The following is a 243793-nucleotide window of genomic DNA, read 5'->3' on the forward strand; positions in this document are numbered from 1 at the left end:
ATGCCAACTCTACAGAGAAAGAATCTGGCCAAGCAGCCAAGATTTATTTTGTACTTAGTGTTACATTTTGGTTTTGTTTTATGATATTATAATCTTATTTTCATTTATTTTTTCATTTGTGTCACAAACAAGACACTTCCAAGCAGGCTGCAGTGTTGTGTCAACAACTTTCATCCAAAATGTGAGGCAGGAGAAATTCTTTACGAGGTTTACACAAATATGATATTTTTCTGTTTTAACAGAACATCTTTTCATCCAAACTCAATTCCTCCCAATAATGACCGAGTTCATGTTATCATGACAGCAGAATCATATTCATCAAATGAGCATCACTCAGCCAGTTCATCGCTGCAGCGAGATGAACAGAGGAGGGGGAGAGAAAAACAATAATGTTCCTCGGCTCTAAATTGTGTTTGCTGATAGCGCTGCTGCTTGGCTGGCTGTTGATGGATATTACTTCCCATGCCGTTCCCCAGGCCGTTGTGGGGAGCAGTGCCTTTTGAAATGAGCGATTGTGCGGCGCTCCCCTTAAACTAGTTCAGCGCGACATCATTCATCATCTCCAGCGGCGCCAGCGGGGAGCAGCAGCATCCCCACGTCTGCCAGTCACAATGGGGTTACAGGGAGGATCGCTGTCTGCAGCCCCACGACGCTGCACTTCACACTGGGCCACAGAGATGACACAAACCTTCACCTTTCACACACCCCAGAAACAACGGCACCACGGCGGTAGGATTTATTATAGGAGCCATTCTACAAGTGATGCCACCCTGTATTAACACCAGAACACTCGCCAGATAGAGTTGTCCTGAGGGTGGAGAACAGTGCAACCGCAATGCATCATCCGCACACAAAAAAAATGGTACAAGAAGATCTTTTAACAGCAGCTCCCTGTTTTTAAACTAATATTTCTCACTTACATGAATAAACTCCATATTGACGGATGTCCAGGTCTGTACAATCAATTTTCAGCTTAGCAAACTGGCACAATGACGGTTCGCCTCATTAAAACCTGCTGTTTACTGCCTCACTCCCTTTGTCACTGCTCCGGTTCCAGGCTGTGCTTACGTTGCATCTGAAAATCCATCTAAAAACCCACACTTCACATTTCTTTAGCCTGTGTATATCTGTGTACAAAACTGCTTGCATGGGTACAAATATATTGTAAGCAGTTAATTTAAGGCTGACTTTGGATCAGCTCCTATTGGAATACATTAGCAACAGTGTAAAAGGGCAAAGCTGAGCTCAGCATCTCTCCGGCACATTTGAATTGTGATTTCCCAAAACATTTTGAAGTGACTTTTTTTTCTTTACCACAACATTATTGTCTGGAAATTTAATGGACTTAACTTGAAGTGCTTCCAAAGTGCAGCAGCCGCAGCAGCAGAGTCTCCACCTGCTGCAGAGCTGCAGCTGTGCTGGTACGCAGGGAGCTGCTGTTGGCCACGAGAGACTGGCAAAAGACTCAATAAAACTGTGCTGTGTCCTCTCTGTGTGTGCTGCAGTCTCTAAGTGGTGAAGAGGAACATCAACCAAGTGTGTAATCGTACAAAAGAGATAAATCGAGTTACATTTTCATTTCAGCAGTTACCATGACCAGTAAACTGTCTTCATGCTGACCTTTGTGGGAACAGCCTGAGAGTCCAAGACAGAGGAAGCTATTGAAGCTCATTAGCTTCACAAACCATGGATGGATTACACACTAGTATGAGACAGGAGTCAATGCTACACTACTGCTCTTGAATTCTGAAAAGCTTTAATGTGTTATATACCTGTTAGCGACTGATGAACAGCTTGCTATAGTTGAGAGTTAGCACTTATCTTGATTTCTGGTTTGCAGGGGTGGGATGTAGTCATGTGGATTTATTTTCAGGTGGTTTCCTTTTAACTCCAATACAATTTAACTATGCTATACTATGTTCAGATTGTAGAATCGATCTGAGCATTAAAGTGTGACAATACTGTAAGATAATTGTGTCTCGTTTCCTCGTTGGTAAGGTGGGATTGTCGAAATTGACAGGCGTTTCAGAAAATTCTTGACCATATAATATTTGAGTCAATGGAAAAGAATACTGGAAAATGGGGGGAAAAAGGTAAAATACTGTGTACATAATTGTTTGAAATCGAAGGAACTACACATTCCATAAACCACTGCAAATGATCCCTTTCCAACAACATCCAGCGCTTCTTCTTGAACTGAACCTTGTTGTAATGATTTTAACTCCTTTGAACTTTTTTCCTCGTCTCTGAGAAACCACAGCATGTTAGAAAAATAAATCATGGCTGTTCTGTGGGAAACATAATGTAAAGCTGAACGTTACTGGGGTGTGTGGGTAGTGTAGTACTTCTCCTTGACATTGTGGGGAAGAACCACAAGTTTATCTTAAAATGAAGTTGATATCTTATGGACATGTGGTTTCTACGAGAGCATTTAGGATTATTTTTACAATCCACTAGCTTTTGGTAAGTCTACTTGGTTGGTTGCAATATTATTGCCGGTTATAAAAAATGATATTTAGAAAGCAAATGGGATTTTTAATTCCAGGACCACACTGATTGGTTCATTGGTTTGATCAGAGCTTGCAGGTAACATAATAATATTACACATTAGCCCTCACTTATGAAGAAACACCCAAAATGAATTTGGTAGAGGCAACTGCCAAGACTCAGCCATAATGATGTAGACTGTTGCATTAGGGGACTGGGGATACACTCTGCAAGTACTTCTATTATTAATACTTTTAAACTTATTTTTACTTAAGTGGAAAGGTTACTGTGATACTTTTACTTGACTCCTTATCTATTTGTACTTTTACTTAAATGTTTGAGTGCTTCTTCCACCACTGCTGGTTCGCCCTGTGGTCGTTAATTCCCTATCAGCCCTGTAAGCATTCACTTCCTCACTTGACTTCTAGCACTGAATATATCACAATCCAACCCTCAATTATTAACTGAGATGAAAGAATGTATTTGATTTATTCCTGTACACACACACACACACACACACACACACACACACACACACACACACACACGCACACACACACAGATTTGAACATTATCATTTATATTGTCCTCTCCAAACAATACTGAGATGCTGTTATTCCCAAAGGTGACAAACAAACCCTTTCAAAAAAATGTCATTCATGATGACGTTTTGATTGCAGTTATAGTTTTATTGCAGCATAATACTTTTGCTTGACACAAGTTATTGGCACAGTCTTATTGATTATGGCGCTTCAGCTCAGTCATTTCTCACTCACCCCTGTGACTTGTGTGGGATGAACCTGAGTCACAGGCTCGTAAAATGGATCGATAGGCAGATAAGTTTATATCTATATATTCAAGGATTAGCATCATGTTACTGTAACACCACATGCTTTACAGAACTACATTTAGTCGAGATATGTCGGCAGTGAATTGTATAAATATGTCAAGCAACACTTTGCCAGTTGTTTTTCTCGCTGTACTTAGGTGCAAGAACAAAAAGTGTTTTTAATCATGTATGAATTTAGCAGCAGGTTTAGAGCTATAAAATAAAAGAGGATTTCTAAAGTGTTGCCTGTGGCGCACAGCTCTGCCATACGAATAACGTCAGCAGGCACCTCTACTCTGCCTCGGCTGGCACTGGTGAGCGGGAGGCATTTGATCAGAGGGCATAAGTGGAGTTCACCATCACTTTCCATTAAACTCTATAGCGAAATGTCGCCTTTTATCAGAAGTGCAGCAAAAACTCTATGTGTCCAGAAACCAGCCACAATGGAGCCATGCCATCACAGCCCTTCCTTTAACAAACATTTTACAGCTCTGCCTAATTTTGTCAAATTTGTCATAATGTGATTGATTCTGGCATGGATATACAATCGTGTAATTTTTTTACCAAAATGCATGTGCTCTTAATTTTTACTCGAACATGTAGTGTGAATCCTGACAGAGACACTGCTAAACAAGTGTTGCTGGACAATGATGACAGACAGACACTGTTGTGAAGCTCCAGCCTTCAAAGGTCATTTACAGCTGTTCAGCATCATTTGCCAGATATATTCGCAAAATGTAATATGAATCCATTTAAATTAACTTTATTTTCTCCTTTACTGTGAGAAAAATGCCCTTAAAATACAAGCACCAATCAGAGGGATCCAGGGTTGTTGGTTCTAAAACTCTTTGTGATTGACAAACGATATTGCAGGGCCGCAAATAATATACTAAAAACTGCAGCTGCAAAACTGACTACATCAAGATTCAAGTTCAATTACTTATAAGTGCCACCATTAGACAGCTGTGTGTTTCCACTGTGTCCGGTGTAGTGGTGCGATTATAAGAAAACAAGAGAGGTGACCAAAAACCGATTACTTCAATCACTGTCAACACGTCAGGGCAGCATCAAAGGAAATGAGCAGATGAGTTATATCGTATATAAAGTGACTATTTAAAATCTACATATTGTGTGTGTGGGTGTATCTATCTATAGTTATGAGGGCCAAATGTGGTTCAATACCATCATTGTGAGGACATTTTGTCGTTGTTAGGACAATTTGGCTGGTCCTCACAATAAGAAGGGTTGTTTGAGGGTTAACAATTTTAGGGTTAGAATTAAGTTTAGCTTAGGGTTAGGGTAAGGGTAAGGTATTTAGGTGTGATAGTTAAGGTAAGGGTAAGGGGTTAGGGTTACACTATGACAATGAGTGTCCTCACAACTATAAAGAGACGTGTGTGTGTGTGTGTGTGTGTGTGTGTGTGTGTGTGTGTGTGTGTGTGTGTGTGTGTTTTTGTGTGTGTACGTGTGTTTTTGTGTGGGTGTGAGTGGGTGTGTGTATTTCACAGGAGTAGCCTTAACATTAGGGCTATGTCTGACCACCTACCAATAAAAAACATTAGACATTTCTAATTGATTATTGATTTTATAAGACAAAGACTATGACTGTCTCAGGGGCTCAGGCTCAAAACATATAATCAATTGAAAAAAAAAAGTTAATTGAAAGAGTAAAATTTGATAATTTGATTAATATCACTCTTTGTCACATTCCCCACCTGAAGACATATTTTCCCTCATTGAATGTGCCTGTTACAGACACCAGCTGGCGAGGGAGCCTGCCACTGTCTCATTTGCAAACAATACAACATTAAGCTCAGCATGAACTCTTTTACTATGTTTATATCCACAACTTACTTTTCCTTGTGAAACATCAAATGTCAACGTTGTTGTTGTCTTTTTATCTCAATGGGAAAGTAAGCATTATATTACTGGGAATAAACAGGCCTGACATTATCTGTAGTTAATTGAGAAAATTAATTGAATTGTGGCAGACTTTAGAAACAACAAACTTGCTAAGTTGTATGTTTTTAAGTATTTAGGTTTGAAGGTAAATAGGTGTTAGATTTTGCTGCAGAGCAGGAGCGGAAGCGAGTGTTAATTTTTAATTTATCATTCTCTTTGCAGATTGCATAACAGGGAGCTCATCCAAATAAATAATCTGGATCTTTTTTATTATTAATTTTGTTTAAGCCACTGTATGCTAACAAATAAACATGTAACTACCAACAATGTGAAAGCTGAGAAACACAATTTGACCATGGGGCCCTAAGGGGACTGTTGAACTTGGATGAGGAATGTGCTCCACTGAGGGCAATTCAAGTCAAAAGTCATGAAATTTGAGTGTCATCTGTGTCATGTGACTCGAGTCAATACCTCAAGTGTCCAGTGGGAGTGTGTTCCAATGTCCAGCAGTTACTAAATCAAAAGAGGGATTGTCTTGCTTGTTTGGAGTCTGTACTGTGATCTGCAACAAGAGCCCTGATCAGATGACCTCAGTGACCTACCGGCAAGATACAGCACTGCTGAACTCACGTCTGAACATCATGTGGAGCCAGCGTAAGAACATCCATATGTGGGATTGCAAATTAATCCACAACATTGTGTGAAACCTGAAGCTGTCAACGTTTGTGATGTGCATGTAAGTTGTGTTGGTACAAAGCCCTGCAGTGGCCCTACCACAAACAAAGAAGAGGTGACCTGCTGAGTCAAGTAAACAGAGCCGCAGTCGGCTGAGCAGGATGAAATATAAGCATGAATGATCCTCTTTGTCTGCGTTGGAGGAATAATGAGCTCAGTGATATATCTCAGGTGGTCAAAACAGAGAACAGTCTCCTGCAGCCTTGCTCCTTCTGCTGCTGCTGCTGGTAATAAACATGATGTTTAAGAGTAGACCGGGAGCCAATATGTGGAACAGGTGGCTGACATTACGCACAACAGTGACATAGGTATCCTGCTGGACTCCAACAGAGAGAGGCCTCTGGCTCTCAACACTTTGTTTAATGACCTCTCCAAGGGATACACAGCTTCATGAGCCAGGTTTGCTACAAGCACATCAGCACACAAACAAACTCACACAGATAGAGGCATACACACAAGGCAGCTTCAGTATCAGGGCCTTGAAAAAGCTATCACCTGTTTTCAGGCTGTAGCAAATATGCACATTTTGGGTTTGGCTCTAAACAATTGGATCCATTTCATTAGACGCTTGTATCGCTGTCTCTTGTTGAAACTACATGAAATACAATACGCTCTATATTCTTCTCTTGTTATGATTTGAACCACAGGGGTGATGCTTATTTGAGCACTTGACAGGGGCTGATCCAGGTGTGGGGGGGGGGGGGGGGGGGCACTAGCCCTAGCTGGAATCTAATTGGCCACTGAAGTAAACTAGTCACTTACTAACAATACTAACAATAAATGTGACAATTTGTTAAGAATTTTTATTTTCTGAGGTTTTTTGAAACAATGTGCTTGAACAAGTAACGATTTTCAAAATATATTCAATGATTTGTGGCTCTGCTCAAAGCTGTAGAGATAACGTTAAATAAGAATTGCCTTCAACGTGCACCTTAATGATTTGTTCATGGATGTTGGACATATAATTGGCCCCTCTGTGCAAATTGTGGCCTCTTTATGGTCCATGAGTTAGAATAAGCCTTGTTGTCGCCTCCCCCCCGATTGTAAAGCAAAAGAACTGTGGTACATTAGTGGCTGCTGATGACTGTTGATGCTCTAATGTTCAGTAACCCCTAATGTTCTAACTGCTGCACTGACGACTACTAAAACATGTGAAACCATGGTGAAGTAAATGAAGCGTGGATTTTAAAGTCACTCAAGCAGCCTACCCTCATATAATATTTTCAATACAATGTATATCCAGCGTTCCATTTTCATTAAGACTGTGTACTCAAGCCGTCAGCTCTACTCGTCTGTCGTCATCCCTCCTGATGCTCTGCTCACCTGACAGCTGCATTATATTGTCCTTTGCACCTGTCGCTGCTGCCGCTGCTACTTCTGCGTTTTAGAAGTTCCGCCTCTGTGAAGTTTCTTATCTTTATTCAAGAGCGCCGTCTTTCATTTTTTAATTGGTACGACTTTATCAATTCAATTGGAAGAAAGTAACACCCCATTCAAATTAAATACTTATTTGAGGTCCGTGACTTTGGTGAGGCGTTCTGACAGTTGACGGTTTTTGAAAGGGTTGTTTCTCAAAAAGGACAAAAAGTTAAGCGCAGGACATTTGTGCAAAACAGTAAATCTGAATGCAAACAAACCATCTGGGTAATTTTTCACAATGTCAGGGACTGTTTTAGAGAGTGAGCGGGGTTCTAAACGTGAAATGAAAGAATAATCCTTTCAAAATAAAGGACATCCTCTTGAATAAAGCCAGGAAATAAAACAAACAGCCCAAATCATGCATCAACTCAATATGTGAATATAGTCAAATTAATCTGATCATCTGTGTGAAATGGTAACAGATTAACACAGAGGATTGGATGTACTGTGTCAGTATTTATTGGGACAATTATACAATTAATTATACATCCAGCTTTTTAAGCTGTAAAACCCATATGCAACGCTTGTACTCCATCCTGTGATCATTAAACATGGAAGGTAGAAAATAAAATTCTGTTAATTACTGAGTATTTATTGTTGCGGTTTATCAAGTCAAATATGTCCCATAATAAATTGTTCAGTCCAATATCTCTACACATAGGTGTCACATCAGTATTCAATAATCTTCATTAATCTTTCCATATTTGTATTTTATAATTCTACAAATAAAATGGTTGCAGGTTAGATTTTGATGATGTTAATCGTTCCTTTATTCAGCGCAGTGAATTGAATGAAAAGAGAGAGAGCTCCTAAACAAAGACATCAAACCTAAAGCAGGGTCGGCTTGAATATTTATTAGTGTAGATTGTTTTTTTTCCAATTGCGTGTGGTGGAGAACGATGCTTGGGTTTTGAATTAGAGCAATGCAAAGTGTCAAAGGAGCTATTTTACAAGAGGGATTTTCCCATTCTAATCAAGATCCACTCTGTTGTTTTCCTCCCGACACATTCATTAACACTTGTTATAATAACCCGGCACTGACCTCAGTGTCTAAGCATTAAATTCAAGTCCAGATATGCAAATCACACAATAATTCTATCACTTCCTCACACATTAAAAAACACAGAGGCCGGATCCGCAGTCTAAACTACCCCGCTGCTTTGTGTCTCTTGTGTTTCCGTCACAGTTCTTGTTAGAGAAAGGGAGAGAGCGCGTTGGAGAACCTCTGCAGGTGGCGAAGCTGTTTGGGGATGATGAGCGATGGTGTGTCTCATGCCCATCTTTAATTCAGACGTCTCATGCTTCTGTGGTGCCGGAAAAACAAGAGACTTAAGATAGGAGATTGATGCTTGAGTGGGAGGCGTACGCAGCCTGTGTGAGTCACACAGCTGGGGCATCCTGCAACAAACTAAGCGGTGGATTCACAGTTCATATGTCACGCCACGTCTATTGACTGGTCTGTCTGGTTATGTTGGTTTATTCATAAATCACATCAGGTCTCGTCTTTTCATGTGTTTTGTTGCATTGAATTATCGCTGAGATGTTAACAGCTAATTCAGCTGGAGGGAAGATTTGGAAATTTGAGAGAATGATGCTTTCACTATGGAGTAAAACAAAGCCAGATAAACCCAGCGCCCGGGGACAATAATGAGGTGTGGGCTCACACACAAAAACACACACACACATGCAAACACATGCACTCACATTTTATTTCTCACTTTAATAACTTTCTCTCTTTCTCTCTCTCTCTCTCTCTCTCTCTCTCTCTCTCTCTCTCTCTCTCTCTCTCTCTCTCTCTCTCTCTCTCTCTCTCACACACACACAGACACACACACAAATACATTCTCTCACTCACTTCTACTCACTTTCTCTCTCTATCACACGGACATATGCAATCACAGCCACACACTCTCACGCACACGCAGATACTGACACAGACACTCTCTCTCTCTCTCTCACGCACACACACACACAAACACACTCAGTCACACGCACTTTAAATTGCCAGTGCTCCTATGCTGCAGTAATATGGTTCTGCTGTGTCTTGACGTTTGCGGCATTTTGACTGAAGAGAAAATTATTTAAGAATATGAACCATAACAAAATAACAAATGTTTTTTTTTGTTATTACACAGTGCCTATTAACAAATCAGAGCCCGGAGTTGGATTAATAATACAACGTCCATGTGAAGGCTTTTATCATTTAATTTCTAAAGTGTCTGAGTGTTGCACATTCAAATAAACAGTCGAGAGTGGATGTGGTTTTTTCTTCAGGCTCAAAGTCTGAGTGAATTCAATAAATAATGGAAAGTTTGGACACTACATTAAAGTGCAGATTCTCTGCTTTAATTTAAGGAGGTTTAAACTTTGAAGCTGTGAATGTAATTATAAAAGACTAAAGACCTAAAGCTCCACTTTCGCCCACTAGAAACCAAGTCAATTAATTACTCAACAGAAACATGACAGTGGTGGAAGAATTGAACAATACATTGACAGGTATACAAACATTATTAGTGTCATGGGAGAGAAAACTAATGACTGATGTCCTAATGTTCATGTTTGCTCTTTTATTTCTAAATTCATGGTTGTTTAATTAATAATAGTTGCAGATAAATTATGATGTTCTTGGTATTTTTTTCTTCTTCTTCAGACATATTGAAGTAAAGGTAACATGTTTCAGATGTCCACTCAGGTGAACATGTATTAATTAAATCATCACCTTTTGTCTAGAACAGAGTTTAATTTCCTTTTTGGAATGCACTGAGGTTTGTATTGGGCACATTTTGATTCATCATGGTCTATAAAAAAAATTATATGCAAAATATAAAGTGTTATATAAATGTTGGGGCTTTTTAAACTAAAAACTCCTAGTTGGATTCTAATAACATTATTAAAACTGATATATTTACTGACAAAACAGTTGGTAAAGTATTTTCGACATTAATAAAGTCAATGTCTTGTAATATAGCCCGGGATGCATGATCGTGGATGGATGATTAATTGCAATTTCCTCCCATAATAATATCAATACTTATACTACCCCTTAGTTGTAACTTGATTTCAGCCAATTTTATTTGCCTGGGTCTAGAGAAACTTTCCAAGGTTAAGTTAAGCTCGGGAATTTGGGAATTAAATTAAAAAATCATTCAAGACTCTATTTTAAGGATGTATGGAATGCAGCACACGCTGCACGTTGAATTTCAAACCTCCACTGTGCATTTCTCCATCACATGCACAGATAATTGCCAGCATCCTGCACACTACAGCAGGGCTATTGAGGCCTGCTGTAGTGTGCAGGACTAGTCAGGTAAGTTTCGATGATATTACTGGGGAAATATATTGGCATGCTGATGGGGATTGTTCATCTGTTCATCTAGCTTATTTCTATTCATTTATCCATCGATTGTAAAATATTTTTACAGACAATTCCGATTGTTTGGCTAAATATTTATATCTCTGGCATTGCATTAGTGTTTTTTTCTCATCTTATTCTACAGAACAATGCCACGTGCACTATCTCATGTGTGGAGACATTTCACCCCAGCCAATGTAGAAGGAAAGGCTGTGTACATTTGCAAATACTGTGCAAAGACCTATGTTAAGAATGACACTAAGATGCAGAAGTATATAGTCAAGTGCCCAAAGTTTCCTCAGGGCTCAAATCAGCCTATGACAAAACTAAATGTTTATATTTATGTCTGTATATGACAAGGTAAATACAGTTAGTATAAATTACCCACTACATTTCCATATCTACTGTATGTATATGTGTCCAACACAAAGCTTTGTTTAATCCAAACAGCTCATCGGTAATAGATTCAGGACTTTCCCTGTCCTGAAAACTTTCACTACTTATTTTGCATTTCCTTGAAATATGGGACCATATATATGACTGACTGACAGCAGCTTAAGCTGTCTAAAGCTTTAGCTTTAAACCATAATTAGAGCTAGAACTTGAATATTATGGTTTTAATTCAACATTTGCAGCAAACCGATACCAACAGTTATAGCATACCATTAAAAATCTCTGTGCTCCCAGTATAGCTCAAAGAAGCCACAACAATCTGTAACACACGTCCTGGCTTTTGTAATCATTTTAAAAGCACAAATCCTAGTTCAAGCATACAAATTAAAAAGCTGCTCCTGATACCTGCCTGGCTCTGTGTGATTAGCACAAAACTCAAATCCATCCTCAGGACTGTGCTGGAAGAAGGTTTAACAAATCATTTAATTCAAACATTTTAATAGCTTTGAAAGAGAAATGTGCCCAGTAGAGTGAAAGGCAATCTGCTGATTTCACTGTGAGATGATCTGCACTGAAAGTCAACATTTTGACCATGTGGTGGTGAAGGAAAGAATCGGCTGTCACCAAAAACAAGTGGGAATCCTCCGGTGGGGACTTTGACAACTCATATGAATTCAACATTCTTAGATAAATAAACAAATGAAAGGATCAATAAAACTCTTACATCTGAATCATCTAATGTTCAGTGTCTTGTTAAAGTTCAGTAAGAGGAAACTCACAGAGAAGGTGTTACAGTTTCTTGTGTTCAGGTCTTGCAGGAGCACTCCAGGGGAGACGGGTGGTCATCATCCAGCAGTCCAACAACCTCCGACATCTCCCTGCAGAGGACAGAGGGAATTGTGAGACAGATAAATGGACTGAGACTACAGGTGCTTTGAATAAATTTCCCCATGTTCCTCCAGAGAGAGTACACATCAAAGTATTAAAGGCAAAGGAGCCACACAAGAAACACACATGAGAACAGAAGGACGCATCTAATCTTTTGTCTAAACTCATTATTGTCACTGTCACATCTGAAAATCACATATATTCAAATTTATCTCATGAATACATTCAGCTTTTTAACATTGCACCTTTAAGAATATTGTGAAAATGAAATATAGCTAAACTAAAAAGAACACTCAGCCTATTTTTCAACCTGAAAAACTGTGTGTAGTTGTGTCCATGATGTCTCTTACTCTGGTTATTCAGTTAAAGATAAAGGCCTTCATAAAATGGATAGCTTAAATATCCAGCTATGAATTGTCTAATCAGACTTATAAATATAACTATAGCGGACACAGTTATATCATTATATACAAGACATTTCGATGTGTAAAAAAAACACAGCAGGTAGGGTTCAGTTATAGGGAATAACCAGTCAGTGTGTGTGTGTGTGTGTGTGTGTCTGTGTGTGTGTGTGTGTGTGTGTGTGTGTGTGTGTGTGTGTGTGTGTTGTGTGTGTGTGTGCGCGCGCATGCTCGGGTGCATGTCTATTTATACTTATAAGGGCCTATTTTGGTTCAATACCATCATCATTGTGAGGGCATTTGGCTATTCCAAACAGCTTCAATTTTTTTTAGGGTTAGGAATTGGTTTTAGGGTTAGGTTTAGAATTAGGTTTAGGTTAGGGTTAGGCATCTAGTTGTGATGGTTGAAGTTACGGTTAGGAGCTAGGGAATGCATTATGGCAAAGAGTGTCCTCACAACTATAGAGAGACGTGCATGTGTGGGTGAGGGTGTTTGTGTGTGAGCGCAACATTCCCTGCATCACATTCCATATGTTCAGATTGGACCACAATTGTTTGCTCTTACTTGGCTCTTACCATCGCATCCAACATTCACTGCCAAACTAATTCACTCCTGCCGCCAGCACTCTTCATAGTTGCCTTGGAAACAAAACTTGTGGTAGCTTTTTTGTTTAGTGAAAGTGAAGTAATTGATGCATTATATGCTAATCAGAAATAACAGTGAGGGTAGGACGGTGTGGATGCTCACCCAGTTGGCATACCAAGCAGATGCAGATGAGTGTAAAGCTGTCTGTTTCCTGGGCAGACATTTAATGATGAATGCCAGGCGCAGCTCTGCTGATGGAACCGTCTGCTTCCTGCTCAGCAGACCAGCAAAGACACAGTCAATGGAATATTAAAATCATTATATCTGCGAATGGAAAAAAAAACATATGAGAGCGCTCTGGAGGCGGGAAATGGTGCCGCGATGGTGCTGCCGTGATTGTTCAAAAGAAACCATTTCTCCTGGCTGGAGCTTCTCCGACGCCGCTGTGGCCATCACTGATATTCCCAGAGCAGATAAAACATCTCTCTTTATGGTGGACTATGAAACATCCCACAGAGAAAGATGATTGCTTTAATTGACTAAGAGATTCAATAAGGTTATAGTGGAGGGACAAATGCACATACTGGAAGATCATAGTAAAATGTATCACTTTTATGTCACCAGGTGGATCATGGCTTAAATGGCTCAATAAATGTTCCTATTTGTTTTGTCGCCCCTCTTTGTTCTTACGACTTATTCTCAAAAGGCGGCCCCTAATGAGCATGGCTCTATATGAAAAACCATCCAGCAGTGGCTGTTGGTACAGTAGCATTGATTTGGTCTCCTGAGAGTTGACAGGCGGGAGACAAAAGATAATAATGGGAGGAAACCGAAGTGCAGTGTCCTGAATTATTTAGTGCAGGGGAACATCTCTCTCATTTAGGAAGATTAAGAGATGTGGCAAATCACTCCATTGTCAATCTTGTACAGTTCCGAGCTGAATGACTGCGGAGAAATCAGGTTTCATATCTGGGGACTATTCTTTACGAGGGTCCTCTTTTCCTCTCTTCCCTGCATAGTACATCTAAAAATAAAAAAGGATGCATTCGTTATCCACTGGCCATTGTGTTGCATTTTTTCTCTGTGGCCTTATCTCTCTCATTCAGATTCTGCCGCGACAGCAACTTCTGTATCGAGTCTTACTTACACATTTGGAAGCACATTTGTCCAAGTTGTATGCAGAGTTGCACATAATGAGAAAAATGTGGCGCTGCTGCGAAGGGAGATAAGAGGGACCTGCATGACACTGAGAGGCATCCGGCCATAGATTTAGTAGAATAGACAAATATCCACATCTCACAGTGGTGCTTCTTTTAAAACTTTAAAACAGCTTCTGTTTCGTTTTACAGCCCGGAGACTTTGTGTGCCGTTACTTTCATGATGAGCGTTTGACTTCACTTCTTACATTTCACTTTTTACAACCTGTCCTGCGACCGAGGAGCACTCAGACCCAATGAAGACACTTTTACACAGACATTCATCTTCCACTGGCCACAGCCCTGTTCAGCCCATATTGTCCACGGAAAAAACTAGAGAACTATCCTTCTCTCACTTTCTCCAATCTCTGCCATCTCCCAGTTTCTGTTAAGACAGGAAGCTGTGTGCACGGAGAAGCTGTTGTCTGGTTAACTTGTACCACTGAGGAGGAAAAAATGATAACAGCCAACCTTGATTGTACATCCTCGCCTCAGACAACTGACTGATTCACTGTAAATGATGAGACACAAAGGATTCTCTGTTTTTAATGCTTCTTTAATAGCTGCGCTGCCATGGTGAGTTATATATTTCAACACTGTCAACTCTATATGTGAGAATCCAGGTCAAGAGCTTCCAGCCATGCTAGCATCAGCTAGAGGCCGTATAATAGACTGTATATAAAGATGGACGATGCATCTCCACTTCCTCCCACTAGCCAGAAACTAAGCCATATTACCCAAGATGCGAACGCTGCCATCTTGAGCCAGAGTCAGCACAGTAGTGATTGGGGGATGGAGCCCCGTTAGCGAGGTCCCATCGATACATGCTCCCAACCAATCAAAAGTGAGTCTCAGCTGGCAATCGTGAAATGTCTTCCTGTTGTTCAAACATCAAATAACCAATACAACTTACAGGAAAGATGAACAGATGAACAAACATCAGTGTGATAAAAACGACCTAAATAACAGAAACCATCTAAGAATAAAATGATTAGATGTTATCTTTGATTTGTTTAGTTAGCTCCACGAGTCATGCAGGGGCTGCATCCTGCAGAGGCTACATTAGAAGACTGGTTGTGTCACAGGTGTGTTGCTTGGCTGTCCCATTCAATGGCTCCTTCAAATGCGACCAACACATGTTTCCTTTTAATCACAAGAAACAAAGTGTCCAACAGGTGCATCCCTCCCGGCCAGACCTATCCCAGGATTCATTGCAAGTGGGTGATGTTTTTCAAAGAGGCAATGGTGCTGGCAAGCGGCCAGATACTTGAGTATCATGCCTCAAATCAACTGAACAGCTGACAGTAGACATGTTAAAAAACCAAGGGCCATTAAAACTTTCTTGTTGTGTCCAATTTCAGCTATGTTGCTAGGCAACAGCAATATGGGCGGGCAGCAAGTGGCGTTAGAATTATAATTATTGTTAAAATATATTACTCTATGAACCATGAATATCTGTAGCAAAGTTCACACCAATTCATCCAATAGTGGTCCAGATAAATTATTTCACTCTGAGGGGTGGAAATTTCCATTATAGCTCCAGGAAGCTAACATGGCTTAAACAACACATATTTAACTCTATACACTATAATAGTTTCACATATATATAATATATATATATAGAAAATACCTTAGCTGCTCTTTCGGCAGTAGATGAACTCAATGGGACATTTCATTTCAATTTAATATGAAAAGAAGAGGTAATAGTCAAATAATCTTGTTTGACCAATAAATGTCAAACACCCAGAGCACACTGAACACACTATGGACACTTGAGGGCTGAGACATCTTATCTCTGAAGTGACACAGGCTTTAAGAGCAAACACAGACAATGGTATTATTCACTTTAGCTGAATGGCACTTTGCAGTCATCAGATTGGAGTGTCGTTAATGTAACTTTTCCTTTAAGACTTAATTACCTCTGCCTAGGACATTATGCTTTGGTTTTGTTTGTCTGCTCGTTAGCAGGATTACATGAAAACTACTTTGCGGATTACCATGAAACTGGGTGTAAGGATGCGATATGTGTCAGGAAAGAATCCATTAAATCACTTTCACTGCAGCATTTCCCACAGAATTCCTTCAGTGGCGGTACCTTGCTTTGCCGCACAACAGATGCACAGGGTTCGGCCACACATACCAATGCAAAGCATATATCACAGGTCAAAGTTCCTCAAAGCTTAACCTTAAACCGAGCTGCATGCCTTCCTCCACTATAGGAAGAAAGTGAATGTTTTATCCGCCCCCTCGTTTCCACAGATTCCTCAGAGTGCCTATGTAGTTTCATCTGCAGTTGTAAAATGTTTGTGTGGATCTGGATCAGGGGGCGAATCATGGAACTATTTTTTAACTTTCTTTAACATTGCAGGATGGGGATCTCAGAGAATAATTCATGGATCTTGGTGAAAACAAATCTGACATTTCAGTTGAATGATATTTATGAGTGAGCACAATTTGGCGTAGATCCAAATAAAAATCTCGATCTGGTGAAGAAATTGCGATCAATCATGCAGGGTGGCCTCTGTGAAACAAAATGTAACAGAAACACAGTGTCTGATTGGAGGAGATAACCACTGAGTAAAAACACTGCTTTCACACTGTTTGGTACCAGCAGAAAATTGGTTAGAAATTAAAACTAATGAGCAATTACCCCACCATTGAACTTCTATTAATGTCTGTTTTCTCAGTGCTCTCCAACTGAATCCTAATTTCTACTCATTTCATCAATGTGAATAAAGATGACACTTGTTTTTACTTCCTTAATCTTTCATTGTGTTCACTGTGAGACAGGGAGGAGGCACTTTTGCATTCTGATGTGCATCCAAGACTCATAACTCCTAATCTCCCAGCTCCTCCTCGCAGACTGTAAATAGTGTTCGCAGACAAACACTTGCCTATTTCTCCATAATCAAAACATTGCAACCGCTGTTGGTTCAGTTTATTTGTACATTCATAAATACTTTATTTGCATGCGGCTTCTATTATGAAGCTCGCAAACATATTCCTGCCATATTAAAACTATTTACCCCTTAGAAAAAGTCGCTTTGCACTCTGCTTGAACCGGCTGCTTCCGATTTAATCTTGTGTCCCGAACCAGGCGACTGCACATGAAAGACCCTTCAATGTGGCACAGTAATGACTTAAGAGGGTGTGTTCACAAACAGAAATATACAACAATATAATCAATTATTCACCCACTCCCTTAGCCCTACAACAGCACGACAGAGGACAAGCCTGTTTGCATTTGCACTGATAATGAAATTCAAAGTTCGACGGTAAAAGGTTACTGATGTTATGTGATGAATTGTGTTGTGTGGATATTAACATCGTGAATTATACGTTTGTCAATCTGCAGTCAGTTTGGCTCTCCTAGCCGAACACGGTGTTACCTCAGCAGAGGTTACAGAGGAACCTTGGTGGAGATTCATCAGGAAATAAAACAAACATTAATCCCAAAAAGAGTGGACTTCCCACAGGATTGCATTTCCATAAATGTGAATATGAGTGAGCATGAGCCTGACGTTGTGCACTCACCTGAAGTGCTGTGCATTCAGCAAAAAGATCACCACCGCCACCTGCAGCTCTTTACCTGTAATAACATACGTTATATGCACATACAGGAAATACTACATTACCTTTCTTAGGAACTTCATAGAAAACAGCTCAATGGATTCACTCACTGAGCCACACACCTTGAATGCTGGCACAGCTCAAAGCCACAGTCATGCATGAGGTGTGCTTCACTCTGCATGTCTAATTCATGTTAGGCCATCACCTGCCTGTTCTGCATTGTGGTACTTTATCTGCGTAGATGGTTTACAATCCTTTTAGGCTCAGAGTGCTGGAGCAGTGACAGTCACAGATACGAGGAGCCATTTGAAGGCATCACAAGAGAATAAAGTGAGGCACCATCTGCAATATTAATGGGGTAATTATGCAAATGATACAGCAGCTTTCATCACTCAAAACAGTGATCTTATTGCCACACAGACATGGAGCTCATTGTTGAGATGCTTCCTTTCTGCTGCTGCACAGATATCAGAGCGGACAAAGCTGGAGGCTGATCCATGTCTGCATGCTCGGCTGAAAATCTGCTGCTCACTTATCAAATCCCCACAAACATTTATTCCCACAGAGGTAATCTGTGTCATAGTTCATGCTGACGGAGGAAAACTAATTTCTACTGTCATGTTTTAAAGCCACAAAACAAAACTGATACACAGGAGTGAGCCTCTCTGAGGACACAGTGGGGTTTCATGTGCTGGGAATGGTTTAACACACACAAACACACAACCATCCTTACATTAGTGTTATCCTTGAAGTTTCAGAAATCAAAATACAAATCTTAACCCTACAAATATTTAAGCCGATATACCTGCAGGTGTTGCAGACCTCTCGAGAAGTCACCGTGCTTTCTTACATAGACCAATGCTGCCCCCCAGTGCGAGAAATGGGAACAAGGAGAAATTAAAAGGATGTCTGGGAGTTACAAGAGGAATTCTGTTTATAATGTAATTTCATGCTAAACTTAAATGATACTCAAACTGGCCATCCGCAGGGAGGTCAGAGTACAGGTCAACTATTATTATATTACTCAAATATTCACCAATATCAAATTTATTTTCAAATGAAGGGATCTCTGGAAGCCGGCAGTGGTCAGCTTAGTTCTTATTCAAAGAGCAACCATGAAGCGGCACTCCAGGAGAGTCTATGTCTTCAGGGGGGCTCAGCAGGGTGGACATTAACACTAACGTCCTGGTCTCTCAGTATTTTAAGTGCACCATCTTGTGTAAGATACAGATTGTCCCTGATTCAAACACTAGAATAAAATGAGCTATTTTTTTTTTCTTATTTAGTTGAAGAATTTAAAAACCCTCAACAATAGGAGACAAGTAAGAAGAAAAGATAAATGTGAGGCTGTGTATAAAAATGACTGTAAAACCCATTAAAACATGTATTTTACAGATCCTGGAACCCAAACTATTAATCATATACTATTATTAGAATAATTTTTGGTATTTCTATAAGGTTAGTGTACTCACGAGATGCATCAAAAGAACAAAGATCACAACCGCGGTCACATTTTTCCTCAGTTTTAGTCTCTGGCTTATCAAGATCCAGGATTACCGGATCCTACATTTCCCATGATTCAATCGACAGCATCATTTTGTTCGGCCCTGGCTGTCTGGTAACTTTTGGCACGCCCTCAGTTGTAAAGCAGGTTGCTGGTTATAACAATTTTGATCTCAAGCCTAGACTGAGATAACCCAGATGATATCATGAACAGGACCTGATGATGTCATCTTTGTTATTATTTTCTATGATTAAGGTTGGTTTGTTTGTCACATTTAATCTATCCTGTATGTATACATTTGGAGGACTTCCCCTTTAATTTGGTGAATAAATGGCGTATTTCCAATACTAAACACACTGTAACTTAATTCAAAATATTTAAAAAGTGAGAGCACTTTTCCTTTTGTCAGTGGTTTTTATAAAAAATCCAATTTGAATAACAGCAGCGCGTGCGTCGACCACTCATCTAAGAAGGTAATTAAACACTCATTTGGAGACATTTCTAATTTGCCACCGTTTCAGACTCACTTCTCATCTTCCACTCTGTGTGTTGACAAATTCATTCATCACAAAGGAACACGCTCTGGAAATCACATTTTTAACTAGACGCTGCCTTTACTGTGCCGTACGTGTGCGTCCCCAGTTTTCCACTGCGCTAAGCAATGGGGATGGAAACGTTACCAAGGAAACCAGCCAGAGCGCCCAAGTGTAGGTTCTTATTAGAAGACGGCTGTGATTACTGACTGGAAATAACAGAAGGTCACAGGTGACAACACTGAGGGAAGACAGACACCTGACAACTAAAATATTCATTATTTTCCAGTAGCTGTTCACAGTTTCTAGAGAAAAAAAAAACTTTTCACATGACTTTTCAGGAGGACAGTTATAATGAAAATATCACATTCAATTATATATTACATTCTTAAAATGATTTTACACATTTTATTTTACGAGCAATCTTTAATGTAAAAAAATATTCATTAGACTGTATATGTTTTTTCCGATATGTTACATATTATCTGATAGTAAATAATGCTACATTCATGATGACTGTGACAGGGCAAATGGTTCCACCGAGTGGGAAACCAGCGTGTTCAATCTGAGCACAAAACATTCAAAAAGGTCATTCATGTAAGAGCTCACAGAGTCAGAATGACTTCCTCCTGGTGAGAAGATTGTTCCTGCCCAGGCAGAGCCTTACGCTACACGGGGAGGCCTGTGCAGACAGGGTGCAGGAGCTGCACGAGGCCCGGTCCACCCTGTAGGAGATGGAGTCGTAGAAGACAGGGTTGCTGTGGCCCCGCTCCTGGTCACAGTGAGACGGAGGGGGGCGGTCGTGAATGTCACAGCACACGCAGGAGAACAAGTATCTGAGTCTGCTGGGTTCAGGGGGCTCTGAGTCCTGTCTCTGTTCAGGTGTAACAAGTCCATGATCCTCTGCAGGAGAAGGGAGGAGGTTTGTACAGCTGGTGCCCCCCTCCATGGGCAGGCTCAGGTTGCAGCGGCTGCTTTGTCCGTCTCTCCTGTCCTTGTATCTCCCTTCAGCAGTTTCTCCTTCAGAGTCCGACACCTCCCTGTCCTCCTGTACGTCTTTGGGCTGTGGTCCCTGCTCCTCTCCCCCTGTGTCAGGCCTCACATCAGGCTCATCTGGGCTCACGGTGAGGAACCTCAGGACAACCAGGTTGAGGAAAGCTCCAATCACCGTCAGCCCAACCAAAATGTACATGAAGCTAAAAGCCACATACGGGGGTCGCTTCTGCAGCGCATCTCTCCTCTGCAGGGCCACAAAATCCCCAAAGCCGATGGTGGTGAGCGTGATGAAGCAGTAGTAATAGGCATTGAAGAAGGTCCAGTCCTCGAAATGGGAGAAGGCCACAGCTCCGACACACAGAGTGCTCATGCAAGACAGCAGACCCACCAGCACCATGTTCCCCATGGACACCTCCACCTTCCGCAGGCCCAGACCCTGCTTGGCTCTTCGCAGGAGGTAGCGGACGAAAGTGTTGCTCCTCTCGCCCAGGCTCTGGAACATGACCAGCGTCAGGGGAATGCCCAAGACTGCATAAAACATACAGAAGGCCTTGCCAGCATCAGTTTGAGGAGCAACGTGGCCGTAACCTACAAAGTCACAGTATATTGCAGGTCACAGTCAAGTACACTGGATATATTAATGGTTTATTCAAGGCTAAGATGCTCTCTATCCAGTGCAGGCCCACGCCGAAGCTCAAGCCTTTAAAGTGTCAATTAAATTATGAGTCTTATCGTTAGCTGACTATATGATGGGTATTTTAGCTTTTTATATGGTTACATGTGGAAAAATTGATCATGTGATTCGTGCGGGTTAAATGTGAAACAGCTCATTGAGACACAATCTCTAAGTTTAATCACAAAACTCTGCAGCTCTACAGAGCTATATAATTCATCTTTAGAGAAAAAGGTTCCAGTAAAACCACAATATTCTCTCTGGCTAAAGAAAACAACCAGCTAGTGAGGAAACGTCATACATGTACATTTCTGTATCATTTTCCTCTGCTGTTAAATTACTTAAAGGAAACCAATCGAACCTACAGACATGAAAAGGTATCTGCATTATCATGCACATTACACTACTCAGCTGTAACATAATCACAGTACAGCCTCTTCATGTTACGGACTGTTTGAGCAAACCTCTGACGTGAGACAGTAGTGATTGAGGTCACCAAATTGTAGGAACACAGTGTGACCTCGATCAGCCTGAAGTTACGGTCTCATTTCACGTCCTACGAATACCTGCTCGTATGCTTGTTTCACCCACGATCCACTTCTAATGCGTGCTTACCAAATTCATCCTTGAGAGATACAACAAACCGAAGAAGAGTGCAGCAGATATCAGTCATGCAGAGTCTGTACACACAGTCCTCAGACAAGATCTATTCAGATAAATAAGTGAGAACACCATGTGGATGAACCAAGGGTGTTGAGACTGTTTAATAACTGACCGTGAACTTCTGGAGGAAAAAGGGTGAAACCTAAAATTTTTCCTCAGCCTTCAATTTTACTTTCCCTTGTGAAGTGGCCTCTCCTGATTCTATCATATCACTTATGCTCTTTGTACATATTGTCAACAATAACTGACAGAAGGAGACTTATCACGAAAAAGGTGACTGCACACGCGTTTCGTTGATTTGTTTTAAACTGTGTTGACAGTTCCAATTTAGTTGATTTCGGGGGGGGGGGGGGGGGGGGGGGGGGGGGTGGGGGGGGGGGGGGGGGGGGGGGGTGGGGGGGGGGGGGGGAGAGAGAAATTTCAGTTGCTGATGTTTTGCATGTCCACAACATCTAACGTGATAAGGGAATAGAACTCCTTATTGTCAGACATTTGCCACTATGAAGTTTAAATAAAAGACTAGTTTCCTCTTCTGTGGAGGACATGTAGGGACTGTGGTCAATTTGAATCTAGTGTTTTCACTGAAATTCAAACATCTGAAAAGTCACAGAAATGTTGAAGACTTCCTGCAGTTCTGAACTGTAACACAACTCTCATGCTATACACAACAGTAGATTACAAAATAGTGCTTCATCTATATTTAACATCATTCTGTCAAACTCAGAGAAAGCTTCAATGTGACATGAGGCAGTTCACAAGTTTAATCAACTTGTTAATGAGGAAGTATATTTTGCCATATTTCAGCTAACTTAGCGAAGTGTGTTCTTCCTGTTTATTCTGTGCAACATCTCACTGGAGTCAATGTTTGTGTGAATCCAGACAAACTTTTTACAGCCACTCTTCAAAGCTTCGGTGAAAACAAATCAGTTTGGTGGACTGTCCCTTTAATGCAGCTGAGTTGTTTAACGTGCATAAGCTGCTGTTCAGTGGTAAATCATGTTCAACACAAACTTCAACACACACACACCTCTTCGGTGTGGCCCCTCTAACCAGGGGTCCAATGACTGGGCTTCGCGTTAAAAGTGAACGAGCGCCTCGGCACACGCGGGAAGAAAATGCCGCCTGTTGTGTGTTTGACAAACACGCACGGTATAGATACATATTGCTGTCTGTTGCTGTACTTGCCTATCGTGGTGATGACAGTGACGGCAAAGTAGAAGGAGCCGGTGAACCTCCACTGCCTGCCGGCTCGGTGCGGCTCTGCCAGCAGCACCACCCGCTCCATCTGCCTGTAGTCGCGCTCGCTGAAGCCGTACTTTCTCTGCAGCTCGCCCAGCCTCTGCTCCAGGACCTTCCGCCTGTCCCCCTCACGCTCGGACTCCAGCGCGTTGAAGACCGCGGCTCCCACCAGCAGGTAGCAAACGATGGAGAGGATGAGAGAGAGGGTCCTGATGTTGTGCGTCTTCATCCTCGACTCCACGGTGCGCACGGAACGGTGGCGCGGGGGGGGGGGGGGGGGGGCTGCTCAGACGCGCGCACAGGACACATGCAGGAGCATCCTTCAGTCATCTTAAGAGGCCTGAGGTGTTAGAGGATAGGATTGCGGGGAGGTAGTAGGAAACAAGACGTTTCGATAACATATTTGTTAGAACGGACTGTTTTCATACTCTGAGGGCCCCTACTGACTCCTTCAAGTAATTACGGAGAGTAAAAGCCCAGAAAATGTATTTGACACAATATGGGCGTTTAAAGATATTAAAGTAAAGTAAAAGTAGTTTGGTGACGCTGAACCATACATTATTGTGTATGACATTTTTTAGATGATTAATACAGAGGCACCCATGTGTATATTATACATTTAGACTGTATATAAAAATGGATGTTGACTGCAGTCCAGAAAGTGAAGCCAATGTGGATGTTCCTACAACCTGTATTCTCTCGAATGACCAGCAGAGGGTTCTCAACTGGTTACAAAAATAAGTCAGAGGTCAACGGCCCCTTTTCCACCAGTCTAAGAAACCCACTACCAGCTAGCCTTTGTCTGCAATGGGAATGGATAAATCAGCCTTCACTCCCAGGTTGGTTGACTCTGCCAGGTCCTCCGATCAGCATTGAAAGAAACAAGGCACCCGGGTGAACGTGCTAAATTGACGAACCGAGAAAAAAACACTGAGGCTAAGTCCGTTAAGGGGAAATTAGATAATCACCTTTTATATCAGCTTCACCCACACTTAAAAAAACAGCATTAACCTGCTAATTGAGTTCCATGAAAAATCATTTCTACTTCTCATTTGATTGACGGCAGTAAATATTTTGTCACTGTTATGGTCTCAAGGCTTCTTCAATTTACACAACATCATTTTCATTTTGTTAAGTTTAGTTTGATTGATTGTTAAGTTTGGTCCCATTCAGAGTCAAATATCATGCGACTGACAGCTGCTATTGTCCAATGGGTGAAGGTCGCAGGTGCATCTCCCCAGCTCCTCTAAATATGGTAACTTACGGTTTCAATAAACCAAGATGGTGCCGGGGAAAAGGCCAAACCGGAAGCTTCAAAGCAGCAGCTCATCATGGGTTGCCACTTAGAGTATTTATCTAAATACAAGTATAATAATTTAGGGTCTTTATTTATACTTAAGTATTTATACTGAAGTATTAACTTTCAGTGATCCTGTGTGTGCAGAGGCTTGTGTGTGTGTGTGTGTTTGTGTGTGTGTGTGTGTGTGTGTGTGTGTGTGTGTGTGTGTGTGTGTGTGTGTGTGTGTGTGTGTGTGTGTGTGTGTGTGTGTGTGTGTGTGTGTGTGTGTGTGTGTGTGCTGTGTCTGTGCAGAAACAGCTGGCCTTTCCAGACGCTACTCTCTTGATTATTTTGCCCTGTGAAGCGTTCATGTGTGGAGTATGCTCGGCTAAAGTATTACTCTGAGCAATGAAGCGTTAGCTGGTGGCAGCACTGACCTTTATCAAGCACACACTTAGTCGCTGAGTGATCCGCCGAGTTGTCGTCATTAACTAAGTCAGACACATGGACTGAGAGAGTGAGGGTACAGATGATTTGTGGGGATGTGTCGGGTCGGCTGCTCAGGAGCCTGACTTCACCGAGGCTTTTTGCTCAGTGTCATGCTAATTGGGTTCACAGCGGAGCAACCAGAAAATGGCCCGACGACTGCAGCTCTACCCTGCAAGTTATTTCAGTTTCATACCCTGCATGAAGCTCCCATCTCTTTCCAATTTGCGGGACCTATTCATGCACTAAACCAGGCCATAAAAGCCAGAGATCTGTCATTAAAATCCACGTTTATTGCCCCCACCCCCCTGCAGAACATATGGCTATCTCCATGCTGTGTTTTTATCTCCCAGAGACATTGCAGGACCTTATCCCGCTGTAGTAAGCACAAATGGATCTATTGCTGAGCATGTGTTAACAGTGTGGCATGCAGACAAGTCTTGATTTTCTCCACTGGCAGTCAGAGCAATTATCTCCTTTTGAAAAGAGCCCCTGAGAGATAATAGCCTGACCAGGGCCGGCTCAATAACAGCACACAGCGCTTACCTCAGTATTATTTACAATCAATTCTTTATGCAAATTTCAAATGTGTGTGTCGGAAAGATATAATGAACAAAATAATGTTATAGTCGTTCGTAGACGCATCAATTCTGCAGTAAACTGAGCAATCGCTGCGAAGGACAAGTTACTTTTTTAATAAGGGCCCTGTGGCTTAACAGCTCTCTACCCATTAAGTTATGATGCTGGGTTATCAGATGTACTCATCTCATCTCTCCCCGCTCGGTGGGAACATTCATACATTCCCTTTATCTTCCACAGGAAGACATTAAGGTCAGGATGTCCACCAGCATGAGTCCAGACTCTCATCTGTCCAATGGGCGGCCCGCTTTAAAAAATGAGGAGAGGAAATACACCACAAACATGATGGTATCTTTAAACTGATAACAGCACGCAACGGCAGTGGAGGTAAAGAGTCTTTATGATGATTGTATGATAAAGAGACATAATGTGTTTTAGTCATAAAAATAAAAAAAACTCTTTTTTTGAAAACAACACATTTTCACACAATTATCTTTTTGGTGTCACTGAGGGAAACAAGCTTGAGGGTGTTTTATTTCTACGTCCCCTTCAGGGAGTTGTTCTGGTGTGAGGACGACTGTGACAAAAGTCTTGTGGATCAGTGGTTTCTCAAACTGCAGCAAAGTGTAACTGACTCTCTCTTAAAATGATTTTTATTGTGTCAATTTCTGCATTCGTCCTCGTGTTTTTGCCTCACCAGTGTTTTCACCTGTTAGTGTTTTTGTCTAGTTAAAGACTCTTTTTATATTAAATGCTCTTTTGTTAAAACCTCTGCATCTGGGTCGATCTACTTCCACATTACCGTGACAAGAGGAAGACATTTATTTAACATAAAAAAAATAAAAAATAAACATGAATCAGATCATGTCGATTGAATTTCTTTCACTAAATGATGAATATAACTGTTAAAGTATCATTATAGAGAACGCTCTTCTCATTGTTTTACGGTAGCAAAATTGCCCGTTTATTAGAGTTGTTACGGTTTCTGTGTGTATGACGTATGTTGACAGTTCCCTTGCTACCTGTTCATGAGACGGATGAATGGAGCCGGTGCACATGAGAATAAAATACTTAAACAAACGCTACGCTCATACTTTTTACGCCAAGTTACACTGCGCGAGTCAAGATCACTTATCACAACAATAACTCAACTTTAGTTCTAGCTATTGTGTGCTTTTATTATGATGTTTTGATAATTAATAACCCTGGAATGATGGATGGATGGATCCTCTAGTGTTTTGGTTCTTTTCTAAATAAAAGACAAGGACTGAAATAGTAAAGTCAGAAAATGTCTGTTGTCAAAGTGAGTGAGAGACAATTAGAGACAGTGGTTCGGATTAGATTGTGGACCCAGGAACATTTTTTTGGTACTTCACAGCATGTTCACTGATTTCCCCGGTAAATAATTAAGGGCAATTGATGAAAGAAATCCGTCACATTTAGAGAGCTGATATCTTTGAGTGTGTGAAATTCGGCGCAGCTTGATTGAATTTAACGGCACCGAGGTATGCGCTCGACTCAAAAGCAATTCTAGATAGAATCCTTGAAAATAAACCAAACACCTTTATCTAAATCATGGCAGCCAGAAATCGAGTCATTTATACATCGATTGAAAAAAATCACTATAGATTTTAAGTGACACTTCCCCACTTTCCCATCCTAAATGACATATCCAAAATGAATAGTGTGTATATAGGAATTATCTTGGTGTTTATATAAAGGCTACACTTAACATGATAAAGTTGATACTGAGACTAAAACCTAATAAAACGAATAAAATAATAAATAATCCAATATATCCTTTCACATGTTAAAGCATGAGGGAGGTGGTTCTGTTTCTGTTTGTGTCACTTAAACCTTACTAGCTGTGAACAGCTTCATGGGTTCTTCTCAAATCATGAACCTGAACCTGCTTCTCTCACTGGGCGTCAACATCAGCTGGTATCAAACTTTCTGTCGCCTGAGTTCAAAATGAAAGTGAAACGATCATCAACTTCAGCCACGAGGCGCGGTTCTGGTCGCTCCAGGAGGAGAAGTCGTGTCACCATGTCCTGGTTGCTTCGGGACAGACTGTGTCCGGCGGTGGCCTGGCTGTGGCGCCGGACCCTGTTCATCCGCAGGCTATTCGCTCCTCTGACCAGGTACCTGCGGTCACTGACAGGCTGGACGGGGGAGCGCAGCGGCGGAGACGGGCCGCAGCTGCCCGACCAACAGGCCGACCTGTTGGAGGCAGGTCGGAAAGGGAGGCCCGAGGAGTGTGAGGGCTCAGGGGGTCAACGTATGGCCAAGCCGAGGGTCCCTGCAGAAGACCCGGAACAGGAGGAGGAGGAGGAGCAGGAAGATGAAGAGTGTGACAGTGAGCAGTACAGAGTTGACAACACGGATGAGTTGTACTGTGGTTATGATTCCACCTGGGAAACAGAGCAGACTGAGGAGAGTCCAGCAGCCTCTGTGAGTTCACCTCAGGTCACGTGTTTGTTTGTTTGTTTGTTTTTAAGAACTCATAAACATCAGCGCGTCTGGTCTCGTCAACCTGGTGCGCGTCTAGTCTTGGCGTTACGGTACCGGCGCGTGGAGCGGAAACAAGGCCGAAAACAAAGTTTCATCCAACTTGTTCCTGTTGGATGTGATTTAAACTTCCTTAAGAGGAATCACAGAAGTGTCACCTGACTCTGGTTCACGGGGACCTCCACTGTCTTAGTGTCAAGTTCCAGAAGATTTGACTGTAGAAAGTTTGAGATATTAAAGGGATAGGCGGGATTCATTACTCAAAGAATGAGGGGATTTGTTTTTATATTTAAAAAGAGAGAGAGATTTGAGCGTCATATAAAAATGTAGCTTATTTGAGAGAGATGAAAATGATTTGTCATCTCCTAAGGATCCTTTTAAAATTGTATTTAATATTTGATAACTGAGCTTATTATCCCTTTTAATTTCCAAAATAATTCTACAGTAAAATCTTCTGAAACGTGCGACACAGACAGTGGAGGTCACTATGAAGCAGAGTGAGTTGAAACTTCTCTGTCACCTCTTACGGATGTTTTAATAATATTGAATAAGCGCAAGAATGCCATAGTGCAAATTGAACCAATTTTACCTAGTGACTGACCTCATCTTATTGTGAATACAGCCCAATTCGTGCATAGGTTGTCTGGTAAATTATATGAACTTATACATTTTAATTTATCTATATGATAAATATTTGTATTTTACTTTAGAGAATAAACAAGGCAGGAAATATCAGTTTACATCAGAAATCGTGTTTCTATATTATTTTCTATGTTATTTAAAGTTCTATATATTTGGTGGTATTTTTGTTTTCTTTTTATTTATTTAGAATAAAGTTTATGGTTAAATGTAAAATTATCAAACCTCAATCACATTTCTTTCTCAGTAGGGTTTCGGTATCAGTCAGGCTCTGATTTCAATCTCCTTTATCTCTTGCAAGTAAATGAGGGGACATCATTTAAGACAGTTGTTAGATTGTCTATATGTTTTAAAACGGTGACTTGGTCAAATGTACTGCTGTGTTTATTGTTCGGCCTCCTACAGTCCATGAATGTCTTGAATATAAAATTATATTCAGTTATTGTCAATGCAACAGTATAGAATGACAGACACATACACACACACACACACACACACACACACACACACACACACACGTTTATATTTGTAGTGAGGATACTCATTGGCAAAATGCATTCCCTAGCCATGTCCATCCAAACCAAATGTCCTCACTTTCCAAAAATGTCCTCACTCTGTAGGGTCTATGCTTATAATGGTTCTCACTAAGATATCAGTACAGGTACACACACACACACACACACACACACACATGTCTCATACACATTTAATTATATGTTATTCCCACAATTTTCATTTATGTTTCCTCAGTCTCAGATCAGGCCACAACATTGGAACCAGGACATGTCCTCAGTGAGTACACCTCACCCATGTTTTTTGTGATCAAATGTTTTCATTTTTTAAAGAAATATGAAAGTACAAGAAAACACGCAAAAATTTCAGTTTTCAGCATCCGTTGTGTCAAGTGTATCGTCAATGTTACTGTTTATTGTTAGTATTTCTATAATTCATTAATGTCGTAAATTGAAACTGACTTTCACTTATTCTCCATGGACCAGTACAAATTTAACAGATTTGAAAATGCTGCGAGAGACATGCACAACTACAGGCACGACTACCCTGTAGGTTTTACACACACACACAAACACACTCTCACACAAACACACACACACACACACAAACACACACAAACACACACATACACACACGTCTCATACACATTTAATTATACGTTATGCCCACAATTTTTCGTTTATATTTCCTCACAGTCTCAGATCAGGCAACGTTGGAACCAGAACATTGCCTCTGTGAGTACACCTCACACACACCTGTCCGTTGGTTTGTTGGCTGGTGTGTTTGTTTCTTTGTAAGTAAGATAACACAAAAACAATTGAACAAATTACCAGTAAACTGATGCAATATGGGTCAGGAAAGAACCCTCTTAATTTTGGTGTGGATACAGATCAGGGGGCGCATCCAGGATTTAGTTTTTTTTTACTTTCTTTAACATTGTGAGAAAGGGTTTAAAACACTTTTTAGTTTAGTTTAAGTTTTCTCAGGTAATAATTGATAGATCTTGTTGAAAATGTTTAGGCATATCAAGGGAACTGATATGTAGGAGTGTGTGACATCACATTTGTTTCAACTTGATTGAATGTAAGGAGACTGTTGGGCCTTGGTGTACTAGTTTGAAACAAAATAAAAATATCTCTGTTCAGCTGCAGTATTCATTTCCAATCTCTTATGTTGAGCAGGATTACAATCCTAATTTGGAGTTCTACCTTGGAAACAAACCCTCTGTACCTGATGGTAAGGATTTTTCCTCCCAACAAGTAGTTTTTTTTGTCAGTTATTCATTTGAATCGTTATCTGTGAGACTATCTTGAAATACAGTGTATATAAATCCAAATCACTTTACTTCTGCATTTCTATTCATGAGGTATCTACATACACGATTTCCATAGTGAATGGTTTGGAAACTACAAAAATCTGGAGTATGTACACACATTCATTCAATGGTAAGTTACTCTATACACCAAAGAGGTAATGTAACGTTTTTAGCTCTTGTTTATGAAATTCATAATAAAGTTTTTCTGTCTAAGGTTGTTCCCACTGAGGGAACCAGGCATGAACCATGATGCCAGTATACTGACAAGAGAAGAAATTGAGGTCAGCTGCTAAAAGTTACCACGTTGACATTTGTAAAGAATGTGCCTCCAATGTTCTCACAGCAGTTCCACCTTTCCTGTAGGCTTTTCTCAGAAATGACACTGCGAAGGCAAATCTGCTGAGGTCATATGAGCTCATGTTGGACTTCTATGGCATCGAGTTGTGTGACAAGAACACAGGCAAAGTCAGAAGAGCCTCAAACTGGAAAGACCGATTCTGCAACCTGAACAAGTAAAATATATCTCAGTCAATAATAATAAGAAACATATAGTTATATCCATGTAAATCCAAGTAACCCTTCATTTGCCTGTTTGTCATCGGCAGTCGCACTCACAACAACCTGCGCATCACCCGCATCCTGAAGTGCCTGGGAACCCTGGGGTTCCCCCATTACCAAGCCCCCCTGGTCCACTTCTTCCTGAAGGAGACACTCGTCAACGGAGAACTTCCAGACGTCAAAGACAGTGTCCTCAACTACTTTGTGTTTGCCGTGCTCGACAAGAAGCAGCGCAGGAGGCTCATCAAGTTCGCCTACTTGAAATATGACCGTAAAGATGAGTTTGTGTGGTGCCCAAGGAAAATCCAGATGATGTGGTCAGAGCGGTCAGCGTCCAAGTCACAGGAAGGAGTGGAAGGTGAAAATGATGTTATAATTTTAACAGCGTGAGTCTGAGAATCCGAATGAAGACAATGTACATTAAGCCCAAGACAAAGTAAATTAAGTTCAGTACATCTGATAACAATGTTGAAAACCTCTCACTGGAAATGCTGATGGGTTATGACTGTTTCAATAGATTTACCTTCACAGCAACAGATGTATGTAAATACATTTGCATATATATTTTCTTAATTTTTCAATCTTCCTCTCTCAATTTTACAAAATAATGTGTATAGTTCTGAAGGGGATGTAAGTTTTGCACAAAAAGTCTGCTATGGTGTTTTCTGATAATAAATACCTTATATCAGGGGTTTTCAACTGGTTTTGTCCCAGGGACCACCATTCCGACTAGAAAGTAATCCGCAGCCCACTGATGTGCCTATGCGCGTGCGTGCCTACGTGTGTGTGTGTGTGTGTGTGTGTGTGTGTGTGTGTGTGTGTGTGTGTGTGGTTGTGTGTGTGTGTGCGTGTGTGCAAGTGGATAGAAGGAAGTTTTAAACTTTGGTTTTCCATGTTGGTTTTATTTAAAAACCTCAAACAAATCTACAAAAATGTGTAAAATACAAAAAAACGGTTGATTTTCAGTGATTAAGAATTGAAAACCAAATTAAAATGCAGTTTGTAGTTGTACTGCATCTCAGAACCATATGTACGTCAATATATAACGTTCATGACTTAAATGTACAGACATGTAGTTGACTGGTTGAGAGAATGTTAAAGTAACGGTGATCAATAACAATCAACATAAACTGGGGCTACAACTGAATAGGGAAGATGACAAAGTAATGCAGAATATGTCACAAATGATAATCATACAATACCACACAAACAATTGAGGCCTACTTAAATTTAACCTCATGATCACCAGCAGCAAATCCCACCTACTGCGTGAGTAGTACTTCTGTATGTGTGTGAGTCTCAGAGCTCTCCTAAGAAATTGTTTCTCAACCAGCGAACGTGGTAAAGTTGACTGTTATTGCAATTAATTGTTTTGGCTATTATGCCAATTTATTCTTCTTATTACAAAGTATTTGTTTTTCACTCTTTTGTTTATTTAATATTTTCATTATTAATTCTGCCCTTTTGGGCCTTCTTTTTGGGAAAATAAAAATGTTCCATCATACAAACTACATCTCCAAGACCTCCTGAGAGTTTTTCTACTCAGCTCAACCGCTCTTCTACATCTACCTTTAACACACATGCACAGGGGAAAACTATTGGCAGTTTCTAGCCCAAAGCCGGTTTCAAGGTTCTCCTCATCACCTTTATATTATTTTAGACATATTTTTGTTATTTTAAATATTTTTCACGATATTCAAGAGTAATCTGGAAATGTGTTGAAATATCAAAGCAAATTTCGCGGACGCCCTGCAATGCCGTCGCGGACCACCAGGGACCGCGGACCCCTGGTTGAAAACCCCTGCCTTATATGATCAAATATTCCTCATTCACCTTTATTCCTCTCAAAGGAAAGTATTTAGCTTATTCATCTGATTGTGACTGCACAACATTCGAGCACATAATATTGCCTGAAGCACCAAACAGCAGTCCTGCTCTGGTGGTATTGAATTTAAGGCGTGATCTTCCTGGATACAAAAAGAACTACTACTGGAATTCTTTACTTGAGTGGTGGGGTCTTCCTACCATATCACAGTACTGCATCATGCATTATTAAAGGTTATGGCCCTTCGAGAGAACTTTTATCACACAGAGATATTTTTGAATATTAGAAATTCAACACAAAGGATTGGGTTCACCAATTTTACCTTTTGTTCAAACTGCGAGTGGTAAGGCTCCGCCCATCTTTCTAGGGTTACATTTAAGATTTTGAACATGACATGACACACATAAATTTGGTTTGTGTCAAGATCCCACCTGGACATGGACCATGTGGATATAAATTGAAATCCAATTATGACTTTTTATTCCAGAGAGTGAAACACTCATACTATTATTATATATTATATTAACAGTTGGATCGAACAAAACAACTATTTTGCAATTTTGCAACAAGCCTTGGTACCTGGTCAATCAATATAAAGCCCGTTGCCAGAAACCTAGGAGATCTGTTTGACCTATCACTCACTTTCGAGCCACAAATGAAAAGAGGGCTTCGTACAAATCAGAACCACCTCCAAAATCACACCCATACATTCACACCCTGACTTGCGAAAAGTAATTCATGCACCAGTCAACTCTAGACTGGACTACTGCAACTCCCTTCTCTCTGGCCTCAGCCGAAAGTCACTTTCCCGGCTCCAACTAGTTCAGAACGCAGCAGCTCTGCTTCTCACTGGTCTTAAAAGGCAACATCACATCACCCCGATCCTTGCTTCTCTTCATTGGCTCCATGTCTGCTTTAGAATCGATTTTGAGACTTTACTCATCAGTTTTAAAACACACCAGGGTCTGGCCCAAAGCTACATCACAGAATTACTGTCCCCTTATGTGTCTTAGATCGTCAGGTGGAGCCCTGCTTGCTGTTCCAAATTCAAGGTTGACACCTTGAAACAAAAAGGTGGCCGTGCCTTTGCCATCACACCCCCTTGGCTTTGGAACAGCAGTCAGTGACTTCTTTTGAATAACTTCTTAAACCCCACTTTCGTTTTCTTTTCACCTGTTATTTTACTAGATCACTTATTTTTATTTCTACTGCATTAACGTGTTCAAGTTTTAATTTACTTTTCTTGCTTTGTCGTCAAAGTGCTGTATTAATAAGTTTTATCATTATTATACTGTGTAAACACAGTTAGGAGTATTTTCTGTTTGTCACGTTAGTAATTTTCTACTTATAAAATAGGGTTTAAAACCACAACCTTCACTCAGGTGGAAACATCAGGCTCAAGGTTATCACCAGGCCCGAAGGTACGAATTGATATCAATTAATGACCAAACATTAATCCATAATCTTACACACAAAATACATATCACAAGATTAATGTCAAACCGTTTTTATTAGTTGAGCTGAAACAAACTCAGGACATTTTCATTAACGACCATTGAAGGGGGATATACTGTAGATAGAAGCCTTTCAGTTCAATGCTGCCTGACATTTAAACACCGTTTATCAACATTGTTGCCTTTCTTTTCACACGGTCCATCTCAGATATATGGCTTTTATTTTCTCTACTTAGAAAAGTATGATTAAAAACATCAGTATATACACAAATATATTCATATTTACATGTTACAAATGGTGTGTTAATCGATTGCATTGTAAAAAAAAAAAAAAAAAGATTGACAGGAGGAAGGTGCATGGTATAGGACTCAATGACCTACTTGATACATTTTCTATACAAGCAACTAAGATGGCCTTCAGTTTTTTATCTTCTCAAATGTGATTTGTTTTTTATTTTCTCAAACTCAAACTTTAGGTGGCAAAGATAATACAAACATTTTTAGTGCAGAAACACAAGTGTGGACATTTTATTACTGCATTTGCAATGATGATTTCAACTGTTGAAAGATCTAACAGTCTTACTGTAATGTAGTGTCCATGAAACTGACTAGGATGTTTTTTTGTCATTTTCTGCAGTTTTTTCACGATCCTTAGTTACATTGTGTTTGCTATCCTTTTTCTCCTCTCTCTTTTCCCGGCTTTTGCTTTTGTCCCGGCGATCCCTGTCTTTGTCTTTGTCTCTGTCCCTCTCTCTTTCCCTGTTTCGGTCTCGGTCTTTCCCGCGGTCTTTCCCACGGTCGCGGTCACGGTCTCGCTCCCGGTCTCGATTACGCCCTCGATCTCGCTCCCGTTCTTGCTCCTTTTCTCGCTCTTTTTCTCGCTCTTTTTCTCGCTCCTTTTCTAGCTCCTTTTCTCGCTCCTTTTCTCGCTCCTTTTCTCGTTCCCTGCTTCTAGATCTCTCCCGTCTTTTCTCACGGTCTCGCTCACGGTCTCTGTCGCGGATCCTAACTCTGTCGCGGTCAGAGTCCCTTCTGTCAGAGTCTCTCTCCCTGGGCCTGTCCCTCTCCCGGTCTTTATCCCGGTCTTTCCTCTTGTCGGTGTCTTGATCCCTTTGTCGCTCTCCCTCAATCTCCTTGTGCCTGTCGCCCTCACGCCCTCTGCTGCGTTCGCTCTCTCGGTTTCGCTCCTGATCTCGTTCTCTCTCTCGGCTTTGCTCCGGATTTCGTTCTCTCTCTCGGCTTTGCTCCTGATTTCGTTCTCTCTCTCGGCTTTGCTCCTGATTTCGTTCTGTCTCTCGGCCTCGCTCCTGATCTCGTTCTCTGTCTCGGCTTCGCTCCAGATCTTGTTCTCTCTCTCGGCTTCGCTCCTGATTCCGTTCTCTCTCTCGGCCTCGCTCCGGATCTCGTTCTCTCTCTTGGCCTCGCTCCGGATCTCGTTCTCTCTCTCTGCTTCTGTCCCACTCTCGCTCTCTGCTCCACCGCTTCCCCTGCCCCCTGTCCCATGATGGTCTGCCAGCATGCGGGGCTTCCCGCTCTCTTTCCCTCCTGTGATCTTCGGACAGCTCCCTCAGTCTCTCTTCGGCGGGTTGCAAGGGACCAGGAACAGGTTCCCTGTGCCCTCCTTCAAAGCGACTAAAGCGATCTCCACTGCGAGGTTCCGGGTCCTCTTGGGTGGTGCTGCTCCTCCTTCTTATTTCAGGAGAGTGGCGACGCCAGTGGTTGTCCCTGTGCAGGTCTGGACTGTGGGCTCCAATGCGACTTGGAGGAACTATGGGAGCCTCTGGAGGAGTTGGCAGCAGCGGCCCCCCATGCCGAATAGGTCTCGCCTCATCTGAGTGCCTGTCGAGGCGGTAGCGCTCTGATCCTCCAAATGGCTGAGACTGATGTGGTCTGTTCTCCTGAGGGAGAGGGCCTCTGTGGTCGTCAAAAGAACCTCGGTTAGGTGGTGGGGAGTGTGGCCCGGGACTCACATACTGGTTATGCTGGCTGAAGTGTTGTCTGCTCACTTCCCCACCGAGAGGTGGACCTCTTCTATCCTCATACTGGTTAGGAGGCGGTCCCCGGTATGCTGGGCCAGGCAGGGGGCCCTGATGGTCTTTGTAAATATGGTGAGTATTTAGACTTTGCTCGACATTTAGCTTGAAAGAGTTAGGAGGGTCTGTGTTATACTGTTCAGCAGGGCCTCGAGGTTGGTCTATCGTTTGGGATTGGGCCCTGAGGTCACTGTACTGAGATGGAGGGGCGCCCCTAGGCCCTGGGAAGTGGGACGGAGGGGGAAGCCTGTTATCAAAGTGACCAGGGGGTGGACTTGTGAAATGTGGAGGGGGAGCTCTGTTTCCAGGGAAATTAAAAGGTGGTGGAGGACTTGTGAATCTTGGTGGAGCTAAGTTGTTTTGTCCATCAAAAGTAGGAGGTGGGCGGAGCCCTGGAGGGGGACCTTGTTGTCCAATGTGTTGAGGGGGAATGGAGGGATCAAACATTTGAGGAGGAGGAGGAGGGCCTCTTTGGGCCACTGGAGGGAATGGTGGTGGTGGTCCTCTAGGTGGCAGGATATTCTGAGGAGGGGGTCCAGGAAGAGGCTGCTGCTGCGGCTGGGTGCGGGGCCACTGGTTCTGATAGGGGGTGTATGCAGCCGGAGGTGGGCCGAATTGCTGACTGTCACCCTGCATGGGGGGAGGAGCACGTACAGGAGGAGGAACATGGATGGGTGGCAGGGGTCCCTGCATAGGAGGAGGCCCCGACATTGGAGGAAGACCTTGCATGGGTGGCGGCAAAGACATCGGTGGAGGCCTCATTATCAAGTTTTGTCCTTGCATCTGATGGGGAGGGTGGAAGGTGGATAGGGGAGGGATGTCAGCTGGAGGTCTGTACTTGCTGTCAAAGCCAGGTGCCGACATGTGATGCGATATGTGATGGGTCTGAGCCTCAACCATTGGAACGCTCTGAGTGAGCACTGGGATTGTTGAAGGTATAGAGGAGGTATTTTCTGCGTCATCATAATAGCTTGTAGCTGGTGTATCCTGGCTATTCTCCTCATACTCTAAGTCATCGCCAGCTTTTAAAATACTGGCAGCATTTGGCCAAATACTGTACTTGTCCATCTCTGTTTCTGACTTAACTGGCTCAGGTTCCTCAACTTTCACTTTTTCATCCATATAGTTGACCTCCATATCAGGTTCCACCTCCTCTCCTAATAAAGGAATTGACACCTCTGACATGTCTGAGTCCATGAAGGGAAGGGTCTCAGCTTTCACTTTCTCTTGAAGCAATATTGTCTCTTCAACTTGTGATGTGTCTGGGACATCAGGAACATCGGGCTGCTGTGGCTCTGAAGGAGGTGTAGAATCTGCCAACACAGCAGACGTCTCCTCTGACTCCTCAGATTCATCTGTCGGTTTCCTGCCGGCCAGAGCCTGACGAGGATCCCTGATCTGGCGAGGATCTCTCCTTTGGTTGATCAAGGGAGGAACCGATGAAGACTTTACTAGTGCCTCCACCTTTTTGCCAAGCTGCAGAAGTTGACTATTGGCCAAAAAGGATGTGTTAATTGGAGTTAACAGTGTGTCCGAGGGACCAGGTGTACCTGTGGATGATATTTGCTGATCTCCCTCTTTCTGTAATATCTTGTTCCCAATTATTTTCAGGCTCTCCAAGATCTTCTGTGGATCAGTGATACTTTCAGCCGCAGTCTTAGTTTGACTTGGTACTAACGTTTTCAGCTCATCAAATATTGAGTCATCCTCTGGGTCATATGCCACATCATCAACTTCACTCGCAATCACCACAGGCTGCTTTGGGACTTCAGGTTTTCTTACCATCTCAACAGGCCTCTGGGGAACACTGTAACCCCTACTGGGGTCATACTCTTCCTCTGGGTCATATGGTCGGTCATCTTCATCCTCCTCCACTGGTTTTTCTTTAGAAATCTGGGCAAACTGCTTCACAAAGGGATCTAGCAGTGTAGATGGTGGTAGGGAGTGTTCCTCGCCTTTATCAATCGGAGAGTTAGAAGCGTCTGAGTCATGCTTTTGCTTCTTAAAAAGACTGAGGATAGTCTCGAGAGGAGTAGCAGCGGCTGCAGAGGAAGCAGCAGTGCTGGATGAGGATGGGGACTCCTTGCCAGTGGTAGAGGATGTGGGGGGAGCTTTGACAGAGGACAAGAGTGAAAGGACTGAGGCGGCTGTCACAGCGCTGCTGGAAGCTTCAGAGGAGCTGGATGGAGGTGTTCCTGGAGGAGTTGTGCTGAAGGAGATCTCCTGACTCTGTCGTGTGCTTCTCTCTACTCTGACTGAGGGAGATGGCTTCAGAAGGCCGGTGTCGTCATCTTTGGTTTGAGTCTTTGATCGTTTCTCCTCAGCTTCCAGTGGAGCACCAGCACGCTTCCTGTCCTTCTGGCAGATCAGCAGCCCCAAGAGGAGGTTGGGTCGAGCGGGTTCCAGCCCTGCAAGGTGGACGAAAAAAAAATCTTAAAAATGCTTTTTCACAATAACTTCTCTGAATACATGATGAGGTCTGGGAATCTTTCACGTGAGCAATAGACAACCTGGTGAAATGAGAGCTTCTAGATTTTTCACAGTAAAAAGAGCAAGGACATGTAGCACACAAGGTTTTATAATGTATAAAACCAAAGTTCTTTAAAGTTTAACATTGGAACGTACACAACAAATGACAATGATGGGAAGCTTGGCTACGCTTAACTAATTATCCAATGGGCACAGGACCCGTTGTCAAATTCAGGTAATTTCTTTTAAACTGAAAAAATTGCTGTGGACATTAATGAATGAGCACCAGCTGCAGAGAAACAAGTATCAGGCCTGCCTTTGTTATTGACGTGAAATGTAAATCACTAAATCCTCCTCTGACTGCACCTATAAGATGGCTAAACAAGACTGCAATTAAATTATTATATTACTGTTCCGGCATATCCAGAGTCTCAAGCATAAATTATTTCCACTTGAAATCGATTTTGATCATTAGCAGTCTGTTCCTAGGAAAAGAAAAAGGTCACAATCCAATATTCCTTTCTCTATGCAGGAGTAGATCTACGGATGTTTGAGCCGCTCTGAGTTGGACAACCTTGTACTTACCACAGCTGCAAATGTCATGGGACAGTTGTGCTATCTGGCTTTAAAAACTTCTGAGTCAGATAAAGTGCTGATTCTTCGCTTAGGAGGACATGTCTAAAAACATGTTTCATTCCAGCAGTGCAGCATGTTACCACATCAACAGCGGCATAGTGCACAGTGACTGACAAGTTACCTCAAATCGATTTATTGATTACACAGGTATTCAGTTTGGTTTAGACTGAGCCAAATCGTAAGAAACAACAGGCTGAGACTGGACTCAAATGGCACCAACCTGCGATGCAAACTTTTTTATTAGAGATGTGTGATACAAACTCAGATACACAGCACAGAGGTGTTTACCAGGGGAGGCTCAACAAGAAGTGTGAGTGCCCCCTACAGTACAAACCCAGGAATCAAACAAGCTCTCATTTCAACCAGAGTCAAATGCAAAAGTGTACAGACAAATATACTCACCACATGTACAAAGAGTAATAAACGAACATGACAGTATTGAAACAAATACATTTACATACGGAGAAAGGTTTGTGTATTCCTTGAACTGCTTACCTGGCCCATCAAACGGCAATAGTTTAGAGGGCAAAGGGTCCTTTGAGCCCAGTGGGATGAGATAGAGGTCTTTAATGCGGCGGTTGTTGTTGGCCACCACACCGAATCGTTTCCTGCTGCTAAAGTAAGAGAAAAGAGACACATATGCCGCCTCCTCTTCCTCTGTAGCCGGGTGGAAGCGGATCAGACACAGCTCCTGTGGGCACAGGTGTTAAAAAGAGCAAAGATCAGTACGTATGTGATAAAAGGCCTTAAAAATGAAAATGGTGAACACCTCTCCACAAGCTAGCACAAACCTTGGAGAGAGAAGTTTTAAGCTTCCCGACGTAGTCCCACACCGTGTGAGGAGATATTCGGCCGCCAATATGAATGGTGTCTGGCAAGTCCTGCAGAACATCAACAAAACTAATGATGATGCTTTTTCTTGTGTGTGTGTGCGCACCAAAGAAGTCTGCATTCATTAACAATGAACAAATATTCGATACGATGAGCAAGGTCTTACATTTAAACTTATACCAAAGAAAAACTAACCTCCTTCAGGTGTTCAAAGGATCCTGAGACCAGGTAGGCCTTGGTTACAAACTTGGCCACTGTCTGCATGTTGATGAATCCTTTCCAAATCTTTTCTTGACCATGGAGGAAAAGTGCTGTCTCACCTTCAGGAGGAGGCTCATGTGAACTGTAAAACCAAACCCATATTTCTTTCAGAAAAAAGTCAGAGGCCACATATCAAGGCTTCTCAACGTTGAACAAATAAAGAACTTCAGATTAGAACAGTGACCCTTGTCTCATTATACTCCACTGTAACAGAACTGTACAATTAGAATCGAACATATATATTCTTAATGTAATCACATAGTACACATAATATATTGCTGTAAAACAAATATACACCTCGTTTTCGATGGTTTCGAGACAGCCACTGAGGATGGCGAAGCTGGAGGCATCGGCAGTGGTGCCTTGGGCACAACCTCCACTGGAGCAATAACAAGAGCAGGAAGTGGTTCTGGTAAGTTACTGATGGGCTTTTCTGGAGCAGTGTAGGTGACAGTCACACCAGAGATGTGCCTGGCCATGCGTGGGTCCCTGCGGGTGATGCTGATGGAGGATATAGTGGGTACGACAGGTGTGGGGGCCTGGGCCGGAGGTGCCAGCATGCTGAGGTCCTCCTGGTAAAGCTGCGGCTGTGATTCAGGGACCTCCATGTTTGACTGGTACGATGGAGCGCCCGGGTGGTACACTAAGGGGTCTTGGTGCTGGAAGGCTGTGGAGTCCTGTGGTTGGCCTAAAGAAGAGGCATCGCCTGACCTGGATGATTGCTGCTCTTGTCTTGAAGGTCTAGACAGTTTGGCTTTTTTAGATGCTGGCTCATCTTCCATCTTCTGACCTAGAGGGCAAAATTAAAAGAAACACCAATAAAGCATAATCTGCTGCGTAACAAATGATTCGCTGGATTTGACCTTCATGTCAAACTTTAATTTACCTGTGCATATTTTACAGTTGAGGTCAAACAGATGCGTCCTGTGCTCTGAAGTTGTGTCTTTGAGCATGTTACTGAAAATGTCGAGCACGTTGTTACCACTGGCGCCCTCACTAGCAGAGGACGGAGCTGGAACCGACTCATCTAGGTCCTGAGGACACAGAAAAGATGATCATCATCAAATATTAGTTTTTTTACCACTTCAAATTCATAATATTCCATTACTAAGATGTGCACGAGAGTATTTTGCAAAAGTTCGATGAAAGTAGGTTTTGCGGCAACAAGATAAGAAAGACAGTCGGAAAAACATGACCAAACTGGCGTCTTGGTAACTGTCGTAGCTTGGCCAGATTTGAAAGTTTGTGCAGTTTGACACCCATGCAAAAGTGAAAGGTAGTAAAGCTAGAAAAGAAAATCCCGCCACCACTTACTGCAGCAGAAGCCATGCGAGAGGAAGTGGCGGCAGAGATACATACATCTGCATCCGATGTTGGTGGGGCATCCTCTAAATCCAGGCTATGAGAGCTAGAGTCGTGCCTGCTGCCTAGTCTGGACTTGCCTAAATGGACTCGCGTACTGGGAGACTGGGCCTGCAGAAGAAAAAAACATAATATGTCACTAAACAGGCAAATAAAACCACAGATTTTAAGTCCTTCAAGCCAACTATAGAGTGTTTTTCGCCTCAGAACTCCAAATGGTGCTCAATTGTGCTTGTTCTTTAGTTAAGGCGATAACATTTACCCCAGGAGCGTCATGTTTCCTCCACTCAGAGATTTCTTTGGAAAGCAACTCCTCAGCGCTTAGTCTCACCAATCTGAAGGGACTGACCTCGCCACCCACCACCCTGTAGAACAGACCCTGGGAAAAACACACCACACAGTTATTTAACATGAGGAAAAACATAAAAGCCATAGAAAGCTGCTCCACACACAGACATTAAATATGTACTTTCCTTGGAATATATACTGAACACATGACAGTGTTGACTCACTTTGTTTTTAGGATCTTTCAGGTTGAACATGAGGGACCTGTATTTGTTCTTGTACTTGCTGTCAGTGCTCAGGCAGAGGTTGAACATTTCTTTCTCTATCGCAACTGCCAGCCTTGCCACCTCACTCTCAGTCATCCTCAGATCATCACTGTCACTCACCCTGGCAATAAAGAACACAACAAAAAAGATGTGCTTTAAGGAAATAAACCAAGGATTTACTCACAAGTTTTAGAGACAGCCAAGGTTTGCTAAAAGAGAATGGGACACTCACCTCTTATACAGGATGTCTGTGAGAGAGCGGCGGATGTTCTGTCTCATCTGGTTGTTGGATGGAGGAGGCATGGAAGACACAGGAGGTGCTGACGAAGGAGGGTGCGAGTGTCTGGATGAAGATGAGGAGTGGCTGGAGGAAGGTGAAGAAACTTTAGGCGATGTGACTCTTGAAGATGAAGAGGAATGACTTCGGGACGTATTGTCCTTTTGTTGCGGCTGCTTCTTAGGAATGGTGAAGTTGGACTTTACGACTCTCAGGGCCCCTGTGACGTGGATCGGACCTTGAGGATGGGCTGATGGGGCGTGGGTGTGTGGCAGCACTGGTTTCTTGGACTTTGCTGCAGTTTTACTTGGGGATGTCACCGGTTTCTTGGAGGTCTTTGAGCTGGAAGCTTTAGGAGTCTGCTTCTTGCCTTTTGGGGAAACCTTGGCAGCTTTAGTGGGCAGGGACTTTTTGTTGTTTGCGTTGACTGGTGTTGCAGACGGTTGGGCAGCTTTGTCAGGAGTGTCGGCTGGTTCCTGTTCTTTCTGGGCCTTCTCACTCAGCAGCTCTTCTTCAGGAGGAGCTGAAAGTCAAGAACAAGACCCAACAGTTTAAAATTATGGAATATTATACTGATTCATGAGCCAGTACAGTACCATTAAAAGGAAAGAAAATCACTTCATGTTAGATTGTTATTGAAAAATAACATGAATTTTACATTTGAAATAAAACCTGAAAACCAATTAATTGCCAAAACCTCCTATAGCTGATACATTTTTTTTGCCTACTTGGCAGTCAAGGTTCAAAATTAGTAGTTGACACTGTCCCCATGAATAGTCCCTTTTTATATGTAGCAGTGACAGCAGCGTTGTGCCGTTTATGAAGGAACGTTTGTGAGAAAAAAGATTTTTTTGTACCCAAAAAATCATTTGAGGGCAACGAACATGATGAGGTGCACTTCTGCCTCATAAAAAAACTTGATCCTCAATGTCCAGGGATCCTTAACTCAGTGAGTTACTGAGGTAGGACCAGCTTCTCACTTGATTGCAAGACCAGCATTGACCACTTTACAAATATCTAGTTAGGCCCTCCTGTCACTTTAGACTGCAAACATTATCTACAACCCTGAAAATTGGATAAAAGTTTAAATGCAAACAGGGAATAATAAGTTGAAGATGAATTACCCACATAAACCTATAAATCTAAATATATTCCTATCACAAGCTTAGCAACAAATACTATCAGCAGCTCATAAAGGGACAAACACTGAACCCCAAAACCACTAAATCCAAGTCTTGCTAATGATTGTCATTTGAATGTATTATAAAATTTCGTGAATTCATCCAACCATCAACATCAAATGATCAGTGTAATATATCAAGCACTTTGCACCAAGACGTCAACACTTATCAAATCCCTCTTCAGACTGTAAGCTGCTCTTGCCAGTTGCTATATGTCATGTCTCAGTGTATTGAAGCTGCAACAGCATAAACCCCACTTGAACACACACTATAGACATCAAATACATGAACCACATTAATCCTGTTCACAGAAACAGTTCTGAGACACAAAGCTACCATAATAAATTTCTTAGGATCATATATATATATATGTATAGACAGAATCAAATTATAAGCATAAGTATGGGCATGAGTCAGAATATGAATAGGCCACAACTACCTCTGCAACAGTCAGGGATCATTCTGGTCTCCTGACCTGACAGGATGCATTTATACTACATTAGCATGCATTGTCCATGCAATCAATTCACTAATGCTGCCTTCAATGACCACTTATGGAGGTGCGACAAACTGCAAATGTCCACATTTCATTGCAACAAACGATCCCGTCAACATTGATCAAATCTCATCTGATGCAAAATGTGTGTGGACATCTTTTAAGTTGGATCTCTTCTGAAACTGTGCTTGGCCTTGTTCTCCCATCATCTTCTGGGGCCTTCCTGGGCTTCACTGCATTGTCCCTGGCTGGTCTCCTCTGTCACTGCAGCGGTCTAGCAGAGGTTCTTGTGCGGTTGATCACCATCGAGGGACTCCTGAGGGCCACATCTCCAGCGTGTAGTTTGATCAGTAGTATATGCTTGTTTGCGCAGAACTGGTCAGGAAATCCTACAGCAAGCCAACACTGCTCACATAATCAATCGAGGCATCCAAAAATCTGTTAAATCACCTTTTATTTTTAAGCCAGTTTCCTAAGAGAAAGGATGCACCATATTCAATATGAATCAAAAAAGTCGAAAAAGTTTGTTACCCACAAACTCAGCTCAACAGCCGATTTCATCAGCTCAATATGAGGTTACGTTAGCTTCGTTGGTCCACTTCAACATGGGGGAATACTGAAACACCTACCTGTCAGAGGGGGGAGTGAGGGACCTGTGTTTGGGACCAACAGCTGAGGTGATGAACCCAGGAAGTAGACTCATACAGGCAAATGGAGCAGGTCAATTGAACTCAGTCCACACACACACACAAGCACCATCCCATTCATCACATCCATACATCACCACGCATCAGTCAGCTGACCGCTCTCAATTTCAGATTAGTGCCCTGCTTTCGTCTCTGCCACATGTTTCTGCACAGGTTTTCATTAACAAACCTGCAATTCACCTGAAAGCTTTTCAAAAGGGGTACTCTGAGGATTTAGCGTTAGACTTCGGAAGTTGAGCCTCTCACTCGTATAGAAAGTGCAGTCGAAATCAGTACAGCAGATATCCAGGTATACTGTCCTTTAGTCCTTTACGCGGGTCAAGAGCCAAAAATGCTCATAAAGCCTGCATCTTAACACTGTCTCTAGTTTGTAACACAGACTGTCTTTGTAGAATTTAAAGTCTTAGAGCCTCAGCTGAGATAGTTTCCCAGACTGCACAAAGCTCCTGCAGAGCCACAGAACACACTGTATAACTGCTTTCACAGGCCGGGTTGTTCTCTACTGACAGTGTACCATCTACAGAGTGCCCCTTTCAAAAGAAAAGTCCTTTGGATTATTGAATACTTACAGAACACCCAACTTACCTTTTCCACAGCTGCCAACATACATTAACAAACTGTACATAGATTAAACTCATAACACCTTGTAAAGCAGTCGATGCTCTCGTCTACAGATGAGTTCATGTTCTTCCCCAAATGTACTGATCATATCTAAATTGTGTTAGCAGGACAGGAACCACACTTATCATGGAAAAACAACAATGTGGTTTCGACAACAGCTTTAGACCTTCAAAGAGATACATACACTTTTTGTTTAACACTGTTGGTGATATGGGTGTAGTCTTTTCTGGTGTTACGGCAATGTAATTATGGTCGCTGGACCAGGATGCAGTGGCTGGCGGGGGCGGGTGTTCCTCAGCATGCTCATCTTCGTCATCCTCATCTGGATCAGGACTGTAGTCTTCATCAGAATCAGAATCGGAATCGTCCCGGGTCGTCTTCTGTGTCATCTTCCCACCAGAGGTGCTCCTCTGTGTGGATGGAAGAAACATACATTTAGGTCTTTTAGTGACAACACAGTGAACATGGTTTGATTAACACGAACGTCAAAATAAAGAAATGTTTGTGGGTTTTAAAGAGCCGATTCCTAATGTGACAAACTGTTAAATACCAGGGCAATCTACACCTGGTTTAATCACAGACACGCGCCTTGTTTCTGTCTGGTCTTTTTTAACCACTGTGTGCATAGTATAACTAACAGAAAGTAACTTGATGGCATTTCTACACTCCAGCAGCATCTCACAATCTAAACATTTGCAAACGTGGAAATACACATACACTGGACCAAATGATTCTTAAAAAAACAAATGATTCTGAATAAATAAAATAAAACTTAATTTCAGACACTGTATGAGAGAGCAAGCTCATCAATGTCTGGCTTTCTACAAGTAGCAATGCTTCAAGAGTTTAAACACTATGAAGACTGTTTCCATGAACACACAATTGATTCATGTATAGATAAAATGTCTGTGCATTATTGTTTTCTGTGATCCTTTGAGAGCTCAAGCTCACAGCCAACCAGAGCTTTCAGAGTAATAAGAAAAAAGGAATTTTTTTTAATGCTATAGACATTGAAGAAGCATGGTTTGCAACAAATAAAACCAGAGAAATTATAAGGAAGAATTGACTGTGACTGAATTGACTTTGTGAAACACAAGACTAGGACTTAAGGTTCTTAGAGGGAGCATAGACAAAATTATGTTCATATTCCGCAAATACATGATTTGAAAAGTAAAAGCAACAAACGTGGATGTTGATATATACTAGTTATATATTTGAGTCTATAGCTAAGAGTTTTCCCCTCATTGTATTGCATAATACTTATCTGTATAAATGATTCATAACATTAGAAATAAAGAGTGCGAGGTCATGCAGCTAAACCAAATGCATAATAACAGTTTGTAACTTATCTGCTAGGAAGACAAGGAAGTTAAAGTAATTTCATTTTCACATTTATATTGAATAAAACAGCCATAATGCAATATTTCAAGTGTAAATGGGAAGATTATTCACTTTCACAATTCATGGCAATTCATCTATAAAATTATTTTTAAATGAAGAGGCATTGACTGAAATTCAGACCGTTGAAAGCTGAAACGAATGCCCCCAGACGCTGGTTAATAATGGAGCATGAGATAAATGTCTGAGTTTCCGCTACACATTAGTATTTCTGCACATTGAATTTGTTTCTTCAAACTGGCATTTCAACATCTGAATATTCTGTCACCAGAGGGCAACACCTGCCAATTACCATGTGTTGAATATTTGTGCTTAAACTTTAAACCAGTATTTTGTTCTGAAGCAGTCAGAGCAAAACAAATTGACACTGCCATGACCATCATTAGAACAGGATTTAAAACGAATTTGAAGAAAAATGTAGTAAAAATATATACACACTTTCTGCAAATTATCTTATGATTCAAGTTATCCAGACAGGACATACATACATACACAACTCTCCCATGTTGGATTTAACTCGTTACACTAATAGACTGAATATTCAGGCAAGATATGTACTTCAGGAAATTCAACTGTTCAGACATGAAAACAAAAATATGATATCTCCATGTCTATGTAATGGACAGACTGGCAGTTACACACGAGATCGAAGAATGTCACTTCTATTGTTGATACTGACATTATACCTTACACAGATGTTGCATTAGTTACTCTACACAGCTAATTCGGTGAAAGGCGTGAACATTCCTGCAGGAAGTCAAAGGCCATCACTTCAGATGGTCCAAGTTACCTTAGGTGTTGAGTTGGTTTTCTGTGCCTTCTGGTTGGGCTCTTTGACATCGGTGATGGACTTCATGGCAGCCGCAGCGTGTTTCAGGATACAGTCGTTCCCACAGTACACTGAATCTGGCTGGGCGCTATTCTCACAGCCAGGCCCGATACATTTTGGAGAGGAAGAATCCTCGGCCTTCTGTTCGGTCTTCTCCTCTGACACCTCCACTGGCTTCTGACCGGTCTTCTCCTCCGACACCTCTGCTACTGTTGATGTTTTCACCTCCACGTTGGATGCCACTTTAGGCTCCGTGACAGGGGCTGCTTTCTGCTGTGCTGTGGGCGCTGCCTTCTTCTGCATCATGGGTGTCGCCTTCTGGTCTGCTTTTGGCCCGGCTGTCTGCAATAGTGCCTGTTCCAGTGTAGTGCAAAATAAGATATACAGCCAATGACGAATATGGTAATTTTGCATGGTGTTACAATACCCTTATAGATTTACTATACATTTTATTGATCTAGTATTTTTTGAAAATATGTATACCATTCTTAGTGAAGTGAATTTCAGTTTGAAGTGGTTAGATGCTCTGTGCTCACACTATGCGTTCAACCATTTGTTTGGCCACAGATATTTATATAATCATGTCAACAAGAAAGCAGATGCCATTGGACTTAGACTTAAAAGATCCTAATCTCCATTATGAAATATAATAGCGCCACCCATTTAGATTCAAAATACAGTAACAGTTCAAATAATGGTGCCATGTACTTTTTCACAGACGGGAAGACAAATAAATACACATCCCACTTCAGCCCTTTGGCAGTGACTGTGGTGAATCAAACCATTTGTTCTAGTATGAACTGTTTAAGTTCACAATGGCATAATTGTAATGTTTAAATTTTGATTATCGGAGCAACATTTTACATGCACATTGAACAATGCACACAGCAACTCAGCCAGTGGCAACTCTCACATGGACTCACTGTCAATATTCCGATTACTGACCTTATTCTGAATACATAAGACATTCTGCTTACACACATTGCTAATAGATCTGTCCATTCATATTGCTTACTCCAACAGTGCTTCCCATTAAATATCTGGAACTGTGGCCAGCCAAACTTTAACATGTCCTGCCAGTTTCCTAATGAACCAAACATTTTACATTTCTCATTAACATAAGAGATGTGAGTTGGTGTTTTGTTCCGTTACTGCATTGCATAGCTCTATACAGTCTTTCACTCTTTGTTCTGTGAATCTACTTCGTTCGTGTGCACCACAGCTACCCCCATAGGTTGAACTAGTTCTGAGTGGTGTTATTTGGGTTAAAGTAATAAGAAATGTCACTAACATGGCAGTGCCTTTTTTAGACTATTGGCTTTATCTGGTTAATATCAGGATACACGTGTCAATGTAAACTTGTCCAATGATTCAATGGCTTTCCTCATAAGGACAGTAATATTTTAAGCATTTAAGTTGATATCAGTGTCAAGGACCTACCGGCTGAAAGATCTTTATCTTCTTTTTCCCAGTTGGATTAGTAGCTTTCTCTATCCTGCCTTTGATGCCCATATCCTCCGACGTCCTTTCTTCAGGTCCGGTTGATATGGAGGACAGAAGTGTTCCCACAGCCTGACCGTTGTCTGCTGTACTTGTGTAAGCTTTGTCGCCAGTTGCATACAAGATCCCAGCAGAAGCAGCGTCAGCTTTCAGCCTCCCTGCCTCTGCATTTGTCGAGAGGCCTGTCGTCGCCGGCCTTACCACCTGGTTTTTCTTAGCAGTACAGTTGGGACAGATGTAGTCCTCCCCGTTTCTCTCCATAAGGCGCCCGCGAGCCTCAGTGATTCCCACACAGTCTCCATGGAACCATTCCTCACAGCGGTCACAGCAGATCATAAACCTAGTGAGGACAGGACATTTGTAGTGCAACTTCTTCAAAACATGATGCTCAACACAAACCTAAAGGCTTCTTGCATTATTTCAAACTGAAGGGAAACCTGATGCAACAGATTTTAGTTACACAGAACTATATGGTTTGTTACATCTGATTATTTGTGCATCTATCTGTAAGAGCTTAGTTGCAAACTGTGTTGATAAGGAAGTGCAAGGGCTCACAAAAACTACTAGGCAGGTGATAGGACAAACCATCTGTCTACCATGGTTGCTGAAACCAATCAGGAGACGAGCAAATACCTTTTATCCACCAAAAATACCCTTTAGTGTTGTTCTGTGCTCATCTTTAAAAGAATAAATACTCTCCAGTGCTGATATAACTGATCCCATTGTTGTGCTTTCCTAGATCACCCGCTTTCAGTCAATTAGCAACTACTCACTGGAGGCAAGATACTTTATTACAGCATTTCTTCAATTACTGACAAGGACTTTCATTTGCCTCAACTGCTTTTGTTTTAGGCAGACCTGTGTTGGAGAACAGCCTTTATTTCTAAGTCCCTGTAATTTATAAGTATGAATGACCATGTTTAATCGAAAAGCCTCATTTTATTATTATCATCATTATTGACTTGTATGTGCTCTTATTCTCCCTAAACTTCACTCAGAAATATGTTAATCTACAAGCATGTGGGATTTGTTTCCAGTGATGCATTGAGTTAGTAGGGCCTCTCCTGCGGTAAACATCCCTGTTGCCGCTTTAGAAACACTATTAAATTATGTCAGGTTATGAAAATGTAATTAAAAAAAAAAATCAAATACAAGACACTGTAACTTCCAGCAGGAAGATCTATAATCATTATGTGTCTCCACATCATACATTTCTTCTTTGGTTTAGAGTTGTGATTATCCTGTCAGTCATTTTCTTCTGCTTCATGAGTAACAAAGTTAATGTTCATTCTTAAATTCAATTCCAAATTCTTTAGTTCCTTGTTTTCACTCCATGTTTACATGTAGCTGCCCTCTTAGCAGCTACATTTTCACCACTTGCTGGCTTCACCATATGCTACATCAGCCTACACTAGGAGTTACCATAGTTGTTTCTCATGAGTGTCACACCTAAAACAAATGAAGCAGCTGGTAGTTGCTCCTGCCTTTCACAAAGTTTCACAAGGAAATAGAATGGGGCCTTTAAGATAGATTCTTGTTTTGCCAAGAACCTTAGCCAAGACTAGGTTTTAATTTGCCGCTACTTTTTAAAAAGGCAGACTGGATGCAAAAGTAACTCTGAAGCGTAAAGCGACTAGATGAGCTGGCCTTACTGGTGCAAGATGGTTAGCATGCCAATTTTATTAAAAGAAAGTAAGCGATCGAAAATGAAGCAAGAATATAATTAATGTTGGTGTTTGATGATGCTGAACGTGCAACATATCTGATGAAATTGTGAGTCAACAGCTGTTAATGTAACCATTGGCAATGTAGCAATGAAAATAACTTACATATCACCCCTTAAGAATAAAAACAAAACTGGCTCAATGTCAAAAAGCAGAAGTTAAACTTAATTAAAAGTGACATCCTACAGTTGCACATTATCTTCAACATCTTCAAAGCAATCATATGTAAGAAACTACTAATAAAGCAACAATTTATAAAAAATACCTTTTGTTGTGTTTCTGGCGACAGATGCAGTAAAGTGCATTGGGATCATATCCTCCCTCGTCAGAATCTATGGATGATGAAGACGAAGATGTCGAAGATTCATTCTCATCGTCCTCCTCATCATCATTGTCCTCTTGTGTCTGGGGATTGCGAATGTTTCCAGCAGCTGGGGGTGCTTTAGGGATAGTTTCAATCTTGATGGGAGTGGTGCACTTGTTGGCAGGAGCTTTAACAGGGGTAGTGTTGGTTGCCTTCTTTTTGTTGATATAAGTTCTTATTGGTCCACGTTTTACCACCATTGATGTAGCTTCATCTTCTTCACTATCCTCATCAGATTCTTCATCAGTTTCTGCTTCGTCATTTGTCTCTTCTAGTTTGTCTATCTCCTCAGGTAACTCTTTCTTTTCAGAGTCCTGCTCTGGGGGAGGCTCTGCAGTATCGGTACTCCCTACATGAGTGGGACAGGAATCATTTTTTTCCTCCTCCGTGTTATCCTGTACCTGGTCTTTCTGGATAGCATCTCTGCTGTCCTCCTCGTTGTCAGAGCTGCCCTCATCGTTGGCTGTGGCTCCACCACTTCCTCTGGTCACTCTGCCACTTCGGGTTTGCCTCAGAGTTTGCTTCCTTGTGCTACTTCGCGTCCTCCTCTCTGGGGACTCTACCTTATCATCTGCAGCCTTGCTGTCAGCATTACCATCGAAGCTGGCCTCTGAGGCCGTTTCCACATCGGTTGGGGTTTGGGAAGGGGGATCTCCACTTTCCAGACTGGGAGGGGTACTCTTTCTCGAACCTCTTTTCGCTGTCAAGAGGAATTCCTCGAGTTTGTCCGTCCTCTTCGACTGCCTACCGCTACGCCTTACAGCACAGCGGCTGTCAGAGTTATTGGTTGCTGCTTCCACTGGCATTTCTCTCTTTGCAACAGTGGACTGACGGAAACCCCAAGTCTTCTTTATCTCACTGCTGGCCCTGGAAGATTTATCTGGCTCCTCTAGAGTCTCATTGGACACATCTTCAGTTTCAGCCTGTTCACGATCCTCCTCTCCAATACCTGTAGACAGAAAATCAGAAAAGAAAACAATCATTGCATGTTATCACAAGACTGCAACATAGCAACACTGCCAAGAAAATGAATGATTGTTTTGTGATCACATACAAATATAAATCAAGACCCATTTGAAAATGATTCATTGACTTGGATTGGACCCCTTCATACACAACATTTTCACCAAAAATTTAAATCAATCAAAGATCCTAGAGCCTCATACCACCATTGTGCCAAGTATTGCTAAAACAAGGTACCTTGAGAGCAGCTATCCATGAGGTCCTGGCTCTGCTCTGGCACTGGAGCTAGAGAGAGCTCAGGGCTCACATTCTCCTCCATAGATGATGGAGTCAACCACTACTTTCAAACTCAATGTCTACAGTTAAGAGAAGAGCACAAAAGACCAGCTATGAATAACTTTTGTCAGTTCATAATATGACAAATACTGAGGGTGCAAGGGTAACAAGATTTAAATTAGTTAGTCAGTACAGGGATTGTCTTAAAATGCAGAAATACTTTTTCTGCTATATTCTGGCTCCAGAATAGTGTAACAAACAAGTTATATTTGTGCAGGGTAGAAGCCATACAACATAAGGAAGAGGAAACCCAATACCAAGAGGAAAACTAACCGAAAAATGTATAGGGCCTTACGATATAAGGGAAAATTGCGATAACGTTGTTATGACTTGAAATAAATAAACAAAAATATATATAGTGTTAGTCTTTCAGCTTTGGGTTGCTGGTAACATAGACCTCATACAGTAAGTCTATGCTGAAAAAGTGAAATGCATTATTTCCATTCCAACATGGAATTATTGAATATATCACACCTGGCTACGGACACAGGGCAAGCGGACAGCTGCACAGCTTGGACCCAGCGCCACCAAGTCCAACTAAATCCGCCTACCGTGATCATTTGGGGCCTTTTCATACATGTTTGGACTGCAAAGAAGTCATGTTTTACAGTAATTTACTGCTCCTCTGGGTCTATCATTAGCACTGTGCGTGGCCAACCGAACATACATTGTCTATGTCTACAAAATCTGTTTTACCGCGAGTTTACATGTGTCCGATGACAGTTTTTTTGGGTGTCAACGTGAGTGGAAGATGGCGAGCGGGAAAGGCCGATGAATGCAAGTGCTAGATTTGTGTCTGATGATCAGTGCTGATATTGTGGCGTTCTTTCACACAAATCAACGTTTTAACTGTAGCGAGTCAGAGACGTCAGCTGAGAGCCTATGCAATTCTTTTATAGCAGGACAAATATGATCACCAGCAATTTCCATGTGCATTAAACTGTGGCTTGAGTTCCCTGACAGATACACTGTACATGTTTGTGTGTATCAAGAACAACGAGAGAACAATAAGCTCAACCATACATTGCATTTGTAAGCCTACTAAAATTACATGGACTTGAAAAGACATACCTTAATTTCTTTGAAAATTTTTCAAATATGTATTAAATATTTGAGTGAAAATGGTATAAAGCTGTGCACTTGGTCCTTAAGCATTACACAGCCCAGTAGAATGTGTCAAATTTTATTTCTTGCCTGTTTATTACACTTCTGCCAGGATTTTTTTTGTTTATGTGTGTGTTAGATTGCGCAGACCGTTTTTGATCTCATAGCAGCGTCTAAGCAAAAGCAAGATGACAACGTTCACCATTTCATGTTTCTTACTGAAAAGGAGAGACTGCCGCAACATCTGTGAATAGTCACATCATATAAAAACATACAAAAATTGAGTGTTCGATACATTTATAGGTACAAAATTTGCTGATAGTCAGGCAAAGTGTTTTTAAGCAAAGTCCTACTGAAAATGCAAATTAATAAAACTGTATTTCACTTAAGATTCTCCAGTTCAAATTCGTTAATTTAAGAGCACATTGTGAAAATAGTCCATGTCTGTACCTGCAGTTCAGCTGTGATAGTCAGCAGAGAGCTTCTTCAAACCAAACAAAGTCTTTACAGCAGTAATCATTTGTCTTGGTAAACGTTAAAGGATCTGTCAAAGAAAGAGAAACAAGTTAGGGTGCACCACTCTCCATTGAAAGGCTGAGATTCCACAACAGCAGAGAGTCAGTAAACACAATAAAATGCCAATTCAAATAGTATTTTTCTAGAAATGAAAAGATGTATGAATATTTACCAGTTCTCCAGGCACTCAATTTAAGTTTGAACTTAACATAACTAAAACTAAAGATTTTGCAGTATTATTCAAAGTTCAGAAGACCATGCTGTGCAGAGGAAATACTTAAACATAGCAATTCATTTAAGAAATATATGCATGTGTATGGAATAATGGCCATAAATATATCTGCCTTTATAATCGTCTTGATAAATTGACATGTCTCGCACAATGCACCGTCAACACTGGGGGGGGGGGGGGGGGGGGGGGGGGGGAATCCATCCCAAGACTGGATGAGATTAAACCCGATTCCTCCAATGGTTTGCCACTGGTCACGACACCGTGCCACGTGAATGGAGCTAAACTGTTGCCAGGGAAGGTGGGAGTGGCCCGATGCGAATCATTTATTTATTTTCATATGATCGCATATTGTGACACAGCGATTATATCAATATTTGTGTGCCGATTCGGCTGTGAAACGACTTGACAATGGCCTTTCAGTGTGGTGATGTGAAGTGTACTGCTGCACCCGGCCGTTGTGCGCAGGAATATATATAACACCTAATTCCTGATCACAACTACGCGTCGATGCCACGCGTATGCGATAACAAGTGCGCTGTTCGTGTGTACGAAACAAGCCATAATGGTTTCAAGTCTGTATTTTATCGATAAAACTACGACCGCATACTCAACGATGGCCGCACAGCTAATACGCCATCACACGTCTTAGCAGCTAGCCCAGCTACCAGTGGCAAACGTAAATCATACGAAGAACTTCGATTTAATATCGAGCGTGTACATTCGTCTGCTCTTTGTATAACTCTCCACAAACGGCTCCGTGTTTGGACTGTTCTGTTTCGCCGTTAACAGTCTGGATTTGTCACGGGGAAGCGAGGGTTGCAAAACGTGCACTTGTAGCTAACAAGACTGGCTGACGCTAAAAGCCACCACGAGCATGGATAAGCTAACAGCACGCAATACATGTAGCTATTAGCCGCTTAGATAACAATGCAATTACTCGAAGCGCCGCCACAACAGACACTCAATACAAAGCCATATATTACTAGCTCATGTGATACATCGTGTGGAACAACGTAGCCGGACTTAACAACTTAACCGTAGAAGCTAACGTCAGGCGCATCCCGTTCAACCTTGCGTTGGTTAGCTGAAGTGGGACAAGCTCAACAGGACAAAAATTTCAGAAAAGACGAATAACCCCGGGGGAAAACACTGCGATACTAAAGTTGATATGTCATAGATATATTCTACCCACCTACACGATAGAAATACCGATGAAATGCCCTCAGTCTTTCTTCGGTCAATCCTCCATTTTCCATTCCCGCTGGAGCTGACTGACTGCGGCAGATGGCTGACAGTTTACTGAAAATGCTCCCAGCAAGTCTAGAGCGCCCCCATTGGCGAGGAGGACAACCGAGCGGCTAAAGAAAACAACGCCAGGTTTGTTTGTCTCCGACTTACCAGGTCAAATTTATAATTATAAAACACTTTGATCTTTTGATTTTAATATTACGCTGCAGTTAAAGTTTAAATACCCTAAAGACAATTCATATAAACATGGAAACTGAAATATTTTTTTTAACACCACTGAGCTGAATTAATTTTAAATATCTTTTGTTTAAGATGGCCCTGTCTGTGACCAACACATTTTCAAGGTTGTATTGTCTTAAGTTGAGTTTCATAAAGTTCTGGTTAAACAGTACTTAACCAACAGTCGAATATACTTACAGCTTCAAAACTGATCAAACCACAGTACATCCATAGAAAAAGCTCACTTAAAATGTTTGTATTTGTTACTTTCTTTGTAGTATACAGCAGGCAACATTTGAATAACAAATAAATTAACATAGAATACAAAATAAAAAAACGTACAGACATTTCTGTCAACAGTCCCCTAATTTAAATCCGAGGTGGTCCATAAACAGGGTTATTTTTTTTTTGCAGTTTTTAACTGTAACACTGTTGTCCTTTACACTATGTGGATGATTTGTGACACTCAGCATGCTCTTCAGATCTTTATTTAAACTAGCAGCTCTATATAGATGGCAACAAAGTGCCTCAGTATGCAGTGTACTTTTTAGACTGCTCCCTCCAGTGGTTGCTAACTATCCGCTGCCAGTCTTGTTTCTACATTTAAAAAGTTTTAAAGAAGCGTGTCAGGGTCAGTGTGTGAGCCACGGTAGGCAGACAAAAATATATATAAATAAAAATTATTTGGATTGCTCCCTTAACAGCCACTTGAACTGAACAATATATATGAACACATCATCGTAGTGATAAAAAAACAAACAATCTATACATTTACATTTTCAAGTATAGTAAGTTGGGTTAGGATAAAGAAACAGCAACACTGTCAGCACTTTTCTCCACAACACAGTCTTTTTCTGATGGTGCAGCGACAGGCATGTCTCTGAGAGAGTTCGGGCCACTACTAGTTGTCCCTCCTCCTTTGTTTGGGGGGTCTGCTGTCGATTCAGCCTCGGGTTCTTGCTGTGGAGCTGTGGCTACGAATAGAAGAAAAGTGAAGAACACACTTTACATCTTTGAAAATGTCAGTATTGAAGTGGCTGTCGTTTATGCAGCCAATTAAAGGAATGGGGCAATCACACAGAGTTAAGAGTTTAAGAAGATAAACAGTCTGCCTTGTTTGTGTGAAAGTTTTCAACATCATTTTGAGGCTGGCACATGCTTTTACCTGACTGTGTGCAGGACTTCATATGCTCCGGCCAGTGGGCTTGCTGACAGGGGTAATCACAGTAGCTTGTGTTCCAGCAGCAGTAGAAGATGGCTTCTTTCCTGCAGTTAGCGCACCACTGTTTCTTCTTCGTCTCGTCCACTGCCTGTTGTTTCTCCTGCTCTATCTGTTTCTTCACCTCAGTCACCAGCCTCTCTCTCTCCTGCTCCAGACTTTGCCTCATCTCTGCCATTGTCAGCTCTAAAGTGAAACACACAAACATGATCAAATACAAGTAGAACTCATGACACTGGGAAAAGAGGTACACGTGCAAAGTACTTTTATAATCCCGTACTTACCAAGATTGTGCTTCATTTCTGACAACTCTTGTTGATGCAACCACTGCAATTTTTCAATTTCAATTCTCAGTCGTCTTATCTGTAAGAAAAAAACACGGGCATTTAAGAGTAAGTAAAGGTTCATATCAAAACCAACTGTGATGATCTAATTCATACGCCGTGTCTGAAGGGCCGAGAGTGAACTCCTACCTCTGCTATTGTGTTTCCTGAAGTACTCTGAGAAAGGTCATTGTAGATTTCAGTCATTGAACCTTTGATTGCATCCATTATCTGGAAAAGACCATGATGTGAAATGAAGGGACAAGATTAATATATGAACCAACACTTTCTTATGTTGTATTCCTTAAATGCATTCAATGTGGACCTCAAACATGTGTATTATGAAAGCTAAAGAGAAACATGTCAAACCTAATTCTCAAAGATTAATGAAGCTATGTATAGTTTTAATATGTTTTAGTTTACAGAGCTCCTAAAATAACCAGCAAGGTGTAAACTCACAGTACAAGAACTTACTTTATTTGTGTACTTGGCAATGTCTTCAGCCACATCTGCAGAGGCAGTGGGGATATACAGGTCTATTGCCACCGGTGATGACGAAGCAGCTGTTGCTAGACTTGATGTTGCAATCATGGCAACAGAAGCTGGACTACTGGATACCAGGGTGACAGCGGACGTGTTTGTGCCGAGTGGAGGGTCTTTTTGTTGAACAGCTGGAAAACAAAAATGTATCATTTTGGACAAAGTGATGGCACAGTTCACATGCACAGGGATTGATATGCAAATGAGTGCAAACAAATTGCACAAACAAATCCAAATTGTCATACTTAAACTATTTCAAACTTATTATTTCAGACTAAAACCATGTTATCTACCTTTGACAGCCTGTCTGGTCTGATAGCGGGTACTTTGTGAAGACTGCTGAGCGGAGGATGAGGACACCGCTGTCGACACATTCCCAGCCTGAGTCTGGGTCACCACTGGAGCCTGGCCCTGCTTAGGTGACAAGGCCTGATCCTGGGTGGTTGCAACAGGTTGCTGGCTCTGTTGCTGACGTTGCACCTTCTGCATGTGCCACTTCTGCGAGGAGGTCTGAAACTTGGTAGTGGGATTCCACACCACAGCTCTCTGCACCACGGGCAGCGTCTCTCTGGGCAGCAGAGGGCGCTGTTTCTTCAAAGCTGGAGCGGTGGAGGCTGAGGGGGAGGAGGAGGAGGAGGGGGGCGATGCTGTGGCACTGGACACCGTTGCTAGGCTTATGGTTGTGGGGGAGGGAGCAGTGAACGAGACCATGGTGACAGGAATGGCCATTGGGGACTGTGTGGAGACAGTGGAGGGTGTGGAGAGAGCTGCACTGTTTTGAGATGGCACTGTTGATGGGGTCAATGCTTTGCCTAAGAACAAGAAGTAGAACAAGTACTTATATTACCACAATGATGCCAATGCTTCCACATTACAAATGCTAAAAGCTGACATTACATCCAGTTTTACTTTCATTATTTTTATATAATTAGAAGAGAGAATAACCTAAACTCACCTTCAGGTTTACTAGCAGGGGACTCTTTTACAGAGGTGGTGTCTTTCCTACCCCTCTTCCTGTCTTTGCCCCTCTGTTCCTCTCCAAGGTCAATAACCAGCTCCCTCTCAGAGTCAGAGTCCTCCATGGGCGCGGGATACTTCCCCTCGTCTTTCACCTGAGACTTGCCTCTGGGAGGAGGTGATACTGCTGGAGGCGCCTTGCTCTTCTCTGGGCTTTGTTTTCCTGAATCAGTGCTTATTTTCTCTTTAGCTGGAACATCTGATGCTGTTGGAGCTGTGTCACCTGCTGCAGACTCAGATGCAAGGAGTGTATCAGTTTTAACCTCTTTATCTTGGCTTGGAGATGACAGATCTTTGACTTTATTTTTGATAGTGTCCTCCTGGGCTTCATCATTGGTTGCTGCGTCCTGGCCTTCCTTGGTCTTTTGCTCATCGTCACTGGCATACTCACTGTCACTTGAGTCAGACTTATCAGATTCCTCTGAGTCACTGTGTTCCACACCTTTATACACATCCACAGAGATCTCATCAATACCTGAAGATGCAAAAGAAGAGTGAGGAAATTACACTGCAATCCAACGTGTTTTAAATTTGAGATAGGTTTTTAAAGATATGTCAGAAAACATCTTAGAACAGATTAGAACAGATAAGTATGTTTCATTCGGGTTCTTTTTAATAGCCGTTTTCAGATATGAACTCCAGAGAATGTCCGCACAATTGAGTTCCGGTCTTCTCAGGAGTTTGCTTTTCACAAACTGTGAGAGGTCAGATGGGTTCGCAACAACACAGAAATCTCTGTGAGGTGTGGTGCCGCAGGCAGGATATACTGCATACATTTTCTGCTGGGAAGATCATGATTGTATACGACATATCCATTCTCACGTACAGCCCATTCAGAATATTTCAGGAGATTATCCGGAGTTCAGTACGTGTCTGACATCAGTTATAGAGGGTACACATACTGTAAATATCAACAATAAGGAGAGAAAACACAGAAATATGAACGTTTTCCTTTTTCTTCTGTACTGACCCAACTGTGCTTTGCAGCTCTCAATGGTTTTGTCCAAGTTCAGCTGAAAACGGCTCTTAATCTGTCTTTTTGGAGACGTGAGGACTGGTGTGGTTCCTTGCTTCTGCTGAACTGTTTCACTTAGCTCTTTTAGGTCCATTTCTGCTTTGCTCCGATCTGGAATAAAAAATTAAGTTGTTTTTATCTTCCAATAGCTAGCTATTATTGCTCACAGAGAATGGACATGGTTTTTCGCTTTCAGGTACGTTATACATTTGGCATAAAGAATCACCTAGATTGAGGTTGAGAATGCTTCCTGTCTGTGGTGTCTTCTCCTGCTTGGGGAGGCCAGGAGCTTGAGAGTGGAATGGTTTAGGGCTGTCCAATGAACTGCCTGCAGGACAAAGTCGAGGATGGGGAGGTGATGCTGTTCAGAGATATTCAGGATTAAAATAAGTCTCATCAGATACAATATTTGTTTGCTAAACTAAATTGAGTGCAAAATACCTGTACAGTCCATGGACTCCTCTCCTGCACTGTACTGGCTGTTCTGGGCTTTTGCATGCGACTTGTCTGCTGTCTCCTGTTCCCCATCTGAACCAGTGTGGGCAGAGGAGTTGGTGCTCATGGGGGAGCGAGGCATGTCACTTAGAGGGAGCCGACGCCCAACTGTGCCCCCTCCCAGCCCAGCCCCAGACAACATGGTCCTTGCCAGAGGGATCTTGGGCGAAGCGGTCATGTCGAAGCTGAGCTTGATCTTCTCCTGTTTCTCAGTTTTCACTGGAGTGGACGAGGGGTTGGAGGGGTCCAGCAGCATCTGGAAGTTGTTGTCAGGAGTGTATGGTGTCCTGAAAGGTGCGTAATTAAACACTCCAAACTTCTTCTTCATGTTCTCCACATAGACCTCCATCTCTTGCATGGCACTGTTAAAGATGCTTTTGGTCTTCTTCACAGAGAATGGAATTTCTTTTGACATGAGGTAGCAGTTGTTTAAAGGAACCCATGCCCTGAAGGATGAATATATTAAAATCACAATTGAGTGTTAACGATAAACCTTGAAATGTTCCTCTGAGATCAAGCACCAGAAGCATAATAAGCTGGTACCTGTCATGTTGACCAAAGAAACGAGCGTCCACCTGTCCATCTTTGTCCCGCAGAGCTTTAGCAGGCCAGAATGGAAATCCTTTCAGTTTGGCCCACACTAGAGGATGTGGGTTACTCTGCAGATATACAATAAAACACTGGACCTGAGTGGATGTATTCCACTGACGTATGTTTGAATTGATAAATTATCTGGTGGAATCAGCAAAAACTTGAAATTACTTTACAAGCTTACACAAGGCTCACAAAACCAGTTGTCTCTCTTTTGGCAAGCAGACAAATAACACTCAGGACAAACTTCAATCTCGTTCATCTGGAAAAAAATTCACAAAACTCATGATATGTTTCCACTTTCATTTCTAATGTCTTAAATTAATGAACAAATACACATTTAGCTTAAATATGATACTCTTTTTCTGACACAAACTAAATACTCACCTCATGTTCACAGATTTTTACTATAACTTTAGCTGTAGCTGTGAGTTTGTGATTGCCTGAAATAAGGACATACATTTGTGTCAAACTATTTGTTAACTGTTTACTTATCAATAGCATAATATTCATTCATTTAGCCAGGTCTAACAAGATTATAAAAAAACAGTGTCCAGAATATGCAAAATACCTCCATTATATATAATACAGTTGTGCAAAATCCATTTTGCGTCTGCCAAGAAGGCCTCTGTGCAGCCATACATTTTCTTTTTGATATTCTGCAGAGCAAAATGAAAAGACATTGCTTATTTATCATATTGTTAAATTTTCATAGTTTCAAATAAATGAGTGAAGCTTGGATTTTACCTTTTCAAGTGTGCAAAGATCCATAGGATGAAAAATGTACTCCGCATAATCTGGATGTTGTTCAAGAGAGACAGGTTTCTGGAAGGGTTCAGTCTGTAAAATTGGGAAGGAAACAAAAATTAAGGTAAACAAACTCTCCAGCCACACTAACTGACTAATTAACTAACACAACCTTCCCCTCTAACATCCACATGCTATCATTATGCTACTACTTCAAACTCTTAGAGCCGCTTTAAATAAAAGGAGGAAAATCAGTGGTGGACAGAGGGGAAGAGGAGAAAAATCATGACGGGGTCTTGTTAGTGGTGTAATTGATTACCCAATTAAAAGTCTTTCTCTGCGTGGAAGCTGCATGGGGGGAGCGAGATGACAAGCGGGGATGATCCTGAAAGAGAGTGAGAGGGGCAGCTGTATCCTCACCACCAGCTTGCATGTTTACCTTCATGGTTTCCAGCCATGACAGGCTCATAATAGCACATTATTGTGATTGTTAGTTCTGTTATTTGACATCTTTAGCACATGCAAAATCAATAACAAATCAGCTGGAACGATATCTTAGCAGGTCATACTTCAGGTGCCGATTTTATAAACTAGCTCAACTGATGGGAATAAGATGACCAGAAACAAAAAGCATGTCTTTTGGTTGCATGAGCAATCTAGAAATAGAAAACAGCCATGAAAGAACACATTCCAATAAGCAAGTGATAAATCAGAATGAACAAATAGAAATGGCAGAATTTTAAATGAGAATAAACAAGTAAAGTAATCCTTCAGTGACAAAGCTACGTGCCCCAACACTATATAATCAGATGGGTAGCATAGATTTCCTAGACAGACAGAGGGCCCAGAATACTTACACCTGGTTGTTTCATCTTCTGAAGGGCAAACTTTAGTAGGTAAGACAGCTGGTCTATAGTTAGCATCATCATGGCTTTGCTCTGAGTCTCTATGCACTCTGCAACTGTTATTTTCTAAAAAAGACATCAAGAGGAAAAGTTGAACAATTTGTTTGTATCCCCTCATGTCACAGAGTGTATGTAGTCTTAAAGGAGACATATTATGCACGTATTCAGATTCGCTCTCGCTACAGAAGGAAAGATATGCAGGCAGGGGCCCAGTCTGAAACAAACCTGCAGCCACTGCAGGAGGGCTCAAGCCTCCACACATGGTGAGCTATTAGCTTTAGCCTAACCTGGCTTTGTTAGGGAGCCTATCAGAGTAGCCGCTAGGTGTGAATAATAGAGATGCTGGACATTATGCTGGAGTACTGATGAGGAGTTTCGGGAGCAGTGTAGAGGAGCTCCCTTTACCAGAGACTTTGAGCTTTTTAACTTTTTAAAAGTAGACATTTTACATATACAAAAATCCTTTATAACATTCTGGAGTAATGATAAACTAAAAAAGCACAATATGTCTCCTTTAACATGTAACCGAGAGCTCCTTCATAATTAAACAAATGATACATGTTATGACCACAGGCTTTGAAATGTGTTTCTAACACCCAGCACATCCCTGGGAGAGTACCTCACACTCCGGACAGAACCAGTCGCCATCAGGCTCGGCTGGTAGTTTGAGGCACTTGGCATGGTACACCCTGGGGCAGAGCTCACAGCAGAGCACCTGGCCCTCGCGGTGGCACAGCCAGCAGTAGAAGTCATTCCTGCCGTCCTGCGGTACAACATCAACAGGGTCTGTGGTGAGTGCTGGCTGCTTCACATAGTAAAAGGGACCGTGTCTTAGTTCTGACTGGAATGCAGGCAAAAGAAACACAAAGTTGGGGAAGGTCAATATCAGGCCAGAGATTAGAAAAGCCGAGCAAACATGCACCACACCAACAAAAGGTACATTTAAGTCCAGCACAACACAGACTGCCGTGTGCCCTGATTAGTGTTATACACCAGATGCTGGTTCCTTAGTGTGCCAGAACCATTGAGACTTAAGAGTCAATATCATATTGTTCAACATTGTGATGAATAAAATCTGACAACAATATGTTACTCGATCACTTCTGTGATTTCTGTCTGTGTCTTAGGAAACAACCTTCAACAATGTAGGGGAGGATAAAGAGTGTTGACAGCCTTGATTTAACTGACTAAAGTTTCAATAGTTACAGTAGCTACAAACATTACAAAGTTTAAGCTAATGACATGTAAATGCTACATGACTTTTCAAAGTCAGCGGATTACTGTTCTGTTCACACTACACAACGCGTTACATTGTAACAAGGGATCTTAAAATGATGCAGAGTACACAACTGATCAGCGATAGAGTCACAAATGACAATATTGGCCCAACGAGAAATCCACAACAAGTAAATCCTCCAAATAACATGTATTCCCAAAAACACATGTGAGAAGCTGCACAGGAAATGTTGTGATAATGTGCGCAATGATAAAAAATAAAAGGATAAACGTTCTTTGGCAAATGCATTTTATATCTAAGTCTTGTAACTATAATATAAAACAAGTTTAAAAATGAAGAAAACAATTATATTATTCAGTTTTATATCAAAGATGTGAAAAAATTAATATAAAAATAAAATACAGGTAAACCGACACAAATGTTTACTTTATTTGTTGAATTGAATTGAATTGTTTTTAAACTTTAAATTTGATGGTGTTTTATACATTTTTTGATCTTTTGGTTTAAACAGAGTGTAGATTTATGTTAAATAAGCTTACCCTCCTAAACTAGGATGGTTGAAGATTAATTAACAAATCCTGTTTAAGTGAAATTTCATTCCCAAAACATTTTATAACATTCAAGTGAAATTCAAGTGAAAATTTGCCTCTAACATTGTCGTATCTACGCACTAAAATAAACCTCTTATTTATGCGAGCATTTGTCTCCTGTATCTGTGTAAAATCTTTGTTAATCAACATAGGCAGGGCAGAGTAAATAAGATGTTCTACCATCAGCCGTGACAAAGATTTAGAATTTCCTGTCTCCCCTCCAAAAACTGTGCTAGGGCAAACCTAGGGCAGTGATGGCGAATGCCTCCCTGTTATCAAGGAATTGAGGATTAAATATTCCAGACTCTATTAAGTAAACTCTATTAAAACTCTATTTAAACTCTATTTAAACTCTATTTAAACTCTGAACGTTATTCATTGTTGGACATGTAGATCACTCCTGGACAGCAAAAGTTCCAGAAAGCCATTAAACAATGTTGAGCCAAGCAGTCATTATCATATTGACCCTGGCTTGTTCACCTTGAGCACTGCATGTGCAAAGAATGTCCCAGAGATATCCAGCCTTGAAAACCTTAAAAATGTATGAAAGAAGGCCCAGCTCACTAGAACTCCCTTGAAGAGGGCCCATGAACTGCCCATGCCCCTTCTGGAACCCTGGGGGTACCTGAAAACCCTTAAATATATTGGCCAGACAAAAAACTTTGACAAACTAATGGGACAGCAGGAGGGGTGGGATAATGGCTTACCTCTATGGGGAGTAGCCCTGGACCCAAAAATCTGATCCTCTAGTTTGAACCCTGCTGTCCTAGCAACATACTGATACAGAGCCCACACTGGGCATAATGTGTTGAGTCTTTGCTCCTTCCCTGACAAGAATGGAGATGGGCATAAAGCCAAAGGCTTCACAGTGGGACAATTGCAGGCTGAGCTTGGTGAGCTATGGGGCAAAATAAAAGTAGTAAGGACAGATGGAAATGACCTGTACAGCACTTACATGTTTTGCTATGTTCAGAGCCAAAAGCTCTACCATTTCCGTTAAAATAAACATCCCCACTGTCTTTCACTGGCTCAAATGGATGATGAGACTCTCCAACACAACAAACCTTCATGATACAGCTAACTAAAGAATGCTGCCACACTGGCTTATCCTCAAAGCCCCAATGCCACGCAGTGATGGACGACAAGTAAACTTTAATTGTATATTGTAAAAAAAAAAGGCCTTCACCCATTCATGCACAGCAGGCCAACCACCATCATGGATATGATGATCTTGGAAAAAATGGCAGTAAATGCTTTAGTGTAAAGAACACCGCCCAGCATTCCAACAAGTTGCTACTCACTCCTTGACCCGACATGATCGCTCCCACCCTCATAGGGACACATCCATTGTCATAGTTACCCTGAATATAACTGCCCCCAGGGGGACACCTGACACGAGAGCCGTCAAGTCTTGCCAGACATGCCGGTGTTATTTTCAGCCTACAGCTGATGTGACAGCATATAGACACAGTCTTAATGCTGCTACCAAACTCAGAGGATCCCTATTCATCCAAAGCCCCAACTGCACAAGGGATTTTCCAAAGCCATGAAGCCAAACAGTTGTAAGCATAGTTTGAATCACTTTTTCCAGCCGGACGAGGGAATGGCCTGTTGGCGAAATGCTAATCTCCCCTCCTATAGCATGACACATAGACATAGAAGAGTGTCTATGTTAAGAACTAAGTATTTAGTAGATTGTGCAAGATCTCTCTGGCTATTTGCCCAGGATATCTAGAACCAAAGATCCCTGAGATGATTTATCACCAAACATGTATCCTTTACTACCTGTTGCCAAAAGTGGCAGCATAACAGATAGTCCTTTATCTATGACAATATTCTGAGAATACTTTTCCTTAATGGTGAAAGAGCTGCTTCCACAAACTTGCTGAACAACCTAAAGAGTAAATGAAAGCCGAAAATAACAGCTTGGTATCCCGATAGAAAACAACTTGGGGGGGGCACAGAGCAAGTTAGGTGACCCAGCGTCCAGAGATTGCAGTATCATTGCATCCCTGGAAAATCTAGGTATTGAAGTGTTCAATTTAGCTATGCAGAGAAATGCTGGAAGCTGATGCCCATTTGCAAACCTCTTATGGAGCTGCTGTGCACTGACTAGGCGGTGATTAATGCACTCATTGAACTAGGAACATTGAGTCATCCCCCTTGTCCTCCATCGATTACATGTTCCATGGTGTTCCATGTAGCTTCTGACCAGCATGGGTCCTGCCACTCTCAGCTTACTCTCCAGGGTCTTATCTGGCATAGACGAATAGTGGGACCATGACCAGGGCTCACCTTGAAATACCGAAGCATGTTTAGTAAAATGCAAGCTATCCACATTGGATGAGGTCCTCAGTCTGCGATAACATTCATGATGTTGGGCATGGATGTAATGCAGCCCCTTTAATCTTTAGTTTTGATATTTTGGAAGGAGTATCAGCCTATGACGTGGAAACCGGAAAAGGAACAAAATTGTAAATATCGTATTGTTCTAAGCAGGCTGCAATGTGTTAACATTTTGGTCCATCACACTAGCACAGGCTCAATGTGTTCTTTAAGAGCTTGTTCCTGATTACACATTAACAAAGCTCCAGGCCCTCCAGGCTTCGCTAACAAATTATTCCAAATTGAAACCCAGTAGGCTTTCCGTAACCCATTAGCCAAAGGGTACAATGTTACATAGTCCCTGCTCCAGTTTATCTTGTCTTACAGTAGGCATACATTATGAAGAACAAAATCAGAAAGTCCAGATAAAGCAGGCCCTGCATTTGGTGACATAATCTTTAATGGGTAAATTAAATGTTGAGCAGCTAACCATGCTAAATTATATCAGCAGAGGGACGTTTCACAGTTTCTTCTCTAGAAGAAAGCAAGAATGATTTGAGAGGTGCTTTTGACTGACAATATGCGATAGTGTGCAGAGTTACTCCTCTCTATCAAAGACAGGGTGGCATTGGAGCTTCCATATTTGGTCCCACCATGTTACCAAGATGCAAGCATAACACATTAACAGGCCATAATGCACGATGCGTGATTCACAGGTAAATTATCAGTTTACCATTATCTACATACTGTATGAGAGACATCAATAATTATATCAAAATAAAAGCCGACTAGAAGTGAAAATCACAGGTTCATGAAAATTTGAAAACTAAAATTATTCAAATGTCTAACAACTATAATGTAATGGTTTGGTGTTGTCTGAATATCAATCAGTTCAGAATTGATATTAGATTTAAATCCTGTAGTTCGGTGGGAGGGGGGCTGCAGGCTCCAAAGAAAGTTTTACATTTGTATCATGGATGGTGTTTTGATTGTTACCTGGTCTTTGCTACTGCTGAGAGCACCGGGTTTCTTCTTCTTTTTAACTGGGCAGGGAGAAGTTTCGGCGGAGGAGTGGCCATTGGATGATTGAGAGGGACTTGGCATCTTTCGTTTTTGGGACATACGCTCCGTTGACCCCGTGTCTGAAACTGCAGATAAAAGTCAAAGACAATACAAACCATAGCCTCCTTAAAGCAGAAAAAATACAAGAAATTAAACACTAGAGTTCTCCTAGACCTATGCAGTTTGCAGAAGCCACGAAAAATTGTATAAAAATACAAAAGAGCAAAAGCATTTGATAAGCATAGCACCAGAATATTGCCAACTTATCTAAAAAGTAGATCCAGATCAGCATAGCAATTTTAACAGGTTCTTCCCTGACCCAAACCTCATTCTTCCAACAACTTTCATGGTAATCCATCAATTAGTTTTTGTGTCAAGCTGCTAACTAACAGTCAGACAAACAAACAAACGCCAATGAAAAGATAACTTCTTTGAAAGAGTTAACAAACTTGTCTGGCATGTTACCTTTGGATCGTGTTGATATCTCCATTCTCTCTGCTGCTGTTTCTTTTCCCTCTTCCTCTTTCACACTGATACAGAAAAGGATCATTGTTAAATGTTTGCCCAATATAATCCTAATGCAGCAAAGGGTAACAAATGTTTGCCATTCAATTCCACTCAATTTTCGAAACTCCTGTCTAATTAAGGCAGAAAACAGCCGCTCATAAAAAGATTATAATATGCAGATGGTCAGGTTGTCCGTGTTAGGTCTCATATACATTCCTGCAGAAGTTTGATTAAACTGTCTCACCTCTTCATACATTTCCCTAATCCGAATACGAAGAAGTTGCTCTTGACAAGAAAGGTTTTACAGAGGCTATTTTTGACACAAAAATAACTCTTTTTAGATTTGGGGAGCCCAGCTGGAAACACACGTATCATGAGTCTTCTGTAAAAAAATATATTTTACAGAGCTTCAAATCCCTATTTCTACCAAGGCACCATGCTAACAAGAGGAATCTGAAAGGCTTCAAGGATATTCATGATTAAGTCAGAAAATGTTTTCACCTGTCAATGGCTGCCAAATTGCGCCAGTAGATGTGTCTGTACAAGCTTCTTTTTAACCAACCTTTAATTTCAAGAAATATCTCCTTTTGTCAAGGAGAGCGAAATGCTGCGCACTGTGTGCAATAGAAATTGACATGATTCGATCTAAACAATAAATACTAATAAATGAATGTAGCACTATGCCGCATGAAAACAAACGGGACACTTGACTTAGAAATACACTGTTTAGAAACTTTGAAGACACATTGAGACGGACAATAATAAAACACAGACATATGTCACAAAAAACAAACCTCAACAGCTGAAAGACAACACATGAACATCTGCTCAAAAATCTTAAGCTAAATTAAAGCAACAGATAACCAATATTAAAGCAATGGTAGCTCAATGCGTTGTGCCATTTTCAATTATAAATAGCACTCGCCTTTCTCCACCAGCCACAGGTCTATAAATAGTAAACATGGAAACAGAATAGAATAATCTAACGTGTCTGAGCCTTCTGATATCAAGCAAGTGAAAAGCATGTAAAATGATTACCCAGCTGTTTAAAAACATCCAAGTAATTCATTGACGAAGTGACCTAATAACAGACAGCATATCATCATGGATTGCACAATAACAGCCTGGTTATGTTGTGAAGCATTTCTTTGAAATACGAGCCACAATGTACTGTGAACCATCTTTTATTAAAAGATCTGCCAGCAGGGTTTTTCTCAGTATCAGTGCAACGTGATTCACCTTGGTTTACAGGCGCCCTGTTGTGGATCCTACTACTGTTGCCATTTTATCTGCCGCCACAGCAGAGGCAACGGCCTCACTGTTCAGATGGCTTCAATTTTCATACATTTTCCATTTCACTTACTCCTGAGAAAAGCAGCATTTGAATGTTGTATGTGGAAAACGGTCATTTACTGAAATCAAAAACACTGCCTATTAAAATGATTTGCTCACGAAACCACACTCCCTGTCTATCCTATAATAAGGAGGAGGAAATATGACAGCATATCCGCAGACACAAGTGCAGTGCAGTGAAATGGCTTTACTGGCCTCCTCATGTAAGCTGTCTAGGCAGACTCAGACAATATACCCCAGCAACATCCTGTCCTATCCTGGCCAGGAAATACAGCAACAAGAGGTAATGATACAAACATTTTGGGATCAAAATCCACAGAACACACAATCACAGCCTATTGTAACCTACTCAAATATCCCTTTCCACACCCACCACTGTCACTACGTACATGCTTCAATGTAGGAAATTAAGAGCATACCTTCTTCCTTACTCACATACAGATTCTCCAGCCTATTCTTTAATCTTTTTTCAATTATTGAGGGCGTTGGGGGATGAGGTAAACGATGGGTCCAGGTTTCCCAGAAGGCCTTCTCTCCCTGCTGCTCTCTCCTGCAATTGTCAATCTTTAACCTCGGCTGCAGACTGCCGATTGGCTCCGGCACCACACGGAGGTGCCTGATTGGGTGCTCAGCCTCAGTGTGGCACACGGGCTCTTTTCTCCCCACTCTCCTCTGCCACAATGCTGCAATGCAGAGAGGACTTTTCCTCACGGTTTGTTAAAAAACCTCCTGAAAACAGAGTCCCACACTCCCTTAAAACCTCATTCAGACGTGTACTGCCTGTGTGCCTTTTATCAGACATGTAAGGCGTAGCTCTTCGGGCTTTAACGGGAGAGGATCAGATTCCCTCCCTCGCTGTGCTCTCAACCAGTGTATGTGCAAGGCGTCCATTTTGAAGGCTCTCTCTTTCTCTCTCTCTTTCTCTCTCTCTCTCTCTCTCTCTCTCTCTCCCTGTATCTCTCCTTCTCTCTCACTGACCAATATGTGCACCGCACACACAGCACATACACACAGCAGCACCAGTCAAATCTACTGTGAGGGACCACATGCAGCTTATTATGTGCCCCAGCATGTTGATGTGCAGCATGGGCCTTTATAGTGAACACAAAGACGGGACTGAAAATGTCACCGGCCTCCCAGACAGTGAGGAAGTCGTGACCCTCTCCCTCTCTCTCTCTCCAACTCTTCTTTAGCATACTCTGCCTCATCATGGATATAAGCCTGGAGATTTGAGTGAGAGCAATAGCAAGTATGAATAAACAGCTGTACATTTCCATCTCTCTGTAGTCATTTCTGCTTTATCACAATATGCATATTATTTAATCTGAATAAAACTTTAAGGCATGAATACAAACAATCAAAGACACAGATACAGAACAACTCAAGTATAGATCGTCCACTAAAACAGAAATTATATGTCAAGGCCAACTACATAATCTGAGCACGTCCAAGAAGGTCATCTGATGGATTTTTTTTAATCACACACCAAACTAAATAGGCCGTGCGTCTGTGTAATGCAGATTTAAGTGTGCCTGCACTGTTCCTCACACCAAAGAGGAATGAGGGGAATTAAACGCATTACCAGGCACCATTCACAAAACACTGAGGGGGATTTGCTGTTTCAGCCACTGCAGACAGCTCCTGAACCCTGGTCAAGCAATATTTTGAGCGCCTTTATATCCAGGCCACGGTTTTCTTGGTTATATTAAAAACAAAGACGTTGTCAGACGTCATACACTATTAATGATAAATACAGTGGAAATCTATCCAGCTAAAAAAATTACATAACACTGTAGATAAACTGTCAGAAATAGATGCAATCATTAACTCAGTTGAAGAATTCTTATCTGACTCATGCATACAGAAAACCCTCACCAACATCATAACGTATAAAGAGAATTTAATCTAACCTTGTCGACTTCAAACCTCTCTGATGAGATGAGGTTTGTGTGAAGAGCCTTTTCAGAGGAAGTCCTTCCCTTCTTCTTTCCTTCTCTCTTACATACAAATAACCAGAGTGCTTGGAGCAGAGGGACAGAAAGGGGAAGCTCTCTAAAATGGCTGACACTCCGACAGCAGAGAACAACACAGGGAGGCAGTGCAAACCATTAGGCTCGGGCAATTCCTCGAACACTGTGATAAATAAGGTGCTCCGGCATATTTAGTCAGTAGTTAATTGATGCTTTAGAAAATTGGTTATCAGGAAAAGCTTAAAGGATAAGGGGTGTAAAAGTATGTTTTTATTCAACAAGAAAAAGGCATTTGCATGAGGTGAACTCGATTTTGTGTGAGGTGTAGACAAATTTTGCAACTAGACTGTATACAGGCGGTTTTTCATTGCCATGTTAGTCTGTTAACCACAGTACCCTGCTGCCTTGCTCTCAGGACAGTTTGAGGCCTACATTAACTTAATGTGCTGTCAGTTTACCATCTGTTAATTCCCCTTGGGACTCCCCTCTGTACTGCTCCCTGTCTCTCCCGTCATGGATCCCCTCACTAGGCCTGCCATTTTGGCATAACAGGCCAGGGGAGGCAAAAAACGCTGTCCTCTTTAAATCTTGACGGAAGAAAGCAGGATTTCTCAGTCAGTATTCTATGGATATACAGTACAGTGACCTTACACTTGACCTGTGGCCCCCTACCACACGTGTCCAGTCAGTGGCAGTCTGCTGCAGTGTGCCACGCTATGTCCTCTTTCCAAGCTCCACTCCTATGCTTTTGGGTGACAAATACTCTTCCCCCTCCCCCAGTCTGTCAGACAAACATGTATTATTACTCAGGCACGGATCTCACACACAGTGGCTGGTGCCTTATCAACAGAGCAGAATATGTGAAAGAATGAAAATAAGGCTTACCTCTGTGGATGCATGGCTAAAAAACTCTGTGTGATATGTCAATGCTTATTAAAACATGGAGGACAGCCCTGTCAGTCCTCACCCTGCTCAGAGCACAGCCACGGCTCCACAAGCTGGCCGACTAACTGCTCTGATATAAGGCACACTGGGACTGGCTGTGCACGCTGACAAAATGTAAGGCAGCTGACGATTGGCTGTTGCATTTCCTGGCTTCTGGTCTTTTGTTTAGCAAAGGCGAGCTCAGTACTCAGAGCGCAGTACTCAGAGTGAGAGAAGCTAGGCCCAAATCTAAATAATCAGCCCCTGCATACCCATCAGACCCCAAGACGTCTGCATACTCTGCTTTAATTCATGACCAGGGGATATCGAGGAGGCCTTGGTGTCGATGTGAAAGGTAATGAGCAGAAGAGCCCATAAATAACAGACATGAGGCTGTTTACTCAGGGAGGAATTTGTCTCACTAGCTCCCACCCTCAAGTTACACTAACCATTGTTGTGCTATATAAATGAAAGGAAGGAGTAGGCACTGAATGAAATGCACTGTTTCTTTGACCTATAAAGGTTTAATGGCGATGCAAAAAAAAAGGTCAGACTAAATTACAGTCATGTGATTCGCATGGCTCTAGTCTTTGAGCTGGTGTGATCACATGTTAACAATGTGGTTCCAGAAAGGCCAAGACTACACACAGTTAAAGACACTTGTGGTATCATTCCACCATGGAGATGGATTGAGCAGTATTTAAAAATTATTAATGATTTACATGAAAATGTATTATCCTTAAATTATACTATCCCTATCCATACAGTTCTCTTGCATTTACCGTAACTTGTTAAGAAGGATTAGGACTTTAAATGCATTTCTTATCACACAAGAAGCAAATGCCATCCAGTGCTAAGAGAGTGTCTGTAATGTGCATCCAGTTCCTACAGACACCTACACACACCTCCCCACAGGAGGAATAAATGTCTTGCAAAAAAGACATGGCTGTATCCTGAGTGTCTGAGGGAGAAAAAAAACTGTAACAGACTTTACATTACGCTCTAATTCATGCAAGATCAAATAGAGAGAAATTGCATAGCTGTCTTAACTTTGTGAAAACATAACAAAGCATATTACAAGGAAATAGCAACACTGTTATAAATGCAAATGTGACAAGTGGTTAACAAATTCGCAACCAAACTATCACATTTCTCAAAATCAGTAAATTATTTAACTGGTATTGATTGATATCGTTTGTCCCCAGGATATTTATAATGATGGTCTTTGCAATGATAGTCTCAGTATTCAGTGTCAATACAAAAATGTATCAGCTGACGTAGTAGAAAGTAGAGCCAGCTACCTACGCTGCTCAGTCAACCTCTCCTTCAGTGGGAAGAAATGCAGCAGCAGCCTCTTGTGGGAAAACCCTACAACAGCACACTGTACACCAGCCCAGAAATTATCCACCTTCCATCCATCCATTTTTTATCTATCCATCTAACCTGCTTATGCTGTAAGGGTCGCAGGTAAGGGGGCTGGAAAGAAGCCAATCCCATGTGACTGTCAGATACCCAAATAAACAGATCGGTTGTCGTGATGAAGTGTGGTTTACTGTGTGTAAAGTAAAGTGGATAATAATGGGGTGAGGTCCGTATTAAGCAGCGATTATGCATTACCTCAATGCTTTTATGTGAATTGACAGTGAAATATTATTGAAACAAACACTCATTTAGCTTAGGGTGTAGTCAAATTAACTTACAAGGGGCCTCAATGGCAGAAATGCGCTGTCGGGTCTGAAATCTTCCAATCTTCCTAAGCTTGTCACCGACCGCACATCGTGCTCTGTACGGTGTTTTGTCAATTATGTTATCTTGTGCTAGAAAGCCACCTGTAAGCACTAATGCACCCTATGTAAGCACAATGTCAGCAACACATAATAAAGGTCTTGAGAAAGTATTTTGAAATATGACTGCCTTAAGGTGAGACAGATAAAATAAGAAATGTAGACCTCTCTTTGATTATCCAACTTGGCTTTTGGGCCTCCCTGCTATAGGGTTTACCAAATTTGTATCCCATAGTGAGGAGCCAGGAGGAGGTGATGGCAAACAGAAACATATCCAGTACATATAGAGAGCACAGACTTTAAGGTGTATACATGGTCAGATATTTATACTACAGCAGTAATGTTTTGTAGTTGTGTAGGTTAGCAATGCTACAGCAGCCAACAGGGTGTACTTGGTTTAAAATCTGCGAGCATTAGCAGAGAACCAGAGATTAACAGTTGCAAAAGTTGAGTTAAATAGTTGAACTAAAACGCCGCGGGGGTGTATGTATTTTATGAGCGTCCACTGTCACGTGTCAAGTGAAGTTAGCATTATTAACGTATTGTTAGCCCCAATTAGCTAATGAGTACAGTTTAGTTAATTAACAGTTATCCGTGAGGGTAGACGAGGAAAACGTGACGTAAAAACACATAAAGGGGACAAAAAAACGTTATTACTATATCAGCGCCTGACATTAAAACGTGGCTTTACACCGTTTACATTCTCTTACATTGGTTAGTCTTCGTTGTACCTTGAATATCCAGACCCGTGAGCTCGTCAGGTGGAGCCAGTCGACCGCTGAAACGTTGGTAACGAGCCCACTGTCCCCAAGATGGCGCCAGAGTCAGACTTTCACTGTTCAGTTTCGCGCCTTGAGAAGTCGCCCACGCCTCAGACACCAGGCCCCTTGTGTGTTTTTGTTTTGTACTGTTTATTTTCTCTGGGAATTGTTGCGTTGAAATGAATCTGTCTGATGCAGTGCGGTGTGATTGTTTTAACACCACAACAGGTTACATTTATCTGAACTCTCATTGTAAAGGGATGAGAGTCTCTAACCTGCAGGAAGATTTGTAGCTTTTAGTAAGAGTGCTCTTTACAAAGGGTGTTGTTTATTAATCTCAATCGAATCTGGTTTGCTTATAAATGTACATATCATTTGCTTTACTTCACTCTTGATGTAATAATCTTGAAAAGCTGATTTAAAACATAAAATAACCAATAAATAAACATGTAGTTACACACATATGGGTCAAATGTCCTGTGTTTACATTTAAATGGAACATAAACAAATCATATTATAAATACAATATGATACAATCACCAACTAAATTCGAATGAATCAATAATTTAAAAAGAATCAACATTTTTTACAGAATTTTCTTTTAGACACACACTTTATCATGGAATGTAGACTACACCTTTTCTTAATCTGACTATAATTAAATATGTGTTGCTTGGAAATGAAATCTCAAAATGCATTTGTCTACAGCTCTTTATTGTGGCCTTGTGTGGTAACTACTTGTGTAAGAGCTGATAATGGACAAGATCTCACTTTATCACATTTGCATAGTGTTGAGAAGTTGGGGGATGGGAGTGTGCTGGAACAAAGAGAGGCATGCTGTTAGCTGTTTGCAGGTAAACCCATCTGAATACATCAATGATCATGGGGCATTCCCCCGTCTTTTCAAACTGTTATCTCCTGTCCTTTCAAAGTAGAGTGGGGTGAGTGGGGATGGGATAAAGTGTCTCACACTTACAGAGGGGGAGGTCAGTTTGCCGTGTTTTGTGGGGGAAGGGGCATAAACAGAGGGCCACTGGGCCCCTCTTTCGGGTCCCCACAGTATGCAGCTGGTGCATTCTCACCAAGGCAGACATATACAAAAACACACAACAACAAAACTCTGGAAGGCCTTTTACATTTACTGTATCATAAAAGGACTTGTCAAGCATTCGCGAATATTAGCAAACAATCTGCATTAACATTAATCCATTTGCAACCATACATGATTCAACATTGTAATTATTACATCAAATATGTATTAGTAATTATATGACACTCAAAGGAAACACTGTGTCACCCCATGTTTGGGTAAATTTAGTAAATTGTTTGCATGTGTAAAATGTTGCAAAATGGGTAATGAACCTTGCAGTCATACAAGCTCCATATTTTACCTAAATAAACTAGAAGGATATCTCTGTTGTGCTTAAACACTATTTCATTCTCTCCATGTCAATATTGCAAAGGAAAAATATGATTAGGAGCAGGAGAGAGCAGATAATGGGCTTATTACCTGGTGTTTAACATTTAGTCTTTCCATTTCCTTCACCCCACACCATGCTGCTCTCCCTCCATTTTTGAACCTCACAGCAGTAAAAGTTCAGAACTAGTGTATCTGTGAGGTCACCATGGAGACACTTGTTTCCATCCTCTGTGGCTGCTCTGGCACCATAGTGGCTCCAAGCTCACATAACCGACAGTGAACAGTGATTCTGTGAGGTAACACACTGTATATGTTTGCATGAAAGTAAATGCAGTGACTTCATAACTGGAATAATTTAAAATACTATCAGGCCTTGTGTGATGCAGTGGATAAATGATCTGTTCACTAAAATAGAGTTCACAAAATCATATTAACTGGAGAAAGCCTGGGAAAAGATAATTAAAGTCTTCATTGCCACAGATTATAGATGTGTTATAGTACAGTAAGAATGTGTTGTGTCTTCTCTCCCTTTTGTATATGTTATACAGAAAGAAGGTGTATGTTTGTAAATAAGGAGTATATTGTAATTCCAAGAAGGGATGAGCAAAATGCATTGGCATGACACAGAAATAAAAAATGTATGCACAACACGATGGTTGCATGTCGACGTGATTCTGTCAATTACCTGGACATTTGAAATGTCCCACATAAAATCATATGTCAAATATGCAGCTTTTTACATCTTTGAACAAAACGGTTAAGCCTCTTAGAATGTTCTCCCTAATCAAGCTTTGCAATTAAAAAAATATTTATTTTTAATGAATAAATGTATTTTATAATGATTTTTTAAGCCTGTTTTAAGTGTTTTGCGATCAAAAGAATTGCATTCATACATTAATGCTGAAGAACATCCTCATATGTAGGCAGTGGTTTGTACTTTGAATTATATGATTATAAAGTGAGAATACAGCGTTGCACTCATATGTCTGTGGTCATACTGAAGCACACGATAATGTGATTCACTATGGGTGTGATAAGTCATTTGCATAAAGCTGCTTTTCTGCCGGCCTATAAATAAATTTATAAATCTCTCCTCTAATAATATCAGTGACTGCTGCTCATATCACCTATGGGTATTGGTGTACGTGTAGTTTATTTGCCGGACATCTCGCACGGTGTGATCCGGGCTTGCCAGGGGACACCAACTACATTACCCAGGTGTCCCCGCGGCTCTGCTACAAGCTGGCTACCCCCCGTTCTGGGAGTGTTTCCCATTTAAACAAACACCGTCCTGCCGAAGATGGCGGAGAGTTTGTAGAGGCGTTAAAAAGAAACTGCTCTGCTCTGTGAAAGCGTCGACGCCGGTGAGTTTTGCCACTAACGCTTTGCGATTCGGTTTCCACCAAGTTTCGAGCTCTGGCGGTATTGTGTGTGTGAAGGCGATAATTCGTCTCGGAGGCAGTTGGGGTCGCTCCGCTTCCGAGCAGCCTGTGGTTTTCGGAGCTACCGTGATACAACGAACCACCTTACTACGGTGTGTTCGTCGGGGAACGTTTGTTGTGATATTAACCACCTCCGAACCAGTGGTACCGCAAAGATATTCTCAAACTGTCCGTAATAACGAGCCCTTTCTCGGTGGTTTCAGCGTGTGTTGGTGCGTCCATTATCCGCTAGCTCCAAAGTTTACGAGACACGGGCTGTGTGAGTCGCTGAGATGCAGTAGACTGCTGTTACTGTTTATGACTGAACCGGTTTCCGTTTGAAAGCCTCGGTGGTAACTTTTCGAGCACCACTTCTGTGTGTGTATTAGCCACAACACAGCTGAACATGTCCGTGAACTACAGGCGAAAGCAGGCGGTCTGACCTGCTTCAGTTTCGGTCCAGCTGGAGCTGCAAGAGTCGGTCACAGCCACTGCTATTAACCCTGGTTACACCACAATACTGTCGTTATCACGTGTAGGCAAATCAAAATAAAAGGGTTGCTGCTCATTTCTAGAGTTCCACCATTTAAAGTAGTAGAGGGTAGACACGCGTTACAATGCACTCACATTGTTGAGTTTTCTTCCTACCTGTAATTTGACACTAAATGCACCAGCACGTAACAAACAGCTACAGCGAGTTGAGGGAGGAGGGATTTGAAATGCGCATCCCACGTCTTATTTTGTCTGTGGTTTGTGGATTTACGAGTTGCCGGTCATGCTAATCCTTACTGTATATCACTGTCCACATAACTGCTGACAATCAGACTCAGAGTCACGAGCTGCTCTGCGAAATCTACAGCATCTGTTATTTATTTGCATTGCTGAAGTGAGATTACGTATCCACGGCTGTAATGGTTGGTATAATGGCCCATCGCATGATAAATGTGGTTTTTCACTGATGATAAATCATATTTAGAGGAGTGTGTATGAGTGTGTCAGACTGGCAGAGGGAGATGGATGTGTTCAAGGGCCAGTGAAGTTGAACCCTGGCCGGGTTCAGGTAGAGTCCAGGTTTGCTTTCTCTGTTCTCCACGAGGTGTACGCTGAATCTGAGCGCCCAGATCTTTGGGTGGTAAAAGCACATTCTTGTTGAGTGTGCAGGCAGACAATGAGAAAGTAAGTTAGTCACTCATTCCAATGAAACGGTTGAAGTCTAGGTGTGCTGTCACTCTCTTTGCCTGGGGCCATCCCTGCCAATACTTGCAGGCATTTACAGCCTAGTGCGTATTTCCATGTAAGAACCAGAAATCATTTAGGTATTTTTGTCTTATTGCTGCATGGTTGAGCTACCGCGAGCTGTCCTATAAGGACAAATACTCGTGCTTTGACACAGGGCGCTCATTAAATGGGATGTCTCCATAATATGGACATTTAAGTGGCATGTAGCTGGCAATGAAGCAGTGCGAATGGCACTTCAACCATCAGATAAGCTGACTTGTCTTTATTTGGAGTCTGATGGAATGCCATTACTCCAGCCTACGTATTTGGTATTTTTGTAAGCGGCAGAATGACCACTGTGGGAATCTGTCCAATGAGCTGCTTCTGCTCATATTCTTGGCAAATGGAGCCCCCTGTCCCCCATTCTCTGTCCCTTTATCTACCACTTTCTTTCTCCCTCACACAGGGTGTCAGGCGGTGTTAACAATGAATCAATCTTCAGGGGGATTCTTTGACTGCAGATGGGGTGAAGAAGCATGGGACGCACGGCTTTCGCTCTTTGTCTGTCGTCCCCTGTGCTCTCAATAATTCATTAACTTATCACTTTTTCTCATGGGGCAGGAGGGAAAGTCTCTCAGTGGTTACATCAGATCAACTGATTGGTAATCAAATGAGCGTAAACTTAATGACATAGTTGCCATAATATATGTTGAATATGTTTGCATCTTGTTAACAATGCAATTGAATGCAGAAATAATTTATAAGACGGTTACAAACAGACCTCGTACTTTGATAATAAGTTAATTTATTCACAAATGTGCCTCTTGCCACTCTCGTGTGGCAGAACCACTTTTGATAACTGTCTTCAGTCTTTGTCGAGCTGCATTTTTGAAACACTGATGTCTGAATAGACGGCATTCTTTCAGAGTTTCGTCAGTCTGTGTGCGAGAGTGAGACTAAGCAACAGAGATAATACGTTTAGTTTCAAGTAGCTGCCAATTAGTCAGATGGTATGTGTTTTGTTTAAGAGTAGTGGCTGTGTGGATGAGCAGTAGCTCTCAAAGGAACTCTTGATGACACATACAGTAAAGCTGACAGGACGGGCAGATTGTTTTGTCTAATTGAAAAATGACTTCTTGGTCTTAATACCTTTTTGTTAAGCAGCAGTGCTGAAGGCTTACTCAACAATAACACCAGTTGTTGCATGTAACTAATGACTACAACTTGTCATTCAGGGAAAGGGTACATCATTAGATTTGAACTTAATACTTTTTTTGTTCAACAGAGTTGATGTGCTTTCAGGTTGCAGGTCAGGTTAAAGTATTCATAAGTTTTACAAGATTCTCTGAAGCTTCAGTCTGTGCAGACTTGACTCTGACTTGTCATTGGAGGGTGTTTTACAACCAGGTTTAAGAACACAAAAGGCTCCTTTGGTCGTCTCAAGCTGTGTAAAACATCCTGTTCACTCCACATCTCAAGGTCACCCATAGATAGACAGTGATCATCTGTGTGTGTGTTTTTGTAAAGTCTGAATATATCACTCTGGTGTTTTGGTGTGTTAGTACTCAACAGGTAGTTTCTCGTGCCTATTTTTCCAGAGCTATATTAGAAAACTTTCTTCAACAAGACAGCCGTCTTTCCACTGCTGAGATATTTACAGCTACTTCACCCAAAACAAGTCAGAGTGAGGATCTGAGACGATAGCTGCTGATTTCAGTTTTTTATTTCAGCCACAGCCAGTCTGCTGGCATCTTATTCATCCTCTCGGTCCCCTCTTCTTCAACTCTGAGGTAATACCCAAGTGTTAGGCTAGCTGAGCCATATGTGCGCCATGCACACTTCTAAAAGCCAAACGGGCAGCCTGAAGCAATCATTGCACCCAATTCTACTTTATAACCAGCAAAGATTTGGAACAGTTCACTGTCTGTAGTCCTCGTTGATTGGACAGAGGCAAGGTTTTATTAGGGAAGGGGGTGCCAAGAGCTTTGTCCCCCCTCCCCCCTTGCCCTTCGTCTTTAACTTCAACTCCCCCTTTTAACTTTCGCTCCCCCAGCTGAAGAATGCTTGTAAAACGGGTTCACCTGAACAAGCCAGTGGGAGGGTAGATCCTTGGCCTAGTTTTGTTACCATTGTAAAATGTTAGCAAGACCTTGTTTGTGTTTTGTTTAGGGCCCCCTTTTATAAAAAAGTGCTTTGGAGGATAGACAGCAAGGGTGAAAAAAAGTTTGGTTTGTGAGATAACTGCTACCAGATGCTCTCTCTGTCTGTTATTCAGCGTAAAGAGAAGCAGAAAGAGAGACTAAGTGGGGAAAAGGGAAGCAACACCGTCGTTTCTTTGGACTTCTCATCTGCTACATGGAAACTCCATCTTCCCCCTTGCTTTCATTTGTCTTTTCCCCTCTATATTCCTCTACTATCAAGTGCACAAGAATCAAAAGAATGACTGTATGTCCGCCTAGTTCTCCACCCTCTGTAATTCGGCTGAGTCAAATGGTTGGTTGCCTTTATTTTCTTTGTTTACATTGTTTTCCTCTTTTCGTCTCTGCATCTCCAAGTTGAAACTGTTTGATGTTGCACTCATGTGGCAGTAGGGTGTGGTTTCTGGGTCTCACTGGATTGAGGGGCCGCTGTGGCTGGCATGGCACTGCAGCAAGTTGTAAGAGGATATGAGACCACGCAAACAGGGCACCCAGTGTCTCATATATTGCATTTCACTGGCGACTTAAAAGTTCCTTTCATTAAAGAAAATTAGAACAAGTTGAAGTGAGTATGTAGACATTTGCTTGCAGCACTGTGCAAAGCCCAGTTTGGATTTTCCACAAGTGCAGCCTTGAGTTCAAAGAAAAGTCAAGTTGTGAATGACGAACGTCCACGCCATCATTAAAGGCCCCAGTCTTACTACAGCGTGTCAACACAGGCAAAAACATGTGTCGGATAATTTATTGTTATCCCTTTTTTCTAGTACACTTATTTCTTAATTAGGCGGATTCCCCCCCCCCCCACACACACACACACACACACACTCACTCTGGATGAAGTGGAAAATGTTCCTTTCACCATAACTGCTCTACATGCTGCCTGGTGAAGTCACCCCTGTGTATGTGGCTCTGTCGTTAAGGAAACACTTCAATCTAAAGGTTGCCGCTCTGGAGCTTACCGTTGTCCCCAGAATAGCCGAGCTAACACTTGCCTCCTGACATCGCCACATCACATCAAGCTTTGCACCAATGTCGGACTTCATATACCAAATGACACTCAACAAAAGTTTGCCATAAGTCAGATTCAGTATTTCCTAATAAAGTGATCACCATTTTTACTTTTGGCTGTTTTTTCCTTGTGTGCATATGTATATGCTCATTTAATTGCTTTTGCCATAATGGAACAAGTGATTCTATATGACTGCAGTAGGACTAAAATAGGTGAAGTAAAGGTCTAGGTATAAACAGCACTACAGTGACAATCTATATTCCCAGAGTATCTGATGAAATTATATGACAGCTAAACATTATTTGAAAGTTTTGACAGTTGTTTGGGTCAGACAAGAAAGTTATAGTTGTAAGATTTAAACACGTTTCTTGGACAGACTGACAAGGGTGTTAATCACAACTAATATAACCAACCACGATAATAAGTTCACAGTTCATTACTCGCTATGACTGAACTGATCTTGTTTATTGTTCCTCAGACATGGCTTGTGCAAAAAGGGGTCTTTAAGTTTAGCCTAGTTTCTTCGATGAGAATGCATTTTTACTGGCAAGTTGGTGCTTGCTATTCGACTGAGACCTAGACTTAGACCTGGGGCTTTTCTCCAAGTACTGTCAGAAAGTGGAAAATCACAGCTAAAATCATGTAGTGTAAAGTTTTAAGTAATTTACACTCAAATGATTCTTAACGTTGCATAATTGATTAAGCTGTGAGTTGTGCAACAGTTGTGATCAAGATTCTGGCCTCCACTAACCAATTTCACCAGGTTCATTGGGGAAAAAGTTGCATGCTTTGTGGTAACTTCATGTTCAAGTTCAATTAAACACATTTCTACCAATCAGTGTTTTTTAACCAATGAAGCTGATCCATATTATTCATTACTGATCACAATTAATGCTGCATAACAATTTAGGTAAAAGAAGCAGCAGACTGTTTTCTCCTTGTGGCTGAAACAGAAATAGACGTCTACAATTTTTCTTGATGCCTCACGTGCTGCACCCCCAGGCTGGAGGCATTTAGTTTTATTTTGCAGCTTTGGGGGGGGTCACAATACCAGTTTGGCAAAACTCTACTTTGAAAAATTGTTGACATGTGAACTTATTCAGGAGAAAATTTAATTTGAAGAAAGTTGAGTCCGGTCCAGGGCTCTTTTCGTTGCACTTTTGGTTTGACGCCTTGAACGTATTTGTGAACACACAAAATTTGATTTCACGTTGAGCAGTCTGCAGGAACATCCACCCTGAATGTTTTTGATTAGTCGAAACTATGAAGAAAGTTGTATACATAGTCTGACGTGTGTCAGCTCGATCGGTGTGTGTTGTCCTTCCTCCACTCCCTTACAGTGTGAGGGCTATGATTAGCAGTGCAGACTTAATCACTCAGCAGATGGGAACATAGTGCAGTGTCACCAAGACAAAAACAAACCAACAGTTGGATTATGGTTCTGTGTGTGTGTGTGTGTGTGTGTGTGTGTGTGTGTGTGTGTGTGTGTGTGTGTGTGTGTGTGTGTGTGTGTGTGTGTGTGTGTGTGTGTGTGTGTGTGTGTGTGTGTGTGTGTGTGTGTGTGTGTGTGTGTGTGTGTGTGTGTGTGTGTGTGTGTGTGTCGGACTGAGCAACTCTGATTTGACTCATAAACAGATTCTCGGGAACAAGCCCAGCAGAGCTCCTCTTTTCTTTTTGCCCCATTTGCTTTCTCTATCTGTCTTTCAACACTTGGTCCTTGTGACCCCTGTATCCAGCCTGTCCTCATAGGTCATTTAAACACACTTTTAATAGTGTTAACCAAGAACTGAGCAGTTTGAATAGGGCTGAATGGGAGAGCCTCTGTGACGCACTGTCAATTAAGAAACTTAAAGGAGTATAGGTGAAGAGTACAGTAGTAGACTTTTATAAAGGCACAGAAATTAGGTTTATGTTATATATTTTTATAATCCATTAGACTGTGTGTGTGCTTTTCATTTATGATAGAATGGAAATAAAGCAAGCTAAAATAGCCTCTATAAGACTGATTCTCAGATTTTCGATAAATTGTAAATTTATTTCCTTTTTTCTATTATTTACGTTTGAAAGCTCATCACACTGAAAAGACAGCAGCTATTGATAGTTTTCTAAAATTTGAATGTTAGCATAACAGCCCTCAGTTGTTCTCCTGTTCTCAGTTACTCCTCTCACCTCATCCCTGGAATCTTCTTTTTTTTTTAACCTACAGGCTCTGTCAACACATGAAACTGGCCAGTTGAAAGAAAGGAAAAGGAGTAGTAAGGGGAAAACGGGAGAAGGGAGGCGGCGCAGTTGTGAAACTGGCGTCAGACCATCTTTTGAGTGGAATTCTTTGCGGGGGTCAGAGTTCAGGCGCTGCAGTGTGGCGCTGTGATTGGCTGAGGAAAGGTGAAATGAAAACCACAGTAAACTTTTGACCCCGGCTCAGGAGCTCTGCAGGAACGCCCAGCTCTGGTGTGGTGGAACAGAGCCTGCTCTCTTCCTGTGTTTACTCCGCCAATCCAACAGGGACGGCGGGGAGAGGAGGAGGGGGAATGAGCCCAGAGAGGGAGGAGAGAAAGACACAAGAGCGAGCAGGAGGGAGGGAGGGAGGAAGGGATGAGAAGAGCGAATATCGTCATCGCTGCTCTGCGGTCTGAAAAATAATATCTGCCTTTGCACAGTTGAAACGTGTACACAAACACTGCTTCTAAACAACACACTTTAAACCAAACACTGGCTTTGCATCAGCTTGAAGTAATTTCAAAATATTGGTAATAAGGTCAAAGTAACTAGAATGGTTGACATATCTTCACACTCAATTATCTGTGGCTTCATGAGATTTGTGTTACCGCTGCATCTTTATCAGTTGCTGGTGAAGATGTTTGTGTTATCAGACGGGGCAGCATGGAGGCGGATCAAGCCCCAGAGCCCTGGCTCTCCAGATAAAAGGCTGTTAGGCAATTGATTGATTAACTCATTTCCATAATATTAGTGATCACAACTGCCCACAGCATGTCTAGTTTATCAAAAAAGAAGAAATTGGTGCAGATGCAGAATTGGAGCGGTGATGCAGTGAGTTAGCATGTTTAGTCTGTGACCGCGTGGTTCTTTCCAATTCCTTTCTGTTCTTTGTCCCTATTGATGATGGATAGTAGGTGATGCACGTGTGACACACACACCCACATTGGAATCTGCTATTTCTTTGTTTCCACCTTCATTTATTTCCCCTGGTTTTTCTACACATTTCATTTTGTGTGAGAAAAATGGGAAGATGCAACCACACTCTGTCGAAGCTGTGTATGTGTTGTGCGAATTGGGTGGGGGTGTTTTTTCCTTACGGTAGAGAAGGAGCAATCCTATGAAGGCAGTTTTCCTTCTGCTTTGAACTACCCTCTCTCCCCACATTCATCTATAGATATTGTGCACACTGCAAGCATGAGGAAAAACCTACTTGAACAAATAGCTGTTGTGTGTTTTTGACACACTGTCTGTTTTTATGTGCCCTTGGGAATTTCGTGAGGAAATTTCAAATATGATTTATGTCAACAGTATGTTTTGCCATCCCTGGAAATGAGGTGCAGATGGGTTAAGCAGTGTATAATTTATTGATCATTCTCTCCACATTTTTTAGATCTAATGTGTGTCTGTCTTTGATTATTATATTTGGAAACTACTTTATGTTGGCCTATTTTAGTGTTTGTGTGTGCTACACTAGGGTTTAAAAGGTGAGATAAAGGAAACACATGTATATTTGTACCCGAAGGAAACGAAGAAGGAGTCTAGAGAGAGCAATAGAAGTAGAGCTTACGAGTTACGTACAGAAACGGTCAATGCAGCATATGAAATTGTTCCGAAAAGAGACAAAACTACATTACATTTAGCTGACGTTTTTATCCAAAGCGACTTACAATAAGTGCATCAACCCTGAGGGTACAGACCCAGAGCAACAAGAATCAAGTACAAGTACAATATCTTCAAAATTAAACCAAACTACAAAGTGCTATAAGTAAGTGCCATTTAAGTGCTACTAAAAGTGTTAGTTTCAAAGAGTTGTTAGTGTGTTTTTTTTGTCTATATATAACTAGTCTGGCAGAGGGTTGTGTATCGCAAAGAAGGTGTTTTGAACACGCAACATCCATCTACAACGTATCCAGCAAAACCATCACCTCAAAAGGTAGCAGTACCAAAAGCTAGGGTGATCATTTGAAATACGCCCCACTATAAAACGAAGAATGCTTGAAACTTGGGATGTCCACCATCTCCACACACACTCACCAAATAAGCCAAATCAAATCAACCAGTCGAGAAACAAATCACTCTTGATTCATCGCTTTCCAAATCCGTCACTTTTTATCGCTTTGAGCTCTGTTTTTGTTATTTGTCTTTGATGAGATTGAACTCTAAAGGTACAGGCTACAGTATGAAGCCTTACATCAGGGTATTATGCAGAGACATAATGGCATCGGAATCCCTCCGTTAATGCCGAAAATGCACGGTTGGGCATCTGTGAATACAAAAGTCTTTGTACAGATCCAATACCACATCCTTAAAAAAACGTTCATTCAGATAAAACAGCACACCGCTCCAAACAGCAGTTGTGCTGTTCTGCCACAACTGTTACAATAGTTATTAAGAATTATTTCAGGCTGGAAAGTTAAACAGCAGTGCATATCTACATTACTTTTAATTGCAGATTAAACCGTTATTCAGGTTTAAATGTCAACTAGATAATAATAAAAGACATTTAATGACATTCATTCTCTGTATTTATTTGTTTTTCAAAGGGTTTAACCTGAGCAAGCCTACACAACAATGATAGCAATCCTCACTCCCATACAGGGTTAGTATTGTGCAGCTGTTAAAACATGTTATAAGTTATTTTTAAATGCACTGGTCTCAGATGGATACTCTGTATTGTCTGTTTACCAAATGCCAGGTATCAAAATTGGTACTGGAAAAAGAACATGGTATCGGAACATCTGTACCATTTTTACAGTTTCCCTTTCTTGAATAAATATTGTTTGGCTAAAATGAACTTGTTTGGATGTTCTCTATATATATATATAGAGAACATCCAAACAAGTTCATTTTAGCCAAACAATATTTATTATATATATATATATTGTGTTGTGTATCACACAAAACAGCCCAAAATATCTATAATATATAAAATATATTATGTATGTCAAATACCACTACCTTAAGGAGACATTCTTCTTTGTTTTTTAACAATGAGGCTTCATCTTTTGACTGATTCTTTTCTATAATACTTCAATAGGCCACTGTGAGGCTGGGTTTCTGTCTGAAAATGCCATCTCCTGCCCTCTTCTCTCACATTTGCATCACCACCTTGGTTTTGAAAGGTGTTTGTTATTCCTCTATGAACTGCTCCTTGTGCAACTTTAATATCAACCCTAATTCACTCACTCTCATTTGAAATACTTAATGTAGTGAAACAGGTATGAAGCACAATGGGCTTTGTATTTGTTAAATTTGTGTCACTTCACAACTCAGACATTGTTTACATTGACCTTTACATTAAAAGTAATTGGAGGATTAAAGTGACAAACATTTTTCTTTCCACGCGACTCATGACAGGCAAATGAAGTGATGTGTGTTTTCAGTCTGGTTTTTAAGCTTTGCTGGAATTTCACAGCTGCATCCGCACCTAAATGGAGGCTTTTCTTTGAACAATTTACTGCTCCACTTTAAAAAAAAATCCATACTTAAACACACATGCTTGACATATGTCCTCCTCATTCCCATTCCTGAATGTCATTGTGTGGTGGAGCTCTCCATCTTGACATCCAACCCTCAGGCTCCAATTTTGTTCCAATAGTTTCATTAAAATCATGTGCAAAATTGGCAGGAATTACAGCTAATAAGCAGTAGTCACCAACAAGGGGGGCGTATTCCATTCTGTGAGAAATGTTTTTTGAAGTCATCTATCAAAATTAATCGGGAACCCCCAAAATATTAAGACAGATGGTTGATAAACAAAGTGAAATTTGGTTCTAAATCATATGACGCAAGAGCAGAAATGTCACCCATGGCTCCCTCGGTTTTCCTGATGTCTAGCACGGGTAACAATAATCGTTTCTACCACAGACTTCGCTGTAATGAAAGCACCCATCTGTTAGACACTGTGGGAATTTTATGTCAAGATCTTTTCCTCAGTTATCTTTTTATTTATAAAATAGGGTTAGTCTGTTCGATAACAATGCAGAACTAATTAAGCAGCTCTATCATCAAAATGGTTCAATGTCTCCAATGTCAGTTTTTTCAAATTTACCGAAAGTACTGACAATCAGTTGTTATTCTGTGGTCACCCCAAACTTTTTGTGTTGCGTTGTGCAAGTTTGGTTTTGAGGACCATTAGTGAGTATCACTAGCTCAGGTCGGTGCCAGGATCTGTCTCCGGTAGTTTCATTCTCAGTGCTGATTGGCTTTTACGGCAGCGTGTCATGCACATAATTTGGTCCTAACTAATAATTTGCTGTTTTAACTAACTAAAGCGAATGATGCAAATTGTTTCTATTGCGTTGCATCTGAGCGCACCCTTTCAGCTGGTGGCAGCATTCATGTTGACCTTCATTTACTCAAACTCTCAAGGTTTTCTTATGACTGCATCTCTTTATCATTGTGTTTAGGAGAATTCCTTGTCCTTTCTTCCTTGCTGTTGCTCGTAAGGAAGCAGTAATCTTTTTATATGGATGTGTATACCTCTATGTCAACCCTCTTGATCCTATTTTTTAGTATGACTAGTGTTTTTCTTCTTCTGTGTCTTCGAAGTGACGATTTACTAACCTACTGTATTAACTTACATCCAAGATCAAACAGTTGCCAAACATTACAGTGGTTCTCTCACACTTATTATTGAGTGCAGGATTGAACGATTCAAATCCTTGTGAAGATCTTTATTTAGATAAATTTATTTGCACCCAATTGCGCATTTAATTGCTTGTGTCTTTTTACAAGCTCAACAAGATGCTCTGCATTGGCTATTATTGTTTACAGTATATTATCCAGTGCAACATATAAACAAGTGGGATGTAATAGACAACACATGTCTGTTATATGTCAAAACAGTTATTAAAGCAGCCCCAAATGTAGCTCACAGAAAAATATTATTTACAATTGATAGTTACTTATTTTTATGGCTGAAGTCCTAGAGCGCTCTTTTGCAAGTGTGAAGGATCCATTTTTAGGTTAGGCCAAACATGGTATCTAAATTACCTAGGATTAGTTGTTAAGTGAAGAGACTGGTTGTGTGAGTTTGAATTGCACTGCTGTATGTTCAGCAGGAGGTAGAGAGGCTCTTTGAAGACAAACAGGAAGTCATTCTGTCCTTTTGTTTCGTTTTTGCACTTGATGCCTCAAACTCTAGTGGTCACCTTTTGTGTGACTTTATTACCTTTTCCTGTGTGTGTGGTGTGAGTGCGAGTGCATGTGAATGCTGTGTGTGTGTGCACGTTTTAAGTGACTTAATAAATTAATGCTTTCATTAGCTTGTGTCTGCGTAATTTAGAAAAGAAATCTCATTGTATCTCTAAGTATTTTAGTATTTGAAAGTGTTAGTGGATGTTGTTTTGGGGGATCTGTAATTGTGTGTGGACCCAGTTTGTCTGTTCTTTGTTTTGGGTGGGTCTGTGTTTATTGACTGCCACTCATTGTCTCAGGGAGCTCAGATTGCAGGCTTTATTTCAGGCAGAGCAGGAATGTCCTGCTCACTATTCTGGTACTGACTGACAGACTGACGGAGTCTACATCCATGCGATTGCGTAAACACCAGCGTTCTCAAACGAAATATAACTCTATCCACACAGCGTTTTTGGCTTTGTATCAGTTTTAATCCTCGTCCAAACTAACATGCCTTCAAATGCATATGACATTACCACCCACGTGCACTGGGCATGTGCGTGCCGGCATAAACAGGAAGTCATGCGCGTCCTGCTCTAGTCCCGCTGGACACAGGAAGTGGCGTAGACTGCTCGAACAATATCTCATCTCCTACGCATGTAAACAGTTGTATCATAGTAAAATATTGAATTGAATTGCTCAACAGCTGTTAACAAAGACATCAGGGTCAGCAACACTTGAAATGTATTATCCAAGTTGCTTTCTACACTGATAGCTGAGGCTTATCCCGGTTTTCTTCTGTAAGGGGGTCATGTGATAAGAGCCTGATGAATCTGCAAACGTCGTATCATGACCGAAAACAGCCCATCAATCAGCAAGTGGTTGTGAGTCTCCTCGCATCCTTTTCAATAGCTGTTTCTGCCTGTGTATACACTGCCCAAAATGGTGCATTTCTAGAACACAAACTAAAATATTTGATTGTTCAAATGTCAGGAAATTGTAGTTTTGTTAGCAATCTTACTTAGTTTTCTGATCAACCTCACATCTGTAAGAGAGAACACACGCATTTTAGAGAGTCACAAAGGTTGATTGGCCCTTTAGTTTATACCTGTGAGGCATTCAGGAAAAACAACACAAGTCAATGAAGAATATATCAGTCTCTCATTGGTTACAAACTATGTCATGGGTCACTCTCCAAGAGAAAACAAAAATCATGGGAAAGAAAGCCTATATTACTGACTGTGCTACCTTTTGTTTCTTTATGAGTGAAGTAACAGGTTATTTAGTGTGTGTGTATATATATTTATTCTTGTAAATAATGCTACCACTGATGTTTTGAAGCACATGGTTGATATGGGTGTGGCAGTGGCTGCAATGTAGGTCTCTAATTTAGAAAATATGAGGAAGTTAACCCTCATAGTCAAAGGTTTAACACTGACTCTGACCTTAGCTGCCTTGTGATTTGATTTAAAGTCTAAAGTTGCTGTGTATTTATAATATTCTGAAAATAAGTAAACATGTTGACTTTGGCAACCTATTCAGGGTTGTTAACTTGACACAGAGCTTACTCTCATATGCAAAAATTAATGTCGGCCATCAAAAAAGTACATTAATGTAACTGTGTTGTTTTCAGTTTGGTTTGGTTGGAATTTTTGAGGGTTTATTTTAGCAAGTTCAGGGCCCCCTGCACCAGCGTAAGGTCTGACAATCATCCAGGTACCTAACAGCATGGTTCTGGCAGTGCTCCTCCTGTTCCTCATCTCACAAAGAAAAGGCAAACCTTCTAACGGCCGCACGTCTGGTTGTGTCATCCTTAAGGAGCTGGACTACCTGTGCAACCTGATTGGGCTGCAGCTACCGCCTCATGACACCAGTGGTGACAAGGACACCAGAAGAACACAAAACCAGAGAGGAAGTTTCTTTGAGCAGAGTTTATTAGGAGAAAAATACTGCAAGGACCCTGCTTACTCTGGGTGCTAACCCTGATGAGAAACTTATTGTTTTATACAGTTTTTGTTTAACTTTAATATCTTGATTTATTTTTAAATCCAGTGTTTTCTTATTGGCAATCCGCAGGGGACAGGGAACTGGATTATTTCGGGTCCAAATATATAATTTTAAGTAATAACATGGTCTAAATTGTCAAAATCATAGCACACCAGTATCTGTTTTTCCTGAATGATCCCCGGGACTGTTTAGCTCAGTGGACTGTCGCCCGCCTCTCTCTTCCCCTCCCCCTCACTTGTTCCCCTTCCTCCTCCTCGTCCTCTTTATTCGGCTCAATCTGTCTTGACTCCTCCTCCACCTCCTGTGGTCTGTATTCATACAAGTCACGCTTACATCTCTTGGTCTGAATTACATTTCACTCCCAGAAGTTCGTACTGGTCCCTGTCAGTAAACGAGGAAGTAAATGACTGGAATTAACAGGAAATAAAAATAATTCAAACCTGAGGGGGAAATATTGCTCCAAAAATATTCACCTTTTCCAATCTGGTTCTATGAATTCTTGTTTCCACCATGTTGTTTTGGTGGGAAAAATTCAACTTCAGATTATCAAACTGCATTGGGTCAGTTGCAGTTCTCTTTCTCTGTGTTAAATTATTCAGCTGCAGCATTAGCTCAGTAGCAGCCTGTGTTAAGGACTGATGTGATCAGTGGTCTGTGTTGGAGGATCTCTCTCTCTCTAACCCTCCCTCTAACCCTCCCTCCCTCTCCCCCTCCCTCCCTCTCTCTCAAACACAGACACACACACACTGTTGGCCAAGCAGTAACGGGCTTGTAGCTGCTGTTGACGTGAGGCTATGATTATTATATCAGGGCATATTGAGGCTAACCCGAATGTAGGCAGTATTTTAAATTATTATTTACTTTACAGGTGTTGAAACATTTTTTTAAAACCCAATTTTGTTTTAGTTTTTTATGAAATCTGTAATTTTATTATTGGCTTGTCCAAAGAGAACAGCAGCAGTTCCAAACAGAATTTAAAGGTCCCACATTATTAGTTGACATAAAATGAGGAATCGTATTTGGAGCTGTTTGATTATTATTAGTAGATTTGATATGGGGAAGAACCTCCGGTGTGAAAGGTCACTGGTTTTGGAGCATTTTGTATCTGAATACTGAAGGTCGTCACAGTGTGAGTGTAATGACAGGTCCCTTAATATCAAAACGAGGCATGGAAAGTCCTGTGGTGATTCCCTGTTTTTGTTTACAGCACTTTGACACGGGCGGCGGCTCTTATCACCACAAACTCTCTTGACATCTTTGGTGATATCATTTTTTTTTCTTTCACTTTTACGTCTCTCTCCGGACTTTCTGCGGACTCAATACTACGGGCCAGACAGAGAAAGTCTGCAGAAGAACAGGAGGCTCTCTCTTGGACATTTGCCTTCATTCACCTCCTCTAGAGAATCTCTGGAGGATCTCTGGACTTCTGTGCATTTCTGAAACCAGATTAAGAGACAGGGCAACAAACAAACCACATCTTAGTTCAGTGTTCCAGTGATTTGACCAGTCAGATGTGATACATTTTTCCAGTTATTTTCTGACCTCTTTGACAGTATTGTAGCTCCATATCAGAAATCTTCTCAATGCCCCTCCTGAAAAGCTTATCATATGTCTCTTCACATAACTGGTGTGTAAACATTGAGCAAACTTTTTACTATGCAGTTAGTTGTTGGACTCCATTCAGACAGGTATTAACACCTGTCTTCAAAGCCTCCTGCGATACGTGCACATATGTGGTGGTCTTGGATGCATTTGGTCACATCCTTTACGTTGCATGAATGTAAATATGTCCTGTGCCACGTATGAAGGACCGCCACTCCTCTGACGTCTTCTCACCCGCTACAGTTTTATAATGCACCAAAAGTATTTTTACACTTCTCACAGTTTCCCAAACACTAAATTATTTGTAGTGATCGTCACAACATTTACACTGACCATCACCAGTTGATTTTCAATTTATTTGCAAAGGGTCAAAGCTGTATTCCATAGTAGAGCAGAGTTTAGGCGATGGCTGTTGCTCACTGCCTCTTCTCGTACCCATCTAGTCTTCAAAAAGCATCCCGTCAACATTTTTCAGGGCCAGCATAATTTCCAGAAGTCTCAGTTTATGAGCTCAATAATTGTGAAGCAGTATGGATGCCAAAAGTAGATGTTACAAAAGTGGTGCATTTTAATTCTAATATGTATTATTGAAGATGTAGCCTACACTTTGGAAGGCCTGAGTCGTTTAACATTAGAAACAAGACCTCTAACAACAACATTAAATGTTACAAGATTATAAATGTAGTTAGTTTAGTAAAACTACATTGATTACAGTTTGTTCCCATCAATAAATAAAATAGTCAAAACGTGCAGCCTCAAAAGTGTGTTATGATTGACAACTTGAACTTACTTTGTTGAGGAACAGCAGCAGCAGCCCCCCTGTCCCCTTACTATTGTCACCCAGCTGGACATATAATATGTAAATGGGTTGGATGCGTAGCCAAGTTTCCAGGAAAGGGAAGTGGTGACGCAGTGGAACGGGCTGAGGGGAGGACGCAAACAGGATGCTATGTGCTTCCTGTGCAATTTTAGAAATTATTTTTTCCCATGAATTTCTGTGAAAGCCAAACATGAATACTTCCTGATGAGAAAATTATTTGTAATAGTGTCAGTATCAAGTCATGTTGAGACATTGCTAGAGTTCAGCAGTTCATGAACTTTTTTTTACCTTTCTGTTTTCAGGAGATGTTGAGACATTGAAGAGACACTAGACCCTGAATGGAGCTTGACTGGGGCTTGTACTGGCCGAGGTGAGCATGTTGTGCCAGTAAAAACACACACGCATGCACACACTATAGGCCAACAATGCATATAGACCAAATAACCAGACATTTTTAGGTGTGAGATTTGAAATTTCTCACATTGGCAGCTGCTGTTTGGGAGCCTTTTAAAATGAAGCTGATTCAGTTTGTTGGCATACTGCCTGTTGAGACTCATCTGTGGTTTTTGTTAGGCCGCTGCTGTAGAGGTGTTGTTTTTCGGATTGGCAGGTCTCAGATCCCTTTCACGTCAATCTTTGATATGTGCAGAATCACAATAACTGAATTACCTCTAGGTACCTCGAATAGAAAGCATACTACTCTGCTTAGCATTCCCTTCTCTCTGAAAGACTCCCCACAGCCCCCAGCTCTGCTGTTTGTCCTTTTCAGGATGTGAAGCTGACTGAGGGCTGATGTCATCTTTCTCCACTGCTGTAGAGGTGAGCCTTAGGACAGAAACCAGGAAGGAAGGAAGAACGAGAAAAGGGGGTGGGCGCACTGGCCAGAGGAGTCAAAGCCATAGTGGGACAGGTAGATTTAGAGAGGGGTGCTGAAAGGTAGACAGACATGAAGCATGCGAAGCAGATTTATGGCACAGAGTGCCATAAGTGTCTGGGACTTGGTGCTTTTCTAGTAGTAGTGATAATGGTGAGCGACTGGACTGCATGTCCTAGCCTGCTGTTGTGGAGCAGGAGTTGCATAATGGTTCTCATCCGTTCTACTGTTTTCCACTCTGGAATGAGCTCACTTTGTGTTTAAGTGCGCTCGCATGTGCACACACAAAGTCCAGGACAGACTTTTAGTAGAACAGTTGAAAAACAGCTTTGTGCGTGTTTCTGGGTGGGAAAAGGAATAGGAAAGAGCTTTGACCTTAGAGGCTTGGCTGCGGAGGTTTCCTCTATCGTGAACTTTGCGGGGGTCAGACACGGGGCAATGCCAGAGCAAGAAAACAAGGGCAGGGTCCCCAGCCAAGTACTGCTACACCTAGCGTGCGAGGGAGAGGAGGGAGGGGTTGTCTGAGGATGATATTGGGGGGGAACGGCAGTTAAGACCTACTGGAAGAAAGACCAGATGTAGGCTTGTAAAGAGAATACAGAAGAGGGATAATTCTTACTAGTTCCTGGACTATGTTGTGCAGCCTCACCTGGATTGTTTCTAGGCTACACAAGCCCAAGCAGTGTGTAAGTTTTGCACATGCAGTCCCAGGCACATAGACAAAGAGGCAGGCTGGTGAATGTGTGTCTTCCTGAGACGGTAGCTACTCGCACTGATCTCTCTTACAGGCTGTGCTGCGGCATGTCTGAGCATGTAAGTGTTCAGGAAAGTGTTTGTATACGCAGCGTGTGTATAGTGGCTGCTGGCAGAGTGGTATCATTCTAGCGGGCAGGCTGGCTGAACGCAGGCTGACCCATTTCCCCTGAGGTTCCAAATCACTGCATCATCATCAGTCCCTCCTCACAGTCGAACAGATGACATTTCACTTCCATCAAGCACCAAGAAGGAACCAAGGCTGCTTTACTTACAGGACAGTCTGCACCCATAACTCTGTAGGAATCTACATCTCCTCTCTCACTTCATTTATAACCTCAATAACTCTGAGATTTAGTTTTTTCTTGACTTTATGCTTTCAAGGTCTGTCTTTATTTTGAGTCATTTCAGAGTGAACTTATCCAAAACTAACAGCTAAGTGCACTTGACAATCCACACTTAACCTTTCATTAGATTGTACCACACATGTAAAAGTGCACAAACATGTAAACACACTCTCAGTTCATCTCCTGTGATCCTATTGCTTTGCCTACATGTGTATATGTATCGGTGTTTGTGCTTTCAGGTGCTGATATGTGATGAAGATGAGTGGCGTTGGAGACAACTCGTTGGAGCCGCTGTGCTCCGACCGTAAACGTAAACTGTCCACATGTGACACACCAGGTTTAGGGTAAGTGCCGAACATTCTGTCAAGCATTGTAAATTTCTCATTTCAACTGCGGATCCTCCTGCTTATCGTGTGAATGTCAGCGAAAGCATCGGGTCACTTCCTTCCTCCTGGCCTCGCGTCCTGGTTCAAACGTGTGTCTGCTGCTTGTAAACTAACTGAACCATCAGAGACCCGGACTGTATAGCCATGCATACGGCCGGGGCATAGAGAGGTGAGGTTGCCATGGCAACATGTCTAATCCCCTTGCTGCCCCGGCAGGTGTGACAAGCGTCGGAGGGAACAGGAGAGCAAGTACATCGAGGAGCTGGCTGAGCTCATCTCTGCCAACCTCTCCAACATTGACAGCTTCAACGTCAAGCCTGACAAATGTGCCATCCTCAAGGAGACCGTGAGGCAGATCAGACAAATCAAAGAGCAAGGTACCACCACCCTAAAAATCACACACACTCCTGGTCATGAGCAAAGCATCAAATGAAAAGATCATGATTTGGCTTTATTTTAACTACCAAAATAGGTTTTCCTTTTTTGTGTTTGTGGAGTTAACAGTAAGTATAGTCCGGTTGAAACGAGTCAGGGACCCTGCTGCAGGACAGATGATGCCACTCAAGTGGTCTGTTTGGTTCATTGCCAGGCTTCTTCAGACCAGCAGCCTGTTCGGCTTTTTGTGTCACTGGGTCTAAACGAACACCAGTAATTGAGACCAATCTTTGGTGGTCATGGCTCAAGGCTGTCAGTTACAGTGTTTATCTGTTGGTGGCAAATCCTGTATCTCTTTGGGAGACTAAGGACACTCGTGACTCAGAAAGCAGACCTTGGCGGTTTTATTATTATTTTGCAGATTTGAGCTGATTATATGAGTAAAGGAGGATATTTCTTGCTGTTCGGTTTAGATTAAATCTGTGAGGTTAAGTGGCTAAGGAAGGGAGAGAGAGCAATCATACTGGAATCTACCCAGAGGGTCACAGCTGGCTACTGCTGGCCCCAGCGTTCTGCAGCCAGGTTGCCATAGTTACAGGATAGGAATTATGGAGGGCCCCTTTTTTCTTCTCTTTTATGTCGTCAATATTGTCCATTTAACACACCTTTTCCTGCCCCTGTTTATTCATCTTTGCTTTTGCATCAGTTTAATCTGTCTCTGTCTATCATTTCAGTCTCTGTCTTTCTTTCCCTCCTCTGTCTAACTAGTTCAGTTTGAAATGGAATGAAATCCATTCAATTCCATATTATTTGTCGTGTTTATTCGTGCCTTGTGCCACAGATGGCCCTGCTATAGAGTGAGTGGTATCTAACTAAGCATCAAACACATGCTGATTTAAAAATAGAAAGGCATGCTAACCATGCATCTATGACCCGGGATGCCACCTGGTGGCGGAAAGAAGTACTGTATTAAACTCTATGAAGGAAGCAACTATAAATCAGAGATTTGTTGCCTTGAAAAATGGAAAAGTAATGAAATCTATTAAATTGTGGTGGGAAAAACACAAGTCATCTGCACTTTTCAAAATTCTGGTTCGTAAGTGTTTTGAGAGTGGCCTGGTGCAATGTGCTTTATCGGTCCTTAGGAAAAAGTTCATGCAGTGATGACGATGTCCAGAAGGCGGATGTGTCCTCCACTGGTCAAGGGGTCATTGACAAGGACCATCTGGGGCCGCTACTCCTACAGGTCAGTTTCAGGACGATCCTTGTGGGGCAAGAGACCATTGACAATTAATATGCTGAGAAGTGCTGCGGTGTGATGTGTATATTACCTTTCTGTAAATGATATGTTTATGACTCCCTCCGTTCAACTCTCCCACTTCTATTGTCCCACCGTCTTTAGGCCTTGGATGGCTTTCTGTTTGTGGTGAACCGAGATGGCAACATAATATTTGTGTCAGACAATGTGACCCAGTACCTGCAGTACAAGCAGGAAGAGCTGATCAATACCAGTGTGTACACCATCATCCACGATGAGGACCGGGAGGAGTTTCACAAGAATCTGCCCAAGTCAAATGGTGAGACATGGGTTAATGCATGTGCTGGTGCAAACACAAACAAGTCTATTCATACCTAGGTGTACAAATACAGGCACCTATTCACAAGCACGTCTCATCTTTTATCAACATCCTCTTTTTTTTTTTTTTCATAGCACCAAACGGGGCATCATGGGGTGGAGAGGCTCCCCGGCAGAAGAGTCACACCTTCAACTGTCGTATGCTAGTGAGCTTTGTTCATGGTCAGAGTCATGGGTTGTCGGATGAGAGACCTGGAGGCCAACGCTATGAGACCATGCAGTGTTTTGCCCTCACTCAGCCCCGGGCTATGATGGAGGAGGGAGAAGGTAAAAGTCATTTTTAACTGTTCTGAATGTTTTTTATTTGTTTTTCCAGTTAAATAGAAATAAAGTGGTAAATACATAATTTGATTACATGACAATTCATTTAAAATGACTGATTAGGAGAATATCGTCATCCAGCATTTATACTCCTCGCACAGAAAATGAAACAATGTTGCATGCCAGAGTGGGATCTTTGTGAGGTCTTTTCACAAAAGGGCCGTTCTGTTTCAAGGAGCAGCGATTTTCTTTACATGACCAGGTGTCTTACTGGGGTGACCCATAATGTGTACTTGTGTCTTCTATTATGCACTGATCACTTTTTGTTTAGATGTTTCATACAACACTTTCCCCACTAACAAGATGCTGAATGTCCAATTTCTGCTCCAGTGTGTTTAAATGAGGACTTAAAATTGTGATGTCTCTTTCCAGATTTGCAGTCTTGTATGATTTGTGTGGCGCGACGCATTACAGCAATAGAGAGAACAGAGAGGTTTAGTACTCGCCATGAACTGTCTGGTAAGTTTTCACTATGCAATAATTAATAAATCCAATCCAATTACCTTGCTGAACTATGTTCATTTTGAAAACATGATAGGATCTTTGTAAAATAGTTAGCCAGAGGCAGCAGCCCATAAATAGGCCTTAAATCAGATCCGTGTCTATTTTAAATAGGCATTAAACTTCAAATTTTCAACTTAGACTATCTTTACTATATGAGAGTATGATCTGCAAACTATTTTATTGTAGCCACCTTATTTGCTCAAATCAAAACCAGTGGTATTGGTAGCTGGGGCTGTGAAGACTTTATTTTATAAATTATACAAAATGTTACTTTTAGCTCTTTATTGGGATACTATCCAAGTATTATTGTCCTATTTCTGTCTCTATGGATGGTTGTTTATTCACTGTGGTTCGTCTTCCTTTTAATTCCGTCCAGCTTTTATCGCATGTGTTAAACTTTGTGGCAAATGATTCACAATAAAAGCCCATGTTAGAAATGAGTGTTTACTGTAAAATGAAACAGGAAAGGGCTTGACATTTTAAACTACTACAAGAACGGTTGAGTTTGTATTAACATTGCATCTAAAGTTATTGCCTATTTCCTTTGCCACCACTAGCCATTAGTATTTTTCTAATCCAAGTTGAAAATCTTCTATTGCAGGTAAACTGATTGAAATCGAACACCAGAGCTCTCTTCACACCACTATGCGCCCAGGCTGGGAGGACCTGGTGAGGCGTTGCATGCAGATGTTCCTCCAACACAGTGAAGGCCAACCATGGTCCTACAAACGTCACTATCAAGAAGGTATGTAGTGATCCATCTCACATGTGAAACCACTGACCCAGAAATAGACGCAGATATGATCTATTATAATAGAAAACAAGAAGTAAAGATTGATCGTACACAAGGAATTCACCAGAACACAAACCACCTCATCAAAACTTATGTAATGTTTGAATTTGCCGTTTCGAAGTGAAGAAGAGACTCAAATGGTTAATGAGCAGTCATCAGTAAACTAGGAGATATTACAAGACATAATGTGTAAATACTATTTACTTTATGGTGTACACTTCCAGAGATAGCTATTAACTATTTAACTGTGCGTTCACATGCCCATTGTGGTTGTCTAACATATCCTGCGTCAGTTGTGCACGTCCTCAGAAAGTATGTGAACAATTTAGTTCACAAGGCTGCCGGTTATCTGCATGTATGTGAAAGCATGGTTAGAAAGAAAGTGACTATCCCTACTAAGAGTTAGGTCCTTCAGACCTGAGTTCTTGTTTTAACATAAAATCAACACTTGGTGATTTTTTTAAAAGATAAATCGAAAGAGGTGTATGTGACATTTGTTTATTGCAGTTACGGCCTTCAGCATCACAGATTGACACATGTTTAGTAAGTGTATGCCCATAACTCTGGGAGTTCTTCTTTAGCATTATCTTTTCATGTGGTTAGTGTTTATACTTTTTCCAATTGTCAGCTATTGATTGTGGGCTTGAAGTTTCTGTTTTTTCCTCTGCAGCTTTCCATAATGGCCACGCAGAGACCCCACTCTACCGCTTTTCACTCTCCGATGGCACCCCAGTCACAGCCCAGACTAGGAGTGACCTCTGCAGGAATCCCAACACCAATGAGCCACACTCTTTCTTGTCCACACACCTGCTACAAAGGTTCAAAGGCTCCAACAATTACAACTATCATGATTTTGCCAAACGTGGGTGAATGTCTGACTGCATTGTACTGCAACCTTGTTCTGTTTTTAACTATTGTTATTTCTCAAATTTTCTTGAAGAGAGCAAAATGGTTATCGTGGAAACCAAGGCATGAGGCCTCAAAGCACGGGTGTGAACAACCCCAACCAACAGATGAACACGGGCCCAGGAGGAGGCATGAACAGGGGCTATGGCATGGCGGACCAGGCCAACATGCCACACAGAGGAATGACCCCATATGCTGGGGGCAACCGCACAAATCAGATGAGTCCCATGCATCCGATGAACAACGTCGGTCAAATGAATCAAATGAATTCGATGCATCCAAATAACTCGATGAACCAAATGGGGCCAATGAATCAGATGGGCCACCATGGCATGCACCAGCAGCAGCACCAACATCAACAGATGGGTCAGTTCCATGGAGGAGGAGGTGGACCTGGAGGCGGAGGGTATGGCATCGGAATGACCAGCCCCCCCCAGACCAGTCCAGGGATTAACGGCCCCCCACACAATGTCATGGGCTCACCCAGAGTCCTAGGAAGCCCCAAGATGGCTGCTAGCCCCTTCTCTCCTGGTGGTAAGAACCAAATATTTAACGATGATGTCTAAAAATGCTTATATCAAATGTTTGCTAATATTTAGGTTATTCATGAGTTGCTTACATGCCTGTTTATGCTGTTGTAGGTATTAACTCTCCCATGAGCTCCAGTCATCCTGGTCATCCTGGTAACTCTGGAGGGGGAGGCACCACCTTTTCCAGCAGCTCGTTGAATGCCCTCCAAGCCATTAGTGAGGGAGTGGGCAATCCGATGCCCTCCCCACTCACTTCTCCTCCCCCTCACAAACCTGACAGCTCCCCAAGCATCAACTCCACCAACCAGACTTCGGGTGTACCATGTAAACCTGGCCTCCCAGCCTACTCTGACTCTAAGAGCCCAGGCAGCTCATTGGGGGCTGGATTAGAGCAGCAGTCGCAGCAGCACCCACACACTCCTACCAGGGAGGGGCCTCCTGACAAGCCGGACAGCCAGGTCAGCAGAGACATGGGTCAGACCGGGGGAGAAACCGGTCGACGGGTCCCTGACGGCAGAAGTCACAAGAAACTTCTGCAGCTCCTCACTTCCCCAACAGATGAGTTGGTGCCACCCAATCACACAACAAGCTCTGGACCCACCTCCTCGCCTGAGACTAAAGATGGAACAGCAGGTGTCACCAGCCCCTCCTCTTCAACAGGAGTATCCTCCTCTACAGGCGGAAATCATGGCGCTGTGTCCTCCTCTGGTGGCGCAGGACATTTATCAAGTCAGTCGCTGCAGGAAAAGCACAAGATCCTCCACAAGCTCCTCCAGAACGGGAACACTCCTGATGATGTGGCTCGCATCACAGCCGAGGCCACTGGGAAGAGCAGCTTGGATTCAGAGCCTGGGCCTGCTGCCACTGCAGGAGTTAGGGGGTCCGAATCCAAACAGGAGCAGCACAGCCCTAAGAAGGAGAAGCCTCATGCGCTCCTTCACTACCTCCTCAATAAAGATGACACAAAAGAAGGTGGAGATATCAAGCCAAAGCTGGAGGAGCTGGAAGGGAGAGGACCTCAGGGGGCAGGGGTTACCAGCTCTGATTCCCACTGCATGGAGGGAAAGGTAAAATTAGAGCCAACTGATAAGGTAAGATTTTCCCACAAAATACAAACTTATAAGATTTAGTTTAAATAACCCAGAAGGACATTGTTCTCCAATCATTCCTGTGTCTCTTGTTAAGGCGGAAACTCTGGAGACCATCCTTGGTGTCCCAAGAAACAACTCTGGCTTCTATCCTGAAGCAGACTCCAGAGTAGGGAAGGAAGTGGGAAACAAACAAGGAAATCTTCCTGACAGTTTACATGGTAAGTCAGCCGGTAAAATCTACGATATATGATCAGATGGATCACTTTGCTAATGTAGGTAAATATGTTTGTAGGTCTTGCATGAGGTATCACACCGTAGACTAGGGCTGGGTATTGCCTACAACCTCACGATACGATACGTATCACGATACAGAGGCCACGATACGATACTATCACGATACACGTTGCTTTTGAATAATGACCATGTCCTGCACAGAATTGACTACAACAGTTGTTCTTTATTATTCCATATAACAGCAAAGGCGAAGTCTTAGGGATCGCACCACTCAAAATACTTAAAATTCTGGCCATTAAAAGATCTTAAAAGTAAAATAAAATAATTATCATTCTAATCCCAATAAAAAAAAAAGGCAATGCCATGGATCTGTCTCTCACGCATCTCCTCCCAAGATCCCCGGATACGGTGTTTTTAATTTCCCTCGTAAGTGCCGAGTCTGTTGCTTGAACATGAGCGCAGTTGCACATCTGGGCATGCAGCGGTGCTATAATGTTCTTCGGACATTACGAGTGTTGCAGCTTTTAGCGGCTTCAGGGCTTTAGCCTCATCTTCAGCACAGGCCAGGTCCGCTTCAGTTAAGGTCCACAGCTCCTTGGCATTCTTCCACACCTCAGTGGAGAATAAGTAAGAAACAGTGGGCGTCTCGAGCGCACGTTGAGCGGCCAAATTCAGACTGCGAGCTGGCATTTCACGTGCAATAACTCCGACAGTTTCTGGTGTTTCTTCCTTGCTTGTTTTGAGTTGAGACGTGTGCTGTTTTTGCCTATGCTGCCCCCTTTGGCATTATTGTGCACTGCACCATAGGTGAAGTTTCGTTTTCAAGACGGCCGTCAACGCATTTGATGCCGTATCGATACAGTAGCATCTGCATCGATGCGTGCATCGGCATGACGACGTCACGATATATCGCCATATCGATTTTTTGAGCACAGCCCTACCGTAGACACTTTGAATCATCTAACTAAATGGTTGAAGTTTTGTAACCTCACCTTGGTACTTTGTGTGTTTCAGAAGGGGAGAAAGGCCCCCTACCGCAAGGTCAGCGTGGTGTCTATCAAAGAGCCTTGTCCATGGATGCCAAGCCCATGGGCGCAGAGGGGCCAGTAGGAGGCGGGCTAGCTATGAGAAGGAACGTCCCCTGTCCCACATTGGTCAAACAGGAGAATGTGGATGCTCCAATCCGACCTGGGGGTGTTCCCAATGGCTTTCCCGGAGGCATGGGAGTGTGTCCACCACGGGGAAATCCAAGTAAGTTAAACATTTATCTCTTAACATGCAAAAAACTAGCGTGTATTGACCTGGACACCACCGAATAGACAGCATGGAGATGTTTGTTTACCAAGCACTTGCGTTTAAATGTTAAACCCACTATCTTTGAAAGTACAGAAGCTTGCAGTTTTCAGAAAATTGCTAAGCTAATTGAGGAAACGATGTAAATGGTCTGTGTGTTGATCAGGAGGAATGGGCAGAGGTATGGGAATGCCCCAGCGCCCTCCCATGGCAGGGCCAGGGGAGTGGGGGATGCAGAGGTCTAGCGTCAGCCCTACAATTGGACCAGGACACCCGGGCATGGGTCGATCTGTCCCAATGGGAGGTCCCATGATGAACCGCTCCAACAGTGTACCTGGAAACACCAGGTCCATGCTGCAGCAGCAGCTCATGGATATGGGTACGTCACATATCTCCGTTGTTATATCTTAAGCTCTAACTAGCAATTACTTGCTGCTTAACTTTTTTGCATTATATCCTGAAGTAAAGTAAATATCTGAATTGGACCTGCAGGTACCAATGATGCCAGTATTAGCATGAGCCCGTTTCGTGGACATGGACCTCCGCCTCGGTCCCCCTCTTGGCCAGACTCTGCTATGGGAATGGACCGACCACAGATTAAAACAAACAGGTAAAGCAATGGTTCCAATCCTCTCCCTCCTCATGTTTACCACATTTAAGACTCCAAGCTGGATTTAGAAGGTCACATTATTAATGTCTGTGATCACAGTCTCCTGTTCTTGACAGAATTTAACATCCTTAACATTTGCATGTTTAGGGACCAGTTGGCGCACCCCCTGCATGAGTTGCTGGGTCCCCTGACCAACAGCGAAGGCCCGAGTGATGAGCGAGCTCTTCTGGACCAGCTAGATTCTCTACTCAACACGGCTGATGTCAGTGCTTTGCAGGAGATAGACCGAGCCCTTGGCATCCCGGATATAGTCGGCAAGGTACTGCAATCTAGAGTACATTTTTACAGATTTTGTTCACAGGAGATGACAAAACATTACAAGTTGTGGCAGCAAGGGCCCAAATGAACTTCAAGGCTTCAGAAATGATATACATGTCGTCAGTGATTATTGAATTTGGTTGAAAGTTTATACATCGGTATAAAATTAGAATATGAGTGTTAGTGAGTGTGTGTTAAGAAAAGCAGAACTGCTATAAGCTCAGAGAAACCAAAATCACTAAATATATATAGATACGTTTATATCTGCTTATCTGGTTCTCTGCTAATTACATGTGATTTGAATGTGGGTTCTTTATGTTGTAATAAGCCCCCTAGTTTTTTGTAGCATCTTATTTAGCAGATTTAGTACATGTGATTATCATGTAGTTGTTTAATGTTGTGTACTGTATATGTGAGTTCTGTGTCTGTGCTCAAACAACCATTACATTTAACTCCTCTGTTCCCCAGACCCGCAGACCTGAAGGTCACCCGCAGGATCCAGGTCGCGGTCCAGGTCGAGGTCCAGGCCGGGGTCAGTGCCCACCATCGGAGCCTTTCCCAGTGCCCCCAGAATCAACCATAGGCATGGACAAAAAAGCCATGTATGGACAGGGCTACCCTGGCACCCCAGGCCCCCCCTCCGTGGGCATGCAAGCTGGTTACAGCAGCAACACAATGCAAGGCCAGTCTCCTGCAGGCTTCAACCCTATGATGAATCAGATGGGCCAAACAGGGAGCTTCCCAGGCATGGGGGGTATGGGCAACCCCCGTGCAAACATGATGAGACCTCGCATGATGGCCACCAAGCCTCTCCTACTGCAGCTACAGCAGAGGTTGCAAGGGCAGCAGGTGATAACACAGATAATATTCAGCCTTACAGTGACCCACTAGATGGATGTATAGAAAATAGCTCCTAGATACCTAACTAATAATTCAAAAAATGTGTCTGTATGGGAAACGCGTATCTCAAGAAGTGTTCATCTTATCAGCTTCACAGTTGACAGATGTATTCTCCAAAGTACGTGCTGAGACGAAATTGCTGCGATTTGGACATGTTTTACAATCAATATTAATAAACTTTAAATAAAAAGGCTATCAGCCGTTCTGTGGTAGTGGCAGCAGGGACTCATCAATGTAATTGACTTTGTCAATCACGACGGCAGCATATTTACAACAGCCCATTCCAATAGGCATGTTTAGAATGGGCTTTTAGTTGTAAAATTTAAAATAAGACACTGGTATAATGACATTTTTTTTATCCTGTCTCTTGTGGCAGTTTATGAACCAGACCCGACAAGGCATGAAGATGGAAAATATCCCCGGGGTAAATCCTGCCATGCGTCAAGGCATGCAACCCGGCATGCAACCCGGCATGCAGCCCGGCATGCAGCCCGGCATGCAGCCCAACATGCAACCCGGCATGCAGCCCGGCATGCAACCCGGCATCCAACCCGGCATGCAGCCCAACATGCAACCCGGCATGCAACCCGGCATGCAGCCCGGCATGCAGCCCGGCATGCAGCCCGGCATGCAACCCGGCATCCAACCCGGCATCCAACCCGGCATCCAACCCGGCATGCAGCCCGGCATGCAGCCCGGCATGCAGCCCGGGATGCAGCCCGGCATCCAACCCGGCATCCAGCCCGGCATCCAGCCCGGCATGCAGCCCGGCATGCAGCCCGGCATGCAGCCCGGCATGCAGCCCGGCATGCAGCCCGGCATGCAGCCCGGCATGCAACCCGGCATCCAGCCCGGCATCCAACCCGGCATGCAACCCGGAATGCAAAATGCAGGCATGGGTGGTCAGGTATGTAGTGAGCCCTTCCTAACATCCAATTTAGTGTAAATTCACTTGTACCTTTTAATAAAGCCCAACTGCAGAATTCAGGTCAGAGTATTGATGTTTATCCTGCAGCCTGGTTTCCTAAACGCTCAGATGATGGCTCAGCGCAGCAGAGAGATGATGACTATGCAGATGAGGAGGCAGCGGATGATGATGCTGATGCAGCAACAGCAGCAGCAGCAGCAGCAAGGGCAGGGAGCAGCAGGAGGCTTCAGCCCTCCCCCGAATGTCACTGCACCTGCAGGCATGGACCACCCCATGGGAGGACCGCCTTTAAACCAACCTGGACAGCAGGGCTTCAACTATGGAGGCAGCTATGGTGAGTTGACTTTGATTGTTGTCTACTAGCTCCACCTGGACATTGTGTGTCACACTCGCGTGACTCTTGTTGTACTTGCAGGGATGAATCAGCAGGGGGATCCATCTTTCATGGCTCCAGGTAGCAGCTCACCAGGAAACGTGATGCAAGGACGAATGGGGGGCCCTCCTCAGAACACCGTGACGCAAGGGATGCAGGGAAACCCACAGGGAGGGCCCATGTACGCATCTGGTGACATGAAGGGCTGGCCACAGGGCGGCATGCCTCGCAACAGGTATGTAACCGCAAACCTCTTCCAGCAATACGGTTCTTCATTTCTGCAGAATACTCAAAAGAGGGACTCAGTAGATTGTTTTGGTCCTGGTAGCCATCAATAAACCATTATAAATGATTGGCTGGCGTACCTGTTTGTCACAGCAGCCCAAAACTGAGATGATAACCAGAAGTGGTAGTTGTTTTTTGTCAAAGTGTAGTCTTTCTAACTTTTCCAGGATTACCAACCCAAGCTTTAAAAGGGTATTTGTTTCTCTTTCCAGCTCATACTCGCAGCAACAATACCCCCAGCAAAGCAACCAGGGCCAGTTTGGACCCATGATGATGAACAACTCCTTGGCTGGACCTGGGCAGGTCAGCGGGGCCGGGGCAGGACAGTTGGGCCAGATGTCGGGCCAGATGCCGGGCCAGATGCCAGGCCAGATGCCAGGCCAGATGCCAGGCCAGATGCAAGGCCAGATGCAAGGCCACATGGGCATGAACCCAATGGGAATGGGTAGAATGCCAATGGGACCTGATCAGGTTAGTATTGCTTTTACGAATGGAAAATATGTAGTGTTTTAATAAAAATGTTGAGTTTACAACATTGTTTACAACCCATTACATCTCTCACTGTTTTTTCACTGTTTCTGTAGAAGTATTGCTGAGGACCTGTGGATGACAGCAGAAACCGGAGCCTTTCACCTGTAGCAAAGTGGCCAGGAACACGAGAAGAGCTGGGCTTACACACACAAACACACACACACACACACACACACACACACACACACACACACACACACACACACACACACACACACACACACACACACACACACACACACACAGTAGGAGTTCCCCTTCATAAAATGTAACGCAGGAGACTCAACACAACGCAGTGTTCATCCTGAAGGAAGTGGGCTACGAGGACAAGCCTGCATCAGGTTTCATCGCCAACTGAAGCCTCACAACCCTATTTAGGTTATGCACACGCACACACACTAAATATCTGTGGCTGTGTGTGTGTATACACATGAATGAGCTGCAGCTGTCGGGCAGTATTTAGCGTCACAGTCAGTCTGCAAAGAGGGACTACGGTACAACTGATTGTGGCCGCACTTTACCTGGAGGCTTCTGTGTGGAACAACGATCGATGCAATATTTCTTCATCATTAAAGCCTTACTAGAGATTCAATGCCTTCACAACAATGGGTTTCTTCTCGGTTGCTTCTTTTTTATCCTTTGGATGCGCCTCATTCTTTAAGACGTTGGAAGCTCTAAGCACAGTTTTACTATGTTATGCAGATTGGAGCAATAACTCTCACCTCTATGCTTTAAACTGTATCTGAGCACCATCACCCCCCCTATGAGCAAACAAATGGTACTGCAGTATTAGATGTCTCAAGTGTCCTCTGTGAACATGAATTGTAAATAATCTACAAAATATATCAAACATGTTTTTTAAAGGCCCATTATTGCACAGAGTATGAGACCTGGTTGTATTTTTGTGTCCCATATGCCAATCCGGATTTGGTTCATTAGTTGTTGTTTTTTTGCGGAGGCAAATATTGCAGGTGTGTTTGGGTTTTCCATTCCTTGTTTGTCTTTATCTGGATGCTGTATTTTTTTATTTTCTGAAAAGTCTTTTCTTCATGTTTTAGTCGAGGCACTTTTTATTTGTGATGAGGATCTGATGAGTTGAGGCTTTGAGCTGTCAGCTGTCAGAGGTCTTTATTGGAAGGGGGAGGAAATGAATTCTGTCAGGACTGTCCATCAAATTATTTGTTGGTGTGTGTGCGTCTGCGCGTGTGTGTGAATTATACATGTTGAGAGGACCCGACTCTGTTGACACAGTCACACGATTGTGGCTTTTCTTCCTTTATGGGGACAAAAGGAAATACCCCCATTATGAGGTAGGCTCGGGGAAGTTAGGTTTGGGGTTAGTGTTAGGCAATAAGTTGTGTGTGTGTGTGTGTGTGTGTGTGTGTGTGTGTGTGTGTGTGTGTGTGTGTGTGTGTGTGTGTGTGTGTGTGTGTGTGTGTGTGTGTGTGTGTGTGTGTGTGTGTGTGTGTGTGTGTGTGTGTGTGTGTGTGTGTGTGTGTGTGTGTGTCCAACAGACCTCTGGTCCTCCTCTCTCGCTCCCTCCCACCAGCTCTGTTTCTGTGTCCAGTGTATTTTATTAGCAGCATCTTCTTTTGACTGTTATTCTCGCTGAATCTACCTTCTCAACATGCGCAATCCAAAGATATTTTTCCACATCCCTGTATAGTTTCTGGTGTAAATTTTTTTTTATCATAAGTGTCATGTTATTCTGATGGTAAATGGGTACATATCATGGACCTGTAATCACATATGACGGTTGTGTACTGCAAGCTAACGGCTATTGGTGCAGTGCAAAGAGGAGCAGACGGTCCCAACCCCACAGCAGAAGGTTTTTACATCCAGAGAGGAAAAGAGGAAGCATGTTTTGCTGTGAAAGATAAATATTAATGGAATGAATTCAACTTAAAGACATATCAATATCTCCTCTATTTTTTGGGAAACAACTTCATTTATGTGCATATTTTGTTACTTCAGGAAAAATGAACTTTGTAAAGTTTTGATGGAGTACAAAAGGAGGTTTGTTTCTGTTTTTCTTTGTGTGGAGGTAAGATAAGCTGTCATTTTACAGGATGTATATTACAGAATTTTTTTTTTTCTTTTGATGTTGATATTGATGTAAATACAAATTTCTATTTAAACACTTTTGACTCTGGTTTTCTTATTGCGCACTGATTCTGATTCTGAAAAGTGATGCATGAATAGAATTTACTCCATTCTCAGTCTGGTAAGTGCATAGTGAAGGTGTATTGCACTGACATCAGTTTGCTCAAACGAATCAGGATGAGGGCTGCGGCTTATCAGGTTATTGGAAGAAATGAAGGAATAACAAGTTCGATCTGTAGATCTTATTATCTTCTCTCAGAAGAAAACTATTGCCCTTGACTTTCTGGTTAAAAAAGATTCAGGTTATGGTCACAGCCAATTTGCAAAGCTCCAAACTAATGTACACTAAACAGTGATTGAACATTTCCAATCCTTCGGTACAAGTGGGTGACAGTGGTGATACAACAGTATAAAAATACCTTGTACTTTAAATAAGGGAACCGAGATATTTAACTTGGGTACCACAGTAAGGTATTCACAGTCCAATGCAAATAGAAGTACAGTTGTCCAATCAGCAGAATGTACTAAAATAATCACATCAAATTATCATAAATTACTTTTCATCACATTAGATATGCTACATTACAATACTGATCATCATCTGCGGCAATCACTGTTGTTGCTGTTAGAGGTTGAGCTAGTTTGGTAGCTCCATCTAGTGGTTAACAAAGATAAACTAATATTGCTTAGTATTACTTCTGAAAAGCAGGGTCTGTAAGTCAGGTAACAAGATTACACACAAACAACTGGACCTGTTTGAACATTTTCACAGTTTGATATGGAAATAATTGTAGATGTAGATATCTTTGAGTGTGACATTTGGTGCAGCTTGATTAAATTTAAGGTAGTAAGAAAATAAATTATATTCTGTGACTAGATAGTTTTTATTTCTGATTTGTCCAAATCAATGTAGCGTAGTTGTTTTACAGGGCAGTACAAGTGTAATATGGACAAACTTAATTAACCAAAGTATAAGTAAACAGAAAAGTACCTAAATATAAAGTTGCGGAAAGAATTTCGAACAAGATGACCAGAATCTAGGTTTATTGTCATGTAGGTTCACATATAGATGAAATTTGGTGTTGGTGCATAAACCATGAATATAGAAAATAGGAAATACAAGCATAAATATAAAAAAATATACGAAATAGCTTATATAATAGTTTGTGAACATTCTAAACACAAGAAATGTACAATATAGACCACTGATAACTACAATTTAATTTTATACAGAATATGTATGAATATTCAAATATTTACAATAAATATTGATGGTGTTATGTCGTCCCTATCACTTCAGTGTAACCTATAATCTAGTATCACTTTTGCCAGGAGGGGGCGCTGTTGTCCACTATCCTCTCCAACATATCTTCTGATTTACCCAGTCGATCACACTGAGGCTGCAATTCCTCCCAAAGTCACGGGAGGGCGCTCAGCACCAGGGAAAGTGAGTTTGCCTCATGTTTACACACCGAGGGATGAAAATAGTAACAACAATTTGGAGTGAGGTGAATTTAAAAAAAACACTGGTTTGGTTTAAGTGTGATACAGTGATAAAAACAAAGTGTAATAATGGAGCACACACACACGCGCACACACACACACACACACACACACAAGCACACACACGCAAACGCACACACAAACTAAGGAGACCACAGCAGCCTGGCCTTCATTTTATCCACAGCTCCACAAGATTACGTAAGAGATGTGTGTATCTGCCAATACAGATAATTACATGTGATTAATAATTCAGAGAACTATTATGATTTAACAGTGTGAGGAAAAACAGTGAGTGTGTGTGTGTGTGAGTTAACTTTCTTATTCAACATAACTTATTAAATTGAATCAGTGGAGCTTTCTCTAAAAAAGAACAAAGATGGAGTGTATATATATTATATATATATATATATATATATATATATATATAATATGCTTTTTATATATATATTAAAAGCATATTAATATATTAAAAGCAACTTATAGCATAGAAGTGCAGTGTGGGAATCTGCAGCAGAGAGCAGCTCCCTCTCCCCCCTCCCTCCCTCCCTTTCTCTCTCTCTCTGTCTCTCTCTCTGTTTCTTGGCGTGGCTCCCGGCCCATCTGCGGCCTGGCCCGTGGATTACTGTTTGTTAATGTTTCAATCAGCTGTGTGTTGAGGAATGTGGAGCTATTTAACCTGAACTTCCCCAGGTGTGCCGAGGCGCCGCTCAGTCTGGGCCCCGCCGCCCTCCCCTGCCCTTGGCACAAAGCTATCACACAAACACAATCACACACTGGCCACGCCGGGGCTGCAGCTGTGCGCATCGCACCGCAGGGAAATGGGAAAAACATTGCACCAGGGAGACAGAATAAATCTTTGAGCGGATCGCCTCCGCCAAAGCAATTTAACCCCCGCAGCGCCGGCGCGGAGGCGGAATAACGCGCAGATTTACGCGCTTACATATTGGAACAGCGCGTTCAAATGGATGTTTAATTGAGGGGAAGCCAACTTTTATCTGATTGATTTCATTTTTTCTTTTGCTTCCCAATAAACCACCTTTCATCACTTCATTACGTGTCAGTGAATCTGCCTGAAATAAGCAGAATATTAAACCCTCTTGTACCTTTTAACGTTATTTGTCATGATCTTGTAACCTGACTATTTAAAGGGAGACTTCCTCTTGTAATGTGATATGTTAATGGCCCATAGAGAAACAAATGACCACTTTAACTGGCCATGAGCCTGTTTGACCACCAGCTTTGGTTTACTGGTGGCTGAGTGACTCAGTACTTTCTTCTAGGTGTGACACTTTTTTTTTATAGTGAGAACCATCTCACACTGTCACAGCTACAAGAAAAGCTTCTCAGATGAATGTGAGCCCAAATCTACGATTTATCACAATGGTAATAAGGTCAGAACAGCCCACTCACATCATACTACCCCCCCCCCCCCCCCCCCCCAGGTATATAATGTGACCCACTCTCACACAAACACCATGACACAGAGGATTTCTTGTTGAAAAATAATTGTCTTGTTTTAATAAAAAAACAGCAATAAGGTACATTGTAAGAAAACAATATCTTCACATAATGAGGCATTGTAATATACAATACAGTTTGTCGCTCAGTAATCTGAGAAATTTATCTTTTTCAATTTTTTACAAAATGCTGAATTCTCTACATGATTTTATACAAGATACAAAGAGCGTAACAGAAACATTAGCTTTCTTTAGAAACAATAAAACTCTACAAGCAACAAGCGAGGCAGTGGCTGCCCTCGGCCCGTCTTGGTCCCCCCGGGCTAACCCAGTCTATTTCGGGACACTAGCAGGTCCCCTCTCTTTTCTCAGGACCCTCGGATGAATCGAGAGCCGCGAGTAGCAGGGATCCTCGCCAACCGGAGGATGTCCACACATTGTATTTTTTGTTCTAGCTTCTTGGGAGTTAGAAACGTCCCTACACAGTTCAAGGATTTCTTTCGATGTGAAATGGAGATGTCACATCAGGTATAGCCTTGTTCATTCTTGGCGGTGACCGCGGTGGAGTCACGGTGCGATGCTCCACGAGCTCTTAGCGGCACATGATCCTGTCATCTGAGCATCCATTCTGCGGGGAGACAAGAGGAGGAGGAGGGTTAGTTTATTTGCTCTGAGGGGGATACACAGCAGTCAAAAGGAAACCGGTGCGTAAAAGGAGCTTTTACGCATGGCACTGGTAACTTTTACGCACGCTTTGAGACGTTCCAAATATGCCACAGGGGTGCGTGCACCTTAGTGGAAATAACATGTGTTCTGAGGTACATAAGGCAGTATATGTTAGGAGAGATATTTACCTCAGCTGCGATGCTAGCGAGCTCTGCGTTCAGCGTGGTCAGCGGTGTGCGGGCGATGCCGCTCGCCATGAGCTGGCGGCTCTTCTCCGGCTCGTCGAGTTCGACCTGCAGGTCCCAGATGTAGTCGATGACGTGCTGCAGGATCTCAACTTTGCTCGCCTTCTTGTTCGTGGGCAGCGTGGGCACCAGCTCCTTGAGCTTGCTGTAGCAGTTGTTCATGTCCTGCAGGAAGACGCTCATCTGCTCGTCCAGCAGCGGGATCTTGATCTTGGAGATGGTCAAGCTCTGCTCGGACAGGCAGCGCACCATGTCCTCTCCGCCGACCTTGCTCTTCAGGGCGCAGGTAGATCCGACAACCTTCATCTTGATGCGTGTAAGTTTCCAAGGATTGTGATGCAGAAATGAAGAAGATGTTGGGAGATAGTCGAGTGACCAGGCTTCTCCTCCTCTTGGAAATGTGAGCAAGGGAATGTTGACAGTTAGCAACATCCACATGGGCCAACCTCCGCCTGTATATACCAGAGCAGGAGCCGGGGGGCGTGCACGAGTCCTCCTGTTTGAAGGCAGTGGGCCAATGAGAGGGCTCCCTTTGTGTTGGCGGGTGGGTCCACAGCCGCGCTGTCACCCAATGGCTGCTCTCGCCTGGTTATCGGGATTTACAATCTGTTTGAGGGATGGCGTTACAAATGGAAACAAATGTGTGTCTTTTATGGGTAATATGTGGGAATCCAGCTGTCCATGGCTTGGGGACTCTGCAGGTGTAGATTGCCTGGGGACAGTCACGGGGTGGTGAATGCCTGCCTGGGTATGTGCTGTGAGAATGTGTGTGGGATGGGACGGGGCTGAATAGGATGAATGGTTAATGATAATGAGGCGGCCACGGTGCCCTAGATTTAGCCTCTCACAATGGTCGCTGGGGCTGCAGATGTGCATGAGGATAGTACAGTGAAAAACAAAGTGGAGACACAGAGGGGACAGAGGATGCTGGGGGGGTGGGGGGGGATATAAACTTTATCAGCTGAGATCAGTTCAAGATGATAAAAGTTAGTGCAGAGGGACGTGTGCAGGAATGCAGCTACGCAGAGTTTACTGGGTTTATGAAATCAGGAGTTTAACAACATTACAACAAGAGGCTGAACTGCTTGTCCTCGCCACTCTCTGACTCCGAGCTGTCTGAAACGCTATTTTCTTTAATTCTGGAGGCACAGAGTCTCTTTCTCCTGCGCCTCTGCAGCTCCAGTGTGCGAAGCAACTTCACGGATTCCTTCACATGTTTCTGCAGTGTGTGTGTGTGTGTGTGTGTGTGTGTGTAAGTGTGTGTGTAAGTGTGAGAGTGTGTGTGATGGCGTCTCTCTCTCTCTCGCTCTCGCTCTGAATCTTCCCCCCAGATTGTCCAAACAAGCCCGAGCAGACTGGCAGGCGCCAGCGCGGTGACGTCACCCATTCATCGGAGCCTTGACGCCTGTCAGCCTGGCGCCGCTCGGGCGGTCTCCATGGAGACGTCAAACAAGGAGGGCGCGCTCCTCCTTCACCTGCGAGCTGCGCGGGACCGAGTCCTGAGAACAAACCCGAGCTTTTCTCTTCTCCCTCGTTCATGTATCACCTTAAAGCAGCGGGATGGGATTACAACCCCGCACCTGCACTGACACTGCCAGCAGGTCAACAGGAAGGGGGGGGGGGGGGGAGGCTCCGCATTATGTTGTCACTTCTAAACAACTATTGCATTCCTGCACAGCCGTTGTCACAACTGTATGACCCTGTGGCCACTGCAGCATTAAACTGATTTACACTTATTTAGTTCATTTTGCATCCACCAAAATAAAGAATGAGACGTTTTAATATATTTGTCAGTAAAAATATATGAATCTGTGGCATTTTAACACTTAACAACTGTTGCATTCGTACACAGTTGCTGAGACAACTGTATGACCCTGTGATCCCTGCAGAATAATACGGATTTACACTGTAATATATTCAAACACATTTAATTTGATGTTTAATGGAGTATAAAAAACTTTTATCTTTAATATTTCATTTTTACATCCAAAACAAACCATCTGATTTCTCTTTATATTCCTCAATGAATGTGCTAAATCTAATTAAATCAGTTTCATTTTAACATTAAACAACTGTTGCATTCCTGCACACAGCCACTGTCACAACTGTATGACCCTGTTCTCACTGCAGGATTATATGGATTTAGACTATTTATATTGAGACAAATTAATGTTTTAATGAGTAGGAAATGTTTTTATCTATAAACCACCCTAACTTCTCTTGAAATCTCTCAGTACATTTGTTAAATGCAAATAGATTAATTGCCTTGTGACACTAAAAAAAACTGTTGCATTCCTTCACACAGCCCACTTCACTACTTGCCCCTGAGGGAACCACAGGACAAAAATCTGTTTCCATATTCAAACCGATTTTACCCTTCACATATATTCCACTGGCTTAAAGCAGCAACTACAGTGATATAATAGCCCACTTATCTAAATACAAAACAACTATTATAATACAGTGGAAGAAATGAACAGCTCCCACATTAAAAAACCTACTCAAGAAAAACTGCTGATTATCACACAAACGTACCTAAAGTATCCAAAGTAAATAATAAACATTATGTGTGACCCTGGTATGTTATATGTATATCATTATGTATATTATATCACCAGACTGTCATTACTGACTCATTTAAATGTAAGCTGGGTTTTTATGTTGTTGCTGGTCAATATGAATCTTGCAGTCTATTCTATAACAAAGCATCGATCATATAATTTATATATTTCATTATTTCATAATAAGAATAAGTACAAAACTTTTAGTAGTTGTGCTCACTTTCAAATTTCACCACGTTATAATTGTACTTTTACTGACCAGAATCTGCAGCGTATAATTGTTGCATTTTGTTTATGTATTTTTTTTTTTTTTTTTCAAATGTAGAATTTAGTTTAAATTAGTATTCTGGTATTTGTGCAGACTGACACGAGTTTCTCACACGTTTTAAATCTATTTGTATCCTCCTGAAGAAAAACCAGCTTCTTCCCTTCAGATTTGAATTTAAATGCAGTTTAAAGAGCCTCTTCTAAAATCTGCACAGATGTGACACCAAAGCCAACGTCAGTGTTGTTGTCCTGTAACAAAGTTAACTACCACTGGGACTGTTTCTTCTAGCTGTTGCAGTAGCCCATAAAAACTTTAAAAAAAACTTTCTTTTTCTCCCTTTTTTTTTGCCCTCTGTCCTAGGTCGCAGCTGACAGGGCGGAGGGAGGGCGGAGGGAGGGCCGGGTGGGTAGAACAATGGGAGTGCGGTGCAGGGATTGTGGGAGAGAATCTAGGCTGGAGCCACAGTGTCTGGAGCGCCCCTCCACTCCCCTCATCCAGCTTTTGTTCAGCTGCAAAAGCTATCAGCACTTCCTACTGACACCAACAATAACTCCACACAGCTGGGCCCTTTTTAGCCTGTTTACTGCACATCAAGGCGAGGGGAGAGAGGAGACAGAGCGATGAGGCAGAGGAGGGGAGAGAAAAGTGAAACATATTAGCTCCTGATTTTAACTGACAACGCCAGTGCCCTCTCGCAGCTCCCCCTTCATCGCTGACACAGAATTCATTTCCCAGGGGACTCGTTATATGTGAGTCGATTATCACTTAGTATTTTATTTCTACGACAGGCTACTGTTTCCGCTGCAGCATCCCCCATCCATCAAACAGCAGAAAGGCAACAACTTGTATTCTTTTCAGGACATTGTGTATCTTGGCTCTATTTGTGCCCGCACACAAGCCGTTTCCCAGTAGCGTTTATTTTTTCCAGGATAAATTGTTCCATTTGGTGTAGAGGAAAACATAACAGCTAGTACGCCCTCTTAATCACGATAAGGCCAAAACTGTAGATCTATAAGAGCACACTACAGGAAGTGTGAAACGTCGGTGCAGGAATCCATTCAGAGGAAATAGGACATTCCAGCAAGGCTTTCACACTTTTGCTGCTGTTATTATTACTGTGGGGGACAATAAGTAATTCTCATACTACTTCCTGAAACATGAAAGGGACCAAGGCACAATGATGGCGGAGGAGAATAAACGCTTTCTTAGACAGAGGATTTGACTTCAGTACGATTATTGAGATACACTGTTGAAAAGAAACGGGGAGGAATTTGATAATGAGAGGCGAGCACCACATGCAAGTTTTCAACAATTTTTACTAACACTCATACACACACAGACACAGACACACAAACACATAGGTCTTCTCCCTGCAGCTGTGGGATTAGTTTCCAGTTCCCAGTCAGGCTCTTCCTGTTTGCTTGATAATGATCACACCTGTGTGCAGGTGTGTGGAGAGGCTCATGTGAGACAGGGAGGGGTGTGTGTGGTGTCAGATACAAAAACCTTTACCACACCACACTGTCACAGCTCTCTGCGGCCGAGTGATGATTGACTCGAGACTCATCAGTCACAGGCACAAGTGGAGGAAGTGTGTTCTGTGTGTGAGAACTTGTAACACTGTGTGTGTGTGTGTGTGTGTGTGTGTCACTGCCTCTGTGGGTGTGTTATGTATGTTTCCGCCTGGATTCCTGGTGTGCCCCGGCATGGCCCTGGCACCTCCCTGGGCAGCGCAGCCTCTGTAATGACTGAGGACCCGTGGTTGGGAGTCACTTCCTGTGGGAGTCCTGGTTCAGAGATGTGTCATTCCCCAGTGCAGACAGGCTGGAGCCGCGCCGCTTGTTGGTGTTTTTCCTGTGTGCAGACGGGCGGGCAGACTGGGTGGGTGGATGGATGCCATCCCCTGAGAGCCAGGGGCAGGTTACAGGAACACTATCTCCATCTGATAGTTTGTGCTCCGCAGCCTCACAGAGATCCTTGAAGCCCCACAGGTGTCCACTGCTCTGTGTCCTTGGCCCCTGGAGGACTCACAGGGACAGCTCGCTCTCTATCTCTTTCCCTCACTTGTGTACATATGTATGTGTGTGCACATTCACTAGACCTGAATCTCACCCCTCCTCTACACCCCTGTGGCCATCTCCCTCCGCCTGGTTCCCACACACACTATCAAAGCCCTTTAATGGCTTCTAATTAGCTCCCCATCTGCTGGTGACAGCGCACTGGTGGCATGCTAAAGCACCCATTGAGAGCATAGGCATTGTGCTCTGGAATACTTTCCACTCCAGTGGCAATTGCCTGGTGAGAGAGCTTTAGTTGGGGGGTGTGGGGTGGGGTGCTGGTTGAGGAGGGGGTGAGAAGGAGTTGGAGAAGGAGGGGATGCTGGGTAAGAGTTCTCTGTGGTCAGGGGTTTGGGGGAGGGCAGGGGTGGAGGGATACACAATGGGAGACAGTGTTACGGCTTGTTGCAAATCTAATAACACCCGAGTCCCTTTTCCGTCCGCTCATCAACTCCCCCCCCCAAGCACCACCAGCAACTAGTCTCCCCTCCCTCTGCTTCTTTGACTTTAGCAACAGTTTGCCGCTGACATCACACAGCGGACGCTCGGGTGAGCCAACACTGACTTTGCACCGAGGCCACGGTGAGACGGTGGGGTCCTGGGTCTGTAGATCCCCCCCTGAAATCACTGACTGAACAATAGGTGCACCTCCGCAGGGACTGTAAATGTTGCCTAATGAGGCCTCTTCATTAGCAGAACCTGTCTGTGTGTGAAAGCTGCCTGTTTGTCCGATCCTGTATGAGGCCTCCTCCTCTTCCAGGACCTCCAGCAGGGCCCAGGTCCACTGGTAGCAGAAGGAGAGACCAGCTGTTCCCAGCTGGTAGCCAGAAGATGCCTATGGGGGACCGGCCTGATTGCTGCTGGCCAGCTGCCTCCTGCTGCAGGAGGGAGATGGAGAACAAACAAATGTTTCGGGCAAACCTTCCCATCAGCTCCAGTATTGTCCCTCTTTCTGTGTTCAATGTTTGCTAATTTACATTTCAGACAGTAATGTTGAACAAGAGGCTGGTGGAGGGGTTAATGAATAATAGTGTTTGCATAAGGCATTAAATATATCCTAAATAATTAGCAGTTTCATCTGGAGAGAGAAACCAAATCCCAGGTCATCGTCAAAGCCCAATTGCATAAGTGAAAATAATAAAACTTTATGTATTAGTCCCTTTCCATCCAAAGCTACAAGGTGCTTCACAAAATATAATATAAGTTCAAAGTTAGTTGGACCATACTCAAATTGCTTTTTTCCTCGGATTTGGTCAAATCAATAGGTAGCATTGATAACTTTATAAGAGGGGACATTAATAGTATATCTTTATAAGTTTATTATATAGTGCAGGAATGTTTTCCATGGGTAAAGTGCTATAAGAAACTGAACCAATATGAAACTCATTCTGGTGTTTTCTTGATTCCATGGCAACTGCATGCAGCACTTTGAAATGCAGAGTGAGATCCTATGTAAAGCCACATATTTGTGTGAGTGTGTTCCTGTGTGTGTGAGACGAATGGTCTGTCACCTGACCTCTCTCTCTCTGCCCATCCCGCACACACACACACAAACGCCGCACATCCCCACAGCTGCACGGAGGCGTCCAGTCAGCACGGCCACGGGACATGGGAGCCAAAGCCCAAAGATGGAGCAGGACAGTGGCAGCTGGGGAGCTGACAAAGCCCCATTCAGAGGGCCCAGGCCGGGGGACAATGGCTGGGCCAGGCTGAGCCCTCTCCTCCACTCTTCCAACCAAAGATTAATACTTCAGATGGGCTTCCCAGTGGCAGGCAAGGCTAAAAGGAGAGCCCTCCTGTTTGTCACTGGGCATTGTGCAAGTCGCCTGAGAACCAACCTCTTGGATGGGCTTGACAAATGAGAGCCACCATTGACAGTGAACAGATTGGGTCTGCCACTTTTGTTTTGATTGTGGAGCGGGTATAATCAAGTTATTTGGGCCTTGGAGAGTTTTTGTTTCTCTCTCCTGACGCTCTTGACACCAAAGTCCCACCTTAGCTGGCTCAGCTGTGATCTGAGCCCGCTTGAGTTTCCCCTCTTGTTTGTTGTTACTATTTATCGGCGCTGTATAGAGGGTGCAACACCATGAGGAAGTTAATTTACATGGGTGTGGGAATCAGGCTATCTATTCATGTGGCCTACAGGAGGCAGCGCAGGTGCAACAGGTGTAGGTGTGTGTATTCTTTGTCACATTCAATAGAGCTACAGTGCAGTGTTATTGTAATGTTTTCTATGCAGATGTCCCTTGTTCACCTGACCTTAATAACGTGCTACAAGAAACAGTGCAGCCAGGGGACTACAGTAACCAGAGACCCTGTTAGGTAAGGGTGGGGGGTAAACACCAGCAACTCAGGTTTACACCCCCACTCCCTGCCCTTTTCTCTGGGAGTGCAACGCAGGTGTTTAGCCCCCAGCAAGGCAGCATTTCTGGTTAAACTGTAGGAACGCTGCCCCGCCTTCACACCGGGAACTAGAAGTGGCCGCAGAGTACACAGCGTCACACCTGCACACCTGGGCTCCCAGTGTGTCTTCCGGGATCACGTCACATGATTTCACAACAGGAAATATTCCACCACAGTCTTGACAGAGAAGAAAGCGCACATTGAGTCAGCGTATGCAAATATCATTTCAAGCTCTGTAACCAAATCAAAGACCTGAAGTTCACTTTGACTGTTGGACACAGCAACAAGTGAGTCCTGAACCTGTGTCTCCATGTGGCTGCAGTGAGCAAAGTGGCCTGGGACCATCTGCCCCGTCTGCCCCAGTGCTTTTGCTGCACATGGACCAGCCATTCTCACGACAGAGGAATGTGCCCTTGTGGTAAACATACATCGACCCCCCGCAAGTGCCACAAATATCATTCCCTTTCCCTGCTCCCTCCCTCCCTCCCATCCCTCCTCTCCTCTCATGGTGTCCCTTCAACCACCCCAGTCTCCATCACCCTCTCTGTCCACCCCCACCCAACGACCAAGCCAGTCGCCCAGTCCCCTCGGCCGCCCGGTGAACATCCTCCTGGTTCCCACGTAGAATTGAGACACGCTGCTAAGACAAACGCCCTGCTTTTCACCCAGGGCCCTCTTCCAGGAATACGCTTGTGAGAAACTTCGATGCAGCAGAAGGTGCCCTACTTTTAAACTTCATTCTTCTCCCTGGGATTGTTGCAGGGGGCTTAACAAAAGGGGAAAGGGACTGTGTGTGGGTCAGCAGGGGTGTGTGTGTGTGTGTGTGTGCATCTAGGTTATACTCGGTGCGTGTGTTCACGTGCACGTCCGTGTTTATGCAACAGTGTGTATGTGTGTGCACGTGAGGGGAGGGCTGGAGGATTATAAAGAGGAAGTGAATGGGAAGTACACACTCAGTGACAAAATAAGAGGGAGACATTCCTTTGCTGCCCCTCCCCTCCTCCTCCCTGCTCCCTCTTTCTCTGCTCTCGCTCCGCTGTGGCAGGGCCCTGGGAAAATCAAACAGGTGGTTTGGGCCTGGCAGGAAAGCTGGCTGGGCCCGGGGTGGGCAGGCCTACAGGCTGCTGGGGGCTATCAAAAGCTCTTAGACCCAGCTTTAGGCCAGCACTCTGAATGGCCCGGGCTTCATTATCATGTGAATTCTGGGAACTGCCCCGGGCCCCCAGTAACACCAGTGAGCTGCCCATATGGCGTTCGCTTGGCAACTAGGGAGACCCCCCCCCCTTCCGATGCTACTCCTCCATTCCAGCACTCCTGATATCAAAGGGGGACAGGGAGGAGAGGGAGGCAGAGGCCCAAAAACCCCCAGTCAGCCGCAGCCCTTCTCCTGGGGGGGCCGGACCACACAGAGCAGCCCTGGACACTCCTTAGGGACCCCGGATAACACCGCTGCCCTAGAGGGCACTACAGCTAGCTGGCTCTCTGTGGATTTACCCATTGAATTAGCATTTAAGACACATTCTGAAGCTGTCAATTTAGCATCAGAGCCAGAGCTGTGAAAGATAAAGATGTCGGCAGCCTCTCCACTTCATGAGGGCGCTCCTCTAATAAGCCGCCCTCCTCCCATCATCCCATTATGCACTGAGGAATTTAGAGGATGAATTCCCTCTGATTGATGACCACTGATGAGCAGATAAATTCATCTATGCATCTTTGTGAAATGTGTGTTTGTAGAAGTTGGGTTTGGGTAGTGACACCTCACAGGCAATTTGCCCTGTGCTGATGACTCATCCCTGGCTTTTTGTTCTCTGTAGAACATCTATATGATTAAAGGGGGGGGGGGGGGGGGGGCCTAAAATGATGCTGTGAACAGCAGCCAAAACAGACACAACTAGAATGGTACTTACATAGCACATCCTCTAAGAGCCAGCAGTCCCTTTATGAAGCCCCATTCAAATTCACTAAATCTGATTTTAATTGGATCTGAACCAAATCACACACTCATAAATATTAATATAAGTCTCCTAAACATGCCTGATTTTTGCTTTGATTAATATCATTACTTACTCTCTGAGAAATCTACAACTATCTTAAAGAAAGTGTAAATAATAATAAAATACTTCTGCTTATACTTACTGCCAAATTTAATTGGCTTTTCCCCGACCCATACTGCATCCTTCCAGAGATTCATGGTAATCTGTCGTTTTTGTGTGATCCCGCTAAGTCACAGTCGAGCAAATAAATAAAATTTCCTTCCATCACTAACTTCACGAGCGGTGCCAGTTCAAAATTGGCTTCTTATCAAATTAATTGTCCTCAATCAACATTAAGATACATTTATTTATCCCAAACACATGCACAGACATGCACAGGCACACTCATGCAGGTAGGGAAATGTAACCTCTGCTTTTGACCCATCTGGTGCAGGACACACAGAGCAGTGAGCAGCCATGTACGGCACCCCAGGGAGCAGATGTTGGGGAGTAAGGTGCCTTGCTCAGGGGCACTAGACAGGGTAGGGAGAAGACAGATCAATCCAGGTTCGTCTTTTTGTTGTTTCTCCCTGGAGTCGAACCAGAGACCTTTTCTGCCCATAGTCCAAGTTTCTGCCACTAGTCCACCGCCTCTCCATCATCATTCCCGTTCCATTTCCTTGCTGTTATGTTATTATAATATGTATAGACCCTATTTTTCAGATGCCTAATCAACAAAAATCTAAAAACAGGAAAAAGGTTTTGGAATGTGCTATATAAATGAAGTAATTAAAAAATATTGACCACAGCATTCAAATGGCCCAAGTCCCAACCAACTGTTGCTGAACGTGCCTGTTTATGTTTCTCGAGAACGTTTCATCCCCAAAAAAGCTAAACTCATAACTTCCGCTGCCATTCAACAATCCTTGGTTCAGAGACAGAAATTCATATATTAGTAGGACCAGTCTGCTTTGCCTGTTTGTTTGTGACTTTGCTACAAAAAATTGCCTGATGGGAGATGGGCTCTCATCACAGTTGTGTAAATCAAGTGCACTTTCAATATAATAATATAATAAATGGAGGATCAGGGTTTCTAGAACTGATGGTCCACAATACCTCGAAGTTGGCCCTGCACTTCATCTGGTCCTCATAAATACACCTGCCAAGTTTGAAGTCAAACGGACGAGCGGCTGTGATTTATTAGGTGGATGATACATGCGCAGTAAGAAGCTGTGGTGCGAGCAGCCCCCCGTAAGCATTCCATCTACATTAACACGGAATGAGATCCATGTGATGGTAAATAACCTTGTGAGTCATCTGATTTTCCTGGATGAGGACACTTCTGCAGAGGAGATGTCACTTAACAGCAGTGCAGGAATGCTGCTCCGGCTGCCGCAGTCGGCCACCTGTGTTGCAGTGCAGCGTGGGTAGATGGAGAAGGAAGTGTGGTTATATGTGTCACATGATGTCATGCTGATGAAGAGACTCTGGATGTCTTCGGCATTGTTCATTGTGATTAATGATAAACATGCATTTGTGTACGTGCCCTCATATCTCTCCATGTGTGTGCCATGGGGAAGTGATCTGATCTGACAGTATGTGGATAATCTAGTCCGCTTACTTCACTGCTCGCACCTGCAATAAAGAAGTATGGAAAACAGAAGAGAGCAAAACAAGGACGGAGGGAGGGGGGAGGGTGAGAGGTAGTTGGAAGAATGAGAGCTGAAAGTGTGGTCTGACTTCTGAGGAACTCTGCTGGTGATTCATTCTTTTACACATGGAGCAGCTCACTCCCTGTGCAGCTGTGCAGGCCACATGCGCAATATGATTTCACAACATCTTGCCTGTCCTTGGAAATTCCTACTTTTTTTTTTTTTTTTTCATTCGGCCCCCTCACCCCCTTCCAGGCGGTGTTATTCTGACGGAGAGGCAGGTGCACGACTTAGTCATTCTTCTCTTCCCTCAAACGGCTCCTTGCTTCACTGAGGCTTTAGTCAGCTACGGGGGCTTGACCAGAAAGCCCTGTCAGAGTCATGTGTTTATCGTACAGTAGGCCTCACAGTGCTGCTGGTGATGGTGCTGTTGTTATCACTCAGCTCATCACTGCTCCCGTAGGTGTCAGCAGCCAGCTGGGTGCAGAACAGTGATGTCTCAGCTGTAGAAACTCCAGTGACTCAGCATTTCTAGCTCTTGGGTCCTGCTTCTTGCCCCAAGGTGTGTTTGTTTATCTTTATAGTATCACTGTCTCTGTAGGATTCCATCCAGGCCATGTTGTGACCCAGGGGAGCGTCTGTGGGATCCCACTCAAGATGACGCGTGTTGTTGCCGTGAATCATCCCACAGCTGCTCCCCTGTCCGGCTCCAGCTCAGCAGACCGATGCAGACGATGTTCAGACCGTTCTGTTTACAACAAACACAAGCACATAGCAGCAAGGAAAGAAAGGTCACTTTGGCCATAATAATGCCATGTTCAATTACCAAGGAACCAGATGAGCCAGATGGATGAGAATGTGCTTGCATCAGGGCCTATTCCAGGAGGTGGGGCAGGGGGGAGGAGTCAGGTACCAATCCAAGCTCAGGGAAAATCTGTTTTATTAGAAATAAATATTGCCTTTACAATCAGCCTCCAGATGATCCAAAACACTGCTGTGCAACGAGAGACCTTATTTCCCATACTATAATTTCACTACCTTGGCTGTAAAATCCCGTAAAGACTTCAAAATCCTTCTCATTACACACAAAGCCCTTAATGACCCACTCCCATTGTATGTTAAAGAGCTCATAGCACCAAATAATCCCAATGGACAATTTCTCTCTCTAAATGCAGGCCTTCTACACTCGTGGAATCTCTGGGAGTAGGATGAGAGGCAGAGATGTGCGTCTGCCTCACGTGACACTATATACAAGATTTGATTTAGGTGAAACTTTGTTCTCTGAGAGCAAAGTAAAACAAAGTAAATTAGAAAAATACCTCGGTTGCTGAGACTCAAAATAAAATAAGAGGGAGACCAACTAGATTCAACGACATGATTATTCCAAGAGGCTAATAAATGAACATTATTTTCCCTGTGACATTTGTTCTTGTTTACATACTGTGAATGAAACAGGGATTCATTGTTCCAATCCACCACATTGGTATCCGTGGCGACACTGGCCTTATTCAGATGATCTGGTAGCAAACATGATGGGATGGTTCCAAATGAAATCCAGTGTAATTGTGATTATTCCATTTTGAGGTTCTGCTATCACTTACATTCCCACGGACAAATCTAAAAACTAAGGAAGATTAGGTGTCATGGTGCATTATCACTGAACTGTGTGACTGTAAACATACTGGTCTTGATAAGATAATAGTGGTGACAGTTAACCTTAGCTTGTTTGTGTGAGACCAGAGTTAGAGAATGACAAACAATAAAAATAATAGAAGACAGGAAACATACATCAGCTAAATGTTATACCAATGTGTGCAGGTGAATAGGTTGCCACAGCTTATATAATATCATGGAGAAGCAATAGGACCAGACCAGTATTTATCAACATCTTGCACATTTATGAACTTTTTAAAAATTAATATTTTAAAAAAACTATAAAAATCTATACTACTTCTTGCATGTGCCAGAGCCCAAGTCGATCGTCTTATTGGTTCAGGCAATGAAAATGTTGAAAAGCTCCTCAGCTAAAGTCATGAGATGACCTTTGACATAAATATGTAAAATATAATTTGTGGCTGTAACTTTACATCTGTAACAGCTGCACGTGAAGTCACTTACTTTTGGATTACATCGGTTAGGTGGGTGGTGGCCACCAGCCGTTAATGAATAAAACATGTTTATAGATATAGAGTATCTGTTAAGAGCTATACTCATTGTTTCATGAAGCATTTCAATTCTTAATACCCCCCCTCCACACACACACACACACACACACACACACACACATCTCTTATCCCTCTTCGCGCCTAAAGAGCCAGCAGGACAAACTGAAAGAAAGGAGAATGGGCCTCCGAATGGCAAGGAATGAGAGTTGAGTTGAGGAACAAGAGTGAGTTAGAGAATGAGAAAATGAGAGGAGAGACAGCATGGATTCTTTTCTTTGGGGCCTTAAAGACATGTTTCCCTCAGATGTTGGCTCTTCTTCAGATGCTAATGGTTCACTCTTTTCCCAAGCTGGGCCTTAGCATAACAATGCAGTGGAAGTGAAAGAGCTAAACCTCTGCTTTCTTTAAGAAGCCAAAGCTGGGCTTTTCTTGTGGACTAATGCCCCTCTCTCTCTTTGTGCTCCCAGTGAAAGGCCCGCGGAACGCCAAGGCAAGGTGATCACAGAGTTTACTGAAAATGAGACTGAAACAACACACGGGCCGAGCTGAAATTGCATCGGTGAAGTCATTGTAAGCCAAGAGAAATGACCAAATATAGAGCAGAGAGTTGCTTGGCCTGAAGCCAGAGTGCTCACTCTCTGGAGTACGATGACAGCAATCATTTTTAATATTATCAGCTTTTGCTTTTAAAGCTGTGCTGAATTATGTGTGTTGGAAGACTCCAACCCAAATGTTATGACTGTGCGTCCCGTGCTGACTCCAAGCCGGCAAAAGTCCCATCTGAAAAGCAGTTGTGAGCCTGAAGGGTTTTTGGATGAACTGCAGCCTGACCTTGACGGGACTCTCGTAGATACGGTCGTGAGGCCCTGATATCCTCTGATAGCAAACGAAGAGCATATGGTTTTCTGCTTTATCATATTATCAGGGAGGAATGAGCAGGATTGAAGGTAAAGGACATGCAGGAGAACACGGAGACACTGTGCGGGTCACGCTGGTGAGATATGACGACATACAACTTATCCGTTTGTCCAGAGTCAAACTGTTCCTTCTTCTCACCATATGCCATTCCACTTTCTGTGTGTTTCTTATACATTGGGCGGGTTTTCAAAGGGCAACGTTTTTGTGATGTGGTTCCGAGGCTGGCTTTCACTTTACGACATGGACGCATGTAAAAATATTGCATTCTGAAAATATATGTATATACATTTTTAAAAGGCACCGACTCTTTTTTAACAGCATCATTGCTAAAACCGAAAGATATGATAAAAGATCAGATTTGTGATCCCATGCAGAAAGATGAAAGTGACGCCAGAGAAAAGTTGCTCAAAAGCTAATGCATGGGAATGTGAACTAAAATCACAACTCTTAGAAGCACAAAAGAAAGGTAGGTATATCTTATATTGTAGCAACAAACTTAGAAGTTGTGGTGAAGAGGAACAATCCTGGAAGAAACGTCTTGATATGAGTGTCACTGCTATAAGTGACATGTGAACTCTAAAATCCAAATGAGGCTTCATCTGTTGTCCCTGGGGCCTGACGATGACAATAGGCAACTAAGTACCCCCCAATTACCAGGTTTTAACCCATTAACACCTCTGATGTTCTCCCTCTCCTTCCTCACCCCTCACCCCTCTCTCCCTTTATGCAGATGAGCCGGTCCAGGTGCAGCACAGAGGAAGTTAGCACCTCCTCACCACAGCAACATCACTCTATTTGCATGCAAAACACCAGGGCTTAGTCAGAATATGTGTGAGCACAGGTGTGTGTGAGTGGGGACGTTGTCACCAGAGCCACTAATCTGTTTGTCCTGACGTGCTCCCTATTTGCTCTGATACTGTCGGATTGCGGCGTTCTGTAATTAGATGTTTTGTGGAAACACGTTTAGTTTCTCTATTGTGAGAGATGGCAGGAGGAGAAAAGCAGCTGAAAACGTGACTCTCTCACAAACACAAGCCTACATTTACTTGTGCTGAATTGAGCTTTTTGTGCTCTTTCATTTGTGTGTGTATATGTGTGTGTAGGTTGAGAGGAAGTCAGCGGTGGCACCCAATGTCATTTGAAGCGGAGCGCCTGGCGCCACAGCATCAGGAACATCACTCCCTGGTGCCAGGCTCGTATTTATAAGCAGTCACTAAATGACACACAGCTGGCGGCATGGAGACAGCTGTCACTGCCGTCACTACGCCCTAATCTGTCTCTCCCTCCCTCCATGTGTCTTTCCCTCTGTTTTCCTCCACTCTCACACTCTGGTGTTCAGCTGGGCTGCCTTCCTTTCCTCCTCCCGCCCTCCCTCCCTTCAGGATCCAGACTTCGTGGAGCCGAAGCTGCAAAAAGTCACTTCCTGGAGCTGGTGTTCACTTCCTCTTCTTTTTGTGGGACTTCCTGCGCTGCCTCTGTGATCAGACCGGTCCGAGCTGACTCTCTGGGAGAGACTTCCTGATGCACGGACAGCTGGGGAGATAATTCTCTCTTTCTGCCTTTGTCAGGACTTTTTTTTTTTTCTATCTCTCTGTCTGTTTCTCCAGAGGTCTACTTTTCCCCCTGTACTGTTTTTCCATTTACTCTGCTAAACTGCAGGTTTATTTTGTTACGATGCAAAACGAATCCGATCCCCGAGAGATAGATCCTCTTCTGAGAGAGCAGACCAATGAAACACAACATCCCAGGACAATGAGCCTAACAGATATCACACGGCTTAAGGCCAATTCATGCTTCTGCGTCGCAACTAGGCCGTAGACATGTAGCCTACGCAGAGCCCTGTGCTTTACCCTGACGTGAAGGAACGGACAAAAGTAATTGCTCTTCAACATCTGTCAGCTCCAGCTCCGACATGATCCGCTAAGTAACACTGGCCATTGTTCTGACGTAAACAGAGACGCCAGTGAATTCGTAATTAAGTGGACAAGAAACTGGAAGACACTCAATACCATCATAGAAACTGTACCACCACTTAAGTTTCAGCTGTGTAGTTGCCGCGCGACTCCCATTCGCCTCCGCACATCTATGAATGCCCGGCCCCGTGCGAAGGCGGCGTGCGTACCTACAGCGAAGCATGAATTGGGCTTTAATGATATCAGACCGTTCCTACCTGCTGGTCTAAAGAGAATATGTTGCTTGATATCGCAACAGGCCATTCAATCCATCAGTGCTGATGTTCACCTCATCCAGCACCTCGCCCTCCCCTCTGGCTGTGAGTGGAGGAATGTAGTGGGTGTGGGTGTGTGGGCCCTGGTAGCGAGCAGAGACTGGCTCTAGTCGGTACGCCAAGCCCGAGAGCAGGCAGGACAGAGCACAGACAGCTTGTAAGAAGGAGGCCTCAGTGGGTGAGCAAACACAGACCGACAGAGCGAAACAGAGGGCGATAGAGAAGAGGAGTTGGTTTGGAGGAGAAAAGTTGGATTTGAGACGCCTCTGAGTCTGAGCTTTTGGAGTACCCCACATCGCCCACCATCCATAAATGGTATTTTATCACTGTGTTCACTGTAACGTATTTTTATCTCCCATCATGTGAAATGAGGTTCCTGACATAAAGCATCCTCGTCGTTTCCATATGTTCACCTTATGCCACTTGCTCTCTTTATGTCCATATGGTCACCTGGGCCCCTGGTGACAGCAGGGCAGCAGGTCCAGGGTCAGGGCGAGGAAAAAGGACAGCAGGGGGCAGGACCAGCCTGGGGATGGAGGTCCAGGATCCCGGAGGCCAACATAGCCTAAGGTGAGGCTACGGGCCACTGAGAGCCTGTACACCACCTTAACGTCCCCCCGACACAGAGGCCAAACTGTGAGAGGCTTCTTTGAACCGAAGGGATGTGGCTCACTCATGGGCTCTTTACAGACAGCACATGTTGTGTGTCAGCAGGCCTTGTGCTTTGTGAAGAGGACAAATGGGTTTAGTGTGTAGCTCCTCTGTTTGCTCGGCTACACTCATATGTTTGAGGTTCTCTGAGGGGAATGACCTGGCAGGGGCAATAAATAGCTGCACTGGATAACTAGTGTTGTTTCACTTTAACACTCTATAGTCCGAAAGGCTTACCAATTGAAGTGCACTGGTTCATCGGGTTTATATTACCTCAGTTAACATCTACACTGATAGTATCAAGGTCTCTAGAATCTGAACTATGCAAACAGATCAAAACAAATAGGTGATAGTCCAACCTCTGGAAGTTTTCCTTACACAACAACAGCAGGAGAGCAATCTCACTCTCAATCCATCATAATTAAGGCACAGTAGTTTTTGGTTCTCAGTCTAAGTGATGGAGTTTTTGGAGGGAGGACGGGACTGCGCTCTGGGCATGTTCCGAAGGATTCCCCAATCACTGCCACGCTCTGGCTCTAGCCTGCCTGGCTCGGCCCGGCCCGGCCCGACCCGGCTCGGCCCTGCTCTGCTGTTCCCTGGAGTGCTGAGTGACAGGAGTACACGGCTGCCTCTCCACACATCCCTCACTTCCTGAGCTACCGCTGGGCTCAGCAGCCTCTGGGAGCTCCACATGGCAGCAGGCTAAGTACACACACAGGAAGAGGTGACATCTGAAACAGCAAATGCTGCAATAGTTTGTTTGTCGTCTCTTCAAACTGGTGATAGTTGGTGACAGAGTGTGTCCACTCTATCCCAGCACCAAGTCATCACACCGGAGCATATGCCAAATAATAAGGTTAAAAGTCTATGTGAATATATTAACTTAGTTTCATGAAACTGTACACTTGTAAATTTGAGTTTGTTCATAATTTACATGCAGTATTAACATCTGGCCTAATTATCTAAGTCGAAAAACAACAAATTCAACATTTAAGTCACATTTTCAGCTGGAAAAATCTATCTGTCAACAGATGTGCTCCAATACATTATTACAACAAGAGCTCCAATAAGATGATTAGTAATTCAAAACTTTTATGTTTTGCTTCAAATCATACAAGCTTGTTTGACAAGTCCATAAAAAAAATCTAATAACAAATTCAAGCGCTTCCAAGGTATTAACCAGCTTAGCCCAGAATGTTTTTTTCATATAAAAGGAGATGCTTTAGGAGAGCTCGGGGATGAATGTGTAATGAGCTCGAAATAACCTAAAGCCCTTTTTTTCTCTCTTTTACTCTTCTCTGTGTCCTCCCTCCCTCCTCCCCCTCTGTCTTTTTTTCTCCTCTTTTGGGAAACATGCCTTTCCCAGCTGCACAGCCCCCACAGCGCGAGGCCAGGCCAGGAGCACAGCTGGCCAGACTTGGTGGAGCCAGTCGACAGGCGCATGGAGCGCAGCCCGCCCAGGGCCCGCTTCCTCCGCAAACATGCCCAGGTGTGGGGCCTCCGAGCTGGGCTTCTGATCTCCACCAAACAGCACTGTGTGTGTGTGTGTGTGTGTGTGTGTGCAGGGAGGGACGATGGGATGAGGGATCAAGAAGGCAAAATGGGGGGAAGAGGAGGGGGGGAATGGAGGGGGGAGGTTGTCCCTGCTGAAGCTGTGTCAACATTGTGTGTTAATGTGTGTGAGTACTGTGTGTATCTGTATCTGCGTGTGTTTGTGTTTCGGGAAGTGAGGGGTCACCCCTGGGAGAGACAGTGGGCAACAACAATTACTGCAGCATTGTAGCTAAATTGTGTCTGAATTGTTCGTCCCTGCCCACAGTCAGCGTGTGCCAGCAGAGAGATGCTTGGAGTGGGTACGTAATTACTGTGCACGGGTCCATTTGAAAGATGCAACACTGCTTGTTAGCATATTATAGAAAAGAAATGATCACCTGCAGGATTAGAACACACTCATGTGTGGCTGAAAGGCTGTTTTGAAGAAGGTAATTCTGCACAGATTTACTGATTACGTTCCACATTTAACCATATCTGGCCATTTTCTACATTTCTGCCATGCTCCTCGAACTCGGCCCCTAACACGCTTAAACAAAAACACACTTGTGAACATATCCAGCTCAGGCCAAGGAGCTCGCCTGAGTAACTTTCCCATAAATCACTTCATAAATCTCGGCACAAATGTACTCTTAAACTATTTCAGATTGCTTCGTAACAGTGACGCTACCTGTGGCTGATATGAGATGCATACCCCCCCCCCCCCCCCGTTACAGCTCTTGGTGACCTCACACTGGCCTGGTTGACATCCAATCTGAGCATTTAACATTATAACCAGATTCCAACATGCACACACATGTTGCCCTTCAAATGCTAATACACAGGAACAACTTCCACACACTGCACCAGATGAAACATAGTGTAACAGGAGGCGTATGAGCTGGGGTCAGATCAGATAAGGCGAGGCCAGACAGCCTCAGATAAGCTCTTTGAACAGCTCTATCTGCAGCGTTAGGGAGATGTTCACCCCTCCAGCCGTTTCACATGATGACTGCTGGCCAGGCTGCTGCTGCTGCTGGCCAGTTTGTGGCCTAGCCCCTCTACTAATTAACTGGGAGAGCCTAGGGCCCTCTGACTGACTGCCTTGTCTCTTGCAATCCCCCCCACTCGGGATTGCTCATGCATGCATACTAACAGACACTCACGCAAATGCACACACAGACCCACAGATTCCTATCTGATGTGGACCCCAGGAGGATCTTGGATGGTGTAGGTGGCCCTCTTGTGGTACAAAATGGAGGCTGTGGAGGATAAGGAGAGCTTCTCATGAGTTCCTCTAAATGTTGAGTCATTCTCTCACTTTCTCTTTAAGTCATGAACTTGTGTCATTAAAAATAAACATTAAAATATCAATTGCTGCCTCAACACAGGTAGTGCTACATACTGAATCGGTAGTGCTACATACTGAATAATTGGGGATATCAACACTTATTTTCATTATCAGATTATCTGTCAGTTATTGATAGGATTAAGTCATTCCAGCATTTTGTTTCGACAGGGTTACTTGTTCCCCAGAGGAAACTTCTGCAGTTTCCAGGTCTGTGGAAAGAATCTCAAAATATCTCAGCTGATTTAATTTAAAATATGCATCTGTATGTTGAGTCAATGTAACGCCACTGACAATGTGTTGCAATTGATCATGTCTTTAACACTTGCCACGTGAGCAGAAAAGTCGTGAGATGGGAGTGGTTCAAATATATGGCAAAAATAATTAAGATTAATAGCTATTTAATAGCCAAATTCCTTAAGCCATAATAATTTGTTGAAATAATTAACTAATGGTTTAAAGTAGATAAACATCACATATTTACCACTCGAAATTAAATGTAAAGTGTAAATGTTATAATTAACAAATAGTGAAGTACTATACAGGAAAAATAGTTTTCTTCAATTTTAATTAAATAAGTGATTTTAATCTTTTATCAAGTAATTGTTAAAAAAACTTAATTTCAAAGTTTTTTTTCTAATAAATAAATGTTATGGTGTAAGAAATATTTCAAGTCCAAATTCAAAATAAAACGAAAAACGACTGAGAAAGACTGAGAGTTTACTTGTATGAAAAACTATTGTGGCCACTCCTATATTATCTGTTGTGTCAAACAGCAAACCTGAGATGAGCCTCAGGGACACGTCAGATAAAAGAGGTAGAGAACTGCTGATTCAGTTCATCATCTTCTCCAGAGCGTATGGAGACATTTTCGAATTTCTTCTTTTGCTTAAATGAGAACAAAAGCAAAAGTTATAAAAAAAAAAAAAAAAAAAAAAAAAAAGTTTTGCTCTGTTATGTTCTTTTCCATTATTTCACCATCCCAACTCACTCATCACCACTATCTATTTGTCTCCATCTGTTTCATTGTGTCAAGGTGTACTGTAGGTATTCAGTAAAGCTGAGAATAAATCTCCCTGTACTCATGTTGGTGAGCCTTGTGCACCTCATTGTCTAATGTAAGCATCCGATTACAGTCCAGCTGGAGGTTTGGGCTGCGTTTCAGCTCTGTTCCCCTCCCACAGTGCAGAGGTTAAAGCCCAGTTAACCTCATATGTCCAGGTGCATTCCAGACACTGTCAGCTGTTTTTTTCCTGACGCGCCCCATCTGCGCCTTGACGCTGGGAAACCTCCCTTTGTATGTCAGGGGCAAGGAACAACACAATCAAGGTGTTTGAACAACCGCAAAGTGCAAACACACATTTATGTATACACACACACACATGGAGGAGGAGGCCATGTGAATGCTGCTGCTCCTAGAATCTCACCATGAGTAAGCATAGGTGTATTTAGGAGGATCAGCTTGGATTTGTGTGTGTGTGAGAAAGTGTGTGAATAGGTGCACCGGTGTGTTTCAGTCGCCGTGTTTGTGTCTGCTGGGTGGACAAAAAAATGGGGGCTTGCTCACCTGTTCACACACTCACACACACAGTGGACAGAGGGGGAAGCAGTCTATTTTCACAGGGCCACAGTCACGGCTGAGTGTGCACACAAACACACACACTAACCTCCGCATTTCTTCCCCTGCGCTCACCTGTTTGTTCAGAGGACGTCTGCTGCCTGATCAACTTAAACACTGCTCCTATGTTTCCACGCTACCTGTTTGAACAGCTGAGTGAAGCGTTGACTTTAGCACTTTGCACAATAGCACAGGATTGGTTTGGAGACACACAAAAGCACACACACACTGAGGCCTCTTCCTCATGTGCTCCTTCTGCTCGCATGGACTTGCGTGGATGTGTTAAACGCTTCCCACTGATGCATTGAAAGACACCAACCCCCCCCCCCCCCCCCCCCCCCCGGTTCAAAATAGCTCACTCTGGTTTGATGGAGTACAATACGAATCTGGTTTTAAGTGCAAGTGCATGTTTGTGGTCTGCATTGCTTACTATATATGGGCCCTGCCTCCCAGTCCAACATCTAATTATGTGTTCAGCGTTGATGGGAAAGGATCACTCAAACACACACACACACACACAGTCACATCCAGCAGGAATCTGTAATTGTGTAAATGGGCTCTGTGGATGTTGGAGTGGATGGGAAGTATGGGAAGCAGCGTGCTATTGAAGGAATGCCCTGGTGCCAGTGAGACTGGAGAGCAGAGACGAGCTGTGGTGGGGCAAACACATGCAGGAGAGGTGGCAGAGTTTATGTCACTGAGCTGCCTGCCCCATGCCCCACTGAGCTGCATGTCCCATCTATAGGCAGCTCTACACTGGTGGACACCGTGCATTTATATGGACACGTGCACATGCATGCAAACCCATGTAAATAACAAGAGGCCGATATACGTATACATGGAAAATGGTGGTAACTTGTAAAACTTGGACCTTTCTATCTCATATAGGCAGCGAGGGAGACTATTACAGGAGTAATGCGGCGCAGCGGGCTCGTCGGCGTCCGTCTGTCGCTGGCCAGCCCGTTTTGGGGGTCCGGGCGGAGGGTTTTTGCGGCTGCGGTGCTGCCTGAGGCCTGGCTGGGCTGATTTACAGGCGGCGTGGGGACATATGCCGGGGATACTCCCAGAGCAGCCTGGTGGGGGCCAAAACAGCCACACTGCTGCTGCCTGCACATCTGGAGTCTAGACTGAGTGGCTCTGCCGAGCGCCTCGATCCCTCCCTTCTTCCCTCTCCACATCCACATCCATCCATCCATCCCTCTTGCCTCAGCTGCTGTACCCCCCCTCCCTCCCATCTTCATCCACTGTTTGTGTAGCTGCCGGGGCTCAGTTGAAATTTAAGATCGGCTCTCACTTTTTCCTCTCTCCCACTCACTTTCCTTCTCCCTTGTCTCTCTCTCTTCTCTCTCTCTTCTCTCTCTTTCTTACCCAGCCTCCAACACATCTGATGAAGGGCAAAATTGTCAGAAAAAAATGAGAGCACGTCATGGAGCGCATGTGGAAAACATCATAGAGGGGATTGTTATTCCTGTCCCACTGAAAGCCGGCGCCTAAGTGTTCACAGGGGGACCCTCCAGTGATCTTTCAAGGAATTGAGGATCAAACTCTTAAGCCAGAGAGCGGTCATATAAACAGATTGGCTTTGACATACATAATAAACAGCAGTGTGATAAACATGATACTCACACTCAGCCTTGTTTTAACAGAGGCTCCTGGTGGTTCCTGTCAGGACAAATGTTCTGTGCTCGGCTGAAGACCTTGTCAAGATGAAGACTTACTGTCCGATCCGACACTTTATCCTCCCGTCCTTTACCTCTCTATTTACAACACAAAGACACACAAATACATTGTACCATTAATTTTTTCACGTCTCTCCACACACACACACACACACACACACACACACACACACACACACACACACACACACACACACACACACACACACACACACACACACACACACACACACACACACACACACACACACACACACACACACACACACACACACACACACACACACACACACACACCACTTACATCGATGTTTGTTTTAGTTTTGTCACATACTCATCACATTAGGGAGCACTCATTAGCTTTTAGAGCCCATAATGTTTCAAAAGAGATATACAGTACGTGTGTTCTCTCCGACATGATGGGCTGAAGCACTCAGCTTCATATGTTTTGGTAGATGATCCTGGGAGGCAGTTAGGTACTTCTGTTTTCTGGCTGAGATATAATGCAAATTTTCTCTTGTGCTGGATGACCTGAGGTTTTATATTTTATAACTGCTTCAGGCATGAATTTCCCAACTGCAGGTGAGCACAATCACTACAGTGTCTCCAATTACATGGTGGAAAAATGCAGAAGAAACAATTCGGTGGATCCAGTAATTTACCACAGACACATAGTGACCTACCTATCTTTCCATGTCGCCTTATTTCCTCTTCCAGTAATAAACATGAGCTTTTCTTTTTTACTGCCATGCTCACTCAATCGCATTCACACCGTGTCGTACACTGCGGGAGAAATGGCTGCGTTCAACTCGGTGGTGTTAAACAGGTCATAAAAACGGCTACGTGATACTCTCCAACAAGCCCTGAACCTGTGCGGCTGCTCGCCTGACTGTCGCCTGCCTGCCGGCTCCCCCCCTCACCCTCAAATGGAACAAATTATCCAGCTACATGGGTAAAATAAGGGAATATTCATTTTCGAAACAAGTAAAGAGAGCAAGAAAACATCTGGATGGCAGTGGTTGGTGTTTGCCTTCTCTGGAAGCCATTAGAACAAACAGCGTTCTTACTTTAAGTGGTCTTCTCACTCTCACGTTTCACTCAGGTTGAACCTTGCACATCCTCTCACCACCTGTGTCAGCTCTGGTTCCCACCCTAGTGTTTTGTCACAGGACAGTTATGGATGGTGAGAAAAGGGAGACAGACATCAGATATACAACGGGAGGGAGTTAGCATGAAAGACAAAGACAACAAGTAGTCCCAAGAGCTAGAGGTGACCTCAGATCTTTGGATTACAGGTGCAAACCGTCCGCATGGTTCTCACCTGTGTGAAAGCCGCGAGGCTAGAGTATCACAAACCACAAAGGTTGAGGAGACAGGTTTGCAGCTCTGCAAGAGCCACACAGCTCACAGGTTTACCATAACTGCTTCAAGTGAAGAGTTGACTCTGAGTAATGTGAGACACAAAAAGTGCTCTCCAATGACATCCAATAACACATCTTATTGGTCACTGGACGAAGCTTAAACAATAGCTTTATTCAGTCCCATTTTTTTATCTTACCAAATAATACAGAAATGATAAATATTCTGCTGATGTTCCCATTTCTGCCACATTGACAGCCACAGATAGACCTTAATGCAAAGTGATTTACTGTTAAACACACAGAGCGGCAGCTGAATGGATTTTGTTATTTCAAGCCTGAGTGCTGAATCATGTTGTCCTTGTGAGACCCATATGTTGCACAATAAAAGATTGTGAATCCAAGATAGAGACGGAGAGAGTGTGTTGCACTCATGTCTGCACAGCTCCACAAAGTTGTTGGTGCTCTGTTGCACAATAAGGTGTGTGCACTATGGGTGTATGTTCGGACTCGCCAATCCGCCCATTGGCACAAAACCGTTTGTGAATCATCAGGCTTTACAGGGGCAACACCACTGTCAACCTAGGCCTGTCCAACAGCCCACTGGGAGAGGCTCAACAGCAGTGGTGGTGCACCCACACTGGCATTAGCTGTGTTTTTACTCAGAGTCCAAGGCAAACACAGGATTAATGTGTTATCCAGCAGCTTAGAAGACATTCTGCCTGCTGATAAAATAAGGCATGATGAAAAGCAATCAAACGGCTGCACTAGGTGAGGAGTGCTGTGTATATGATCTGACTGCTGATAATGTGGTGATAAAGTCTTAAATGAAAGTATAACGAGAGGCAATTACACAGAACTAGTGGGTGAGAACTGCTGTGTGTATAACCTCCCTTGTCTCTGAACACTCCTAATGTTTCCATCACCAAAAGCTTACTTTTTCCCTTTTCTTTTTAGAGATGCAGTACGAACGTTGGCCACAAACAAAAACAAAATTGCCAAGATACAATCATCCTGCTCTCTGGTCCTTTTCCACTTTGTGTCAATTCACCTGAGGCTCTGTCTTTAAAGGTGCAATATTTAAGTTTTTACCATTGCTTCATAGGGAACATCCATACTGATGCCTTGTAGTTTTATAACATGTCGCTTCTGCTACATAAATGTCTGGCCTCCACAAAACAATGGGCAGAAACAGAGAAATTTGGTCACTACCATTCAGTCACCTGCATTTGCTTCCTGATTGGGTGCTGTCAGTCACGACTCAACCACCAGTGGCGAATGCAAAGTGTTCCTATCCCTTACTATCAGTAACAGCTACACCTTGTTGTCTGTGTAGGAAAATAAATCAATGGCTGAATATCTTTGCATACAGTCGTTAATGTTCGTATTAAGCAAAAACTGTCACTTGTGGCCGATGTTGACTAAACCTTACACAGGATCATTTTGATGTGATATTTTTGTACGCTGCTATTACAACTAAAAATAATAATAACCTAGAATAATTGATCAACCAAAAAGTGTGTGTGGGGTTCAAGTTTCCAAGGGATCAAGTGTGATCCTGTCCATTTATTTTGAATTTATTGGATACACTTGATGTTTTGAGTTTGAATGTGGGAGTGAAATGAAAATGAAAGAGATATTTCAGTGGTCATGCCTTGACAAGTTGAACCAGACCAGAACAGTATCTATGACAGCTGACAGAAAACTTGTTATTGACACGACGAGTCACTCTATGACGACAGTCCCATTCATCTGCTGATTAAGTGCTTTGACTAAATCATGGGTGGATGTGCCAGAGCTTTCTACAACTACACACGGGAAAACTGAAATAATGGTTTTTGGCCCCAAATGAAGGCAGATTAAAAGTTAGTGTTCATCTTGAATTCATCACATTAACAACTTCAAATCCAGCCAGTAATCGATGCAGTTGCTGTAGTAAATGACTCTGACCTACATTTCACCGGCAAAACTAAATAAGCCAACCTTAACCTTGAAAACTCAGCAAGAATTAAGAGATTTCGGTCCAAGCAAGATACATCCAAACGTGTCCCTGTTTTTAGACTAAACTGTAACAGTGTCTCCACAGGTCTCAGTAAAATAATGAATCAGACAGCTGCAAATCAACCAGAATGCCAGACTCCTCACAAACACCAAGAAAGTGGAGCACATCATACAGGTCCTTAAATCACAGCACTGGCTTCCTGTGTGTCAAAGGACAGACTGTAAAATCGTATTACTTGTCTATAAAGCCCTAAATGGTCTCAGGCCAAAATAAATCTCTGATTTACTTTCATGCAATGAAGCATCCAGACCCCTCAGATCATTGGAGACAGTTTTACTCAGTGTTCACAGAATCTAAACCAAACCAAGTGAAGCAGCTTTTACTGTCTATGCCATAGATTGAATATAAAGATGGACGACATATCTCTACTTCCTCCCACTATCCAGAAAATGAAGGTAAAGCACCACCGTCTTGCACATTTGGAGACAGAGTCTGTGCAGTGGTAATTGGACAATGGAAGCTTGGTAGCCGGGTCCCGCCGATACAGAAGCTAAACAAACTGCGTGTCAGTGTCAGCTGTCTATCATGTTTCACCAAGTTTTTATACATTCAAATAAATAATCAACACAAACCTAGTGGAAGAAAAGCTTTATATGCGAGCAGTGTTGTACAGGCCCTTCCACCCTTGTGTGGGTACAGGCAGCACGCGGGATGACAAAGTGATGGGCTGCACCAAACATGCATTCGGTTGCTGTTATCATCTAGACCTGAACATTTCATATAAATGGAATGATTGTGATATTAGGAGTAGTTCCTATTCCCAGTAGGTGATGTTATGAAGTAATATTGGCATGTTGAGGACCTCAGACAGGGACAATGAGCAAAATGTGGAGATTTGGAGATTTGGAGTCCGTTGTGTATGACCATTTGTGATCAGAACTTGTGTTTCTGCACCATATGCAGAATAACACGTTTCCCATTTTTGTTAACTAAAACCGAATGATGGTGTGTGTCAGCAAGAGCGAAAGGGGAAAGAGAGTGTTCGGGGTAAGTCTATGCACAGATAGAGAGATACCCATTGCATTTAAAACCAAGAAATGATTATGCTGTCGTCAGTGTTGATAATGTTTCATATAACACATGTACTTTGACTTGTTAGTTGGTCCACGTCCCATCCGCTAACATAGAGGAGGCAGGAGGTAGGATTTATTACCTATCCAGCAGCCATCCAGCAGCGAGACACTTTGGCTTCACTTTTAGGTTGACATGTCTCCATCATTGCCCACCTGTGGCACGAGCTTCCTGAACACCTGAGGTCTACAAAAACATTGGGTTCATCAGGGCCTAAACATGTATTGTTTGCTGCACTTTACCATTGAATTTCACATGAAACTTCTATTACATTTTTGGCTAGGTTTGTAGTCTTTTAATTACAGTTTGCGTTCTCTGGGTTTTATAATTATTCATACCTCTGTATAGCACTGTGAATGGTGCTATATAAAAAAAAAATGCCTTGCCTTGGCTTACTATAGCGCAGACTCAGCTGGATCATATGAAAATAAAGAGCATTGTTCTCTCTGTGTGCATGTGACTGCCTAAACCAGTCCATCGCGGTGACTGTGTAAAATGCTTTACTGTTCATCAGCTCCACTTGTAAACCACTCCACTGTGTTAACCTGGTTTGTAACAAACCGGCTTCAGAGCTTTTTTTTGTTGTTTTAACGGCTGTGTTACGACGTCCTGCAGGTGGCACTGAAACTTTTGTTCAACTCCTCCTCCCTCTCCCTCCCTGTTAAATCCTGGTCTCATCTTACTTTTGATTCACTCAAATGCAACACATGGACTGAAACAACACATCTTTCTACACATGTATCCTCTTGTCATCCACCTATTGTTGCCATGTGTGATCTCACTTAGCCTGTGACAGTGAACCAACTGTTTGCCAGGGGAGACTTGTCAAACTCCTGGTAAAGCCTGTAATAACAGGTCTATTGGTCGTCACAACAACAACAACAACTGTCAGAGACACAATTTAGAAAGATTACGTGTTCACAGCCCTGGGTGTGGGCTGTTGTTTCACATGTACACGTGAGGGTGCAGCTGTCATTTGGTTCTTCACGGTTACAGTAGTTTTCAGGACCACAAAATAAAGAAATAAAAAACCGCTGCGAAGGTAGAGCACGTGGACCGTGAGATGTATGAGGCCTCTCCCCCAGGAGCTCAGTGCCTTTGGGAAATAATGAAAAATAAACACAGAGCCTTGATGTTGACTCAAAGATAAGTGATCCACAGGTTATTACTGCACTCCCCCCCCTCTCTCTCTCTCTCTTTCTCTCCTGCTCTCCCATGGCTCTTGAATGACTTTTTGTAATCTAAACTGTGTGAATGTTTCTTTTCACGTTTGTGTTTATGTAAACTATGTTTATGAGAAAAAAAGGACAATAATAGAATGTAACTATGCAGAAAACCCACCCACCTCCTCCACATGTAACTGGCCTCCAGGGGAAAGGATGTCAGGCGCTACTGTCGTGTCTCATTTATGCACATTTCTCTGCCGCTGTGATGGATTAGTGGAGGGTGTTTATTATTACTAATCTTCTTGAGCTGAGGTTTCTCACCCACGGTTGGACTCGTAATCTGATCAATACAAAACATGAACAGATTTGAATTGATTCTCCAATGATGCAGCATCCATTCATTGCGGTCATAGAGTGACTATTTGGACCCACAGCTATAAAGAACAGTTACAGTCCTCCCCCAGGTTTGTCTAAATGTTGTGTTTGAGTCATTTGCACAGACACGGTACATAAAGGGATTTTGGGGGAAATCTGTTAATGCTATTACCTGCAAAGCCCCTGAGGTTTTGGCACTGAGCAATGCTCCTCAATCTGCTGTTATACTTGAGGTGTTAAACCACTTACTTCAGTGAATATTTCCTCGTCGTGTCCCCCACTATACAAAAGGTAGCTTGAGACATTAGTGCACTGATTTAACGGAGTTTGTACAAGCAGGGTCTGCAGAGTGAGGAATTATAGTCATTTTTAAAATATTTACAGAGGATATTTGTCTCAAGCGTATTTAAATCCATAGATAATTTCATGGACAGACTTTTCCAGTATAAAAACATGGGAATCCTACATTGATCTACAGATGTGACGTTTGAAATTTGGGAAGAGACCATTAAGAGTTGATGTAAAGGGATGAAGTTACTCTGGGAGATAAGCGCAAGTCTCTTAAATGCGTAAGAACACCCACCCAGTGAAAACAGTGACAAGGCATTTACTCACACATGTTCCTCTGAGCTCTCAGCTGGAAGCCATGACCAGTCCTGTCTGCCTGCATGCATGCACTTACACTACTTGTGAAAATCATCCAAGCCGGTGGCGCCCTCTATTGTTTTCAACTGGTTAGTGTAAACGATTTCAAGACTTTATATATTTTTTAATAAGATTTCTACCAAATAACAACAAAGGGTTGACATGTTAAACCACCATGGATATTAATAAAAGCACAACTTAAATACACACATTTCCAATGAAGTGATGACGTCAGCTCCGAGACACGTGTTACTTACAGAAGGAATCGTGGCTGCCTTTCATTGAGGAGTTAATGTCCATGTTCCTAATGTCAGGGACATGTGGAACATCTGGAGTCATCTCACATCTGCGGCAGAAGCTTAAGATGGCGGAATGATCACGCAGTACTAATTGACTCCGTTTTGAAATCACTCCGCAAAGTCGTGCACCTGTAACCGAATAACACCTCAAATACCAGTCCGCTGCAATTTAACCGCGAGCCCGCTCCTCCGAAATCAGCTTATTATTGACTTTCATCCAACTTTTATTAAATTAAATTTAATCAAAAATCATCGCTAACCTGTTAACGTCGTTTTAATCCGTAATGGAGTCGAGGATTACGCCGGGAACTGACGGTAGAGGTCGCTGCGAAACAGGGCGGAAGAGGTTTCCAGACACACGGAAACAGGTGTGTTCTCTGTTATTCAAAGCGGGTGGAGCAGCAGGCGGGTTAAAAGATCGTGTAGTGTTTAAAAGTCTAAAAAAACAGATAAAGAAAGTATCCTACAACAACTGTTAAAAAAAAATTATGTAGTTCGGTTTCCTGACTGCTGCTCTACTAGTTCCTAGGTCCCAGGGAGTTTTGTGCAGGCCTGGTTTTACTAACAGTGAACTCATGTGAACTCCTGTGTTTGCAGATGAAGACTCTCCATCAGCCTGTGAGTCTGTGAATTTGATATTAATAGACTGTGACTGATGTTTGGCGATTCAATAGACTGGATGAATTATAGATGATATGTCCTGGAAAATATTACTCTGATCTCTGAACAAAACATTAGAGATCTGAAAAAGCTGCTTTAGCCTCTTTCTTCCAGTCTGCCTCAAGACATCCAGACTCTGGTGTCTGTCATGAAATACTCCCTGTGTGTGTGTGTGTGTGTGTGTGTGTGTGTGTGTGTGTGTGTGTGTGTGTGTGTGTGTGTGTGTGTGTGTGTGTGTGTGTGTGTGTGTGTGTGTGTGTGTGTGTGTGTGTGTGTGTGTGTGTGTGTGTGTGTGTGTGTGTGTGTGTGTGTGTGTGTGTGTGTGGGGCTCGGTTGTTTGGTGTTATTGGGACATCTATGTTAAACACTGGTGAAGAAGCTCTGTATGATGCAAGTATCAACCAAACAGTACCTGAGCTGGTGAAGTCCTGCAGCACAAGGTAGGATCACTGACAGGTTTTCAGATCACTTACTAAAGTATTAGTAAATGGCCTGTATGTACGTATAAAGCACCTTTCTAGTCTTGATGACCAATCGAGTGCATTACAGTGCAGTTTAGCCACACACATTCATCTTATGTGCAGCTATCACACATCACTCATTACACATCATTTAGTTAATGTTTTAACCAGAGCGACTTTCAATTAGTGCATTGAACATCTATGATGGGCTTTTCGAGTTTCAGCATCTTGCTCCAGGACACTTCAACATGGGCTGGGATTCGAGCCTTCAGCATATGGGGTTCAGTATCTTGACCAAGGACACACAAGGAATGGTGGAGACTGGGATCGAACGACCGGCCTTCTGGTTAGTGCATGATCCACTCTGCCTATTGAGCCGCAGCAACTCCACAATACATTTTTCAAATGTTGCAGTGTTGTCACTTGCTTTGTTTACTGTTCATTTTAAGCAGCGCTTTGTAATTGTCTTTATCTCCAAACTAACTTGTAAACACAGCAGTCAGATAAATGTCTGAAACGAAAGTAAGCCGACATTGAAAGCTGTACAAGTACTCAGGTAACATTACTTCAAAAGTGTTATTACATTCAGAACTTCAGTGACTGTATACAGTTAATGTCCAGTATTTCTGATAAGAGAAACTTCTTATTAAATAAAAAATACATATGATTATTCATTTATAGTAAACTGATTAAATGCATACAGTATATTATTGCAGGTATTACACATTTTAATAAGATTACTATAATCTAATCGTGTGTAACAGATCTCTCACACTCTGCGTCTTCATGGCCAGTGTTGTTTTGAATTCACCTCATCTCAGTGGCACATTTCTCTTGTGCTCCCTGAGCTCCCTGTGTGTTGAGCACAAGGTTGCTGCTTCTCCTGTGTTGGTGTGGCTTTGCCCCCCACCACTCAGAGTCCCTCCTATCCATCCATCTGTGCTCCTCACTCGCTGACTTTGTCTCTCCTCTGAGTGTGTTCCAGCCATATTGTGGATTGAAGTGTTTCTGCTTCTAATGAGCCAATTGTTCTTGTGTTTTGTTCCCCTCGGGGAGCGTTGCGTAGCTAATAACATTCTGCTCACAACCATTTTAAAACATATTCACTGCACCGGGGAGGGATCGAGGCCAACCAAACAATAATGCCTTGGAGCATGTAGAAAATAAAAAATGTGTTAATGACAGTTGCTCTAGTAAAGTGACAGCCCATTCTTTTCCTGTCAATTAGACCTTGGTTATTCAAAAGCAATTTGCAACTCCCTGCAGAGTTAAATGTGTGCCGTCTCCCAGGCCCTACTCAGTGATTGTGTAAGTGATGTATTCATTCCATTTCTCTGTGTGCGTCCTAGTTTGAGACAGAAATAATACTAAAGTTAGACACAAGCCACGGCTCTGCACAGTGTTGTTCCCATGAAAACAGAAGTCTATTTTAGGTGTGTGGACGTGAATGTTTCTTGCTGTGTGCACCCATGACCGTGTTCAAGGGGTATTGATACAGCTGGCATTCAAAGCCCTGATTAATTGCCATGGCATTTGGCTGTACTCTGTAAATGCCATATCACATGCCGAGCGCTCGGTTAATGGATGTCTGCCCATTGCAGCCCCTGCATAGGTCCTTTCTCCTTCCAATTTTTCCTCTCCTCTCCTCTCCTCTCCCCTCTACCCTCTGCTCCTCTGTCCTCGCCTCCTCCTCCTGCTCTGCCTTATGAAAGGTTAACTATGCTATATCAGCAGGAATACACGTGAGTCCAAGCTCCTGACAGTTTTGTCCAGAGTGGGCTTCCCGTACAAAGGCTCAGCCTAATCTCGATTTCTGACAGCCCCAGTTCAAAGGTAGCTTGAGGTTATGTCCTCTGGCTTCTCTTTAATCTACAGTGAATGTGTTCTGATAAGAGCTGGGAAATAACTCTACCTTCAAGTGCGTACACCCCTAAGACCCAATTTCAGTTTGTCTCTATATCTCTAAGAAGAAAAAAAGGATATGAAGAATTAGCTTTCGTCCTCAAGTGAATTAGTTAGCTCTATCTTAATGAGGTTGGCCATGTCAGAGGGAAGAGTTCAGAGCCTGCATGCTAAACAGACTTAAATTGGAATAGAGTATTAGCTCCTTAACTGTGAAAACACCTTCTCTCTCCAGCTCTAATTCCAACACCGCCACACAATTACCCTTAGACACTAAATTAACTTGTCACTTCCAAATAGGAATAGAAGATTTTTTTTCTTTTTAGAAAACTAATTCCAAAATCTAATTAACCACAGAAAAACATGTCACCATTTGGCTGGAAAATCCAACGTCGTTATGCAAATGGACCCAAGGATTGTAGGATGTGATTTGACAGAATCTCATTCTAGATGGTGCAAGCCGAGATAGAGAGATTACTCAGCCGCATCTGAGTGGAGGCAAACAGGAAGCGATGAGCCTGGTAATTTATTGTGTTGGTATTTCTCCTATTTGACTTCAGACAACTCATTAAGGGGCGAGGTGTCACCCAGACGGACAGAAAGACAGACAGAGGAGCCTTTCTCTAATGGGGCCCCCCCTCTGCTCTGTCTGCATCAGCTCTTTCCAGCCTTTTGCAGAGCTGGCTTAATCTCTGACTTTTTTAATATGAGATGCCAAATAAGATTTTACACAATTCATCATTTTGCTGCTCATGGGGGAGAGGGAGATGCTATCTCATCCTCCCACTTGTCTTCAGTTTGCTTACGGCGCTGTTTCAGGGCAGCCATTGAGAGATGGCCAGAAGGCTGAGATGAAGAGCAGTGTGTCTGGTTTACATTTCTTTTTTATGACACGATGGAAAGACGATGAATCCTGCCGCAGTGTGACAGTCTGCTGTATAGGTGCCGAAGCTGGCTGCTGATGCTGTTGGCAGGAAGTGGTCCTTTAGCTGAGAAAAACGTAATAAACGCCATAGGGTACATACACAAACACGCACAGAGCAAGGATATAATCTGACTTTGACTCCATAGCTAAATCTAGTTATGTCAACCCAGTAACCATAGGTCCTAACTAAACGTAGGCTCCTGAAGAAGGTTAGACAAATGAAAATCTTCCCTTTTTTTTACCCCTTTCTGACCAGTTATTAGCTCTAAATTCAGATCTGAATGCACTGAAATGCGCCCTGAGATCCACATAACATGTTTGCCCACCACATAACGATTGATGTTTTCCTTAAATGTGAACAATCTTTCTTCATAGCTGCGTGCATTCATTCATTAAGTCCACGTGCTCTCTTTCTCACAGGAGACACATTAGGGACACTTTTTAATGTCAGATGTAAACGCAAGTACTCAACGTTGATATCTCAGGACAGAGCTGAACAGGGCTTTTGTCATAAGTTTATGAAAATCACCTTCACACAAAGCTGCTTTCAGACATGCACTGAACCTCGGAGATCCTCAAGAGTTTCTGTAGACTTTCTTCACCTGGCTCCCTAGAGTCCACAGAAATTCCAGAGGACCGGATGGATTCACCGCGAGTCAGTGAGGAGGTTGATGATGCTTCTAACATGCGACAGACACAAAAATAAAAGAAATTAAATGAAAACAAATATCTCAGGATGATAAAGCAGGGCCATACATGTAGAAGACCCCGACGAAGATGTTAAGAGAGTTTGTGCCATAAACAAAAACCCTCACAGCACTTCACGGCAGAATTATTGTATTATGTCCTGCCACTGCCTCCTGCACCTGGATCCTCCAGAGGATTTGTTGCTGTTGTGCGCCTGAGCAGAGAATCTCCCACTGCATTGTTCGTGTGTAGAAGTCTACCTCTGGGGAAAATACGCACCCAATTCTCCTTGTTTCTCCGGATGTCATGTCTGAAAACGGCTCATGAGAACTTCCCCCCTGAGGGGATGACCTTTGGATGTTATCTCACACTGGGCTCCCAGGACCCCTCCTTACATCCAGTTTGTGATTGGATGCCAGTGGCTCTGTTCAGACTTGATCCGTCTTGAGTAATCTCACCACAAGCACTGAATGCAGCCAAGATGCTTTGAGGACACATTTGAGATCTAATCATTTACATTTTAGCTGTGTGAAAGCAACAACCTGGGCAACTTTAAAGGACCACAGCCTCAGCTGATGTCCTCTGTCCTGCTACAGTTTCATTATGAACCAAAAGCATTTTTGCACTTCTTTGTTTGCATTCATTGATTTGTTTGTGGCGGTCCACCACAATAACAACACTGATTGCCACATATTGATTTATTTCTTTGCACTCACATTGACAACAGAACCGTCTCTCATAGCTTACAAGTTTAAAATAATTCAATTTTGACTTTGGAAACAGCAAAAATGTAGCCATGTGTTAAAATGGAAATCCAATTACAAGTGGTCACTTGAGATGCATGTGGGGACACATGTTAATGCCAGGTATGAACAGCGCTAATGAGCGTTTGTTTGCAGACACAGAGAGCCCTCCAAAAACCAAGCGAGGTCCACTCTGGAACAAACAAGTAATTAATTATTGAGGACACCAAACACGACGGCAAGCTAATCTACAAAGCTGTTTAAAGCCCCTTGATTTATAATTCAGGCGCCTTCCTCACCCCAGTGAGTTCTGAGATTGAAAGACTGCATTGGAGGGCAATTTAAACTTCACTGGGGCAAGGCTTGTCTTTTCAGAGAAGCTCCTGTGTGACTGTGCATGCAGGCTGAGTGCTGCAATACGTGTGTGAACACAGGAAAGCATGTGTGGATCAGTATTAGAATACTGAGTTGAGCATGTGCACTAAGCAAGTTCACACAAATGTTCTTTTAATCATGCTGTTACCCCCTGCTTGTTTTTAAATAACTGTGTTGCTGCCCTCACAATGTTTTAAAGTGCTTACAAATGTATTTGTGCTAAAATCACTGGGGTGCCTTGTTAGGCAAACCCACAAGCGCTTCCTATTTAATATGTGTGGCAGATATTACACTGAGGGTTGCACATTAAGAATGCAAACAACATGGCGTTAAAGGAGTTTTAGTTAATTAGCTGGAGCTGTGGTGCTGGCCCATAGCGGCTTGTGTTCCTTGGGACTGCCGACCTCAACGGGGGGCCCCTCTTTGATCTGTGGATCCCACGGTCTGCTAGCTTTCCCCCAACCTCTGAAACACATGGACAGATGGAAAGGAGATGTGGGTGTGCAAGTTAGTGCCACGACTGATCCAATCTATTCTGGTCATTTTTTTTACCATAACTTGCTCTGCTGTGAGGCATTTTAAATTCAGTAAACTTTTCAAGTTTGACCAGTGATAGTTCATGTTTTAATCAGGGCCGGGTCTAGGCAGGGGCAAGAGGGGGCCTGGCCCCCTCAAATAAATGTTGTGCCCCCTCAAACTAAATAGGGTTAGGGTTAGGCACAATGCCCCCTCAAGATTTGTGGCTGCCCCCTCATACATGCCTGTTTAGACCCGGCCCTGGTTTTAATCTGATTTACATTTTTCTTCTCTTTTACAACATAGAGAACTAGAATTACTGCCCTACAGACGTATGCCTCTGCCAACCACTGCAGTTTCAGTCTAAATGTGTCACGGATATGGTGAGGACCCAAAAGCAGCACAGGCAGACGAAATACCAGTCGGTAATGACCTTTATTGTTCACTGCAGTCTTTAACAGTTCAAACAATGGCAGGGTGAAAAGTCTTTGCTCACAGTGATCATCTGCGAGATCTGAGCAGGAGCGAGCCTGGTGTCGCTCACTGAAGGTCAAGTCACAGCTGATGGGTTACCTAGCTGGTAGACAGGTCCAGTGGTGAGCTGTGTAGCCACAGAGCCAAGCAGGAGCGTAACCAGGAGGGAATAGGCGAAACTCGTGGTCGAAGACAGAAGGCTGAGGTAATGTCCAGGGCAGAGACGAGGCAGGCAGGTCGGGGATCGACGGGGTCGGCAACAGGTGATCAGTCCGGGGAAAACACGCTGGAAGTCAGGCATAACACAAGAACAATCTGGCACTGAAGCAGAGACAGGAGCAGGCTTAAATGCAGCCAGGGCTGTCACAGGTGTGGAGAGTTGGCCTGATGAGGAGGTGTAGCTGACTGGCAGAGTGGAGCAGAGACAGGTGAGTGGAAAAATACCAGCAGACAGGAGATGAGCAGACTGTGACAAAATATTTATTTTGTCAGCCTCATTTGAAGCCATATTGACCTTGACCTTCGACTGTTGAAAACCTAAATATAATCAGTTAATCCATGAATCTAAGTGAACATTTGTGCTAAATTTAAAACCATTATCTCCAGGTTCATGTGTCAAAAAGGATATCTTTGACATCACAGTGACTTTGACATCTGACATCTAAATTTGAATCAGGTCATCCTTGAGTCCAGATGTGATGAAATTCCCTTTTTGCTGATATATCACACAAGTTCATGAGGACCCTGTCACCTTGACCTATGACCATCAAAGTTGAATCAGTTCATCTTTTTGTCGGACTGAACAGTTGCCCCAATTTTAAAGAAATTCCATTAAGGCGCTCTTGAGTTGTCGTGTTAGAGGCGGTGGTCTAGTGGCAGAAACTTGGACTATGGGCAGAGAAGGTCTCTGGTTCGTCTCTGGTTCGACTCCACGGAGAGAAAACAAAAGACGAACCTGAATTGATCTGTCCAAAAATCCAAGAGTCTCCCTAACCTGTCTAGTGCCCCTGAGCAAGGCACCTTACTCCCCCAACATCTGCTCCCCGAGCGCCGTACATGGTTGCTCACTGCTCTGTGTGTCCTGCACCAGATGGGTCAAAAGCAGAGGTTAACTTTCCCTACCTGCATGAGTGTGCCTTTGCATGTCTGTGAATGTGTTTGGGACAAATAAATGCATCTTAAAACCAAAAACGTGGTTTGTGAGATAAATGTCACCTTCGAACTTGGACCACCAAATTTTATTGAGTTCATCCTCGAGCCCAAGTTAACGTTTGTCCCAAAATTGAAAGGATGGAAGTGTTTGTGAGAAAAAATGTTTTTCCGAGAGCTCACAATGAGTTTGACCCTTGACCTTCATCCTCTTAAAACTAATGAATTCATCTTTGAGTCAAACTGAACGTTTGTACCAAATTTGAAGAAATCCCCCCAAGAAGTCTTGACATATTGTGATCTCAAGAATGGGACGGACAGACGGACGGACAATCCAAACACATAACGCCTCGAGCCACTGGCTGTTGCCAGCTTAGAAGCATAAAGATGTATTAGATGTATTAGATGTATAACAGGGAATTGGTTTCAGTTCAAACGATCAGTTTAAAATGTCCCATGCTGCTCATGATGGGATTCAACACAATTTCAATTTAGTACTTCCAAAGGTATAACAGCTCAAATAATGTACATTGGTAAATTAACAGATTCTTTTAATGATAACATGTACTCACAACAACAAAACACAATTTCAAAAGCTGACATTTATTTCTGAGGCCAAGCTCTGGATTCAAAACACCACAGCTCAGTGCATTCGGCTACATGAGGGAACAGGAACGTGTTACTTTGGGTGTTACATGTTATTTTCAGCATCATTCTTTCAGTCAGGAATCAGATATTAATCAACTTTTCAAATTAACGCAGCAGTGTCTTCAACCTCAAAGTGATGTATGGTTATTATTTCACGCTTATGATGCACAGTGGGAGATTTATTCCGATCAGACCTGAGTGCAGCTTTTCCTGCTGGCTGATGATCAAACAACCAGAGCTCCCTAAGTGGGACTGGCAGGGTGTCCCAATTCTCATCACAATGTGCTAATACACACTGTACTAATGTTGACAGCACAGTGTTTTGTTAAATAGAGAACACAACAAGTCAATGTTTTGTACTAACAATGAATGATACAAGCCATGCTGCATGTCAGTCAAGCTGCAGCTTCAGAAGAAAACAATAACACAATGGAAAAATGGTACTTTTAATAGGTGAAAATGTTGTTTCCACCACTGTTAGAATCTGAGCCATCAACTCAGATACACACAGACACACACATCTCCGTTATAACTGTGACTCTGTTCAGACCTTGTTTTCTGATCACTTGTACATAGCTCTAAGTACAGGTATGAAAGCATCCAAGAAACATTGAGGACGCTTTGGAAATCCATTCACTCAGACCACATCCAGAGGTGTTCTGGGATGCTACAGTTTCATAATGAACCAAAAGTATTTTTGAGTTCTCAGTATTTCACACACATTGATTTACTTGTGGTCACCACCACAATATCCACATTGACTGCCACATATTGACTTTCTACTTTTTTCAAATGAGTAAAATCTTATTCCATGAGAGAGCTGTTCTCAGTGCATTGATTCATTCAGCTGCTTATGGCTCCACTTTCTCTCTCTCTTGTCTCTCTCTCTCCTTTCTCCCTCTCACAACTACACACACACACACACAGTGACAACAGACTCATCTAGTCAGTCCGGCTATAACCCAACCATCATTTGCCAGTCTTTGCCAACTGAAACAAACATGATTGTGTATTTGCATTTAGAAGTGATAAATTGCTCAGTGTAGGAAAGTGCGATCAGATCACAAGCCGTCACTGGAGACACCTGTGCAGACGCATTCTGATGTCAAGCATGAACTAACGTACTTAGAGCTGTCCACTCGTGACTCGAGACAGATGTTAACACCAGGTCTAAACACGACCTTTGTCTAACTGAAGACACTGATGGGTATCTTACCTCTTGGACTGGAATAACTCTGGTCCTGAGCATTCAGGAAGGCCTAGGGCAATGATTTTTGCGCCCCTCTGCATATTGGACTTTGTTTTTATTTGTCCTTGTCCTTTCCATAGTTAGGTGTAAGAGCAAGGAAAACATCCACACTCTGCAAACTTATCTCATGAAGGTGCTGGAGGAAAATGTCTTTAGTACAATTATAGAGGATAAAGGCTCCCTCTTCCCTTTATATTTTATTGCAAAGCTTTTCCCCAGAGAGTTATTCAGACTTTCTTCAGTTTGAAAAATGTCTCAGACCAAAAGCTTAACAATTCAATTTGAAATCTGCAACGGGGGAAAACCTTGCTGAGGCATCTATTCTTTTTAATTGTACAATTCAAAATTGTGGGACACTAATGAATAAATTATAACATCACCTCAGGATATGGAACCAACTGCTGAAAAGCGGTGGTTGCGCGTAACTGACTTATTAACTATTTATATTTTAAATGGCAGTCTGTGAAATGACAGTGACAGCAAGGATGAAATAAATAAAAGCGGAATACATTAGACTTGACAGGACAATGTGTGACACGCGGTATTTGCCAGGATCTAGTGATGTAAGGGAACTCAGCTAATTCACAACCTTCTGCGTTATGGGACCTCGAGTGTGGGGAACATGCAAGCCGCAATGAGCACAGCTGCAAACAGAAACTGATTTAACCATTTGCATTTATAATTTGGCAGCAAATTATCCTCTGGACATGTTTAGTCCTCTGATGTTTGGCTGTTGTTTGTGTGCACGCATTGTATTTCATCACACCCTGGAGGCATGTCTATCGCATGATTTGTGTTGGTTGTAATGTGCTCTCTGCCTGTAAAGACATATGCTCAGAGGTTAGATGGCTCTTTCACTATTCTACCTGCATGACCCGCTGTGCTACTTTCTGGAGAATTGTTTCACCACACAGGGACCTCTCTCATCCTCTGCTCTGTCAATCCTGTGTCCTTGAGTCCCCCACATTCAGCTCCTGGCTTCTTGTCCTCTCTTCCTACCTCAGTTCTTCTCTCTATCTTATTCTCTCACTTTTCCTTCACACTGTAGCCATGGCGATGTCGAGCTGTCTCGATGCACGTGCACACAGAGATACATATATATTTCAAACAGGGATTCACAGATTCAATGGATAGTAGATAGTGAGCGCATGTGTGGTCGCAGTGAAGGGATGTCAGCCTTGAACCAACTTGCCAAAACTAAGAATAATAGGAGGAGTGCTCTCAGCGATAGAGAGAGCTCGCCGCGAGGAGGAGAAGACAGTGAGGGGGTCTGCCTCATTTGCACTGAGTCGTCCCCTCCTCACGCAGCCAGCTGACAGGGGATATTTTTATCAGCCTGGCACACACAGTGCTGAAAAGGAACAAATTCATTTGTAACAGCACACTCCCAGCCAAGGACAAGATCTCAGCAGGATAGAACATAACTGTCTTCCTGCGCTATCAGAATCAAAATCAGTCATTCTTATTTATGCACCTGCCTCGGCACTATCATGCACAAGGTGGTGCACAAGGCCTTGCCCATTTTGTGTCCAGTGAAGCAGAAAACAAAAAAAGCTAAATGTGCTCCCCAAGGTCTGGACCATTACTGGGGTTTTAAAGTGCTGATATTTCTCTCTGCTGACACACACACATTTGTATTGTTATCCTTCCATCATGGTTTGTGTTTTCCATATGTGTCTGTGATTTTTATTCCTGATTCTCGCTGCTCTGTTTGGTTGGAAGATGTCAACCTGTAGTTTACATAAGAAGAACTGACCCTGTTAGTACACTGGATTGTTGGAGGATACATCTGTTGATGTACCGCCAATTAGAAGTCAGTGGGATGACACAGCTGAAGTGTGCGTGAGAGGGAGCGAGGGAGAGAGAGAGAGAGAGAGTGGGAACATTAATAAACCATGTGCTAAAGTGGTGTCACTGGGCTGCTGTGTTGGCATGTCTGCACTGCTCAGGAAAAACATGTCCGTCTCTGGGGCATTGTCTGTAATCCAGCATGTTAGAGCAGCAAGAAGGTTCCTTTATGTAAGCAGGCCCAGAATCTCAGACATCATCTGATATGCATACATTGGAGAAATAAATAATTTTTCCGCTATTGTTTTGAGATGATTATGAATATGAATAGTATTCGGTCGGCCTAATCCACTCTAACAAACAGCTCATGGTACCAATTGGCATGATTGACAATGCCTTCCAGGATTAGTGTTGAATGCAACTGACGTTAACGCAGGAAATATTGATATACTTTTATCCTCAAATGCCATGCAAAGCCCCTGCTCTGAATAGTTTGTTTTGCATCTGCAAGGATACAGTCACGGCCAGAAAAATAATATTTGATTTTCTTGAAGCAGCAAGGTTTCATCTCTTTGTAGTGACACAAATACCGTAGTGTGCCAAGCTGACAGATAGATGATCTATTGCAGGCGTTGTAATTGAAAACACTGAGAGGGTGGAGGACAATTAATCTCTGCTTTCTCGCCTTGCTTCAAATTTCCATGAAGAAATACCTTGAAATGCAGATAATAGATAAGGGTGTTATTGATTTGGTGGGGTGTAAGGAGAGGCGAGTAGGTGCAGAGGTTCTCCATCACTAATCTCTCTGGCTGTGACTGCATCTAAATAGCCTGCAGAGAGGGATAAACAGGCGCATCCATCATGGGACTGCTGGCGCAGACAGTGATGGATGGCTCCGCCCTCCGCTGCCCTCTGCCGCACCTCTCCCTCCTGGTCAGGGATAGGAAGTGACACTGGCACTCAGGAGAAATACCTGGCTTAAACCAGGCGGGAAAATGTCTGCTTTAGCTCTGCTTTGATAGAGGGATTCAGGGCAGGTTTTGGGTGTGGATCTGTGTGTCTGTGTGAGTTCATCGAAATTGTCCCCTGTCACTTATCACCTTGTCTCTTTGAGTTTGTAGGATTATCTGTCTTGATGGATCCTGTTTATTTTGCCAACGTGGAAATTGGTTTTGTGTGAGAGAGTGTGCTGTGAAGTCACCTGTATGTGCTTTCGTAAGCGTGTGTATACATCGATTTAGGAAAGCATTTCTTTTCTATCTGCATGCACATGCACTATGAGCCAAATCCCATGTGCTGCTTGAACCAAGTGAGCAGGCATGCCCACGCCAGCTCGCCTCAGAGGTGCCAGCCTGATAGATATGGTGTGTGTGCCAGGCTGTGCCTTCTCTCCCCACCCCTGCAGCATTAAGATTGATCCCTCATTCCCTCCCATTCCTTTCTCCCTCACTCCTCTGTGTGCCTCTGCCTTTATGAGACTGTGAATAGGTGAAGCTCATAGGCTCCAACAGATGGCCGGAGCTGCCCTGTTTCACTGTCTCTCACACAGACACACACACACACACACACACACACACACACACACACACACACACACACACACACACACACACAAGCACAAACACACACACACGCACACACACACAGTATACTGCTCCATGAATAAGAGCCTATAGAAAGCGAAAGGAAGAGGCAGAGGAATATGTGACAAGGAAAAATGGCAGAAACAGGAAGAAGAGCGGCTAAAAGTAATGGAAACAGAGAGAGCCAGCGAGGAATAACCCACAGGGAGGAGGATGGAAACGAGAGGAAAAGATTGAACAACACCAAGAATATGTTTAAAAGAAGAGAAATAAAAGAAGAGGAAAATAGAAACAACGCTGAAAAAGGGAGTGAGGGCAAAATTGAATTGTAGATTGAGGGAGCCTCTCTCCTCCCTCTTTCCCTCCCTCTTTTATTTATTTCATGTGAAACCACGCCTCCCTCCTTTCACTTGTCAGTGCATCTATAACACTGAGCTGTCTGCATCGGGCTGTGTGGGGGGTGAGACGAGCTCCTCACTCTGCCGGCACAGTGGACCGGATCTGAACGGACCGGAAAGGACTGGATGGTAGTGGACAGACCAGAACAGGTGTGGGTATTTGTGGTTGTGTGCATGTGTGTTTGTGGTGGGTGACAGAGGGAAGCATGTGTTTTCTTTTTGTGTGTGATCGCTTGTTCCTCCACAGGACTTGGTGCCAGGGAAGCGTATCTAGAAGGTACAGTGCTGGAGCTTTGCCCTAGTTTACACTTGAATGCTCTGAGCCATTCTATTTGCCTCTGAGATTTATGCATGGAATCGCTAACGGCACTCATCATCAGGGTAAGAGAGACCTGCACTGGACTCACACAGTGTCTGGCTTTGAATCAGGGCACTGTGGAAAGGAGCTGCTGTTTCATCTGGTAGAACTAGTTTGCTGCTTTTAGGCTGGATGGACTTTTGTGACATGGGTTTTGAAGTGACTGTGGCGTAAGCATTCTCTTTATTATATGTCTCTTTATAATATACTGTTGTAGGAAAATCATTTCACTGAAGCTGTTTGGAGAATCAGTTTTTATTCAGTGAAACAAGTCTCCACAGCCTTCGCCGCTCTTTGGTGTCTGAATCCAATTTGTGATTAGTTGTCTTTGTCCTCCTGTTTCACAGTGTGTGGTATTTTGAAATATGGAGCCGTCATTGTTCCAGCATCGCTTTGTATTTACCCAGCCTAATATAATCATGACTGTTGCCGAGTCGTGTGCAGGGTTTTAAAATACAGCAAACAACAGCAATTTTTTTTTTTACTTTTTCCAAAAGTATGCCTTGTCTAGTTCAAGATTGCTTACCTTGTGGGGAGCTTCTTTTTCTTTTTCTTTTTTTTAAAGCTGTTATCCGCCCCTCAGCATTCATTCAAGAGTCGCCATCTCAAGATTTGCAGCTGCTGCCACTCCTATAGAAGCCTGTGCCGCTTTACTCTGGGTCCCAGTGAATATACTCACTATCAGTGTTTTGTCAATAATCTTTATGGGTCAAAAGGCTGTGTCATCGCCAAGTGGTGACGGTTAAGAGCAGCGGAGTGTGTGTGTGTGTGTGTTGGGGGGGGGGGGGTGCACTGACCTAGAGGCTGAAATATTTATGATAGAGACAGCTGAACGCCCCTTGCTGCTTGTAGTGTTGTGGATGGAAGTTTGAACTAACGCAATGATGGAGGGATGGATGGAAAGTGAAGAAGCTTCAGAGATCTGTTCTTTAAGCATTCATAATTTATCGCAACGCACTCTGCCATGGAAGCTCTAACCCCCATATCAACTGGCCTCTTTTCTCACTGAGATGCCAGTGGACTGAAGGAGGATGCTGCTGCTCAGATCTACCTGTCGGCTCGTCCCCAGGCTTCCGCGTGACACACACACACACACACACACAGACACACCGACACACACGCACACAAACATACACATATACCCACATATATGTTACAATTTGCTCTGATTTATTTTCACATACACTAAGCAATAATTGCATGGTTACACTCACTGCACACTTATTTAGCTAGAGCAATGGGTAAATTAAATGGACTGCATCTATATGACAGTTTTCTCATCTTATGACCACTCAAAGTCAAATGACTATAAATGACATTCACCCATTTACACAAACTTTCGTACAGCGTTAATTTTTCTCTCACACATCGTTCAAATAGCCCCTTGATCAAGTTACACAGTTTAGGGTCAGTGCCTTGCCCAGGGACACTTCATCATGCAGACTTGATGAGCTGGGGCTCAAACCACCAACCTTTCTGCACTGGTGCAAGCTATAGTTCCCAAGCCACAGCCACCTACTCACACTTCATATAGTTTGCATTCATGCTCATAAGAACACACACATAGACTTACGGACAATCACCATTTTATTCTGCTCACATCTTTCTGTAGTTTATGTTGTTCTTCTTTAGTTGACACGAACATAGAATCAGTTGGAGTGAATGACCTTGAGACCTCCTAATGTTTTCTGCTGTTGCCGTGCGGTCAATACATATAAGGCCATGTGGGTCCCCCGGCGAGAATGATGTGCTTGACATGCCGTTTTCAAAAAATGTCTGGAAAAAGTGCAGCAGGGCTGGCGATGCAGTCGAGGGGAGACGCCAGTATGAATATGTATAGTATGTTAATGCCGAGCACAAAGCCGTTGACTCGAGCTGTTGATGAAAGCAGAGGACATGTTTCCCCATGGCCACTCTTGGGAGGAAGCACTATCGACAAACCCATTGTCGACGCAGCCGCATCCCTGCCCACGGGGGCAGCGTGGTGACAGGTGGCAGATATCAGTGACAGAAGCCAAGGTGACACCACTCTCTGGTCTCTGCAGACCCGGGGCAGCGCCGCTATCAGCTCATTTTTCCGCTGCTGTTAACCTTATATGTGGTTAGACACAGGGAGGTTAGATTAGAGGGTCCTACAGCTAATGTCTCTTATTAGCTTCGGTCATTGTTCTAAGAGCTTCAGTGCCTTTCATCTGATCCACTTACTGTCTCTCTACAGGTTTACAGGAACATGTCTATAGCTACGTCAGGTACTGCAAAAAAGGTTTTCGGCTAAGATGGAAAAGTTGATATCCTGTAGAGGAGATGGTGCCAACAGTTTTTTTTTAATACAGAATGATGTTACTATGCATTAATTTACATTCTCGGAAGTTCCCATTACACGAGATGTGAACTAGACCTCCGTGGTTTGAGGTCAGAATGTGGAAAAAACATGGAAACTTTACACAAAATATGTTGTATTTATGTTAAGAGCATTGAAACGACATCTTGAAACCTCTTTCCAGTATCTTCATAATAAGGAAGAACAAGAAAAAGGATCCAGTATGACAGCCATATAAATGATTTAAACATGCTCATTATTATTATTCTGACAAAATGAATGGCATTAACAATCAGTGCATTAGCCCAATGGCGTCTCTCCACCAGAAAGACTTCAAAAGATAAAAAAAATAAAGAGCTGAGCTTCATGGTTATACATAGCAGCAATTAAATTACATGGTATATAATTACCAGTGCTTAATTAATGATGTAATCTAGATGCTTGAGTAGATGGTTATCTATATCGGCTATATTGAAATATATTCACATACATCCGCTCAGGAAACATAAATAGTGCTTCATTATCCCAGCTCCTTTAGAATACTTTAAAAGTATCCTGACAGTCAGTAGCACTCACGTGTTCCCGTTCTGCTCCCTGTTCATCTGTTATGTATGAGCTGCTGTTAACAGGTCCTGCGATCAGGCGTCATCAGGACATCAGTGCGTAAATCTCAGTGCTGCCGCTCCTCTCAGCTCTAATGATAGAGGGGCAGAGGGCCTTTTGCAGACGCCTCTCAAACACTCCACTCAACACTGAGTAGAGGGTGAAGAGTAGTCTCCAGCTGATAGGAGCAAATAGGGAGAAGCACGTTGGTTGGTGTTTGTTTCGATGTTCTTTGTGCCTGTGCCATTGCAGCCCAGCATGCCTCTGTGTGTACGGTTGATTCCCACAATGTTCACATGAGGACAGCCATATTACCAGTGTGTGCTAACGCAATCAGATTTCAATCTCTTCCCTCTATGTGGCTGAGCTTCTGCGGCGGAGGTGTACCACGGGGAAATGTAATTACACCCTGCTGGCCACATAGTACAGGCTTCACCAACCTATCTGTGTCAGGAGACAGCGGCTAGAGGCCCCTTCTCACTTCAATATCAAACAGCAGAGATGTCACTAGAGGCCTGCTGCACCTCTGAATTTCATATTAAACCCTTGCTCCAATCTCCTCTTCTTATCAGCGTTCAGATCCCGGGGTTATCGGTGGCCTTTTGCCACAGTTTTGTAACAGTTATGAATAATTTATGACGGAATTAACTGCGGTTGCTAAGAGCAGTGATTGGGAGGTTTTGGAACACAGCCAAAATCTGGCTCAAGTTCAAAGCCATTTTCTCAACAGTTTTTCTGTCTGATAAGCAAAATCTCACCAGTGTGGTCGTGATTAATACCGAGGACTTTTACCTCATTTACATTTCCACAACCTGGGGACCCTCCTTTGTGGATTTGAGGAATTTTTATTGAACAGCATGCTGAATATTCCACTTGACTCCTCCACTGCTCCCAATCGATCAGTTTTCACTGGGACCATATCAACATTGATACATTTCTAATGTTTTGAAGTAGAAAAAAAAATCTCCATCTATTAGCATTTTAACTCTGTATAAGGAAATTACATTTCTGTTCACGTACACTAGACATGCACATGTCTGCTCTGCAGTTGGTTGATTGGTTGCAGAAAATTCTATGAACTAGGTCCGGCAATGGAGAAAAATAAGACCAGGGATTTTTTTTTCCTTCGACTAAAGACAAGGTGGAACTGTAACCGACAGTAAGCATTGCTTGTAATTCATTATCCATATTGCATTCACAGCTGGTAGTCAAGACTGGTTGGTTATTTTCTTCAATAAAAGTGTAATGTGTTAAAAAAAGTGTGAAGAATCAGGGAAGGATTCGTCATGAATGAGAAGATGAAACGGGTACAGGTTTCAAGGTTTACTTTTGTAAATTCCAGACAGTTAGTTGTACTGTTTCTATCTGTAATAACCATAATTTCCTTGGCGATTTAGTTGATGAAGCAAGTAAGCAATCTCTTGAGTGTTGTAAAACTGTGGATGAGGGAGCAGCAGGCAGTGAAAGAGCTACAGATTTATTCCAGATGTCTAAGCAGACAAAGTTAGAGGTGTGCTTTAGAGGTGCAGGTAAAGTGGTGGTGTGAAATGGTGCTATATAATTTCGAATTTCAATAAAATTATTATTCAATTTACTTATCGATACCGTGATATTACTGAAACCTGTGATACCTTTGGTCACTATAGTCTTCATATGGATTTCACTCTGTTCTTTCTAGATAAGAGAGTCAGAAAGCAAGTGCTAGTGTTTCTGCCTGTTCAGACTAACCCTGGAATTTCCAAATTTCCAATTTAAAACGGGTCTCACAGCGTTTCCAAAAGTCTCAGCTTTGGGGCTCAACAAACTTGAGTAGTGTGGATGCAAGATGTAAAACATAGAAAAAGTTATTTAAAAAACAACAACTACGTATTAGTTTGATTGTAGACTGAGGTATGTGTGAGATGGCCTCCATTAGTAAGGCAAAAACTAACAGGCACCCCTCACTATTATGGATTTAAGTAAACAGTCACTGACAGCACTCAGATAACAGCAGTCTAAATGGCAAATTGATGTTACATTTTAATTAATACAGGATGTATGTAGTGGGGATTGTTGGACACGCTAAGCCACACCACACCACACCGTGACTTTCTGTTGTGAAAGTCCATTCTCTCCATGTACTGTTGTGTAAAAAAATCCTCCACAACCTTCTGCTCTCTTTAGAGCAAAGGCAGGATTATGTAGTAAATGATAGTAAAAAAAAAAATTGAAACAAAAAGAGAAGAGCTATGACAAATTTAGGACATTAAAAAGTAACGCGGGACTGGGGTGAATGCGGGACAGCATCTCCAACAGCCGAGAGGACACAGACAAATTGGCAAGATGAACGTTTTACCCTGTTAATCCTCAGTGTGTCGCCCATTTCATCATTTGGTACCGAGTCATGGTAACTTACTAGATGTGGCACCGTGTCACAGTGCCTCTGTCTTTTTCATTTCCCTAATTTGCCACACTCTGACTCTCTACCTTAATCTCCATTTCTGTGTTCATCCTCCTCTCTTGCCCCTGTGTTTAGCCTGGTCACAACTCCAGCTACACACCCGCCTTCAACAGCCTCACCCCTCCCTCATGCCTCTCCCTTATTGTCACAGCCATTGTTGTGCCTAATAAGGTTTATGGAATTACAGATCTCTGAAATTGGATTTTCTCACTCCACCAAAGCAGTGGGATTACGGGTTTAGGGCTGGGAGCATCGGGGCACAACTGACCTGTGACTGAACTGCTTTATATGACTGCACCCTGAGATCAACGGTCCGTTGTTCCAACAGGTCTGGGGAAAGAAAGAAAGGCCGACAGATTTGTTGTATCTGTATGAACCTGACAATTAAATGGATTCTGTGTCAGGCAGGTTTTGGGATCCTTCGTCTGGATTTTCCTATCCCTCATTTCGACCACTCTCCCTCACACACACTCCTCTTCATCCAACTCGGTCTGTCCTCACAACTTTTCACTGTGTTTGATCAAATTCTAATCTAATGAATCTTTTGATCTTCCTCGCCTGACACCCAGACACCTCCCAGATTTCTACATCCAAACCAGCTCAAATTCGCTCTAATCCTTAAAATCTGGCTGCTGGTGAAGCAATTGATTTCCAGTGATGTACAGAGATTTGAACTGTCTATCCCTGAATGCTTATGTTTAATGAACTGTGGGACTCCTTGACTCACCCTGATCCCACAACCAATATCAGCTACCTCATCACAAATACAGATCAATTCCACCCTTATTGTTCAGATGTGATTGAGCTTTAAGTACAGCTCAAGAAGAGGGGTAGCCGACAAGAGTGAGAAATGAGGTGAGAAAGCACCAGAGACATGGCAGCAGCGGAGTGAATGCATCATTGAAATGTTGGCAGGAAGTTGTGGTATTCATTAGGAGAGGTCCGTAGTGGCAGCCTAGTGAACTCTTAATTGGAGAAGAGACAGAGATGGGGATGAGGGATCAATAGGAGCAGAACAGGGGTTCCAGCCCACTGAAATCAATCAGCCTCCTGCCCGACAGGGAACATGCGGCCAATCAAAGAAAGCAGGGGAACGGTCTCCTGCTCATTTACCCCTGTGGTCAAACTTGATCAGGATCAGCCTGAGCAGACATACAGCTCATTCCAGCTCATCTGAGTCAAAGGAATAGGGAGTCGCTCAGTTAATTTTATTTCTCAAATTTGATCTTGTTGAATGTTGTTACAGTTTTTGAAGAACACCATATAATTGTAATGAATCAATGCAGGACAAAAAAAACAATGCGGCAGAATGTCATCGTCCTGATTTGTGATAGATGATTATTTATATGATAATTGTTTAAGTGTTGTTTTTTTATACAGTAAATAAGATTGAAAAACCTGTTCTGCTTAAGAGCTGTTTTGTTGTCTGACAGATAATTGTTTTTTTACATTGGAATAATGGCACATTAAAATATTGACAACTAACAGTGTGTTTGTTCCAAACTAAAGATGCACTAAAACAAGATTTCATGCACTTTTTTGTACATGTTTTTTGTCAAACTATGAAACTGACACCCAATTTTATGAATAAATAGACAAATAAAGCACTTTAGGGGCATTTTGTATTGTTCAGCTCGACAGATATGACGACTTAACTTTATGATTGTTTTGACATATATTGATTATCACATATTCGCTGTATCGTGATATTATCATTATTATGGCCTGTGTAGCGAGTATCGTAAGTTGCTCTATGATTCCTACCCCTGGTAAGTAGGGAAGCATGATTCATTAGGAACGCTGCATGGGAAAGTATATTAAATGAAACCCTGCCATATTTTTTTATTCCGCTGCTAAAAATAGTGTGTTTCTCCTCTTCTTCCTCTTCCTCTTTGCCTGGGTAATAGCCATCCTTCTGCCCTGTCACTTTTTGATGTATCATCCTCTTATTCACATCAAGGACAAGGCCAGGTGCAGAATTTTTTCTCAGTTGCCACGCTTGTCACACTGCCTTGTCACCCGCAGCCTGTTCCAATCCCACCTCCCTCCCATCCTCCCCCGCTCTGCTTACTTATATTAAATCTGTCACTCCTTTATTTTAGCGAGAGAGAGAAAAGAAAGTAAATCACTTCTGCCATTTGCAACCCGCAGTGTCTGCTGAATGCTGCGAGTTTATTTGGATGTCATCTTGGCCAAATGCAATCCTGTCAAAATAAATGATGTCTCTGCTGTATTGTATTGTTGTTTGACAATTCCTCGTCTTGGTTTTTTCTCCTGGGCTTCAAATGTCTGTCTGTTATGTGGTCGGCTATCTAGGAATATGCATCACTGTGAGAAGTAAAGCCTTGACAGCGATCTTCAACTTTTTTCATGCTCCAGATGGATGGACACGGGTGTCCAGTCTCACCTCTCTTTGATGCCCATGAGTGGCTGGCGGTGCAGGCTCAGGCAGAGAGCAGCTGGGGTCAGAGCCGTGCCTTGGCACTGAGATATGTGTGGGCTTATAAGGTTCTGTGGTGTATTCTTAGCTTTAGTGCATACCCAAAGGGGTGTGGTTGTGTGTTGGTGTTTGCGTGTGTGTGTGTTTTCCTGTACTCATACCTTTTGTGAGGAAAATTTTAAGCATAGAACCTACAGAGTAGGAAAGCAAGGACATTTGACCAGTCCTCACTTTTTCAATGGGCTGTTTGAGGGTTGAGTCTTGGTTTTAGAGTTAGGGTTAGGGTTAGAATTAGGATTAGATTAGGGTCGGGGTAAGGTTTAGGGTTTGGCATTTTGTTTGGATGGTTAAGGCTAGAGTAAGGTGCAGGGGAATGCATTAAGCCAATGTGTGTCTAAGATAGAAGTACAAACGTATATGTGTGTGTGCGCATAGTCACATTGTTGTGTACAAAGCATTACACCAAAGATCTCCCAGTGTGGTTATGGAGGGCTCAGCTGGTCTGACCCGCCTCAGATGTTTACATGCTGGACGCTTGCACCTATCCATTCAGAGCACAGATCAGACCGCTCCCAGTCCTGTCAACATGTCTTCTTGGGCAGACACAAAACAAGGCCTTGTAGCTTGCATGATCGCAACTAGCGGCTGTTGGAGACGAAGAGACAGTGTTAGATGGCAGCCGGATGGAACAAGCTGCTTTAAAAACAGCTATTTTTCTGTACCTGAGCTGGTTTTGACACTTACTTTAAAGCATGCGGATTTACTCGTCTGCCTGACTGAAAGTGAGCAATGTTTACATGGCATTACAAACAAGCTGACTATTATCACAATCGCAAAAAATGTCCTGCAGGGTGAGAGGTAATTATGTTACAAATGAGACCATTTCTGCTCTATTTCTGGCGGAGGGCTAATTAACCCCCCACCCCCCCTCAGGCGTCACAACATCGGTCAATATGGATTTTATCTTGTGTGAAATGCTTCCAGAGACATCCATGTAGACTGCAATGCCATGTGTGGCTGTTTATCTCCATATCCTACTGTTTGTCAGTGTTTTGGTCTGGAGCAGATGTGTCCCCATCCTCGGGGCACATGTGAGGGAGGAGTGGTGGAGCTGGGAGTGGCATCTGGACTCAGAATGACTTAGTGCATGGGTTAGGGAGGAAAGAGACAACACAGGCATGGATAAATCAGAATACGTTCATTATTCATGATATTTCTTTTTAATATGTGTACCGGTGTTCTTGAAAGCAACGAATTCCTTAGACATGAGATGAAGCTTGCTCTGTTTGAGCTGCTAACTAATCATCCACCGTGGACTTTGTGTTTACTTACAGAACTTGGCAGTCAGACTGAATTCAGTGAGAGAAGAGAACATTAGAGACAGCTTGTTTAAGAAGGAAGGTAAGGCTGTTCACCCACTTACTCACTGTGAGGAAATCTTCCTCTGGCCTCTCCTCTCCTTCTCACACTATATTTAAACATGCATGTGTGTTTGAGGTTTCTTTATATACTTTCTTACATGTTTACTTTCAGATGTGAGTCAGTGCATGCAAAGTTATGTTTATTCCAATTATTTATATTCATCTTTCCTATCAGTCCTCTATCTAACAAGAAATAAGTCAGGTTCTGATTATTGTTCCTGTTACCATGGATTCCATATCTGAGGAAACAAACAACACAGTATGCCCACGGTTAACGTCAACACTTTATTTACTGTGGGGGGGTCGATGCGTCACCTCCAGAGGCGACTCGCACATCACGCCGCTTCAGTCAGTCTCACATCTCATCAACTCATTTGATCTGCTTGCCAGTGATTAGCATTTCATTCTGCACAAATAAGAGGACGGTTATTGTTGGCCCCACTGAGATAGAATCTGGGATCAAAGCGAGCTGTGGGTTGCGTTGTGGTCACAGCAGACGCCCCCTCAGTGGCCGTCAGTTCAAATGGTAACTTTGAAATATGCAGAGAGTGAGGGGGGTGAGGTGAGGCTGAGGGAAAATAGTTGTGAGAATTAACGAGCAAGCTCAAAATTATGAAATCAATAGCAGAAAAACTGGCTTTCACCCCCTGGGGGTTTCAGGCTGTAAACAAGCTTCACGTCTTTCCTAAACAAGCAGTGATAACTGAGCCCAAGTTTATGTCTTAAATCCGTTTTAAGAGGCACTGAGTTTTCAAAAACTGAAATATTTATGAGCAAATATGCTGTAAAGAGGCGATGAAACTGCCATATCCATACTCATCAGGACTGCAGGGCAGCCACTGTCCTGTTGGCTGTTTACCAGTGACATGCTTGTGCTGCTGTGATCAGAGTCCTCCCGTGTGAACAGTTGGTAGCAGCAGCAGCAGGAGCAGCTCTCAGCACATGTGGCCATAATACATGCACAGCTGTGCACAGCTGACTCATTATCACTTGCAAAAACATCAGTATCAGTGTGACTGTAATTAGTTCTCCTTCTTGAATAACAAATGACTCGCTACACACGGCTCCTCGTATAGCTGTGATTGTTTTCTTTTTGGTTTGTGGTAAAATTTGCCCTGGCTTTGTAACTTTTCGGGACGGAACCTTTGAGGCATCTGAACTTTGATTTTCCTTCTTGTCTCCATGACACTAGCAAGAGCCGACAGGTGAACGATGCACCTTTGGTAAGGTATTCTGTTTGAGGACTGATCTCCACTTCAAAACCACAGCATGAGGACAGTGTTCACCTCTCCCTTTCTTCATCCCCATCGTGCTGGCAGTCGGGGCCTTCGGCAGTGCAGGATAAAAACCAAAAGTCTCCAAGAGAAACTCTTCAAAGGTTCAGCTCATCTGCTGGGTGAAGACTTCGTCAATTCAGTCTTCTCCTCTTAAACCACTGTCCCTTCAACAGAGCTCTGGTTGTTTACGAAATGTGATATTTCTCATCCACTCCTTGCCGTTCGTTGCATAAGGTGCCTTTGATATCTCGTGATTGATGAAGGAATATCTTCCCTTTAACTCTTTGGGGGGATTAGCCTGTTGTTGGCAGCAACCTTAGACTGATTCCTCCCAACCCTCCTGGGGGTGTGTGATGCACGTGCTTGGGCTCTGGGAGCATTTTCCTGACCCTCATTTTCCACATCAGCAAAACAGAAACTGCCAGCTTGCTTCCGTGCTCCAGCCTGCCTTCTGCCCACTGATTAAAAGTCAAATATTAAAGTGCTCTGTTGTGAGCTCGGCCTAATTGATTCTTTCCGCCGGGTGCACACAGAATGGGCTGACAGCAGGCGATACCAGGCTTTGTCAACATCGGGCACGCTGCCTGACGCTCAGGATGGAGACCCCAATAAGGCCCCCTATGAGCGTGCCAACCTGCGGCACCACACACAGAGAGGCCGCTCGGCACTCAGGCCAAGCTTTATAGTAACAACACAGGAGCGGCTCATTCTTTTGCTGTGTGTCAACTCCCGTCTGATGGCTGGGAATTGGCGCTGTATTTGGAAGGATGTGAAAAAGATAGTGTGTGTATGTATGTGTGGGTTTCTCTATGTGTCTACTCTTAGAGAGATATGTCTTCTGCGCACTTGCATAACCACTCAGTTAGCTTAAGCTATCTGGGGCGATGGTGCTGAAAGGAGGTTTCATCTTACCACAAAAGCCCCTTTTCTTTCTCATCTGATCTTCAGCTCTCCTGCCGTTACCATAATTGCTTTAATAGCTTTTAATCACAGCCATGTTTAACAAGGAGATTACCAAACACAGGATGACACCAAGTATATCATCACAGCCCACCCTGTGAAAATGCAGGAATCCTCACATCTTTTGCTTATAGTGTTCAAACCTCCATTAACTACGATGTAGGGATAATTAATTGAATCTTTACAGCAGTAAAAAATTGCTGCTCTATCGTCCTTAGACTAGAAAACTGTCCCTCTCTCGTCTGCTTACCTTATGAATTTATAGGGCATTTTATGTGAGTGTTGAATTGTCTTTGCTCCCCATTTATTTTTAATGCGTTTTACTTCGCATATTGGAGAGTGCAACAGCGATCTTGCGGCTATACAACATTCATTAAGTGCGGACATTCATCCACGACGCTTTTCTCATGAATCTGATTGACCTTTCTCGCACACACTGTGATCCACAGTAAAAGGTTATGGCCGCCTATTAATCCCCCTGTGCTTGAAAAGCAGGGTATATCTCCTGTCCTGTCTGATGCTTTATGTTCCATCTGAGCCAACAGGGCGGTGCGGTAGGAAGGTTTGAAGGTGTATGTCGGGGCTGAGGTCAGAGAGCAGCCTGATGGTGCTGTAATGACTCTATTAGTGAAATGGGGCCAGTCCGAGCTGTGACACCACGCTAATTACAACACAGGGGTGATGAACTTGATCAGGCCGCTGCTAATTCATGTTTAATAGAAGAGAGAAGAGAGGGAGGAAACTGTCAAGGTGACAGGGAGGGGGCGAGCAGGAACATGTACCTTTTTTTTCAATTCTGTGCATTCGGTATTAGAATTTTTTTTCCACATCACATTTTAGTGTGACCGGTTGCCAGCGGTGTCATGGTCTCCTGACTGCTTCAGTAGCAAAGGCCACAGAAAAGTAATCACAATGTCCTCTCCCCTGAGCAGCGAGCAGGGATTTCATTTCTACCTCCATCCTCTTACTTACATGCTGTCGATCCCCGAGGGGATCCAAAGTCTGAGGGGGGGGTCATGATCACAACCACAGGGGGGCTGACAGCTGGCTGCCTCGCTGACAGACACCTAATAGAGGGCTAATAGGAGAGACTGGCATCCCAGAGACCACAACTGTGACCTTGACATGAGCCTGTGGAGGCAGGCAGGCGGAGCGGAGGAGGAATAGAAAGGTGAAGTGGCTCTGTAGAGGATGACGGATTTATTTATCTGACTCTCCATCTGTTTATTTGAACTATGTATACAGTGCCTTGCATAAGTATTCACCCCCCTTGGACTTTTTCCCATTATGTACTGTTACTAACTGGAATTCAAATAGACTTAAATAAACGTTTTCCCATTTGATCAACAAAACATGCATAGTACTTTGGAGGTGCAAAATACATTTTATTGTGACACAAACAATAATGAGAACAAAAAAGTTGACATCTGTTGGGTGCATAAGTATTCACCCCCCTGTGTCAATACTTGGTAGAACCCCCTTTCGCTGCAATTACAGCTGCAAGTCTTTTGGGGTATGTCTCTACCAGCTTTGCACATCTAGAGATGGAAAGGTTTGTCCATTCTTCTTGGCAAAAAAGATGAAGCTCAGTCAGATTGGATGGAGACCGTCTGTGAACCGCAATCTTCAAGTCTTGCCATTGATTCTCTATTGGATTGAGGTCTGGGCTTTGACTGGGCCATTTTAAGACATTAACATTCTTTAATCCAAACCATTCCTTTGTAGCTCTGGCTGTATGTTTAGGGTCATTGTCCTGCTGGAAGATGAACCTCCGCCCCAGTCTCAAGTCTTTTGCAGACTGCATCAGATTTTCTTCAAGGATTTCCCTGTATTTGGCTCCATCCATCTTTCCCTCTATTCTGACCAGTTTCCCTGTACCTGCTGAAGAGAAGCATCCCCACAGCATGATGCTACCACCACCATGTTTCACTGTTGGGATGGTGTGCTCAGGGTGATGGGCAGTGTTGGGTTTTCGCCACAGATAGCGTTTTGCATTGAGGCCAAAGAGTTCAATTTTGGTCTCATCTGACCAGAGCACCTTCTTCCACATGTTTGCTGTGTCTCCCACATGGCTTCTGGCAAACTCCAAACGGGATTTTTTATGGATCCCTTTCAACAATGGCTTTCTTCTTGCCACTCTTCCATAAAGGCCAGATTTGTGGAGTAGACGACTAATAGTTGTCCTGTGGACAGATTCTCCCACCTCAGCTGTGGATCTCTGCAACTCCTCCAGAGTAACCATGGGCCTCCTGGTTGCTTCTCTGATTCATTTTCTCCTTGTCCGACTCTTCAGTTTGGGTGGACGGCCTCCTCTTGGTAGGTTTGCGGTTGTGCCATATTCTTTCCATTTTCTTATGATGGATTTTATGGTGCTCAGAGAGATGTTCAAAGCTCTGGATATTTTTTTATAACCTAACCCTGGTTCATATTTCTCCACAACTTTATCCCTGACCTGTTTGGTGAGCTCCTTGGTCTTCATGATGCTGTTTGTTCAGTAATGATCTCCAACAAACTCTGAGTCCGTCATAGAACAGGTGTATTTATACTGAGATTAAATTGCAGACAGGTGGACCCTATTTACTAAATATGTGACTTGCAAATGTGACTTGTGAATGCAATTGGTCGCACCAGATCTTTGTTAGGGGTTTCACAGTAAAGGGGGTGAATACATATGCACTCAACACTTTTCAGATTTTTATTTGTAAATAATTGTGAAATCCATGTAATATTTCCCCCCACTTCCAAATGATGCACTATTTTGTGTTGGTCCATTACATAAACTCACGATGAAATACATTTTAATCTGTGGTTATACCATGACAAAATGTAGAAAAGTCCAAAGGGGGTGAATACTTATGCAAGGCACTGTACTTCTATTGTCCAGTTAGTAACCCTGCAAGAACATCAACATAAAAGAAAGTGATTTCTCTCTGCCCTCTCTGCCCTCTCTCTCTCTCACACTCTCTCTCTCTCTCTCTCTCTCTCTCTCTCTCTCTCTCTCTCTCTCTCTCTCTCTCTCTCTCTCTCTCTCTCTCTCTCTCTCTCTCTCTCTCTCTCTCTCTCTCTCTCTCTATCAGTCAGTGAAGTGTGTGTGGGTGGATGTGGACATGCTTCAGAATAATGTTCTGATATCTTAATTTATGAATATGTTGACACGAACTAAAGGTTCTCTTTATTAAGGAGATTTACCTTATAATATTTAGAAAGATTGACTATAACTCCCGCGGTATTTTAACTTTTTCTCTTTCAAGATGCTCCAGAGGAGTATGTTCGTGAAGTGAATATATTATTTTAAAAACTAAATTTGACAAGGAAAACAATATTTTGCAACAAGTTGGAATTATAATTAGACCAAAGTCGAATCAGTGTGTTGTCTTCCTTTATACATTGACGTATGTATTTTGTATGAACTTGTTCAGTTCAATGGACCGGAGATTGCCTTTCACATTTGAAAATGCAGCAGGAGATTCTCCGCTCAGGCACGTTCACATCAACAGGAAAAATAACTGGAGCTTTCAGGCAAGGGGTTGCGCAGCATGCGGGAGGCACGGCATAACATAGCTCATCGACACCAGCGGCGCCCCTTATCGCCAAAAGCGGTAAGGGGCAATGTACTGTATGCAGCAACGGACTCTGACATTTGCGTTCTCACATTCAGCCCCTCAGGATAGTTTCAGGAGATTCACCGGAATTCAGTGCATGTCTGAAAAGAGCTTTCGGTTGTTGAAAATTCAACTGAAACGTGAATATATTATCAGTCATTTTGACATATTTAGCATCTCTACATTTGCCAGAATGTGTGTGTATATGTGTGAGTGTGTCTGTCTGTCTGTCTGTCTGTCTGTGTGTGAGTATATTTGTCTCCTTTTTCAGTGTCAGTGATACCGAGCAGCGGGAGGTCAGGCCTGCAGGGACAGCCAATAAGCATCACCCACAGTAAAGGGAGCGCCATTGCTGCCTGATCAATCTGAGCTCTCATTAAAAGGCTGCCAAGCCCTTTGCAACCAGATACAATATCAATACTCCAACACCACAAGGAGACCTCAAGACTCGTCAGGCACGCCACTTGCAGCTTAGCTGTCATTACCGGGCGGGCAACCTGCCAGAGACCCCCTTTGTCGGCCACTTAGGTTCCCCCCATGGTCTCAAACACAGGTCAGGACAGACAGATGGGCTGTCTGGGCAGCTGTCCCAGGAACGAGGCAGAGAGAGGTGGATACTGACCTGTAGATGAGGAGACAGCTCCCAAGCTCTCACAAGATGCAGGGAGGAGGATGTGGGCAGCGTGTGTCGACTGCGTGCAGTTACACAACACTGCGGTTTCACCTGAGGGTTGTTGTTTGGCGTTGGTCATTCCTGAATCGGTCATTTACTAAGGATGATTAGAAGGACCATCGCAAATCTCTTCAATTTGGTTGAATTTAGTAAAAACAAGACACTCTGTGAATCAGAATTATCAGAATCAGAATTATTTTATTTACCAAATATATTTACACCTAAAGGAAATTGCCTTGGTGTGGATGGTGCATTGTACATAAAACAACAATCGGACATAAAACAACAATATATACAGTAAGAACTCTAGCTGATCTGCATGTTTTGTTTCAGTTTAAAAAAATATATGCCCAATGACAATTTGACAAATAGCCCAAACTTCCTGCTGGGAAAAACCCCAAGCTCTGAATAGATCTTTTTTTGGAATTTTGGAGAAGAGTAAATGGGGGTAATTTAAGTGGCCATACATAGAAAGCCTCTGTAATTCAGATCATTGTGTGGAGGTCTCCCCTCTGTGCCCTAATCTTAAACCCCTGTGTGGTTGTGAGAGGGGAGGGAAGTATCGGTGTGTGCGTCTCTAAAACCCCAGTAATCCACCGACAAAAGGCCCCGGAGAAAGCCAGCGAGCGATGACGGGGGGGTTAGGACAGAGAAAGGGAGGAGTGAAGAAGTAAAGCAGTGGTCGTCACCTCTACAACCCCCAAGGGTGTGCTCAACACCAGATAAGATGGCCCCCCGCGCCACATGGTGAAACATTCCGCTACGTTAGAGGGCCTCTTTCAGTCGTCATTACTCATCAGGCGAAGTGATCACATCTGCAGCAGCTGAACTGAAACTTTCAGAAAGAATATGGATTTCTCTGTAATTTATTCAGCACACAGGAAGTTGTTTACCTAAAGTTGAAACTGTTATTGTCTGCAATCATCATTACGTCAGGGCCATTAGGAGCGTCCCCACTGCAGGTGCCAATTGGATGATGGGAGAAAGATGGCATGTAATTAAAACACAACAAATGATGGCTTCAAATCTTCAATTTGAGGGATGTGGTCTAATTTATCAACAAATGTGCAGTTTATAAACCAGAGGCAGACAACATTTTTGTTGCTGTAGGATGATTATTATTATAGTGTAGATAAATTTCACTTTGTCCATCCCAGGAATGTTCCTTTCATTAAACTTTTTTAGTGTTATTGAGTCCTTGCGGATCATATTTCGACTGATGCCTGATCTGTCATTGGTGCAGCAGTTATGCAATGTCATACGGAAGTCACTTGGCTGCACTGAGGTCTCAGTGAGGTAGTTAGGTCTGTGGAACAATGGTCCCCAGCTGATTTGTCTGTAATCCATTTAGCTGAGATGTGACACACTGTAGGGGGGCTTTTTCCTCTGGTCAATAAGTGCCAATAAGAAACAGCCATCACTCAGCGGGCTGCCATGTCCACCAGCTTGCTCACTTGTTTCTGCTGTCAACCCATGTCTCAAAGGAGCTGGCGATTGCGTCGCTCTTTCAGATGAACCACAAATGGCTTTCCCATACAAATCTCAAAAGGACAGGAAAAGGCAAGGACACTTGCGGACTGCAAAGCAGGCGCATTTCCCTCAGACGTCTGAATAAACCCATCTAAAGCGAGAACAGCCACGTATTTACAAAACACCATTGGCAGTTGCTCATTCTCTCAGTCTTAAACCCCTGGAGATGGGGCTGTGGGGGGTTGAGCCCGAGGCAGGGACAATCAGAGCTCTGTTTGTATTTTCTCTAACACCTCTGTGTTCTCTTTGGGGTCTCATGGAGCGTACTGCAGGGGTGCAGTGGAGGAGGGGTAAATGCCATGACCCTGCCGTGGAGCCTGACTGGAGCCCGCTCAAAAAACCTGTAGACCACCACGCTAGCCCCACATGCCACACGGTTACTGCTGGCAACGGAGAGGGAGGTGGACGTGTGTGAATGACAACTGAATTCACCACAACATCCTCTCGCTGCTGCAGGTTTTGATGTTGTTATTTGTGTCGTGGCTGCAATCCAAGCTCATTATGAGGAATATGTTCACTGAGGTAGTTTGTTAAACCTGGAGGAGACAAAAAGGCAGACAGTAGCTGTGGGATGCCCTTCTAATGCTGCCAGGGCCAAATCATTTGAGAACAACACAACAATACGATGCTGCTCATCTGCTTCAGATACAGAGATAATTAGTCCAACTGTTGTTCTCTGCTTTTTCGTCCCCTCGCTGGAGACTGAAATTTGAGGTCTGATACGCCGAGTGTGGATGTGTTTGTGTCTGTCTGCTGCTCTGTCTGTGTGTTCACGCGTGTGTGTGTGCGTATGGTGTACATTTTTAGTCAACAGAGAGAAACAAGGGAGTCTGTCGGAGCTCTTTGTTCTCCAGCGAGAACACATCATGACTGGGCCTTTTGTCTGAACTGACACCATCATACAGTCTCTTTATTTTCCTACCTCTCTCTGCCTCTCACTCTCACTCTCTCCCTCTTCCTCACCCCCGTATTATTTCCTTCAGCAAACTATTTGCCCGACATCCCATCACTCCCTCTCCCTGCGTGGAAACCATTTAAGAGATAATGGACCCTGTGGATTTTGGAGTTGCAGAGATGGAGATGATTTTGTGTCTGGATGTGGACAAAGCTCTAACTCAGTGCTGACATCTTCCAGATGATGGCGAGATACCAGAAGATGACTTCTGAGGACAATTTCTCAGAGTCTGTGTCTGCATTTATAATTCATCAGTTTGTTTGATTATTACCCCACTTAACTTACCCACTACTGCTTGAATTTAATTTGCACCATAAATCAAACGGGAAAATTACATAATAAAAAATATGCGGACACCCAAACATGACATTGATTACATTCATTTGATTGTTGAATGTTTTTCTTCAAAAACAATTAATTATTATTACTGAGCTGCTAAAACAAGTTCCACTATTCTGGGGAGGTTGCTCACAATTTGTTGGATCCTTTGCTTCAAAGATTTGACCTCATTCAGTCACAACCGCATAAGTGAGGTTGGACACTGATGCTTGGTGATAAAGCCTGGTTCACAGTCGCTGCTCAAGTTCATATCATAAGGATTTAGATAGTATAAGATGAGGTCAGGGAAATTTAGGGCGTAATGAGAAAAAACTTTCTGTATAGACCAGGCTAAAATGTCATATTCTGTAGCACTGCTGAGGACTTAGGTGTCTTGGCCAAATCATGAAATCATTAAAAAGGGTATGTCCAGGAAAATGCATGCTTTCACTGTTGGGGAAAATATGCAGACAAATGTATGTGTAAGTTGTATTGCGTGTGCGTGTGTGTGTGCGTGTGTGTTCCGTCCAGTTCACCAGCCAGAACACATCACAGCTTCACTCCTTTTCTCAGAGCAACAGATTCACTGCAGGATTAATGATGTGTTAAGTGCTAAAATTACACTCATTGATATTTCACTGTCTGGGTAGAACATTCCACACAGTATTAAAGGTGAGGGAAGAATATAGTGTATGAACAAGAATAAAAAAATGTCGAGGCAAATAGATTAACTGCAGAAAGCAATAGTTCATTCTTGAGTTTCTTCCTCTCAGCAGAAATCTCATTTAGTCACTTCTAAATTCCAACCACTGCTCTTTTGTGTCTTGAGTATTCAAACTGAAAATTGCTGTACAGGTTATGACTGTCGTCTCAGAATGTCTGCCGACAGCCAAGCTTATCAGAACCTGAGGGAAATCTAAATTAAATCTTCCCGCTAAATGGGACCAGCCCATGCTTTATCTCTTGTCATTCACAACTATTAAAGTTGGTGATTAGGAAGTAACATGTGTGAAAAGAGTTTTAAAACAAAGAGCAGTTGGAGAATCATTGAATGTGACTTCAGGGTTATCAGTCAGGGCACAGACAGTTTGGGCGGACTGTGCTGCCATTGTTTTAGATTTCGTTAAGTCAACATGAATGACTGATAAGCTGTTAGTTTAGAGGTCAGTGGTAGAACAGATCATAAGGGATGACAGTTTTTCTTAGACCGATGATGAGATAGAACTGTAAGTGTTTACTATTTAACAATGATAAAAACCAACGCCTCAGTTTTTGCCTCTTTTCAAACTAAAATCAGAACAGCAGCTTTTCCTAACTTCTCCATTGCGCTTGAAAAAATCAAGTATTGTGATCGGCAGGGGTAAACATAGCAACAGTAATGGGTTTTTAAACTAAAACGTAGCCTGAGACATGGGCAACATCAGACACACTACATAACTATAAAACATATTAGCATAGCATTGACCAATATAAATTAAATAAACCAGGTGAACTAACATTATCAAAAACACAGTTGTCAAAGAAATAATATGAATAACGTTGAGATGAATCTTGTTACACCTCCCGTCCCTGTGATGAGGGAAGAATATGCCACAGTCTAATTTCCAAACACCATTTATACAAGTCTGATGCAGCTGAGATTTAATTTGTTTACCGGCAGGCAACTGCAACAACAACATCCTGAACTGGTTACTCTATGGAAAGGGTTAGGGCTAATAAGTGTCTCATAATACACTCATAAAGTATGTTAATAAGTGTCTCATAATACACTCATAAAGTGTGTTAAGGTCACTTATTAACAGTTCAAATAAGTAGTTACTGTGTAAGTATTCCTCTAACCAAGTGTTATAGTGTTTCAGGTCCTTGAATAATACCCTGTCAAGGAACGTATAGTATTTTGTCATGTAGGTGAGAGACTGACGAGCCCGATTGAAAGTAATGATTTTGCTGCAGTGTTTTCCAGGTGCTGGTGGCACAGATTCACAAGCAGAGAAAGATAGAGGAAGGATGGCAGCAAACCATGGCTTCTTATTATCATGAAAAAAGCATTCCATACTGTATTGAGAACTCCTCCTTGCACTGACACACACATATACTGCTCTGAGAAAAAGTTACTTTCACATAGATGCGTGTCGTTGCAGAATTTGCATCTGAATACCAACTTTTGTTGGTAAATTCAAGGGTCCTTGGAGATTTTGCACATTCTGTTCAAAGCGAGTCAGGCCAGTGGGAACAAAGTCACACATTAGCAAAGCCCTGCCAGCCTCGATTATGACCAAAGGGATCGGCTTGATGGTGTTGCATCAGGCCACATTCAGAGCTGGATGTGTCTATTTAAACTTTCCTGGCCACTTCCTTTATGTTTTCCAGCACGAAAAGGAGGATGTGGATGTTCCCAGCTCCCATATTTGGTTTTATTCTGTTTTATTTTATACAGCAAGTCTTGTTCTGTGAAGCTCGTCTTCTCGTTTGGGAAAAAAATCCATCTGCAATGGAAGTGCTCGAGCTTTGTTCTCTCCTGACTGTGTGCCTAGAGGTTCCTTCCCTTTCTCACACTCTCTCCGTCTTTTTCTCTCCATCTCTCTCTCTCTGTGTCAGAACATTTGTGATAGAGAAACCAGGAGTTTGGCTTCAAGTTTGTGGGCTTTTGCCTCCATATTTTATAGGCATTATGAGATGCTGCTGATTAAATTGCAAGTGTACTTTCTGAGGTTTTCTCGTATTCTGTCTGTGGTCCCAGCCTTCTCAGTGGGCTGTAGATTGTATGAATCAGACTTTATGCCTGTTTCAAAGCCCAAGGTGTTTTATTCATTGGGGGGGGGAGTACATTAACACTTTGGAGAAGTCTTTGGAAGATTTATAAAGCACTCTCTTAGCTTCCTCACTGCCTCACTTGAACTATTATAGCACAGATGTGTGTTGTTGGGCAGTGTCAAACACCTGTCTGTAGATCTGGTGTATGTTTTCATCCCTCCACTCATACCACCTTCTTACCATCATGCCCGTGCTGTGACATGGCTAGCTCGGTTGTCACAGCATTTATAATTCAGTCTTATCAATAAATGATGGGCGTCATTAAGTTTTTATTTGGCAATGCTGTGCTGCTGTCTCTTAGAGCGTCTTTACAAGCAAATGACTGAAGTGCAAAACTTTCCTTCTGTGTCCTGACTTTCAGGCATCACTTGGCATTAGTATAACCTCAGATGATCCTTGGCCCTCAAACATTTTTTAGAAGTCCATTCCCTATGATCTCATATTCTGCAAGCTTACTCCCCCAGCCCTCCCTCTCAAAGCCCCCAATCTTTAATGAGTTTTGCTGAGAGTCATATTTACCCATGTTGTCTTGTGTTTCTGTCTAAATGGCAAAAAAAACCTCCTCTTTCATTCCATCTCATCCGGCTGAGTCAGCATTGTCGTTTGGACGTTCACTCAAAGTGTAAAAAGCTGATTTGGCCAGAGCTGTTTCAGGAAAACAAGCTCCAAACCATCAGAAACAACAGCTTGCTCTTGCATTATGGATGTGTACTAACCATCACACTGGTCATGTTATTGGAGACTGATAACAGCTTGTTTTAAGTTTCCCTATACGGTGGTCCATCTCTGTTTCTCCTCACATTTTCAAGGTTCCTAAAACAGCCTCTGTCTGTTTTGGACGTTATGGTTTCCTCTGCGACGTCTTTGTGGTTTCATGTAGCATCTGCCACCCAGAGAGATAAACAATACCGGTGGATGAAAGAGAGGGGGAAAGAGAGAACTGAAAAGAAAGCACTGTATGTGTCAGTTAGAGCTGATAAAAGCCTGAAAATCCAATTAGTCCTCAGTTTACCGGGGAGAGGAGGAGGGCCTCATGGGAATAATGTCAGGAAATAATCACCGTCGTAGCATGTCAATAACACAGCATTTACATACTTGGCAATTGATATTTCACTGTATATAACTGAGCTGGTAAATCTGAATCAAATCTGGTATTCCATGATGTTTTTTCCCCCCCATCAGCTTTTTGAACAGTGAACAACATCAAAGGGAATTGTGGTATGTTTACCAAAAATGAAAAATGAAAACATCTACTCACTCCTTTTTCTATGGAGGGGTGGGTGAAGAGTCCACAAAACGCTTTAGGAGTTTCAGGGGTAAACAGTGTTGCACCAACCACTTATTCAAATAAAAAAAAATTAAAAAAAACGACTGGAAAACAAGGTAATTTACACCATGATTTAGCCTTAATGTCCACTGTGATCCTCCTGAGTAGATAAAGAGGGACTTTTTTCAACAATCCCTTAAAGAGGATAGTGGCAGAGGTGAAGCTCTGAACACACTGAATCTATTCTCTATTCACTGTAGATGTCGTAGAATCCATTTAGCTAACTGATGAATATAGACTATGCTGGTTACATGTGTTGATGGTGGATTGTGTTCATCCAATGCTGGATATGAAAGAAGGGATTGGGCAGGAAGAGAGTAGGAGATGGGAGCAAGGACGGTTTCAAAACACATAGCGCCCTGGGTCAGAGCTCATGTGCTCCTGGGGGGAAGAACCACATGCCCTGCTGTTGGAAACCAGAGTAAACCCAGCTGCTGCTGTACAGTGTGCGTGTTTGAATGTGTGTCTGTGTCTGTCTGTGTCTGTCTGTGTGTGTCTGTGTGTGTGCACAAATATTCACATGCATTTGAGAGTGCCCATTTGTGCCTTATGAGCAAAGCAAGACCATAGAGGAGGATGGAGGATATGTGTGGGTGCTTGTGCAATAGGAAAGACCTTTTTAATGAGCACAGTCTGGACACCAGAGTCGACCAGAGAGAAACATGGAGCTTTCTGTTAGAGAGGAAATCTCTTACATTCAGCTCACACTTCTCTGCTGTGACTCTGTGAGTATAGTAGCTCTTGTAATTATCTTTTCTTTAAATGCGTTGTGTGCGTGCAGCCGGGCATTGTTGCATTGTGTTGAACTGTTTCCTGTCAGGTTGTCGTTAAGGAGGAGCAGTCCCAGCAGAGAAAGCTTGCAGTTGTGTTGTTGTTATTGTCTTCATCTTCACACAAATATTGCTCCGACCACATACTCCTTATGGACTCACATACACGCACACATTTACCCAAGCCCCCACCTTTGTGTGATAGTGGTGGCAGGGTATTCACTGCCTCCTGTAAACCATGTTTATGGATTATGGTCACTAGGGCATGTGGCTGCTGTGATTATGTGTCATCATAAAATAGGCACATGTGTTCAGTATTTCTCATATAAATGTGTGACATCTTACAGCGCAGTGAAAAGAACGTGGGTTTATTAGAACAAATTGGGTTTATTTAATAAGGACTTCCTTTGTTTTAAAAGTTCATATGTCAAAAAATGTATTCTTCCTGATGTTTGTCATTGTCTAGAAATTAAATATTCTGTTCATGAGACGTTTCTGTCTCGTGGTTGAACTGCAGCTATCTAAACTAGAAGCGGTTGTTTACCTCTGCTTTGTTCTGGGACTGCAGTGGTTGTTCCTGCAGTTTCATACTAATTATAGATATTGTTTCAGACAGGTAGAAAAGAAAAACAGTTTCCATGTTATACTCTGAGGGGATATACTGTTAATGAGGAAGAGTTATTAGAGAGCTAATAGGATTGCAGTATAATTTTGTCGAACCGCATGTAGAGATTAATTAAGAAAAAGCTCTATTTAACACTTTTACTCTACTTATCATGGTAAATTCTCACAGAGGGCAGAATTTGTACTTTTTTGCACATCTTGAGGCTCTTTTTTTTTTATTGACCTCGGTGATATTGCTGTATGCTGTTATTTTTCCTGCTCTCATTTTTCACTGGAACTTTAGTATTTTTCTCTTCCACACTGTGTCGACTCTGTATCTAAGTCGATGTTCTTCCTCTTCTATTCTCTCTTGATATTGTCACCCTGCTCATTGACCCCTGTCTTAATTTTCCTCCTCTCATCCTCTATTCTTCTGTCTTTCCCCTTCACCTCTGCTCCCTACCCCTCCTCCCACCCCACCGCACACCAACTCCCCTCATCCCTCATATCCATCCTTACCCTCTCCTGGGGAGGTGAGGCCTGAGCTGGCCCTAGGCCCAGGCCCATTAGCCCCAGCCTGCCAGCCATGTGCTCATCACCAGAGATCATTACAGCCAGCCAATGACACCACTCTAATGCATCATTAATGATTGATTAACGAGCTGAGCTCAGCCTAAACGGGTGCATTTGTAAGGAAGAGCACCCTGTAATGGCTGTGCAAGGCTTCCATCTGCAATTTTTTACAATGTTTGTGTGTGTGTGTCTGTGTGTGTGTGTGTTTTATTTTTAACATTCTCTCTGTCTCTGTTTCGTCTTTCAGGTTGAGAGAACTGAGGACTGAGGTGGTGACTGCAGGGTAACAAGATGGCAGGGCGGGTTCTCTTGGCCCCGCTCCCTATTCTTCTTGTCCTCCTTTTTGTCATGGTGGAAGTGCTTCCTGTGGCCCACGGCTCTGGCTACCTGTCTGGATACCGTCACAGGTCACGCCTGCAGAGGGACCGCCACTTTCGCAATGTCCGACCCAACATCATCCTGATCCTCACTGATGATCAGGACATCGAACTGGGTTAGACATTTTCCTCCGTTAATACTTCCTCTGTGTGTGTGTTGACTGGGTGTTTGTGCATCTGTCTCTCTCTGTGTGTTTTGTGTTGATGTCCCATGGGTATGGATATTCTCTCCATTTTTATCCAACAGCATCAGCAAGGGGAAGTCAGTCTAATGCTGCCTCTTGGCACCATAACAACTGGCCCACTCAAAGTCATGTGCTTCATTTGCCAACTCCTCCATTGCTGGCATGAAATGAGGGCGGCCTATGGCTTCCATTGTCTGGTTGCCAAACCTTGGCCATCTCCCTACCCGCTTAAGTCCTTTAGCGGCGTATTGGACTGGAGTGGCTGCATAATGGCCTCGGTGACATCCTTTGTCCTCCTGTGATCGCTAGTGAGAAGACTCCCATTGAAAAGCAGGAATTTATGGTCAAGCATCTGTTTCCCCAAACAATCACCATCAGCCTGAAAGCTTTTGGTACACAGGGTTACACTTTACCAATAAGATTTATCCCCTCATTTTTCTTTTCCCCTTCTTTTTCTCTCACCATGTCCATAATGGTTTTTGGTTTTAGCCCCCCATGCCCCGTGTTTATATTTTTCACTGTTTACCCTTTCTGTTTTCCTTGATCTCTCACTCTTTTTCCCCCTCTCCAACTGCTTTATTTCCCTCTGCGTCCCTTGCCTTTCAATCCATGGCCTCTGAATTGCCTCTCAACCTCCTGTCTCTTTTTTAAAACCTCCCCCACCCACTTCTCTCTCCCACTCTTGTCTCCCAGGCTCAATGCAGGCCATGAACAAAACTCGGCAAATCATGGAGAAGGGCGGCACGCATTTCTCCAATGCTTTCTCCACCACCCCCATGTGCTGCCCGTCCCGCTCCTCCATCCTGACGGGGAAGTACGTGCACAACCACCACACCTATACCAACAACGAGAACTGCTCCTCGCCGTCGTGGCAGGCCCACCACGAGCCGCACACCTTTGCCGTGCACCTCAACAACACTGGCTACAGGACAGGTGAAGACTGAAAGTAGCATCCCACACGTACATTTCAGTTGACAGTTCACAGATTCTTTGGGGCATGATGACAACATTAACATAATCCTGTTCCTTCCCTCAGCCTTTTTTGGAAAGTATCTGAATGAGTACAATGGCTCCTATGTGCCCCCTGGCTGGAAGGAATGGGTAGCACTGGTGAAAAATTCGCGCTTCTACAACTACACCCTCTGCAGGAATGGAGCACGAGAGAAACACAGCGGCAACTACTCAAAGGTATTAGTGGTATTAATTCCCCTCCCTGAAATTACAAAAACATTCCCTGCAGTTTAATTTAAAGGAAATATTTCTAGGTTTGTTTTTAAGCATTGCTTTCAACTGTAGCCATATGTTGTTTATTGCTAAATACTGTGAGAATATAATGGCATCGCTTTTATATTTTCCAAACTCATATTTTTAGCTAAATGGGAGATGATTTAATGGAAACCAGGAATTTTCCCTCAGTATAACCAACCTGAAATACTGTGAAAAAGAATCAGTTATGTAGATTTCAGATTGAAATACAAGATGACCAACCCTAGCTTTAAAGGATCATATGTCAGTAATGGGCAATGACCCGGCACAGTAAGAGCCTAGCACCTGCTCTTTTACTCTCCTCTGTCACTCACCGATTGTCTGACGGACAATGTCTCTCTGCTCCGCAGGACTACCTGACAGACATCATTACCAATGACAGCGTCAACTACTTCCGTATGTCCAAGAAGATGTACCCCCATCGTCCTGTCATGATGGTGCTGAGCCATGTTGCTCCCCACGGCCCAGAGGACTCCGCTCCGCAGTACAGCTCTGCCTTCCCCAACGCATCACAGCACATGTGAGAAAATTTGCTTTCAGGGGCCAAAACAAACAGAGCACTGATAATATTACCAAGCTGTGAGCCCTCAGAGAGTTATATCTATGATAATAATCTAACCTACACAAACGAAGGGGGAGCAGTTTGACTAGGATTGCATTTGCTTACTTGATGTAAACTGATTTGGTTAATGTGGGACAAAGCTGACAAGCAAAAGGTGGATTTTTTACATTTTGGCTTTCACAGCTATTTGCCAGCATATGAGTCATCCTCGCATTCACGCTCCCTTTCATTTCATTTGACCCAGAATGACACAAATTCCATAATCTCAGCTCGATCTTATCTTCCCCTGCCTGCAGTACGCTGTTGGCAGCCGAGCCCTCTCCGCTGTTTTCCTCTCCTCAGACAGTGTTTCACTCCAGTATATTTGGCTCATGTGTTGTTCACATTAGTGTTACTGCTGGAATGAGCTCTGCTAATTTGTACCATTTTGCCAGCCGTGATCGGAAAGGCATGATTGATAATGTATAGGTAATGAATTATGGACACACACACACACACACACATTTATACACAGACACATACAACCTTCAAGCCTTTGTCTTTCTGACCATCCATGCTTGTGACTGGCTGTATAGTGCGGCTGGCTAATGGCAGACCTGCAATTGGCCTCAAGAGACAGATCCAAGGCCAGTAATGAGACTGCAGTTTCTGCCCCTTCTCTCCAGCCCCCTCACTCCCTCACCCTGCCTCATCTAATCCCTCTAGCATCATTAACCTGTGCCAAACAGGCTTTATACAAAGAATATTCTGAAAATTCCGCCCCAGTGTCTTTGTACAAACTTTTAATTGCTCTTTCTCCATAAATTTGCTCTCCCTCGGGTGATGTTTTCCGAGTAAGCCCGCACTAGCTATTTTTCTCACTCCATCTCCCTCTGCCGTTATCATCCACATGAAGAGAGAGAGCGAGAGAGGCAGTAAAAGTCCGGCACTCCTCGGGTGATTAAGCTTCTTCTCACCTTGGCACCTTGCAGACGCTTCTTCACACTACATTAGAGCTGCCACTGTGGACTAGGCTGTGCGAGGCATTAGCATTTCTTAAAAGTCAAATCGATTCACTTTAAGTGTTAAATAAGTTTCCTTCAAGGATCTCATTAGCTATTTAGCAGTGTTTATTCTCAAATAATTAAAGTTCCACATGACTCTGAGTTAAATATTGATCGAGCTGTGTTCAGACCTATCGATTGCAGTGCTTTGCATTTTAAACGATTTATGTAACTTCCAGTTTGGCACTGTATAAACAGTTTTCTGGCTACTTTGGAAAGAAAGGATAATAGCTGTCAGATAATCCTGCCGTTAGTCAGCACACATTGGTACATTTCCTATAATCCAATTTACAGCATTAGAATATAGAAAGTACACATACAGAGATGGAAAAAACAACTGGGTACAAATGTATGATGAGATACAATGACATACTGTGCTTTGATATTATCCTTTTTTTAGTATGTGAAAGATGCAACAGAAATGTAATGTTTCCATCTTCTACCACCTTCAGAACCCCGAGCTACAACCATGCTCCTAACCTAGACAAGCACTGGATCCTGCGCTACACAGGGGCCATGAAGCCGGTGCACATGCAGTTCACCAACATGCTGCAGCGCAGGAGGATGCAGACCCTGCTCTCTGTGGACGACAGTGTGGAGAAGGTAGGACAGACTAGCACCCAGGCAGACATATGCTTAAACACAGAAGCACACACACACACACACTTAAACACACCAGACAAACTCACACTGTCTGACACCCTCAAGTCCTGGGAGATCTGTGCTTGTTCGGACTGTGACTGTGTAATGTATTCACTGACACACTTGGTAAATTGTTCAATCCCATTTTCCTTGAAACTGGCACAGGAGACTTGAGCTATCAAACATGTAGTAAAAGTTTTTCCACCCTGTAAGTGTTTGATGAGTCGTATCTTCTGTAGGTGTATAACATGCTGGTGGAGACGGGGGAGCTGGACAACACCTACATCATTTACACCTCAGATCACGGCTACCATATCGGCCAGTTTGGTCTGGTCAAGGGCAAGTCGATGCCTTATGAGTTTGATATCCGGGTTCCCTTCTATGTACGAGGACCTAATGTGGAGCATGGTGCCATGTGAGTGACTCCTCTAATATCTTGATGCTGTATTCAATGCCTTCTGACAAACTCCAGATCATTTCCTGACATATTCCGGACCCATTTTCCAGAGTTCATGTCTGAAAACAGCTTTATATCTGTGAAATGAATACAAATGTGATCACTGTTCATTGTCCTGTTTCCCCGCAGTAATCCTCATATAGTGTTGAATGTTGACTTGGCACCGACTATGCTGGACATGGCCGGTGTTGATATTCCGGCAGAAATGGATGGCAAGTCCATCCTCAAGCTGCTGGAAACAGACAGACCAGTCAATAGGTGAGCAGGCACATCAGCTATTTTACTCACTCTCTTGGCCTTTAACAGATGCCTAAAGAATGACATTTAAAATGGGGCAGATTTGTGGCTATGTGCTAGGAAGTAATTTACCTGAACTTCACAAAGTTCTACTAAATCTCTGTTCTTGGTGTTTTCTTGCACATAATGAAATCTGCAATCCAAATATAAATGTATAACACCTTTTCAGTGCTGTACAAGGATGGCATTTAGAAAAGGACCGCCTGTTTATTCAGTGCAAATATCACTGAGTGGCTGGACAGGATTTTTTTTCTCTCTCATTTTCCAGATTCCAGTTGAGCAAGAAGGGTAAAACCTGGAGAGACTCTTTCCTGGTGGAGAGAGGGTATGTTTTATTGATTGACCTTTTGTGGGACATCATTCCAGGCATTGTCTTGTTGTGACACTAGACTCTTTGCCTTTGCTTGGGTCAAGGAAACTTCTCATGCTTTCCTGTCCTTTCAGGAAGCCTCCACACAAGAGGGCTGATGGGAAGGAAATGGCCCAGGAGGAGAATTTCCTGCCCAAATACCAGCGTGTGAAGGATTTGTGCCAGAAAGCAGAGTACCAGACGTCCTGCCAGCAACCAGGACAGGTATCTGACCTGCAGAAACAAGTGATTTAATTAAGTTTGAGGGGAACAACATGGAGTGCAGCTTGTGCGGAGTGATAATTTGTGCTCTCGGAGTTCTATTAACATCAAAGTCTCTTTTATAATCCGTGTTTTTGAATATGTGTATATAGAACCCAGATTTGTTCAGGAATATGAATAGCAAGATTGATCCTATAAGAATGTTGATCTGGAATATTTACTTCACTTCAGTTCTACAGATCTACGTTTCTTTGATGATAATGCCATAAAGGCCCCTTTTAATCAAATGCCTTTTGTGAATTACCATCATATTTTCCTCCCTGTTGTTTTAGAAATGGCAGTGTGTGGAGGACCCGTCTGGCAAGCTGAGGCTGTATAAGTGCAAGGGCATGGCGAGTCTCTTTGCCCCACGTATGCAGGCTCTGATGGCCAGCGATGCCTCCCAGCTGTCCCTCACACCCAATGCAGACAGCTGCAACTGTGGTGACGTGGGCGTCAAAACATCAATTCTGAAGAGGAAGAGGCTGCTCACCAAGAAGAGTAAGTTCCTCTTGTCACTCGCATGCACCATTGTTCTGCTGGTTATTAATAGATGTGATTTTGTGCAGAGAGATTTCCTTTGAAATGTCCTTGCAGGAGTCTACAAAGCCTTGCCAAACAAGGACATTAATCTCACTCTAAAATAGTCAGCTCTTGAAGTATTCATGAGATGAGGAGTGTGTGTCTGTGCTGCCATCAAGTGGTGGCCTTCACTTATAGGGCCTTGAGAGAAATCAATAATATCAATATTTTTTGGCACATGCTGGTCTTCACCTGTCATCATAGATCCTGGTCTGCAGTAGCCAAAACACAACCCTCTTTTTCCGTCTCATTCAGATTCTTCTGTCTCGTCTTATTCAGAGATGAAATCCGGTAAGGCTGTCTCTAGGAAGCGCTGGGCTCGTTCCGTATCATTTGAGCTGGATGGAGACCTGTACGCTGTGGACCTGGAGGATGGCTACCGGCCGCTGGGATCCAGTAACGGCAGCTGGCCCAGAGACAGGAGGACCGGAGCTGAGAATGATGAGGACAATGAGGAGTTCAGTGGTATGGGAGTCACAGCCAAACCCACCAGCAGCAACAGACTCACACCACCCGCTTCTCTTAAAGTCACCTACAGGTGTGTGTGTGTGTGCTTGTTTTTATCTCCTTAGGACCTGTTTCTGTACAAACACTGACCTTGTCAGGACTATCTGACCTCATGGGGACCAACTCCTGTTCTCAATAATGTCATTTCTGACGTCCTGGTTAAGGTTAGAGGTAACATGAGAATTGTGGATAGGTTGAGGTTAGTGTAAGGCATGAATTGGTCATGGTTAAAGTTACAAATAAGGTTTTGATTAGGCTGTCCACAATTAATAGAAATCAATGCAAAGTCCTAAGGATATACCTCTGTCTGCAGTTATTTGTAATCTTATGAATTTAGATAAAATTCTTAGGATGGATGGATGGCTTTTATTTAAATGAATGTTTTTTGGGGTTCCTGCAGATGCTCTATTCTTATGAATGACACAGTAAAATGTGATGGCGGAATCTACAAGTCCCTTCAAGCATGGAAAGACCATAAACTACACATTGAGCATGAGGTACTGACACTTTTCCTTCCTTTTTAATCTGGCCTGTGAAAACATTTTCACTGATGAATATGGTGTGGTGTCTAATGAAGTTTTTGTGGCTATGGGTTTCTTCCTGTTGAGTTTAGATCGAAACACTGCAGACCAAAATCAAGAATCTGCGTGATATTAAAGGTCACCTGAAAAAGGTGCGGCCAGAGGAATGTCAGTGTGACACTCCCAGGTGAGAGTTGATCAGGACACATCACTGTCACCAGCAGCACAGTGATATCATCATTTATTTAAACTGTCGGCTTTTGTCTTTTCAGTTATATCCTCAAGAATAAAGACACTTTTAAGTTAAATGCAGGACGCATGCACTCACTGAGGTAAAAACTTACATTTTATGACACAAAATAACTGATTGATTTTTATTTCTTCCCGCAGTTTTATCATAACAAATGTTTGTGCTTTTGTCAGAATGCCGTCCAAGCTAAAGAGTCAGTGGATGGAGAAGGACCAGAAGCGCAGAAAGAAACTACGTAAATTCCTCAAAAGGCTCCAGAACAACGACACCTGCAGCATGCCGGGTCTGACCTGCTTCACCCATGACAACCACCACTGGCAGACTGCCCCCTTCTGGACAAGTGGGGAACAACATATTTTAGAAGAATATTATGTTGAAAGTGTTATTTTTTATATTTTCCAGCAGATATGATGAAAACAATATTTTTGGAATCCTGGTGTAATAGCCATTGTTTTCCACACTCACTCCTCCCTTCCCTACCCACTCCCCCTTCCTCTGTCCCTCAGTGGGTCCATTCTGTGCTTGTACCAGTGCCAACAACAACACCTACTGGTGCCTCAGGACCATCAATGACACACACAACTTCCTGTTCTGCGAATTTGCTACTGGTTTCCTGGAGTATTTTGACATCAACACTGACCCATACCAGGTATGTCATTTGTACAGACGCAAGCATGATCGCAATAACTTGTGAATAATAACTACAAAATGAACTTACAACATGATTGATGGTGCTTTCCTGTGAGCACAGGGGGCACAGATTTTCCATAGTTCCCAAAAGCCCTTGCTGACATTGTGTCCTTATTATTCCTGCAGCTGATAAATGCTGTCAGCACCCTCGACCGCAGCACTCTGAATGCATTGCATCAACAGCTTATGGACTTACGAGGCTGCAAGGGACATAAGCAATGCAACCCGGAGAAGGGTGAGAAAAGCTCTTCTAAGTCAAACATGCATTATTACTGCGTCTCCTTTAATTCAGACTGGGACTAATGTGAGCTTCCATTCCTTTTAGGAGGGAAGGAGCGAAGCTACCTCAGCGAATACAGGTATTTTTTTTTTCCTCTTGCAGCACAGCTGATTACTTTGTCAAACACTGCAGATGGAATTCATCTAACAATGTAAAATCAGAGAGGTTACAGACTCCCCAGTGCGTCTTTGGTTATATTTTTTGATCAGTGGGTAATCTGGGGAGTTGAGAAAATGAAATACTGTGATTTTTGTACATAAATTGATCCTTTTTTAACTTCCATGGTTCCTTGCTGTTGGGATCAAAGTCTATTCAGCATGCAGAAGCAAAAAAGGGCCAAAATATAAGCCTGCATTTCAGCTTTTGCTCTTCCCTTTTAGAAATGAAGCCTAATTGCTTGTCTCTGCTGTGCGTGTGGGTGTGTATGTGTGTCTGTGCGCATGCATGTTTGTATGTGCACCTGTGTGTGTGTGTGTGTGTGTGTGTGTGTGTGTTTTGTGTGTATATACCTGTGTGTTTGTTTACATGCATTTGCCCTGCGCGTGTTTACGTGCTGTGCATGCTTCAGGCCAGTTCATCGTCGAAAGAGGCCAAAAGTGAAGAAGCCTTCGTCCAAATCGCTGTGAGTTTGTCATAACCCATCTGTTCCTCTGTAGTCAGCCAAGCTCTACTCCTCTCTCTGTCCAGATCTTCTTTTAGCTTGGTCAGATGACCCATCAGCATGCTGCCCTCACTCCATTTCACTGTAGCTTTGTACATCTCTAATTACAGTAACTCATCCACCTGCATTGCAAAGCTGCACCTTCACCTTCTTTTTCAGTCACCCATCCACTCAAGTCAAATTCTGTGAAGCAATGCAGATGTGTCTCATTTTGTTGTGTTCTCAGTCCTGTTTTTGTCACCCGTTACTTTTCCTCGCAGTGTTGGTCGGAACAGACCACAACTGGAGCCACGGTTTCCAGTGAACCCCTCAAGCAGGACATGTAACTCACAGCTCTGTTTTTCCCCTGCACAGGGGGCAGATTTGGGAAGGGTGGGTCGGCTAACCACCTGCATCCCACAACCAAGCACATCAGCCTCCTCCGGTGAAGGAAGGAGAAGGGAGGGAGTGCAGGCAAAAACCCAAGGACCTTGACCACACTTCAATGGACCATAACCTGAGTTACAACTTTTCTCTACTCTGGGTTTTCATTTTTGAGAGAGCTGCTGTTTGTAGCCCTCACCCAGACAGAGGAGACACCGAGACTGAGAGGAGGCTTAAAAACTCTTCAACCATCAGTTCTACCTGCCGCACACATTTCATACACATTTGCATCCTCTGTTAACCCCCAGCTGTGAGGACTGTTAACATCAGCAAGATGCTGTGAATCAGGTGGGGGCAGTTTGCTATCCACGAGCCATTCAGTCTAACGGTACTGCTTGTAGATAATATATATCAGCTTTAATCAGTTTTCTTTCATGTCATGAGATGTAAGGTGGCAACGTGATGATACATGTCAACTCTGCTGCTACGCAATGAAGCCATGGCCTCATGATGTCTCTGTGGCACATGCTTAACCATTACTGCTTGGACATATCTCTTCCTCTTTCCTCTGCACCAACGTGTCTGCACATGGAGGTGGCACAGACTTTTCAAACAGCCGCCAGTAACCGACTCTTCGAATCTTTTTGTATTATAGTCGATCTTAACGCTGATGAATGTCCTTTAAAAGCATCATCTTCCTCAGCGCTGTGAGATGTGGAGACCGCCACACCTTGTACAGCCCTACACTAACCACAGTCCCACAGTAATACAACCCAAACCTCCAGAAGATGGGTCCACTGGCAGAATGCGTCATTACTAGTAAATGCCGTTTTACTCCTTTGCGTTGTCAGTACCACACTGTAGAAGTATCCAAAAAGTGTGTTCAGCTTGCCATACATGGTGCTACAGAATAACAACACATATACAAAACCTTGCTGTACAGTACAGTACGTATTTGAATGTATGTTGTGCAATTAATATAAATGTTTACAATATTTTTTATAATACTGAAGAGGCAGACCTCATTGTATGATATGAGCTGACAAGATGAACTTATAGTAAGAAATGTAGCTTGAGAATGTCATTGCCCTCAATTTGTATGTTTTGTTCTTTCCTTATTTACATTGGAAAAGCACTTAAGGGGTTCACTGTGAAGAGAAGCGCCATGTACATTTCAATGGATGTTAAGTTTACCCTGTTCCGGAGGAGAAACACAACAGTGTCATACTTATTGATGTGAATCTTAGCTAGCTGCCTTTGTTAGCTTCTGTGACTTTTTTTAGCAACTACTTCCATAGACCTGAGTGCTGATAGTGATTGTGAATAAAGTGTTGTTTGACCATAAATGACCTGACTATTATTCTGACATAATGTTAGCTTACTTGTGTGTTGCTGTCCAGCAGGTGTCTCTGTCTGCTTGTCCACCGGGTTACCTAGTAATACACTAGTATTACTACAGTGGAGAGACAAGTTGTTGTTATCATCATGAAAGAGCTGGTTGAGGTGTTCAGGGTTTTAACTGACTGAGTCACATGAGAATACGTTGAAAAATCAGCATATCTTATCTCTGATATTCAAATATTAGTCAAGGTGTGTCGCATAGCAATGCTTCCCCCCCCAAATAAACTACAGGAGATGCCAGAATTAAACTTACCCAGTTGATGACTTTCATTGAAAAAAAAGTTTTGTACTGATTTGCATATCTCCTATCACATTGTTTTTCCATATTAGAGCCAGAGCTTATTATAGAAAGAATTTCAGTTCACTCCATAAGTCAGAAATTACTGTCTATAGCCATGAAGTAAAACATTTTCAACAGGCTTATAAGATAAACTTTACTGATCCCAGCAACAGATAGCTGGAATGAGGTATACAAGAAAATATAATAATACAATTTAACTGAAAATCTTATCAAATACAGAGAATATGTAGATTAATTATATAAACAGCTTACTGCAATCGGATCTTTTATTTGTAGAGAAATTAACATGATAAGAGAGGAGTGGCACAGACTAAAGTTCAATAGGATGTGTACTGAAATATTCAAAGTCAAGTAGAAGCTAAGACTTTATTATTCTCAAAGGAATTACAATACCTTTACAATCTAAAAATAATAAAATAATGACTGATTAATATAAATAAATAATAAATATAAATAATAAGGCTATGAATGACATAAACCAGTTCTTCTGGTAAACTAACATTGAGAATATAAAGTGAAATAGTTTATTAATTTTTTTTTTTTATCTGCCTTTTTGAAACGTGTCATGAACAAATCCTTGCAGTCATCCATCACTTAGAGAGATGTCTGAAACTGCTGGAAGTCCCTTATTGTTGCTCCAGCTGCTGCAGGGGGGGGACAGATGAGGTTGTCCCCTCAAAAAGAAATGTCTGACATGACAGGTGACAGTTTGAAACATTTTATATCCCATCATGTGCTCTGACCAGTCAACTAACTGGTCCAAGTGAACGTTGGCTCCCGCTTTCTGCAGCCAACTATGGGAGAGGGGTGAGGAGGAGAGGGGCGCAGACTGGGTGACCCCCCACACCGACCCGTGACTCACGTGCTGAGGCGGAGACCCATATGGGATTCACCAGGGGAGAGAGAGGGGGAGAGAGACTGTGGGGGGGAGAGAGAGACACACACACACACAGAGATAAAGAGCGAGAAAGAGAGAGAGAGAGCGAGAGGGGGGGAGAGAGACACACACACACACACACAGAGATAAAGAGCGAGAAAGAGAGAGAGAGAGCGAGAGGGGGGGAGAGAGACACACACACAGAGAGAGAGAAAGAGCGAGAAAGAGAGAGAGAGACACACATACGCTCAGAGAGATAGAGAGAGAGAGGGGGAGAGAGAGAGACTCACACACAGAGAGAGAGAAAGAGCCAGAGACCCACACACACACGCTCAGAGAGAGAGAGAGAGAGAGAGAGAGAGAGAGAGAGAGAGAGGAGCGTCTCGTGCAGCTCACTTCATATACGGAGCAGAGCCGCCGCGCGCTAACAACCAGAAACTTAACTAAAAAAGAACTAGTTGTAATTCTCCTTCTCTCTCTCCGTGTGCGGCTCGTTTACCATGTGAAGAAATGGCCGGGACAAGGTAAGAAGCCCCTCACGTTGAATTTCAAACCGTTAAAAGAAAAAGTTGTACGGGGGGAAAGTTGAGGAGCTAAACGCCACCGGGAAGCTCCGTGAGGGCAGCTAGCGAGACGGCGAGCTCCCCCCCAGCAGCAGCAGCAGCAGCAGCAGCGGCACAGAGACATGTTAGTGGGAAGTTGTTAAAGTGCAGGAGGTGGTTGAACCAGAAAAAAAAACAGCAATAGAGTGAGTTTAGCTAAATTCACACTGTAGTGTTTCCGCGGTGTTCACTTGGTGAGCGCCGTGCAGTTTGAAATAACGATTGGGCTGCTCTGTGTGTTGCTAGCATGTAGCTGAGGAACAGTTTGACACTGGGAGAAGTGGAGCCTTCATTGACTGTCTGCAGCAGAGTTACATCAGCTGAAGCTCATGGGGGATCCAAAACCTACTTTCCACTTTCCTCGTGCTCCTCTCATCTTTTAAATGTTTCCCTCAACTGATCCACACTTTGGTTAAAGTCTCTGTTGTGGTTTAAACACCAATAACCCGAACGGAAGCCAAATGTTCCACAGCCCATTTGTTCCTCTTGTTTTTTTTTTTTTTACTGGTTGAAGGCACCAGTGCTCTACTGGTTTGATCTGCACATGCTGGATTTCCATAGCATCTGCTCTGACTGCAGATGTACATCACAACTTTGTTTGGCTTTAATCTGTTGCTTTACACAGATGGTTTGCTTTATCCGCACAGTCTATTTAAAGCTACTGTGACGTATAGAACAAGCTCCCTCAGTTCCCCTCAAACTGTTTTCCTGCACACTTTTCAGATGAAGGCTTTTTAGTGCCTGGGATTTTATATTTAGTGAAGACTTATAAACTGAAGCTTCAGGTTCCTCCTCCTGGTCAATCCTGTACAATGTGTTATCTGGGGAACAAGCTGCTGGCTGGATCATTTATATCGCCTGAAGCTGTTAGTTTGCCACACAACACCAACCTGGCTTACTGGGTGCGGCACCCTACTGTCTGCCGGCCAAGCTGGTGCTCATCCGCCCAATGCTGGCAGCATTCACCTGGTGCTGCTTTGTCAGCTCCCTCAGACATGTTCAATCTTTCACAACCTCCGTATCTGCCGAGTGTCTAATACATCACCACCAGAGAAGACAAGATGGTTTATTTGGTATTTCTGCCTCCTCCTCCGACTACTTTCATTAATTTACTCATCAGGGTTTGTCTCTGAGTTGAGCCGTCTATTGGGACGTGGTCTTGCTGTTTGTCCTGCTACCTCACAACAACACTCAGACAAAAGAGGACAAACAATGCGTCCCTGTAACCAGGTGAATTAAAATTGGGTCTTTTGACAAAGACATGGCAGGATGTCCATCCTACTGAGGATTTGACAATAGACTTGTTTGTTTGCCCGTTGAGAGGAAGCAACTTTGAAGTTTATGATTCTTTTACAGTGTCTTATTATTTTTTTCATTTGTAGATTCAGGTTTTTTCTTCTCTGTTTGAATCCTGTTCAGTCCTGTTTTGTCTCCTATAATCCTGGTCACCTTCCTGTTGATCCGAGCTGTTAACGCGCAACACACTTGTTTCATCTGCCACAATGACGCAGTAATGAGGATAATAGACTGTACCTGTTCAACCCCTGACATTTTGAACCTTCTGCCTGTGGGGATTAATGGCTAGTTAAACCACACTAGTTAGAACCTGATGCTCAGAGTGCTGATCATCACTCACTAGCATTACAGAGGATAATAGCGTGTGGGACTGATAGGCTGTAAGGATGAATGAGTCATCTGCTTAAAAAAAAGTTCAACATGTCAATATAATTGTCGTGAGCTGTGTGTTTGAAGCGCAAAACTCACATGGCCTCTATACATGTTACACACAGAAATGGAACACCTAAATAAATGGATGAGATGTAGGTTAAGCCTACAAAAAAATGAAAAAGCACTGCCTCAAACTTTATTGTTATTCGGAAAATATCCATCTGTACATGTTGATCCACATTCCACTAAACTACTCCCCTCGGGACCAGCACAGACCCCGCGTTAACGTCTTCACCAGGCTGCTCCGTATTTCTAATCCTGGACAGCCTGCCGTCTGCACCTTCACATCCTCTAGAGAACAATCCGGACATGTCTTTCCTGTGTGGCTCCTCGACCGGCCTTTGACCCCCCCCCCCACCCCACCCTGTAACTCTGCCCTGGGATTAGACCCTGGCCTCGTTTGTCACGTCAGCAGTGGAGGATTCGGAGGGGGGCTGTGTGGTTCAACTCAAAACGAAGTAGTACTACTGGTGGTAGACAAGCAGGTCTGATCCTGATGGAAAATGTTGTTTTGGCAGCAAACAGATGACTGAATGCTTGAGTTAATTTTTTTAAGGCTGTGCTATGCATGGATAGCATGGATGAGAATAAGCAATACAACAAAATAAAGTTTGGACAATGAAGGTTATTAAGCAAATATGCCCTAATAGTTTCATTAATTTCCCTTGTTTGGACAAGTGACCCCATTGTTCCTACTCTGACAGCTGGTGCACTGGACAGAAAGGTCGGACTGTATGTAGTAAACAGCCTGATTCGGTCATCAGCCTGTCCTGCATATGTTCACGCTCGTCGCGAGTCTCTTCTGACCTGAAAAGTCCCCAGTTGCTACTTAACTAATAGCAAGGGGTGGATTTTTGTGAAGGACGGGGGCTTCTGTTTGGTCAGGCTCACTCCTATAAAAGGCAATTTATTCACCCTGTCGCTGAGTAGTGAGGCAGACTGTGGCTGTTCAGCAGAGCAGCAAGAGGGCCGGATGTTCCCAGCAGAAAGCTGCAGAATTCTTGGGATAAGGCAGGATGGTGGGACCAGACAATACTCTCCATACAGAAATCTGCGAGGCTGCTTCTCTGAGGTTGGTTTGTAGGCGGATTACAGCGGCCCGGATCTGAAGTAACATTCAAGACGGCCAACACAAAAATGTTCTCCTGGAACCGGCTCCGAGGTAGGAGCTATTCTCTTAACATCTCATGAAGAATCAGTTTGTTGCAGTGGGGGTGAACATTTTGGCAGCTACGGGGAATGAATTCACTTGGGCCATGTAAAATCGCTAGTTGGAAAGCAGCATGGGAAAGACAGGCCGTGCTGAAGGTGGCGGCGCGACCTTGTGGGATCCTGTCTAATCCAGTGCCCATGGAGAGGAGAAACTGTCTCCAGTTCTGGATTAGGGCAGCTGTTGAAGGAGGTCACCGCAGACCTCGTATACATGTCCAAAGCTCCTCCCTGGCCCGTGTCTGATTGGCCGAGCCTGCCTGTGCCGAGGCAACACAGAGAGTTCTCGTTGAGTGAAGTCTGCCTGTTGATCAATAGTCTGCATTGTTCTGTTCCATCACAGGCTTTAGAATAGGGTGCCTTTCACAGCCTTTGTAATGCATATATGAGTCATCACAGGACATTCTTGTCAACTAGGTAACCATTTTTTCCCATGCTCCCACAAAGCGTTCAGAATATGTATAAGAAGCAAGTGTTGGCAACCGAAGGACAACACATTATTTTTCACTTCATGTGTGTTCATGTGCAAGACAGTCCAACACAGTCCTTTGAGCCAAATACACTGCAGATTGTGCAGAGGAAAATGCAAAAAGTCTACTGTGCATTGTTTTTGCCACGCCACAGTTTAAAAATAGACCCCTTGTCCAACAGTGTTACACCCTGCTATAGGCCTGGCATATAGCAAACCAGACCAGCTGGTTCTCGCGCTTTAAAGGCGTGCGCAGTCACTCCAGTGACTCAGAACTGCTCTTCTTAGGCGATACTAGACAAGCTGGAAGAGTTCTCTGCATGTATATTTACTCCTTTTCCCTGAGTGATAAGACTTACACTTTGTAGATTTTCCTGGTGGAGAATTTTTGCACATGAGTTCAAATCAACTGTAATAAGAGCAGTTCTGACCTCAGAGGTGGTAAATGGGTTGCTGTTTCCCTTACCGGCGCAGCAAAAGAGATGCAAACCTTTTAGAGATTTTAATAAAAAAATTAACATATTTGCACATCAGTCTTATCCACGTTGGTGCTTTGGAGCTTCCCGAATCTATTGATCTTTATTCTCCGTTCCTAGTCTGGCTCTCTCTGCCAGGCATGTGGCTGCCCGGCTGTTTGGTCTTAAAGTGCTTTACTTTTCTTCCGCTCATTGGCAGTCTGCCGCCCTGTTGCCTGGGTCGGCTCACATGAGTCCGGCTCTATCATGTCTTACATGTCTGGTAGTGTAAGACGAACCCCGGTCCCGTTTGCCCATGTCAGCATGCAGTGAGTGAGGAACGGACACTGACAACTGCTGCTGCTGAGGGTGGGGGGTAAAGAGAGAACGGGGGAGGAATGGTGCAGCAAAGAGGAAAGGTATGAACCTCTTTGAGGCCATGTCCCCATTGGTGTGGTTCAGTTTGGAAACTGATAGTCTTATAAATGCAACAAAAAGCAAAAAGGGAGATTCTCTCAGCTTCAACTTTACCATTATGATAATATTCTGTCTAAGTACATACATCACAAAAGTATTGTGTTGTCATTAATTCCGCTGTCCAAAGATCCCCATTAAAAATATATACAAACACATACATTTTACATTAAAAGGCCAAAGGGGATTGCTGTGTCCACCTTTTGATGCAAGGCCAAAAGCTGATAGTTAAGAGGAGGATTTCTCAGGGCCGATATCAAATAAATTGATATTCAGATTTGGCTCTATATATATACAGTTGTATGTAAGGTGTGATATTTTACATCTTAATCACAAATTTGTTATAAATACAAAAAAATTATAATAAACACAAATACAACCAAGTATATAGATCTTGAATTAAGAAACAGTTTTTCCCTTAAATGTAAACATAAATCCAAAGCTCAGGCTCAACTAAAAAGACACATAGAAGTTATAACCAGAGGCAAAGGAGACACTCAGCAGCTCTGTGTGTTGGTTTACACAGCGCATCACCGTTAAAGTCAGAGAACAAGATAAGTGTACACTATCCAAACCCCTAGCATTAACTTTTTCTGTGGGGACGAATGCCAAGAACGCCTCTTAGAAGTGAAGTCCATGACTGTTTAACAGACTCTGCAGTCCTTATGCTGGTTGTTTACTATTAAATTAAAAGACACACAAACACCAATTGTCCCGTGAGTTTGAGTGACCTCTAACCCTGGTGACACGGCAGGAACGGGAGGTGTTGAACAAAAGGACCAAAGAATGTGTGTAGACAGGTGCAGGGCTTTTTTCTGTCATCTGAAACATGTGCACTCTCCCTCTGATGGCTCTGGAAGCCTGGGTGGAGCGTAGGAACCTGCACACCAACCCTGCACAGAGACGACCCACATACACCTCGTCCCTGCTCTGCTATTAGACACACAAGAGTGGAGGCTTCCAGGAAACAAAGATGTGCCTTTTGTTAATGATGAGTCATGGTTCTGATAAGGACAAGCGCCTCCTTTAGACATTGTGCATGTCTTTCCTATCAACAGGTGTAGGCAATTTTTATGTCCCATTGCACCAATGTGTTATTTAGACTTTGTGGAGTTAAATGTCAGCAATGTCAGGACCCTATTGTAGCTGTGCAGCGCCTGACCTCCGACAGTCAAATTAACCATGGTTCATAAAGGCAGCAATCAAATATCCTGACTGAAATACTGTATGTAAGGAGAACATTGCTTGTATTGCATGCATTCAGAAAACTATCATTGCAGTGTAAACTTTGAAAGTGGAAATTCAATTCGAATATTTTTCTCTCAGTTTATTTCACTGCAGTCTGATCGTGTAACACACGTTGAAGCTGTTGCCCTCTCCGCTTCAGTTAAGGCGATCGTGGCCACAACAGTCAACATGGCAGGTTTACAGCTACTCTCTGCGTTAGTCACAGCTACTGGATATGCTGCCGAGCACTCAACAGTCGCTCTGTGTCCCAGCTCTTGTTTTACAATATTTAGATAAGCCGGTTGCCTAGCAGCAATGCTGAATAGACTTTGTACATTGTTTATACATAATCAAACAGAAGTCTTCTTTTGGCAGAACACTCCTTCGCTTTACAGTGAATTTCAGGACGTATACTTGTCTCTGTTTTCTTATCGTTATAATGGTTTTGTACCTGTGCGGCAAGGTGAGTATAAATCACTTCACCCCCTTTGAGTGATGACTTATTTTGAGGCTAGTATCTGAGGAGAAAGGTTGATTTATGTCTCTAAATAGGAAGCAGCAGTTCTGTAAATATACTGGCCGGGGTGGACCTTGGCACTTGCTGGGCCTGGTGAATAGAGAGCTTAGGTTTCCCAGATGAATGGCAGGCCCTGTGTGAGAACTTAGCCTGCCTCGGTCCACAAGGGAGAGGCACAACCAACCGCTCAGAATAGTCTGTTGTTGGAAAAGGTTAGAGATGATTTTACAGGGGCACTATATGTGAAAGGGGGCTTTAACTTGCTCACTGGTTTTTTTATGGACAAATTAATGCAGTAATGCTCCCATATGTCTCCGTTTTTGACGGCGTCGTATCTGTGTATCAGAAATGCCACAATGGCATTGAAGCCTAAAGCTGCAGTTCAGCCGTTACAAGATTATCTGATTAAACACTGCTGCTATAGTGGGGGCAAAACTCTACACTATACAGATACAACAATATTTTCTTTCTCTGTGTGGTTTATCTTTTTTGACAAAATAAACAACCACATTTGGTATTTGAGTTTCTGTGAAATCCAAAGTTGGACAATGACACAAGACTTCATGTGGCCTATTTCTAGTAGCTGTATTGTCTAGTTCTCTATGTTTACTGTTGCTGGGAAAAGTGCCATTTACGCTTTGGCGTTGGCTTAGAACAATAGGGCAGATTCCATGAGCTATATTCTGTTGTTTCCCTCACTCTGGGAAACCGCTCTGAGTTCCAGTTATTTTTGGAGCGGACTGCAAATTGTGGATGATAGATTAAGTATTTCTCCTTCAGAAGGAGACCACTGGCACGTTGGGACTGGGAGTAACAAGATGGTTAAGAAGGTGGGCTTGTGTGCACGACTGCACACTTGATCTGTTTATATGTTTACATGTGTCAGTTTTGGCCACTACATCCTCATAGTTTTTTAACTTTGAGTTAATTTGGAAGGTTTTATTTGTAGTCGTTATGGAATAACCATATGCTTTGGAGACTAATTTAATTCAGTAATGAAGGTTAGTTGAAAAAGTTAGTTACTTTTCGAGCGAGGAACTCTGCTCGAAAAGTAAAATGTATACTGATGAGTGCCTTGTGTCAACTAAAAGTTCAAAGTCATGAAAATCTATAAATCTATATACATGTGTAAAAATCAATTCCCAAACTCTCTATGTTCATGTGTTTTAGAAGGGAGTGAGGCTTCACAGACTCTGAACATGGGTTTTTGGCACATTAGTTAGTTTAATTAATTTGGGTAAAGGTAAATCTGTCCTTAAGTCTTAGGAACTTGTGTGTTAATTTTAGATCAATATAAAATGTTTCTGTTGGAGGGGAAACATCACTGAGCTGGTGCAGACTGCATTCCAAACCATTTATGAACATTTGCGGCATGGGGCACTCTCCCTTAGTGGGAGTGCTACACTAAAATTGCTTTCAGACATGCACTAGACTAAGGATGTCACAAGCAGGGAATCCACGCTGGATTTACCGTGAGCCAGTGTAGGGTTGATGACATTTCTAAAAGGTTACGAAGGCAAAAATTTAATAAACATAAACTGAACAAATATCTCCAGGTGCAAAAGCGGTTTCATACACGTAAAAAAAAAAACAACCTGGTATGAAGGTGTCTGTGCAGAAAACCTCCCGCTGTGTTGTGCATGTGTGAAAGGCCGGCTACGGGTATAGCATCCGGGACCCTAATCATTAAACGTTTAGCTGATCTACTTCAGGCAGTCTCATCTAATTTTGATAGTAAAATCAATGTACTTTTGGAAGGAATAAATAAAACAGTTTTTCATTGGAATAGAACCAGTAATAAGGTGTATTGAGCTCAGTCCTGGTGAATCATGCTGAAGGGAAGTTCCTTTGTATTAGACAAACTAATGTAAGGGTCATCCCTTGCATGATGTTTGAGTTCTTCCAAATGTGATGTTCCAGGAATTTCAGAACCTGACCCGCGGTCCGTCTTCCTGCTTATCTTGGTCATGTCAACAGATCCCAGCAGGCTGGCTCTCAGCTCTAACTGCTGTATATTTACCCAGAGGGAACACTCCTTATGCAACCACTACACCCTGTGCTGCTAAACTCGTCAGCCTTGGCCCCCGCAGTTGACCCTCAAGCCCTGTTTTCCTGTTGCGGCATACAAGACACCATGCAGCATGTTTAAGTCTGTGCTGGTTGGAGAGGGAGACACAGCCGGAACTTTCGTTCACTCTATGTTTGTAAGGGATTGGTTTATTTGGATTCAAACACTGCGTTTATAGAGTGATGACAAATGCAAGTGCAGAACACGTAAGGAAGCATAAAGAGATCAGTTTCTGAGTGTGGGAAGGCCTCTTTTGGAGGCCAGGAGCAGTTAAAGGATGAAGGCTCTGGTATGTGTGGGGTGGTATTGACTGTTTGGCCTCTGCTCTGAATGCCCCATTATCTGCATGGCTTCCCGCCCATTAACTGTTGCGGATCTAATCAGTCTGGAAGGCATCTTCCAATAGTTGTATGCAGGACCTCAGTCTTTCACATTATAAACATTACCCTGCTTTACTTAACATAACCAATGCAACCAATCATTCACAATTACCATTATTTTACTTTATTTTCTCCAAATATCCCTTCTCATCTCCTTATCGACCCAGATGGGTTGAAAACACAGTATAAACACACTACATGTTGAGTCCTCTGAGGTCAGGGCTGCATGCCTGGTGTGAGGGACCGGACCAGATGGCCTCACAGCATAGAGCAGTGGAACACATGGATAGAGGAAAAGTTCCTATATCCTCGCCCCATGCTTTTTCTATGTTTGCCTGGCTGTTAATTCTACCTAACATTCTACCTTACAGCCTATGGCTGTTGCTGGCAGCACATACAAGAGAGATTGATACTATCTGCTTGCTTGATGAGCAGGTACGTCAAAAGGCTTTGCAGTTAAAATAAAGAACAGCTGATGTTCCTTGTGAGTTGAAGCCAACAGAGTGACATTGTAACCCTGCCAGACCTGACTGGAACCACACAGATCCGTGTCTATTTCTGAGGCCGGGGGAGCACAAAGGGTTGATTTGGAAGTCACATGCAAAACGAATGTGGATATTTGTTGGGACACTGTAGGCACTGTTACTTGTGCTAGGCTGCATGTCCCTCTGATCTTCACAGGTAGCCTGGACTGCAGACTCACAAAACAAACAACCATGATGCGGAGAAGAAAAGCGTTTCTGTCCTGAGAGAGCTGAGAAAAGATCCAAAGCCAGAGCAGATTCTTGTGACACTAATTCCTCCCGACTGCCACTTTTTCTCAACAGCCTCTTTTACGCCGCCTCTTCAAGGCAGAAAAGTTGCACTTTTATTCCACCTCACTCTTATATATAAAGGATGAGAATGTAGATTATGGTGCATATTTGGATCAATAATTTGTAAAAGAGAAAGCTGTAGGTTTAGGTGATAAGAACTCACAAAATGTCTTCAAGAGCAATATAACCGGTGTTCAAAATGTATAGATATGATACTTGTGTAATGTGTACTCTCAGTGAGAATTATAGAAACATCTTTTGAATGTTCTGCCTCAGATTTCTTAATATATTGTGGTTTAGAAAGTTTGTGACTTTCTGCCCATAAAGAAATGCTTGAAACCATGGGTGACGCTCTGCTTTCGTTCAGGAGGAAACTAACTTTTGTAGACACTATAATGCTTTGACATTTATCCTGATAAAAGAGGAGCAGTCGGGCAGATCAGGCTGCCAATGCTGTTATGTTAAGTCCCTGTATATGCGAGGGTCAGCTTAAGTCTGCATGATGTAAATTCATCATCAGACGGTGTATGTATTACTCTGTAGATCCGTCCTCCAAGTACAGTGTAATACAACAAACAAATACTCATCTGTAGTGTCATCAGCTGTCTGCATCAGCAGTGGAGTTTAAGTGGAGCCTTTCAAGTGTAGCCTCTGTTTCTACGATGACACAATTGGCCAGCTTTGTTTGGGTCATCGTAAACAAGAAATGTTGGAATAACAAGGGGTTTTCTGGCAATACAGCTGGATCTCTGTAAGGCGCTATAGGTGTACAGCTTTGAGTTCAGTGGAATACTCAGGAAGAGAATGGATTCAACTTTGTCAGGAATGTCCAGTTGTGAGTACAAGAGAAGAGAAAAGGAGGAGTGTTGTGATTTATTGAATATTTTGAGTCCTTCCCCTGGTTCAGATCTGGCTGTTTGCAGTGTTCCCACATGGTTTTGCTGTCACAGTTGAGGCCTAAATTAGATCTGTAGTTCAAAAAAGGAATAATGGAGCCCACTATAGGGTAACATGACCTAGATATACCAGCAGCTTATTTGTAGGTAGCTACAGCACACATTTAAGGGTATTATCATTCAGTTGCAATATACCTCGCACTTTTTTCATTTACACTGACCCATAATTTCACTTCAATTCAGGCCATGGCTCAGTAGTTTTCAAGCGGTCGTTTCTCTTATCTGTGCCCTTTTGCCTTTGTACTTTTTCGGTTGGACTGTCAACTGGTTCTCCCTCACTCTCTCTGCCTCTCTCTCTTTTTCGCACCTCCCCTCACTGTCTCTTTTTTATAGTCTTTGTGTATTGTGCTGAGCTGGCTGCTGTCACCCTTTGATGGTAGTTAAGCTCTGCGGGTTTTTTCCGCGTTAGTGGCACTCTGACCGTATGGTTCTCTTTGGGCTCTGCTGAGACCGTGCCTGGTGTCTCACTGAGTGTGTCCACCTGTCTCCTTATTAAATAAACACACAAACATGCCATCACTTCTGCCGCACTGTTGCCTACCAAAGAGATTACATCACTTCTAACACACACACACACACACACACTTACAAATGGATACATTTACGGGACACCAACATTGACACACTCTCCATATGATCATGTGGATATGTTTGAGCGTTTCTTTCTGTCACACTGTCTGAGTCAGTTTCTGCTTGTCAAGGTGATAATTAGTAAGACGTGACTGTGGCCTCTAGGGCATCATTGTCTCCTGTTGGTGAATAATCTGTTGCCAATTTTAGCAGTAAACAGCACTTAACCCTTTGTTTTGTTTTTTTCTCATTCAGCTCTGATTGGGTGGAAATCCTGGAGCCACGCTCCCGCGAGCGCATGTATGTGAACTTGACCACCGGAGAGTGCGGCTGGGAGGCCCCTCAAGGCGTCCCTGTCCGTCAGGCTGACGGTAACCAGTGGTGGGAGCTGTTTGACCCTCAAAGTGGCCGCTTCTACTACTACAATTCAACTGGCCGCCGCACAGTCTGGCATCGACCCCAGGGAGCTGATATAGTGCCCCTCTCCCAACTTCAGGCCATGAAGCGCTGCAGCGAGGCCAAGCGGACGGGAGGGAGCATGGATAGGCACCACCACGGAACTACAGGGAGTATCAGCAGTGTGAGTAGCCATGGTCGGTGCACCCCTCTGCCCGAGCAGGACGGAGACGACCCTATCCCCGGAGCCTTGGAGACCAGCGTGGAGACAACCAACCCTGAGATGGACCCAGCAGTGGATAGCAGATCACAGGGAGACGGAAGCAGCAGTGAGCTCAGCACAGATGGCAGCAAAGACCCACAGAGGTAAGCGGGACCAAACCTTCAGTAGCTTCTACAGTAGGTCTGGAAAGAGAATCATTAGTTGAAGAAAAGTGGGGAAACATGATAGTCATCACACCATGTGGTATAGTGAGTTGTAATGACTTTCAAATGCTTGCGCTATGAGAAGTCTCAGGATTATTTTGACTTTTGACCACTTGAGCCAAACTCAAACAGTTTTTTCTATTTTAATTCTCACTTATCTGAACATTCCATATGTCCCATGTTTCCATACTGATGCCTGTGAACCGTGCTCAGCCATTTCAGCAAATTGCTACTAAATGGGTAAAGTGGTCAGTTATATTACAGAGCACGACATTTCCCCCTCCCTCACTCTAGGGTTACTGATGCAGAACGGCCCCTAACAGTAACTCATTCAAAGACCATATCATGTGCTTGGCATTGTGGCCTCGTCCAAACCACCGACTCTTCCCTCCAAGCCAGATTCCAGACATGCCACTTCTGTTTCCTCTGGCTCTGGGCCACTGAGGCCGTCTAAGTGTCCTTCTGTGTGCTCACCATCACCGTGCCCCGCTCTGCTCCGATGCTCATTTCATTTTCCTAAAACAAATCTAGGCCCCAGGCCACCAAAGACTGAAACTTCTCTTATGGGTCAGAGATTAAACGTGCATGCATGAGACACATGTGAGAGTGTTTTCTGTGGTTAATAACAAGCAGAACCTTTGCATTCCAGCTTCCTATAAACAAGGCGAAACCCTGCTGGTTTTTTTAGGCTCTGTGGTGGCGACTCCCCAGGTTCCTCCTGGCTCTTCGAATAACTCACCTTGACAATTAGGAGGTCTCATCTCTGACCTCTCTGTTCCTTATGGTGAAGAGAGAACAAATTGGCCTGCCATGGTTGTTGATTGAAGCCCTGTTGCATTCCCTTTGGTGTGTGTGAGGAGAGTGGTATAACTCCCCACACACAGGGTCCCACTCTGCCCTAGTGAGTCAACCTTTCTCGGAATCTAGTCTGTCTTCCCTCAAAACAATGGCCAGCTGTGTGTCCCAAAGAAACGTTGAGGAGTCTTAAACCCACTGATGCTTGATACCCTTCTTAGCCATAAGGTCCTCCACATGCTCACAAGCAAGTAATTGGAAACGACCACGAAATGCACAGAGAGGATTGAATGTGACAGCTCCAAATGGTTGAAAACAAACTCTGAGATATGCTTTCCTTCACTTAGTGTCACATTTGACTGATGGTGACAAAGATGAATGGTTAAGTGAAGGAAGAAAGTTTAGATGATGAGTTTGAGTAAGGTTAGTTTGATCTGTCCCATCCATTGCACAGAAGTGTTCTTTTTGTCATACAACTTTTTTTCAGCACTCGAGTTCCACAGAGCAATGGTGTACCCCATTGTTTCTGTACCTCAATGTTTGGTTTGAACGTCTCTGCTACTTAAGACATGTCTTTACATGTCCTTTTTTTCCTCTATGTAATTTCAGCTGAGATAAAATGTTATTAACTTGTGACCTTTGAAAAACAATGCTGTTCTTTGTGGAGATGGGATAGTCCCGGTTCTTCAAACACCAGTTTCCCTTTTGTTTTATGCTATTAATATATCTGTTCGTAATAGATAGAAAATGTTTCACGGTTTTCACATTACCCACCCCTTTTTTGTTATTCTAAGCACTGATGGTTGATGCAGCCTTCTTTATCTATCTGTTTCTCATTCTTTTTTTTAAAACTCATATTTGTATTTGTTTACGTAGATTAATTGTAGGTTGTCTGGGTAGATGAGCGGACTCGTATGTTGACCTGACTGCCAAATCTGTTACTCATTAGCCGAATCTTATCACATGTCCTGGGAATTCCTGTGCTCTTTGTGCCTGTGGAGCTCATCAGGGAAGTACCGTGCTCCCCAGAGGTAAACATACCAGTCACATATGGTAACTTAGCTCTATTCATGATGTCGGAACTGAAGGTGTTTCAGATCACCTAACTTATAACATCTGCATCGGATTTCATCCACCTAGAATGCCTGTCAGTGTCTCTTTGTCTTCCTGTCATTAACCAGGTAAAGTCTGTGGAGGATTGCCCCAGTGATAGTGTTTGATTTACGTCTTCACCGTGTGTGGGCTCCTTTCAACAAGCTTTTAAGTTACAGGAAACCTGCTGAGGTTGAGTGGATGTTGGAAGTCTACTGAGGACGTCTGACAACATGGAGTTAGACAACCCAGAAATGACCCAGGGTAGTTCACTTCTGGGTCACATTACTCTTTTTTCTTATGGTCTGGCCTGTGGCCTGGGGTGTATAATGGACCACTAAAAGTAACAAAGGCCCTCACTCAAAGCCAGTGCCCCCCCCTCAAAGCTAGTTGCCCCCCCCCCCCCATGGTCAATTGATTGCTTTCTCTAAGCAGGAAGTCTGGGTGTGCTGAACGGAGAAGAAGAACACCAAATGACTAGGATGTGTCCTCTCATTTAGGCCTGTAATGACATAGTGGTGCAGTATTCAGTTGAAGGCAGTCACGCTGACATTAGACACTTTCAACTCGTCTTTCCCGTTGGTTGACATTTGGATTCTTTAAAAAGCAAAAATCTTGATTTTGTGTGGGTTGTAATTAGTTCAACGGATGTTGGGCTACTTTTCATTGTGATGTGCTTTAAGGGAGATTAGGGGCAAATGTAGAAACGTCTGCTAAAGTGTCTTGAAAAATAGAGCTGAAGACATGGTATTTTGATTTCTATTTCAGTTACAGTTGTGGGGAATTTAGGAGTAATCCATCCACATGAAGGCAAAAGTATATAAAAAAAACAAGTAGACTTTCCCTCATAGTGACCGTCGCCCCTGTGCCCGTCTTGCTGTGACTCATGTAGGAGAAATCACCACTGGGTTTATTTAGAAAAGGAGGGGGCGTCTTATGGGTAGATAAAGTTTGTAGTTTGTAATGAGTCACACATTGTGTGCATGTTTACTGCTAGAGCGCAAGCCTCGTGTTTTTCATCTCCTGCCCCTTTGAAGACATAGTTTTTTTTACACACACTGGAAAACTTGATTCCCCTACACTCCTGCTGTGGTAAGCACATTTTTCAGCTCTTTCTTTATAGTGTCCTCAGAAAGTTTTTTTGTCTTGGGTAAAAAAAATGTTGCTCTTTGACCTCTTGATGCTGATACGTGCCTGAGTGCTCTGGTCTGCTTAGCTGTAGCAAAGTCCCTATTTTGTTTTTATCTCTGTGCTGGTTCTCTGCATGCTCCATGTTTCACTCTTGTCTTTCTCGTAAATGTAAAGTTTATGGCATTCTCAGAACAAGATTACAGAGCTTCAGTTTTATGTGTCTCTCTGAAGCAGTGGATCCAAAACCTCTTGTTTTTATTTTAGATGTTGCCGAAACACTGCTTTTACAGTTAACTTTTCTCTGGTGTTGTGGTGTAGAGGAATATCTCCATTGTTTTTCATGAAGCACCTATGGCACCACATGTGAAATTGCCCTGAGGCGTGACTGCTTCAGCTGACTCGTGGCATGAAAATATGTTATTTTTCCGCATACATTTCAGGGCTTCTTCCCCCATCCAGTTCTCATGGGACGTTATTGGTGGTTTTCTGCTCCTCTGTGTTCCTGATCATATCTCGAAAACTCGAGACTGATTGGAACAGATTTTCTGGTGTTTGTGTCTCTGTGTGTCTGTCTATCTGTGTGTGTTAGGGAGACAGGGAGAGTGTAGAGGATTTTTAATCATGTCATCCAAAACAGTGTGCTCTAGTGAGTTGAGCTTCAGATGCACTTTCAAATTCCAGAGGCGGGTCTCTCTGGAATCTAGTGGGGTTTGGCTTCATCCTGTCCCTTCAAAATAATCTTAGTGGCTGTGCTCTGACCCACCGCAGCCCTCCTCAGAGGGTCGAGCTGCAGGAGCCACAGACATGCACAGCTGGTAGACATCTTGGCTCAGAGGAGGGAGGTGCGTCAGTTCAGCTGTTGTGGGACAGCTGGCTCTCTGGAGGTGTCTTTACAGGAACAGGGGGGCTCCCAGCTTTACCCCATATCCCCAAAAATTATTTTATAATGCTGCTTGATATTGTTACGGCTGATTGTTTAAAAGTGAGAGGAAAAACCAGCTATGAACATTGTCCTCAGTGAATCCTCTTTGTCTTTTAAGTTTCCTTCCTGAATGCCAATCGCAGTGATTCCATTGGTCTGCGCTCTGAGGTGTTTGCCTGGCCTGTGCGACCTCATATCCTCTTCCTGCCCAGCCACTGTTAATAATAACCGCTGTTTTTCAGACCCCACTTTTCCCAGGGGGTAAATTTAAGAACTCCCAAATCCATATCCCTGTCCGCCAAAGTGACTCAGCTGATGGCTTTTCCAACAACAGCTATTCCAGGCAGGAAAGAAAGAAGACACAGAACATCTGCTGACAGCACAGTCCCCATGGTGTATTAAGTTGGTTATTGAGACCACAGGAATATTTAGAGCAGCGATAGAGCTATCTGGGAGTGTGTTTGTTGGACTGTGTTTGTGAGAGTGAGACACCAGCACAGCCGAGGCTAAATGAAATTTGCTGATCGTTAAGTTGATTTGCTGCCCCTGAGGCCGATCGCTTTATCCCATTGGTGTCCAAAGGGCCGCTAACTTAATTTGATCTTACATTTTTTCCATCTTCCTAAACGTCTTGCACGCAAGCCCTGTGTTCTAAATGAGGGGGTTTGTGTTTGCATTTGTGGGCGTATCACATGCGTATCACATGCGTGTGCACATGCGCTGTGTGTGTGTCTCTAATCATGTGTGCTTGAGAAAAGTTGAAATAGTGATAATCTTTCTCAAGCAGCTAAGGATTTAGAAAATTCAAGAGAGAGTTCTTACTCACCCAGTGATAATTATGTCTTTTTTAACCACTATGATAAACTGCTGTGCATAATCCCCCCCTTCAGCTTACATTCAACAAACACCAGCAGGCAACACACGCTTTCTAAATAACCTTTGTTATAGTTAGAAACAAAGTCCAGTCCCGTTCAGTGTTATGTAAGAGCCTGTAAGTTTTCCTGACTGTATCTGAAATTTGAAGATGGCCCTTTCAGGTTCACTCCCCCCCACCCCTCCTCGCACTCCATTGAGGGAGGCGTCTCCGTGACGACGGCCTAGCCACGCATTGTATGAAACTCCCCACACTGCCGCAGTGGCCTTTTGAATGGACCCTGAGGAATGCCAGCTTTCCCGCTCAATCCCTAGCTGCACTCTCCCACGACTAATCCCCACCCCGTCTCATTTACACATGCTCACACCCTCCTCTCTTGTCTCTCTAGCTCTGTTCTCCTTCACCAACACCACCCCCCACCAACCAAATTTGTCCCTACTCTACACCAGTCATACTTTCTCACCATTGTACTGTCCTTGTTGCTCTTTTGGTCCAAAGTATTTAATCATATATTATTGGTTGATCTGGGGTTTACTGATAGGCAAGTTGTTCTAGCAGTGTAATGGGATTAGAAGCTTTGGAGGGAGATCGAAGAAACTATACACAGCCTTACTGCTTGAGCTGGCCGGCGGCCCCCATGCGTTGGTGATGATCATCGCAGCAAGCTCCCTGCTGACATCTAACATAACGTGCCAGTACTGGAGGGGGTGAACATGCTAGACCTTCGCTGAGCCTGACTTAGACAATGGCATGCAAACAACAGAGACAAAGACTGACAAAATCCCTCTGTCCCAGCAATGTGAGCTGAACTTAGCAGGGTGCTCCTAGCAGGTCTGTGAATGTATTACATTTCAGTCCCTGAAGAATAGTCTGTGTAAAGCTGCTACTGAAATGATCATAAGATTTTAGTTAGGGTTTGTATGGACAGAGAGGAATAAAATGACAATTCATCTCAGGGTTGTCCAAGGACATTGAGTGACGTATGTATTAAGTCAAATTTTTTGTTAAACTACATATAATCCCCTTATAATTAAGATTGACCCCATACTTCCTCCCTGGCTCAGTGTGTGAACATTACATTAGACATTTCCTGTTTGTGCTACATATGGGGAAGCCCTCTCTCCAACCCTGTGTGAGACCTCCTCGGAGAGGAAGTGGTGGTCACTACAAGTTCAGGCCCAGTCCTCATAAAGTACATCACCCATCCACAAACAGCATATTTGTGTTTTTTACATTCCCCTATTACTTGAGAGTAATTACCATGATGTAGTGACTGTCTTTTGTATGAGAGACATGGTTTGTTTTTGTTTGCAGATAATAAAAAGAAGAATTTGTTTATTGGGGTTTGAGTGTGTGAGGTCTGCTATGTTCCTGGGCTATCCAATCAGAGGAAGGCCGTGATGTTTCATGTTTGAGCCGCTCCTGCTGTAGCAAACTGGTGCTAAACAGTCAGCTGTGTGTCAGCTGCTGAGGTGGGAATGATTTTGTAGCATTTGTATCACCTCCTCCTGCTCGACAAGGCCGCAGTGAGAAAACATACACTGTTTCAAAGAGTACAAACAGTGGCTTCTCACGTTTACAGCTGTCACCTATCAACCCCCTCTCCTTCATCCTGTATAGCTTTACACACTCGCGCCTGCTTGTAACAACTAAACAGTGGTGTTTTGGGGTGAATGCCATCCATCAGAGCTTCTTGTCTTCACACGTGTCTGTCTGTTTGTGTTATTTAGAAAATAAACTCAGTGATGTGGGGGACTTGGAGCTTTTCCCAACAACAGTGGTTGTGGCAGTGATGTCCTAGTGCCGTGCCAGGTGGCAGAGATCCAGTTGTTAATAGACCCCGCACGGATTGTGAATCTCTGGGACCATTTGATGATGAGAGCCTGTTTACATTCAAACCGCAGTGGTGGTGTGACTCACTCTATAGACTCGGGGTGGCACAGGGTCCTGGGAGAGAGAGGGAGCTAGAGAGAGCTAGAAGGACTAAAGGAAATTTGCCGTTGGCTTGAGGACCTCAGGGGAATTGTTTCAGCATTGTTCCAAAGAGATGTGGGTAGGAGACGGGGGTCACTCCGCCCCCGCCATTTCTCTCCTCCCTCTGCGTCCTCTTCCTGCCGTTACAGCTCAACCCTCAACCGAGCTGTAGTGCTCTTGGAAAAGGGAAGGCTTTGATCAGCAGCTCTGGCTCTACACTGATCTGTGTATTTGTCTGGATTTACAAGGACAGACGGTGATCAGCTTTGATCTAATTACCACACTGAATGTTAAGTAGAGGTTGGATTGAAGGAAGGTAAGTCTCCTCTGCCTTCCTTCAAATTTGTTTACCTCTTTGACCGTTGATTAAGCGAGAATGTGTTTTCAACTTGCATATTCTATGCTGCCTCACGTGTATTTCTCTGGCGAGGTGCCAACTGTGTCCATGTGTGAATGTGCAGTAATTCCCGCTTTAGACAACACCTGCTGGCTTAAGAGGGCAAGTTTTTGATCAGTTAAGAACTGAAAACTCCTGATTGAAAAGGAAGATTATGAGACAACTGGAGGGCAGCATACCATAGCAGCATCACCCGATTGATGGCTGATAGTTGTATGTTGCTAGGATTAGCAGTGGGCCATTGAGTTTGAAGTTAGCCCAGCTGCTTGACCAAAAGGAGAAGAATTAACCTTTGGACCCCAGTGGAGATCTTCTCATCTCTGTACTACTGCAATCCTGACCTCTCTCACATCAACCTCTTTTCATGTGGCCTGGATCCATGTGTTCAATCACTGATTCATATAGTATGCATTTATGCCACATGGCCCAACAGTAGCTACATCACATATATGCAACACATCAAATGCACATTACATATAAATAAGCTAGAGGTCTAGTCACACTGTTAGGAGGAAGTGTGGTTGGGATTTAGTGGTGTGTTTTGTCAAATCATTTTTAGGCTCTTTGTGCGTCTATACAACGCACAAAGTGAGTCTCATGGGTTTGACAAGGCTGTTACGACTGCCTGACAAAAAATGTTGTAAAGTATTTGTAGGTCAGCGAAATGTTTTGCAGAAATATTTGTGGATTCCATCTGATTTTCCCAGCCCCATCAGCCTTGGATTTTCTAAAAGAGATTAAATGTAATGACTGGTTTCATGCCTGTGTGTGATTGAATATGATTATGGTGCTATTATTGAATCGGAAGTTGATTTTGCTTGTTTATTCAGACCTGATATTTACTTTCTTGCTTCAAGTAGTGTCTAAATATCTCTGTTTTGTCCTTTTCAGGGATGCCTCTCAAAGATGGCAGCCTGCTCCTGGTTCGAAGGCATCCATGTTGGTGAAGGTAAACAGCATGAGCCGTAACCAGCCCAGCCCAGCCCTGCAGCAGCAGAACCTCCAGCACTGTGTGACCAGCAAATCCAACACCTTCACCCTGCATCCCTCCACCAACAAGCCCCAAGGAGGACACATTAGCTCCACCCAGGGATATAAAACTGCTCCCTCTGGCAAAATGGCAGCTGACACACGTCAGGCCCATCACCTGAGAAAAGCCAGCAATGGCAGCTTCTGTTTGGTGACATCAGAAAGTAGTCACCCCAGTCCGCTCCTTAACAGGTCACAAACCAGTACACCACGCCCCATCTCTCCCCAGTATGGTTGCACCGCTCCAATCTATGATGAGCCAGTTTCAGCGTGTCCCATATATGATGAACCCCCAATAGACATGGAGGTAGAGGGGGCGCACCTGTACAATGGACAATCTCTGTCTCGCCTAACACCTACACATAGCCTTCAGAAGCCCAGAAACCCCCAGCCCCCCCATCCAGGATCCAGGCACAGAAGGAATCCTTCCTCCTCTGACTACAGCCCAGCTGGTCTGGAGTGCATCAAGCACATGGTGAATGTGGACCCCAAACAAGGGCTCCTATCTGGCTCTCCTGTACCCACACGCTCCCCTTCCCCTTCATCCAGGCCGGATCCTGTCTTGACCCAGCCTCAGCCATACACCCAGCTACAGGCCCACTCTTTGCCCCAACCTCGAGGGCAGTTAAAGGACAGAGAACCAGGGACCCCAGGTCCAAGCACACTGGACAAGAAACATAACTGGCGGGTTCTGGAGGCCACTGTGCAGCGTGCCATGGAGGCACGACACAGCAGGCAGAGCAGCCAGGCCTCGCAAGACTTCCCCTCCTCGACCCCGCAGGCCACAGCAAACTATCAAGACTCTGGTTACTCCACTGGGCCCTCCCCAAGTCTGAGGAGAAAGAGCAGGAGGAGGGTATGCGCTGGTGGCGGCGTAGGTGGCAGGCCGGGGTCAGTCGGCAGCAGCGGGGAGCTGTGTGCCCTCAATGAGAGGCTGATGGCTGAGATGAGGGAAGTGGTGAGTCGCTCTAACACCATGAGGGAAGTGAGAGCAGGGATGGAACCGGACATGGGGGAGAGGGTCGTCGTACCTCGAACACGCTCCCCTGCAGACTCACTCAGGTGGTATGTGGGAGGGTCAGCAGGCACATGCGCATCTCGAGAAGACCTCACTGGGGCCGCCCGGTCACTGAATAGGGCAGGTAACCAGGGCAACCCTGCCCTGACCCCTGTGGAGATACCGGGGAGGCAAAAACGGACATATGAAAAGGTGGACACCCTGGAGATGAGTGTGACCAGCCAAGTTAGTCTTTCCTCGCCAGAGACCCCAGGGCCACCCTCCCAGGTAACAACAACCCGTGTGTGTATATGTGTCTGCGTGCGACAGAGAGAGAGACAAACAGCAGAAAGTTGGTATTAATGATAAAAAGTGGTGTAGTTATATCGTAAGCTAATCCTATACTTTGACACTTAGTTGTCTGAAGAACAGCCCGTCTGTGCTGTTGTGTGGTCTGTTAAACCCCAGAAGGTTTGCTTGGATTCAGCTCTGTTTGGTCTGGGAGAGCTCTGACTACTGATGTCTCTCCAGATTCTCGATCAGATTAGAGAAGAATTCAGTCGTATTTTGTCAAACGAGGCCAAGTCAAGCCTGAATAAAGCATCTGTGTGTCAAGGGAAATTTAAGGTACCGTGTTTGTGTTATCGAGTCTGTCCAGTCTAAAGAGAGCTGTGAGTGGATAAATGGACATGTCCACTTCAGAGGACACAAATATTGTTTGGTTGAGCAGAAATATTCCTCTCGATTATTCGGGCAGTTAACATTTTTAAAAGCCCAAGAGGGCTCAATAGGTTTGTTTATATTTTGAACAGAGCACTAAAATAAAGTGAGACACGTGTGTATGGACTATTGACTCGAGGAGAACTTAGAAAAAGGACACGTAATCGAAGATGAAAGAGCTATTTGTCTTCTAAATACAGTTATATAAGTAGCAGCATGTGGAGCCAATTCCAAGTTCTGCTACTTCTAATCTCCAAATCCCTTCTTGCAACAGATTCACAACCCATACATTAAAGCGCTGTTTTCCAAACCAGTCCTACTGAACCTCAGCAGCTATAATAATGAATATCTGATTCACCAGGGAGCTCTAGGATAAAAAGAGTTTGTCTAATCTGTCTCTCTGAAAAGAACACAGAGCATTTTGTGAGTAATGCCTCTTTCATTCCAATCTTGAACACCTAAATCTCCCCAGGATATAGGCAGGCTGGGCACCGCTGACTGCAATGGCCACGGTCCCAGCATTACCTGTCATCCTCTTACCACCGTCCATCTGCCTTGCACTGCATGTGCTGTATACTCATATGCCAGCTCTGTGCTTGGGCATCTTGGGCCCATGCCAGGCCAGAGAGATTCAGGACATGGCTCCCCTTGGTCAGGAAGGAGGGCCACTGTGGCCCATATGGCTCAGGCTTGGCATGGAAGATGAGGATGAAGAGGAGGCCGACTGGTACTGAGGCTTATTGGTACCACTAGCATAGCTCTAGCTTGTTAGACAACAGCCAAGGAGCAGTGAGCGGGCCCCCTAAGTCTGTCCTGGAATGTTATTCAGACCTGCTGTTATACCACTCACACACTCACAGATTATGGTTTGCTACGAATGAGCAGCTCTACATGTTCCATATTTGAACATGCTGTTCTTGCTGAAAGACCTTTTGAACCTTACTTCAAAGGATGCATTGCAACTTTGACCATTTCCTCAAAGAACATTAATAATTCATGTTTTAATAAACTTGGAGCACTTTCCACTGTTTCATTGTTGTGTCCAAATCCAATAGCATGACTAAATTACCACCCTGTTCTGATGTATATGTCCCTATAGTTCAAAAATTGTCTTTGTTGCTTTTGGACTTCTGGCAGTGACCTCTGTGTCACCCACCCAAACATCAGCTCAGTGCAACTGGTGAGACTGTTGCCAAAACCTGACCTCAGATCTGCTCCATTTGATCGAGAAACCAAAATCTAAAGTCCAGCTTTACTGGCACTCGTCAGCTACACATTACATCAGGGTCTCATTGCATTTAATGTTCCATTAATACATTTGAGCTTTGATTCTGGCTTGGTTTTCGTGTTGTTCCTGGCCGCTTGCTGAGTATATCTGGGTTACTGGTTTTCTCTATTAAGGGAGCTGTGGTGCTCCAAATGGTCGTAAAGCCTGCCACAGGGATTACAGGGGTGTCTTGTGTAGAGCGTAGGTTAGGTGAGGATGGTGTAGGCAGGGACAGGGGTAAGGATTGTAAGGTAACTATCTGCTCACCTGCGGGCTGAGAGCAGGGTTCATGAGGATTTGGGACTTTTTGTCCCAGTAAAATTCTTTTTGGGCATTAGGAAATGAATGAACCTGCAAGTATTTCCCCTCGAGCCAGGGCACTCCAGAGCGTTCCTCCACACTAGGAGGAAGGCAGCTCTGCTTAGCCAAGACTATATAGCTGCACACTCACATAGACACACACAGCTTGTACCTCTGCTGCACTCTTGCCTCACCACCTCTGTCTCCTCTTTCCCCGCATCTTGTTCCTCTGCAGGTGAGCACCCTAGAGCTGCAGGCCCAGTTGGAGAGCCGAAAGAAAGGCATGGTGGATGGCCGGACTGCTTCCCTGGGCCCCCACCGCCCTGCCAACCATGACAACAGAGAAGGAGGTGATGGGGCAGGAGGGAGAGCGCTCTCCTACGCCACCCTGCGGCAGCCCCCGCCTCCTGACACAGGCATGGAGGACTGGGCCAGCAAGCACCTCAACATGCACAAGCAAGGCCTGTTCCGTCGCCGTGTCTCCATCGCCAACATGCTTTCGTGGAACCGCGGCTCCATCAAAAAGCCAATGCTAGTCACCAGCAACCGAGCTGTCAGGAAGGAGGCCTGTGAGATGTTCAAGTTGGTGCAGGCCTATATGGGAGACAGGCCGTCGCGCCTGGATCGCCGCCATTGCGCCCTTCTCATCATCACAAAGTGCTGGGACATGCCGGGGCTGCGGGACGAACTCTACGTGCAGCTGGTGAGGCAGACCACGGGCAATGGCAGCCCCAGGAGCCTGGCGGCAGGCTGGGAGCTGATGGCTGTCAGCTTGGCTTTCTTTGCCCCCTCGCCCAAGTTCCGCTGCTACTTGGAGGGCTACATCCAGAGACACACGGAGCCCACCAGCGACAAGAAATGTGAGTCTCAGACTGAGCAAGAGGGTGGGTCATCTTTTCTTTCTTATGTGTTGTCTGATAATCAGCATTATTTATGTAGACCGGAGACATGTCTGTTTTTTTTAAGTTAAGTATTCTTCTATCCCCTTTCATTGGAATTTGAAATAAATTGTCAAAAAGCGCACGTTAGAGAGTACAGTGCTGTTTGTGTGCCTATCTGACTGACCAATCAGAAATTTGACTTTTGCTGTTTTCTCTGTTTCATAGTGACTCAGTTCATAATGGAACAGCAGGAGCTAAAGCTAAAGAAGAACTCCAAGTCCAGAAAGAAGAGAAAACAGAGCACAGACGAGGAAGAGGGTAAATCTTTTGTACATTTACTTGCTCCTCGGTCCAAAACAATGCTTTAAGAACATGGGATCCTCTTTTTTTCTCATTTGTACAAGCTTATCTGTTTGACAGAGCATGAAGAAGGTAGGGGAGGGAGCCTCATAGAAGTTTCCTACTCTCTTCAGAAGCCTTCTAGAGCCATTACAAATCAAACATATCGCTCCCTGTAGACGGTCCGCTCCGAGTGGGATGGGAAATTCGGTACTGTGCAGCTTGTCAGAAAAGAACATGCTGATGTTTGCATACACAATGAATCGATTTCACAGAAAGTTGAGCTGAGGGAAAAAAATATGTGGGAGGAGAATTTCAGAAAGTTCAGCACGCATACAATGGACCACACTGTGAGTCATCTTAGCTGTCCCTCTGGTGACTCGCATGTCAGACGGCTATCTAAGAGGTTACCGACTCATCGGCACGTGCCTTTATATTGGAGCAGACCACACTGCCAGCTCTGATGATGATGTCATAAGAGAGAAACCCCATCGTCTCACGGTAGACACCACAGCAGCGACCTCACACATTATACACAAGTGACTCAGACTAACGGCCAACTGACTAAGAGGTCACAGAGAAATGCTACGGATCATCTCTGACTAACCGTAAGGGTCTTTAAAGGGAGTTATCAGTCAAAGTCAACTCCAAGAAGTCATGTACGAAAATAGCATAATGAAAGCTTCTGTTTTCTTGATTAATGTAAGGAGCTCTGACAAGTTCATTGTGTCTTACCAGAGCAACATGCCGCTGCAGGCAGGACAGGAATGGAAGTCGCATGTGGAACATTGACTAGAGGCCTCTTGTCAGGTCAAACAAGATAAGGCCTCTCAGGGGTGTAGGTCATCTTAGAAACAACTAGACTGGCACTCAGTAGAGCACTCACCTCCACCACATTGGAGTCCCATTAAAGGTCCATGAATTATTCTCGGTGAAATAAAGGAAAAAGTTGAAGAATACCCACACGAGTGTTTGAGTAAATGAAAAATAAATCCTGGATCTGAACCCTGATCTGGATCCCCCCTGACCCAGACCGCATCATTCCACCAAGTGGTGTCGTGTTTTTGTTGTTCAGTTGAGCTGCATCCGCTGAGCAGACAGGTGTCATGCCTGGTACAGTACATTGAAGCTCATAATGAGCTTGTATTTCTCTTGGGCTTTGGTTGCCTAGTTGTTTTCATGACATCAAAGTTGATGTAAATAAACACACCACCAGTAGTGATCAAACCCCTTCTCACACTACAGCGACGGGCTCTGCACTCTGTGTTCTCAAACTAAGTTGGAGACTCTATGTTCGGAGCCCTGGGAAAGAATTCTCGTGTCTATGCCAAGATCAAGGGTGAATTATTGGCATGATTTCTCTAATTAGATATAATTATAGTCAAACTTGGTCAGTTTAGCAGAGGTTGTGAGCGTGCATTCATGGAGTCACCTGTTTGCTATAAATCTTGGGCTTGAGTGTAAGGAATATTCTTAAAGTGTTTGTAACATCTTGAAATCCTGTCATAGTTTGTCCATCTGGTCCTGGTTCGGATGCCTCATACAGTGGAGCTGCTAGGAGCAGGCAAAGACCTCGTGAGAGCTTTGTGTTTTAGTATGAACCAGTAGTAAAAGATGTCCGATTCTTTATGAGTGCACACGATGACCTAACAGTCAAGGTTTTCTCTCTGCTTATACTTTGAGGAGAAGAAGTGCAGAGAAGTTCTTTCCTGGACAGATCAGGTTATTCCACTACTTGAGTCTGAAGTACATCCGGCCTCCTTTAGTCGAGTTCACTTCTGACATAGATCTTGGCTCCACAGTAGCTACCTAGGGCAGGGAGCAGACAGGGAGCCGCTGTCTTTCTCATTTTTCTCTGGAGACCTTTATGTCTGTGTACACTGATGAATCACCTGAGCGTTGGATGTGTAGGCCGGATCCTGCCTCTAAGGCTTTTGTTCAACAGCAGTAAATCTTCCCTCAGCCTGACAGTTTAGTCGTGCCTGTTCTAATCCCCATATGCCAGAATCACACCGTCAACATGTCTGCCTGTCTTTCACACTCTATCTGACATCTGTGGGAAAAAAACTCACTGCCTGCCTTGTTTGTGGGAAAGAATTTAAATCATTTATTTTGTGTGTTTAGTAATGCCTGATTCTTAAGGGTTTTTCTAAAGATCCTTACAACGGTATGTATCTTGTTTCTTGTGAACTTGAGTCTCATTGTTCCACTTCTCTTCTTTTGCCCTGCAGGCCTGCCTGTCAGCACATATGCCAAGTTCTGCTATCGGAAACTACAGAAAGTGGCCATCACTGGTGGTAAAAAGGTAAACTGGAAGAAATATCAAATATTTTAGCTTTAGATGTTGCATTTTTGGTTTCACATTCACGTCATAAACATAGGACATATGGCTGAGAAAGTTAATTCATGTCTGAGTCATCGTAGATACTGTCATAGAGAGTCATAATTACAGGTCTACTGACACAGTCACAGGCAAAACATAAACACAGACCCAGTACAGCTGCAGACGCAGCAATAATTGGTATCATAGTCCCTGACGTACCCAGGTAGTAAACCTGCTCCTTTCCGTACCTCTCCCCCCTCCAGGGTCTTCGTAAGCCCACACTGGAGGAAATCGACCACAGCAGGCGTGCCATCATCACCCCCTCCCTGTTCGGCAGTTCTCTGGAGGAGGTGATGGAGAGGCAGAGCGAACTCTTCCCAGACAGAAAGCTGCCCTGGGTGCAGATTCAGCTTTCCCAGTACGTCCTGGCTCTGGGCGGGGCTCAGACAGAGGGCATCTTCAGGTAAGACAGACCCAACCCAGCCAGAATACCAGTGAGCAGTGTGAGAGAAGGGGGAGAAATTAGAGAGGGATTTTATGAACAGAGTGTGTGTGTGTACTGCATAGTATGTACAATGTATATAAACACGTGTGTGTGGTCTCCTACACCCCCTAATTTCAAAGCAGGCTGTGTACAAACACAGCCTGCTTTGCGTCTGAGACCAGCGCTGTTTAATTTGATACTTCATAATATGTGTTTACTTTACTGCTTAAGCTTACAAGCATGCTGGAGCAAACTGTGTTTGTGTTAGGTTCTCCCCAGCAAATTGAATTCTCTACCAGCTCGACTTGTTTCAGAAACTGTTCCTTGTCGTCAAACTTTCTACATACTGATCTCCATGTGATCTCCAACACTGGTTCTACACTGGGACTTTCCTTAACAGTCTGTTGTTTGGTCACTTTATGTCCTTCTGGCTTTGTTTTGCTCCGAAAAGCCACTGCAAACAGAGAACACAATACTTTCAGCCACTAAGCCATTTGATACCAATTGGGTGTGCACGTTTAATGGATTTGCCATAGGGCATGAAGATGGTGTAATGGTAGGATTAGAGCTCCCTCTTGTGGCCGCTGAGTGTAACTGACGTGTGTCTTACCCTCAGAGTGCCTGGAGACATTGATGAAGTGAACGCACTGAAGCTCCAAGTGGACCAGTGGAGGATCCCAGAGAATCTCTCTGACCCTAATGTACCTGGTGAGGAAGGGATACGTGTTTTATGAGGTGATGGTTTTTTTCTGCGTTTGCAGTTTGAACATACATATTAAATACTGTGCTCTTTGTTCAGCCTCTCTAATGAAGCTGTGGTATCGGGAGCTGGAGGAGCCGCTCATCCCCATGAACTTCTACATGCAGTGCGTCAGTAACTGTGACGACCCAGTGGCGGCCATCGCCGTGGTGCAGGCTCTTCCTGAGCTCAACAGGCTGGTGCTGTGCTACTTCATCCACTTCCTGCAGGTAACCACCATGTTGCTGTAGATGTACAGTCCACACAGACGTAACTCTTGCATTAATGTACCCTAACCAGAGTCCCTGTTCCACTAACACATTTAGGATCAAAACTGTACAGGTGGTTTGCACTTGATTTATCTTATCCTATGTGTTTTTCGTAAGTTAAGCATCATGGAACCGTTGTCCTAGAGACTGATTCATTTTAATTAAATCGTATGCAGCCGCGAAAATAAACAAACAAAAATAATTACAAATATATAACCACTGAAACCAATGTAAACCCTGATTACAAAATATTAATAATTGAATATGACTCACGACTGACTCATCGTAGGTCAAAGGTCAGTCTGTGCTCATTGGCTGCCCTCTCTCCTTACATCCTGATTATCTCCAGGTATTCGCTCAGCCATCCAATGTGGCCATCACCAAGATGGACGTGAACAACCTGGCCATGGTGATGGCGCCCAACTGCCTCCGGTGCCAATCCGACGACCCGCGGATCATCTTCGAGAACACGCGCAAGGAGATGTCCTTCCTGCGGATGCTCATCGTTCACCTGGAAACCAGTTTCATCGAAGGGGTGGTGTAGTTGCTGTAAACCGCCCAGAGTGCTGGATCAGAATCTGCAGTTACACACACTTACAATCATACATTAAACACTGTCTCTGTTCAGATCACACTGGAAACTCTGTGGGTGAGACATTACACCTCTTGCGACATAAAGCGTTTGAAAACAGCTTGGACTTCGGACCACTGTGCTCTCCTGCTATGATACAGAGAGACGTTACACATCACCACCTTAAGTTCCACTTGTTTTTCTTTGATGCTAAGGACGGCTTTAAAGTGGTTCACTGTAATATTTTCTAACCGCGGCATGTGAAAATCGATTTATTCTACTTTTGTTTCTTACACAATGGGTAGTGTTACCCTCACAACTGACAACTAGGCTATGTAAAGTTAGAGTCTTATAGTATTTTCTTCATATGTGTTCACTCTGTGCGTGTGTGCGTGTGTGTGTGTGTGTGTGTGTGTGATTGTCAGTGTGAACGAAAAGACACTGCCCTATTTTATCATGTACAGAAAATAGAAAATATGAAAAATAAAAGAACTCTTGTAACGGTGTCTTATTAATAAGCTTGCCTGTGCTGTTTTTGAGTGTCGTCCTGATGGCTTGTCTCCTCGTATATTTCATTTTACTGGACGCAAGAAAATGCGTTACCACAACTGTTCTGACAGGAGCACAGAGTCCTCGTTTCCAAGCACACACAGGAAGGATGTGCGGGAAGCTCTTTTTAAAGGATGGTGGTGATTTTCTAAACCAACAAATTGGGACTTGCTTTGATTTGTATGATTCTGAACACTCAACTGAAGCCATCCGGGAGTGTGGTAATTCGACGTGATGTCAGTGATGTGGGAGACTGGTTGTTCAACTGATGATACTCTTTCTCTATTATCTCTAAAAAGCCTCAGTTGGAATTGTGTTCTCTTTAGTTTGTGGTCTGTTTGTTTTCTTTTTTTGGCTCAGGTCTCATGATAAAACGGGTGTTGGATGTGATAACTGTACTCGGCCTCCTTCACGGACTGAACATACGATTCATCTGCCACAAAGCCCTGTACTGAGAATGGAGTTTTGTTCAACTGTCAAGCACTATGAGAATGTAGATTAAGCTCTTTGTGTCTCCTCTCAGACTTTGCCCATGTAAATAAATGCAGTGTGTAAATAGTATTAACTCCCCTGAAGTGTATTATTCTAATGAACCAGGTTATGGGTGAGGTTAATGTCGCCGTAAACAGCAATAAACTACAACTCTTTTTGTAATTAACTGTTAATTTCTCTGCTGTAACCGCCTGCCTTTTGAACATAGGACTGATTCAGACCACTTTCCATGTATGTATATGTGTTTTTGCATACCTTCTTGTTAAAATGTGGAATGACTGTCCATGAATAAAGGTTTGTTCAATTGTAGACGAGATGGTTTGTGCTTATTGTTGTCTTTATAGTGATTGTAGATGAGATGATCCAGGGAAGGAAGGATGACGTGCAACAAAGACCTCTGGCTGCATGGTCAATTTGAATACTGGTCACTCTATCATTAGCTCAGCTGTGGCTGTAACAAACAGGGTTCTTACGGTCATGAAAAACCTGGAAAAGTCATGGAATTGTTAAATGTTTAATTCCAGGCCTGGAAAAGTATTAAATTCCAAAAGTTTTGGAAATTTGTTATATTCATATTTTCATGTCGTTCATTTACGATGAGTTTTAAATAATTAATATGCTTTTAAAAGAAAATGTTAAAAAAATAAGCAGGCATACTGTCTCATACTAATTGAAAAGTTCGGTGGGGAAGCAGGTGGGATAATTCACTATGCCAGGGAAGTGTAGATTTAACCATGCTTGGCTACAAATGGAAAAGTACATGCCATGGATTACAACAGACAAAGACCTCAATCAAACTATTGTCTCATTGATTTGTGTAAATTAAGGTATACTGTATGCTTTGAAATTCTCATTGTTAGCTTAAATACTAAATTTTGTCACTTTTTCATGTATACACCAAGATCTCACAAAATTTCGGTCATCGAAATATGGTTTAAAGTTATTGAAAATTCATGGAAAAGTCACTGAAATCCATTGGTCAAAATGTGTAAGAACCCTGAACAAAGACCTTCCTAACGCATTACTGTATATGCCACTATATATTATTGTATATCACATTATATACAGTATGTACAAGAGAATAGTGCCTGTCTAATTCCACAGATACTCCCCTCTCTATCTAAGCAGTAGCCAAGGTCAGGTTATAGATAAAGAGCCAACCAACAGTGTTTTGTAGTGTCTGCATTGAGGGACTTTCATATCTAACTCAGATGCTCCAGACAGAGAGGCACCAACTTCAACTCTTTTGTGTATTACCCCAGGGGCCAGATGTTAGGACACTATGTGATTTAGGAACGCATACTTTCGGCTAAACAATCCAATAGGATGGGAACACCTACATGTTACATAAAGAGTGACAGCAATTCTAGCCATTCATGGATGTGCTGTTAGAATGGGTGATGCAGGTAGAGGAAGATATACTGGGATCTTAAGACTGGGTGACAATTGCTCATGTTACACAGCGGTTGTATATTGTTCCACCTTCTGATCTCATTGATGCATCAAGTCTACATTAAAACCTTCTGCATAAAACAACAGCTGCTACAGAGTTCTCCTTTCAACAGCTTCCAGAGAACTTCTTCTGGAGGCTAGTCCGACATATTTCTTAGAAAGGAATTTGCTATGTGTTACACAATCAGACCTATTTGTCTCGTCTGGTTTTGCATCCAGTGTCAAAACATGAAAGTCTCCCTCCTCTGTATCGGCCTGTGCACAGATGAGCATAAGCAAACAGACGCAAGCTGCTGCCTGTCCTGTCACACAGCATCACCTTCACTCAATCAGATCTGTGCATATTCAGCCGTTTGTTCTTTTCATGCTCATCACTGCACAAGTCTTCCGCGTGCTTCATCTATCACTAAAGGGATCGTGTACCTGTCCGCCACTGGTGAAAAGCAGCAGGGTGAGAGGACCTCTGACCTCAGCCTGAGGCACTGGAACAGGTCAAAGAAAATAGAATCAGGGAGGGAGAAGAACAAATTCCATTCCAAGTCAAAAATTTTCATTTTCAAATCATCAAAATTGTTAAAGCATCAGGCTTTTATTAAGAGAATAACTGTGATTTGTAACCTCAACGTTTTGACAGTGTCATCATGCAACAGTAAGTTAGCTGGAGCCTTGCTGAAGATGAGCTGATGGCTACTGACTGTTAGACCATGGTTCGAGTAGCTGTAAATCTTCAAAATGTGCATCACTTTCATAATGATGATTGTGAAGAAGCTGTAATCCAACATGATGATTAAGGTCTCAGATTGTGTTGAAGGTTTTCTGAGAGCTCAAATTTCCTTGGTTTACGAGGGTTTGACACTAAAATGTTACAAAACTAAAAAAATGAAACAGTTGCTGAAAATGATGAAAAGGATCACTTTTATACATTTTTGTTTAAATCTTTTGGACATCAATTCATCTTCTACTTACTAAACCAGTGCCAGCTCTATATTTTTTCTAAATCAGGGCCAAGAGTTTACACAGAGGCGGCAGTTATGTGTCCAACATCCATGCACAACTACTGTCATTCTTTGTTCACTGTTCACTGTTCATTTTAAAAATGGTTCCTTGTTCAAACACAGGGGCACTTCAGGGGCCAATCAGATTTCAGCGGGGCCAGTGACCCGCTGGCCATGGTTCTGCTCTTAACTTTTATAACAGAAGAAATTTTGAAGATGGATGGATGGATAGATAAATCAATAGATAGATAAAGGAAGGGAAAATAGCATGGATTATGATGGTTCGATGATAATGATTAGTCGTATAAAGTATTAAAATATTATATTACATTACATATCATTTAGCTGATACTTTTATCCAAAGTGACTTGCAATAATTGCATTCAACCATGAGGGTAGAACAGCAAGAATCATGTAAATACATTAGCTTAAAAAATCCAAACTATAAAGCGCTATATAAGTGCAACATATAAGTGCAACTACCCCCCCCCCCCCCCCACCCACACACCCACACACACACACACACACACACACACACACACACACACACACACACACACACACACACACACACACACACACACACACACCAGAGTTGATGATGGTTATTAGACATCTTCTTAACCAAGGTGTAATCGGAGGAGATGTGTCTTTAGCCTGCGATGGAAGATGTGTAGACTTTCTGCTGTCCTGATAACATTGAGAAGCTCGTTCCACCATTTAGGAGCCAGGATAGCAGCCACTTGTGATATTGTTGAGTGTTTAGCTCGCAGTGAGGGAGAGGCAAGCTGATGCAAAGCGGACTGGACAGGCTGGGGTGTAAGGTTTGACCATGTCCTGGATGTAGACTGAACCCGATCAGTTCACAGCACTGTACACAAGTACTAATGTTTTGAATCGGATCCGGGCAGCCACTGGTAACCACTGAAGGGAGTGGGGGAGTTAACAACTACAGTATGAAACTGAGGTTGTCATGGCAAGGCTCTATTATTTCATGTTTATGTGCTTTAGGACACTGGCTGGTGCTCTGCCCAGTGACCTGTGTGACAGCATAAGAAATGAAAATAACCTACTGAATCCAAATGTATCAATACGAATGAGAGGAAAGTTAGGATGCTGCTGCTGATAATAAATTGTTATTTCCTCCACCTTCATTGTGTAAGATTTAGGGACATCTAGTGGTTAGGTGTCATGTTGCAACTGAATACCCCTCACCTGCCCCTCCCCTAACCAAACATGACAGAGAACCTGTGGCAGCCTTCAGTCGTCATAGAACTGAAAGGTGTTTAGTTTGTCCAGTTTAGACTACTGCAAATTCTAGTGTAAAAAAAAACATCTGTACAATTTAGATGAAACAAATAGCATTACATTTATATTCAATTTCTGCCAATAGATTCCTTTCACCTAAATCTTCCACACTGGACCTATGATTCAGATGCCCTCACCCTGATTAAAGGTTATATGAGTTTAATACTCAGTATGAAGACACACAGAGACAACACTGGTATTTGGAGCAGACACCAGCTCTTGTAACCTATCTACGATGTTATTCTGTCGGGTTATCGGAAGACATCAGGGCCGCTGGTCGCGCATGCGCAGTGCGGCGCCTCGCAGCCCGCGCCGGTGGTGAGTGCAAGGGGGAGAAATTCAACTGCGTGATCCGGAGGAGACAGTCGGAGGCAGCGGGACCTGCTCTTCTACGGGATTAAATGACACCATTTTCCAGCCAGCCGGACAGAGAGTGACCGGAGAACAGGTAGGAGGCACAGGGCTCTTCTTCCCTCCGCGTTTGAGAGCGAAACGAGCCCCGGGAGCACGGCGAGCGAGGCCCGCCGTGGTGGATGCTTCAGCAGCGGGGATGGTGCGGAGCCGCGTGTCGGCTCCTCGAGTTCAAAACAAACATGACGAAGTCGCCGATCAAACGCTTCGTGGGTTCGAGTCCTGGTCGTGTTTGTGTCGGGGCGGCCTTGGCGTATGGTCGCCGCGTGCTTCGTCACCGGTGGGCCCACTATCAGCGGCTCCGTGCTTTTGTCACTTGGGGGGAAGTTTGAAGCTTCATTATTCTTCCACGCCGCTCGCTCAAAAGTCTCAGAGTAGGCCCAGCGCGAGGCCCCGACGAGCTGCGTGAATGACAGCCTAGCGGCCAATCAGATGCTAGCACGGCGAGTGTCCCGCCCATGCCGGAGTGATCTGACCAGTCACGTTCGCCCTGGCCGACTGCGTATTCGCCGTTGCTTTCCCGCTACGCCCACTGGTTATAAAACACTGGACAATAAAGTGTCCGTAGTGCTGCGAGTGTTTAACAATGGACCCCAAGCTGCGTCCTGGGGCATCGTCTTACCACTGTGCTTGAAAAACAGCTCATACTTATGACCAGGGGACTCTTGGCTGTGCGTATTTAATACATCAAAGGGTGTTGGTGCTGAGGTTTTCCGTTTATTATAGTAAAACGTCAACCTAATGTTGCATTAATCATTACATACTATTACACAATACGCCCTTTATTGTCACGGTGTAACAGATAATCATTATCCGGCTCCTGACTGATACCAGCACCGTTACAACTCCGTGTGTGAGCCCTGCCTGGGTCGCTGTCTTCCGGCTCTTTCTCTCTCTCTGTGTGCAGGCCATTAAAATGCACGATTTCATTAAGCTCGCGTTTTATACCAAATGTTTTTATCTCCAGCTTCATCCACCACGATCGGTATCAACCTGCAAAAGGTGGCTAGTCATAGGGGCGTCCGACCCATTGTCTCCCATTGTGTCTAAACGTGAAATCGACTGAGCAGAAAACACGTGGGCCGAGTAGTGCGAAGACATCCGGTTTGAGGGCTGCGCCGAAAGCCAGAAACTCCGCTATAGTGATGAACCGAGTCACACCGAGAGGAAAGTAAGCCATCCAGATTTATCACGGAAACCATTCCTCTTGTAATAGATGGAGCCGAAATCTCTGTTTGCATGTGTGACGATAAGAGGGGTCGCTATCAGGAGGATATTCTCAGCGTAAGACAAACGATCCTCATCCACAAAGCCCGTTCATCACAGCTGGAGGGCTGAACATCAGCTGCAGACTCGTAATCTCTATTTGATGCGACTACACAAACAATGTAAGAAGAATATGCTGCTAATCAGTCAAGACATATTGGTGCATTGCTATTTATTAGTTCCCTACTGTACAGATGGATGCTGACAGTGGGAAGGGAAAGCTATGCTAAGTTACCGTAGTCATTCTTGGACCGCCTCTCATTGTGTCATCTCGACGGGGAATCTTATGACACAGAAATCCCATTTTGCCATATTATTGATCAGTCCTCTTTTGTATTGACTGCTCAGGACCCTCATAGGAACCTGGGTGAGGTTGTTCCCAGATCACTGAACATCTGATGTCAGTTGCACATTTCACTACCATTCGAGGGGCATGGCTCACCTGTACACTGTTGCACCTTGTGTAATCTGTAGCATGTGTATGATTGCTGTCGACAGCCTGGACTGCATAGTTTTCCTGCTGCCTCACAGTGGGAGTGGCTCACTTTCACCTAAATTGCTACTCAGGTGCAAAGCTGTGATTTACCACCATACTCTGGTAGATTAATTGTTAGAGATGGCCTGGGAGAGCTCGCCTGCAAAGTCCTTGATAGTCATGTGTGTTTTATCCATGGCTAGACACAATGTGTTTCTTAGTAGTGTGTCCAAGGTCATATAGATGTAGTCTTGATTGGTTAACATGTGTGTGCATGTGTGTGTGTGTGTGTGTGTGTGTGCAGGAAGGGAGCCTTGATGTGGGCAGTATGAGTAAGACGCCCCCTAACAGAAGAGGGATTACATTTGAGGTGGGAGCTCAGCTTGAGGCCAGAGACAGCCTCAAAAACTGGTGAGTCATGGCCTTGCTCATTTCTCTCCATCCATATTACTGTTCACTTCCGTCACTCTCTCACTGTAAACTCCTATGCCTTCCTCTCTGGGCCCTGGGTCAAACTATTCTGTGTGTCAACAAACATGAGACGCTTAAGAATCTGAGTGAGTGTAGGAAGCCCTATTATTACATCATTGCTTTCCTGACAGTAAACAACAGCTGGTAATGGGTGTGTGGTCTCAAGTTGACAGGAAACCAGCCTTTGACCTGGATTAATTATGAAGGACAGAAATATGAATCTGGGTTTTTATGGTTATGATTGGGAAAAATTCAAATGAGACGCTCTGATGATTGTTCCACAAGCATTTTTTTATCAAACGACATGTGACCTTTTTGTGTGTAAAGTAAAACTTTGTTCATATATTAAGTGCTCCCCGCCTTTTAGTTTATAAAAAGTGATAACTCTCTCTGCAGTAACAGTTATTACCTTCCATTAACCATTACATTACTTACAAACATTTTACCTGGAGGAGCTCAATGTTAGAATGCAGATGTCAAAATCAGTTGGACTGGTCATTGAAAGGACTGTAACTCTTCCAGCTCTCTTGTACAAAGTGCCTGTAATGTCCGATTGGGCAGATGTATGAATAGAGCCAGTCATTGTCTGGAGAATTTACACCGAGTGAGAAAGCTATCACTGATGTTTAAATTCCACCTCATGCACTCTCTACCCAGGTGTCGCCCCTCACATCAACCAATCTGAGTATTTCTACTTGGTAAGAATACATTTGACAATTTCCTGTTGGGTGCTAAACGTCAAAGGGTAGAATTACAGTTAACACAGATCCTTGTAGTAGGACAAAAAGGTCATTATTAGTTTAAATATTGCGATTCAACATAATGATTTATTGGGTTTTTCACGTTTAGTTTTTTAACAAGAGTCCAAGCGGGAAAAAAAAATCATACACACAGTGATAGCTACAGCAGAGACTATTTATATCATCAGTTATGTTTCCCAAAATTGGTGCATGTGTCGCTGTCAAACTCTCACGGGTCAGCTGTAGCGTTTTAGCTCCCATTTACTTGCCGATGCTAACTGGCCATCCCCTGGGCACACTATTGGCTCCTAGCTGTTGTTACACTGGCTTGGTGTAACTAATAAAGTAGATATTAAGTCATAAGAATTATACAATCACAATACTAATTATTTTCACCCTACTTACTGCCTTCATTATTTCGTTGACATGATTAAGACACTTAATCCTGTGGAAGTATCCTCCTCTGTCAGTCAGTCAAAGGCCCAATTGAACACTATTGGATGTCTTTTTTCCTGTAGGTATGCTGGAAACATAGAGAAGATTGACTACGACGATGAGAAAGTACTGATACATTACCGCCAGTGGAGCCACCGTTACGACGAATGGTTTGATTGGACCAGTCCCTACTTGAGACCCGTGGAGAGGATTCAGCTGAGGCGGCAGGGCCTGCCGGACGACGCTCCTCTACCTGTAAGATAAAGAACAATGCTCATCCTGTTCGGACCTGTGTTAAATATGGAAACTGCCCCACCTATGGGTTACATTTGGTACCTCTAGCCTTTTTTTTATCAGACTGAGGTTATACCCTGTGTAACAAAGCGGAGGAATTCTTAATCTGAATATCTTGATTGGTATTTTTTCTTTTACTTAAATTTGTGTGCTGTTGTTTAAAAATATTTAAGTATACATATAATAACAATAGGGTTTGTTAGCATTGAACAGCTCCACCTCTGCTGTTATTTGAATAATGTGCCTACAGTGTGCCAGAGATTAAACGTCTGTGTCCTTCCTCTAGGGCTTTCATGTGAATGACAAGGTCCTAGCCAGCTGGTCCGACTGCCGTTTCTACCCTGCTAAGGTCATTTCAGTCAATAAAGATGGTGGGTATTCATAACTTCAGGTCTCAAATGTTTATATGAATAAATTTCATTCAAATTGTTTAATCTACTGCTCCATGATGTTTCCATTTAATGATTGTAAGGTTGATTGAGTCGAGTTAATGTGGCAGAAGAGAGATTTTCTCCTGGTTATTTAAGATTTGTGTTTTTTAGGAACAAGATTTTGAATCAGGAAGCTAAGTTTAAAATTTCAAACTGTCATTTCGAAAATATACCATGGTAATGAGTGGCCTTCAATGTTAGCGAAATGGTTTTCTCTGTCTTTGGCAAGAGAGACTAAAGGTAGACCTGTCATATACGCAATTACAAAAATCTGAATGAGGGAATGTGTCCCTAAGAAGAAAAATAGCCCTTGAAGCTCAGACACTAGTCTGTACGTGTGTCTATCTGACTTGAAGCTGAGGCTTACGTAAAACATGGTTTACATTACTTTGTTCTGCTCTATCCCTCTCAGCATCCTACACTGTGAAATTCTATGATGGTGTCATCCAGACAGTGAAAGAAATACATGTGAAGCCGTTTATTAAAGAGGTAAATACAATATGTAATCATAAATATCCATAATCAATCTATGTTTGACACTGTTTAAGTATATTGTCCTCTTTCAATCACATCATGAGCTTTTTATTTTCATTTTTTCCTGTTCCTGATCTTCCTTTTTATCCCGCTGTCCAATAGAGAGGCAGTGCTGGTAGCGGGAAGTCTCGCTCCTCTGAGAGGAACATGGTTAGGAGGGCCCCGAACCGCAGAGACCGGAGGCCTCAGGAGAACGGAGGACCCAAAAACAAACGAGCCCGACGAAGCACGTCCGACCAGGAGGAGGACAGCAACAGTGAGGATGAGGATCACGAAGAGGGGATGTCCAATGAGAAGAGCAAGAAAACAGACGGTGAGATCGAGGCTGCTCCCACCATCAAACAGGAAGAGGACTTATCAGAGCAAGGAGATCAGTCTATGGATGCAGAAAAGGCAACAGGACTCCCAAATGGAGTGAAGGTGAAGGAGGAGGAAGACGACAAACCAAATGTTGACCAGTGTCGTGTAAATGGAGATTTGAAGGAGGAACCGCTAGAGACAGAATGGAAAGGAACAAAGCCATACACAGAGTCACCCAAGCCATACACCGAGTTACCCACTCAGACGTCAGCAAAGACAGAGGAGGGGTCTGTCCCTATGACAACCACAGAATCGAATGGAGACGAGGAGAAGAAACCAAACATCCAATCAGAAAGCTCTCAGCCTATAGTGGATGTGCCCCCTCCCCAGCCTGTGAAACGTAGGTGTTAATGAAGAAAATTCACTGTGAAAATGAGAAACTCAGAGCAATCTGCATCCCATAGTGTCTGTGTATATGTTCATGTTCATAAATAGTGTTTTCTTTCTTTTTGATAGCGGTGAGGAAGCAAGGTTTCCACAACCCCAACAGATTCAGCAGAGAACCACGTGAGTACCTCCCAACATTTAATAAACAAATTCAGTCGTCACACATTCTTTGATATGCATCGTTGACATGCTTTTTTGTTAATTGTCTTAGTGTACAGAGTTATCAAAAACCAGCCTCCTCCCGTCCTATCCATCAACCTCGACCACAACCCATTTAAGTGCAGTGCTCCCGGCTGCACAAAGTCATTCCGTAAGGCTAAGCTGCTGCACTACCATATGAAATATTACCATGGCGAGGAGCAGCCTCTGGAGGAGGAGCGCAGCGTCCAGACCAGGGCCTCAGAGAAACCGACTCCAGCTACCGGTATGGACACTCCGAAGAGAAGGCGCACCATCTCTGCCTCTATGCGTGAGTTCCTCTCCAGTTACACTGCTGTTGGATAGACCTACAGCCGGTCAGAGTTATGAAACATGTGACTTAGATATCAACAAACGCAGTAAATGAGGTTGAACATACTGAATGATATACCATCCAGTATGTTTATTACTGTTATATACTGCGGATTCTGCAGGATTTTGCATGGCAGCCATCTTGATTGAAACACAAGGCGGAGTTATGAGCCATATTGAGATCCGTTGTTTATAAAAATATATATAAATATATAAATAAATGTGATTTTATAACCAGCATTAATGTATTTCATCAAGGAATAAAATTCACAAAATGTAGTTCCCAGCTGAAAAAATACATTTTAATGTCATGGAAACTTCCACTGATCAGTGTTCAGTATTTCTTAAATAAAAGTAGTGTTTTAGCTGTGTCAGTCATTGTCAGATCAGTCCCCTTATAGACCCATGTAAATGGTTGTGATTGTTCCGACCTGTTTCAGGTCAGGTGGAAATCTCTGAATGGAAGGTGGACAGACTAGTCTGCAAGAGGACATAAAAATGTACTTGGTTTTTGGTTCCCAGTCTACCTTCATGCAGCAAGAAAATCAGAGGGGCTGAATTGTGACTTGATGTAATTTGTAATCATAAAGCTCTAAAACACTGCTAAATATACTGTACCTCCATTCTTGTGTAAATATTTGGGATTTTTTCTTTTCTTCTTCCTTCTCAGACTCTGTTGGCGGGGCTGTGCTTCCCCGTGGCGAGGTGAAGACCGCAGGCAGACGCACATCAGCCCCTCCAGCAGTCAACACCCAGGGCCATCAGCTCAGGGCACTGCTGAGGGAGAAAAGCAAGGAGAACCAGCTGGACAGGAATGGATGCCAGCAGCAGGACAAGGATTTGGAAAGGAGTGGATTTGACATTGGTCAGTATGAAAATGACTGCATTGTGTGTCCCATAGAGTCCTGCCCTCTCACTGTTGTCTGCTAGTACAATTTTGCATGTAGAATAGAAACCTGTAGCGTGAGCTGTTTTCACACAGGGCTTAACTTGTTTCCACTTAATGATCCCTAGGGTCCGTAAAAGACAAACTGAAAGAGAAGCCGAAACAGAAGGACTTCCTCCGCATTAAATTAAAGAAGAAAAAGAAGAAAAAGAAGGCCAAGTCTGGTAAGAAGGGGTCCCTGGCATCAGGCGTCCTCACATCTCTGCTGCTCTGCATGTGCACTCACTGTGACATTGTGGAAATGGCTAGCCTGCATCGCATGAATTGCTCTATTCACTCCTCTTGGTGTGGTGGCTGAGCCTCTGTGTGTGGGTGAAGTGTTACATCTGTCGCTGGCCTCTGACACTCTATTGTGCCAAATAAAAAGCTCCATCTCATTTCTTTTACCTCTGTTAGTCAAGCTGCTGTTGTGAAGTCAGAACATATTGTGGCACTGATCGTGACTAATCCAAACAAACAGTATTTCCTCTTATTTCTAGATGACATTCACACCAGTGTATTTAGCATTGTCACACACGTGTAGGCTATCTTAATACTGATTGGTCCTTTCCCATAGCTCACAGGCCTGAAAAGCAGGCCACATAGCTTTTTTATCAAATTGAGTATCCCTGATTGTTATTTAGTCTTATCGTTTGTCCATAATGTTTTGTTGTGTCACATTTTGTCACCTCCTGATGGGCGTTTGTGTAGCATTTTCAAAGTTGACTTTTTTGTTCTACATCTGCTTCCCCCCCTTCCCTGTATTAACAGACTACACAGGTAGTGAGGAGAATATTGACATCTCAGTATTGGGTCTTCAGTCCAAATTGCATTTGCCACTCAAAACCCCCCCCCCACACAATCACAAGCCTGAGGCCTACCCCGGCAGGCCTGGATACAGCTACACAGAGCAGATACATGTGGATGGTGGGTATCTTGATGACTCGGTGTGCGTGTGTGTGTGTGACTGTACATGGCCTCTTTTCCCCTCCATTCTATTTCCTTTGAATTCAATCCATCAGGCGGATGTTTCAGTACAAATTGCAACACATCTGTGTCCAAATATTGTTGCTAATTACATGCAGAACCAGAACCTCCACCAAGGCTAACACCCTATCTCACCATGTTAAAGAAAATAAAAAAAAATACTTCCTGGATCTGTCCATATGTGCTGGATTAGCTCCAAAATTGACGAGGAGCTTTGTGGAGTCATGCCTCACCCCTGCACAAAATTTTATGGAAATTAACTCTTTATTTTTCGAGTATTCAGACAGTCAGACAACAAACAATTAGCAATGAGAACCTATCCTCCTTGGTGGTGGTAATGATACCAGCAGCGGACACAGCTGTTTCGCTTGGTTGATTGAATTCTGAGCTGTTCTTTGCTGCTATGGCTTGCTTCATCATGGAAACAACAAACATCCAATAAAACCCATAGTGCAACATCTTTTTCAGAGTTAAAGAATGTTAATTGAGCTACAATTTAATTAAAACTTTACGTGAAAGCAAAATCCTGAAAAGTTGGGTAATTGCCATGAAAAACCAATAGGTCTGTTTGTCCCTTGCACCATAGATGAGGATAGTATCAGTGACTGGTCCACGGACAGCTGTGGGTGGAGTGACGATGACTTTGGGTTGGATCTGGATGTCACCACACCTCCCCTGAGTGTGGACTCTGGTGCCGTGGACACCAGTGACCAGGAGATAGTGCGATGTATCTGTGAGGTGGAAGAAGAGAATGACTTCATGATCCAGGTAAGCTTGTTGATTGCTTCTTGTCAGTGTATGTATTCTTTCTAAAAAATTGTTTTGATGAATGTGAAACTTTTATATCTTATTCTTCCCTCAGTGTGAAGATTGTTTGTGTTGGCAGCATGGCACCTGCATGGGACTGCTGGAAGAAAATGTTCCAGACAGATACACCTGCTACATCTGCAGAGACCCACCAGGTAAACAACAAACAGCCATTTTGATCCAACGTCTGTCACTACTCGTGTTTGGTTTATTTATTTGACGACTGTTTCCCAGTGAGCAGTGGTTATTCTTATTCAAAACTCATTATATTTAACTTATTATTATTTATTTAATTCATAGACTAGTTTCTTCTTTGCCATATAATTTTGCCTTCATTTTCTGTTGCCATGCATCAAAAGGTTGTGTAGTTTCCTGCTGAGAGAACAATGTTTACCTCAGGTTACACTAAACTAATTTGTGGTAAACAGAGACCTTTCTTCTGTAAAACAACAGAATGTTTGTGCTTCAGATTAACATTTATTGTTGGGAAGCTAAAAATAGCAGGCTGTAGTTTAGCTACATGGCCTCAATATCTAAATTTTACAGGCTTTCAGGGGCCATTCAGGTGTCTCCACGGTAAACACATTAATCAGGAGCTGCATAATTGCACACCAGCTGTATTAGCTAAATGGGGAAAGAAAAACAGATTTAAGTGTCAGAGTGTAGCGACACTTTTTCAAGGTGGACGAATACACAGGTATTTATTTTTAGATCAAGTATAGAACTATGCCTCTATACCTGAGAACTGAGGAATTGTACTGCCAGGGCCGGAAATATTTGGACAGCTACACACTTTTTGCTGTTTAGGTTCTGAGCTTCAGCAGATCAAATTTGAAATAAAATAATGGATCCTTCATAAAAGTGCCAAGTCTCAGCTCTGATTTGAGTAGCCAAGTATTTTTGAACCCCTAAAATCTTGGCACTGTGTTTGAAGGTATTGAAGTAAACCTACTTAAAGCTAAGACTAATAATTTTTCTTCTTTAAAAAAAAAATTGAATTGGCTGAAGCCTGTAGAACAAGGAGGGGTTAACAGCTTCTGGTCTGGAATGTTTGGACGTTTGACTCACTGTGCACCAAGCAAAAGCTTGCAGTGTGGTGTACGTGTACGCACGTACTGTTTTTACATATGGAGTCTCCGTGTCAGCAATCTATAATTCCACTAAGCCAATAAGTGTTGCACACTAACTTAGCAGCTGTAACAGTAAGACGACAGCCTCATTCTTAAAGAGACACTTGATAACCCAACAGTGGCTTTACTTATCGTCAAACTAGTAGAAAGATCGTTTTTATCTTTGATTTAATGCAATTTTCTTTATCCCCATCAGGTCAAAGACAGAGTCTGCGCTACTGGTATGATCGTGAGTGGTTGAGCAATGGTCACATGTATGGCCTCTCCTTCCTGGAAGAGAACTACTCTCACCAAAACGCCAAGAAGATCACCACCACCCACCAGCTGCTGGGAGACGTACACCACGTGGTCGAGATCCTCAATGGACTGCAGCTCAAGATGAACGTCTTACAGTGAGTACAGAGGAACTGCATGAACAGACTTGAGGGTGTTTTTCTGTTACCTACAGATTGTAAATTGAAAGAAGATTGTGGTAGAAATTATTTTTGTCCTGGGTAATTTCATTTGAACCATCTCAGCTTTGTTGTAATATTTATGTGAAGGTAACACTGTGGTCTGATCTTTTACATTTTTTCACCTAAGGAGCAACACACATCCTGACCTGCAGCTATGGCGGCAGCCATGGAAACATATGGAGAGGTCACTGACTGGCTTTGACTCATGTCGGGGCAGTGACGCAGCTCCATCTCCCGCGACTCCAGATGAGGACATGAGCAGAGGAGAAATTTTAATGTCAAACGCTTTGGAGAAACTGAGCCGTGCTGCTACAGCTGCCACCTCCACGTCATCCTATTCCTCCCCCTTCCCATCCTTCCAAGACTCGTACATTACCAGTGAACACTGCTATCAGAAACCGCGGGCGTACTACCCTGCAGTGGAGCAGAGGCTGGTGGTGGAGACCCGACAGGGCTCAGAGCTGGAGGACAGCATGAGAAGCACTGAGGAGCTCCTGGAACGGGAGCAGCGCTACGGGAGCCTGCTGGAGACAGACAAGCCCAAATCAACAGCAAACAATAACAAGGTTGGGGTTTGTTCCACAGCAGACAAGGATGTTTAAATTACAGCTAGAATTGTCACTAAAGAGCAGTGAACTAACCAATAACACCCACACCTCCTGAAAATATCAAAAAGTATAAGCACACAAAATGTTGTATGATATTAATCAGCAGATCACTGCAAATTATAAATAGAGAATTGATTTCTCATAAAATCAGTTGGTCAGACAGTGTCCGTGACCTTAGCAGAGGTTGCTATGGAGAAGATGTCAGCCAGAGGCAGGAATCAAAGACTTGCAGGATGTCTTGTTGCAGCCACTAACAAAATACTGCACTAGTTGCAGAATTGTTTTTGAAATAGTTAACATTCTCTATGTGATGTAATTAAAGCTTCTGAATATAGATAACATGTTTTATAAAGTTTAACCAGATCACTGTTGTCTCAATGTTCCTTGGGACAGGTCAGTGTCTTCAGTGTATGAATGATTTTGCAAAGCTTTCATATTATCAGGTCTGAGCTCTGGCTTTTATGAAGATCTTGTCTGATGATCTCACTCGAACGTTTTCAGGCTTTGTTGGGTAGCTCATGGTCCCAGGCTGAGATGAACGTGGAGGATGGGAGAGATACTGAAGAATCTGCAGACAACAGCAGACATCATCAACAGTGGCAGATCAATCTGCTGGATCACATAGATGCAGTCCAGGATGAAGTCTCACACAGGATGGACTTCATTGAACGGGAACTGGATGGTAAGACTTGTAGTTGACAGTTTTAGTTTATGTGTCTTGAATAGGATGGGGAATCTCATTTAATTGGACTTAAATAGGTGAAGATGACTCCTGCTTATATCTTTACATTGCATCACATATTTAACGGAGGCTTTTATCCAAAGCAACTTCGAACAAGTGCATCAAACCATCTATGTGTACATTAGCAATACTCAGTCATGAATTGAATGTAAACACATTTGCTTTTGAGGAGCCGTGACATTATGCAACAGCACAGAGGTCTTTGCCATGTGTAACAAGCTGGGAGGATTGCATCATACCTGTGTTAGCTTAGTTCGGCATTTCAAAACACACAAGAATTGTGTGTACCGTCTTTGTGCGTTCAGAGAACCACATCATTAGTAACCATGTGTTCATCCCTGATTCTTTTTCTGCTCCTCAGTACTGGAGAGTTGGCTGGACTACACCGGAGAGCTGGAGCCTCCAGAACCTCTGGCCCGTCTGCCTCAGCTCAAACACCGCATGAAACGGCTGCTGACACAGCTGGACAAGGTGCAGCAGATCGCCCTGGTCAGCTCCACATGAGGGCGCCAGAGAACAGCAGAACCCTGGGTCACCACTCAGCAAACAATGCAGCAGAGGAGATGCGTGTCGCTCTCTCTCTCTCTCTCTCTCTCTCTCTCTCTTTGGCTGCAAAGAGAGATAAAGATATTAATGCAAGTTACAAGGCGCAGACAGTTGTTCGCCACAGTCTCTGACCTGATTTCTACTGCTGTTCCTCCCTGTCTCTAAGTCTGTGGTGGAATCTGATGCTGCAGCGTGCCAGTGTCTCGTATGAATATTCATATGAGCATGCGTGGAAAGTTGGCATCGTAAATCAGGATCTAACACAAAAAGTAACCTCGTAAATGCAGGAGAAAATCCTTAGGACCACATTACACTTCTATGGTTCCCAATGCAACTTTAAACCTTCTGAATGCCTTTTGTCTGAGCTACTGCTTAAAGTTGCCCTGTCTCTCAGTGCACAGTGCTTTACATGCAGAAGCTTTATATTCGAGATTGCAATCGAGTTCCTGAATGAACCTACACGGCCTCTTTGCAATAGGTTTTTCCAATGGTCACTGTCTTTTGCATTTACCTTATCCCAAAGTTCAGTTTTGGTCACCTGAAATGTCATGATACATTAAACATTTTCCTCTAAGTGTGGACACGTAGTAACTTGAAGACATCCTGTATGTAATGACGCTGCATAAGCAGATTCTACAAATAATTTGTTCTGTTTTTGACCTCGTTGTTTTACACTGCACTGTGAAGTTATTTTTGTCTGGAATCAAAAAGCATCTTATTTTCAGCTTTAGAGACGCTAACAAGTGTGATTTCTGTTTTGTCTTAAACTGTAATTCTTCTTTCCTAACGGTTCTCATTATCAGTGAGTCCCCAGTTTTATCAGTTAAGTCTTTGTTTTCGTCAATGACCCGTAACCTGACTTCGGTTCACTCTTTGCATTGTTGTTGCTGTGGCACTTGACTGATGATTCACTGAAAAGTGTAATGTAGGCTTGTCTCTTATCCTCGCATCTTGTGCTTTGTCAAATGACAAATACTACTTAAAGGACATGTAAAATTATTTTTCTGTTCTGTTTCATCTGTTTTATTTTGGCTGTTTGTAAATATGTTATTCAAAAATGTGCTCTTCTTTATTGAAAACATTCTCCAAATACAGATATTGTATGCTACTGTACTGTAAGTGTCTGGCGTAGAAGCAGGGAAAATGTCCAAAACAATGCAAACAGATTTGCTGGTACATAAATAAACTTATCATTGTTATTAATCACTATGGAGACGTTTTTGTGTATTTTCTCACGGTCTGACATGAAGGCTGGAGAAGAGCGCTCCTTCTCATCCTGTTTATCCAGCTGGTCGTGACATTGCAAGTGAGGTCAGAGGTCGCATCATTCAGAGTTTCATGTAACATCTTTTCTTAGCATCTGATTTGAGCTCTTACACAATCAGATTGAAACTAGAGGCGGCAGTAGATTAGAGGTTACAGCTGTGAGGTTTTGACTGAGTGATTGCAGAACGAGAGGAAATCAAGAACTGAATGATTTCCTGCCGAGGTGCCACTGAGCAAGACATTCAACCTCCAACTGAACAGTGGAGCTGCTCACCAGCCAAAAACAAATCAGTGTTTGCACAGGAGATGTGCACGAATGAGAGGGACATTTTGTGGGGGGGGAGTGGGTGCATGCAATACTCTAATGTAATATATTTTTATCACATAGCCGATTTGTGCAGTTACATAATCAGATTGAAAACAAACTTGATGGGAATTCTAATCACTTAATCTCCAAAATTTGAGCCAGCATCATGTGATGACAGGGCAGGGAGAGGGACATCTTATTGGCCAAGAAGAATTAGAACAGAGGGTAGCCAGCATGTTCATCCCCTGGGCTGGAGGAGCTCAAATATGCCATTATCAAAGATGGTATTAGTTCAAAATGAAAGACATAAGCACCCTTGATATTGAAAAATATT

General features: G+C 43.2%; 9 protein-coding genes and 1 long non-coding RNA gene across 39 annotated transcripts; 5 read left to right on the plus strand and 5 right to left on the minus strand.

Moving 5' to 3' along the window:
- Positions 1–20408: 20408 nt before the first annotated feature.
- LOC128446390 (potassium channel subfamily K member 15) lies at positions 20409–23595 on the minus strand. The gene is made up of 3 exons (XM_053429424.1): positions 23313–23595; positions 20801–21379; positions 20409–20653 (listed from the first exon to the last, which is right to left on the minus strand). Exons 1-3 carry the CDS (start codon positions 23593–23595, stop codon positions 20409–20411), a joined length of 1107 nt encoding a protein of 368 aa, XP_053285399.1.
- Positions 23596–27720: 4125 nt separating this feature from the next.
- Positions 27721–32754, plus strand: LOC128458440 (opioid growth factor receptor). Its single transcript, XM_053443275.1, has 9 exons — positions 27721–28161; positions 29608–29649; positions 29856–29918; positions 30066–30104; positions 30552–30606; positions 30737–30815; positions 30900–30966; positions 31049–31197; positions 31291–32754. Exons 1-9 carry the CDS (start codon positions 27757–27759, stop codon positions 31631–31633), a joined length of 1242 nt encoding a protein of 413 aa, XP_053299250.1. The 5' UTR covers positions 27721–27756; the 3' UTR covers positions 31634–32754.
- Positions 32755–34559: 1805 nt separating this feature from the next.
- dido1 (death inducer-obliterator 1) lies at positions 34560–56224 on the minus strand. Of its 7 annotated transcripts, none has more exons than XM_053432318.1 (18): positions 56106–56224; positions 54616–54709; positions 54385–54409; positions 52963–53081; positions 51664–52711; positions 49615–50014; positions 48136–48528; positions 46132–46357; positions 42898–43465; positions 42627–42786; positions 42377–42493; positions 42067–42225; positions 41639–41786; positions 41050–41542; positions 40687–40834; positions 40452–40541; positions 40156–40351; positions 34560–38963 (listed from the first exon to the last, which is right to left on the minus strand). In XM_053432318.1, the coding sequence occupies exons 4-18, from the start codon at positions 53042–53044 to the stop codon at positions 35131–35133; spliced, it is 8061 nt and encodes a 2686-aa protein (XP_053288293.1). In that variant the 5' UTR covers positions 53045–53081; positions 54385–54409; positions 54616–54709; positions 56106–56224; the 3' UTR covers positions 34560–35130. The 7 variants fall into 7 exon arrangements, with proteins under 7 accessions (XP_053288293.1, XP_053288310.1, XP_053288316.1 ...); XM_053432335.1 differs by having other exon boundaries at positions 56110–56223; XM_053432341.1 differs by lacking the exon at positions 54385–54409 and having other exon boundaries at positions 42112–42225.
- A 389-nt stretch (positions 56225–56613) lies between these two features.
- Positions 56614–94797, minus strand: zmynd8 (zinc finger, MYND-type containing 8). 13 transcript variants are annotated; one of them, XM_053445370.1, is made up of 24 exons: positions 73162–73280; positions 72949–73057; positions 72735–72863; positions 72217–72326; positions 68912–68976; positions 68381–68532; positions 63852–63995; positions 63185–63298; positions 62647–62712; positions 62328–62420; positions 62152–62239; positions 61968–62023; positions 61765–61842; positions 61533–61648; positions 60936–61435; positions 60721–60855; positions 60450–60605; positions 59418–59954; positions 58756–59274; positions 58397–58593; positions 58073–58153; positions 57884–57962; positions 57546–57785; positions 56614–57354 (listed from the first exon to the last, which is right to left on the minus strand). In XM_053445370.1, exons 3-24 carry the CDS (start codon positions 72735–72737, stop codon positions 57179–57181), a joined length of 3705 nt encoding a protein of 1234 aa, XP_053301345.1. In that variant the 5' UTR covers positions 72738–72863; positions 72949–73057; positions 73162–73280; the 3' UTR covers positions 56614–57178. The 13 variants fall into 13 exon arrangements, with proteins under 13 accessions (XP_053301345.1, XP_053301326.1, XP_053301317.1 ...); XM_053445351.1 differs by having other exon boundaries at positions 60721–60822; positions 63852–64073; XM_053445342.1 differs by having other exon boundaries at positions 63852–64073.
- On the plus strand, positions 78374–110906 carry ncoa3 (nuclear receptor coactivator 3). The gene is made up of 24 exons (XM_053445469.1): positions 78374–78529; positions 95081–95148; positions 96992–97096; positions 97355–97515; positions 98659–98759; positions 98916–99090; positions 99225–99416; positions 99843–99929; positions 100576–100719; positions 101438–101585; positions 101708–102207; positions 102315–103294; positions 103389–103512; positions 104543–104779; positions 104988–105200; positions 105314–105431; positions 105579–105750; positions 106218–106598; positions 107026–107143; positions 107543–107556; positions 107665–107911; positions 107993–108185; positions 108448–108706; positions 108820–110906. The coding sequence occupies exons 3-24, from the start codon at positions 97005–97007 to the stop codon at positions 108829–108831; spliced, it is 4668 nt and encodes a 1555-aa protein (XP_053301444.1). The 5' UTR covers positions 78374–78529; positions 95081–95148; positions 96992–97004; the 3' UTR covers positions 108832–110906.
- A 2954-nt stretch (positions 110907–113860) lies between these two features.
- On the minus strand, positions 113861–115188 carry id1 (inhibitor of DNA binding 1, HLH protein). Its single transcript, XM_053445456.1, has 2 exons — positions 114684–115188; positions 113861–114457 (listed from the first exon to the last, which is right to left on the minus strand). The coding sequence occupies exons 1-2, from the start codon at positions 115176–115178 to the stop codon at positions 114422–114424; spliced, it is 531 nt and encodes a 176-aa protein (XP_053301431.1). The 5' UTR covers positions 115179–115188; the 3' UTR covers positions 113861–114421.
- An 11217-nt stretch (positions 115189–126405) lies between these two features.
- Positions 126406–145066, minus strand: LOC128459622 (uncharacterized). Its single transcript, XR_008342147.1, has 4 exons — positions 145027–145066; positions 144725–144895; positions 137738–137868; positions 126406–126588 (listed from the first exon to the last, which is right to left on the minus strand). It is a non-coding gene; the product is annotated as an uncharacterized LOC128459622 (long non-coding RNA).
- Positions 145067–145760: 694 nt separating this feature from the next.
- Positions 145761–193947, plus strand: sulf2a (sulfatase 2a). Of its 7 annotated transcripts, XM_053444504.1 has the most exons (23): positions 158125–158474; positions 158572–158601; positions 167820–167886; positions 183556–183801; positions 184564–184803; positions 184907–185058; positions 185487–185656; positions 187194–187344; positions 187623–187798; positions 187970–188098; positions 188406–188462; positions 188582–188711; positions 189041–189248; positions 189585–189867; positions 190237–190333; positions 190450–190544; positions 190630–190689; positions 190781–190947; positions 191114–191256; positions 191424–191532; positions 191623–191656; positions 192146–192199; positions 192593–193947. In XM_053444504.1, the coding sequence occupies exons 4-23, from the start codon at positions 183600–183602 to the stop codon at positions 192621–192623; spliced, it is 2688 nt and encodes an 895-aa protein (XP_053300479.1). In that variant the 5' UTR covers positions 158125–158474; positions 158572–158601; positions 167820–167886; positions 183556–183599; the 3' UTR covers positions 192624–193947. The 7 variants fall into 7 exon arrangements, with proteins under 7 accessions (XP_053300480.1, XP_053300485.1, XP_053300483.1 ...); XM_053444505.1 differs by lacking the exons at positions 158125–158474; positions 158572–158601 and adding an exon at positions 145761–146233; XM_053444503.1 differs by lacking the exon at positions 158572–158601 and having other exon boundaries at positions 158125–158476.
- Positions 193948–195369: 1422 nt separating this feature from the next.
- On the plus strand, positions 195370–225926 carry arhgap46a (Rho GTPase activating protein 46a). 5 transcript variants are annotated; one of them, XM_053433049.1, is made up of 10 exons: positions 195370–195704; positions 206906–207412; positions 215549–216971; positions 219206–219854; positions 220077–220169; positions 222422–222495; positions 222777–222976; positions 223614–223705; positions 223797–223966; positions 224355–225926. In XM_053433049.1, exons 1-10 carry the CDS (start codon positions 195691–195693, stop codon positions 224547–224549), a joined length of 3417 nt encoding a protein of 1138 aa, XP_053289024.1. In that variant the 5' UTR covers positions 195370–195690; the 3' UTR covers positions 224550–225926. The 5 variants fall into 5 exon arrangements, with proteins under 5 accessions (XP_053289024.1, XP_053289032.1, XP_053289039.1 ...); XM_053433057.1 differs by having other exon boundaries at positions 219206–219830; XM_053433064.1 differs by lacking the exon at positions 195370–195704 and adding an exon at positions 198318–198672.
- A 3744-nt stretch (positions 225927–229670) lies between these two features.
- On the plus strand, positions 229671–243095 carry phf20a (PHD finger protein 20, a). 2 transcript variants are annotated; one of them, XM_053433092.1, is made up of 17 exons: positions 229671–229820; positions 231829–231935; positions 233254–233425; positions 233751–233835; positions 234308–234384; positions 234532–235129; positions 235246–235296; positions 235388–235645; positions 236357–236551; positions 236701–236796; positions 237383–237538; positions 238185–238366; positions 238461–238560; positions 239732–239927; positions 240118–240556; positions 241100–241280; positions 241702–243095. In XM_053433092.1, exons 2-17 carry the CDS (start codon positions 231853–231855, stop codon positions 241842–241844), a joined length of 3012 nt encoding a protein of 1003 aa, XP_053289067.1. In that variant the 5' UTR covers positions 229671–229820; positions 231829–231852; the 3' UTR covers positions 241845–243095. The 2 variants fall into 2 exon arrangements, with proteins under 2 accessions (XP_053289067.1, XP_053289075.1); XM_053433100.1 differs by lacking the exon at positions 237383–237538.
- The last annotated feature ends 698 nt before the right edge of the window (positions 243096–243793 follow it).

The sequence above is a fragment of the Pleuronectes platessa genome, chromosome 2, assembly GCF_947347685.1.
Source record: "Pleuronectes platessa chromosome 2, fPlePla1.1, whole genome shotgun sequence".
Classification (NCBI taxonomy): domain Eukaryota; kingdom Metazoa; phylum Chordata; class Actinopteri; order Pleuronectiformes; family Pleuronectidae; genus Pleuronectes; species Pleuronectes platessa.

Excerpts from the sequence above, each read along its gene's own strand:
- LOC128446390 (XM_053429424.1), bottom strand. The coding sequence starts at position 23,595 with ATGAAGACGCACAACATCAGGACCCTCTCTCTCATCCTCTCCATCGTT. Across the intron at positions 21,380-23,312 it reads CACTGTCATCACCACGATAG|GTTACGGCCACGTTGCTCCT; the intron begins GCAAGTACAGCA and ends GTGACTTTGTAG. Across the intron at positions 20,654-20,800 it reads TGAAGGAGAAACTGCTGAAG|CCCCTGAACCCAGCAGACTC; the intron begins GGAGATACAAGG and ends AGGACTCAGAGC.
- LOC128458440 (XM_053443275.1), top strand. The coding sequence starts at position 27,757 with ATGTCCTGGTTGCTTCGGGACAGACTGTGTCCGGCGGTGGCCTGGCTG. Across the intron at positions 29,919-30,065 it reads ACTACAGGCACGACTACCCT|TCTCAGATCAGGCAACGTTG; the intron begins GTAGGTTTTACA and ends ATTTCCTCACAG. Across the intron at positions 30,816-30,899 it reads GTACACACATTCATTCAATG|GTTGTTCCCACTGAGGGAAC; the intron begins GTAAGTTACTCT and ends TTTCTGTCTAAG.
- dido1 (XM_053432310.1), bottom strand. The coding sequence starts at position 53,044 with ATGGAGGAGAATGTGAGCCCTGAGCTCTCTCTAGCTCCAGTGCCAGAG. Across the intron at positions 42,494-42,626 it reads TGAAAGATCCTAAAAACAAA|GGTCTGTTCTACAGGGTGGT; the intron begins GTGAGTCAACAC and ends TGTTTTTCCCAG. Across the intron at positions 41,543-41,638 it reads CAACTGTAAAATATGCACAG|GTCAGAAGATGGAAGATGAG; the intron begins GTAAATTAAAGT and ends TTTGCCCTCTAG.
- zmynd8 (XM_053445342.1), bottom strand. Across the intron at positions 61,436-61,532 it reads TTCTTTGGTCAACATGACAG|GGCATGGGTTCCTTTAAACA; the intron begins GTACCAGCTTAT and ends TTCATCCTTCAG. Across the intron at positions 57,786-57,883 it reads AGAAATGAAGCACAATCTTG|AGCTGACAATGGCAGAGATG; the intron begins GTAAGTACGGGA and ends GTTTCACTTTAG.
- ncoa3 (XM_053445469.1), top strand. The coding sequence starts at position 97,005 with ATGAAGATGAGTGGCGTTGGAGACAACTCGTTGGAGCCGCTGTGCTCC. Across the intron at positions 105,201-105,313 it reads GCAGCAGCTCATGGATATGG|GTACCAATGATGCCAGTATT; the intron begins GTACGTCACATA and ends TTGGACCTGCAG. Across the intron at positions 105,432-105,578 it reads CCACAGATTAAAACAAACAG|GGACCAGTTGGCGCACCCCC; the intron begins GTAAAGCAATGG and ends TTGCATGTTTAG.
- id1 (XM_053445456.1), bottom strand. The coding sequence starts at position 115,178 with ATGTGGATGTTGCTAACTGTCAACATTCCCTTGCTCACATTTCCAAGA. Across the intron at positions 114,458-114,683 it reads TCGCTAGCATCGCAGCTGAG|AATGGATGCTCAGATGACAG; the intron begins GTAAATATCTCT and ends GTCTCCCCGCAG.
- sulf2a (XM_053444505.1), top strand. The coding sequence starts at position 183,600 with ATGGCAGGGCGGGTTCTCTTGGCCCCGCTCCCTATTCTTCTTGTCCTC. Across the intron at positions 185,657-187,193 it reads CCCAACGCATCACAGCACAT|AACCCCGAGCTACAACCATG; the intron begins GTGAGAAAATTT and ends TACCACCTTCAG. Across the intron at positions 192,200-192,592 it reads AAGCCTTCGTCCAAATCGCT|GGGGCAGATTTGGGAAGGGT; the intron begins GTGAGTTTGTCA and ends TCCCCTGCACAG.
- arhgap46a (XM_053433049.1), top strand. Across the intron at positions 207,413-215,548 it reads GGCAGCAAAGACCCACAGAG|GGATGCCTCTCAAAGATGGC; the intron begins GTAAGCGGGACC and ends TGTCCTTTTCAG. Across the intron at positions 223,706-223,796 it reads CTCTGACCCTAATGTACCTG|CCTCTCTAATGAAGCTGTGG; the intron begins GTGAGGAAGGGA and ends CTCTTTGTTCAG.
- phf20a (XM_053433092.1), top strand. The coding sequence starts at position 231,853 with ATGAGTAAGACGCCCCCTAACAGAAGAGGGATTACATTTGAGGTGGGA. Across the intron at positions 233,426-233,750 it reads CGGACGACGCTCCTCTACCT|GGCTTTCATGTGAATGACAA; the intron begins GTAAGATAAAGA and ends TCCTTCCTCTAG. Across the intron at positions 238,561-239,731 it reads CATCTGCAGAGACCCACCAG|GTCAAAGACAGAGTCTGCGC; the intron begins GTAAACAACAAA and ends TATCCCCATCAG.